We start from the raw sequence: 243,793 nt of genomic DNA, 5'->3' as shown, positions 1-243,793 counted from the left end.
CCCTCCCTGGGGCTGATTCAGTGCTGCACAGCCCCTCTTGCCTGCAGGAATGCTAGGGATGAGCCCTGCATTCCTTAGTGACACCAAGATAAGCAGAGCACTGGGAGAGCTGGAGAAGGTGAGGATGGTACCAGGCTGTAAAGTTTTAAGAGATGAATGTTTCTCGCTGGCCGTGATCCAAGTGATGGTTAGGAATGAAAATATCCTGAAAAAATCTGGAGAACGGCTTTTAAAGCCAACAACAAAAAAAAAGAAGTATTTTGCAGGTCAGTCCACAGAGCAAGCACAAGCAAGACATTTTCCTGCAGAGAACAGGAAGAGAACACAAGAAAAGGATTATTTAGCCTGAGGGTTCAGAAAACTATGGGGTGTGTGTGTGGTCCGTACAGTAACGCAGGAGTGAAATCCCCTGTGGTATTTGTTGTGAATAAGAACAGAGAGCAGCCGTCTGACATTGGTAGTGTTTTACCCTGACCTGACTTTGGTTTAATTAAGCACGACCTACAGAATAGGGTTGCAGCTGAGCCGAGGTATAAGTTTCCTAAAGGTTTTTTGTTTTTGTCTCAACAACATTCCTCTCCAGGATTTTGTCTCTGCATTGTGAAATTTCAGGGCAGACGCCCTTGTCCTGCTTTCACTCTCTCTCTAAAACATCTCACATATCTGGCACTGTGCAATTAATAACTTGGTTACTACAGACCGCTGAGCCTGTGGTCTGTAACCCTGTGTGTAAATCAGGTGGTACGAACAAGCGAAAGCCAAGTCTAACCAGGTTATTGCATGAGTAAGGGAGGGTGTGGTACCCCGAGAGCCTTACGGGGAATGAATGTCTGGAGTCTGGCTGGGACGTGCTCGGTGACCAGGGGTAGGATGAAAGATGACTCGATGCTGTGGCTGGCCCCGAGCACTGAAAGCAGCTGGATATAACCAGACTCCTTTCCTAAATGTTCCTTACTTATCATGCAAGGTGAGTGGAGCAAGGAGAAAAGATAGCTGGTGATCTAAACATGGAGAGAGGACAGCAGCAAGGGATCATTCCTTTAAAACTAAAATGACAAAAGGTGGGGCTTACAGCCGACTGGGATGAGCTGGCAGGGCTCTTGTGGAGCAGCTGGAAGGGTTTACTGGAAAGACAGTGACACATGGAGTGAGATAGAGGGAGGGGCAGGAAAGAAAACCAAAATATTTAATAGTTTCTCTGAAATCTCAGTGAAGACCACTTGGAGTGCAGGTAGGTGTGTTTGCTTAGTAGTAAAACACACCGCACACTCTGCTGACAAGAACTACATTCAGAGTTCCTGTATCTCTGCATTCATGGGTTCAGATCACTTAGACAACAGGTGGCAACTACAGGGCTCCCTTGCAACAGTCGTGTGACAAGCTCTGCTCAGAGAGTGGCAAGCACGGGGCTGTGCTGCCCAATGAACAATTCATGGGAGTCTGTCGTTGCCAAACGAGCGGCTCTAACACAGCACGGTCACCATCCTGACTGCAAAGCCTAAGTGGAGGCTGAGTCTGGAAGAAGGCTGGTTGTGGAGTAAGTGCTGGCACTAAGACGTGTGTTCAGCTCTCCCACAGCACCCTTGAGCAGGTTTTAAATACCGCGAGTGTTTGGACTTGGATTACCTGTCATAGGTGGTGCTCACACTCTGAGGAAAATACTCGGCCTGTGTTGAGCAAGTGAGGTGGGCAAGTCCTCTACTGAAGGAAAACTGGATGGTCCCTCAGCCCCTGTGTAAAGAGTGCTGAGGAGAGGGAAGTACAGACAGTTGGGAAGCAGGCTGTATCAACTCTTTCTTTTGCAAAATGTAAAGCTATAGTTTGCTTAAACTGGCAAAAATTAGAAGCAATTCCACTGCAGCCTACTGACGGGCACTGGGGAAAAGCAGAGGACATGACAGAAAAATCAGGGCCAGCGACGGTGAGGAATTAGCAGCGATTTCTGCAACATCTCTTGGTGATGTGACAACACCCGACCATTTTATTTTTTAGATATGCAAAACCAGTTTTGGTTTGTCCAGCAATTGACCAGTTTGTCATGTCCTGAACATGAGCCAGCAGTGTGCCCAGGTGGCCAAGAAGGCCAGTGGTGTCCTGGCTTGTATCACCAATAGCGTGGCCAGCAGGGACAGGGAAGGGATCTTACCCCTGTACTTGGCACTGGTGAGGCCGCACCTCAATGGCTGAGTTCAGTTTTGGGCCCTTCACTACAAAAAGGCCATTGAATGACTCGAGTGTGTCCAGAGAAGGGCAACGGAGCTGGTGCAGGGTCTGGAGCACAGGTCTGATGGGGAGCGGCTGAGGGAACTGGGGGGGTTTAGTGTGGAGAAGAGGAGGCTGAGGGGAGACCTCATCGCCCTCTACAACTACCTGAAGGGAGGGTGCAGAGAGGGGGAATGAGTCTCTTTAATCAAGTAATAAGCGACAGGACAAGAGGTAATGGCCTCAAGTTGCACCAGGGAAGGTTTAGACTAGGTATTAGGAAGTATTTCTTTCCAGAAGGGGTTGTTGGGCGTTGGAATGGGCTGCCCAGGGCAGGGGGGGAGTCCCCATCCCTGGAGGGGTTGAAGAGTCGGGTTGACCCAGCGCTGAGGGATCTGGTGGAGTTGGGAACTGTCAGTGTGAGGTTAATGGTTGGACTGAATGATCTTCAAGGTCTTTTCCAACTTAGATGATTCTGTGACTCCTCCTAGCTTCATGCCCTCCTTGCTTTACTGATCACTGTGCATCGCAGGGCAGAAGCAAATGTCTTTCAACTCAGTGGATGTGCGTGGCTCCCTCCAGCAGGCAGAGCTGGCTGCTACAGATCTGGTTCCTCAGGCACAGTATCTCCGAGTAACCTCTCTGTATTCTGTGTTCCATACATCAGTAAGATCATTTCTACAGGTGTTTCAGCTCCTTACTCAACTTACCAACAAGTTTAAAATGAGATCTCACAGTGAAACAGAGTAACAGGGACAGAAAATAGAATGGCCTACACTCAGAGGCCTTTTTAACAAGCAAATTTTAAATAGTACCTAAAAAATGCTTTAACAAAGTTCCTCAAAAGATCAACGTTTTGAATCCAGTTTTGCCAAGATTAATGCTTTTTTGTAGATGTCTGGTAGCTTCTCTGGCTTTAGGGGAGCTACGTAAGTGGATGACGGTAGGCATGGGTGCTACATTTTTGAACAATTGTGTAAGCGCTACTTGGGTTGATAGCTCAGTCTGCAGGACTTTGGAACACCGGTGGAATGTTTTCTGTTCCCAGTGCAAGTGTTAGTCAAGTAACGTAGCTTTAAAATATGTATTTATTCAGCTTTAGTTCTGTTAAACGCTGGCCTTTTTAACAATGGCCAGTTTAACAGTGGAAGTTGCATGGCTGTAACAGAAGACAATTTGCTGTACAGTATCCTCAAGATACTTGTTCTGGATGCTTAAACAGAGCGTTGCAATTAAAAATACTAGATTAAAAAATGCCCAGTGGCTAGACACTATTTAAAACTTCTAGCTGTACAAAACGAAAACAAAGATGATTTAATTTTCTTAGTGTTGATGACGGAGTTGCCGTACGGCATCCAGTGACCTTGGCTTCAATATTTAACAAAAACTTTAAATAGTCCAGTCAGATTACAAAATGGATCGACATATACAAGATTTATTAGTCAGCAGTTAACAATCAGAGATTTTTGTTTAATCTCTGGTCGTCTTAGCTTCGGGGACAAGCAGGCAGAGGGAAGAGAGTTTACTTCATCTCATTCCTGACCTCCAGTTAATTTATGGAACAGATCTTCGTCCAGTGTTTCATTCTGGTCTTTGGAGCGGGTTGACAAGAAGATGTAGCCCCCAATATACTCATGGATGATTTTGCAGTCTGCGCTCAGACACATGAAAGCGATAGAGACATTCTGATCAAACTCGATTGCAACCTAAAGAAAATATATATGGCAAAATTAGGAACAGAGATAAGCTGCATCTGGGAAAAAAGAGCAAGTGTGAAGCACAGCTGGACCACAAGTACTGTGATAGTACCTGTCTCTGCTAACCAAGATTTCTGGCTCTGCTGGATGTTGAGGGTGTTTGGCTGCTTGCTTCTCAATTTTCTGCTATGGCAGGGCCCTCTTGTGGCCACATTTTTTTTGCTTGTTGAGGCAGGCAACAAACCCATGCTTTTAACTAGGTTTTTTTCTAATGATGTATAAAGTGAACACTGAGAAGACCAGGAATGGCACTCCTGACTCGTCCTACACTTAACCGATAATGTTTAATACTGTTCACTGTTATGTGCTGACCTTAAATCTGCTTTTAGGGTCCAGGTTTTGATTTCCAGCTACTGTCAAGTTCTGAACCTCACCAAACTGGGGATAATTGCTAACCATGGATTCTGCCTTTTTTGGGAGGGATTTAAAGCAAATCCAACAGCTTTACCCAGAATTACAGGCTCTGGCACAGGCACAGGCAGGAGAGTATTAGGGATTGTATCTGATCTCTCGTGGCTCCTGCAGATGGATGTGACAAACTGTGTAAGCAGGAATTGTTTCCAGGCTGCTTGAATTTCCATCAGATCACACTAGTTTCACCCCAGAAGTCTACAGTTTACAGAGCTGGCTCCAAGCTTTCAAACCCAAACTCTCCAGTGGACTGCTGGGCAACAGCTGGCGGCGCTGAGCAGCCTTCATTGGGGTCAGGAGCACCCCGGTATACATCACCCAACGGAGCTTCTTCCTCAGGACCACATACTGACACAGAGGAGCTTGCACCCTGGCCTTGTAATCCCCATGTGGGATCTGAAAGGCAAACTGGGTTCCTGTATCCTCAGTCTGTAATAAAGACTGAATCACCACAACTTGGAGGAGGATGATGCATGAGCTAGACCACACAGAGGGTTAAAATGAGATTTTTACGGTGACAGAGCAGTAAACATAATGGGTTGGAATTTACCTTTGAGTCTCTGTATTTCACCCCATGAAAATCAAGGGCAACTTATAAAGAATAAGCTTGGTAGGAACCTTTTAAAGCAGAGATCTTTTAGTTTCTGAATTTTGACTACAGACTCCATTAAGGAAAATTTTAGACAGCTTATTTAATAACATGTCACAACACATTCAAAATCTTTTCACTCTGAGGTTTAAAAAGATTTTCTGAAAGCATCTTCCAGTGTCTGAAATGTAATGACTGAATGCAGAGAGCTGTTCCAGCTTTACCTGGCGTATTTCCCAGTTCACATTCCACTGCTTCATGTTGGAGAACCTCCATGTTGTGATAGGATCTCCTGTGGCTATATCTATTCGTATCAGCCTGTTATAGGACACCCCAAGCACATCATCCTTTTTGCTTCCTTTAAACCTGAAAAAAAAACCCCAAACCTTTGAGCAGACCTGGTTTGCAATGATTTCCGTCGAGAGAAACACACACCTACCCTCCTCCGAAAGTGCAAAAAACGTGGGAAAAGCCACAATGGCCTGGGGTTGAGGAGAGCTTGGACCCTTTGTTAGAACAGTATTTGTTACAAAGCAAAAATGTGGGCTGGTGAACCCTGGTATATGATGGAAAATAATCAGGCAGGCAGATCTGGCTGAAATCTTTCCAATTCATTGTTTTCTGACAAAAAATTATTGTTCTGCCAAAACGTATGAAATTGATTATATTTTTACTGGAAAAATGTCAATGATAATTTTCCTTGCTTCATTTCACTAATGTTGAAACGTGTTCTTCTAGTTATATTCACCTAAATTCTATACGCATATCAAAATAGATTTATTATGTATCAGCACTAACTTATCAAAACAACTGTTAGCAATGTATGCATGTTTCTGAGTATAAATCACATTACAGAAATATTGAGACATTTTAACATTTCAACTTTCTTCTGATTAGAGATGAAAAATAAATACAAAAGTATCAGAACTTTTGGGGGACAGAAATTTCTGAGTTGGGAATAGCTAGGAAGAAACTTACTCTGGTAAAGAAATTACCTTCCTCTACCTTCATGATGAAAGCTGGAAGAAATCTCAGTATTTTTGATCCTGTTTCTGAACCTTCTCTCGTTAGATGAAGCTGGTCCTTAGGGAAAGATTGTGACCCGGACCACAGTTTGTGCCTTACTTAATGTCCCCACTGAGATATTGCCCCTCAGTTTGCAGAAATTCACCACAAGATGTTTTGCTTATGCTACAGAATGCAGTTTAGGTGCTGGGTGGGTTGGTCTGTTTAACAGAATTAACGGTGACAGATGGGACAAAACACCTGTATCTAGGTTAGTAAATAGTGACAGGGAACATTCCTGGGCACTGAACTCCTGTTCGGTTCAATTGCTAGAAGAGTCCCAGGCAGAATTCTGGCTGCAACCAAGCAGCTCTTTCTCAAATGACTCCCAGGTACGGCGCAGGAGCTGGAACATCCAAGGACCAACATGATCTGGTAGTTCACGTGAGGCTACTGGGTTTTGGGAAGCCAGGGAGTTTCAGAGTACAGATGTGGGCTGTTCTATGCCAGCTGGACTCTGTGCCAGAGAACGGTTCCCAGCTGCTTCAATTTATACCACAGAGGATTCCTAAGTAGCCCTGGAAGAGGTGTTAAGCACAAACTAAGGAAGATGCCTCCGAGTATAGTTGTGTCAGTACTTTTCACTTTTTTTGGTGTTTTGTCAAGGAGAAAGAATGCAGGTCACCACGCATACTCAAGGTAAGCGTCCAGGGAAACTGCTGTGAACGCAACAGGACCTTCCTTGTGCTGACTGCTTTTCCAGAGTCACCTAAAGAAGGGATCATGTTTTCTGTTTTCTTAGTGAAATGCCAAATTATGCTCAGCAAAAAGCATTTTATAATAAAATCTGATCCAATTTATCATAAAATTTATTATAAAATCTGATCCAAAATCCAAAAAATCTCATCGTCTAATCTAATCAATCCAGTGAGCAAGAGTTGGGGTGAACAAATCTGTTGCAAACCTGTGAACACCAATAAGACACGCATTTTTTACGTTTTAGTGAGTTTATGTCAATAAAAGTTTAATCCTAGTGGTATGTTCCTTCAGGCAAGACGCAACAGGTCTGTGTGAAGGCAAACATAACGGAGAGTCTCACTCCAGGAGTGGAGCTACTGAGTGCTACTGCTGTAGAAAAAAACAGCAGTATGGAAGTTACAAGAATTCAAAAAGGTCCGAGGGGGAAAAAATAAGAGAATGTTTCCAGAACAGGGAGTCAAAGAACTTCCTGCAAATCACTGAGCGTGAACACGTGATGGCAGCCTGACATCGCTGTAATGCTGTGATTACCTGACAATGTAGTAGGATAAGCCAAACTCAGGGAGGGACTGCCATGCTTGAATAAAACGCAGCTTGGCCTCCACCAGGGTCATCTGGGAGACATTTTGGTGGGCTTCCAGAATACGAGCAGCCAACTGGGAAACACAGGAAAAGAGAAAGGTTTCAGTTGACTGGAGAACAAAAATACCCTTGCTTTCACTAAATCAAACCTCATTAGCTCTGATGCCATGTTCAGACGCTTAGTCGTCACCGCTCGTGCAGCTGTACTGCAGAGAGCCCCTGGGGACAGATCCTGAGCTGCAGGGGCAGAGCAGCACAGCAACGTGTCAGGTCTGGGTTTGTGCTGTGCTGGGTCTCGCTCCAGAATACTGCTCTGGAGACTGGCCTGAGCACCGGTAGGCTGAATTCTTTCGCAGCCAAAGCGGGGGACAAGGAATTAGGTGGAGAGGAAGGAGAGGCACCCAGGCCAAGAGGACGGGAAGACACTTGTTTAAGATGCAGACAATAACTTCCTGCCCTTAAAAACCTTCCTTTCTTATTCTGAAGAGACTTTTGGGGACAGCGTTATCAGGAGGAGAAGATGCTGCGTGACTCAGGAGGTGGTGTGGATGTAGGAGGAGTACTTGGGAGAAGTGCTGAGAGACCTGTCCCTGTGTTCAGTTTAAAGAAAAGACCTCTTGCAAAGGGACAAATGAGTTTTGCAAGATGATTCTACTGCATGGTTTCCAAATGCTGCTTTGATCCAGCCTCATCCTCTCACTGGAACCACCCATGCCCAACCATCAAGCCATGCTCCTACCTGCTTGGACTTGTATTTTCTGGTATAACGTAGCGAGACAAAGCATTCTGGTTTCATATCTATGCTTTCTGGGTCAGAGACAGCCTGGGGAGACATAGTCCAGTTCTTCATCTTTAGAAATGAAAGGATCTTGTGGACCTCAGGATGATAAGAGCTATCGGCCATCGTTTTGCCTTTTGAGGCTAAAACGCAAGCAGCCATCCACCGAGCATATTGAGTCTCCTGCAACAAAGACAATTGTTTGGTATGTTTGGACAAAACATTTAGGAAGATGGCTACTGCTCACGCACTGTGTGGTAAAACCACTCTGGAGTTATTCTGCTGAATTTGGGTGGATGTGTAGTTACCCTGGTACTGTTGTTCTTCCCTGATTGGGCTAGTTCCACTTACAGACTGCCTTTGCAGAATAGTTAGGTTTTACATTTTCAAAGAAATCCAGTACTCTGGAATAGAACGTCTTGGAAATTTTACTGCATGACTATTTTCCACCTAATGAACGTTTTTGCATCATTTGGATTGATACTTTTCAATACAAGTGAAATAAACTGATATGGAAAACTAATGTAAGATCCTTATCACGCTACCCTCATCTGAATGGGGAGAGTTCTAATTAAGAAAAAGAAGGGAACAAAACCCAAACTTCAGTCCTCTGAAAACACTGGAACAAAATATTGTAACCTCTTTTTACTTCTTTGATAGTTTGCTCTTTTTTCTTCCCAGCAGCTTTACTTGGAAACCGACTATAAACACAGAATTATTGTCCTTTTGTCTCCTCAACCATTAAGTATTTGTTAGACCACCACATCATTCTTAAATTTCACTAAACATGTAGATAATAAATCCTCTGCAGCATCCTTTCTATACAAATGCTAGAACAGGGCAATGGGTCTTCTAGACAATCTGCCAAGAAACCCGGAATATAAGCTTTCCCTTATTACTCACGTTATCACATCTTAAATACATTTCGTTCATGCCATCAGCAACAGGAATTAGTAATTTGATTCCAAACTTCTTCGCTGCAACATTTACATCTGGTACAATCTCACATCCTAGATCACAGAGAACCAGAAAGCAATGGATTTGTTTAATTAATACATCACTAAGTAAGTACTGATTAATACTAAAGAATGGTGCTTAATGATTGTTTTCCTTTGAGATCAAGGGCCAAGACTTTCGAAGCTTAGGCCTAATGAAAGGTTTCTGTTCTAGTTCACTGCCAGGTCTGGCTTGCCAGGGTGATGAATGCTCTGAGCTCAAAGAGCATGTTCGTTAGTCTGAAAGAGAAAGGATGCAAGTGCTCTCAAAACCTCAGCCTGATCTTAGGAAATGCTCAACACTTAAAATGGGCCGCCAAGGCTGTGGGCTACTTGGTGCGGTTCCAGCCACCCTGGCTGGTTTTACCAGGCCTTTATCTGAGGATTTATTACTGAGGATATGCAGACTGGTATGCAAAGCCATTTGCTCACAGGGGTCAATCTTCTTTCTATTTCAAAATTTCTTCTAGGCTGAATCCTGGCTCCCTGATGCTGAACAAATGATGGCCCTGCAGGAGCAGATGTAGGTGGAGGCTTTATATGGTGCTGGTGCTTGCTGTGGGTGCACCTGGGGTCTCTCCTGCAAGAGAAACTGGCTGGAGCCATGGAAATCCCCATGCATGAACCAAACAAGGCCCAGAGAAGGTCTTGGAGCTGTCCCTCCACAGCAGTATATATAGATGCAACCTACAGCATTCTTCTCCACTGTGTCATCCATAATCCCCTCGTAGCTACCAGTGTGCGTTTGCCCAGGACAGAGGTGAGTACTACCATTGAACACAGAGTGAAAATATTTGGAAATAAAAGTGTCACACAGATCACATTCTCTATCTGACTCATCTTGAAGTGAATTCAGCAATACATGGCATTTTACAAGCCAGGTCCAGATAATCTTGGTTTGGGCTAAGCTACTGAATCCTTTTTGTTTAGGCCTCTTCTGCAGATTGCTCAGGAGTCTCAGTAACTGAAGAAGTTTTAAGACTAAATGCTACTGTGCTTGCCTTCCTGAGTCTTGCAGGGATTTCTTGATTTATTCAGTTCATGAATGCAACTGAAAAAGCAAAGGAAAAGAAAATTCCTACCTTTTAGGTTTATCTTCTCAATAGGTTCTCCCTGTGCGGATTCCTTGTTTTTAAAATAAGATACTGAAGTGTCTTTAAAGACAAACCAATATGGCTTGATAGCTTTGAGTGACAGCTTCCTGGGCCTAAAAGAAAAAAAAAATCCCATTTGTTTATTGTGAAATGTACCAATTACTATGTCACTCACAAATATTACTATTTGTAATAAATGTAATACTGTAAATAAACCAGTAAATACTGTTTGTCACAAATATTACAAATTGCTTTGAGGTCATACACGTGGCTTCAGTTGAGTTACTCCTACTTGTGTCAATGAGGGGGGTGGTAAACACCTGGAACCAACGCTGTACCCAAGTTATCCCAGGTATGGATGTGATTTTTACCCCAGATTCTAGCTGAATCCCATCTATGATTTTTCTTGGGTTTTCTTCTTTCTCTTCTATGTGCTTGTTTTTTACTTTCTTCAGTTCCTAATCAAAGCCATTCACTTCTAACAGACTAGTTCTGCTTTTTACATGGACTCACTAACGCTCATGTAACCCGCTAGTCTGTTAAAACTAGCTTCAGTTAAAAATTAGCTTCAGTTTTTCATAGCTGCTTATCTACAAGATTTACACCCATAAAACTAACTTGTACTCATTAAATTGTAAGGAAATAGAGACCATCTTTTTGGCTTTATCTGGGTAGTATCTAACAGAAAAAAATTCTATTCCTTCACTAAGTTTGTAGAGGTTCCATAGCACTCCAAGAAAGGGTAATAGTTTAAACCATCTCCTTCCACTAGGGTAGTGTTACTCCAGCTCCTCACACATGTATAAAAATGAGGATTGTATCTAAATTATTTTACTTAATTTCAATACTTTGCAAATGCAAACTGATTTCTTTCATGGAGTAAATTTAAAAATACCTACTTTGGAATTGAGAATGAACTGATAGATAGTAATGGTCAAACACAACTGTTGTGCCAGCTCCACCTCTCTCCAGCAAGAGATAAAAATCATAATTAATTCTACTAAGAATACACTAACAAAGCCACAGGGCTCGGGGGGAGGCAGGGAAATAAAATCCCAGGTTCAGTATATTTCAGGAGAGAAAACCACAGGTATTAGCACTATTTTAGTGGAGAAATAATTCACAACCTGCTACAAAGCTCAACAATGAAGTTAAAAAGAAGGAAAAAGAAAAAACCCATAAATTCCACCGTCTTTTTACTACATCCCTTTAAACCTAAGATGATGGTACAAAGAGTATACAGCTAGCTGCAAACCAGTGATTTATGATACCCACTCTTGCCTCCTCCAGAGCCTTTCTAGAAATCCTGGTTTAGAATTCTTTCTATAAAATGGCGATTTTTATGTTTAGATTAAAAAAGTAACTTGGATTTTCAAAGCTGCGAAATATTTTGGCTTTTAATTTTCCAATACAGTGACATTCTTCAAAAATAAGGGACTGTAATTTTTTCAGACTAACAAAATTATTTTTCCAGAAAAAAAAAAGTTGCTGAAAACTTTTTTGAAAGCTTGTTGCTGTTGTTGTTTTTGAAAAAATATTGTAATTCTCCACAATATTGTCACCCACCTGAAAGTAGTATTTACAGGTATGCTAATGTGGTGCATATTGTGAATGAATGTGAATAAAAATTCACTATATAAGAGAGTCAGGAGTATGACAAGCAGAGCTTTGCGTTTAGGTTTACAATTAGGCAAAGAATTATAGTAACAAAACGTTGTTGTTCCTTTAAAGAAACGTTTTACACCTTACCTAGTTTCTACAATGTTTTAGGTTTAGTAAGTGATTTGTCATGTACATAGGAAATTTTTCATGATGAAAAATAACCGCCGAATGCTTTTAAAAGCAAACAGCTCCACTGCTGGGGAAAAATAAACAATCCATTGTTAGAGGTGAGTAACTGACGGAACTTAAAAGGCTTAAATTCTCTTTCATCTTAAGCCACCTTGGAAAAAAATAATTAACAATTCTTAACAGTTAACAACAGTTAAAAATTTTCAGGTGCAGTTTTCACTTCACTGGCTAGAAATATGAGTTGTCAACATAATGAATCTGATAAATATTTGTGCAATATAAAACTTTATCTTTCTAAAACACGAAGACTGTTTTGTGAGAAAAGGCATTACAGATATGAGGTCACTGCAGGCATTTAAATAACCCATGAATCAAGATATTGCTGTGGGATCACAGAAACTCATTTTGATACTCGAAAGAAATAGACACCATGTTTGGTTAGAAAGGGGTAATTTGTTTGTTTCTTTTGTTTAAAAAAAATAAATAAATCCCCAGGGTTGCTTTCAGAGGTTCTCATCAGGGAGAGCTGAAAGTTTTTTTCTAGTTTTTCATTGGCAAAAACCAGTAAAATGTGACTGAAAACAAAACTGTAGACTCTTTTGTTTATAGAGATGATGATTGATGAGCACTAGGAAATGTAAAGAGCCTGGTCTTTTAATAAGCATAAGTATAGCTGCCCCAGCACCCCAAGAGCTAGAAAGATTTCCTGAGAATCTTGCTCAGAAGGAGCGAGAGAAAGATTTGAAGAGGATGATGTTAGGCTAGTTAGACCTATCTGGTATATTTGTTAATTTATAACTGTAGGATCTACTGTTAGATTAGAATGAAAAACTCAAAGAGATTTCTTGTATGGTTAAGCTTTTTGGTTTGTAGGTTTTATCATTAGTTTTAATAACTCACCTAACTAGCCTGAGATTATCAGCAAGTTTCGGGATGTCTGTGATGTCCTCCTATCAGGAATAATTAGGAATAATTTTAGTACAACGCACTTTGTAATTGTCTGTTAACTCTGTTAAAAAATTAGGAACCAGGTAGGCTCACCAGAGTCAATGCATTTGACACAGTGAAAGAAATTCTGGGATCTGAAAGGACATACCAAAATGTTACTTGCGTTTCCACCTTCCAGTGTCACTTCTAGATTAGAAAGTGCAGCTTCTACTTCATCTACTTCTGATTCACAGGTGAAATCTTGTGCCTCTGATGATAATGATAACTTGCTTACATGATACTAAAATAAAACGTCAGTATCAAATAGTCAGTACATCATTTGGCAACACACAATCACAGCATATGAAAACAGGCCATTTGGTCTTCTGGGTCTTGGACAACGTGTGGCAGCACGGAACCAGGTATGTCCGCTGTGATCCCAGTGCAATTACTGAGAACAGTTTCCTATTTTAATTGCCAGTGTCTGTATTCCTTTGCTGTATAATCGTCCCTGTTCTGTGAGGCTGACTCAGTGCTCACATTTGCATCCCCAGTACTGTCAGCGCTAAGTGCCATCCATACCAGGTGGAAACTTGGCAGCAAGGTGCCGCGGTGTTCCGCAGTGGCAGGCTGTGAATATTTTGGCAGCTCCGTTTACATTTTAAAGGAAGGAATTTATTATTAATAACATTTGTGCCTTATTACCTACAGTCAGGGACTAAGCCACTCTAGGTTATGTTAAATTTCTACATGCTCCACAGCGTCCCCATCTTCACATTGTGCTATAGCTTTTTTTCAGTCTGTTGTGAATGTATGAATTTGTGTTTTAGAGAAATTTTCAGGAAGCATATGTGAGAGGATGGTAGCTGGTATGGGAAGCAACCCTTCACAGTAATCTCCTTCAGAATAGGCTGGTATCAAAGTTACATCCTGGGTATGGTTTGCTTTAGAACATGTTAGTCAATGGTTCCATAACAGTATGTGTCAGTTTGAATAATGGTGTGCTGCTACTGAATTTATTTGGTTTAGTTGATGGATGCTGCTTAATGTTTCTCACTCAAATAGCAGATCCCCAATCCAAGCAGAGCTATCAGCCTGGGCTCTATCCTAGTCTTGTCCTAGCTTGTGCCTGCTTCTCGAGAAAACAGGTTTCGCAACTTGGATCAAGTACGTGCCTGTAGTGCGGCGAAGATCAGCATTTCTTCCTCTGTGCAGTCAATTTCTTCTAACAGGATGGCCCAACGGGCTTGTTCATATATTTGGTTTATTCGCACTGCATCATACTGTAGCAAAAAATAACAACATTGGTCATTAATGACCATCAAGATACAGATTCATGATCACCTGCAGCTGATCTAACATTAGGCTGAAGCCATAAAGGTTGTTTCCTTCCTCCTGCCACCTCTGCCCTGCTGTATGTTCCTGTCCTTCGCTTGTACTAGCTCATGTGATTGTGCGTAGGGTCACGGTGGCTTGCTGATCCAACAAAAAATTAATCAGAAGTCCTTGGCCAAAGCAGAAGAGGAGATTAAGACATCCTCTTTTGTGGTAGGAGGCCTTGGACTGGCTTAATCGAAATGTGAAACCACACTATGAGAGTGAAAATAACGTGACAGGGCTGATATGAATGTGATATTCAACAGCTTTGTACTGCCAAAAGACAGAAACTCTTATTCCTCACTTCCCCTCTTCTGCTCTTGGCTGTTTCAGTTCTGGCTCTAATCTTTGCACTGGCCTGACGTTTGTCAGATCCTGCTGTGAACCACTTTAATTTCTTATTATCTACTTGGTTAGTAAGCTGAAGTGACTCGCAGGAATATTCAAGGCCCAGAGCTGGTGAAAAGCAGGTGATGGGAGGGTAAACCTTGGCGAGTGACCTCTCCCAGTAGTGGTCAGCTATTTAGTTGCCTGAAGCAGTTTCAGGTTATTTCATCCTATGGCTCAATGGCTGGCTGGGGCAAAGAAGGGAAATATTTGGGCTGCTGAAGTTGAGACACGTACTTGAATTTTAGTGGGGATGGCATTTCACCCCAAAACATGCCACCTGAACTAGAAAGCGCCCTTCTGTTTAACTGTTTATGCCCAGAACAAAAGTTTTACAGAAAATAATGTGAAGGCCAAATCCTCTAAAATTCACATTCGAACTCTTGTTGAATTACACTGGTCAGTGACTGTGCTTTAATTTTACAAAATGTATACCCAAGCTGTAAAACCACTGGCTTAACACAACGACCATGACTGACTTTTTGTGGAAATAAAGGCAAACGAGAAGCAACTTGAGAAAAACATTTAAGTGATTTTTGAAGACTTAAGTCTTGTTTTCAAATGGGACTTAAAACACTTTTGCTGAACTTTCCAAAGGTATTTAATCACTGAAACAAATTTAAATGCCTGAGGGCTTCAGCCCAGAAAAGCTGAGTATTCAGTGAAGGGCAGTGGAACATAAATGTCATTTTTAGCTCCATTTTCAAAAACAGGGCTTATACCTCTCCATCATTTAGGATATTGTTAGTTTAGTCTTCCCCTTAATTTTTCTTGTTAAAAGAGAGGCAGAAAGTAAAGCAGCCCCTCTGGAAATCTGGATACTGTTTCTGGTGCTCTCCAGATCTCATCTTTATTCTTAAGATCTTATTTCAGGTGAGAAACAGTGATTCAGTGTCCAGAGGGGAAAAGTGCAGCCTTAGCTGAGGGGAAAATGTTGAATTTGATCCCTGACAGGCCTGTAACAAATCCTAGCTAAAATTCAGTATCCTTGTGCTACAGCTCCTTGACATGAAAGCAGGCAAACAATGAATAGCAATAAAAACAAAGCTCTTACTTTTGGATTCAAATCAAAGAAAGTGTAATATTTAAAGCGTAAAAGAAGTTGATCGTCCTCCAGAATGCCTTGTTCCATTAGTGATCGAGATGAATCTAGCCAGCTGCGGAAGAAAACAACCCACAGATTCATCTGTACAGGAAAAACTATCACACCTGCAGAGCTCCAATGTAATTGTGAAACAAAAGTGGGAACAAACAGCTCTGATTCCTGCAAGTCTGGGGAAAATTCACGTAACTCAAGAAGGTGGAATGTTCACATGGATTTCCAGCTTTCATTGTATAAACACAGTACCTACAGTCTTCCTATTTTTTTCTCCAGCGCTATTCAAAACATCAGGAGTAGATGCCAGAAACTGAGCAGCAACTAGTTGTGGGGTGACCTACACCGGTGAGATTCTTCTTGATCTCCAGAAATGGGAGATTCATTTAAGCCAGGGCAAAAGTGTGCCTGTAATATTCAGAACTCCCGCTTTTCATTTCAGTATTTGCTGTTTTGTAATTCTAGCCACTCCTGTCCTCCGGTGAAATCCAATGAAAATATCCAAGTCACTGTTAAATGCTCCACAGATCTAAAAATGACAATCCGTATTTTAATGCTAGAGAGACAATCCTCTCAAACACTTGCACCACTACACCCCTTAGTGCTTTGTATTCTTCCGTGGTGTACAATAAGCAATGTTTGCTCATGCATAATTCAGTAAGTCACCTATTTGTAATGCATCAGAGCTTTATTGAATTTATCCGCGTGTGTATTTCCACTGTCCGTTTAAAGCCTTTAGAGTCTGCTATCCAAACTATCCCTTTAGCTGTGCCCACAATGCTAAACTGGATTTAGCTTCCTCTAACAACAGAATTTAGTCCAGAGCCTGCACAATTCCATCATTCATCACTTTAAAACAAAATTGCCTAACCAAGAATGCTGAATAAGGAAAAAAGATTAAAAAGTATTTCTGAAACCAAACCTACATCAAATCATGTTTTTAATATCAATATAGCCATATATCAGGTTTGTTTTCAAATTCTGCTTTACACTTAAAAAGCTGGATTAATGCTAAGCCTTGTCAAGCCCGGTAACAAAGATCTCCAAGAGAGGCATCTTACCCTGCGTTGAGTTTGGCTTTGTCAGCTAAAGTCCGAGGCTGGTACATCTCTGCTAACGTTTCTGGAGAACAGATGGGATGACTGAAGGCGAGGATGCTGCAGTTCTGCTCAGTCAAGGGACTGTCGCTGAACCAAGTAATTGTAGAAGAGGCTGGTGTCCCACTGATGGGATCGTAAACGGGTGTCATGGTTTTACTATATAAACCTGGGCTTCCTGCAAGTTAAGAGAGTAATGTATGATTCCAGGGAAAACTGCCTTCAGACTTAGGCAGGCTACCACTTTCCATCGTAAAAAACTAACCCTTTTCTTTCAAGACAGTCTCCTATCTCTGCTGTTTACAGCAGGCCTCATCCTTTCCCAGGTGAAGTGACCTCAGGGACAGAAGTGCTCTTTCCTGTTCTGTGAGATATCTCAGTTGTGTCGGAGGTAGGAAACACATTACTTTCAAGCTTTTATTTCTCATTTCCCTTGCAGGTTGCCAAACTTGTTGAATATTTTAAGAGCGGTCTCACATTTTCAAAGAGCAGCAGCACATCTTGTGTGCAGGGCCATGGCTGATCACCTGTTTTCTGGTATGGCCTTTTCTCATATCAACGGAAAGGGAAACATTTAAAAAGACAACAGAAAAATATTGATATATTGGAGATTTCAGCAACTTCTTGAAGTCACTAATTTCAGGCCCACTGTGTCTCTCTGACTACCATCCTACATTAAACTGGCCTCCCTGGTTTTAATTGTGTAACAAAGAATTTCTTCCTCTTTTGACTTTCAGTCAGAAGAATAAAATCATATTGATTTTTCATTACCTGATAATCCAGAACTCACTGGAGAGTTGCACAGGTTTAAAATATCTTCTGTAACTGGTTCTTTGCTGTTCTTGTCTTTTTTCTTTTTCTTTTTGAGTGTGTCTTCTGACTGCTTTAACAAAGAGAGTTCTTCTGACCGTCTGATATCTACAATGGCAATTTGGGAAGTGAACCAAGATGAAACATTTGAAACTTAGCAAATTAAATCCAAAAAAAGCCCATGGTTGGCAATAGCATCGGGGAAGCACCATGTTGCAATCTAAATTTTATTTTTAGCAGGTCGAAAGCAGTGTCCGTGGAAAATCCAGTAATTCAATAACAAGGCCAAAGACTTTGGGCTGTGAGAGTGAGTTTTGACAGGGCTTTTGTAGGAAGCAGAACTGCCTTTTAGAACACCAGGGAAACACTCTTTCTCCCTAATGGCTCTGCAATCACCTTTGAGCATAATAACCTCAATGAAGTGGCTGACTTACGAACAAGCAAGAGCAGAAATGGAACCACTGTATTTGCAGTTCGTGTCTTTTATTATTCCCTGTATTTCACATACAAGATTCTGTCTTGCCTATACACTATTCCCAACACACTACTGATTCAGAGGTGTATTGCCAGTTGCAAACCTGACACTTCTGTTTCTGAAAAACACTTTTATCCCAGGGTAAGCAAAGACATTTTTGACAGTATTGACTCATGAGAAAAGTTAGAGGGTTCCTTACTGGCTCAGTCTGGAAGAAAAATGTGAGTAGAAATATTTTATTTGGCCAAATGTCAGTTGAACAATTATGGCATCATTTTATCACGGCTGATAAGTATAATAAAAACATACTATACCTTTCACAATCCACTGCTACACGATGAGATTGAAAGCTGCATTGTGGTTAATATGAGGTAGTAAATTCCTTCTGAAGATGAACGTGTTAATGGGCTAAGCTTTGAAGATCTAAATTAAAATGAGGATTTTAATCCCCATTTTACCCTAAAACAAAGGGATTCTGAAGACTGTTTGCAGATTCGACTTATTCCTGTTGCTCACAGGCACACAGGTCTGGCATGCTCCAAAATCTCATCTATTTGGGGGTGCTCCATTGTTGGAAAGAGTAGAGACTCGGGACTCAGTGCTGCAACGCATTCACAGGCTTGTGTGGGGTAGTTTGGTATGCCCTGACCTGAAGAGGTTTGAGCATATAAAAGGTTTGAACATTTAAAACATGCTCCCTCTGAAGCAAATACATATAACTAACAGGCCAAGTTGAATATCATTAATTCTAGTGAAAATAGGTGTTAAAGCAGTTGACACCCACAAAATTGCCTATGGTGAAGGCTCGTGTGGGAGATTGATAAGCTCAAGCTTTTAGTCAATGGCATAGAATAAGCGGGGCTGAGTCCCGCTCATGGAGGACAAAGATCCCTACAAAACCATCAACAGGACTTTGACTATCCAGTACTCCTGAAGCTCATGGGACACATTTCTGACACTGTTTGCATCAGTGATCACAAAGACTGAGAACTATCAACATGCACTGGATACTAAAAATCAAAAAATCTGTCTTTTGATCTCGGGTCAAGTCTATGATATTTCTCCTTGAGCTAAACAGTTTTGTGAGTAAGGACTTCACATCAAAACAAAGTCACCTAATAAAATGCTCCAACTTAGTTGCCAGAGGGGATTTAGCTTTACTTACTGAGAATTTTGCAGATGTCACTGACAGCTTTGAATACCATAGAAGAGAAGCTGACTTTCAGTCTCACAGTCTTCATGTTTGGCAAGCGAAGCCGCAGCATTTTGTGCTGAGTAGTAAAGAACAGCTTAGCATCTGCCTGCACCCCGCATTTATCAAGCGTCCAGTGGGTTTTCAGAAGCCAACATTTTTTTTGCTCCCACCAAAGAGCATAGTCTGACCAATCTCGTGATATTTCTAGGAAAATACAAAATGGTTATTAATAAACTACAGAGCAAGTGTACAAAAAACTTGGTTTGGAAACAGTGCTCTGCAAATGGGAGAATTTATTTACATTAAAGCAGCAACTACAGTTCCTGAGACCTAGACCCTATTTACTGAATACTTGTGGCAGTCGCTGGGACCTAAGTTTGTTCTCCCTGAAGAGTTAACCTTGGTGATGACTGCGGCACTGCCTTCATCTTGCAGATATCCACAGGGAAAGTGCATCTCCTGAATCTGGTGCTACACGTGCTCCAATGCTGCTTGGATTGTGCTGGGATACGGACTAGTAACAAGGGTACCCACTTTGCAACTTGAAAATCCTCCCACAAAACTTTGTGTGTACCCAGACGGGCACAAGTTCTTCCACAATCTCCTGGGAAGCGCCGCTGAACAGCTCATCTCTATCGTGTTAAGAACAGCAGTGAGTCCCTCGAAGCTCTGGTGACACACAGCTAAGGGCTGTTCTCAGCTCTCCTCTTTAGACCTACAAGGATGTTCACCCAAGTGCAGCCCACTTAGGACAACTTTACAGTGGCAACATTCTTTGAATAATCAAGGAGAAGAATTATTATTTTGGGAATGAACCCTGTGACAATCAGGAAAGAGTTAACAAGCTCTCTAACAAGTAAGGTGACCTGCTCTACTGCACAGAATGTAGAAAACTTGTAAGAGAAGTAGAAACTTGTAAGGGAGGTAGAATGGGCATGATGTGATATGGCACAGTTAAATCTTTTATTATCTTGTGCAGGAGGGCAGGCTGGTGGGACTGACCAGGGACTGACGAGGGTTGCCTACAAAAACTTCTCAGAGAAGTCAGGCCTGCCAAGAATTGACTGTCTTGTTGCACTAATAGGAACTTGCCTGTGTTTTGCTTAAGTAAAGAATGTTTGTGTATTTTGTACTTAGAAAATACACAGATAAAGTAAGGCTTGCTGAATCAAGAACAGATATAGGACTTTTTTTAAGAGTTTTGGAGGGGGAGAACAGGGGCTATTCTCTGATTACTCTTGAGCAGTAAGCTATCGTGGCCTGAAAGGTGTCAAAACCTTAACTAAATTGACATGAGCAGCACATGCATAAGGAAAGAGATAAAGCATTGCTGCTCGCAGTTCCATGGGGAATTCCAAGATTAGATGACTTCCCAGATGTCAATGATATGTAGTAGCAGGTAAAGTTTCTGTGTGATCTTAGTCAAGTTGTTTCAGTCTTCTGCATCATTTGTCATTCCTCCTTATCAGCTCGGCCAGGTAGAGGCTATTCCTCAGCATGTTTATAACGCAGTAGAGCCCTATCCTATTTTGGAGTTTCTTGGTAAAAATTGTGTCCCAAGAGAGCTGCTGACATGAATTGCTTTGTTACACATGTCCTTTAAATATTATTCAATATAAAAAGGTTTTTGCACTAGTTGAGTACTAGTTATAAAAATACTGTGAAAAATTATTCTTCTGACCCAGTGAGAACTCTGGCTACCATTGGTTTGCTGGCTGAATTGTGTGTGTAACTATGCAGAGAAGTTGGTAAGAATGTATCACAGATTTGCTGTCTGCTTTAATGCTAGAAAGAGATTCCTTGATAAAAATCACTATCTCCAAGCAGAGCTTTTCCATCACAAAGGGTGTTTGTGTAAAAATCTACTGAATGTGAGCCTTTAGGAAAGAATAGCTTGTGCATCTCCCTTTGATTTCCTTCAAAACTCGTGTCTGAAAACCAGACCTTTCACTTGGCAGTAAGAATTTTGAAAGTATTAAGTTGCCGATTTTAAATTTCTTGACGCTATTTTGCTGAAGGGTTTTGTTAGAGTTCAGTTTTTCTCTTCTTGTTTGTCTGAAGTCAAGCTATGTAAAAAAGTTTCAAGGAGTCCAATTATATTTGTCTAACTGGAAGACAAAAACAAAGTAAAGTTTTGTTTGTGATAGCATTGGGGCTTTAGTCACAGACAGGGAGGGGTTCTGGCCACATAAAAACCCTGAGTCTGCAGCACCTACATGCTCAGTGTACCGTTACAAAGAAGTAAGTGAGGTGGTGCCATTTCAAAATGCACAGGAGCCTCTTTTGGCAGAGGGAAAGCTGCATGTATTATTTTAATAACACTGTGTAAATTAAACAGGTCTTTACTCACTGATTTGTTCTACTAATTTCAGCATCACTCCTCCAATATGAAGGTCCCCTGTGACCCGTAGTAAAAATTCCTTTTGTACCTCTTCATGCTGATGATCAACTGTCACCACGAGCTCCCAGGAGTGAGACCCATATTCACTTGATGAAATCATTTTGGAAAGGTCTATGTAAGCTCTACAAAAACAAACCAAACAAACAAACAAGGATATTTTCCCTCCATTCTCTGAAACAAATGCATTTCTCCATAGTCTCAAAATACTTCCATGCTGCCAAGACTTCACAGTGGCCTTGGCGGGAACTTCAGATGTGTTATCTTGTTACCTCTGATCTAGACTCTGCTCTCGTGATTACTTTTGCAAGATAGGCATGTGAGGTTTTTGTCTTTATTCTGATTTTGCCCCCCCCCCCCCCCCCAACTCAAGCATCTCCAGATGGGTTGAGATAGTGCAGTTTTACCCCCCACTATACAGTGCTAATCTGCCAGTCTGGCCACCGGACAGCCTGCAGTTGTGGGTGGGATCTCTTTTGGCAATCTGTCTGGTGAACAAAGGAATTTCATTGACTTGTACGCTTAGGGCTGTAATTTTCACTGCAAATGAAAGTTTACACTTGCAGTCCTGCCAGCTTGGTCCCATGGGACCAAAACCAGAAAGTAGTTTTACCTATTTGGGTAGATGTGAGGGGAGACAACTAACTTTAATGGCTCTCTGCCAGCAATATCCAGGCACGTAACTGCAGTTTCTGCTGCCTGTCTGCTTGGACAGAGATGGAGGCATGTATCCTGCCTCAGCAGGGTGAATCGTCTGAGATCCCACCAGGCTCCTGCCAGGACAGGTAAACAGTAATCATGCCAAGCCAAACTAGACAAGATGCTCAAAGCAGAAGCTTTGGTTATCATCAGCAGAGTTCTGCTAATTACCGAAGACAGAGCTTGTAGGTACAAGGTGACTGATGCCACAGCAAGGATTTGTGGTATTTAACCAGTGAGAGAAGTTACCAGATTAGCACCCAGTGTCCTCTCAGACTGAACGCTAAGAAACAAGCCTTTGTAGCTGAATCTTAGGCAGTGAAGTGGATGAATTCCATTTATTGCCGACTTTCAGCAATACCTGAGAACCCAAGTCAAAGAGACTCTGGTAAAGGTGCTGCATGCAGACTGCTTCTAACATAAAAAATAACTAAGAGTTGTTTATGAAGGAGGCTAGAGGGGATGTAACAACATCAACAGGCTTTTGTGGATCTTTTTAAAAAGAAGTATTCAGTAATTTAAAACCTTTAGCCTAAAAGTTAGGTCAAAACCAGAAAAATCAAGGACAGTTGTCACAGGTGAGGAGTGAGAGAAGCAATGACCTTTTCTAGGTCTGACTGCAAGACAAGATCAGACTAGCTTAGGTCACGCTACTGTAAAATTAAGCTAAAGGTTAAATATAGCATGCCTGGGAACAGGGTGAAAATTTAAGTTCACCTATTTACCCGATTTATAATATCAAAGCTTTATGTTACCGACTAGATAATAAAAGAGGGTTTTAGTGCCAAAAGATACTACTCCAGGGCAGAGCCCAGTTCAATGTTCATTCTGAGGTTCCCTTCCAGAGGCAAAGGAGGCTCTTGCACCCAAACAGCCAGCCTGTTACAGCTTAATCTTCCCCAGACTTTCAGGTGTTATTCATGTTTCTTAACACCTTACAGTTGAAGAATTTCAACAGGAAGACTTTTGATATTTTGTTACATTACATATCATGCAGTATTTGTATTATGGAGTACAACATAAATCAAAGTCATCTATCTGTTCCAGGGCAGTTCTTTTAAAATCTCTTCTCAGAACACTAAAGTTGTAGGCTTGGTTCCCTGAACTCCTTTGGGCCTAGGCAATGCCTGGTGTCAACCCTCCTGATATAAAATTTGGTATCAAAGGAATAATAGAAATGTGGTGGTAATGACAAATTCTGCTAATAAGAAAAAGTGATTCCAAAGGTAAAGGCAATGCAAATGTATCTCTTAAAGATTAGATTGATTCCCCCCCCTAAATGAATGACAATATAAATGAAACAATCTGTCGAGCTCAAAACCATCCTTTCAGGGGAAAATCACATTACCAAGGAGTTTCACTAGATCAGTGCTGGGAGTCTGCCCTGAAATTCTAAAATCATGATGACTTATAGACAGCCTTAACTCAGAAAACTGCAACTTTATAATCGTATGACTCCAAAAGGCTAATTTACAGGAACAGGAATTTATACTCCAAGAGGCTGCTTTACAGGAACAAATGGTACTGTTAATTAGGTTCTTGGATGTGCCAGCCTACACCTTTTCACCAAACAGTTACTAAACCAACAAGGGTTGATACTTCTCCAAGAAGTTTGCTTGTTTTGCCTTGGTAAATAAAGACATTGTGCTGGACTCTGGAAACCACTATGGCTCTCCTGCCTCCAGGATAGAGCTTGAATTTTGAATTTGTGCTGCTCTGTGCTACGTGGATTTACTAGCTTAGGTTTGTGTTAGACCAGGGTGTACCCAGTGGAGGTCCTGAAGGCAAAACGTCCAAGACACAGCTCCTGAGATGGTCTGCCGGGCAGATGAGGCTTTCAGCACAAGGGCAGTGCAAGGTGTAGAGAACAGTTATCATTGCAAAACAGGAATCCTGACTTTAGAAAAGTCAAAATGCCACCAGTCATGCTCCCAAGCATCAATAACAGCTTTTAAAAAGAAAGAAATCTACAGCTGGCCTAAGCATGAGAACTATGTGATTTCATTTCAGGAACACAGGTATGAAATCTGGCAGAGGAACTACATTTTTGCCTACCTGTAGTCCACTATAAGCCAGTATTGTTACAGAAAAGCAGCAGTCTCATCTGCCCTCTTGTGCCAGCAAAAACATCTGGGAGCTGATCTGGATTTTTTTTTTTTCCCCTTTTTAAATTTGGTTTAGCTTCCCAGTCTAATTCTGCATACAAACGTTTGTGCTGACACGGGTGAAAATGAGCAGCCCAAGGGGTGGGTGAAACTCTTCCTTTCATTCATGCTGGCTTGCAAAAACCATGGCCTCAGTACAGCTAATCCTGGCACTCCATCATTCCCTAAAGCTGCTCTCGTCCCCACTTCCTCTTCAAACCAGGAGGTTTCAGTTTGATGGTAAGAAAACACAAACACTAGTAAATCTATAAGAGTACGAAGCACAAACAAAGCCTAGCCTCGAAAAAGGGGCAAGCTAAGCAACAAGGACAATGATTGCGTATTTAAACCCCGGCGAAGCCAAACTGCCAGGGCAGGCTGTGCAAGCTCCATGGCTTAAACCCTTCAGATCAAGACTGGATCTGCTGCAGGAACGCACCCCAATTCCTGGGCTCTTCCTGGGTTGCAGCTGTATGGCCTGGCACAGGGAGATCAAAAAGGCCAGAAACGTGTCTCCAGGCTACTGCTGACTCTAGTCAGTGTTTCTACAGAGCATTTTAGCCAAGACAGCAATAAAAAAAAAGCAGCAATTTCTCTACAGATTAAGCTCTCCACAAATTTTAGCCCTTTACAGCCCTGAACTTCAAACTTTGTGTGGAAATACAGGAGGGTGTTACTCGTACTAGAGCGGGAAAAGGCACATTTTAAGGTCGAGGGGAAAACCAGACGATGGTGTTTCCCTGCGTATTTCTAAGACAGGTAGTGCCCCGGCATGTTTCAGGCGGTGAGTGCGGGGGGACACAAGGGGTAAAGAGGCACAGCTCGAGGGCAGAACAGGCCTCTGAGGAAGTGCCGGGCGGCCGCCGCTGGAGCGACCCCGGGGAGGAGGCTCCCCACAGCGCACCGGGATCGGGTCAAACCGCCGTTCTTACAAGCGCTCGAAAATAATAATAATAAAAAAAAAATGAAGGTAAAATAAAATAAAAAGAATCTGGCTGCCCGGCATGCCTCCTCCGGCCCCCCCGCGGGTCCCCGCAGGCAGAGCGCACCGCGCCGTGAGGGGGGCCCACACGTTCCCGCCCCGCTCGCGGCCACCAGCCCTTCCCGCCCTCGCTCGCGCGCGCGCTCGCTCGCTCGCTCACTTGCGGTCTCCGATGGCAGCGCCGTCCCTCACCTCCCGCTCCCTTCGCCTCCACCTGGCGTCTGAGAGACGGGCCGGGGAAGGGAGGAGCGGCTACCCCGAGGTAGGCGGCCCTTCCCTTCCCTCCGCCCCGCTCAGCGGGCGCGGCCGGGCGGGCAGGTAGGGGGAAGCCGGCGGCCGCTGAGGGGAGCGGCCGCTGAGGGGGCGGCCGCTGAGGGAAGGGCGGCTGAGGGAATGGTCGCTGAGGGGGCGGCCGCTGAGGGAACTGCCGTCGTTCTCCGCGGTTTTGGCGAGGTTGGGTAACTCGCCACAGGCGTCTGCTCGCCGTAGCGCCCACCTCAGAGCCGGGGCTGTTTGTGCGGCCGGAGCAGGCGGTGAAAAGGTCTTTCTGGTGAAGGCTGCCGGGGGAAGTTGATAGCTCAAGAACAAAGAGTGACAAAGCTGTAGCTGAAATACTTCCATATCTCCCTTTCAGGAAGTGAGAACTGGTGCAAAGATACCAGAAATAGGATTGAAAAGTTAATATTTAACTTTAGGGTAAGTTTGAAACGTCTGTGAGTCTACTTTAAGGCTGATGAGTCTTTGAAAAGGTAGCTAGGTAGATATAAGCCGATGTGGTGACTGCGGCGAAAAGGTTACCTCCTCCTGTCCTGAAAGCCTTCCTGTCTGGTGTTGGATTTTGGGTGTGAAACCCATGAAAGTGACAGTGAAACACCCACTGGAGCCATGCTCAGGTGTGCTGTAGCAAGGAGGGCTTGGTGGGGGCCTCCACCTCATTTATATTTAACTGAAACGACGTAACTCTGAGGCCATGAAGCCATATTGGGTGTACAAGGGGTTGTTGCTTTTAGGCTCTAATTGTTGAGAGATTTGAGACTAGTCGGGGAAAATAACCTCAGTTCTGAGGGTGCAGTGCCAAAGAATAGAAAGGCATATTTGTGATGTAAGGATGCGTTACGATGTGCAGAATAAAAGTGGGTTGAATTGACTGGTGCTGGGCAAGTTCTTCTCCAAGAGGCAGATTCCCACAGAAAGCCTTTCTTGCCTTAAACTTTTGACTTGCTTTGGTGATAGAGTGACTAGATAAAACACAGTGGAGAAAAAAAAACCCAAAACCTGACAACAGGAAAGAAAAATAGAAAAAATAAAGGAAAAAGTTCTTTCAGATTAAACCCATCCTGGAAAAAGATAACCTGTAAAGGTTGCATCTTTGACACTCCATGGGCAAAAACCAGTTACTTTCATTAGAACAAAGCAGATATAAAGTTGCTGAACCTCAGACAAAAATCACAGGGTATTTGCTCCCTTTATCACTGTCCTGGACTCAGTTGCTGAGCTGCTCTGGCCACACTCATCTCTTCAGACTGCCTGTGCATGCACCAAGATTGTGTAACTATCAGACATCCTTTGAGACAGGAACTTGAGAGCTCATACCTTTCAGGGCTGTCAGTCACCCGAGGGCACAGGTAGGCCTTTAATTGCCCCAGCCAGGCTCACCTGGGACCAGTTATAGTTAAGCTCAGGCTACAAGTTCAGTCATTGTTTGAATGAGGTTGTGAGAGTATTTATGGGGTTGTTCTCTGGTCCTGGCTCATCCCTCTGTATAGGGCAGTGCTGCCTTTACTGCTCCTTAGCAGTTCCTTAACTCAATGGCTTTTAGATCTTCATAGGACAGTTTGGTAAGTGACCTCTTTGGTTTTCTTTTTTTTTTTTTTTTTTTAGAAATACAGGTATGTATGTAGGTGAGCAAGTAACTTTTAATGGAAAAGGCCATCGGGCAATATGAAATTCAGGTCTGAGTTACTTTTGATAGTTGGAAAAGCAATGAGAAAACCTTAAAAGATTGTTCTTGGGCCCGAATATTCTGGTGTGTGCTCTTCTTGGTTACGTGAGCTTGTTTTGCCTTATCTACATGGCTAGGAAACAAAGCTAAGAAGCTTCTGGTGCTCCGTTCAGCCTAAACATAGACATGATGCAGAGGTTCAGGAAAGCTTGTAAACATCCAAGTCTGCTGCTGCTCAGCTCAGAAACAAATCCTTGTGTTTTGTTGTTCAAGCAACTACAGCATCTCTCCTGCAGGCTCTTGATTACATCGGGCAAAAAAGATGCTCAGTAAACAATAGATATAAGCAAAGGCAGCTGCAAGGCCAGAAGTATTAATAAGTGTTGACTTTTGTCTCTAGGTCGGTCCAAGTCTTCTAAGTGCAAGCACTATTTTTTTTTTTCCCCCCCAGTTGCCTGTGAACAACTATCTTGAAGGAAGAGAGTGTAGAGTTTGATGTCAGCCTTGTTCTGCTGTGCCAGGAGGGCTATGGCACCCGTTCCTTCTGAGCTGCTCTGGGACTGCTGGAGAAAACTCTCTGATACCCATCTGCCAGATCCCTTTGAGAGGGAAATGCACTCGCTGTATGCTGCGGGAGCTGGATGAAGAGGAAAAGATCTGGAAAAAAGCTAGAAGAAGTTTGGGTAAGTTCTCTTGGAATCTAGCATAAACCGTTACGAGGTGTAGGTGTCAGGAAATGCGTGGATTTTCAGTCAGTGTTGAACCGTACCCACAGCATTAAAGGCAGTGATGGTTTACTTCTGAAGAGTTGCGAAGTTAAGGCATGTTTTGGAGGCAGCATGCTCATTTTCAGGAGTCTTGTGGGGAGGTCGAGGAAATCTAATTTGGAGACCTGTAATTCTCTCATCCTTTGAGATGGCGAGTGGGGAAAACTGAAATTGAGCAACAACTTTTCTCTGCTGGAGTTCCCATGGAGAAGGACAGGAAACCTCCATTTGCACCTTCTTAATTAGTTTATATGCTAAAACCTTCCTCTAGGCAAGAATGAGGCTTATTGGATATGGGTAACACATGGCTTCACGCTTGGAGTTAGTCAGATAAGACTCAGCGTGATCTGTTTAGAGTTTAATTCCTTTTCCTATAGGGTCTACTAAATGCCCATAGCTAAGAGTCTCTTAATAGGCAAATGTATATTTTGAGAGCATGGGAATATAACATGACAAAGAATAATAAATATTCCAATTTTTGTAAAGGATGTATTTCTTTTTCCAGTACTCTTCTTATACTTGTCTGTATGTTTTTTAGGGCTGTGTTTTAAATTAGCACCAAGTGGGCATGTAAGACTGGCTCTATTGTTTCTTGTGTTTATGCTCCTATTAACAAACAAGTTGTGGAATAAGTGTGTTCTCTTTTCTTGGGCGGGTGTCTCTGTATATTAACTATGATCTTACCTTAACTATGAGGGAAAAATTTGCTCAGTATGAAACTTCAAGTACTGTTGGGGTCACTTCAGTTCATGGATGCATCAGTTCTCCAAATTTGCATTCCTCTCCAAACTGTCTTACTTAGATTCTCTTCACATCCTCCATGTACTACTAGACGTAATACTTCTTCCTTCCCCATAAGCAGACTTTCCCACTTGGGGTGTGTTGAGCTGTGTCAAAAGCGGATCCAGAACAGAACCACAGGGGGGTGGGGGACAGTATCAACTTGTTGCAAGTGCTGCATTTCCCCCAAGTCTCTTCAGACGCTTACTCACTTCAGCTTTTTCAAGTAACTGCTCATGAGAGTGTAGCCTTTGTGGTGAAAGTTACATAAAGACATTTGTAAAGTATTTACAGATGCCCTTGTAAGAAACTGGTACCTTTGAATTTACTAAAGCCTTGAAGGTAAGAAGCTATTGTCACTGTGCTGAGTGTTTTGGCTCAGATTCCAAGTGAATACCCTGATGAAGGTGAGAAAAGAATGTCAGTGTCATGCCCCCGTGTCCTATAGCTGGTCATTGGAGACCTGTTTTTCATGCAATGGCATCAAAGCCAAAGAGCAGAGATGTAGAAGTGGTGCGCTCTCACCCCATGGAGAATTTGTGTTATTTTGTGACGTGACTTCTGAAGTCTGCCTTTGAGACACACTAGGCAGGCTGATGATGTTTGTTGTGCTGAAGAAAAATATTTTTCATTTTCTCTAGGTGAAGTAATGTATGTATCTCTGGTATCCTCTCCCATTACTGACAAAAAAAAAAAAATCAGTGCAAACCCTGGAATGAGTACTAGGCAATATTGATAAAGCTATTGAGAAAAGCTGATCTTTACCACAGTGGATCTGTAGGCCTCCGTGTTTAAAATCTACTCTCTAATAAATGGCCAAGATGAGAGGTGGTAATACTTTATCCTTTGGTATTCCTTGGCTATACTACTGGTTGATGAAACCAGTATCTGGTCTAAGTGTCTGAAACATTGGTCTAAGTGTCTGAAACATTGGTCTAAATTCAGCTCCAAATTTAAGTCTTGTAGGCGGTACTTGGATTAAAAGGAACGGTAAGTAAATCCCCCAATCTTACCCTTGGTTTAGGAGGGTTCAGGCTTCTATTGCGGATCTGACCTGGGGCCTGTGGTTGATGTGACAGGGTTTCCCTTGGTGCAGAGCAGACAGCAATGGTCCATAATGAGTCAAGCTTGCAAAAAGTGTATCTACCCTCTGGGTACAGGTGCTTCTGAAGGATTTTGAAGGTTGACCCTCTGGCTGTCTCATGCTTGAAAAGCAACTCATGATGAAACACTGACACGTCTAGTGCAAAGTCTGAGTCATTTAACAGAAACCCCTTTGATATGAGGAATGGAGAAGGGTGAGTGGGAGGGGTCTTACGTGGAACAGACCAAGGACAATGATGCCCGAAATGGACCATAACAATGTGTATGTACCCAGACAGCTGATTTAATGACTCAGACCTCTGTCATGCTGCTTTCAGCTGAAGCAGTGGACCTCTGCAAAGCTTCAGTTACAAGCAGCACTGCTTTTTCATGACTGAGGATGAACTCATCCTACCATTCAGCCTTCCTTCAGTCCAGGGATTGCAACACAGAGCAAAAAATGGTGGTTTGGACTGTCTTTCAGGCTTTTAAAAAAAGTTAGTGGCTTGGTTGTCAAATGTGCTAAATGGTATAAGACTTTCAGAAATTCTTGGTGTTACCTTCTCTGTGGCCCTGTCAAATCAGGGCTACAAGGAAGGTGGTACCGAGTGAATGTTGGCCAATCTTGAAAATTCTGCCCTTAAATACGTATCTGCGTGGTTAATTAAAAATACCTTTTACTTCTCCATCCTTAGAGTCTGAACACCTGCTGTGGAGCTGTAAAAGTTATGAGTTAGAAGTTATGATGCCTGACTGTGTACAGAAAAGTTACAGGCTACAAGATACAGCATTATATAAAATGTTGGCCTGTGGATTTAGTCTGTGCTCCTATTGTGTTTTGTTTCTTGTAGATCCCAAGTCAAATTTTAACGTGTTCATGACAGTTTTGCAGATGTGAGAAAAGAAGTAGCAGTTCTCATTCTGCACGTAGGGAATATGAGGACTGGAGTGGCTACAGGTCTGTGCAAAGTTACACACCTGTCAGGATGGAACTAAGGCTAAAATCCTGACATCAGGTCTGGAGCTTTAGCTGAAAGGCCATGCATGTTGTATTACTTGTATGTAAGAGTAATACTTGAACATCTTTTGCTTGTAACAGCCTTTTGGTAATAGGATGAGTTGTTCACAATAAAAAGCGGCTGTATCCTACAGAACCGTATGTGGGTTTGGTTCACACATGCTGATGTGGAGTCTGCTGCTTACCAAACAAATAACTGAACCTCTGTTCTTCATCCTGCAAATTTTTGACAGTAGTGTTCCTTTATGTTTAAAAACTTATTCTGAGATCTCAGTAAAACTATACAGTATTATCCTGGGGGGTGCTGGACTGTGTCTGTTAATGTACCGCTTTGTCTGATGGGGATGTCTTGCAGTCGTACTCTTAGCTGTAGGAAGAGGTGAAGAAAAAGTCCCAAAGGCAAACATAGAATTTGGTACTATTCCTTCCAACACTGGAATGCAAAAGACTGGGTTCAAAATAATTGTTTGATTACATGCTCTTATTATAACTGTTTTCCTTAGGGTACTATTTCTCAGTTGGAGTGACATTCTGAGATATTATCTGAAGCTGGATTGGGGCTATTTGGATGGAAGCTTTTAAGATAAATACTCACCTTTGTTTGACCTCTTCAGTTTAAAATTGTTCATATTAATACTACCTGGAGTCATTCTTCACTCCTTTTTAGACATTTTAAATATTACAGCTGTACTTACAAGATCTAAATGAAACTGGATATTATATGTCTGTGCAGATTGACTAAAGAGTCTTTGGCCTCAGGGAGACTGGAGCTGCAATAGGGGAACCTCTCAGGGTAAAAGCAGCAAAAAAAAGAATGACTGGAGGTTGTGAAGTGGTTCAGTTGTAAACCAGGTTGTAGAGGCAGAGTTGTACAGGTGTTCCCCCCCAAGTCCTGTTTGGGAGGTCTTGCAGAGCCCCCAGCTCAGGGCCAGCCTGGTAGAAGCCAAGGGCTACTGCCTCAGGGCAGGGTTTGGGCATCCAGCCCTGAGGCTCACAGAGGACTGGTGGTGCGATCTGTGCTGGCTTCCAGGGAGCTTCTGCCCTGCCACCTGCTTCTGCCTATTTCCTGGCCTTTGGGCCACAGCCCTGGAGAGAGTGGAGCTGCAACAACTCTGCCTCTGAGGGGGCTGCATAAACGTGCCCTCTTGGCTGGGTTAGGCTTGTGGGCCTGCATGAGAAGATCTCAAGAGATACCGCTTGGTGTGGAATAGAAGGCTGCATCTCTCTGTGAAGCAATGCATTTAGCAGACTTTTTTTTAAATGATGCTTCTGCAAAAGTGGGTTGTGCAACTCTCCTAAATGAATAATTTCTGACAAAAGCAATGCGAATGTTGCGTTGCTAAACTTGGTTTACCCATCCAAACATGCATTTTTTTTTATGCTAGATGCAGATTTTTAAAAATAGAAGCTTTAAATAAGACTTTCCTCTCTATATATTCTGGCACCTAAATTGGTGTCAGCCTTTTCCAAAGGGCTGAGCAGCATCTGGAGTTCCCCACAAGGGTTGTGACTGACCAGTGCAAGCTGTAGCATAGTTAACAGCTTGAAAAATTGTGTTGCAGTTTCATGTGCCTAAGGGTAGGTTTTTTCCTTGGCGTTCCCCCTCCTGGCTGGATTACCAACTGTGATGATTTTATTGTTACCCTCATGTTAATTCATGTTTCTCAGAGCTTCACCTCTGAGAGCAAGGCTAGACAGTTGCTAGACAGAAAAGTGAAGAAAACTTGAAAATATGATTCAAGTGTGTTTCAAACTGAATAGCAAATATTGTACTGCTTATTTAAAAACTAATTTAAGGAAAAAAATCTCATCAGGGCCTGTCTCTTTAAAAACCTGCAAAGTTTTCAAGCCTTGAAGTACTGCTTTAAATATTTCTTTAAAAAGGAGTCATCTTTAAAGATGACTAAAACAGTAGTTGTCATAGTAGTGGCATTACTTGCATCTCTTTTGTTTTTTCTGGCCCTGACCCAGTATTAGGGTTCTTGCCTGTGCTTGCACTTGTGGTTGGACCAGTTATTATTTTATTCCCTGTGACAGAAGAAAACTCTTGATTCCTTTGTGGAAATTAAAGTATCTGACACTCACTTGATCTTACAAACTGAGAGCTATAATACAATGCTTAACTGCATTCTTCAAACTTGGCCCTTGTTTAGTTTTGCTTTGCAGTTAGAGCTGAACACTGATAAGAGAAACTCCCTAATAGCAAACTACTCTCTTGCACTGATACACATGTACACAAGTCTCATTTAATTGTTCATGCCAGCCTGAGTTCAGCTTTTTCTCCCTTTCTACCTGTAACTGAATTGCATCCTGTCTCTCACTCATGCAGATTTTGCTGACTACCTGAAGAAATAAAAATATTGCAAGATGTGGTAACCAGAAATACTAAGGGAGACCCAAATGCCCCAGCTCAGTGGCTGGAAATAATAATTGGTCTTGTAGGCCTTCTCTGAAGCCCAGCTAATCCAGGGATAAAATGGCACTGACTTTTGTTGTACTACTGATAGGATACAACTAACTGTGTGTTGATTGGAGTCACACATTCGTATCCTGAGGTTTTTACTTATCTCTTCATTGATGATAGGCAGCTGTAATAATTTCCAGAGCAACTTAACAGCAACAGTAATAAATGACAACAATAAGGAATAGCAGTGGAGGAAAAAAAAAATTGTGTGAGAAGCCTGAAAAGCTCTTCCATCACGTGAGAAACTTTTGAAGCTGACAGGAGTACTGCCTGCCTCGCTGGGCTGTGACCAGTAGATGCCACTGCAGCCTTTTTAACAGGGACCACCCCAACGTGGCTATAACTGAGTGGAATAACTGAATAGACTATTATAACTGAATAGAATAACTGCAGCATGGGAAGGGGACACCTGATGGCCTTCTCAGTCCTATTAGCTGATGATAGCATGTGCCCCATCGCCTGGTGCTAGGGGTGTGCAGGATAGACATGGGGTAAAACCACCTTATGTACACACCTGCATGATTAATTTTTAAGGCAGATGACACGCTTCCTATTTAGGACTCTGTGGAAAGCTTGCTTTTCCTGTCCGAGTTTCCTGCTTGCCCTTGCCTTATGATAGAAGTGAGATCCATGATGGTATCTCTGCATCAAGGAGTGCAATTTATACTTTTTTTCAGGTTTTGGGCCCACAAGCACTGAAGGTTTCTGCTATGATAGGTGTGCTTGGCATTGCGTTCAGGATTTGATAAACGCTGGCTGTTGCATGTTAATGGAAAACGGTGACTTGTATTGGGCTTTTTAAAGTATAAAGATGATATTTGAGAGAAAAAAGATCTTCTTTATTAAATGTTATTCAATAAAGTTATAATCTTATCTATATACATTTCCTTTTTTATTTTTAAAGAAAAGCAAATAGTGAAAGCCATACAGCTGCTTCTGTAGTTCTAATTTTTGTGTATATCAATATATATTTTTAACCCACCTGGCTATGAAGTCTGTTTGGAATATCTATTTAAAAAATACTTCTTAAGCCAAAGTGTAGAACTTGTTGCTCGTACAAAATGTATCTCCATAAAAGGCCTTAAATTGCTAGGAGAAGTCTCTGCAGTGAGGGTATCTGGGATCAGAATCAGTGCAGCTGTACTGTACAGATGGCAGGAGAACTTCAGGATGCAGTGGTGTCAGGTCTGTCATTCACGCTTTCGTGTGGAATTTATTAAGGGCAAAAAGAGTTGGCTGTTGTACCGATCTGTTTGGGGTATTACAAGCTTGCAGATGCTATTCCAGCCAATTTGCTTCAGATGGAAAACACCTCCTTCCTGTCACATCTTATCTCTACCAGGCAGGAGTGTGCAGGGGTTGTGTGGCTGCTTGTGGAAGAGCTCTGCTCTGAGCACCCGTAATGTGTTTGGGTAGACCTCAAGGAGCACACCATCACTGGATTCTCTCTTCCTAGCCTGAGTTCCTCTTAACACGAGCCCTTTTTCTAAAGGGTAAGTTGATGTATTCTGAATCTGTTCTGTGAAGTGCTTCAACAGGTGCTTAACTTCTGAATATGAGTGGTCCTGTTGAAGGTGTTCCTTTGTGCTTTGGCCTGGTATGAGCTCTTTGCTGGACCTTCATGGATCAAACAAAGAGTGACTTTTACTGTGACTGACACTGGGAAGGTGGATTATTGTTTTGGCCAAAGAACACACAGTTCAAGCAGCGCAGATCCCTCATGATTTGATACAGATACATGCTCATCCTAACAATACACCCCCTTTTGAAGCAATTAGGCAAGCCCCCATTATCAAGCCTTGAAGATCTCAAGTCATGAGCTGCACCTTTCCCAAAATTAAATCCCACCCCAATATTTTGGCTTTAGCTCTGTCTGGTTTCATTGTTTTATTATTATTATTATATTATTTGGTTTCTAGTTGTCATTCTGAGCCCTTGTCATGCATCAGTCTTTACTGTACAACTGACAGGAAGGGAGATACACCTGGAAGTGGAAGGTGACATTCATGAGTAATTGCATGAATAGAAGAAAGAAATGATCTTAAAAATACAAAATGTCTGAAGAATTGGATTAGAAGTTGTGGGAGTCTTTCAAGGATTTGGTTAAACTGAATTGGAGTTAGGATCTTCTTTCCTCTAAAAGAAAGCCCATGAGTGGATTTAACAAAGGAAGAGTAAAGCAGTTTAAATGGAGCTTCTTTTCTTTATGGATGGATCTTGAAAAATCCTTTGTCTCTGTATGTGGGTTCTTCTAAACTGATTATGCTAATGTGGTTGTTTCTGTAATTTAATTATCTCTGCAATCAATGAGAACAAGTTAATTAAAAGTCTCTTCCTTTGTTAGTTGAGATGTATTAGTTTTTCCTACGCAGAACTTCATGGCTTTTGTCTGCTCCTGTTGTCATAGCCTGGTTTTGTTCAGCGCTGCTGTGCTTTCTATTGCATAACAACTTAATATAGCTGGCTTTATAGCTCTTCCTTTTTATAGGCTGGACAAAACCTCCTCCAGGGATTTACAAATGTAGGTCAGTAGTGTAAAAACATGAGTCCTACTCCTATATTAAAGTTTGCTCCTGAGTGGCCAATCAGTTTTGCTTCCAGTCCCTTCGGCAGGTTGTATTGCAGGCGCTTTGATGTTAGAAGGTGAAATGTGTGTGCAGGGAAATTGCTGGGCTTTCAAGTGTGGTCCTGGTAGCCTGGGTTTGGAAATCATGTTTTGTTTATAACCAGAAAGGTTTTTACTTTAGAAAGCTCTTGGGAGATGAGCTTAACCTTGGGCTACGGTAATGTCAGGACTGAACAGGGCTGGGCATAGTTTGTATTTAGATTGGCGACAGCCAATCCTTCAGACCTGTGTGACTCAGTAGCTGACACACTTCCTTCTGGGTATGAATGCCACAACACGTTGGTAGGAGGTACTGCACTGCTCCATGAGTCATTAAATCCAAAGCACTGAATTTTTCCTGGTCATTAAAGATCTCTTGGCTCTCTCAGTAAGAGCATGGCTTTGCCTGGCTATTCTGACCAATTCCCGACTCCAGTAAGCTCCCTTCCCTGGCAGTCCTCTCCCTGGCAGTCCGGTTTCATCATTTGCTCTTTGCGTTCCAGCTAAAGTGCTGCAGATTCGTGATGTTGGTATAGAATTGCTGGTCCTTCTTAGTACTGGGGAGATCTGTGTATTTTTACAGCTCTGAAACTAGAAGGTTAAATAATCAGATAATGTAAACTGGATAATTTCTTTTGATTGTCAGCATACACAGGCCAGGGATCTTGTGCCTTCTGTGATTTTATCCTACCTTCTGAAGAAAAGTCCTTGGACTGAAATCCCCTGACCAGAAACTGGAGCTTTTCTTGTCTGTTTCAGGAGCAAGGAGGAGCTTCCCCTTCCCCACAGCAGGGCATGGAGGGGCTCTGAGCTTCACAGATTCCTGAGGACCTGCTGAATCTTGTGATAGCGGTAGATATGTTTGTCTCCTTGTGTCTCTCTTTCCCAGAGAGACCTCCTCTTTGCGTCCCAGTGAATGACAGATGGTATCCTGCCATGAGAAAGGTGAAAAGTTTGTGTTGTAGCTGGTAGTCTAGCCACATGCCAAGGCTGCTGTGACTTGAGGATGTTTTAGCGGCTTTGTGCTAGAATGCTATCGATGCACAACTGCTTTAAGCTTGCCTAGAGGTGTTGGAGGTCAGTTTATGCTATGGAACAGCTATCTCTCCTTTCTGACCTACACAGACCAATGGGACTTTCCTAGTTTTAGAAATTACAGGTTCTGAACTGATGAGGATGGAAGAGGAAAATACAGAAATACGAAAAATGGACAGTCGCGCTCCCAGGACTCTCTAGATCTGCATCTGCTTACAACTTGAGGATTCGTGGTGGCTTTTGGAGATGTACTTTTCATCGAGATTAATGTTTAAAAGCTCCATGATTAACACAAAGTTTCTTACTCATTGCATATTATAACCTACTAGCTCTGACCCATGTTTGGTCTGGAATTGTTTTAGGAATATCCAAGTACGAAGGATGTCCTTTAGGCAGAAGTAGAGACTCCATTTCTAGATAAATATTCCATAGTCTTTGCAAATATCTTATTTTGATAATATGTTTGTTATGTTTAAGTTATTTTTCCAAGAGCCCTCATTTTGTGTCTATTGACATCTTAGCTTGTTGAGTGATGGCCCTTTTTGTCTAGTGTATCAGGTAGGGTTATTGGTCAAGTTTCCAGCCCAGAGATAAGCAGGAGCTTTTCTTTTAACTCTACTTTTCCAACTTTAGTTTCAAAACCAAAAACTTAGCTGCAAAGGAAGCGCCTACATGGAAAAAGTAAACTGTAGAGCTTTAGCCATCTTAATCCTTTCACAGAATTTCTCTGGAAATTAAGGTGACGGTCATTCCAGTGTTTGAAATCTTCTAGTATATTCTAATCATTCTTAACATGTCTTGAGATGTTATTCAGTAGCCATCTAGTATATATGTATTTAATCAGAGCTTTAAAGGCTCAGTTACATTTCTGGATGAGAGGTTAGCAGTTAATAAGTCTTTGACAGCGACAGGAGTCTTGTCTTAACCCCCTTACTAGTTCAATACCTGGAAAACTCCTCTAAGGTCTCAGATTCAGTATTGCTTTTAAGTGGATACTTGCAATAATATTTGTAGCTCACACAGTGATACCATGCTGTGCTTGTTCTGACCTCCCTTTAAGGACCTGATCCAAAACCAATTTTGAAATGAGCGGAAAGTCTTCCATTGATGTTGTGCTTTAGAACAGATCCTCGAAGAAACTGCAGAGGAAGCGATAACATAGTGGTGGGTCATGTGTCTTGTGTCTGCAGTACTGGGGAGCTGATGTCATGTTTATTAGAAGCCAAGATCAGAGTTCACAGGCTCAGGAAATGTCTGCAGAGTTTAGGAATGGTTTGTAACTTCTATCCCAATGACAGGTTTATTTGGCACTTTTTGATAAGTGGCCTGTTTGAAATTTCCTCTCCGAGTAAGCAATTTGTAATTCCCACTTGAAAGGGCTACTGTGGGGGATGGTGATGGGGCCATATTTGAAAACCATTTATGGTTACTAACATCCTGGCATCTGTCATCCAGGAGTCCTGTGCCTTTATTGTTTTGATCTGTCCAAAATGACTTCTTTATATAGAAACTGGGAGACTCTTTGTGTCCTGAGTGCAGATAAAAGTATTTATGGTCCCTTAAAACATATAAATAGAATTGGTGACTAAGCTAAAGGATCATTAGAAATAGTTCCACTTTTTTTCCATGATTAAGTTTGCTGGCTTTGTTTTGATCACCTTGTCTCATACAGCTTTGTGGTGCAGTTTTCACTGTTCCTCGCCAAAATACCGTCATTGGGACACTTAAAAATCTGCGAATTCTGAGCCGCTGCACTGATTCACAGTCCTCTCATCCTGAGCCCGGCTTCTGTGTTCTTAAGCAACAATGTAGTCATTTTGCAGGTGTTGGAGGTTGCTTCCACTGACAACTTCTATTGGCTGCTGAAGAAAGTTAGAAAAGCTCTTGTCATAGGAGTGGTGTGGCTGCAGTACTCTAAGGATATCGAGGAGACAAAGTTTATTGGGAGAGGTAATGGCTTTTCTTAAACTGGCTTGTGTAGCTGGAAAGAGCAAACAGACTCAGCACCTCAAGAGATCTGACAAAGTGAATCTGAGCCATAAAGTATGTTTGGTCTTTCTAAATATGTCGGATAATTCTTGGTTACCTTCCTGAATTTCAACAGAATTTTCAAGCTCTGTGGATGGGAAAAGCATGTCATTATGTAATTTTAGCATTATGGTTAGATACTATAACTAGAACAATGCTTGTTTTTGATAATTGGCATTCATGAGCTTTTTTTCATGTACGGTTATGTGACTTCCCCTTTGAGGTATAGAAGGAGTATGAGAAACACTGAACAGCTGTCTGCCAAGAAGGAAAATGGAGAATTTCTCTTTGGCTGCTTTTTTTTCTTCCGTTTCCAGAAGCAATCTGCTGCAGTAGACCTAAACTTGGGTTTCAGCTACACTGGTTTTTATTTCGAGAGTTGGAGCAGGTGTTTAGGGAAGTGTTACCCAAACACAGGCTCTTCAGAATTGGCACATAGGGATGTGGAGGAACCCAACAAAGCAGCTGTTGACTCCACTGTGTTTAAAGAGGATTAACAGGAGTTAGGTTGTTACTGGAGTTCCTGGGAGCACCTGGGTCAGGTGAGGGCCTGTATGCCTTTTTTGGAACCTGAGTACTCTGAAAATTGAGTCTTTAGTATACATGTAACACTTGTAAATAAATCCCAGACTCCCGTGTCATTTGTGTGCTCTTGAAAGTACCTCAGCTCCTTTTTGTGGTAAGGTCTAGTTGGACAATAATGTTTTCACTCTTTGGATACTTTCAAAATCTAAATAGATGAAAGAGACCTGATTTCCCTGAAGAGACACAGAGGACAAGCAGTAAGGTCGACAGGAGAATCTGGATTCCATTTTAGTGTTGCTGTCCTCTTTGCTGTGGCATGAAGTCACATAGGCTAATCTTGAATCATATTAGAATTTATTTCCTGTCATCAGAGGTTTATGCATTGAATATACCCTGACCTCTGTCCTCATCTGAGGTAAACCAGACAAGACAATCCAAATAGGACTTTTATCATAGTGTTGATTTTGTTCTATTCTTGGCTTCCTGTTCAGGCCATTAATGACGTATTCGTGATGACTTCCCCAGAATCACGGGGGAAGTTACTGCAATTCAGTGTTACAAGTTGAGTCTAGTTTCTGCCAGCAGAGGACATTGTTGTTCAATAAATTTCTCCAAGAGGCTGCCTTTTGGCATTTGCTGTGGATCTTTAGCCTGATGGTTTGTAGAGTTTTAGACAATTTGTTATGCTTAAGAAAAAGCCTATTTTTGTGGAAGAATGAAAGTTTCTGAGATTTTAAAAAACAAGTTGCAACTGAACTATCTCTCAGGTGCTAGAAGCAGAGTGCTTTTTTGCCATGTCAGTTTTCAGCCAGTAAAGCGCTGTTTATGGAAGTGCTGTTGATTGGCACCAGTACTGCAAAGACTCTGTGTCAGATAAGCTATCAGCAGGAGGAATTGAATTCTCTGGAAACATTATGCATCTATTATTAGTGAAACTTTCACCTGCATGTGAGGGATAAGCAGGTGTCATGGCAGAAGTTGAAATTAAGGAGGGATTTAAAGTTGATGGCTTGGAGAAAAGTGAATTTGTTATGTGTCTTGTGTGAGGGTACCTCTCGATGGCAGCAGTGGGCTAATCCTGCCACAGAAAGTTGGGGGGGTGGAAATTGTGTTTGTTCAGCCGTTCCCTGATACCTGGTGTGGAGGTGGGAACTGAGGAATAATTTAAAAAAATCAGCCTATGCTTTACAAAGGAATCTTTACTGGGCCAAGAAGATAAATGGGAGTCCCTGCAGACACAGAGCGGCCTTGAGTCATGTACACAACAGCGTAGGTGCTCTGAGGAGTTGATGAACCTAGAAAATCGTCCTTGTTTATGTGTAACTAGCTGTACCCTGAACTGAGAGCATATATCCAATCAAGTGTCTTCTGTAAGAGGCGGGTCATGTAGTTTAGAGGACTCTTGAAGCCAATCCAAAAAATCCCACCCCCCTCTGGGGTAAATATAGAGATTTAGATTTTTTTTTTATTTAATTTCCTCAATTTTATTAAATTATTTGCTAAATAAAAGTAATGTGAAAGCTAAATACTTGATGCTTTAAAAATATTTCAGTGGTCACTATAGTAGAACAATCCTAAGTTAAGATGGGAGGAGAAGTTTTAAGCTGACTTCAATTGAAATGTTTTTTTCACTTCTAAGACTGTTGGGCCAACAGGAAGGATTCAACTTTTCGATACTGAGCTAATGAACGTATCCTTTGTCCTGCTTCTCCTTCAGCACTTCTAATGCCTACCATTGTCCATGACTTTATTTCTAAGAAGAACTTGAATGAAAATGCCCTAATGCTACTGCAAACCCGAACTGTGGCCTCCTATCTCAAGCATGAAAACAGAGCAATACCGTTCCCTTCTCTTGTGCATTTGGAAAGCTGTTCTGCCTCAACACTGTTAAAAAGGATCAGAGCAGGACTGGGATGTGTTTGACAGGCCTTGCTCTATCAGCTTCAGTTGCACCATATTTATATTAGCTGAGGATGTGGCTTTGGGTTTTGATTTCAGTTGCTGGTTAAGTCAGGAAACGTAAGTTTCTCAGCTGTGATGACATTTTTTTTATTTGCATGGAATCTGCTTTTAAATAAAAAGTATAACTGAATGAATGTTGCTCTTCTGATGGATTAGTTTTCTTTTGGGATTTTGTGGCCAGATGCCTCCTGAATGCTGCCAAAGCCAATTGTTTGCCTTTTTTTTTTTTTTAAAAGTAGTAGTTGATCTCTGCAGAATGATGAGTGAATTCCTCAGTGGAGATTGATCTTCCCCTTACCCTGCCAAGCACAGAGGCAGGCACACCGGGGCTGATTGTCAGTATAGACTGGTAGCACTGATATTGGGAATGCTGACAGTCTGCAGTAATTTAGGGCTTGGCCTCAAAACTATATCTAGATCAAGTGTTGGGGAAAGGTCTTTAGGCAGAAAAATATGATGGCTGAAAAGAATGAATCTGAATCCCCTTTCACAGGGGAAAAGAAAATCACAGGCTTATAAGGAAAGATGTGGTGAGCTTCATGCTTAGTAACTTCCTTTTCCTCTTCCCCTCGCCCCAGAAGTTCAAGAGGTCTGCAAAACCTCAGGTTCTACAAAATATGACCATCCCTAATTATAAGGTTAAAGTATTAATATTGCATATAGCAATAGGAAGTGTAAGGAGGAAGCACTACCCCCTTTGCTGAACACCCCTTTTTCATTGAAAATAACAAAATCAAAGTTTATATTAGGAAATGTGAAAGTCCCATGAGTCTTGGGGTCCTCTGAAGTAATTTCTTCCACTGCTAGGTAAGGTCAGCTTCCTATTTATTCAGAAACACTGTAACATCTATGGAAGAGAGAAAGACATGCTAGTATGTGTGGCCTCCTCAGCTGAACCTTGGGGCCTGCCAGTTGGGGAAAAAGCGACGTGTTCCCTAGCACTGTTTTTTCAGGTTTGTTTTTAACACTTCCACAAGCCTGGCGATGCCCAAGGAAGAAAGAGGGCAGCCTAGACTGCTTAAACCTGAGTCGGCAGCTGTTGCTGTGCTGGTTTTAGGGTGAGAGCCACTGGCTTTGGGACCTCTCATGTTCTACAGGTAGTAGGGCTGATCTGGCACCTCTCTTTTGGGCAGAGCCATAGTTAAAGTCAGCAGGTCTCAGCTGATTAGGGATGAGTTTTGAGAACTTGAAATGGATGTTATAGTTCAGTGATGGAGAAGAATTAAAACTCCTAAGATTGATTTACTTAGTGAACTTTATTATGTCACAGAGACTGGGTTGTTTCCATCCTTGCATGCTTAAGAAGGGAGGATGCAAGAAGGTTTTGAAATCTCAGTGTCCTCAAGCTTTCCTGGCTGAGTGGTTTGAGTAGCCAAAGGCAGAGGCCGGCTCTTTCTTTCAGCACTGGTTGGAAGTCACAAGTCACAGATAAAACATTTCTTGTAAGGGTTGATGGTGTTGGTGTGTTCCTGTTCACTAGAAAAGGGATAGGAGGCACTTTGGTACCTGATACAGCTTAAGACACTGGTTTATATATGACTGATAGGTACTTATGCCCTTGGCTAAGCAAATATCAACTACATGACATTTTGGATGCATAAAACCAGCTGACTGTGTGGGTATGTCAGAGGCGGCAGCAAAAATATTTGTCCCTTTCCGTATTCCTAAAGCTGAGTCTTCACCCCAGGGTAATGGCACATAATTGAAACATTTGTTTACTTAATCATTTTATTTAGCTTTTTCTTGCAGGTCTGTCTAGTCTCTTTCTTCCCGTGTGAGACTCGCTCATCTGGCCCCTCTGTCCTGCTCCCCCATCATACTACTGACAGCACATACATTTTAAGCGTCTCAGCTTTCCTCTGAATTCCCTGGCTGCCTCTGCTTCCAAGCATCCACATCTGGCATTTGTTAGTGACAATCTATGGCATCGCAGATCCCCGTCTGTCCACAAACTCAGTCCTGTGCTATGGCTGTGTCCTGTTGTGTGACTTGGCTTGTAGGACACATCCCTCTCGTCGTCTGAGGTGGTGGATCCTGATGCAAAAACACAGAGTCCCTTGTGTCTTAAACTGATTTTATTTGAGTTGTGAGATAAACCAGCCAAATGGAAGCTTAAAAATAACGTTCTCTGTGCCTTTCAGTTCTTTCTCATAAATTAGCTTTAAGTTAGAATTTTTGAAGCTGGGGTCTTAGAATGGCAGATGGAAAAACTTTAAGTGGGTGATCACCTGGGTGATTTGTTTTCAAAAGCGAAGGATAATTAGTAGCTCCCATCAGCTCACTGAAGGTTATGGAGGGCTCAGTGCTGTTAAGAACTGGGCTGGTTTTTGTCTCCAGTTCATCAGTCTTAAGTACACGCTCATCTTTAATCCTGTGAGTAATGCTGTCTGATAGTCAAACACAAGTTAAGAAGGTATTGCATTTTAATATTAAGCTTCAGTTTTTCAGATGATGGTTTATTGCTGCATTATGTACAGGTGACTTTTCGTAGCTTGTGTGATGGTTGTGCATCAGGGGATTTAATTTTGAAGTTACTTAACTGTTCATGCAGGCAAGTAACTCTTGCATGTGCACGTACCAGCGCTGTCAGTGTACAGAAGTAAGAGAGACAAAGACAACTTTGTGCAACCTCAGGGGTCTTCAGCTGAGAATCAGCCCCTTCACGTGAACCGCTTTGGGAATTTGCTTTGAGAAATGACTAGAAGTAGCTTCATCTCTAGTATTGTTAAACTTCAGTCTTCTGAGGACAGCCTCTTCTGATGTGATTATCTTTTCCTTTTGTGTATACAGCAAGGTTAACAAAATTTGCTCTTGTTCTTTAATATAGAACAACAGAATTATTTTGGTATTAGTGCATATATGTAGTTAAAAATGTATGTCTGCATGTAATGTGGATGTGTGTGTATATATGTGTCAGTTTTTAGAAGATTATTGGAAGCAGCTGTGGGTGGAAGAGAAACAAAGCCATGGGTTTGTGAGCCAAACAATTAACATAGGAGTGGAATACTGTAGTTACATCAGTCTTTCTTTAAAAAGCCAGAATTTCTCCCTTATTCCCAAACGTACATTATTAATTCTCTTGGCATGTAACATAGCAAAATGACTGCGTTTATGAACTTGACTACTTCTTTTAACAAGTTCCAATAACTGCTTCCTAAACCTTGTGTTTTTATATCAATTACATACAGTAAGCATTGAAATCAACCAAAGAGAACTGCTGAGGCCAAGAAGGGTTATTTATGTTAAATGAGGATTGCCAACTGCCAAAAGTAAAATGTGGATATAATTTTATAACACCATTTTATAATTAAAGTCATAAGTGAGGTTTCCTGCTATTGTTTAAAAATGTGTCACGATAAATTTAAATCAAGGATGAAGGCACAGAATGGGCTACTAAAGAACATATCAATACAACAAAGATGGTACGGCGAACATGTCTGTTGCAAAAGAAAAACATGTGCTAACAATTTCAGTGAAATAATTATATTTATTGCTTATAGATTCTGTTTTAGGAACGATAACCACTTAGAAACTGTTTTCATTCATGTCAGATTGAGGTTAATTTGTTGTTACTGTATGTCTATAGATAGATTTTACTGTCAGAGAAATTTAATATGTTGGTTTAATGATAAGGCAGTCCTCTAGCCAGACCAGATTTTTTTAGAAGGCCAAGAAATCCAGAAGAAGTTAATAATTTTGGCTAATATTTATGTGTCCACAGCATTTTGGAGTTAATGTTGTATCAATAAAGAAAATAAAACTTTGGCAACTAAGTACTGGGCAGATTCAGGAAAATATTTAAGCACGTGCTTAACTTTAACAATTTCAGTGGGATGTTGATTTTAATAGGAGTTAAGCATATGCCTAAGGACTTTTATAGGGATTCTTTTTTCAGTTGTGGCCTAAACTTGAAGAAGAAATAATTTCAATTTGTCAAATTGAACAGGAATAATAATAGCCCTGTGTTTTAATTTACTCGTCGTCTGAATATATACTTTTGCTACCGCACCGTCAAAGCCATTTACTTCAGAAGATTTTAGGGCTGACCCATCACAGCTTATTGGTGGTTGATAATGCCACCCTTTTCCCAGAAAGAAGTGGTTTAATTCACATGCATTCGTAAGAGTTAATCGCTAGAACATTCCTGACTTTGGTAAGTCATGTTCATGGAATAGGTAAGTAATTTCCAATGTATCATTTCATACATCGCTTTGCTAATATAACCCATGTGTTTCATATCAGCACCGAAAGGACATTAATCAGTACACACCACTTCTGCCAGACGTATTCTGTGCAAAGTCCCTGGTTACATCTCAAATGTCAATATGTGGAAAAAGATGAATAATAAAATGCAATAGATATCATTTGTTACACATGCCATTTGTAAGTTCCTTGTAAAATAGATCCCATAGAAAGAGCTGATGGTAATACAACATTAAAGTTACACAGTTAAGCTCTCAGAGGTAAGAAATGCTGCAGTCAGGCGTATAGTCGTAACTCTGCCGCCTTGTGCACATGCATTATTATCATACAGACTTTAACTACGGGATCACAGGTTATTTCTCCACTGACACAATATTCTTTCCAAAATGGAAAAAGCTTGGAAGCTGCACAATGCAGGAGCCATTGATGTCCCTACGAATTCCACCTCACGCCTAGAAAATTTCGGCCAAAATGGGTGCGTGTTTAAGTTTTTCATGACTTCTGAAAATAGGGATGCTGGAATGGAAAGGACTGTATAGCTCTAGCATAAGAGGTCACTGTAGCCACTGGTCTAATAAATGCTGAAAGATGTTCTCGTTAGTGACACTAATTCTAACTTAATTCATTAGTCATTTGAGGCAGAATTCTTTAAAGTCTGACTTCTCCCTCCCCGTTCCTGGGGGAAGAGGGGGAAAAAGTGGTGAAAGGAAGAGATTGTGAGGCAAGAAGAAATGAAATGGGATGTCAGGGACAAGGAGGAGCAAGAAGAGGTGCTGGGACAGAAGGAAGGTACTGGGGGCTGGAGAGGATACCTGTAATCAAGTAAATAATTAGCCGAAACCACTCTGACGTGTCCTAGAAATCTGTGACTGGTGATTTCACAGTCTCTTCAAGTAACTATTACTTAACTTTTAAAAATATTTTTAAAACCTCTGAACTGAATTTCTCTTGCTTGTAAAATGTAGCCCTTTATTCTTGTTCTGCCTGTGGGGTAGGAAGAGAACAAATAATTGACTGTCCCCACTAAATTTGGTGTCCTGCAAGATGTCGCCTTCTTTTCCCTCTCCCTACTCTCTAAATCTTCTGACTGGCTAAAATTTGCTGTTATTCCTGTTGATTTGCTGTTTTCCAAAGGTGTCGAATGGGTGTCTGAACTTTTTTCTGCTGGCTTCTCCCGCTGACCAATGTAACTTTAAATTCTGATTTAGTCCTCCAAAGTACTTGCGCTCTCTCCTGTCTCGGTATCATGCAGGTTTGGGGTTTTTTTGATTTAAAAAAAAGTCTCTCAAAAACACTTTAAAGACTTCTGAATGCTATTGTGCTATGGTAGATGTGTGTAGGGTGAAGACCCTAGTGAATACATTCTCTCAGTCTCCCAGTGAACCGTTAACAATGACTTGTTGAACGCATCTTTTCACGCACTTGTTTTGCTACTTTATAATCATTTCACAAAGACCATGTTTTTCCTTGTTTTCTTAGAGGAGCTGTGTTGAGGATTGTACTCAAAGCCTTGCTTGTATCTGTGTCATCTCTACGTACTGTAGGCCTGTTCTCTTGTAAAGGGTGAAATTTTCATTTGTTCTGTTGCAGATATACAAGGTATTTTTTACTGTCTTATTTGTGTGGTAGGGGTTATAATCAGGTATATAGATCAAGCTAAATGTTCCAAGACTTTCCCCTATCTCTTAAAAATCAGTAAAATTATGCTTTCTGGTCTCCTGGAGTTCCATACATGTCTTCAGTGAGCACTCTAGAGATAAAAAAAAAATGGCTCAGGGTCCTTCATTTAGCTGCTTAAGTGCTCTGAAGTTAACATGTGTAGCTGATCTGGATATATTTAGCTATTCCAAATATTTTTTAACATTTTTTTTTTCATAGTCTGGACTGTGCACTTACTGTGTTGCTATTAAGTCCAGCTTTAAGTATCTGATCTCAATTAACCTCCTCTAAAAACTGAAGCAGGAAAGGCCATGTTTAAGCCTTCTAGATGTTATCAATAATCAGGAAAAGCATCACAGATGCCCCCTCCTGTTAAGCAGTTTACTATCAATAGCCTGAGAAGGCAAACATGGAAACGTCTCGGACCATTTAGAAAAAAAGACTGCTACTGTGGGGGGGTTTACGCTGCCAGAAAGCTCAAATATTTGTGGATTACTCAATGTGAGAGCAGATGACTGAGCTGAAATCACAGCCTCCTGCGTTTAACAGCAGCAGGAAGCATTTTGTTGTGCTACTTCCCTGGGTGCTCTCTAATGACAAAAAAATTGCACATTTCTGTCTGGTGAAATTCAGTCAGAATCCTTGGTAGCTGGACAGAAATCAGGCTAGACATAGCTGCTTAACATGGTTTGCATTACATACTAGCTGCAGATATTGCCTTGAGGAGAGTATGCACACAGAATATTTTGTCTTAATTGACTCCAGTCTGTGTCACCAAGAGGTTTCTAATCTTTGTCCTCTAACCTAATATGTTAAAAAGAACATAAGGCGGCTTTCTTTCATTTATCTTTTCTTATATAGATAAAGAAGAATTTTGAGAAGCAAGTAGAGAAATACAGATTACAAAGTTTAAACTGAAGTAAAAGGGAGTGCAAGATCAGTCCAGAGTTGGCTAGTGAAGAGCAACTGGAATTTGGTGGAGCTGCCACTTCTGTAACCTGAAAGATAAATGCAGTTGCTGTTAGGAGCTGCAGCAGGTTTATATTTGCACACTGGGCAGTTGTGACCGAGTAGCAGATCTTTAGCAGGGCTGCTGCTAAAGAGACCTCTCCAAGCTCTGGTGTGGCAGAATCTGCATGTAAATTCTTCAGTTCAATTAGAAAGAAAAATGATTGTTCTGTCATTGCTTGGAGATAACTGCTATATGCTGATGCATATTCTGGATTTCAAAATGAACATAAAGTCATTATCACTCTGCTTATGCTTAGCATCCTGGGATGGAGTACAGGCATAAACTAAAACCTGGCTTCAAATTGGTCAAGCTTCCAACTTCACTCAACATGCTTGTGTTGACCCATGGCCAGTAGTATGTTTTGATAGCATTGGTGAGACTCGTAGTAAATTTTAAACCGTCTTGATAATGTACATGAAGTATTCATGTTCCCAGTCCTTGTTACAGCTAAACACCAGGAAGTCATTAAAGCTTCTATCTTTACATGACTTCCATGAGGTAGGAAATCTCAGTTGCTTGGAAAATGAGAAGATAGAGCACAGAGAAACTAACTTGTGTAGGAACACTGTGGCAGAGCAAAACCCTCATCCTGAATTTCAGCATCTGAATTGTTTTCTGTAGCTTTTAATCTTTCTAAAAAAAGTGAGCTTAAAAGCCACTTCAGGAGCATGCCAGAGAATACATGGCAATTCAGAGTCCCTCTCTCCATCCAGAAATCATATCCTGGATCCAAGTGCATCGTTAGTATTGATGAATTGGCGTTTCACAGTAAAACCCTGTTTAAAAAAGAAAAAAAGTCTAGTTCTTATTTGTTACAGGAGATCAGTGTTGCTCTGAACAGTACTTATCTTGCTCTCTGACTGGCCCTTGGAGCTCTGGCCTACAAGATGGTGAATAACTTCTGGTCTCCCTGGGCCTGCTGTATATTCTAATATGGTTGTCATAGCTTTCCGCAACAGCTTGTACAACTCTCCCGTGAGTCTTGTGCATCATGAGATTGGTGGCAAAATTGTTAGGTGACGTGGAGCTAGAATTAAGAAAAGCATTCTCAAAAAGCTCCTATGAAACTTGCCTGGTTTCATGGTTCATTAGAAACTTTAAACTCCTGCCATGCATGTTGAAAGATTTGCTTAAGTCAATGCAGTCTTTCGAGTGAACCTCATCAGGCAAAATTGGTGGTTCCACTGAGAATCCAGAAGAATATTACCAGTTTCAAACAGCTTTTGCTATGAGATTTCTTTGATTCATTTGTAGCTGACACAGTAGAGCTGTGGAACAACTTGAGACAAAATACTTAAATGATCTACAAAGCAAAACCACAGAGTTTTGTGAAGTTATCATTAGAGCTGTGTTGAAAACTAGATGGTTTTTTGAAATGAGAGGGGAAATATGAAACTAAGGTCTGCAAAATTGCCTTACTATGATTGCCATCGTAAGAAGCTTAAACCCTGGAAACTTCACCGACTGCTAAGCTTCACCAGAGAACTCAGACTAGCCATCATTAGTACAGCAACATGTACAACCTCCCAGTTGAAGCCCTCTTTGCTGAGCTGGACCCAATGTGAAGAAATACATGATAGGTTAGTTCTCATCTCAGAAGGCTGAACAGACACAGGAGATCTTTTCAAGTCAGCTCGAGGGAGCTTTGTTACCCAAACTTTATGGAAACTCACTCATAATTTTAAGCTGCTTTGAAAATCTTAGCTGCAGGAGTCTGGTAACATCCAATAGATAAAATATATTTTAGTGACAGCCTTCTGAAGGTTTTCCATAGATGCTAACACAGGTACTTCTATATTAGTTTGATTTTACTAATCTGCTTAAGTACCTCAAAAGCCTGTTTCAGTGTCCATGTGGTCCCACTGAGCCAGTCTTGCCTGACCATTTAGATGTCCGTAGTGAACCACACTTGAAGATTCTGGAGATGCCTGTGCCCTTCTTTTCCTTTGGAGGAGGCAGTGGGACAGATTGAGAGCTTTCAACAAACCAGAGATAGCTGCCTACAGAGGAGTACTGAAATGTGAGGCAACTGAATTACATCACCTGTAATACCGGAGAGGCATTTTCAAATGGGTTTACTGCTGGCTTTGGCATTTTTTTTTTCTCTTCTGCAGAAGAAAGTTACCTTTTCTGTGGAGAAAGCCCATCATAGCTTGCTGTACCCCCACAGACACGTTTGAAAATGTATTTTACTCTGGGAGTGATTCTTAAACACAAAATGGTGGCAGCCATCTTCAGTTTGTTTCCTTTTCTTCTCAGAATTGACTGGTGTCACCCCTTTCCTTGAGTGTCTGAAACCAGGAAGATCAGCTTGTGAAAGTTCTTGCTGTTTTCTGTCTTTATAAGGGAAACCAGGAAAAGGGAAACTACACCACTTAGGATCCCATTTAGAATCTGGATCCCACAGGATTTAACTCTCATTTGGCCAATTTCTCCCTTGAATTATTATCCAGGGAAGTAAATCAAGGCGTATCTTGGCTCAGCATATCTTACTCTGTGCTCAGAGTACTCTGTTTCCACCATCGCTAGCCATCGCAGAAGCACAACTTCTAAATATAAAGCTCTTTCTGATATCACTAAAGCAAGGGGAACACAGCCTTAAAATCCATATTAAATGAACCTAATTTCCTCTGAGATGTTAACGTGCTGCACTGATTTCAAGTTAATCAAAACAGATGTTTTCTAAATGCATCAAACAGGATGTAGAAAATTTGGCTATTTAATGCAGATTCAAAGGCAAATTCCTTATAACCACCACGGAAACCATGGCTGTTTGCTAAGTACTGCGAATTGATGCTGTGCTTTTTAAGTGCCACTTGCTGACTTCTGCACACTGTTGCCTACACACTGCAGACTTATTTAAAGCTTAGTTACACAGAGGCACTAAAGATAGTTGGCCAAACCTTGTTCTTGGGGACATAATTAATATATCCTGCCAATTTCTTAAATAGTTGCAGGATCAGATCTAGTTCCTGTGTAGGAGCAAGACACTTTTACATAGATTATGTTCTATTCTGGAAGCTTTGCTATTAAATTCAGGCATTTTGCACAAAAGAATGATACAAATGGAATTAAACTGAAGAGTTCATGTCAGTATTTGATGTTAATTGCAGATTTTTTGAATCTGTATTTGATCAGACCCATTTCTAACTCTCAAATTCGGTACTACTCAGAACCAGTTGTCTTATTCCTTCTGATTCAAACACGGAGGCAAAAGCAAGTCTTTTTAGTCCACGATAACCATTTGTTTGTGTGTCTGCTATTGAAGTAGGTGAGTAAGTCCAGTTTAGGCAATAACATTTTAGGTGGGCATTAGTCAGTCTGAATCCCCCTCTTAAAGTTTCCCCTATATGTGCTAAGGGATCAGGTAGAGAACAGTCTTAAGTAGACAAACAGTCATGGTACTTCAGCATATATTACATCTGGTCTGCAGTTTTGTCTTTTTGTTGATCTTTTTTGCAGTTTAATGATTCTGACATGACCTAATTGAGTAGAATTTGATCTCTATCAGCACTTTTAAAAAGAACCAAGGAAAATTGAGGAGTTTGGGGAATTCTGGTTTCGAGAATGGAGACTCCGCAACCTCTGTAGACACCCTATTCTAGTGTTTGACAACTCTCATGGTATAAAAAGTATTTTTCCTATGGTCAGATGAAGTTTCCTGTGTTTCAGTTTGTGCCTGGTGATTCTTGTCCTGTCACTGGGCACCAGCGCGAAGAGTCTGACTCGCTCTTCTTCATCCTCTCCCATCAGGTATTTATATTGGATGATAAGATCTCCCTGAACCCTCTCTTTTCTAGGCTGAACAGTCCCAGTTTTCTCTGTCTCTCCTCATGTGAAAGATGCTCCAGTCCCTTAATCATCTTTGTGGCCCTTCTTTGGACTCGAAGCAGTAAACCTGTCTTTTTTTTTTTTTTTTGTATGCTGGGGAGCCCAGAACTGGCTTCACCAGTGCTGAGTAGAGGGGGAATGTTCCTGATGATTTTTTTTTCCTAATGTTCTCTTCCTTCCATTACATTTAAGGTCTTTTGTCCCAAGTCTTCTCTTATACAGATCTGATACTCACTTTCTGTTCTAAGCAGTGTTGCTTTGGGACATCATTAAAAGCTTGGCACTGCTGAAGTAGGCTTTTTTTTTCCTCTCTTTTTTTAAAGACAGGCCTAATTGTCGGAGTTTTTGGAAGGACAGACTATGGAAAGTGATATATTTTCCTATTGCTGTATTTTATCAAAATGTTGCTCTAAGCAGTATGACAGTATTCAACATTTGTTGAGATCCGTGTAGAATTTCTTTTAGGTAAGATAAATGGAGAAAACTTCTTATCAGCCATGGAATGAAATCCCTTTAATCTGTGTAGAAAGACTTTTGCATTTGGCACAAGAGGGATTCAGGTCAGTTTTTACAGGGTACAGGTATGATATAATCAAACATAACTAGTGAGTTTCTGTAAAGTGACTGTTAAAATCCCCTCCAATGGATTTAACCTTTCTTCAGTGAATAGTATACTGTGGCAGCTGCAGGCTTTTCAGACATCTCAGGACTATGTTGTTTGTGGTGGTTTATGCTCCAGATAACCGACAACTCTTTAAATTCATGACACAGAGACTGTGGTGAACTTGGTGTCTCTGAGCTTTGTCAATAGGTCTGTAGTCTGGAAGCTCATACAAGACTCTGGGTCCTGCCTCACCACAGCTACGTAGGAGCTCCAGTCCTGCTGATGTCAGTGGCAGTTTCTCACCTGAATACTTTTGAAGGTGTGGACTGAAGTCTCCTAAGATCTGTATGTAAGAACCGGTGTTAGTATGAACGCTGTCCAGCCCAGGTGTAAATGGGAAGTCATGTTCCAGAGCACTATCCTCTACGTTGCCCCTACTTGTTGATTGTCTACTCCTGCACTTGCATGTGCTTGAATGATAGAACAATTTAGATTGGAAGGGATATCTGGTGGTTGTCTGGTCCAACCTTTAACCTCATCTTTGTAGAGGAAGGAAAATCACTTGTTTAAACTTTCAGCGATAACCACTTGCAGTTGTTTAACTATGTATGCCTCTGGGCACCCGTATTTAAATGTGCACACTTGCTATATCAGTTCCTTAATGGCAAATTAAGGACTAAATGAATGGATTCCAAACCAAACACAAAACAGACCAGACACACATACAACCAACCATCTACAAGGCCTGTATAATCCAGACCACATTTATGAATAAATGGATGTGTTCTCTTTGGTGATTTTGATAATATGTTGTACTGAGTAACAAATTCTAATTATGGTTCTTTGATACTCTGTTAGCTGGGGGAGAAAAGCAACCTTCCCCTTGCATTTTTTCATGTTTTGTTTTCTGGTTTGTAGTTCATAATCCGAAAGGAGTCTCTGTTTTCTTTGTGGAATCATATGTGTTTTGTGAATTTGTGGTTAGGAAAATTGAAATGTATTCAAGGAACAGTCATATATTTGACTGGGCAGTTCAAAATACACGGCTTTGCTTTTGGATTTCTTTTTTTTTTTTTCATTTTTAGTTTTTAAATTCTGTGCAAATGGCTGAGAAGCTGTGAACCTAGTTAAAGTTTATACGGTAATGACTGACCAGCAGACTCTAGAGGCCAGGAAATTGTTCTCTGTCTTGTGTAGCAGGGAGGCTTATCATTACATGAAAAAGTTAGATTATGTGGAAAAAAATAATTCAAATATTTAAAAAAAAACCCCGAACCACACTTTCATGCAATATACCTTTGGAATATCTTTTGGAGTATCTTTGGAACTTATTGCTGTTGATCTGTGGTGAAGTTGAAGAGGTATTAAGAGTCCGAATCAGCTTTAGTATTCACGTGCATAACAAGAATACTCAGCATGATTATAACAAAAATTAGTAGTGCTTTTTGAAGGGTTGTCATGCTTCGTGCTTTGGGCCTCAAAGCTGACAGGTGGGATTAGCTCTTACGTCATCTGTGACAGCGTTCCTGCGCCTTCTGATGAGGAATCCAGTGTGGGTGGCTGTCGAGTCTGGGTGACTGTCTGAGCTTGGGTCTACTCCAGGGTGGCACTTTTTGTCTCTGGAGTGTTGTTTTTAAATCTGAAGTTAAAATCCGGAGTGAAGCAGTAGGTGGCACTACAGACTCTCTGTTCTTTAGGTAACTTTCCACAGTAATTCTTCCTTGCCAGCTTGTCCTGAACAAGTGTATGTGTTTCCAAAAATAACAAGGTTGTTTCCAAGTTTTCTTGAAATATATGCACGGCTGGTTAGTCATTCATAATCACTTCTTTGCAAACACTGAGGATATTTCACATAAGAGCAGCACGTCAGAAATGGGAGTTTTGCAGGAATTCCCAATATTGTGAAAAGGAGTCCCTGAAATGGTTCTTTCTGGCAGCAGGGGTGGTGGGTTTACCTACGTCAGTGACTGAGCTGCAGCAGTTTCCCTGCGCTTCTCTCTGAGCCCTTTCTGGGGTTGCAGACTGCGGGCACTGTTTGTCCAGGTGAAGAGGATGGGTAGAGGCTTGCTGGAAGTTGCTCTTGTTGTCTGGGGCTCCTTGGGTCAGCTGGAGTTGTCTTGCTCCATCCTGCACAGCCAGCCCCTCGTATATGGGGAGACGGTAGATGGGAGGAATGGCTGTTGTGAATCGATATCCACTGTCTCGCTGGCTTTTGCCAATACTGTATGTGAAATCAAAATTGGGCCCTTGAGCTTGCGCACCATTACTGCCATCTTAACCTGCGTTTCTATTTTATTTTACTAGAAGGGCAAGGTTTGATTATACAACAGGTACCTAAGCCAGGACCAGTGCAATGGAGCTGTATATTGTTGAATGAGTGGAAAAACTTCTATGGGTTCTTCAAGGGGAATGATGTGGCAGATACAAAGCAGGATATCATTCTTTAAACTGCGTACAGGAGCTTGGTGCCTGTCTGGCTCTGTGGGACTGGCCTGAAGTGCCTCAGCTAGAAGTAATAAAAAGCTCACAAATAGATGAAGAGACATTAATGGTGTTTAGTAGTAAATATCCTCTTTCCTAGAGAGTTGTGAGGATAGCTGTCTACATCTAAGGAAGCTATACAGCCTCAAATGCCAGGTGTCCTGAGTCCCTCCTGGTCATCCATGCTGCCTTTACTGATGCAAGGCTGTGAGCAAGGGGCCGGTATTACCGTGGTTTTACTTTTGTGGAGCTGAAGCAGTCAGAGGCGAAGTGACTGGACCCAAGTTACATGAAAGCTTGTGCCAGAGAACAAAGTTAAACCAAGGTTACCTTACATTCTTGCTCTGGCTACACCGATGCCTTTGCTCCCGTCCTGCAGGCTGGAATACTTCCCATGCTGAAAACTTTACATCCAAACGTGTCGTGGTTTGGATTTGTCGCTACTGAGAACTGTCTGCTGGAGTCTCCCACATGACAAGTTTATACTAAATCTTTCTATGACTTTGAACTTTGTCCCTTCTTCCTCTCTCCCTTTTCCACCAACCTGTCCCACCCACCTATCATACCTTGACTCTTGCACCCCGATTCATAAAACCCATATTACATCTGTTACTCAGGGAAGTGTATAAGCACCTGCTTTTGGCAGGTGATTAAAAGCAGCTGGTAATAAAGGAATTAGTGGGACATGTGCATATGCTTAAAGCTTCAGCACCTGAAGATACTGGCCAGGTATGCTTTCCATATGCTTGTGGTCGCTGTTTCCTTTCTATTCACAGGGTGCTGGCATAACAGGGCTCTGAGCTACTTGATACCTGAAGTGAAGCCACAGCATAAATAACAATGTTGATTATTTTAGCTGACTACACTGCTGCAAATGTGATTGCCGTTTTTAATTTGATTTCCCTGCCAACCTTTGTTCTTGAAGACAGGGACTGTTTTTCTTTGCTATCCAAGAACCCATGGTGTGAAGGAAGAACAATAAATAAAGATGAGAGCAGCACGGGAAAGCTACAGTGCAAGACAGAGCAATGTTCCTGATTTTTTTTTTTCCCCGCTGCTGAAAAAGCAAGCATTTGATTATGTTTCTCTTTGTTTAGACTCTGTATTGAGAGATCAGTCTAAGAAAGCCTGAATCAATTAGAAAACAAAGAAATGTTGTCAAAAGCTTGTATAATGAATTTCAGTTTGGAATAGACCCAGTACAAATTGATTGCTTTCAGCCTGGGTCTACAAGGGGGACAGCCCCTGCCTCTCGGGTGTTTAACTCTGGTCCCTACGCTCACTGTATCATCACTGGAGAGCTGGGGGCTCCAGCTCTGGACCGTCTTCAGAGGAACCTCCCCTTCTCTCTCCATGGACTGCCAGGGAGCCTAGGGAGATTAGCTTCAATAAGGTGCTCAACTGCGGTATTTGAAATGCTTCTACTTCTTTCCTCTATGCTAAGAAAAGAGATGAGTTTGTTTAGCTTTTTGGAATGAATTGGGGGGTTTTAAGCTCTTATTTTTCCATTTTCTAAACTTGTCGTGCAGACTAGAGGCTGCTTAGCTTGTGTGCTGTTGTGCTGTTTCCTTCCAGCGCATCGGTCATGCTGTTGATCCTAATAAAATAGGAGGTAACTAGGATTGTCTGGCCATGGACAAATGCTGGCTCTCCAGAAGAACATATCCTACTACTGTGTGAATGATTCCTGGTGGAGAGTTGAGATTTAGGTGCAAAATCAACCACGTACTTACTAAGCAAGAGACAAAAGACAATTACCCCCTGGGTGTGCTTTGGAAGGGAACTTAAATTCCTGCAACTGGATTTTGCACATGTGGGTTAAAGTATCTCTCTAAAGGCCACTGTATCATGCAGTGTATATACCATCCCCTCTAGTGTGCTTTCCCTTTTAGGCTCTAATGTAAATACAGCTGCTGTCACAGGTCAGTACTGCCTGTCAGATCTTTGTTACTGTAAAACTACAGTTGTCCAACATGAGGGTAATGGTCTCTTTCTTGTTCACGCACTTGTGTACATGTTCTCTTTCTCTCCCCCTCTCAAAAAGAGGAAAGAAAAAAAAAAAGGATTTGGGTGGTCTTAAGCCTATATTCATATAATTCTAAAGACCAAGAGTCAGAATAGCTAGGAGGCCCTGGGAATCTTTTTAATCTACAGCTGTGCTGTCACAAAGGCGTTGCCTTCCTTGAACTTACAACTTAAGGGACTTTAAATAGAGGTTTCAGGAACTTCTTGAAAATGTTATTTATTTCTTGACTTTTGTTATGAAAAAGCTTGTTTAGCAAAGACAACTGATGCTCTAAAAATGCTGCCCGGAGATGTGTTGGACTGGTGGTTGCTATGCCTAAAGGTAGCAGATGATAGAGGCTGGGAGCATCTTTGATTCGTTGAACTGAATTTTGAGAAAGTGTGGAAAAGAAGGTGCAGTGTGATAATGTTGGGTCAGTGAAGCTGGGGCAGGGCAGGCTCGGGACATACGTGGTAATTAGTTTGCTTTCTCAATTATCAGCTTGGCTAAGGTTACAGTCTGGGGTCAGTTAAGCCAGGAAAAAAAAAATCAATCCTTTTTAATGCTCTCCTTTTAAAAATACACCCTCCTTCCACCAAAGCTTTTGCACATCTCTAAAGGCAAAGCTGAAACGGAAGACTTCTGACTTTTTTTTAGAAAGCTTATATAAAAAGCAATTTATATTCCATGTATTAAAACTACCTAGACAAGAGTTTGTTCAGCATGTGTATCAAAAAAACCCCCACGTTGTAGGGGATTATCCCTAGAAAAAACATTGAAAGCCTAGGAAATAGGAGATAATGATGTCCTGAAAAAACCCTCTTGACATGGTAATATGGGCAATTGCAGAATCTAAATAATCTTAACTTTGCATAGATGGTCACCCTCTATTATGATATTAGAATTGTTGAGCACCTTTAATTCTAAGTGAAGTCAGTGGAAGCTGTGACTATGCAGTACTCCTGAAACTCAGGCTTAAAAATGTCTTGTTTGTTCCCCTGTGGTCACTGTTTGTGCCCCAGGAGAGGTTTTAGTACAGTAGCACAGCAGTGAAAACCTGGGGTTACGATGAGGTTATCTCTTAACCTCTTTGGATTTGTCTCTGTTTAGAGGTTAGGAGAGTTAAAGCTTGCCAGCCTATGGGGAAGGTATTTCATCATGCCCCAGGGTCATTCCCAAGGGGGTCTGGTAGTTTCTGACCCAGGACACAGATGCATGGCAGTGCAGAATTTAAGGGGACATAAGTTTCTGTGAACAGGTAAGGTGCCTGAATTTTGAAGCAGGGGTATAAATTTCAGACCTCACATTCATAATCAGATTTTCATAGCACTTAGCCCTCAGTAGTTTTTAGAGAAACGATTGTGAGATGATGTTCAAAAGTCTCCTTCATCCTCTGTGCTGGGCTCTTCTGCAAATCTGACCCCGTGCACACACAGAGGCAGAGCTCAGCACGGCAGCAAGTGGTTTCACAATCCTGTCTTTATTTGCTGTGCAATGAGCAAGGAATTTTCTTTTCATTACTACATCATTCATGACCTGATGTGGTGGCTCCAAGAATCACATAACCTTATCCTGCACTCACGTTAGCATGAATAGTTTAAATCAACATTTCTGTGGGGGGAAATTGTTGTTTGGGAAATGGGGAGCATCCAGTAGGCGTGTCTGTTGGTATGTTTTTCCTGTGGAGTCTCTCCATGGACTCAAATACCTGTCTAAATACAGTTCCCTAACACTGGCTATGCTGTTTCGTTGGGGTGGGCAGTGAGTTCAGATCACTACCTCACGAGATACAGTACCAACCTTATGTTGTGCTGTAGATTTCTTCAGCAGGAGAGCTCTTGTCTACATGTGCAGTGGTACCACTTTCACAAAAGGTGAGATTTAATTCAAACTAGGCTAAAGGCTTGAGGGTTTTTTTGTTTGTTTTTTTTTTTTAGTGGCAATGAGGTTCCTAAATATACAAGAAGCTGGGCCTTAGTCTCTGTCTCCAATATGGAGCTTCTTACTGCCTCCCTAGCAGCTCTGTAGGACACTAGGATGTTACAAGGAGTGAGGCTGAGAGGAGTAATTTTCATGGTGCAGTGGTTCGGAAGAGTGGGTTGGTTTTTTTTTTAGTTTTTTTATTTTGTTTTGGTAGAGGAGAAACAGCGTTTGTAAGTGTAGTCTTGTGGAGTCCTCAGTATACAGCAGGCATTCTATTTTGGGATATTGAGATGATAAAGATGCTTAGTGAAGTGTTGTCAGTGTGTGACACTGGCAACTGTTGTTTGTGAGATGAGGATAATAAAGATAACTTCTTTTTGGTAAATCTGTCTTGGAATTTGACTGATAAAGCTGTATCACTACACTCACATCAGGCAGTAACATTGATAGAGGTAAAATTTGATTTTCAAATATCAACCTTTGTCTACTAGCAACATGGTAAGGAAAATGGATCATTTTGATCATTCTAAATGCAATTTGTTCAGTTCTTTTCAAGCATATAATCCCAATACAAAGGAAGGATTTTTGTTAGGGCATTTTTCAATTCAAATGGAACAAAAGTGCAGACCACTTGGAGGTTGAATTATCACTTGCAGCTGCACTGATAAAAGAGCAAACACTAAATGCCTCTACAGTTCTGAATGCTTTAGAGGCAATGAAGTTTCTCTAAAGCAGCTGCTTTCTTCACTGTTATCTGGTTTCTCATTGAAAGCAGTATCTCTCTCCTTCCTAGGGCATTCCTACATCTGTCTTATGCACGTAACACAGGCAAGTATCAACAATGGGGAGAAGATCAGTTTAGTAGTCTGGTATCTGTTTCCAGAGGGGTGTCATGCTATTATCATTAGGCTGTATCTTCTGGCTCAAGTGTATTCAAAACAAATCAAATTATCAGTTGTGATTTGTTATATTGTCTAGGGTGATGGACTTTCAGTCTCTTCATTCTGAATAGCAAGTACAGAATATATCTGTATGTAATAAGTATATTTATCTTCTGGAAGAAGAGACAAATTGAATGGGTAAAATGGGGTATTTTCCTGCTTTCACCGATACTTGGAACATGTACCATACTGCCAACCTCTGCTGTGTTTCCAGCATCCACCTTGTTATGAAATCCATCTGGTTTTATTTAGTATTGGCCTTTTTTTTTACCGTGGCCACCAACACAGATAGAGATAATGAACTAAAAAAGCATGTGTGAACTCAGCCTCCTGGACTCCCAGTAGCAAAGATCTTGGTGTTCATAGAGAGTCAGAAGAGAGAGGACTCCTCAGCAACCTCAGATGCAGTGTTTTCCTTAAAGAAGCAGTAGTGTCTCCACTTCTGTTCCACTCCCATTCATTTTCACCTCCCTGCTGACAGTCGCTATCTACAGCCTGGAGGTAAGCCAACACCAGTGCCACTTTGTGAGTCAAGTGTCAGGACATGGCATGGAGTGATAGTGCCTGAAATCTTCCTGGGCCCTTAGAGATAACAAAGCCAGGTGCTCTTGAGAGCCGAAGTTCAATTCCCATCACCTTCCATCAGGCTTGGAATCTCAAAAGGGCAAGCAGTGAGGCAGCGTGTGTTGACAAGTCAGAGAAGGGGTTTGCTCTGAACATTGACTTTCTGAGGAGCGGGAGAAGGTTGGCTGTATACACACACTTGCTAGATACTATTCTTACACATGTAACTGGTTTGAAGGGGCCACTTCTGCCATATCTGGGTACTGTAACCGATAGACGTAACAGATAGTGAGGACCTGGAGCCAGGGTCCCTACTGATGTAAATCAGCGCAGTGTTGGGTCTAAGTAGGCTGACCAGCAGCCTGGTCACGTGCAGCATGTGCTGTAGCGTACATGCACAAGTACACCACTGTGGAGAGGTTAATAAGCATTTAGACCTCTTGTTAGCACCAGTCCACACGCACTCCCATATGGCCGAGGCCCTTGTCAAAGCAAAGCTGTGCCCATCATCTCTTAAGATATGTTATGTTTTATCAGCTATCGGCAAAAAGTTTATGGTGAAATCGCCGATATTATTTTTACAGATAGGCAAAACAAATAGTCCTCTGGTTTATTTGCTGAAAAATCAGACTCAGTTCAACTTGAAACTGTTTGCAGTCAACCTTGTCAAACTTGGCAAACAATTCTGATTGAACTTTCCCACCCTGGAAACAATGGGTGAAGTGAAACCTGTCATTTCGGCCTTTTTTAACATGAAATGTTTAGGCCTTGTTTCGAAATGGGGTTCCAAGATCAGGTTCAATTAAACTTAATAAAAAAACCCCCAACCCTCTAAAAGTAAGGAAGCACCCACAAATAGAAAAAAAACACTTGCCAGTTGTGAACATAATGAAACATTTCTTTCAGTCTGAAATGCATTTTTCTCTCAAATTTACCTTTTGACAAGAAAACAGAGACATTTTTGTTTGAGTGACCCTGAACAATTAGAATGAATAACCAGGAGAAGTATTCCCTAGCTCATTCCCTGGTTCAGGCTCTAGTAGATGATGCCTGTGTGCTGATGCTAATGGATGAGGTTTTGTGGGGGCTTACTTGGTGCTGAGGAAGCAACGTTATCTAGTCCGAACTATCTCGATGTCACCAGTTTAGTGCTGTAAATCACCCTCAGGACTCCAACTGGTTGTAATGGCAGTGCTGGGACAGTGATGTGGTGGTGCATTTTCTTGATGTCCCATTTGCTTATATTTTGCATGAGGGAGTGAGGGTATCCACAGCATTTTTATCAGATAATGCCATGAAGCAGGATAAATGAGGGGAAATGGAAGAAAGAAACATTTACAACCCATCACCACAGCAGAAATTTGCCTCAGTGAAAACGAGACCCAGGGGACACATATAAAAATAACTTAGGATATGTTTAGTTAAAATAAGACTAAATCTCAGCATTTTGGCTAAGCTAAGTGGAAGAATCAGATACTAACTGTACATCTGCAGCCAGAAATATTTTGGACATGGACCTGTTAAATGATCAAATGCGTGTTATGTGTGGAACCTTGTTTAAATCTCAATGTTAATACCACTCAGAAGATTTACAGAAACTGTTTGGTTCTTAATACCTCTTCTAAAGATATATCTCTACAAGCCAAGTGTGTTTATTGCTCAATAATAAACAGTGTCGACAGGAAACTCATACAGAGTAAACATGATCCTTATGTTTTACTTCTGCGTTTTCATACGAGGTCAATGCTCTGCTATAGCTTTCTTCTCCCAAATTCTTAGTAGTTCAGTTTAGATGCTTCTTCAATGATACGTGTCATCAAAGAGTAGAAAGAGCTTAATTTAGTAATATGCTTTTTAGGCCTGTGAAATATTTAACTGGTGAATAATTCCACAGAAACATCTTATATAAACAGGCATCTTTATTTATTTATATTCCCAAAATGGCTGGCACTAGTTTAATTCCACTGACACTAATACAAACCGTTTTCTTCTAATATGATAAGCATTATGTTAACTAAAGCTAGGTAAAATTAAATGTTGGCAGTATATCTTGTTCATATTTTCCTGTTCAAAACGTTTGTGATGAAAGACAACCTTCTTACTAGATTAGAAACAATACTTTAACAAATTTTTTTTTATTAAAAATAGACATGTTAATCTTGTGGAATTTTGTTATTTACTTCTACTTCCTTTTCTCCTTTGTTGATACTGGATGCAATTGAACAAGGGCATTAGAAAGTTTCAGTAGACAAAAGAAAGTCTATAAAACTTTTTAAAAAAAAAAAAAAAACACCAAGAAAAACCCAACCCAACAAAAAGTAAGAAAAAGATGAAAAAGAAAAATAAAACAGAAAAGATAGTCAGCAACAGTGATGTTAGACTTGATATGAAACAATAAGAAAAGACAAAAATGTAATAGATTTCTATGTTTTTAAAAGTTATAAACATTTTATAATTAACATTTAATTTTTATAAGAAATGTTGTTTTGTAAATATTTTAAACAGTAATTAATTCCATTATGGAATAAAAACTGCTTCAAAATCCCCTGCCTCTATCTAGAATTTTTGTATACCGTAGATTTCCAGCATCTTTTAGTTGGGCCTCAAAGGATCAATGTTTAACTAGGGAGAGCATCTTACCCTTTTTTGGGTCTCTATTTGTTAACTAAAATTTTTTTCTTTTCCATTTTTAACTGAAGCATTATAAATTTTGTAAGTTCTGCGAATTCTTGGAACCAAACAGGACTTATTTCCACCCTGTGTCCTGCTGGAATTCTTTGAACCCTAATGAACAACTGTATAAGTTGTAGGAACCACTTTATAAGATCCACAACTTGGGACCATTCTGTGTTTATGTTTAATTTTCTTATACCTCTGCTCTTTAAGAAACAGAAGATTCACAACTTCTTTTTTAAGAAGATGAAATAGATGAATGTGTATCAAAATAATAATATTTTACAAACTTCCATCTTTTCAGCTTTACAGAGATTAAGTTTGTGCTGACTGTCTTAGTTGGACACCAGTAGAGCCAGTTACAAGACTGTTTAAAGAAGAAGAACGCAAATTGAATAGAATCTCAGAATATCTTTGGCTTGTAAAAATCACTGTGTAAATTTGTCAGGAAGCGGGTCTTGCCCTATTTATTATTTGGTGTTTAAATCCTAGCACGCTTGTGTCTCAGCCTTAACAGCTATGCCTGCATTAAGGGATGCCCCGTGGTAGGAATGCACCTGTAGACAAATTGATGCTGAAGAGCAGATGCCCACAGCGTATGTGGCTTGAGGGTTTCACTGTAGATGTAGTGTGGACCAGTAGCCTTAATGTCATTTAAGAGTTGCAGCACATCTTCTGGTTTACTTTCATGAGAAAGAATTCAGTTCTTGAGCCCCGAGTCTGGGAACCAAAGCATAGCAGATGAACACAACTGAAAGATTTGTTTCAGGAAGATACTTGCTGATTAGCATTAAAATGCTAGCATAGATACACCCAAATTAGTTGGAAATGTCAAAGAAACTTCCTTTCAGTTGTCTCTATAATTAACTAGGTTCCTTTCAATTGCAGACTGGTGGTTTTAGGGTAAAACTGAAACTACACAGGCTGAGAATTGATTTTTCTCTGGTGTTCTCTGAGCTTTCCTGAATTTGTAAGCCGATGATCTGTCTTTCCACTGCCAGAGCTGTTGACTGGTTGCTGAGGAGCAAGTTGTGGGGGGCTGAGAATGATGAAAGAAGAGGGAAACAACCAGACTTGAGATCTGAACCTTCCTGTGCTGAATTTGTTCCTTTGCTGAAACCTGTATCTGAGCTGCTGTACAGCTGAGGTTCTCTATTGCCGTCAAAGGTGTCAAAGTTCTATTATTATGTACTCCCTACTGAGCCTTTAATTTTTCCTCTCAGTCCTCTGGCTGATGCGAGGGGATGATTTGGAGCAACTTTTCTGGTTCCTATGTACATTTGAAGCAGCAAAACTGTCTTTTCTTTATGATGCAACAGCTGGAGCCTACGTCTTATGAGCTTTTACTTCTGCTGATAGGGAGTGATTGTGGTGTTAGTGACACATGTCGGGGTGTTTGGGTGCTGCTGAAGGTAAAGCCTGCAGGCAGCGATCTCCTTAGGGGTGTTGTGACCTGAGTTTGAGAACAAACACAAAAAACTTTGTGCAGGTATTAAAATCTCATGCTTTGTAAGTGCCAGTTGTGATTTTTTTTTTTCTTTTTTAAAAGTTAAAACAGCTGTATGAACTCCAAACTCAGTGATGTGAGTGAATACAAGTGTTCTAAACTGAGTTTAGAGGGCTGTGGTCAGAGGGAAAGCTAGTCCTGCTGCTAGTTTAAACTAGGAGAAGCAAGAAGGAAGAGAAAACAGTTTGCTTGAAGTCATACAGCCAGGCTGTGGCCTGGTGTACGCTTGCGACTGCTGTGTTCACTGTACCCTGTCTGACCTTTCTTGAATGCCATGGCAGAGTTCAGCTCTAAGTTTTTTAGCTGTTTTCATTGAGAAGATGGGTTTGAAGGTAATGACTGGTTGTTGGTGTTGATAACCGATCACCTGGCTTTTTCTGAAGAAAGACCAATTATCCCTGTGTCTCCAAAGCAGCAGGTAGCTCAGTCTATAAAACGTTGTACTGGGTGATTTCCTGAACCATTGAATACCAGTCGAAAAAACTCCTTGGAAGACTAGTTCTGTCTTCTTTGTCATTGTCTCTCTATGGAGCAAACACAAACTCTTCCCTCCTGTTTAATTTTTTTTTCTGATCAGTATTTTTATTCTACAACTCCCCACCTTTCTGGTTCCTTTTCTGCTCTATGAGAAACTGGGGGTCATGCCTCTGCCTGATCCTGTCTTTTCAGGGATCATTGGAGGTAGCATTTCCGGGAGCTTGTTTCCTCTTGCTCCTTCTACTAACAGAACAGTGCTTTGCAGGGCCCTCATACAGTGCTTTTTCATCTCAGCATCCATTGGGCATTACCCAGGCATCTCCTAGCTTTCTGCTGTTAGTCAAGGAGTGTTCAGCAGAGGTGGTCTTGCCTTTGAAGAAATAAAGAATTCCTTGTTCTGGGTTATGGGTGTGAAATAAGGATATTAAGTGTTGGGTATGGCATTTGCCTATTCCAACAGATTGCTTCCAGCAGGGCGTTGTGGCATAGAGCATCAGCACAACATATGTTATGGCATCACATGGAAGGGAGAGCCTGTGGGGCTGGTCTTTAAGGGATTTGCAAAAGAAAACTAAAGGTGTGTTTAAATTTACTGTGCAGTCAATATCACCTTTACCTTGTTTATTTTAGGTTTCAGTGCATAACTGTAAAGTTTTTGAATTGCTTAAACAATTATTTGCTGGTCACTTTTAACATACTTACTGTTCTTTTGCACTTGAGAAGCTAAATATCATTACCTTTCACTGGTACAGATTTTTTCCCCACATGAAATGCTAAAAACACTTCTACAAAAGGGGGCCTGGGAACACTTAAAGGCATTTATTATTCAGATCTATTTTTAACCACCTAATGCCCTCTTAAAAAAAAAAAAGCGCTCCTCTTAACTTTTTCAAACTGTCCATCTTGAAAGAACTTTATTTTTTACATCGTGTATTAAATATATTCTGGGAAAAGTGACAGCTTCTGGACGGCCAACCATGCAATTAGCTAATTCCTTGAGCTATCTAAGGCGGGTGCAGTTTCCAACATAGTCATCTTCTCAGATAATACGATTTCTACTTGAGAGTTAACTGGTTCAAACGTAGTGTATTTTGCAAGGGATTTGTTATCTGGCATGTTTCTTCTGTTTTGATCAGTGAGTTTATCAATATGAATGTCTTCTGACAGAGTTAAATAAATTGAAGGTGTCCTCACTGAGAATTTGTGGACTATTTTCAAAAGTGGTGAAACTGAAAACCCCCTCATCCTTCTGTGTGAAACACAGAGCCTTGTGCTGGAGCTCCCGAGTGCTGAGGTCAGTCCTGGCCTTATTAAAGTCAGTGGCAACGTTCCCATTGACTTCAGCAGAGCCAGAATTTCACCCTTTATTTTTATAATTCCTTAAGGGGATCTTTGGGGAGAGGAGGCAGGAAAGTATGGCTTTAATGCTAGCGAAAGGAGCCTGGACTCATGCATAGGGCTCAGTAGATGATGGAAGTCTGGCCCATTCAAAATGGTGTCTGAGGGTAGGGCATGGAGTCAAGTTACTTGCTGATGGGGGTCTGTGCAGAAAGTTATCAGAGGGGAATGACTTGAGGAAGACGGGACAGTCAAGGAGGTGGTGGTGACATATTCAGAACGTAAGGATTGTGATGTAGATTATAGGAAGAAAATAAGGGGTCATCAAACACAAAATAACAGAAAATCCATAATGGGCTAAAAAGGAACAGAAACTTGGAGTGGATGTAAGACTGGATATAGCTCTGTTCATAAAAAGTTATTTTAAAAGTGCAAGGAAAATGTAAAAATAAGTAAGTGCAGATGAAACTATAGTGCAGAGCTGTGGAAGAGAGTTTGCAACTCGGTGCTGCCTGGAGGTGTGCAGATCATGCTTGATGTTTAGGAATACCTGGGCTGAAATTCTTAAAATACAGAATTATGTGCAAATCCTTGATCTATTGTGTGACCTCCTTATCCTTGCCAGGTAGTGCAATGTGCCGATCTCAGTATGAAGCCTTTTTATTCTCTGAAATTCAAGACTGGACTATGCAAACATATAAATGGGATTAATGAATGCAGCTCATTACCGGCTCTTGATTGAGACCACACATGATGATAATCAATCACTTTGGAGTGCTAATGGCTTTGGGTGACTGACCCCTAACCTAGTCTTTGATGGCCATCTTGTCAGGGACACTGAGCAGAGAGCTCTGGACAGCGTCCACTGCTCTGTAAAGTGGTCCAAGAAACCCTGGCCAGATGCATGCGTTGACTAGAGAAATGATGTATGCTCCACAGTACAAATTGCCTCTACACTGAGCTTTTTCTTCCTGCAGCGACAGAAGACCAACTTGGGTTGTGCCAAGGAGATTTTGATGAGGAGGCCCTGTGAAGAAAGAGATAGGAATTGCGTAAGGGAGGGGGTGTTAGGGTAAAAGTCCAGCTGAATTTCCTTTGGCAGCAGGGTCTGGTGGAGGTGTTGGTGAATTACTTCAGATGGCAGTTCCCTGGTGTCATGCTGAGGAAGGATGGCAGACGAAACTACTGGATGCTATAGCCCTGACTCCCCAGGGTGCCAGTGTGCCTGTGTCCTGGGACAGCTCGGTGGTGCGAGAGCTGTGAGTAGGGGAGTGCTGAGAGGTGCCCCAGGTTCGTCAAGCCTTGAAGAGTCAGCCTGGCTGCCTGGTAGTGTCCAGTCTGTCTGCGGGCATGGCTGGGCCCCACTGTCTCCATCTTCAGTAGACTTGTAGGAGCATGGCATACATTTCCATGTTGTCCTGACACTGTATGTCCTACTTAGTTCCCAAGGAAAATTAATTTTTTAACTACATCAGGACTGAAAAGATCTGTTCACTTTAGATTCGATAAATCCTAATGATTCGTTTCAATTGGCTGTAATAAAAATCAGCAGATGGAATGTATTTTGTAGACAGCACATCATCTGAAGCAGAATAGTTAGTGCTGGACTCTGAGAGGAAAAAGGACTGTGGAGAAAGATTTGCAATGGAAGCCTGGGCTGGAGCCTCTCATCCAGGGAATGAGGTTGTACAAGGGGACTCAGGCCTTGCTTCTCAGCTGAGGTTCCCTGTTCCCTGCTGAACGTTAACCCTGACTTCTGTGCTGGTCAACTCTGCAGTAGCTGAGGGTGAGCCAGATTTCCCGTCCTCCCTCCAACCTGGCCCCAAAATATAGACCTTTTTGTTTGGACTAAAAATTACAAATTCAAGTGGTTCATTTTGGAATAGTGAGATAAATTAAAAACAGCTGGTCCTGGAATGGCTGAAACGAGTCAGGTTCCTAGAGCATTTGTATTCATGGCTGAAAGTAGGTTTTTGGAGAGTCCTCTGAATGCAGGTTTGTTGCATCGCAGAAGGTAGGGTGTTCGGAGTAACAGCCAGTGTTTTATAGCAGTTGCCTGTTCCCTGCTGAGACATTGTTATCATTTAGTTGTATCACCTCTGATTATCTGTCCATTCACTTCTATTTGTTGCTTTGTCATAAATAATAAGAATCACAAGGAGTCGGAGAGCAGATTGGAGTACCGTAGCTGGCATGAACCTTACCCTGGGAGGTTTGAGTCAGATGGCGTGATTGCAGGAAAGCCCGTTTCCTACAAAACTCCTGGCTGAACATGATTTCACCTTTTGAAGTATGCTAATCCCCAGCATTAAATACAAATCTGCTCACCTGATGTCATTTTCTAATGATATCTGATTCACGTTGGCATCAGTGTTTGGGGATAGATTTACCCTGGGTAAGGAGCGTGGTGCCCTGGATTTTGGGTATTTGCAGAACGGAACATTTACCAGTGAGAGACAGGTCGAAGCCCAGCGGCTGCTCTGGACTCTGAGAGCAACTCAGGCAATGAGGGTGGCTCTGTTTTTGGAGAGCTGACAGCATCAGGCCCTGAATCTAGTTCCCACAGCAGATGATTTGTCTCTGCACTTAAAGCATCAATGCTACAGGCACCATGTCACAAAAGTATAGGAATTCAGACAAATTTGCCTGTAGATCCTGTTGTGTGGTTGTTTTTTTTTTTCCTAGTGCTGCTCTTCTAATGAACCTACCCCCTGGTCTACCTTCCTTAGCTCTCTCCCATCTCTGGATGTTCCTCCAGAGCTGTCTGTGCTATCGATTCACTCTAGATCCCAAATCCAGGTGCCCTGTGATTGCCAGGGGCTGAATATGTTGGCTCACAGCTTAGGAAATGGGCTTATGCTGCTGGGAATGGTTATACTTAATATAGACTATGAACCACCAGTCTGGAAGGGTTAGGAGCTGGATTTTGATATCATTGCTCACGGTCAATAGTATGAAATAATTTGGGGGGGGTGGATGTTGTGGCTATAATGTAGAGAGAGGCAAGAGTGGGATTGATGGAAGAACTTCTCTGTCTTAATATTGGCAATTCTCCCTTTAGTCCCTCTTGTAATATTTTGACATTTTGGATCAGTTTTAGTCCATTAAGAGATGTCTGAAAGGGAACGCTGAGGTTGTACGTTCAAGGCAGTTAAGTATTGTGATACCATGATTAGGGCAGAACAGGAACTAGTGTGTCTGCATACAATTATGAAGCAGTATGGAGCATGCGGTGCAGAAAAGGCTATTCCCAAAACAACTATATTACTTATCTTATGGATTTCGTGCCTTTGATATTGCTTTGGCTATCTCTTATTATGGGTTTCCTTCAGCAAGAGGGTTGGATGTTCAGTTTTGACAAGCGGCCAGACGTTTTCAGTTCTCTCGGAAAGGTCATTGAAAGTTGGTCTGGCTATCTAACTGGAAATCTCATGACTCTAGGTCTTCTCAGGAGATTTCTTATTCTTCAGGTTTTCACTTGGCCAGTTGGAAATGTTAACAGCTGCCTTTGTTTCACTACTTCTGGACCTAGACCAGAAATAGAAAGAGAGGCGTGTGTGCTGCAGAAGACTGTAATTGTAGTGTGTGATCTATAGAGTGAATCTGAGTGAGAGAAGAATTGGAGTTTGCCAATTTTATCTCATGATATCAGGCACTTTACTAAGAGTTGCAACTGCAAAAGGTGCATGGAATTGAGAAAACTTCAGCGTCTATTAAGGAAGAAAAAGTGGGACAGGTTGTTCAGTCTGCTAGTTAAAGAGAAAAGAATTAAAATATGTGTGTAAAGCAAATCAAAAACCCAAAACCTGGGCCTGCTTGAGAGTCTTGTCCTAAAATAAAATCAGTTGGCAAGAGACTTTAAAGCAAATTTAAGAGTACAGTCAGCAGCTTAATGTTATGGTGTAAAAAGATCGTTATTTCTGTTATGCATTAGTGGCTTTATCAATTAGATATGGAGGACAATCAATCAGTAACATATAGATTTGAAGAGCAGAAAGTTGAGACACAGGCTAAAAGTAGAGATTTACATATGGATTATTTCTTTTAATTGCAAGCAGGGCAAAAGAGGAAGAAGCTTTAAACACCAGTGAAATTTTCAGCAATACCTTGTTTTACACCTGGAAATGAGAACTGAAGGTGGAGATTAGAGGAGACTTCGCTGCACACACCTGTTAAAATAGCATCACAAAGATAAGCATGTAAGATTTTGATTAGGTTTTCTTGCTGTCTTGGTTTTCTGTGAAGACTGTACATTTTTATAGCTGCAGATTTCATTGAAAAGGGTATAATGGAATCAGGCAGGAATCTCTTTGTGACTGCTGAAATCTGAAAAATATTCTCAACTCCTGGCTTGGGTGAAAGCTTGCAGTGGAAACAAGGTTTTTCAGAAAAAAAATGCAGATTTAGCTATGGTAATAGTTTCATGACTATTTGTCACTTTTGCTAAATTGTTCTTCTATTTAAAAACAAAACAAAAAAATCACTCAAAACAGGTAGATATTAAAATCTAACAGTTCAAGGGGGTTTGTGTTTTAAAATTACCTCTTTAAAACACTTCAAAATTGAAATAAAGTAATCCCTTAAAATCAAATTAATGCTTAGTTTGGACCTAAACTAAGTAATTACAATTGTCTACTTTACTGGAATTTTTGAAAGACGTTTGGATTGGATAGGTCCAAAACAGTGCTCTCCAGTTCTTAATACTGCTGCAAAGTTAAAATCAGTTATATTCAGAAGCTGAATTAATAAAAATGATCCTGGTCTTGTTCAAGATAACAGAAGTCCTTTATCTGACGCAAGGTGATGGAAGTCCTCTGTGCTTTGTCTGCCACAACAGACAGTATTTTGCCTAAGCGGGACATCTTGCCTGTTGCCAGCAGGCAACTGCTAGCAGGTAGAGCCAGGAAGTGGAATGCCAGCTCTTCCAGCTCGTTGGGAGTGTCCTTGCTTTATTTGGTAGATTAGAACCATGGAGCTAGGTAAAGATTAATGTGTTTTCTGATACTTGCAAATATTTCTCATTCAAGAATATCAGTGTATGTGATGCTCGAAGTAGTCATGTATTATTCGTACTCTCCCTGTGTTTATGTTCCGTAGTTGGCTACCAGCCGGTATTGACTTAAATTTGCAGTTTGCCATTGAGGTCAGCAGAGTAAGGGTTGGTTTGCACAGAGCTTTAGCCATTGTGCTGTCTTCCAGAGAATACTGTTTGTTTGTTACTTAAGCAACTACCACCCTGATGGGACAGCAAATTCATAAAACCCTTTTGCCTCAATTCAAGTATCTGTCATGGTGCTTGGTGGGGTCTGCTGAGGCCTTCTGGAGGCAGCAAGATACCGTAGGGAGCAATTGCAGATAGTTGCAATTTCTGCCTTACTTGTCTTGCCAGTAAATGTCATTAAGACTTTTTTATGAAACAAGTTTAATTAATTCACTTGAATTTAATGGCCACATTGCAATAGCCTGTCACCCATTTACAGCATTATTTTTTGAATGTACACAGCCCTTTTAAAAGATGAGAGCTGGCTTTGCTAGATCAAGTTGTCATTACGTTTAACTAGGTCTTTAATTATAACCAGATGGATGAATTATTTTAATCGCTGCTATATATCTTAACAGTAGTTTGTACATTGACACAAAGTTGAGAACATCAAACAGAAATTAAATGCTAGAGCAGGAAAGCTGCCAACCTCTAAGGGAAGCAGTTGATCAGAACCTGTCATCTTAAAAGGCTCAAAGAATGCAAAACAAACATTCAGGATTAGTATACTAAATATGGCTTATCAGCCTCACTCTCTTCTCTGATAATTCATCTATATCATTTATTTTAATACTTTGCTGTGCATATCTCAGACTCTGTAATTAGAGAGCTTCAGGTATTCGCTTCTTCCTGCCTTTGAAATAGTTTGCTTTGAGGCTCTTCAGAGAAAATGATACAATTATTTCAAGGCTATTTGATGCACAGTACAAAAGAATTTTCACACAGAACTGTCCCTTTGGGTGTAACAATTGACTGGAGTTCATACTGGCACCTACTGGGATTTCTGCTTTTCTGATCAGGCTGACAAACTGAGGAACGGGCTTCCAGGCTGACACTGTGTTGATCTCAAGAATAAGAGACTGTGGATAAAAGCTGGTTCTGCACAAATATTTTGCTGCCTACTAGCATTTTACTTAAAGACAGAGGGAAGGAGAACATCCCTCATACAGCTGGGAAGAGGCTTAGATCCTTTTTCGCTCATGAGCCCCTCTTTTCTGCTTCTCAGGACTGTGCTGCAGGCTGCCAGTCTCTAAATCTGGGGTGTGGGGCTAAGAAATGAAGATGGGGAATGGCACTAAGCTGGGTGCACGTGTGTTTCTGGTACTGTAGCAGAGAGCAGCAATGGGCAGCGGTCCGTCGTGCCACGCGTTGATGCTGGTTCATGGGTCAGAAGCTGTCTGGCACTGGATTTCTGCATCTCCCCTCTTGCTGTAAGGAAAGAGTCAGGAAGCGGGCTCAGGAAGTCTCAGTACTGTCACCTTGCGAGTAAAGCCTCCAAAGGGAGCAGAATTAAACTGACACCAAGTGATTTTGTTAGAAACACCCAGGGTGATTTTGTCTGTTTGATGTCTGATTATACAGCAATTACTTTCTAATTATGGTGTTGATTTGAATGAGATTATTGTGCTCTTGATCAAATGCAAGTGCTGTGATAAAACTGCCGCGTTTGTTTGTTTTCTTGCCAAGTAATAATGATGTATTAAGTAGGATTACATTATCTTTTCAGAATGTTTTGCATTTATCAGCTGTGGTCCAGCTATGGCCTTTATTGCTTAAAACAGTGAGCAGGTATCTGTGAAAATCAGTTAAATTATAATAATCCAGTTTCACTTTCTCTTGATTTTGAATTATTTTATTCTGCTAAATAAAAGCAGTAATTTATACTTACGTAAAGCAATATTTTATACGTAAAAACCCCCTCAACCATAGTATACTTTTCACTCAGAAATCTTTCTGTCCAGCCACAGCCAAAAGGACCCTTGTTGCAGGAGTGCTGTAGAGTTATTTTCAAAACCAGATTTCTTTTCCCCACAAACATTTTTTCCTCTAGAAATTTAGGAAGTTTAGAAAACATTAGTACTCAGGAGCTTCTTTACCTGCTCTATAACAGACTTCCTCGAGGACACTGGATGAATCTGTGAAAGTCAGTTCCAAAGGGTGTTCCAGGGACTAGAAATACCTTTTGGACCTGCTGGTCAGACTCTGTGCCTCGCTTCCCTGACAGAGAGTAAGCTTATGAGTGGATCAGGTAGTATAAGTTTTGCAGGTGGGAATCATAATTATGTCTAAGATAGGTAAAATGCTCTTTTTACTTCATTGTCGTTTCCAAACCTTTGCAATGGCAATGATGGCTATAATACTATTTAGAAGGTACCAAGAGTGATGCTTTGTTGTGCAAGTCACTATGAAAAGCACCAGCAGAGTTCATCTGAGAGAAGGGCAGCATGTACAGGCAAGAGGTGCCTGGGCTGATGTGAGGGGCGGGGTGGAACACCCAAGCAGAATGACCAGTATGATCCTAGCAAATGTCATGTTAGTTATCTAAAAATTCATCTCTCTAATGGATAGCTCTAAAAAGCCCAGAGCCCAGCATGCTGGAACTTGCATCTTTGACAAGTGACTCTTGAAAACTGAGAGCTGCTTGCCCCCTGAACACTTGCCTTTCCAAAGGATATTGCAAATGTTTTCTCTCATTCAGTTGTCCTTTTTCTGTTCTTGTAGTTTGTCCACACTTGAAAGCAGAACAGGCTCACTTCCTTGCTTAATACTGAAACACTGAAACAAATGTCAGCTAGCTAGTGGATATCTGAAAAGGAGAGGGGATCTTAATATGTTTTACCTGCTGCTTCCCAGAAGCCAGGAGAGATGAGCAGAAATTGGAATATCCATTCAGGGCTACATTTCAGTATTTACTTTGACATTTACCTTCACAGAATTGAAGACAAAGGCAGGCTCTGCATGTCATGGGGTCCACCCCTGGGCTGAGAGGAGGGCAGCTTTCACAGGTCTTTTTTCCATCTGAGTCAGAGTAAAGAGTCAAAGTTTATATACCTTTAAATCTGATGTTATATATCTATAAAAGGAAGGGAATAAAAAGTTCAGAAAAAACCTTTGATCTGGGAATGATGAAATATTCTTGATCAAAGTAGAATATTGTTGACATTCTTAAATTGAGACACTTCATTAGAATCTGTTTGACAATAAAATGCATCTGCTTGTGATACCATGCCTCTTATCAGAGTTGTAGTTCCAGCTGCTGATGCTTCGTTTTTCCTAGTGTGCCATGCTTCCCGAGTTATACTTCTGATGATGTTCCTTCTTCGCCTCGTGACTTGCAATCGTAGCTATGCTATTTTTCCACAATTAAATATGTGATCTCGCCAGTCTCTAGTACTACTTTAATTTCCGATCTTTCATGGCTCTTCTAAAATCACACAGGAGCTCCACAGTCTCCTGCCTGTGTGTGTATTGGCAATTCTGGGGAATCAAGGAGTTACCCTTTTCCTGAAGACATGATTATTGTTTTAGAGAGACTTTTCAAAGCCAGAGACTTTCATAAGCCATTCCTACATCTTCTGTTAGATAGTTGTGGTGGATGAAAAGCGTGTCGAGGAGTTAGCCCTTTGTCTTTTATGAGAAGGTGAATGTTTAAGTGCTCATTGTACCCACAAGGATCTCCAACAACAGAGGGTACCTGGGTTAGCTTCTGCCAGGAAGAAATATGGAAAAGGACCAGGTGCAGAGATTTTTCCATGTCAGACTCAGAAGCTAGTTTCATCTCTGATGTTACTGATGCCACCGTTAAATAAAAGCAGCTTTGAGATTTCCTGTTTTCACAGGTGTTTATACTTGCTGTGATGATGAAGTCCTTGCTAGAATCACCCAAAGTAAAAAAGGAGAGCCCTGTCTTTTTGGTGGTCAGTGTATTGTAGTGCCCAAAAGTGCAGACTTTGCGTTAGCTCACCTACAGAGTAGCATGTGAATTTACACCTCCAGGCCTCAGCGTGCCTGTTGAATGATGATGGCTTCCTTATGTCTTCTGTCCTGTTTTTCATTTAGCCGTTCCTGGAACTGGCCAGATTTGCACACTCGCAAAATACATTAGGGCAGCAGGACAAAGGAGCTGCTCCTGTGAGCTGGGCCAAAAAAAGAAAGTCAAATAAAACCTCCATTCATGGGATGAAGGACGATGAAAGACAGAGAGGAAAGATGACACAAAGCTGACAGCTGTGGCACACGTCTCCTCTCTTAGCCAGGAAAGCTGACAAGTAGATTGCTCAGGACAGGCACTTACAGGTTACCCTGTCAGCTACTTGAATGCCTTGTCTTTTATCTGCCACCTTCATAGGAAAGAACAGAGAGCGCTTGTGCCCATCTGATGAGCTGGTTCATACTGGCACATCATCAGCTTTAGCAACACATGAGCACAATATAGTCCAAAAGCTGCAGTTGGGTTACTGAAATCTTTTCCCTTTTCTTGCATACATGCATGCGTGAAGACACGTACCTGCTCAAGCAGCTGTATGCCCATGAAAAGTCCTATTCACAGAAGTAAAATTCTCTTTCCCATCAGAATTGGCTGTCTTTTGTCTTGTAAAGCCCCAGTCCATTCGTCACTGCATAATAGCGTGACTTTATTTGTGTAGGGCAACTCCTGCAGCGTACAGAGCTCATCCAGGCTGTATGTGATTTCAGTTCTCTTGCCTTGCTTCCATCTCCACTGACAAGGACAGCAATGACTGTGACTTCTTTCTCCTAACATTTGCTTTGAGTTTCACCTAAAAGAAAGAATTTATTTGTGTCTAATCTCAGAATGAGGGAGAAAGACATGAACCTTCCTTCTCTCTATACCCGGTGCAGCAGCACGGGGTCAGGGGGAAGTGTGTGATCTTCTTGTAACGTGCATCCTAGTGAAAACTGACAATGCAACCATACAGAACTGGCACAAACACCACAAATTCCAGCATTCCCCAACTTCAATTGTTTGATGTTGCCATCTCAAATTTTGACTTAAGATGGTGTATATGTTGGGCATGACGTAGATACCCAAAAATTTCATTTCAAACTGTGATAATTGTCATCTTTTGTAACTCAGCCACACTGAAATTTCCCCAGAAAGAACATTACTTCCTTTGCGCAATTTCAAGTTATTTCTGACCGTGACCATGATCGAGTTATTTGACCTGGCAAGCACGTTCTCTATCCTTATTTACAGAAATGACTTAGTGATGTCTCTGAAAAATTCAGCCTGAGATCAGTATAAAACTTGTAAATGATCAGCCTTAACAGTTGCAGCTGTTTCAGTCATGCCCTGTTCTAAATAAGGACACACCAGGTAACATTACCTACTGTTACCTTTAAAATCAAAGGCTTACTCCATTTCCTATTAATGTCAGTAGTAAAGATATCACTGCTTGTAATGAGAGTAAAGTAGAGTTTTGAGACTCTGCTCAAGAAAAAAACATTAAGTGCATGTTATTTTGAGTAGGGGCAGGATTCAGTGATGCAATGAGCCTCAAGTGTTTTGCCTGAGTGCAGTCTAGTAAGGTAGACAATGACTGTGACTGTAGGTATTATGTTAAAGTGCTATCTAGAATGTGAAAAAACAGGTTTTTTAGTTGTATAAATAGAAATAAGATAGGTCCCTGTTGATTCTCAGGATTCTACAAATGTTAATGAAAATCAATGCGAAGTAGCAAGTCTTTCAGCTAATGTAGTCGTTCCTTTAACTCATCATCCCCTCCTCCTTTTCTTCTCCAGAACTGTGTAGTCAGTGTTTATAGAAGACTAAACATGCTGCGTGGTACAAGAGCTTAAAGATTAATTAGTAAACAATTATGATACACTTTGAAGAGGAGAAGGGTTGAGTATGATTATGACAGAGATACATTTGTGGGCCATGGGCCATTCAGAGTATTGCCAGTAATTAAAGATATGTTCTCTACCACTCCGGTAGCTCTTTTAATTAGCTTGTATAAATGTATATATCTGCGGTATCATCAAGCAATTTTCTTGAGCATGCAGGTTTTGTTGTTATAGATTATTTGAGATGATTGCATACAATGTTTTTTGTGGTTGCTTATTAAATGAATTTAACTGCCTACATTCTCAGTTGCTATAAATCAGTGTCACTCCAGGCCAGGGCGCTGTGCTGATTCACACCAGGGAAAGCTGCATTCGCTGGGGTTTTCTGGATGTTGTGATCTTTTATTGTCAGTCAGTGGAGTGTGGTCAGGCCAAGAGACTGTGCCCCTTGGCACTTGAGAATGGAAAGGAAAAGGCACTTATTTTCCTTGGGGTCTCAGTACTATGTGTTTTCCAGGTGTCAATCATACTGATGAGGAATAACATTCATTTACTCATTAAAACATTCAAAAGCAAAATAGATGGTCTGCATCTCAGGAAATCTTGGTTTCAACTCTTCCATCCCTTTTATTGCTCTGCTTGAGGAACTCATTCACAGCCCAAGAAAAATTATTAGTCTTTGGAGTGTTTTAGTTGGTCAGGAGTGTTGAGAAATAGTCATAGCAAAGCTGTGCTGCTTGAGGAAAACAACATACGGACACAACAAGCAGGACCACACCTTTGAGAAGCCTGGCTTTGCTGGTTGAGGTCTGTGGGGTAGATGCAACCCGTTTAAGGAGAGAAAAGCAAGTTCTATTTATTAAAGCATTTAGCAGGAAAAATGTGAATCTCTGCCAAGGGGCAAGAATTTAGATGACCTTGGCTTCAATAAGAATATATTGTTCCCATTCAATAGAAAACAGAAACAAGGAGCTGTGATCACTCCAGTGTCAGAAAAAATCATGTTTGTGTTCATTACATTGGAGAAATGTCCAGAAATAGCTCACCTTAGTGAAAATATTACTTCTGGACTATTACCAAGGTCAGCAAGACCCTGACTTATCAATTCTGTTAACGTTCACATAAATTCAAGCTGTCAAACACCAACTTGTTCAACTAAGATACTATAAAAGACTTTAATCTATGTCTCCCTTCTCTGTATTTCTTTCCTTTTTTGCACACTTCCATCCTTCTCCCATTGCAATTTAGAGGTTCAGCCTGTCGCAAGGCAGGAATTCAAGGCTTTAGATTTTTCTAAGCCTGAAAGGAGGCAGAAAACCTAGATTCTGCAACATCTTAAAATAATACTTGATTCCCAAAATGCCCTCTGAGTGTAGCCATGTCTGTGAGCAGGGTATCAGTGTCTTAACAATGAATTGTTGGATAACCCACCGCTGTACTTATTGTTCCAGTGAGTGATGGTAATGGGCGAGAGTTCAGCATATGGGATGTAATTCTCTAATAGAGTTTGCTTCTGCAAGGGGCTGAACAGCTTGGCTCTGAATCAGTAGAGTAAGTTAATGCTGGTTTAAGATGAGGCATACAGTGTGTACAACCTGTGTTGATAAAGGTAACTCTTAATAGGCTCCAAGAAAATTGAGTTTGGTCAGAACTCTGTTGCTGTTTCCCAGTGTACTCATTTATATCACCAGTCCACTGACGCTTCCTGCGCCGGACAAATGCCCCTTATCCGCCAAGGGGAGAATGGCAAAGGTGCTCCCTGTTCCTATAATGTTGGGTGGTCTGGATGTTGCTCTACACTAGAGCACCCTCAAGACTGCTCTAAATTATATCAGCGATGATGCTTCTTTAAGCACGTTGGCTTCAGTTTAGGTGGGTGGACCTTGACCCCTTGGTCTTGGCGCCGGCCCCACTGTGGCAGGTACCTTCCAGCTGCCTGTTTGCAAAGAGACGGAACGGGTGACCGGAGAGAAACTGTCACAGTTAAAAGTTCCCTATAAAAAGTAGAGTGCACAAGTGCAATACGGTCTGTTGTTTTCTTAAAGGTTCATGAACTGATTTGTCATTTACGGAAGAGACCATAAACAACTTGCACTTTTCTGTCTTTGTTTCTCTCTCTCTGTTCCTTACTGCTTTAAAACAATAACTACATATATCTGAAAGACTGATAAGAAATGAGAAGCCTGGGGGTACTGGTGACATTTCACAGGATGAAGTTAAGAGATGGCTGACCTAATGTGACAAGTGTCTTTTTTCAAGTCTTTGCTAATAGCAGTAACCACTTAGGCTCCTTAGGTGTGTGTCAAATGCCATGGGCAGTCAACTGAATCATGTCAAAAGGCTGCCTCTCGTGACTGAATAGTCTCATATCAGCACAAAGCCCTGTAAATCCACCAGGTGGACTTTAATCATTTTGCTTTCAATGGATTTTGGTTAGCAAGAAGTGACTGAGAGGCTAATATTTCATCTACCGTGGCCGTGAGTTTTTCATTACTGCTCAGTGATGCTGACTGTCCTTTTAGCTATACACCCTGGCTTGGTTTTCTGTTGTTTGTCCTTTGAGGACTTGAGCTGATAGCAAAGCTGGAGGGATTTTCTGTTGATTTTCACAGGACTTCAGTCATTCTCGACCAACAGTGATTTTTTTTGAAGCACTTTATAGTTGAAATCCTGTTTGGAAGAGTCTGGGGGTAAAGTTTACAAGCACAGAGCTGGGATTTACCATAGTGTATAGCTGAGATCCTGTATCTGTGCTAATGTATTGACCTTGCAGTGACAGAGCACTTAACGACTGGCACTAATGAATTTATGCTTGTACATCAATAACTCTCTAGGATGTTAAGCGTGAGAGGTAAACCTGAGGCAGACCAGCAGGCAGTTTGTGCTCGAGTATGATGGTAAAGTATTGTATTGTCATTCTTTTATTTGCTGTGCTCAGATTCAATTAGATAATCCTAGACCAGGACTCCATTTCTTTTGGTGCTTTACAGACACATACCAGGAGAGTCCAAGTCCAAAGAGATTCCAGTCTGTTTGTGTTAACAAAAAGTACATATGACAGACAGGTGTTATTCTAGGAGCAGAGAGGAACTAGCATTAAAAAAAGGAACTGTAAAGTGAAGTTTAAGGTTGCTGTGCAGGATTAAGCTTAAAAATGAATACAGCAAAAGATGATGAGAAGTTGGAAATATCCTTAAAAAATTTTGCAGTATAAACATTTATGTGTCTTGGATATTAATGTAACTGTTATGGAAAATCATTCCTTTACTGCCTTCCCCTTCTCCTCTCCCACTTTCCAGTCTTTTACCTAATGCCCTCTAGTCCTTACAACTTCCCCTAGAAGAGGAATGATGATAGCTCTTTCCGATAATGTCTAAAGCAGGAAAACCTTGAGTTGTTTTTGGCTGCTCCCCAGAAGACAGCAAGTCACAAAATGTGGCAATAAAAGTCAGTCTGAGTTCCTCTGAACACTGGTGTACCTCTTATTGTCCCGGGGGCTTTCTTAAACAGTGACACTCACTCTGTGTCTTCATTTCTCCTCGAGTTGGTACTTCATCGCTTGGCCTATAGGCTGCCTATAGCTGTGAATAGATGCTCTCTGCATTATACAGTTGTGCTGCAGTAGAATTCACTGCTCACAGCCTGTCCCAGCTTCTGATCCCTCTCTGCTGGAGCTCCTGATCCCACAGCGGAGGAAGACAGCTGTTCATGTGAGCAATCCCTAATCTGGCTCAATCCACATGAGCCAGTTTTAGTTTGTCTTCACTAATCTGGTTGATTTTGAACGTAGTGGCTTAAGAAGTGTTCATGTGGGCAACACTACTGTGGAGGTTGCGACCTTCAAGAGACGTCGTGGTGGACCCAGAAGAGAAAGAGATGATCACCATCTTCTACTGTTTGCCAAACCCACGTCTCTCTTCACTCCAAAGGTTCGCCAAGTGCTCCCTCCTACAGCTTGGGGAGTCAAAGCCAAGTGTTTCTGTAGTCACTGGAGCAGAAGAGAGCTTAAAGGGAGGAATTTGAAAGCTCTTAGTAGAATGGACTTGTCTTGTTTACAATCAATCCCTTCCATGCTTGAGAAGCACTTTGCAAGAAAGCATGAAGGTGCTCATTTGCAGCAGTCATAAGTGGGCATGAGGCTGTTCCCACTGGCCAACGAGACTTGGAAGCTGTCTGTAAGGCTGTGATAGATGGTAATGCAGGTAAGAATAGGCCAAGAGGAATCTGAAAATGAAGATAAATAGTCTGATGCATTGTAAGAGGAGGAAGGAAGAGTTTGTCCGTGATGACTGTCTTCATATTATTTTCTCTTCTTGATGCAAATATTTGGGATTTCAGGAACTCGTGTGCTAAGTCTTGGTTAATGCAGGCTTTTTTAATGACCATGACTTTTAGACTACTCTTTTTCTTTCTTTTATTTTTTTTTTTTTAAGACTCATCATTGGAAAAACTTAAGTACATGAACAGGAGAAAAAAACCCTCTTCCTTTGACAAATTGGAAATCTCCAAAGACTTATAAACCAGCATGAAAGATTGACTTAATAGAGCAGTATATTTTTGATATGGCAAGGAGCCCCCCAATCCTCTGATTAGACTGATATATAGATTTTCCTAGAGATTAGCAGAATCTGAAATGCATTAAAAAAAATCCAGTGTGACAAAACAGTTTTGACAGCATAAATGAAATCTAAAGCAATGTAGAACGTAATTACTGCAGCTATCCCTGTGACCCCTCAGTATATGCTGCCTTACTCTGGCCTCAAGAGAGCTGGGCTTATTTTCCACCTATTTATTTTTCTGCATGTTTAGCAAGAATATTTTTAGTCTATTCATTTGCTTTTCTTTAGTACCCCTTTTCTGGTTCCTCTGTATTCCAACATGGGTTTTGGTGAAAAGATTAAAAAAATAAATAAGGGGTTGGAACGTTATGATGAGGGTACAGGAAGTTCAAAGACAAACCGGAATCAATCCCTTACTGCATTTTCACATGCTTTGGTGGTAGGGCTGTGCAATTTCTTTATTTAACTTCCAGAGGTCCGGGAGAAGTGCTGGGTTTTATTTACATTCCAGTGGAATAGAGGGGCCCTTGCTGGTATTAAGAATTTGAGGTGCTAGGACCTGTGTATCTACATAGTGACAGACCATTTCTACTTTGAAGAAACCAAGTGACAGTGAGCCAGGAGAGGAGGAAAAAAGCTTGGAAATCCCAAGGTCACACAGAAGGTGTAGGACTGTTGGGTGTTTACCCTCCAAACAGCCCTGCTTTCCAACATGAGGTGTCCTGGCATCAGCCACGCAAGCATCAGGAACGCGACTCTACCTGGTAGTGCTTTGTTCTGAAAAGCCTCTTCAAAACTGGTTTATTTTTTTGCCGAAGGTAACCCAGTGGATCTACTGAATATTGTATTTTACGTGTCTTATTTATACTCAAAGAAGCAGTGCTGATTTGCTTCTCCCCATGCTGTCATGGTGAAGGGAAGATAATTGAAGACTTCGTGTGATGGAAAGAGAGCTTGAATACAAAAGTCTCTGTAGGGTTTTTAAAATCTTTTTCTTTTCTCTGCAAGCTAACATGTAATTGTTGTGGTGTGACTGGAGGTGGTGCGTTTTGTCTTAGGGCTGATACAAAGATCACAAACTTGCTACGAGGTACCTACTTAGTGTCAGCAAGCAACCTGGTTTTGAGCTGGCAACCTGGGGGAATGAGTTTTTGATCCTTGAGTCACCTTGTCCTCCTGGCCATTGTCACAGTGGAGAATGCTAAATGACTAAACCAGTCAGCAGACAGCTCCAGATGCAAAAACCTATCTTTAAAAATAACCCCAGGGTCAGTTATTTGGTGTTTTGGGGAGGGATCCTAGTTGGAAGTGTTATCTGGCTCTTGGACAGCATCTATCTGAGGTATTTGCGTGGTTTCCATTACCACAGGATCTGAGCAACCTTGCAATCATCAGTATACTTATCCCGAGGACGCTCCTGCGGGGCAGTGAGTGCTGCTGGTGGTGTCGGAACGAGCCGCTGCCCTGTTTGCCCAAAGGCTGTCACAGAGCCCAACGCTGGCCTGTGGTCAAGCATGCCGAAACGTCCTCTGGCGAGGTAGCCAGCACAGCCCGGGGCTGTTCACAGGGACTGCTGGTCCTCTTGGTTGTGTTTGAGATCAAGTCTTAAGAAAACCTCCAATTGCTGTAGTGGTATTAGCTGTAAACTAAAACATAGGTTCCCCAGATGTTTGTGACCTCTGGAAAGCTGGCAGCCCTCCAGTTTTCATGGGCCTTGCTTCTACTTCTATCCCCTTGTCATCATAACTTTTAATTAAAATGGTTATTTTGTGTGGCTTGGTAGTGGCACATACAAAATTTGGTGCTGGTAGTGTAACCTGTGATTTTTTTTTTTTTTTTTTTTTTTTTTTTAATGAGCTACTTCTTGTGTCTCTAGCTCACTTATAACTTCTGATGGAAATTTTGCAGGAAAGGGAACTCTCTTTGTGTCAGTAAATGGCTAGCAATGGGTTTCTGGTACTGATGTCAATAGGTTTATGATGATTTTTTGATCGTATGTTACTTTTACTGTAACAAACAATTATAACAACTACAGTAAAACAAATGCCATATCTGTTTTAAGCAAAATCATGAATTTCATTGAGAACCCAAAAGATAATCGGAGCTCACAGTGACTAGCAACACTAGCTGCATTTTGCATAGTTTTACATTTATGCATGTAAATACAGTCAGAATGGTTTTACTGCCCTGGAATTTAATGCATTTTAGATTTGATAATCTCTCTAAAATCTAGACATCAGTTTAGTCAAAGGATTAAGGTTTCTTTAGTAAATCAAAAATATACTGCTCAATTAAGTCAATCTTTCACATCAGCTTATAAATCTTTGGAGATTTTTAACTTGTAAAAGGAGATTTTTCAGGTAGGATTTACACTTTTATAACAATGCAGGAAAACAGAAAGAAATACAGAATAAATAGACACTACAATTAAGTAATGCCTATGGAGAGAAACGTGGTTTTTTTCACCAAAGTGTGTAACTTTGAGGATGCTGATGTTATAGGTGAGGTACAATGAATTCACAGGGACTTGTGAACTTTATCCTTGAATTTCTACTGCATAGATTCAGGCTAGTGAGGTCTGAGACCAAATTAACTCCAAGCTTGATACATTCCTGCAGAAATTTTCATTATCTATGATTGGTTGTTATATCTGATATTTTTTGAACCATCAGTAATAGTATTAAGGGGGGGGGGGGAACCCTCTCAAGTTTTGAAAGCTGTAGAAATCTTCATGCTTCAGGGCACAAACTCAGCATCTGAGTAGCAGGGACTGAGCAGAACTTTTCTGTGCTGGCAACTGTAATTCCACAGTCACCCGTGGTGGGTTTTATTCATGTGAGGATTCATGCGAGTTCACGATTGTCAATATATTTATTTCCCCCAAACCTTTCAGATGTAGGGAAAGTATAATTTCTTAACTTTACAGGTAGAGGACTAAGCCACAGATCCCCATATATTTGTGGGTACACATATACTTCAAAGCTTTCAGGGAGAAGTGACTTGCCCAAAGTCACATAGGAATGTGATAAAGGACCCAACAGAGCTTTTTTTGAGCCCCCGTGTAGCTCCCAGAGTTCTGGACCACCCGTTGTACCTTCTTCTGAAACAGCGGTGCTAGGCTGCTCCTAGATGCAGGCTGAAGTCAGTGGGGATCCTTTTCAGGGATGTTCACAGTCTACGTATCCGTGGCTGCTGTGTTCCTTTAACCAAGGTCTCCTCTCAAGCAGCGTTGCCACAATTCACTGTGTCGTTGGTATAGATCAGTGGTGTTGTGGTTGTGCTGCAAAACAGATAATGCCTATTAGAAACAGCAAAGCTTCTGTAAACTGCCTTAGAGCTAAATTATTTATTTCACACATGTCTGGGAAGGAGAACAAAGAGCTAAGCCCAATGCATAGCAGCCCATATAAGAGTCATTTATTTGTGTTGTGTGCCAAAACAGTGCTGTGTTAGATGGGGATGAGGTGGCAATGTGCAAGTCAGCACACACAAACATAGTGTTGCTAAGTTTGACTCTAATGCCTTAGGAAAATTAATTTGCTGTGCAGCCCCTGTGTAAAAATTATTATAGTAGTTGCAATAGCAAATGCAGTTGTTAAGGCTGAGTTCTAATCCCCACTCTTGGCTAATAACTTTTTGCTAATAACTTTCTCAAATTCTTTTTGCTCTGAAATTTTCCATGCTTGGTGTTAGCCCTAAGGTGAATTTTTTGGAAACTCTGAGAGGATTTTGAATTATGAGAGCATGAATAAAATACATTTTTCCTCCTCGTGTTTTAATGAATCTTTTGCATTCTGAAAAGTCTCTGAAGCTAGAAACTTCAGATTTGTTTTGTAGCCCTGAGTAAGGAAAGAAAGCAGCATAATTGATGTCTGCAGAATATCCTGGTTCACAGAACTGCAGGAGTTGTGGTGACTGTGTGTGGTCACAGCAGCTTTAAAGATGAAGGATGACTTCTCAAAAGTATTTAATGATTTAGGCCCATTTCAAAAGCAACATTGACATTTAGGAGATTAAATGTCATAGAATCTCATAGGATCGAGGCACCTGCGTGCCTGCCACTCTTGAATGTAAAAGGCTGTTTTAACAGAGCTGGGCCAAGGGTGTTTCTCTTTTCCTGGAGCGTGGGGTTATTTTGATCCCCAAGTTGGATCAGGAACCTACTCATACACTGCAGTTATGTGGCTCGCATGATGTACCACACAGCTAAGTCATATAGAAGACTGTGGTGGAATGCTGGAAATGTGTAGTGAGGGATTTGCCCGCTGTGCAAGGATGACAGTACTCAGGTACGCTTCCTATGAGGGTTTGTGTGCTTTAGGGGCTGCAGGGTTGAGTAGACTCTGTTTGAAATATTCTGTATTCCTTATAAAAAAATTGAGCCACAATGGTCCGATCTATGCCTCTGAGTCAAAGATTCGAAATGTTAATTTTAAATGTGATGTGTTTAAAAAAAAAAAAAACAAAAAACACAAAAAAACCAAAAAAACCCACAAACAAACAAAAAACAAAACAAAACCAAAAAACCAAAAAACCCAAAAAAACAAACAAAAAACCAAAACAAAAAAACCCCCCAAAAAATCCAAAAAACAAACCCAAAAAACAAAACAAAAAACCCCCCAAACCCCAAAAACACCCTAAAAACACCACAAAAAAACCAAAACAACAAAAAACAAAACAAAAAAACCCAACAAACTTTTAAGCAAATCTTTACATAGGAAAATGTTATAATCTTATATCTGACTTGAGTCTATGTATACCATTAAACACAGTTTGGTTTTAATTTCAGTGATCTCTTAAAGGGCTTCAGCTGAGCACCACTTGAGCTTGTCTATTAAAGCCCTTAGATGCCACCAATATCGGAAGCACAAAAAGTGCTGCTTCAGTGGCTCCTATGGACTTTCCATGGCTGTCGGCAAGATCTGAGAAATCTTCTCCACGTTACGGGAACAAATTTGTGACTGAGTAGATTTGCTTGCCTGTGTCGTCTTCTATCTTTCACTATCATTTTGTGTGCTTTTCCAGTAGAGGTCTATTAGTGAACTTTCTTACAGGACCTGAATTTCCACCAAGGAACGTGGCTACCAAATGCAAGATGCCTTGCTCTGTTAATGATGCCCAGGTGAAGGCTGCTAGAGTTAAAAATATTTCATTTACAGAGCCACATTAGGTGTTGATTCCTAAAACATTGTACCTTTACAATGAATGAAAGAAGCCATTGAGATTTTGCAGTTCTTAGAAATCCCTCTATGCTTTAAATAATTGCAAAAATCAGTGCTAGAATAATGTGAAAGCTGAGGAGTCCAAAGTTCAGAGCAAGGAGAGTCTGAAGTATGTGGTTTGTGTCACTAACTCAGCCGTGGTACACATACGCAGAGTGAGACTAGAAGGCATTTTCCAGTTCAGTTTTCCTTGTTAAATGTAATGTGTTACTGTTTATTATTTAATCTATGCTTTACAATATACAGGATGTATAATGTGGCTGAGTTAATACTGTGGCTGGAAAGTTCATTTTTGGAATTTTTTTGCAGTTCTGGCCTTTTTTTTTGACCTGTATTTAGTGACAACTTTTACACTTTCATCTATATCATATGCAGAAGAATTGAATGGCTTGAATGCATGCTGGAATGCCTGTCCTGGGACCAGCAGGAAGTAATTCTCCTCTTGAACCTCCAGCAACTGCTGCTCCCAACTGAATTAGCCGAATGAGCCTTTGACTGTATTCAATTCTTTTGTTTTCTCCCTTATTTGCCAGGTGGTGAGGCTCAGCTTTGTTTTACTCACTGGAAGCAAGTTAAACATGATGGCTTCATTGATTCTGGCTACCCTAGTCCAGAATGTATGTTAATGTGCAACTCTTTTAAATTGGTCTGGTGCCCACCGAATGGAGGATGGAAAGCTTTCTGCCAGCTTTGGGATTTGTTCAAACCCTTCCTTTGGATTAGTTTAGGGGCGGTTAGAAAAATGATCAGAAAGATCAGTTTTGGGAAGGGACTCTCATGTTAATTGTCTAACTCTGTGTGTACAGTACAAGGAAAAATATATCTTATCTGAAATTTTGTGACAATAACAATTGATTATTTTAAAAAATCTTATAAAGAATGCACAAATGACTCAAAACACACAGTCAACATTTGGACTGATTTTTTTTTTTTAACTAATGCCTATATTGCTTCCCTCTCAGATCTGTTCCCTTAAAATTTTAGTGCATAACACCTTCTTTTCTTTGCCTTTCTAGGACCCTCTATGTCATGCACGTTTGGGCTTTGAAATCCTGGGGTTTTTTATTTTTCTTAGAACAATTTCCTCCAAGACCTTTGCAATGAATCTGGTATGCATCATAGCTGCCATGTGCTAAGCAACTAAATTGCATTACCAATTGGGGGAATAATTATCAACCTCAGATTATGGCATTATTAACGCCTTAATACTGATAACTCTTAGCAGTTCACAAGACCATCAGATGTTTTCTTTTTAGTACTGTCACAGATTTTTCAGCGAGCACTGGAGATAACGTGACAGCCCAATAGAGTTTGATATATGTGTCTGGAGAGGGGGAAGAAAAAAAAAGTTGAGATTCTTCAGTCAAACCAATGTCTTTAATGGCTTCCCTAGATTAAAATAATCCCTATGGGAAATCCACTATGACAACAGTTCTTATACAGATTTTCCGATTTTTCCAGTCACTGCTTCTGTGCCACAACTGTTCTTTGAAACTGTTTATGTTAGTGAAAGGCCACATTCTCAGAGATTTCTTTTTTTTTTTTTTTAAAAGAATGTGTTTTAACTCCATTAAGAAGAGTTTGAAGTTCTCACTTTCTTCCTTGGGCATTAGCGTGCCTATTAGTCCTGTATCTTCTGAATGTTTGACAACGTGAAGAAATGTAGAGGTCAGCTCTGACTCTTGTATTAAAGGTCATCCGAGTATTTGCACTTCAGTACAGTATTTATAACATGGGTGATTTCATGCATCAGCCCTTTAGGGGATTGGAGAACTAGGCTGCATGACAGAAGGCCAGGCAGTAACAATACTAAAACACTAGTGTTGATTTAAAATCAGAATGAGAGAACAGATTTGCAGTCTTGAAATCAGGCACACTTATTCCTATTTAGATGTAACTGCAGTACAAATCTGGCACTGAACAGGCTATTTCCAACAACAAGACCCAAGGCCAGACTCTTAAAATGGGGAGACTTTTTAAAGAGCCCAGATTAATTCAGCAGTTTCTTCTTGGAGGTAAAAGTTGTCATTTTTGATAAAGACAGGAATTTAAAGCTACTGGGGAAGCTTTAAACTATGGAGGGGGGAGATCCATGAGAGGGAGAGCAAGCAAAAGACTGGAGTATTTCTGTGGGTGTCCACTGAGACCCAAGATCATGTTGGTAGCATTGCTGCACTTAACCTTTGTACCTTTGCTTCAGGTTGTATGATCAGCCAGAAAGCCATGAATGTGAAGAAGGTCATGCTATTATTTGCGCCCCTGCCACTAAAATACGGTTGGAACACATTGCCATGGCCACAGGTCATAGATTGTCAAATTAAAAAGGAAGATTAGACTGCTCTGCTCACTACCAGTTGCATGGGGCTTTTGGCTGTTTTTTTGTCACTTAAGGAGCAGCTTCTCTTCTTCCCTGTTTGATTTGGTGGTTGCAGCAATCAGGTTGATTCATTTGTGTTCAGGACCTGTGCTTCTGTATAGTAAGTAGCTCTGAAGCACTTCACAGTATTTCTGTAGTGTACGTTGTTATTGTAGCACCCTCCGCTGGCTCATCTACCTACTTTACCTCTCTGAAATATTAATCCTTAAGTATGTCATGTGAAAAGCCTCAATTTATTCCCAATTCAGAGTGGTATCTTGGGCACCATGTAAATGTTAGTGTTATATTGAGGTTTAACTTACAAAATGTAAACACATTGTTAGAAATAATAATGATTCGAGAGCCAAATTAATGATCAAAGGATACATAGTATGAGATACTTTAGATGTTTAGTAAAAAAAAGTAGTTCAACCTGAAGGAACAGAGAGGTGGTGGTGAATGGTGCAGTACCGTAAGGGCTGCCCAGACTGCTAACAGTGCCATGTTATTTCTAACCAGGACTCAAAGATGTTAATCAAAAAGATAGAATTGCAGCTTTGTAGACTGTGATTAAGGTCTACTCCTTGGAAATGTGACTAATGACTGACTTTTAATTATACTCTGTATTCTCCTACTGTTGCGTCTTGATGCTGGTGTTGGGCATGGTGCTTCCAAGGCTGAACAGCAGCATATCTTCATGACTTTGCAGGTCAGCTTTTCCAGGCAGAGTACACAGTCATGTTTTCTACATCAAGCTCACTTGCTAGTCACATATCTCTCATCCTCTTAGTGAGCTTTACACAACAGCCCAGGGCCTCTTTACAATTTGAGCACTGCTAGGAAGCAAGTCTGCTGGCAGGCAGGAGCAGAGCTGCCTGGTGACATCTGCCCTGTCACTGTCTGCCACGGTGGGATGGAGATGAAGATTGGAGGGTCTTGCTTAGTCCTGTGTCACTGTCAAAATGCCGCTCTTGGTTAGCGGTTTGCTGGCAGGAGTCCTGTTGCTGGTGGTGATGGATACATGAAATCAAACCACCTTTGAGGGGTTAAGCTGTGGTTTCTAGTAACGCTTTGGAAGGAGAAAGTCAAAGTTACCAAAACAGTTTTCAATCGGAGTGCTGGGCAGGGTCAGCTCTGGGTGTGGTGACCTTTCTGCTCTGACCACTACCCAGCTTAAAGTTCAACTGTATTGATAGAATCTCAGGGGTGTTTACATGATAGGCTATAAAAACAATGTTGCTCCAGCAAATTTTCACACTTCAATTTGTTTTAAGAGTTAGGAAAAAAAAAAATCCACATTTCATAAATTCTTTTTCTCACAGACAGGTCTGCCTGAATGAAACAAGTAGTCCCACAACTTTATTTTAAGCTGCTTTTCCTGTTTCCCACACATTGCATTCAGCAACCTTCGCTCAGGGCAGGATGACCGTTGATTAATGTGCAAGACCCGAGTCCTGCCTGTAGCAGTAAGGATGCTCCAGCAAATAGGATGTTTGTTCCACTTGCAGGCCAAGGAAAAAGGAATTTCTGGAATGATCTGGGTAAAAAGAATTGTTTCTTTTGGCAGTCTTGCTTGGACAGTCCTTGAGCTGTTGTGTGGTGGTTCTATTTACACCAAGAAAATCCAAGCAAACAGGCTGCCCTGGGCTATCAGGATGGCTTAAGTTTCCAACATATTTTTCCTGCGTATCGGAAGTTTGGATCTTTGCCACACAATCATTTTCCAGAACCGTGAGTGGGAAGTACTCCAGTTGTGGTCAGTCTGTTTTGCAAGTTCTCCAACTACTGTTTTTCCAGGAATGGTCAGTGCAGCCCTCCTATCAAATTGAAATACCTCTAAATTTGTCCTTTCTTGATCTAATTCTTTACAAAAAACCTGCCCCTTCTGAACTGTTTTTAGTGCTTACAATGCTGTTATATTAATTTAATCCTTGCCACCTTTCATCTGTATAATTATATAGCAATGTCAAGGCTGTATACCACAATGGTACTAGCAGGTTTCATTGCTCTCAGTGTTGTTCAGCAGAGATGCACGAGTCCTGACATGCAATTCCTCCAGCATCTCAGTATCACTGTCTGCCCATCCACTTAATTCCTAGTGGTTTGCTGACTCATTTTAAATTTATGAATTCTGGAGCCAATGTCTTGAAGAATAACATCCCCAGGGTTGTGAATGGTCATTGAGAATACTACAGTGTCTTCTTACCTGTAAAACGTTTTGCATCCAGGAGGACAACAGGGATTGAGGAAAAGGAAATTTGACTGAGTCGGATGAAGCTGAAATAAAAGTGAGGGAAGAGCAGAGCACTCTGAGATGATCTTTCATCCACTCTAACCCAAATGATAGAAGCTGAAATCTGCAGCTTGCTTTCTCTTTTGCCATTAGTCACAGACCCAGACTGACAAAAGGAAAAAGAAAGGCAATTTCTATCAACATTATAGGACCCAACAGTGCTGGTTGTATGTACAGTGGTCCATGTCTTGAAGAGTTTACTTACTTAGTGGCAAGGTTCTGTGTCTGTATATCTCACCCACTCTATCCCCATTCATGCTATGGCTTCAATGCCAGTATCTCAAGCCCATGCTTGGGAAAAAGTCTTTTGGTTGTCTTTCATCTTGTGACTAGGCTGTGGGAGTATTTTCACAGCATTTCAGGCTCTCTTTTTGTTGTTGCTGCTATGTTAAAATTAAAGGCCTATTTTCAGCATGTTTGGGATGTGGCATTTTACATAGGTTGCCCTGAGCAAGTCCTCCCTCTCTGCCCTTCCCCACCCCAGCCCTGTGTGCTCTTTCATGGCTAATGAGGCAGTTCAAGGTTTCTGTTTTAATTTCTTGTATGGAGCTGATCAAAATTCTTGTCTGTGACCCTCTGTATGTTGAAGATAGGGTTGAAGAGGGAAGAAATGATTAAAAAAGAAAATAACCTAGTAGCTAACTTCCATGGGAAATGTAGGAGAAATGTTACAATTTTTTTTTTTTTTGAGTTTTGTAGTATGTTAACAGGCACTCTTTGGTAGCATATATGGAGAAATTATATTTCCAGGAATTATCTCCAAGCTCTATTTACCAGGGAAATGGCAAAAGAGTTGTTCATATTGCCCATAAACAGGCTTCCGGTGCTTCAGGCTGATGTTTGTTCATTCTGTTTACGCCATGGTTAAAACAAAAATGAAAGTCTGAGATGTAAATCAACTGATTAGTCTCGCTTGCCGTGTTCAGACCTGGGTAGCTGGATGAGAGAGCACTGAGCGGTGCTTTGGACCTGTGCCTGGCTGTTCCCTGCGCTCCAGCCAGGGATGACCTTAGCTGAGCCATGCTTCTCTATGCCTCTGTTTCCACGTGTGTGAAAAGTTAGTCATGATCCCGACTTTTTTTTTTTTTTTTTGAAAGTATTTTGACCCCTGCTGCTGAAAAGAGCCAGACACTCTTCTTCATGATTTACCCAGGTGCATGGGATAAAAGCAGGCTGCCTTGGAGGAACAGGCTCCCTTCTTTGGGGAGCTCGGTGTTGCTGGAGGTGCATGACTGTCTGAAGTGTTTACATCCTGGACTTCTAAAGTAATATCTGTAGGCCATCACTTTGGGTTGAAAATTGATTTTATTAGGTGAAAATGAAAATGAACTGAAGAAATGAACTGCAAGCCACAGTGCTGCGCTTACAAAATGCGTTATCCAGCCTTATGTGCCCGGATGTAATGAATACGCAGAGACCACCTACTTTGAACCCTCCTCTGATTTTCCAGTTTCTTTAAAGTCTAATAATATTGGCAACGCAGGATGAAAGCAATTGTGAAAAGTGAAAAAGTCCTTGTTTGCCTATCCTGTCATCTGGGGTCTGTTTCACTGAAGCTGAAAATGAAGGTAACTTGCCTTAATGCTGTAGGACAGCTTTTAGTCTAATTGAACCATGCATCGGCCAGAACCCAGTATTGAGCCTTCAGTCTCGGGTTAATCCCTTTTATTGGCTTGGGTGCAGGTTATCATCCCTTCTTATCAAACAAGGACCCCTTTCTTCTCGCTCAGGATCAGAACTAAAAGCCAGTTGAGAAAGAAATGACAAATTCAAAGCTTTAAGCCTTCCCCACCCCCTGGCCCCCAAAAAACCCACCCTGTGCATCCACGAGGTGTTTGGCGACACACACGCTTCAGCTGCAAGGCTCGGGTGCATTTTTGTTGCTAGGAAGCTCCCTCCCCTTTCAGCTGTGATTTTTGTAGCAGCAGCTTCAAAGTGTGCGGACTTGGTTCAATTGTTTTGCCCAGAATTTGCCGATCAGCATGTCAGATTAAATTTATGGGCAGTTGACTAGTGCTTAGTATTTGAACACCTGCTTCAACCTCCTCTTCTGGCACAGCTTTTTGAGCAGAGGTATGTTAAAGTCACCATTAGTGAGTGTGTAGTGTGGGTCAGTAATACATATTTTTTTTAAGGAAAATAAAGATGGCTTTTGGGAAAAAATGATAAATAATTATTTTGTGTGAGGCAGCTGGTCAAATTCCAGGATCACAATTGCCCTTTCTGACCTTAAACTCTAGGAGTTGGCTTAAACTAACATGGCCAAAAATCCCCCACATTTGTTAGCAAACTGTTTTACCACGATTATAGGTCAAATCACTGAAAAGTAAATAAAAATATATACTCTGTGTATTTTAAATAGAGGCAAAGATTTTTAAATGAAAGAATATGAAATCTTTGACAAAGATTATCCTATGTATACTTCCAATTTATCCTGTACTGTTTTTTGTGAGTCACTTATTCTGACACGGTATTATTTAAATGTAGCATAAAACTACCAAAAATATCCAACTTTTTGTTTCCATACTTAGTGACTGCCTTGGTCTTTTGAACCAGCTTCTGCAACGAGAGCAATATTTTAACAGGTTTTATGACAATGGACAGGAGGAGAAGAGGAGGAGAAATTAGGCTTGTTAAAGGTCAGGACAGTCTAACAGGGGATATAATAAAATAAGATCTTTATAAAGGCCTGAAACCTTCGTGCTTCCACAGCAGGGTTTCTCGCATTTTCCTATGAAACATCTGGTCTGTGACTCTCAGAAACAGGATACTGAACTAGATGAACCATGGGTCTGATCCTGTTTGGCATTTTAGTTCCCCCAACAGCAACTGGAGGTGTGTGAGAAGTGTATGACCCAGCAAAATTTTGATGTCTCTGAAAGAATCTGATCCTTTGTCTGTTTCTGGGACGTTCGGCCAAATTCTTCCTGTTGTCTGTTGTATTGCCTTCAAGACGCTTTCCCCGCAGGCACCCTGAAAGAAAAGGTTGCAACGTCTTTAAAAACTGTCTTTCCCTCCATATTGTTCTTTGGTAACAGCATAGCATGGCTGGGATCCTTTTTTCATACAAAACAGCACAATGCCTGCTGGCCTGGGTATCCAAAATATAGTTTTATTGTTGTGGAAAGGCCTTAATGAGGAAGAAAAAAACCCTATTTAATAAAGTGCATCAAGTGCCCTTGGGAAAAATTAGCACACAATGACTTCTTGTGCCGCCAATTGAAACAGCAGATTGGTGTAGTGATAGGCTTTACAGGAAATATTAAAAAAGCACAGATGGCTCAAGTTTACATGGTTACAGTGGAACTGGAACAGCAGCTAAAACCTTCCAGTATAGTATAATTTACTAGAAGGTCATAGACCTAGTGGTTAAGAATGAACCTGAAGACTATTGTAAACACACTATTAGGGTTTGTAGAGGTTTAATCCCAGCATTTTTCGTTCTTTTTTGCAATGTTAGAAGCAATTGGCTGCAGCGTTAGTGAAAAGAGATACTTAAAGCATGGAAAAATGTGACATTCCATTGGTGAATGTGCATCTGAGCCCTTGCAGGGAGCTGGAAGAGAGTAATGCAATTGCTACTGTTACTATGTAATTAGAAGCTCTTTGGCACTACTCTGTGATTCGGCTCACAATGTGATGAAAAAAAAGTACTGAAAAATGTAACTAGAAACAAGCTACTTCAGCAATTAGGAGAGTATCTGCAATGCCCGTAAGAGTTGTGGTTCACAGCTCTGTGAGGAAGGCTGGCCAGAGAAAGAGATACCCAGGGGTTTAAGTCCTTGCTCTGCCACCAGCTTCTATAGGGCCTTGCTCAAGCCAGCTAGGATGTTTTCATACTTAGATAACCAATGAAATGCTGCTTTTTAAAATTTTTATTTATTTTTTAAAACTTTGTTGTATCTCTAGTGGGATCTAGTAGAAATTTGGCCACAGCAGATAACAGGGCCCTCTGCAGGGATGCTTCGAACTCCCTGGGTGTACTTTTCGTTGTCTAACTGTGACAAATATCACTTCTTTTACTCTTCCTCCTCTTTGTTCAGACTGTCAACTCTTCAGGACACAAATTGTAACATTCAAAACTCAGACTGAAAACAGATTTTAAGAAGGCCTGTTGCAGGCTGTAGTGTAAAATAATAGGATGGTGTAACCAAATGGACAGGCAAGCCTTGCTGGAAAAGGAATAACTGCCTTTAGTGACAGGTGTCCTTTAAGTATGTGGTTTGTTCCCTGCAGAAATCAGCAACCTTGGTCAATCAAGCATCTGCTTAACTTAATGACATTTTAATGTGGAACCATGATCTGTCTTCCCTGTGGTTTGAACTAATTTTTTTTTCACTTAAAACAATACCTAACCCATAGAAACAGGACAAGCAGCTAATCTGGCCCAGACACTAACAATAAATCTGAAGTAATGAAAAGCTCTAAACAAAAATATAACAAAATCTAGCTCATGTATTTCCCTTTGCGACTGGTTTTCAAAGCACTATGCAGTTCAGTGTTGTTATCCCCTTCCTACAGATGGACAGATTAAAGCATGAAGAGGTAAAGTAATTTGCCAGAAAAGTGATGAATTTGGACTTGGAAATGGGTTTCTTGATTTCCCAATCAAATGTTCTGTCCTTTGAACCAGAACCATTGGTTTGTGCTCCATGTAGTCTTTACATTTTCATGGTGTAGTAGCTCATCTGGTGCAATTAAATGCCACTGATTCAAAGGACATCATTCCAATTGCTGTCAGGAGCAGCTGGGGTTTTTTTGGTTTTTTGTGGTTTTTTTGTTGTTTTTTCTTGCACATGTACATGCAAATGTGAATGGTGTTATTTTCATTTAACAAGCTCCTGTAATATCATTGGAATTGCTTGATAGTTAAGTCATGTTAAATTAAAACTGGCTGCTGCTGCTGCGTCATCACAATCAACAGTACAATAGGTACATTATTAACTGAATATTTACTTTGCAGACAATTATCTTCCTCATCAGAAAGTTGACTTCACCTGGGAATGTTAAAATAGGTGAGTTGAAGCTGGAGTTCTCGGCTAATCTGGTGCTGATCTAGATGGCAATATCTCCCTGTGAATTTTACCAAATGAAACCTGCATGACTCACCCTAGAAGAATCTCAACCAATAACATGAGCTCATTAAACACAAATCAATCACCACAGCAACTGAAACCACAACATGGCAAAGAGTAGTGCAAAAAAGAGGAAATTTGGGTGAAAGTGCCCACCATACCCAGCTTTTCAAGCAGAGCGCATTGCTGGTGATGGTTAGGGGAGAGAGCAGATGCTGTGGATTGCACCAGGACAGGTCCATAGCAAGTGTAGTGAGTTTCTGAAAAACCCATGTTTTGTCCACTACGCAACCTTTTCCAGCCCCTTGCAGCAGAACTTATTTCAGGAGCCAGAAGCCTGGTAGCAAGCCTTGCAATTTAACATCTGGTGGCATTTTAAACCTCTCTGCTTCTCCACTGGAGATTGTGCATACCTGGAATACTGTATCAAGGTCTGAAAATACTTGTGTCCACATGCAAGAGAGAGAAGTGGAGTATAACATCTGGTTGCCCTCACCCAGGTTGGAAGGAAGGCGTCCAATTCCAGGGCCCTCAAGCTAAGGTCAAGAGCCAAACGCTCTCTGATTATTGCAGCAAAGGCAGGAATCTGTGATGGTGCTGAGCACAAAAAGGAGACCTTTGGGTCTAGTTCAGTGCTGCTTTGGCCTCGTGCAGCCTTTCTGTGCCTGCCCTCAGCTTGGTCTGGGAATTCTGCCAACCAAAATTCCCTGCTCACTGTGTGAGTAGCTTTTTAAACATCGCAGCCTAATCTAGGGGTGTAGTATGCCACTATTTCAATTAATGACCTTCTATGAATCCTAAGTTTAGGAGACATTTCAAGGTGGGTATCTTGAATGGGTTTTGCTCTCTGGATGCTCATTCTCCCAGCTGTGAGAATGATGAGGCGGAGACTGGAGAATGACGTGAGCTGAAGCTGAGTGCCTTCGGGTCACTGTCATCAGCCCTGATAATTTTGTCAATGGTGTGGTTTTCATCATTCAGTGAAAACTGAGTTTTAGTTGATCTGGGTGGGATTTATTTAGTTTATATTTGTGGGTGTATGTGAGAGGAGAAACAGCTTGATGATCCACTGTCATTCTCCTACTCACTTCTGACCTGGGGGGAGAAAAGTTTGATACCAAATTCATACTGTGGTGTCCCATGTGAGGCAGCATTACTTCACCAAGGTCTCCTTGTGTGTCTGAGACACCCATTTCCCAGTTTAGTTTGAGCTCAGTTACCAGTGGCTAATGCTCACAATATGTCTGAGGTCGGAGAGCTTCCACACTGGTGAATGCAATCCTAATGACTGCAAGAGAAGGAATACAGAGAGAGGATTTCTGTTCAAAAACTTGCAGCGAATGATAGATCTCCTATTAATTGCAATGGCATCCAGACTGGATCATGCTGTGGCCACTATAAAGCAGTTATGAATTAATATATGTGACAACATCCCAATTGACTAGACCTTCATTTAAATGATGTGCACACACATACGTATTTTTCTACACACACACGCTTATGTAAGCCTGTCACCCTCTTTTGCCTGGTAGCAGTAGCTTTAGTTTATAGAAAGAAATGCAGTGTATCAGACCCTGTCTGTCTCTAGATATGTATGTTTATATGGGCCAGAGTTCCACATGATGTAAATCAGTGATAGCCATTAAATTCAGTGATGAATATTAGCTGAGGGTGGACTGTTTCTATTTACAGCACAAGCCCTGCTGTGTTTTATGTTTTGATGAGAACCTAAAATAAATTACAGGGTGAGGAGTGGGGGGAATAGTTAAAGCTGCTCAGTATAGAGATTTCTTAAGCAGAAAATGTCAGTGTTGAAAGTACTTTAATTTCTGAAAAGAAAGTGTAACAGGGAACCACTGGATTTAGAACTAACCTCAGTAAATTCAAATGAGAAGTAGAATATTGTTAAAATATAGTGTTAGCTAGGGGGAAGTATAACAAACTATTAAGGGGAGGAGTGGATTCTCCATGTGAAATGGTTTCTTTTTCAAGAATTAATGACTTATGTTTTGTTTTATATTTAAAAAAAAAAAAGTTAGCAGAATCCATGTAGAAAAACTGTCCTGTGTTAAATGAAAGGTCAGGACTAAATGATCTAACCAATCTCTTCTGACCCTTAATCTGGCCTGTGAATCTTACTATGTGTTTATATAAATGCCGGCACAATGAGTTCTTGAGCTTAGCTCTGACTTTGTGGTGTAACAATTTTTAATAACAGAAAATACCCTGTAATAAATCTGGAAAGTGAAAGTTTCCATAGGTAAGAATGCAGAAAAATTTCTTTGTGTTAGTTGTAGGTATGAATTCAAAACAAGGTAGTTAGCCTGCTTTAAACCATTGGTGAGCAATCTATTTCAGGAACAAAAGATACTTCAATTCAGCTTAATTATGGAAGTGAAAGAATAAAAACCCATTTGAAGTCACAATCTCAGAACAAGTCTATTCTCACAAGGATTTAACACAGTTTAAAAAACGCTTCCTATGTTCAAACTATACTTCAAATTAATTTCCTCAAGTTGTCCCCATGTAGACAAGTCTGTGGTCATGCTACTCCTGCTTGTGCCTTTCAGGGTGTCCACAGCGAAGCTAATGTTTCCTCCTCTCTTTTTCGTGACGATAACTCTGTCCTTTATCTCCTAGATGACTGTTATGTTAAATGCAGAATACATTAAATTGGATGCCTCTCAGTTTGGATGAAATTTATTACTTCAGGGCTTAACATTTCATCTTGGCTTATGATTAGGAGGATGAATGCTGATAGAATGTTGTCTTCATTCTCCAGGAATGCCGAGGAGGTAAATACAATGTCTTACTGAGCATGGTTTAGACCACACGAGTTGTTGGTCTTACTATATATATATGTATATTTTTTAGAGAAGGCAATCTACTATTGGAAGCATACTTGTTAAATAAGGGACAGAAGCATGGCAAAAGGGCACTAACACAGGGTTGTTAAAAGGTCTGACCAGGCATGTTGACTCCAGCATGGTATTAGTGTGTGCAGGCATAGGTTTGATGATTTAAGGTTTTTATATTGGTGTTTAACCTTTAAATTCTCGTTCTGTGTGACATGAGAGATATTAATCCTGCCTAAAGCCTGTTAAAATTCAGGAGAAATTGTCTGCCACACCTATGAATACTGTTTGCTGTTTTGGATAGAGGAGAGGATCTCTTGCAGTGCGACTGTGCATAAAGGAATGAGAGTATGAAAAGAAGGACTCTAAGGTGGCCTGCACACCTCTTACAGCTCTTAAAGCTTGTGACTTTCATTGTCTAAGGAGAGCATCTGACAAAAAATCCATGAGAATAGATGTATTGTGTCAGGAAATCGGAGGGCTTTTGTTTTCCTTTTTATTCAGCTGAGCCAAACTCCATAGTGGCATCAGAGAAATCGCATGGGGAAGAGAATTGTTCCAGTGAATGCAAATGGGTGATACTGGTGGGCTGCAGTGCCTATGAACTTCTGAGTGCTTTCTAAAGGAGTTAAGTGCCGTTAGCTTTCAGAAGCTGATTCTTTTACTCACATTTCATGTAAAGATGTTGAAACATCACCTTGAATACTTGGTGATCAGAAAATGTCATCTGTTGTTCTGGCCCCTGGTTTGTGCTGCATTATATTACCTCACTAGATTATATTTCAATACTTTCTTTAGAAGAAGTAATGTTAACTTGCCTCAAGAGACTGGAAATTTCAAGAATAAAAATCCACCAAGACTGTTTAATGCAAAAACACCACCTGTGGCTCAGGAAATTCACAAATCGCAAATCCACAGATGCTGAGAGAGTGTTCTGGATAAATATCACTGCATATGTACCCTAGCTATTATTGTTCTCTAGGTGACTGCTAGTGGTTGGAGACAGAATGGGGGGTTAGATGGACTTTTGATGGGGCTTGTTACTCTGTTCTTATGTTGAAATCTGTTTCAACCTCCACATTGACTTTGAGTGTACGCTCATGGTACTCTTTTTTTTTTTTTCCCCAAATGCCTGTATATAGATGGTGATGATAGCATTACAGTCATTATTTTCACTTTTATGATTTCCCCTTGCAGTCCCCACTGAGGTCCGTACCAGGTGCTGTGCAAGTCTATGCAACAACAGGCTTTGAGCCAAAGGGTGGGGTTTTCATCTTCATTTGAAGATTTGAGAGGAGAAGTGCTTGCACCACTAAATCCCCAAGACACTCATAAATCTCTCTTTCCCAATAGACAAGGCAGATGTACAGTGGGAAAAGAAAACAAATGAAAGCAGGAGTGAAGGGATTTACCTGCTGTCACAAAGCAGTTCTTGGCACAGCCAAGCATGGAATTCAGGTTTTTTTTCAGCCTTAGCCAGCTGTCCTGTGCAGTGGGCAGTTCCTCTGCTCCCCCACCGTCCTTTCATGAAAATGCTGTTATAAACCAAAATTATTGAAAAGCTTTGATTCAAATACTTCCTCTCTCCAAACACCAGGTGATGAATCAGAACAGTAAGTTGTCATTTCCATCCCTAAATCCTACATGTTCTGGCAGTTCCAATATGAAAGACAATAGCTTAGGACAAGTAGTTACAGTGATTTCCGTTCTTGACCACTTTTCATCACTTTGGTGATCAGAGATGCTCTCTTTAACCCTGGCTCAGCCTCTGAATATTCCCCGCTCTTTATAACAGTGTTTGTTGCTTGCTGAAGCTGCTTTGAAGGCATGATTGAGTTAAATCACCTATAAATCCTACTTGACACAATATCTGTTTCAAGGTAGTGAAATATACACTTAACAAAATTGTTCTGAATCATTAGCTGGTGCTGGGAGAGAGGAAGTATTTCAATCAAAGCTTACAAGCATTTTGTCTTACATTAGCTTTTTGACAAGACCCCAAGGGGCCAACTTTTGTCTTGTCAGTGTCAGATACATCACACAGTACTCAGAAGTCAGGATGAAAAATTCACTTATAAGAAAGATTTATCAGAAATCATAGATGCAATGGAATAGATGGAATTGGAGACATTTAGTACAGGTAAGTAGTGGCCAGATGTATAGCTCCAGGGAGGAAGATCTTAGTCCATCTATATTGACCCCATATATAGTAGAAGTAGACAGACTGTAGTTTTATCAGTATTTTACAAGAGTTACCAGCTCTCAGTCATTGTGTTCTGATGGAAAGTCTATTTCTTAGAAGCATTTACATGTATCTTTACTATTACTTTATAAATAGTTTGAGGCTGTTTGATAGTCTGCTTTGACCTTCTAAAGAGCAATAGGGAATAATTTTTTCTGGGTGATTCTGCCATGAAACCAGTAACTTCTCTTAAAAATTGAGCCTACTTTAAAAAGAACTATAATTTGTAAAGATATAATCAGAGGGTTTGCCAACAAATCACTGTTTCTAGGTGTAGGGTTTTTCAGGTCAGGACCTTTATTTTGTGTGTGTTTGTACAGTGCTGAGCCCTCTGGTGGTGCTCAGCAACCAAAAACCAGGGTGCAGAGCCTTTGTAAGAGTCTGCCAAATTCATCTCTGGTGTAATGGCCTTGAGGCTATTCAGGATGCATCAGGAATGAATTGTCCCTCTTGGAGAGAGGTGAAAAACTAGCCTTCTCTTGTGCCTGGAAGCATCTGGGTGTGCTACTTCTGTTTAACTCAAACAATAGCTTGGGCATAGGAAAGCTGTGGTGAGGGAGAGAAAACAGACCCATGTTTCCCTTCTAATAATGTTCCTTGTTCAGTATATTAAAAAAACCCACCTAATCTTTGAAAAGCTTTGAAGAGTTGTCACACAGCTGTCATGTAGTTGGTCTGATGTTGCTTCTTAGCCCTGAATATTTGATCTACTGTCATTGCTTCATTCTGTATTAGAGTGTGAACAAACAAACCAGGTTAACTGCTGCTCTTTTTGGTAAAATACAGCTAAATAATCCTTATCTGGTCCTGCTTGGGGACAGTTTCCTACAACTATTTATTTCTTATGGTGCGCCACCAATGGAAGCATGACGGTTACAGATCAGTATGTACAAGTATCAATATGTTAGCATGCAATGAAGTCTGTGCATGCTGCTGCTCATAGACTTGTTTGTGATGGAGATAACTGAAGGTTGAAAGCGGGGAAACAATAGGCAGGGGAATGCTGATGACAGAGAAGAGATGATAAAAAATTACATTCATGTTTCTTGCATGCAGCTTTATGTTGATTTTACAGATTTGGATGTTTCAGTCCTCGTAATATTGCACACCTCTGTCAAGCGAGGGCAGGAGATTTATCTTAAAAGGCCTGCTTTGTGTAATTGCCTCCAGGAAACTAGAGACACTAATCTCTGCTACCTACAGTAATGCAGCACAACACAGCACAGTGGGGTCTGCTCCCTGAACGGGTTTGGCAGTGCCTATACCTTCTCCCTTTGTAAAACCTTTCTCTTCACAGTGCCACGTTTTAGCATAGTTACTAAGAATTTGGATTATGTGCCGAGCAAGCTGTTGTTGTAAGACACCTCTGTGCACCTGTCCACTTAGAAGGCTGATCTTACGTTGGTCTTTACTCCAGGAAGTGGCTGTTCCTAATAATTTATTGAGTGCTGACAGCCTGTTCTTCTCTGTCCAAAATACCTCCTGCCTACGAAGACTGAATACTGAGTAAGGCAGACAGTGCCCTATAAATCATGATCAAATGCAGCTATGCTGCGGTGATTCAATATGTGATTCATTTAAGATTGGAGGGGAGGAGGAGAGATGGGAAAAGATGGGATAAAAGCACTTTCCTGAAGAATGCTAAGTGTAGATCACAGATTATTTTCAATTAAATTTGCTGGTGTGCGGCTTTTGCATGCAGGCAGGAACTGGTCGTCATGTGAACTGTCTGCTTTATTCACAAGAGCAATGCTTAGATGTCCTTCTCAGGAGCTACTTAAAAAGCAGTTCTGTTTATCTGTAAAGGAAAAAAATTATAGATGTTACTCTGCTTTTCAGCCCTAAGGTTATGTCTATTTTCACCAAGTTCTTGCTAAGCATTTGTTCTTGAATCAAAAGATACTTTCAATTGATGAAAGCAATTAAACAATTTGAAGATGGTTGTCTGTGTTAGGTCTGTCTTTAAGGATTTTGGTGTCTCTCAGAAATTCTACACTGAAGGTTTCTGATGTGTGTCAAAGAACTCGATTTAAACTCAGATTCCGGGGCAGGGTGTGTGTGTATGTGTAATGACACAGGAAAGGAAGTCTGTCTTTCAGTTTTGCTGTCTGAAAAGGTGTTCAGAAGACTCTGCAGCTTTTGTCAGACTCGCTTTCTTGTGTGAATGACTTAAAAGTTCAAAGAGACTGTTACACAGACCTACGTCTGAGAGACTAGTCTCCCTCAGGAGTACCTACCATCGACCTTTGATGATGACTGAGTTATTCTCCTGGGTAGTAGTACAGAAGCAGTCAGTGGGACCACTGTGAAAGTAACTGTGTAGCAGAGGAAATGCAAGGCTCACAGTTTGACCCCAAGTTGTGTCCTGGTAATATTTTGTCCTGTGTCCCATTCTGGACAGACGTGGAAACAACATTATGAAAGCCCAGGGACTGTTCTGCTGTGGCAAGCTCTGTCTTCCCAGAGGGTGGAAGTCCTTTGCACACTGTGCTGGCATAGACGCTGGAGGTAAAGTATTTTAAAAGCATCTGCATGATCTGGGAGTCTATAGGTTCTGACAGACATAAGATAATCAGTTAAAATTAGGCAGCTGAAATCATTACTGTCTGCAGGTGTCTGTCCTGCTCCTCTGATAGACATCACTGCCCTGAGACAGTGACCTACTTAGGAATTGCCACAGTTTCCAGCCTGGCATGTTCAAGTTTACCTGCAGCCTGCTTTCTTGGCTTATTTTTATGTGCCAGCCTGGCTGTTAATGGCGCTGCTACCTTTGCTGCTCTGCCAGCTTCTGTCTGAGCCCCACACACACTCCTGGGATGTAAGTGATTTCATATAAACTGTCTCCACAGCAGTTGCAGGCATGCTGATCATCCAGACTGATGGGAAATGGCAGCCTGTTTAGCTCCCACCTGGGTCTGTGCACCCTTTTCCTTCTGTGCAGTCACCAGGGACCAAGGGAGCGGATCGCTGCATCTCCAGGTGACAGCTGAGCTATGCTTCTAGACCCAGGATCTTGAGTCTAGAAACTCCCCTCTGCTTTTTGGCCATGCAGGTGCTGTGCAGGTAATCTGTTCGGCATGCCTGGCTGGACATATGGAGCTTGTCCACAAGCTCTGCCAGGGGCTTTCTGTAGAGGTGCCAAGAGGGAATCTGCAGCCGTGCTTCAGTTTGCATCCTGCTTTAGCTTTTGAAGTGAATCTTTCTACTACCACACTTCGGTTAACATCACAGAGTGGTCCTGGACTGATTTTAGATGAGGCTAAGCCAGAACATATGCACATAACATACTCAAAATGCTGACAGGCCTTCAGTTCATATGTTAGCTTTAGGGATAGGGTAAGATCTCAACACTGTTTTTTTCCCTATGTATTCTTGTATTGCTCCACAGTATCTGCTGATGTAAATGTAGCCTTTTAGGCTGGTCTTAAGGATGGCTCTTAGGCTGCAGTGTTCCCTCATGCATAGTTTTTGGTGTTTTTTTTTTTTTTTCTAAAAATATGGTCTGTTTTCAGATGTACTCCAGACCAACGTCGCCTGTCATAAACTGTGAGAAATCTTCACAAAATTAGAAAGCAAGAAGAATAAAAAACAAGAACTTCCAAATTCTGCTTGTTAAATTGGGAAACAGACCCGAATGACTCAGAAATGCTGGATTCACCCCTCCCCTCTCTTGCACCACATGTGGTATTTCACACCGGCACATGCGTGGTGGTTCTCAGATTACCAGACTGCAGTGGTAGCACCTGCCCCGGGGCTTGCGGTGATATAAACTGGTGCTTTCCTGCAAGGTGAGGGGAATCTCAGCTGGCATCAGGGAGGTGGCCTGGGGAGATTTTTCCGTGGGGGGACACAGGGCACTGTCTCACACAGGACGGCACATCAAACCACTGCCTTGATTGCAGGTCTCTGCACCATTTTGGGCTGGTAGGTTCATGTCTCCTCAAGAGGGCAGCAAGACTTTAGGGAGGGCACCTGTACTGTGAACCTGCAGCCCTCACAGAGAACTGGGGTAATTTTAGCAAACCTTTCACAAGTAGGTGAATGTCTAGCTAACATGTCTCAGATCTATGTCAGAGTCATCTCTGGGGTCTAGGTTACCGAGATTACTCTGTCTTTACATCAGGAATTTTACCAGATTTCAGTGCAGCAATATGGGGAGCCTGTGCAAAATGAGCTGGCCATCTGTATGACTGTGGGTGAATGGGAATCCCCAACACAAAGATGTCCAAAGGCTTTCAGCAAGGGAGAGGGTTCCTTTAAATTCAAGGCACCAAGAACAACTCTGAAATGGATAGTTTTCATCTGTGAGTCACCAGCACATGTCAGCTTGGGTTCCTCTGCAAAAACTTCCTGGTAATGAATTCTAGCAACCCGCCGTATATTGCAGCAAACCAGTGAAAGGTTAGGCACTGCTTGTATTGTTAACCTACACATGCAACGTGTATCAACATATCCCAAACTGCAAGTAGGAGTCTTGTGAATTCCCAGCACTCAATATACTTGTCAATACGCATTTATTCTTGCTAGGCTTGGACTTATGATCTAATTAGGATTTATTAGAAGGTAAATGATCTCTTAACAGAAAATACAATTTAGACTGATGAGGGTTTTGGATAAAGACACATGTGCACACACATGTTTTTATAAGATTCTCATTCAAGTTCTTGCCCTCTTCTGTATAAGCCAATATTACTATCTCTTCTAGTGAATCAGAGAAAGGAATGGATAATTTTTCTTTTTATTAATCAAAATATATTTTCAAGCAAAAGGATTTGAGTGTCGCTGGTTTTGAACGTCAAGGGAAGGGCCATTAGAAACACAGGCATTTTATCAGCAGCCAGCAGTCTCAAGATGTGCTTCATGGACCATTTCTCTGTCTTTTGAAGAACTGTCCAGCTAGTGAGGCTGATGGACCAGCCCATCTGTAGCTCCAAGAGCATGAGGTAGGCTGTGTTTTGGAGCACTCCTGATATTAGTAGCACTTAAATGACTTAAAAAATCATGAGGTATCCCTGGACACCTTTGTGCGGTGAGGTCCCTGCGTGGACAGGAGGTGGGACAGGTTTGGAAGCGTGCCATGCTCTTAGCCTTCTGCATAACCATTCCTTACTCGTGATATGGGTATACCCTTCAGCACTTGTTGGGAACCAGAGAGCAGGCAAGCCACCAGCAGTTCAAGTTTGACCATTCCCATCACTTTAACAAGCCCTTCCCATGTACGTTTTGCATGTGGGAACAGGAGGGGAGATGGTTTGGGATGGGAGAAGGGGTGGATCAGTGAGAAAGGCTGCTAAAATGTGTTCTAAGCAAGAGAAATGCTTTACCTAGGCAAGGAGGGGGAAGGAGGGAGCTAGCTATATCTCTGCTAATAAATTAAACAATGCAGAGGAATGTTCCTGGGCCGGGAGCGTGACTGCCCGCCCTGGTAAACTGTTAGAACAGTCCCTGGCAAGGTTTTGGCATGCGCCAACCAGCGCTGCCCCGGGTAGTTTTTGAGTATGGTTTGGCAGCAAGCATGTTCCTGGGACCGTCCCCAGTCGGCTGTTTGCATGCAGCCTCCCTGTTTTGAAGGTTAAGGGTGTTTACTGGCGGAGACTCAGGCCGTTCTGTGCCAGCTGGCCTCCGTGCCCAGGAATGTTCCCAGGCACACTTAATTTACTTGTATAGATATAACCTAATGTTCACAGTTATCATCTGTCCCTGAATCTCACATCACGGGGCTAAACTAGTGTGGTGCTACTTGTACACAAGCTGCTTTTTTTTTTTTTCTTTTCCAACGGTGCCTTCTGCTGCACGGGGCGTCAAGGCTCGTGTTGTGTGCGTTTGCAATCAGGTCAAGGTGTCCTCACTGAGAACCCTGACATCGACTGCAGCGTTGTCCCGGATGTGTTCCTACTGTAAGGGCTCCAAGCAGTGCTGCTTTTGGGACTGCAGCAATGAACCCCCCCTTATGGTTATTCCTTCCAGTTCACCAGCAGTTTAGGTGGCCGTGCCGCGTTTTCTTATTTACTTCTCATAAACATTAAGTTTACTTTGGAATTGTTGCTTTCTAAAGCAGGAATTCCAACCCAAATGGAAGGAGTGGAAAATTCTCACTGATTCTATAGGGATAGGATTTTGCTGCAATTTCCTATATCCATCAGCTCTGTATTACTGGTTATTTTATTTTAGATGCATTTCTTGTATTCTTTGTAGTTATTTTCTTCCAATATTTCTCATCATTCTGAGTCCCATTGTATAATTTCTCTTTCTTCTTTGCTGTTTACAGTTCTCTTCCTCTCTGCAGCTCCAATCCATTTCATTAGGTTAAAAGTCTTTGGCGTGTTCATGATACAGTTACTAAAGCCGTATTTACAATAGTTTAGGGCAGCACAGATCACAAAAAATAACAGGTCTAGTGGGAAACTGTAATTTTTGCTTGACCGTGTCTCCTTTTGGATTGATAGTGGTGAGCCATATGTCAGGGTGCCAAGATGTGTATGATTTCTTCATTAATGATCTGGAGGAAAATAGAATATATTTTAGGCTTGGCATACACTTTCTATTCAAAGACCAAAGAGATTAGTACACGCTTCAGTGATATGACATCAAATTTATAGTAAGCTGTTAGTCATAGCTGAGATAGTCACCAGATTTTGTGATGTGGGAGTGATGGTGATATTTTGTATATTCTTTATTAGGTGTCCGTAACTACGCTTTGCTGGTGACCTCTGTCTCTAAGCCAAGGCAAACCAGGCATTTTAGTTCATTATAGTATAACTGTAGGATTTCATTGTTTATTTTTGTAACCTGTGTAATGATGTCACTTGCAGGTAATGTTGTGGTAGTCACTTTCCACAAATGTGGAGGGGAGTGAGTTGGGCTGGGGAATACTCATGCTAAACATTATTAGCTTTATTCTTTAAGAATAAAAAAAAGCCCCAAACTTTTTGTAGACCTGTGTCTGAGATGCATCTAAGAGCTGAAATCAGTGAACTATTTTACATTAAAAAAATCAACAGATACATGGCATGGTGGCAGTGCCCTTGGATGCACAGCTACCACCTTCTCCTCCTGTAGTCCAAAACTGTCAGAGCAGGCATAGCTATTCCCACATCCTCCCTTGTGATCATTTTCCAACTATGCAAAATAAATCAGAAAGTCTTTTATTCACAGAAGAACTGCTCAGCATGATGCAGGTGACCGACATGCAAATAACGGATCTGCAGTGATTTTGCAGTAAATAAAGGAGCAAGTAGCCCTCCTGAGACTCTGGGTTTGAAGGTAAAGCCGCTTCCTGATTTCTCACTGGGAGCTGAACATCTGAAATGCTTCTCGTATTAAAATCTGACTGCTCCATCTGAGCAAGCACAGTTTCACTTGGATCCAAAATGGCAGTAGTTTGGAACAGATGCATCTACCCTTGTTTTAAATTCATGTTATATATCCCACCATAATCTATATCCATATATCTCCATTTTGACCCAGTCTTCTAATCTGATTTGGTGGTGCAACTCCTTAGTAAAGACAGAAGCAGTTACAAAGCATGCTGGAATGCACATCTCCTGTATCTTCTGAGGAGATGTGTTTTATTTTCCTCTGGACCACCAGCTCTACAGCCAAATTAGCCACCTCTTCGAGAAGAAAAGGCCAATGGCCTGAAGGAAAGTTTTATGGTTTAATGAAACAGTAAGAAAACAAATATTAAGTTCTTAATGAAAGAAATGAAAATGAAAAGCACACAGTAGTCAGTACTTTATGATCCATGAATTCCTTTCTCTTGCCCTGCAGAAAGCACATGTGTTCTGCAGTAGTTGGGCTGATCCTGTCGGCAAACCTTTCGTTCAATGTAATGGTGCAGGATCAGGGATTTGGGAAGGAAGCTGAGAATACAAGAAGTAGATGAGACCTGCTGAGACATAAATCCAGCCTTCTGCTATCTTGGGCTCTGCACCATAAAATCACTTCCATAAACTTTTCAAACCTCAATCAGTGATTGTCAGATTTCTTTGTCCTCACAGCTCCCCTTGGCATGCTTTTCTAGTGACTCACCTTCTTCTCATTTTTTGCCCAAATTAATTCACGGCTGTAGATGCCTCTTTGTTCTTGAGCCAAAGTTGTTCTTTAGCTTGCATGCATCTTCTTTCTGCTGTGCTTTCCTCTGACATATATGGCGACAGCAGCTATGCTCCCTCTGCCTTTCATTGTCAGCCATAACAGCCAAACTCTTGTACTCCTCTGCCGTGGGACGGTGCTTTGATTGTGCTAGCGACTTTGCCCTGTCCCCATCATAGAATCATAGCATGGTTTGGGCTGGACGGGACCTTAAAAATCATCTAGTCCCAACCTCCCTGCCATGGGCAGGGAAACCTTCCACTAGACCAAGTTGCTCAAAGCCCCATCCAACCTGTCCCAGAATTCCTACTTGGTATGAAAACTGGAAAACCACATGAGGTTACACAAACGTGTCACTTTGGAAACCACCCCTAACAAATTCTGGTGGTGTCAGCAACTGTGGAATGAACTATGGTGTCTCACAGATATCAAACCAAACCCATCAACTACATATTTCTTTAGATGACGTTTTGTGTTCAGCATTAAAATTTCTGGGGAAACCCTGCCACGCAGCCACTGTGGAGTACATTGCTGCTGCATGAGATGGTTTGCAGAAGACACCGCGTTGCTCTCCTGGCTAGCAAGAAGGCTGATTGAGCCACAGGGCTCAGGATCTGATTGGAGTGAAAACTGAGTGGACGGCTCATTTCTGTGGTTACTGGTTTCTGTATTTCAGTGGGTTCAGTTTTCCATCACTAAGGTCACCATTCTCTGTGTTTTCAAGATAATTAGGATTCCTTTTCCTATTGAGTTTGTAAAGTCTTCAAGGCAGAATCCGCCAGTTTCTGTGGGCAAATTCATCACTGAACACAACAGGATCATGACAGCCAAAGGCTTTTAGAGAGAGGACTGTAATGTGAGAGTAATTGTCATTACAGGAGCGTTTTCAAAGTAGTAATTTTCAAATGATTTTACAGTTTTGCTACATAAGTCACATGGTACCCAGGTAGGCTCAAATCAAAGTTTTTCGACCTCAGTATGCTCGAGCCTAAGCCTTTACTGATGGAAATTTTCATGGAACACATTTTCTCATGGAAATTTAATTTTCTACATTTAAAGCTGTATTTCTCGGAGATGAAGTGAGTGTGCTTGTTCATTGTGATGATAACAATACAGCCAATGAATTGCATATGCCTGGGTAAACTCTAAACACACAAGCCTAACATGGAATATAAATCTAAATGTCTTGCACATGCTATGCAAATTCAAGAGTCTTCAATAGGGCCCTGTTTCACCAAGGAGCTGATTCCAGAAAAGTTTGAAAAAGCAGTGGAATAACTTTTAACATTATTAACCCACATAAAGACTCCTGAATATAGTACAAAATCACTCATGTTGATATTGGCTCCCCCCCGGAAAGAAAAAGAGATCAAAGTTTTTTTTTCCCCTGAAAATATTAGCCTTGAGTTTGTTTTCAGATCTTTAATGTAAAATTGCATTTACTTTCTATGTTTTCAAGACTGAGGCATTATTGTTGCTCCAGTTCAGTAGGCTTTTTATAATCGGTTCATATACTAGCATTTATTTAGCTCCTTCTTCTGAATGGCAAGGAGATGATTTTCCCTACAGAAATGGAGGGTCTTTTCAAAGATGGAAACATCTTAAAGAATTGTACCTTTGTGATTATTTGTAGATTTATTTATAAAGTTAGAGGCCCATAAAGTATTCAGAAGTAATTGAATTGGTAAGCTGACAGTGACTTGAAATAAAGTGCTGAATCCCAACGCTTTGTTCATTTTCTGTTCTAGCATATTGTGTTTTCTAGTGCATTGTAATACTGGGTTACTCAAGATGAGAATGCTCACTTCAACAAGAGAAGGACTAAAGCTGGTTTTCTTTTTTTTTGAAGAATATTACATACTGACTTTTAATTTAACAATTTCAAAATGGTGCCTGTGTATTCCTGTCAAAACACAGAGAATTATACTACATCTTGATGGGGTATATTTGTTTAATATCTGCAGACAAAACCACAAAGTAACCTTCTCTAATACATCTTGAGTTTCTGCTTTCGACCTTTGTTCACCAGGGACCACACTGACTCTGGAATTTTGTACAGCCTTGAGAGATGCATTGGGGCTGACTAATGTACTACCAGTCAGTGTACTGTTACACTCCCTGGACAGGCCCTTACATGAGGCAAAGGGATGTGAAAAAAAAACCTTTTCCATTTCAATTTTTTTAACTAGACTTTCTACCTTCTCCACATATCAGGAGCGAGAACACCTTTATCATAAACTGCTGGTACTGCAAAGATTGCTAAATGCATCCAGCGCAGCCCGGATCCAGGGTGACACCAGCAGTTCTGTTCACTCTGCTGAGTGTCCTCATGCTGTAAGTTATCCTGGTTCCCCAGAGTCTTGAGAGACAGCTCGGAAACCTCTGGATCATCCATTTTTCACGTCGCTTGAGAACTGAGGGGGAGCAGCTCTATCCAACCTTTCACTGCTTTTTCCTGCATAGAACCAAAATAGCTAACGTGGAGCAGTGGCAAGAGTCAGGATGGCTTCTTTCTTTCCTTCAAAATTAAGACCCTCTTCTGCAGTCATGGCACTAGAGGAGAGGTCTTGCCCGAGTGAGGAATGTGGCACAAAATGAGTTCCTTACGCCAGGACATTAATTGCTGTTGGGAATATTTACGAACAGGCTTCTCTCACGAAGTGATTTGTTGGTCCTAAGTAACTGCTTTATCTCATCAAGTCCACAGCACAGGAAATCTAATGTGAAGGTTTAGTCCCAGCAAAGTATGCTTGGCTTGAAGAAAAGAATCACACTTTGGAAAAAAGGAATAATGGAATGTTAAATTAGTAATGGCTTTTGCAGCTTGTTTGCAGTTTGATCTTTCTATGCTGTAAAAATTATTTCAGTATTTAATTTCTAGGGCTTAATTTGTGTCTTTGCTTGGATTATTTTTTAAAGAATTTCTTCTGCTTGGAAGAGTTTGTTTCCTACAACAGAAGAATAATATTACAATAGATGGTTTGCATTTGGCTGCCAGAAGCCCCAGCTGTTGGTAGGAGGATATTCTGAGCAAGTGTGTAAATAATGTTAAGACTGACAGGCTTCCTTGAATCTTCATGAAAACACAGCTTACCCCTCCCAGGCCTCCAGTCCAGGAGAACAATTCTGTTTGTGTTACCTTGACTTTTATAGCTCTGTTCACATATTCAAGAGATAGATAAATGCTCATCTGCTTGGCCAGATTGGAGTCACACAGCTCTGTCTGCACTGCTGTGGGCTGCAGCTCATGTAAACATGCTCCGACTATCTCTACATGAAGTCTCTTGGGCACTGATTATTATTATTAATACAGACACAGGAACTTGGAGTTCTGCGTATGGTACCAAGATGTGGCTACCCTGCACTGAGCTCCGTGCTGTGTTAGCCATGCCTCTCAGCATCCAGCCAGCTAGGTAAGGCTGTCGGCAAAAGTTGTAGTCACAGCTTTCAGGTGTGCTCAGCAATCTTGAAGTGAATCACAGAATCATCTAGGTTGGAAAAGACCTTGAAGATCATCCAGTCCAACCATTAACCTCACACTGACAGTTCCCAACTCCACCATGTCCCTCAGTGCTGGGTCAACCCGAAGCTTAAACCCTTCCAGGGATGGGGACTCCACCCCCGCCCTGGGCAGCCCATTCCAATGCCCAACAACCCCTTCTGGAAAGAAATACTTCCTAATAGCCAGTCTAACCCTGCCCTGGTGCAGCTTGAGGCCATTCCCTCTTGTCCTGTCGCTTGTTCCTTGGTTAAAGAGACTCATCCCCAGCTCTCTGCACCCTCCTTTCAGGTAGTTGTAGAGGGCGATGAGGTCTCCCCTCAGCCTCCTCTTCTCCAGACTAAACACCTCCAGTTCCTTAAGCCGCTCCTCATAAGACCTGTGCTCCAGAACCTTCACCAGTGGATACTGCTTTGACATTCACTTTTGTACCCTGTGGAGGGGTAGAGTAAGAGTTACACCCACTGAGGTGGTGCTGGTAAGTGCATATTTGTCTCTGTTTCAGACATCGCTGAATCTCTCCGCGCTTGAGTTCGTCAGGTTATGTACCTGGACTTAGGAAAGAGAAGCTCATGTGCAGAGAAATTAAATGATTTGCACAGGGTCGGGAGTGGTAAGCTAAAGATTGAATCCGAGTCTCTTGAAACCATGCCAGGACTCAACCACAAGGCCACCATTCCTTCGTAGCATATTTTCCTTTGACTCTAGCAGCTTTTGCAGCTGGCTGGCTTTGTAGAGCAGATCCAGTGCTCACTGAAGTCAGTGGGAGTCCACTTACTGATTTCCAGCAGGCTTTGGATCAGTCCCATTAGGTGCTCTTTTGCTATACGCTAGAAAGAATAGTTTTGTCTTTTAATGCTCCTTTTACCTGTCCTGGTTGTGTATTAAGGAAGCTGTACAGTCTGAGATTAGGGTTGTTTATTTTACCTTGTCAGGACCCCTGGCAACTGTTTGAAAACACTGATAGAAACCAAGGTTATTGCTCCCATCTCCCCATTGGAAATTTCTGCTCCCTCAGAGCACAGCTACATAAACAGCTGATTTGGCATTTAGCACAAGGGAAGGAACAGAAGCGCCTGGCAGGGTGGTGGGAATGAGTTATTGGAGGTGAGGGGGGAAGGGCCAGAGCCTTGGAGCAGAGCTACTGCTGGTGGAAGAAGCTGTGCTGGATGCTGAATCCACTGTTTGTGTGGTTGCAGCCTCTTTGAAGAGATGGAAACTATCAGATGTGAGTGGGGAGGAATCTCTTCAACTGCTAATAGAATGTTGTAATTAGTGTGATCACTGATCACCCTGTTTGTATTTAACAGCTGGACGTGAAGAGTTCCTGTAGTTCCCCAGGGTCAGTACTCTCTGCTGCCGTCTCCCCGGACTGCAAAAATGGTGGGTGGGAATTCACTGCTTTTTTTTGCATTCCTGCATTTCCCCACATGAGCTAATACCAATTTTTCTTAGCAGACTTGTCTCCACTCACAAAGAATTCAGTCTTGTTCTTTATGTTACCAGTGGCTTCTGTGGCTTGGTTTCGTTAGGTTTTCTCTGTGAAGGAGGGAGAAGGCTGATCAGAGCTGAACACAAAGCCGATGTGCACCAAAGCCTACCAAAACTTTAGTTGCATTTATGTTGACTGTATTTGGCTTTTGATCTTACCCAAAGACCATTGAAACTGTCATTTAGATGAGGTAGTCTACTGCAACTGCAGTATAGTCATTATCTTTATTTAAAATTATATACGTGGGCTAGAAGCTAAAACATGCTCCTGACAGGTCCTCTGCTTGTTTGCTGATACTGCTGAGGACCCCAGAGTCTGGATTCCTCCCAGTTTGCATTAGATTCTTAGTTAATTGTTTAAGTTGGAGACTTAATTCCTCTGCGGTCCTGGGAGTCCTCTGTAATCAGTGAAGAAAAAATAGTTGCTTCCAAAAAGCAATGCAGAAATTTAGACGGGATGCAAGTACCTACGGTCTTCATGGTCCTGTAGTCGTGTCTACTGACTGTAGGGGGAGTTCAGTGTAGGTAACTTCCTAATTTAAGCAGTTTAGTGAAGTGCCTGAAGTTAGGCGAGAATGGATTTGTGGGCTGGTGACTAGTGATTTCTCATGGACCTCACTCAGCTTTCATGGAGCTGCTTAACTGCAGATATGTTGTTTAATAAGGAAAAGAGAAACCTGTGGGAAAACAAAGAATATCAATAACCACACGTACTTACATCTGGCAATAAAGTTTTTGGAAAAAAAAATCAGTACAGCAGCTTGTTGCCTTTGAAACTTAATGCTATTAAAATGTTCAACATGAAGTTTCTATTTTTAAAACAGCAGTTGAAAGAAATGCGCAAGATTAATAAGAAGCTAAATTGAAACCACGTTGGTTCATAGGTAACACAGACAAACACTGAGTTAATGGGGAAGCATTCTTGGGGAGAGCTACGTGTGTGCTCCAGTTTGGGCCACTGCTTGTTTGTTTTTTACTTTGTTTTTCTTAGAAAGCATAAGGGGGTAGAAATATCAGCCTGTTAAATCTTTTATTTCCTTTTTTAAACTGTTGTTCAGTTGAGTTTATTAAGCTTTCTGAAACAGCAGCCCATGACAAGTTAAGGCACCGTCTACCACCCCAACACATAGAGAATCACTAATATAAACTGTTCTCCAGCAGAAGTGAACAACAGGTCTGCCCGTGGAAAGCCTTGAAGACAAACAAGGAGATATGTAGCAGTCACGTAGGAAGGGATGAAAAGGAGATTTGAGTATTGAGCTATTTACCTGGAAGGGAGAAGCCATCTGACACAGGTGTCCAAGAGAGCTGTAGATCTGTCTCTGTTGCTGTTGGAGCAGATGTGGCTTAGAATAGAAAATTCTCATCTAGCTAAAAAGCAGGAGGGGAGCTGCACCTCCAGGGAAGTGGTTTACAAAAGCAGTTGCAGGTAGAAGTTTATTCCAAGATGACCACAGTCTTGTGCTAATAACCATAACTGTCAGTCCAGAGGACTGGATGGACTCTAGTTCTTGATGCTAGATGAAAAAAAGGGAGTTTGAGCAGGGAAGTAGGATGTTGGTAGGTTGGACCCTGGAGAAGAGCTTTGATTTCATTGGCACTGTGACCATTTACACGATGTCAGGATCTGGCCCACTGGCTGCAGCTGAGTTAGGATGATCCATGCTAGCAGCAGAGTTGTCCCATATGGCTTTTATTTTCTCACAGATTATTATTAATTTTTTTAAGTCTAAAGGGAACTGGCTGTGTGGTAATAATAGAAGAATGAGTACTGGAGGACCTTGTTAGCAGCCTGAAGGAGAATATGCAGATAGTTGTTTGGTTCATGAATTGTTAGCAGCAGTGAATGTTACCAGCAGGCACTGCATGGAGCTGTGTGTGGAATAACCTGCTGTGAATAAGCTGCACAGAACATCCAAGGTATATTTACATAAGGGAGACGTCTGTAAAATATTAAAGTAATAAATGTATTTATGTACATTTATATGTGCATTATTACCTTACACTAATACTCAAATGTGGGGTCTGTATTTCATTATGAGTTTGAATCAAAATGTATCTTTATGGGGTTGAATTAAATGTGGTATTAAGGCCTGATCAACAGCATGCTGAAGATAGCAGGGTGCTTTCCATTAGCTGTGGCTTATATTAGTGAAAGGCCCCAAGATACTCACTGTGCTCAGAAAATCAGTTAGATGACTCCTGCCTTGTACTGTGGCCATTGACACCATGGCATAAGGAACGGGCAGGAAGGAGCAGGCTTGTCCATGCAGTGTGGGTGACAGGCGTGAGAAAAGGACCGAGAACTTGTTGGAATAGAAGGACCAGAATAGAGCCGGGACAACTGCTGCTGCACCAGAGATCGGGGTGCTCCCAGTTGACTCCAGCAATGGCCTCAGCCTCCTTCCATGCCACTATGACCTCTAGACATGCTCTGCAAGATCAGGTTTCTGGCTGCCTCTCTGAGGATGTTTGATTTTCAGCCGAACCCTGCATGTCTCATAACAAGCTTTGGGTCTTACTTTTGTGGTCATGGTTTGTGTTTTATGAATCTTACTTCTTAGATGATGGAGATTGGTAGCGGGGATAGAGTGAGTGATGAATATGTGGGGAGGGATCTGCTAGTGTTTAACAACAAAACATGAAAATCTTTCCAGCTTCCTGTTATGGTTGCTCTGCTTTGTATATGACAAGTTACATAAGTTGCAAAGTTTCAATAACGTAAGCTCTGCAAAACATCCAGATGAATGACAGGAACACAGGTACAAACTGTCCACTGGTAGCGGTGCTAATTACATCCTTTTTTTCTGGCCAAAGTTGTTCAGTATTGAAGCAAACAAACAAAAACCTCACAATTTTGAATGTTAGAGGAAGAAAACCTGATTTTTTTTCTCATTGACCAGATGTCTCATTTTCACAGATGCTGACCTTCTATTTACTTGAGCACTTTGGAGTCTCAAAGTGGTCACTTAGGTGTTATGTGTTGTTGGTAGAACTGATTGGAAACTAGAACTTCCTCTTCTGAAGTAAAATTTGATGTTTCAAAATGAGTTTGCGTTCCCCATCAAGATATCAGGCACTCGCTGAGTTTGGAGTTAGTTGGGCACTTGCTGTGCAGGGGATATTCTGAGAAGTTTTACTTTGGAATTGTCAAAACATTTTGATTCTGGAATTTGCAAATATGACATTCAATAATAGTGATTTTATATTATCATATAGTATACTATAATAGTGTAATACTGACTAGGGTATAACAGTATGCACACGTGGTATATATTAACATTTGTTTTCATGTAATGTATGTATAAGTTGAAACAATGAAATACAGTGATATGGTGAGAATAAAACCTATGGGTCAAGATTAACTCAGAAAGTTAAAACATTTAGCTGAAGTTAGTTTCTGTAAAATAATTTGGTTTCAAAAAAATGGTATTTATTATGTAAAACTACTACATCAAACTGCTCCTAGCTTTCAACCAAGTTTCATTATTATAAGTGAAACCAGTGATGCCCAACAATTTCCATTGTGGCAGCCTCTAATGTTGTTAAACTTTTACCATGCGTGCTGAAATCGTACATGCTGAGGTCTGCTTCAGGCTGAATTTCTTTGGAAATGATCGGCAGAAATACTTCAGTTTCAGAGACTGAGCACAGGGAAGAATACATCATTTTGCTTACATTAAAATATGTTACAACTGTTTCGGAGAAGAGGACTGGAAATCAGGACACTGGGATGGACTTTTTGCCTCCCATGTATCTGCCCCGGTTTGGCCAAGGTGTGAACTTGTGTAGCGTTCACATGCTGTCTGTGTTAGAGCTCAGCAGCTAAACTCTGTTGGCTCAAGGAGGGTTTGGTGGAACCGAGGACTCGTATCTGTGTTTTTATATCACTTTTACTGTTAAAATACATAGGTAAGGTTTGGGAGGAACAGCAGCTTCAGGTACCCTGTGTTCTTGATTGATCTCATTGGTTAATTATTCCTTTTTACTAAGGAAAAACCAGCTGATCTGCAGAAAAGTGAGTTTGTTAACGTGGGACATCTGCCATTCTTTCTGTTCTGCCTTTCAACCTCAAGTCCAAGTTTTAACGCAGGCTTTGCAGGCTTGGTGAGACGATGCTCTCTTTGTTGCCAAAGAGGAGCCGGCGGTGCCAGAGATCTAATCAGGTGGTGACACCAAGGACTAGCGGAGATGTTTGTGAACATGGAAAAAGTAGTTCTTCTGGCTCTCCCAGCCAAATGGCTGGCCAGAAGTAAGGTTTCAATTATAAGCAGAGCTAAAGTATGTTTGCGTTAATGACAGATCCGTCAGCTGAAGCGCAGATCCTCTAACGAGAATATATGTGATGGGATTATGTGCATGTTGCTAATTCATTTGACATAGCTGCTTACTTGAGTTTGGTTAATTAAGACGGATGATCTCTGTTGGCTGAGAAGGGGCATTGCTGAACCCAAATTTCTGCTGGAAGTTTGAAATGGCAGTGTTTGCTGGGCTGTTGGGTGTCAGGAGCCACTTCAGAGCACCAGGCTCGGGTCTGTGTAGCGGGGTGAGTGACGTGCAGCAGGTTGTCACTGCTGGGGCGGAACCAGGTGGATTTCACTCCCCCCTGGGAGCCTGGCTTCTGGGAAAATCTTCAGGACCCGCTTGTGGCTAATTTCTCATCATTTTGGAACAGCTCCCTGTCCGGCTGTGGGTGTCCGGGTGTTGGCATTGGCGGCCCCACCACCCCCAGAGGGTGCAGCTCTATACAGTGTATACACAGAATTAACATGATTAATAACATTTGAAGTACTTTTAATGAATTCCTTCATTCTGGGAGGAAATTATTGAAACCTCTTATTTCAGAAAGGTAATAATATTTTGTTTGTTTTATCTTTGTCCATCACTTTTACCTTAACGGAACTAGTCAGTATCAACAGGAAAATACTTCACATGAGTTCATTTTTCTGAAACCCAGTTCCTTTGACCTGGACTACCCTGTGGGAATCCTGGTGCCATCCAAGTGTGAACTCCTTTCTATAATTCAGCCTCCTGAAGGAAGGATGAGCTTAGCTCTCATTTATTTTCAGTCTGGTTCTGAGTTTGAACACATTGGGGCTAACTTTCTCCTTTTGGCTTGTGTATTGTCCCCAAGGGCCTGTCACTTCTTCACAGGCTCTACATGTGGAGTGGAATGTAACCTGGTTGTCCAGGGCAGGCTGCTAATTACAGCTTTAATTTTGTTGTGTTTAGGAGGAGACAGATATCCAACCTTTTCTTACTTGTAACTACGATCTGAAGAAAGGCATGATAGCAGATAAGGTGTGCTGACAGACAGGATGGCCCCAATGGCAAATTGCCCATCAGGTGAGTAAAAACTGCTATTGATGAGCCATATGAAAGGATGACTGTTACTATAACGATATATGTAGATAGCTATAGCTATGTGTCTGCATACACATATACCTGTTATGCACACACACGTATATGGATTTGTTTCTATGTGTTGCTAACAGAATCAGTTCCAAAAAGAGTTTAGAAAAGAGAAGAAAAGGTGTGTTTTATATTATTCCTGTGTGTATGCTTGCTTACGTAATACATGCTTCATTTCCTCTGGGGACTTCTTAAAGAAGTTACTAATGTATAAGCAGTGCAACTTAAAAGAAACCAACTGGAATCTAAATAGTTTCTTACAATACCTACAGTTTTGAGATAAGCAAGAAAAAATGCACTTTGAGGCAACAGCAATGATCTATTGTTTTACAAGAAATGAGCTGTTATTATAGAGTAAGAAAATGAAAGCAAGGGTCTGCTCTTAGCTGTAAATACTGCATTTTAATTTTGAAAATGGTAAGCTGTGGTTTTGTTAGTTGCAAATTGTTGCAGCTCCATTGCTTTGAAAGGGAAACAGCTGATTTATATCAGCTGAAGATCTGTCTTTGCATTGTTGATGTTTTATTCAGAATTCTTGGATCACAGTACATTAGAAAGCGCTGTGGTAGATTTACCATAAATATTCAGGTTCTGTGGTGCATTATTCCTTGAGTAATCCCATTAATTTCAGAGGCTTACATGTACTCAAGGGGACAGATTCCCCTGGAAAGAGGAAAAGCTGATCAGTCTTGAAATATGGGAGTATTACCACAGCCTGCTTTGCAGTGTGGTGATGAACTTCATTGCTGTAGCAGCAGTTCTGTTCCTTGTTCTGTGCGCTATTGTTTGCCAACCCTGTGGGGTTCAATACAGCACCTCTTGAAATTGATGGGAGCCTTTCTACTGACTTCATCAGGCATTGGGTGTTCTGGGATCTTGAGCTAGATCAAATAGCAGCTATTAATGTAGCCTGGCCTTCTTCCAGCTTTACTTATTGCCTGTGGTGCTTATACACTGTTTGGTGTATAATTTTCTCTCATTTCATAAAAGAATGACTCAGAGCCATGCTATGCCACTTGGTATTTTTGTTTGTATATTGTCACTTACCTTTGTATTCAAAGAAGATAAATCCAACAGCCATCTAGTTATTGACCCTTTCTATATGTGTTTATGTATACAAAGGCTGCTGTCACCTTTATAAGACTAAAATGATTATGCAAGTTCAAAGCCATGTTCATGTTCTCTTAAAGTACGCATTTTTCAAAATCAGGACAGATGTTTTGTGCTGTTGGAAGACACAAAACCTGGGACAAAGGGAAAGTCCAGTTTTGGTGCTGAGGATGTTTCAGAAATGGAGCAGGTTGAAATATCTCCAATTTTAAGATGATGTCAGCATTTTAAATTTAAATTTTGGGCGAAGGAAACAATAAAGAAAATAACTGCAAAAAATATTTCAGTTAAGTAGTTCTCAAATTTATCCACTCTGTTAAGAGTTGGAAGATCAGGAACGCAGTCGATAAGGAGCCTACCAGTGTCACAGGCACGTGAATTTGGTATTGTAGATGCTGCGTGTGGGTTCTGCACTACTGACTGAAGAAGGCAAGAAGACTGCTGTCTGAAGTTTGGTAGCTTTGTCACACTAGGAGTTTTCTCCCATTTCTCTTCATTTCCACCAGCAGTTTGTCCTGCTTTCTACTTTTTCCTCTGGTTATTTGAATGAAACAGGTGTTTCACAGAAAGACTGACTGCTTACAGCTCTAATTGCTGTCTCTCACAAATGGATCTTTTGTACTGTCTGGTGGATTAATAGGGGGTTAGGCGTTTAAAAAAATAAACAGTGAGTGCAAACAGTGTGAAGGAAGGGGGAAGGAGTAAAGCTGCATGTGGTTGATGAGCAAGATGATGTCATTTATTTAGCAGAGGTGATACAGTAGTTGGGAGATGCTACGAGAGGAAGAGCTCCTTCTAAGGAAATAAGGTAGTACACCACCAAGGACTCGTATACCACCAGGCGTGAAGCAAACCACAGCGTATCTGTTAGTGGCCAATGAAAAAAGTTCATTGGTTTTGAAGCCTTGGAGCTCAGGTGCAGTGAAAGAGAATAGGGGCTCATTGTTAAGGCAAGGATCAGCACTCCCTTTTGTTCGTTCCCCTGCCCCCCTCCTCCTCCTTTGGCACTACAATAATAATATCTTGTCACTCCTAAGACATGCTGGCATAGATCACGTTCACTGATGGATGTTCAGTCAATGAATCTACTAAAATGGTTTGTTTCTGTTGATGTATGTCTTTGTAGACTCCTCTAATGGGAATGTAAATAAATGAACCCTTCACCAGTGATTTCTTTCCCTGTAGTCCAGTTTAACCCCTGAGTGCCTCCCTACTAGGAGGCACTCCAGATGCTTTACTGCCTTACATTACTACAGCTTTTGCCTTTATCTTGAGCTTCCTGTGTTCTATTTGATGTCTGAATGCGCAGGCAACTTTCTGTATGTGGATGCAAGTAATTTTTTAAAATTGGTATTCAGTAAAACAAGGTTGAGAAATTAAGATGGACAGTCACTAAAGGTAAGGGCCTAATGTCCACTGAGACAGTTAAAAAGATTTCTCATGATTTCCCTGGGAACTGTAGAGGTGATGACAAGCTCTTGAGATTCATTTCTTTTAAGCTGTGTGTGAGACCTGGTTTGTATGGGGTTGTGAATCGTAGAACTGGAACATTTTTTCTGTGGTCAGTTCTCACCGGTACATAAATACTACAGTGGTACCGTCCTCAAGACACTGGAACTCAAAAACATTCTTGAGAAAATACCCAGAATGAATATATTTGCCCTTAATGATAAACTAAAAATAGCATTTACAGAGAAGATAGGCCCTAATGTATTTCTTCTCAGGAGATTTTTTTTTCACCGTAAGTGTATGGGAAGGAGAGTTTTGAAAGGAGATTAACATAGTTTTCACAGCTCCGTTCTGGACTTTGAAGTGCTCGTACTTGCACAGTTTACCTACACCACTGGAAATACTCTCTTTCATAATTGTGCACTCATACACCAGCAGGAAAGAGCTTCTGGTGAAGATGGAAGTGGAAGGTAACAGGACTAATGTTGTCAGTGTGATTTCAGTTGTCATTTGGAAAAATTGCAAAACAGATTGCAGTTTCCCTTCCTTTATCATAATCAGACAAATCAGTCATAGACTAGGATATGCCTGCACAGCAGAGATCGAGAACGGTGGAATATCACACGGCTACAGGAAGACTCACCAAGTGCAGAGCACTATCTGATAGGATCTGTGTAACCTTGTAACAAGTTCATGTGTTGGGGCAACGTACTGTCGTATCATATATCTGGCACAAAGACAATTAAAACTATCCTTCTCCCACTTCAGCCTCTTGTATGTAGGAGACACAAATGCCAGATTTTGCTAGGAGACCAGCTATTGACAGAGATCATCCCTCATGAAATGCTTTTGCTAAATCTTGTCTGTTCTGGAGTTTTCAATGCAAATGTACTCACCAAGGGAGAAAATCCTCTTTTTAAAATATGCTATTTATTTTTCAGCCTATGTGCTTGCTGACCCTGCTAATAAAGTGCTATTTAAAAGATAGCTTCTAGAATGGGGAACTTTGTACCTCCACCGTCTTCTCCTATGTATTTATTGTAGTGGAAACATAATAACTTTATTGAATGGTGGCTGTCAGGACACTGGAACAGAGCATCCAGTATCTCCATATCATTCCTTCGTTATTTGTGGCTGCAGCGTAGTAACATGCAGCACCAGATGTGAATAAGAAGGAGGGGTGCAAAAGAGAGCTTCAAATGACTGTGATGAATAGTTGAAAGTGAACAGAGGGGCTTTTAAAACTCCTTTAAAGAAAGCCTAATGCTCTGCTTCCCTAAGCAGCAGGCTACTGATGATGGAAAAGTCACAGACATACCTGCAGAGATTTGGGAAGCTCTTGTTTCAGTAGGTCTTTATGGCAGCTAAAAAAAAAAATTCCTGTGCTCCTGCCAACTTGGTTGGTGTGTCCAGCTTGCTTTTCTTCTTCGCATTTTGCTCTGTAAAGACAACATGCAATGACTCGGATAGTGTCAACTTCCAAACTGTGTTTATTCTTTGTTAGCTACCCCCACCAAGACCAGGCCCTACTTATCTGGTACTTTACCATATGGTGTCAGGATGGATATGTTGTAGGTGATGTCATACAGTGGGAAGAATTTTACTGAGCAAATAGTTATTTGTCATCAAGACTGTTACCAACAAGACTGAATTCAAATTTCATGTGGTCATAATCTTCCTGTCCAATGCACCATCAAGGTGTGGACACAGAGGACTCGAGCAGTGCTATCCTGAGGACTGCTGTCTCCTGGCTGCATTTGATTTCTGATGGTAGCATAAAATACCAGGCCCTGAAAGCTCTGACTCTTCTTTACCTTATTAAAAACAAGTGGTGACATTTTATTTGACGGGCACTACCTGTATTTCCTTAATGGCACCCTTGAAATTCAACTTTAATATAAATCATGAATGAAGCACTTTCTGTCCTTTTCCTGTATCACCCTGTTTTTTAACAAGCCTTCTAAAATATTCTGGATTCAGACTACAAAATGTTGGCTTTTCCAACCATTAAGTTCCTCCATTCAATTTTTTTTTCCTTTTTTGGCAACATGATTTGAAAAATTCAGTGAAAAAATTTTGACAGGATTTTTTTTAGGAATTCTTGAAGCTTTAAGTGAGTCTGTTGTTTGAGTACAGCTAAAATGGTTTAAAGTGGAATCAGTCATCTTTGTGTACTCTGAGCTCTGCAGGAGTATGTCTCTGAGGGGGATGCAATACGCTGCAAGTGAATGGCAAAGTGCTGCTCCTCCCCATGCCTGCTGACACTGAGCTACCTCTTCATGCTGTCCCCACGGGCTTTCTCCCTCCTGCCACTTCCACTTCCTACCATCCTGCTGTGGGTGGCTGAATCCTGGAGGTGAGGGTGAGCTTGTTGTGTGGAAGTGGGGTCAGTGAGAGCCCGTAGGTATTGGGGCGTGTGGGCAGCAAGGCTTATAAAACATGGCGTGTACAACTGGCCTGAGCATCAGGACTGCCTTAGCTGATGATTTCCTTGGTTTATGCTGATTGCATTGATTGGAAAATGCCCTCAAAGAGCTTTAGCTCGTAAGTTAACACAGTTTTTGTGTGGGTGAACTAATTGGCCTAGCAGGCCACACCTCTTCACACAGACATTTAGGAAATGGTAAAGCAAATAAGCCCAGTGGTGCCAAAATCAGAGCGATAGCTGATGAAGCCCTGATGGGGAGAACAGCCAAATAGTGTGAATGGAATGTCAGTAAGTATAGAAGTTAAAAATACACATCTCAAACCTTGAGGACACTCTGGGGACTAAGAAGCTATATTGATACTAGACTTCAAAAGATCCAAATAAACAGCAGGATTTTCTCAATGCACAGAAGTACATACTTGTAATGTCAGAGCGATGTTATTTCTGCACAGCAAATCTCAAGACAGATGCCTAAAAAAACAGTCCAGATAAGTTGCCTCTTATTTAATTTACATTTCTAATTTCTTATTTTATTTTCATTTATCTTAGACACTCAGTTTTAGATGCGTACTGTGAATCCCAGATTTCCGTATTTCTGGAGGTAACATTAGTGCTTTTGAAGGGGAGGGTGCGTGGCTAGCGTGGTACTGAGCAGCGTTTCAGAGCACTAGATTTCAGCTTGTGTCTATGCAAGATGGCCTTGGGCAAGTAAAGCAGGATTAGTAACATTGATTTGCTTTGTGAGATACTTTGAGATCCACAGATGACAAATACCAGAGAAGAGTGAGGTGTTAATCTAAAACCAGACTTTTCCTGGTTCTTCTCATACTAAGTGTTAGGAAGATCAGCATGTCCCTTCTCCCACTGCAGGTGGCTTCCCAGTTCTCAGACCCCAGGTAGGCTGTGGCTTTGTCTTTATTATAGACAAATGAGGACTATAGATGGTATATACATACAGTGCCTGCATGGAAAGTGCTGGAAATAGCTACAATTCTGATGTCTCCATCTGTGTTACTTAGCCTGGGCTCCCATTATAATGAGCAAAGAGGATTTTACAAGATGATTGAAGTGACCTATTTCAGACGTCTGCTTTAGGATGAGATTACTTTTGTCTTCAAGTACCTGTTCTCTCCAGTGCTCACAAAAGGAGTTTACTGTGACTACCTGGATCCTGACTTGGAGTCTTAAAAGCTCCTAGTGTGTGTTTCACACCACTGTGTCAGAAAATTGCTGCCCTGGCTGGCTGGCAGCGAGCAGCGGCAGTTGGCTTTCTACTGGTTAGATGTGGTGAAAAACTGGGAGTTGCTTTTGCAGGCAGATTTTAAATCACTTTGATGTGTCTGAGAGAAAATGGAAAGATAGTAAGGTAGTGAGAAAATTTTTTATATTAGTGCCCCTCTTGGTCTAACGGCGAAGCTCAGATAGAAGCAAAGGTATGACAAATACAGACCATAAAAGAAAGTGTACCGGTTTTTTAATAGTAGAGAGAATCTGCAGAATAATTTTCCGTGATATCAAATATTTGAATCGGAGTTGTAGACTGGATTAATTGATGACTGCTTTCTATGTATAGATCAGATTGGTGAATTGTACCAGTACTCTTGGAGGTGGAAACCTCAAACACTGCTCTAGAGGAAATTGAAGAGCTTGTTGTTCTCATGACAAAGTGTATTTACGATAAACGCCAACCCCCGAATGGGGGGGTAAATTACGTGTGTTCTTATGAGTTTGTAAGTGTGGCAGCTAGCTGCTGCAGGAAGAATGACCTCACTCATGGCAGCACAGTTGATGCATGGGTCGACATGGATCCAAACAGCAGCATTGGAATATTGGCAATCTGCATGTCTTCATGTAAAAGCTTGATTAACTCCAAGAACGTGAAACTCCTATGTTCTACATATGCTGTTTTGCCCAGCCTAGGTTTCTCAAGAGAAATACAGCAAATGTAAGAAAATACTTGAAAATATAAGAAGGTTTAAAAAAACCTACATTAAAGCAGCATCTAGATTCGCCAGACAAAATAAGGGACCACTGTGCACACTGCTATACAAATGAGCAGTAGCAGACATCCCCTGCCGTGCAAACGTTTAAAACACACGGAGGGAGCAATGTTCTCCTCTTGTGGGTGGCTCTGGCCATGGGAGTTGTTTCACTGTGAAAGGGAACAGCCATGTCTAAGGGAGGAGGAGAAGACCGCTTTAGTGTCTTTTATCAGTTTCTATTTTAGAGAACACCGTGGTCCTCAGAACACGAAGGAAAACACCCTCTATAACCTATTTGGTATTTTTAATACATCTGAACTATTTGTATGAGAACGAAGCTCAGCCAGAAATATTGCTGAGCTTTTCCGTATGTGTCCCACCTTGCAAATTCCCTTTGTTAATCTTCTCACCTCTGTGCTTCAGTAGTGTATGAGGGCTCTGTAGTGCTCTGTAGCACTAAGTGAGCTTCGGCAGGGAACCTGCTTTTAGAGCTGGATTGGAGCTCTGTTATTGAAAACTCGTCGGAGGACAGTACGCTACAAAGTGGCACACTTGAAAGCTAGGTGCTGGGGAGAGGGAAAGTGCTGCATGAGCATGAAGCGAGATTATAAATTACAATTCAGCTCAGCACATTTGGAGCCACGAAAATAGATTAGGAGTTTGTAAAAGAACGCCCTCAAGGATTCAGAACTACAGCCAAAGAGGAGGGAAAACATAATGCTTTAGTATGCTGTGATTTATGCACTGAATAAGTTTGAATTAGTCACTAATGTGAAGTGGATTTGGAAGGATTAATAACCCTTACCCAGCACTTATTGTATGATGATCAGCTATAAATCTTCTTTGAGCAAAACAGGAAGTAGCCAAATCCTTTCTCTCTGGAGATGGGCAATATTCATGCCATTGTTCAAGGGCAGCCCAGTTTGAATTCTGTTTTTTTCTCAGCATGAGGCTATGGATTGCTCATGGCAACTTGGCAATTTCCAGTTTGCTCAGAAGGTATGTGCTGCCAGATGAGCCTGTCAAGGAAAGGGACAACTGTGTGAAACCATGAACTCCCATTTGCCTGGCTTATACAATTCACTTCTTGGAATGGGCACATTTGCCTGGAGAGGGAATAGAAAAAGTGTGACAATGCTGTAGGTTGCAACTCTTCGTTGTTACTTTTCATGCTCTCACTATTTCAGTCCTGAATGACTTTTAAGCTCATTTTTCCTACTTGTTGTGGTTGTTTGAAGTGGAAAACTTTCCATTAAGGACTAAAAATCTTGTTCTAGTTGATGCTTTGCCCATTTGTATTTGTGCCAAAACCAGTATGACTTTTGATTTCTTCTGAGCATATGTCAGCTGGTGACCCACCACACCTTCTCTTGTGTGGCCTATATAAACCGATGCCGACTGAAGCTTCAAAGAGCGACTTTCCTCCCTGTAGGACTCTACCTCACACTTATTTCCAATAAACTGCCATCCTCTCAATTTTCCACAAGCAACAGTATAATTGAGCAGTAACCTCAGTGTATGAAAATCTGTGTGGCAGATGAAAGAAGCATCATTAGACTAGAGGCAGCTGGAGTGCAGTCATGAAGCATAAAGAGCTCAGCCCCCATAGAATCTCTTTTATGAATATTTAGAAATCAAGAGAAAAAACTGTTCAGCTGTTTGGTGGAGATGAAATTCTTATCAACCCAGGAAAGAGAGAGTGAGAGCTGTTTGACTAAACAAATTGTTCATCCAAAGAGTAAGGAAGGGAAGAGTTAGCCTTCCCTGTGAAGAGGTCTGGCTAGATCAGCCAACTGTGAACCCCCTGGGGTATTTCCATCTGGGCAGTCAAATTTGTTTAGGCTGTTGAGGGAGAGGTACCAGAAGATGCGCTGTTCATAAGACACAGACTGCTGCTATGTTATAAAGAGGTATCTTTTGTTTGTTGCTGTCTTTATTATTTTAAATGCATGTTTAGCACCTTTTTGTTAAATTTACCTGCGCTTACCCAGCTTTACTGCTGCAAACTTGCTGCACAAGATGCAGTCAATCCACATAAGATGTCCTAGTGGACTGAAGCACAAGACTGTGATGGACCTACAATCAGTACTTGCTCTAAAGTCCATCCTTAGGTATGTTCAAGGCTTCCCTTCCCTGAGGGTGCACCAAGGAGGTTGTCGAGGTTACTGAAAAGCTGTGTGGAGTAGAAACAATACTTGCTCTTTTTAGCTTAGCTGAGCAGCCCTAGAGATCCAAAGTAGTTCCTAAACCAAGAGTCACATGTGTGTGTCACCACTGCTGTTGCCCACAGTAGTTCCAGGTGGCTCTTTCCCCTTTTCCAATGAGGGGGCATTGCCTGTTTGCTTCTAAGAGGACCTTGGAACAAACTAGAATATGCACATGAAAATCAAGTGAGAATTGCCTTGGTTTAGGCTAACCTTTCGCAAATCTATGTGGATGTACTTGCAAAACTGATCGGGTAGATTAGGCTCCTGGCAGTAGTTTTGTGAATAATGATGGTGGAACCAGAACCATAAAAGGCATTAAAATACTCTTCCTAACTACACTTACCCCTGTGCACGTCTATGGAATGTGATTTTTGAAATGCCTCAAATTCACACTCACGCAGAATCTGTCACCGTTCCCTGTGACCTTGATCAGGAGCATTTCTTTTAATGCCTGTTATGCTTCCAGATAAGCAGAGCACCACCCATTGACCCAGGCAGGTCATTATCCTCTTCCTCTTTATCAGGAATCCTTCAGCCAATTAATCACACACTGCTCTGCAATCTTGAGGCTCAATTATGCCCGGACAAGTGTTGCTCAGCTGTTCCTCCTGCTACAGATGTGACATATCCTGAGATTAGCTCTGATTCACAGAAAGTCACTGATTCGGTATCAGGCGCTAAGAAAAGCTGGGCTGTCTGGGAGGGAAGTGACACCATCTTAGAAGCATTTTATCACAAAGTAAGTGTAGATGTCTAAAAAATCCTGCTTGCCACCACCACATCACAGCAAGTCCTTTTCACTCACTGTTGCCTCTCATCCTGAGACAATTTACCAGTTTTTTTTAGATGGGGATGTCAGCAAACTAATAAACTGGTAGTAGTGCATCGATGACAGACAGTAGCTAGTTCTCCTTTTGGATAGTAGATAGCTTAACTTTGAATCCTCGTGAGAAACCTGGCTTTTCCTATTTTGTGAAAACCCATATTATGCGCATCAAATAGTTTATGTTTTTCTTTTCATTTTCCTGTTGTTACTAGTTGCTTGGAATACTCCATCATGGACATGTGCGTGTGAAAGAGTTGGATGGTATTTTTGATTGTTCTAAAAATTCTGCCTTAGTTTTTTGTTTTTTCTTTTTTCGGTAGCTGTGGCTTGACACGCTTGCTTGTTTTTAGCGTGCCTGGACTGGAGTATATTTTGTGGCCCCCGGAAGTACTATGGGGTACCCACTGAAACTATGAGCGAGCTGTGCCTCGGCATCATGATGCTGCGTTTGTGAGGTTGTTCTTTTGTAACCATATTCTTTTCAGTTACCCAGAAACACAGGCAAACGTTTAGTAGATATGTTTGCAATTCTATAAAATTATATTATCCTTTTAGGAAAAAACAGCCTTTCAATTTCTATAAGCAGACCTTGTTAAAAAAAATTCTGGGTTTTGAATCTTTAAATATGGTTCTTACTGGTTTTATTTAAAAAAAAACTATTTTTGAACAAGATAAACAGACACTGAATATGTTATTGTTTACTATAGAAAATGGTTTACTATACAGAATAACTACGCTTTATCACTTTCAGACTTCAAATAAATTTCCTCAGAAACCCCTACAGAATGAAAGCAGTATTTGCATTGCAGCTGTGATTGGTGCTGCGTGGAGTCAGTGAGCAGATAGGATCTGGTTCTGCACCATGCCCCTGGCTGGGGGCTTTTTACACGCTGGTGTGAATACAGAGATACACAGTGAAGTTAAATAGGGTTTGGAGCTGTCTATGAACAACTTGATTTAACTGGGGCTGAAGCAGCTGTAAGCACACAGCAGGGCTGTATGTTAGCTCGCAGGGCTGAGCCTGCCAGTTTGAGAGCTGGAAAGCTTCTGTCTTAAAACACCCAGATATTCTGCGCCTCGTTTTCTGCAGATAGAGCTACTGCTATTACTTCTCAGATTGGCATCTAAATTTGCAGTCTTAACTAGAGCTGCTTGTGGGTTAGATATTGTACAGAAGCATGAGCAAGATAGCCTTTTTTTTTTTGTTACAAGCTTTTGCTCACCAGAAAAGGGAAAAGTGTAGTGTCCAAGGCTAACACAGCTGAGACATAGCAAGACAAGGAGAAAAACCCAAACGACACTGCCTGCCATGACACCATCCAATGGGTATTGGTGAATACCTAATAACAGTTGTAATAGTATTGTGACTAGCATTCTCATATACAAACATTACTGGTCTACATTGTCTTTTACAGGATTAAATAAGGTCTAAAAAAGATTTAAGTGGACTCATTTCGAATGGACTTTATTACTCAGATCCTCACATGCAAGTTCTTACTGACTAGTAGATTCAGGTTGTGGATGAGCCCCACCATGCTAAGACACTGAAAAATGACTCTTCAGAGAGTGTATTGCAATCTAACTATATGGCTACATGAGTCTGATTTGATACGTTTGTGGCTGAAAAAGTTGTATATCTTGTTATAAAACTTTATTTGCATTTTCAAGATACAGCAAATGGAGACTGTGGAAGGTGTATAGAAGGGATATTTCACTTGAACTTTGTTATATTTTATTTTATTTCTCAAAATTGCTAGATAATATTTGGCCTTGGCTGCTTGTTCAATAGCAAATACTGCAGATGTGGTGGTTGTTTTTTTTTTTAGGACACAGTTATTTCAAATGCAATACTTATATTGGCTGTCAGGAAGGTTGTTGGGAAGCAAGCCAAACTGAACTCTTAACGAAAATAAATAGTTCCTAATTGAGACATTTTATCTTAAAAACCACCTAATTAAAAAGATGTCCAAGAGGGAAACTGAACACAAATGCTGTAGGTGTTCTTCAGGAAAATATTTTGTGCTGTTCAGCAAAGGAAGAGATCACTGCAGTCTGTGAAGGCAATAAATGTGGAGCTCCCTGCTGGCATTGCCAGGAGGCCTGTGACTGAAGGGTACCGCTTGGCGGTGGTGGCCTAGAGGCTGAGGAGCTGGACTGGGACCGTGACCTCCAGGTGATCCTCTGTTGTGTCGTGCGTTGTGGGCTTTTGGTGCACGGCGGGTTCCCAGTGAAGGCTGCGAGTGGTGTCCGATGCTGTGTTTTACTGACTAGGCTGGGAGCTGGATGGTTGGACTGAATGATTTATGGTTGGACTGGATGATCTTCAAGGTCTTTTCCAACCTAGACGATTCTGTGATTCACCTTCTGCCGTGCCTTCTCAACACAACAGTCAGACTTAGTTACGTGCTACTTGCGCACCTTGTCCTGTGTGTAGCGTTAGAGCCTCACGCAGAGAGGAGTATATATAGACTGCTTTTGTTTCTGCAGCTCAGAGCTCTTCAACCTTCACCCCAGCCTTTTAAACATAATTAAATGGGAACCTTAAACTCAAATGCATCTCTAAAAAACCACATAGAGGTGGTCTCGTCCTAAAGATGAAAAAGAGGATTAGAACTGGAGGGAACTGAAGTTATTTTGGTGTTTTATAAATAATCTTCCAATTTCCTATCACCTGCCACTTCATCTCTTGTGGGGTTAGTGCTGGACTCTGCTACTCTTTTTGCCAGGCTTTCTGTGCTGATCGACCACAGGAGTGGAAAAGAAGCTGGAAAGATGAAAGGAGCTATAGACTCCTAAGAAAGATATAGGTATTTTCTAGGGAGCAGGTAGGAGTGGACTGTGCAATTCAGTTGGGGGCAGCTAATTTACCACGTAGTCCCAATAGGAACCAGGCAGATCTAAGAATAAAGCAGATACGACAACTGACTTCTTAATATGAAGGTGAAGGGCGTGAAATTTTTCTATCAAATCAAATATTTTTGCTCTTACTGCTCTTCACTGACAGTTAGCTGTTAGATCATTGGGTTGGCTGAGGAATTCATGAGCAGTGTGTGTCTGTTACAGTGATTGCATAGTACAGCAGGAGTTAGTGAATATTAATGCAAGAACTCTCTCTTCTGGGCTTCTTTGTGGAAAGGACACCTATCCACAAGCAGAAATTCTTGGAAACCTTATGTCAAGCTTTTACTGTTCTTTATTTTTCTACCCGTATATTCAAGTTATTTGACAGTGAACTCTGCTATCACTGAAAAGCACAAGAAATTTTCATCTGTGTATTCAGATCTGGATTAAAATTTGCCACATTCCTTCCAACACTGCAGTATTTATAAACAATTCTTAAAAGTTAAAACTAAAAAAGCTCTTTCTCAGCTTTGACCCCAGACATTTCAACATCTTTGGCTAGGAATTAAAACATTTGGTGTATAATCTGAAAGGGATTATGTAGCGCTGTTTCTCCACTGTTGGATCTCCTGTGCTGAATCTCTGTTGCTCTATGGGGCTCTTGGCAAAATGAAGACACACTGAGTGAAGTTTATTTCCTCTATGGCCATATTGTATCAGCTCTCTCTAAAAGCATGTACTTTTCTTTTTATTTAATTATCATGTGTTCTAAAAACATCGCTTCCTGCTTGGAAAAAGTTACATCTTTTTTTTGTTTTCAGTTTATTTCACTAGTTTTAAAATACAACTTTACTTACAGTCTTGAGCATTATGGTTTGTTACTAAAACTAAGTAATTTGCTGTACTATGTCTCAAACTGAAAGCTAAACATCACCAGCCACTTTTTACAGGTCAGCATATTGGAGGCACAGAAGTATCAAGTAAATTGTCCAGGATTGCCCTGTAGCTCAGCAGTGGGCTCAGAAGTAAAACCCATGTTTCTCTACTTAGTCCAAGAAGCACCACCCGTTTTGGGATAGTTAAAATTTAGTTGAATTACAAATTATATTGTTAATGATTGTGTGGATGAGCAGATTATTAGCTGTGGTATTGGCCAGGGAAAATATTTGTGTTCAGACTCTCATCATTTAACAGGTGTGACCAGCACAGGGACTTTACTAAGTTAGGAAAAGACAGACAAACATTGGGCTATCTGGTAAGTAATCATAAACTGCAATAAGGTGAAAATATTTCAGCCAAACATAAAAACAAAACCGAGAGCCTGACCTTATAATGAGTTATGGTGGTAAAACACTACCAAGAGATGAGATAGGGCCATAACCATGGAGTGCTATGGCCAGTTAAAGTCACTACAAATGTGTCTGTCAGTTTAAGAAATATTGAATCCTATAAGTGGTCCTGTAAATATCTATACTGTCTTCTTCTGTGAAGCCTTCTTGTTCCTGGGTCCTGCTTCTCGTTCCCTTTTTTCCCCTAAGAAATTATGGACTCCGGTGGTGGTGACTGTACTTTGCCTTTCCCAAGTTCCGGGTGGATATGGTCAGGATTTCACGAGATTTTAGATTAAGGTCCTGCGAGCAAATGCCAGCATGCATGTAAGCACTGCTGTATGCTTTTCTCCTCCTCTAATTTATTACCTTGCAGCATCTGAATACAGAGGAAATTAGAGATTCAGATTTGTACTTCTCAAAGAAAAAAAAAAAAAGAGAGAAAGAAAAAAGAAAAAGAAAAGGAGAAGGATCCCACCAAAATTGCTTTGTGATTCACTGTGGGGTCGTGACCCCATCCCGCTGAGACTGCTGTTCCAAAGTAGTAACTCGGTAGCTGGAGTTTTTAAAAGTGGTTGTTGATTGGCTTAGCTGTAAGAAAATCACATTTCCCTGAAACTCTTAGGGATACTTTAAATGGGTGGATTATCCAGCTGCCTGATTAGAAGTTTGGGTTATGTAAACACTGAGTGTTTAGATTTAGGCTTTTCAGTTGAAGTCCAGGCAGCTGTTTGCACTTAACTCCATCAAGAAGCCCAGTTAATCAAAGAGCAGGAAGGATTTTTTTACCTTCTTAAACCTGTGTCATTATTTCTGCTGTCCAAACTCCTTGGAGTTAGGCTTGTTGCAATGTAGAACAAGGTATTTTGGATGTTCTGCTGAGGAAACGGGAAAAAATGGATGGGATTTTGGTTAGCAAAATGTTGTGCTTTGTGGATTTTTCCCCCTTCGCTGTGACGTAATCATTTCTCTGGTCAAAACTGCGTCAAGCCTCTAATCGCAACCAGTTTGTGCCTTTAAAGTTATGGATCATAGCGGTGATCTGTGTTGTTATCTGATCTTGTTTAATAGCTTCTCTGCATATTTGTGTATTTGAGGGATCAGCTTGCTTTCGTAACCTCAGTGGATGAATAGTCTCTGAAATTAAGTCCTTTTCTGTTGGACAGACCTCTGTCAGAGATCTGCCCATGACCAGGGGTGTGAGACATCTTTCCACTCTTAGATCTTTATGTCCATGTCTGTAGTTGACCTAGTAGGAAAAAACAGATGACTTTTCACAGCCTCTGTCTTGGTGCTTTAACGCCACAAGGATCCTATGCCCTGCTCCTTCTTGTGTTGTGTTTTGTTTTTTGTTGGGTTTTTTTTTTTTTTGAACAGCTCCATCAAGTCTCACTGGGGTACTAGTATGCCCTAAGTTGTTTGCATGTTGTGACGTATAGTAGGTGCTTCATTTGCTCGTGGTGTCCTCAGATGCATGCTCAGAGAGAGAAACGCTGGTAGAGGAGTAGATGGGAGAGTGAGAGGATACTCTTGGGAGCAGGGAGCTGTCAGTCAGGCCTGGAGGGAACAGAGGGGACCAGGGAGAGTCCCTAGAGTCAGCAGGACACAACTTGCTGCAGCTCAGAAGGCAGTTGAAGCCAAGGAAGAAGAGACAGAGACAAGGAGTTACAACTCTTGTATCAGAGGTTATACGTCCTTTCCTATTGTCTTGCCTTGAGTTTTCACTGTGAAAAAAATTAGTTGCTGCTGAAGTCAATGAGTCTTATTTGGGGAGCTTAGAACAGAAAGTCAAAGCAGATCCACCTAAAAGCTCTGGCTCGCTCATGTCACTCTCTTACACATGTACCATTTCCAGCCATCAAGGACGTGCAGACCCTGTTTACACTGGATTTATCATAGAATCACGGAATGGTTTGGGTTGGAAGGGACCTTAAAGACCATCTAGTCCCAACCCCCCTGCCACGGGCAGGGACACCTTCCACTAGCCCAGGTTGCCCAAAGCCCCATCCAACCTAGCCTTGAACCCTGCCAGGGAGGGGGCAGCCACAGCTTCTCTGGGTAACCTGTGCCAGTGCCTCACCACCTTCACAGGAAAGAATTTATTCCTTATACCTAATACAAATCTACCCTTTTTCAGTTTAAAACCGTTACCCCTCATCCTGTCACTGCACCCCCTGACAAAGAGTCCCTCCCCAGCTTTCCTGTAGCCCCCTTTAAGTCCTGGGAGGCCGCTCTAAGGTCTCCCCAGAGCCTTCTCTTCTCCAGCTGAACACCCCCAACTCTCTCAGCCTGTCCTCACAGGGGAGGTGCTCCAGTCCCTGATCATCTTTGTGGCCTCCTCTGGCCCTGCTTGAGGTCTGTGTCCTTATGTTGAGGGCTTCAGAGCTGGACACGGCACTGCAGGTGGGGTCTCACGAGAGCGGAGTAGAGGGGGAGAATCACCTCCCTCGACCTGCTGACCACACTTCTCTTGATTTTTAGGGAATTCTTGACAGTGTGAATAGATAGCACAGCCAGAGTAACTAGCTTAACACTTCAGGATCTAAGCAGTGAAAGAGTCTTTGTGTAGCAAAGAAACAGTCTTTCTTCTCCAGGGGAAAAAAAAAAAAAAAGGAAAGAAAAGAAACTTCTAAAAAATTGGGTTTATTTTACTGTGTTTTGTTTTAACCCCTACCAATTTGGAAATTTCTGAAGGGAAAAACCCGAGCAAAACTTTTTGTGAAACAGCTTCTGTCAGTGGTTATCTCTTTACATTCCACTTCTGGTTGTTGTTTTGCTTTTTAGCTAGAAACCTAAACAACTTTCTATAGTTTTGCTTTTTAGTTACAAGTCACCAGTATTAATTGTTGATTTCTACTGCTGACATTTTTCTTTGTTTTCTAAATCTGGAGATATCCTGAGGCAAACAACAAGCACTTTAACATGCATCTCTGACAGCATGTGTACTTGTGATTAGCTAAAAATAATTTATGCTTGCTTGATATCGGTAAGATATGCTTCCTTGTGTATATGCTTACAACTGTACTGTGTTCTACCTAAACAATGTACAATATAGTACATATTTATAAAGTAAACCAAGTTTAGCTTTGCAAGCAAAACATATTAAAATATTTTATTTTTTTCTAAAATAGTCTTCCCCAAATCTTTGAAATTGACAGCTATTATGTAGTTCTGACCGTGACAGCGTCACCAGTGAACTCTCATGATTCTGTTAACCCACAAATGACACTACTTGCATCGAACTGTCCTGAAGCCATTGAGGGCCCAGCTGTGATCTTTTATGGCCAGAGAGGAAACACCCAGAGAACTGTGGTTTAATAGGGTAGGCGTTTCCCTATCAGTTTACTGGATAATAAATCCAAGACCCGTAATTCCAGCCTGAATTACTAATCAGTGTCATACTGTAATTACAGAAAATATTTTTGAGAATGTTATTGCTAAATATTGATTTGCTTTTAATCTATAAAACAAACCTTAATTTATATTTTATAATGTACATGGCTTTCCCTGTAATTAGATCTAATACTTATGATGTTGTTAACTAAGAAAATGTGCGTCAAATTATCCTGAGGAAACCCTAATTGACATGGGGATCATTCTGTCTTGTGCACTGTATGGTGCCTGGGGACAAATCTATTCCTGTAAGAATTAGCATAAAAACCACATAAATAATAAGCACATGGAGATACAATAGTCAGCAAAGGACTCTGGTGAAAAACTGGCATGTCTCTGCTGACATTTAATAACGTAATCTAATAATGAGATATTAATCGATATTTGCAGGAATTTAAACTGATCAGATGGTCCTGACAGGAGGGTCAGGTGGTTGAATGATCTTTTTATGTTTTCCTTCCTGTTGTTCACATTGCTCTGAAGATACACTTCACATGTGCCGATCTCTAAGGTGGCAGTAGGCTCTCAGGTTGTGGGCATATAGACTGAAATGGTATTGAGTTTTTGTAATTATTGTTGCTTATTTTCAGAGAACCAGACATCTGGGTGGGATATAATATTGCCACAACCTTTCATATTTTGACATCTATTTATACCTGTGCTTTTCTACTTGCCTCTCTTGTTTTGCAAGCCTCGCCTATGAAAAGGAGCAGGCAGTGTTTCAGATGCCTCGTCCCAGGCAATCCTGTGCTATTTACCATTACCAGATGTGGAGGGCTCTGGTGTCCCTTCTGTAAAGAATAAGGTAGTACCTGGGGCTTGTTTTTCTTACAGCATGCCACGCTAGAATAACAGTATCAGGTACTGCCTGGTCTCGTGGGAAATGCTTCCACCTTCTACCTGTGATTAACCCACCAGGCCACTTTATGTCACTATTGCTCCACGTTCAAATGTGGCTGAAGCAGCACTTACTGAGCAGCAGGCCAGGATGCACTTTCCAGATTGTTACAGACTTCAGAAATTCAAACTTCCAGAAACAGGATCTCAGAATTGGCCTTGAATGGCTCCTTTTGGTGGGAGTGACCCTCTCAGTTGTTTACCAGCCAGGTGACTCTGGTTTCCAAATGCAGATGCCTGGTCACTTGAGTTCCCTGGGTAATTATTTCCTTTTAGATTGTGCTCCTCTGTGACTTCAGCTGGAAGTAGATGGGCTGAGGCATGATCTCATCAACATTCTCTCTTTTCCCTCCAAGTTTTGGGACAGCTGGCTTAGCAGCCACCCAGTCAGGAATGGTAGCAAGCCAGTCCTCCTCTCTGCAGTAAGACTGTGGCCAATAAGTAAATGTCATGCTTGCCAAGATAAGGGTAATAAAATCTCATGCTTGAGGGCATAAGACAATCATTGCAGAAGTCAAGCTGGAATTCCTCCCCAAACATGCTGCAGCATTACACAGTTACCTCAGCCAACCGTTCTCATGAGTTTTCCTTAGCGTAGCTTCACTTTACAAGGACGGTCCCCTCAGTCTCTTCCTCACTTCTGCATGCCGAATCTTCTCTGTAGCTGTTCTAGTGCTTACTTGTGCAAAAAAGTAAAGTTGGAAATGTTGTGGGGTAGGTGGAACCTCACCTTGATGCCAGTGTGCTGTTGCTGCTTGCAACATTCACCACTGATGTACGTGCTGGGTTTTTCTCCTTCCCTTTGGAGACATGTCTATGTCGAAGTAGTTTCCGCAAAACTGCTGCTGTTGTGATGCAGCTGCAAGGGTGGAAGTGTGAGTTTAAACCAGCTGCGGGTGTCTTCACCTCCGTATGTTCTAGACTCTGCTTTATATCCAGGCTTAGTGGAAATGTGTGCCAGAAAGTCTAGAGGTTTAAATCATCAGCTGATATAAATGGGCATCATTCCATTGACCTCAGTGGAATGACACTGGCCTGTGCCAGCTCAGGAGTCTCCGTGGTAGGGAGGGAAACCAGAGAAAAGCAACTGTGAGGCATATTCATTCATTTGATTTAGCTTGTGAAGTAATGGGAAAATTTTCTTGAGCAACTTGAGTCCGGAAGAGGACTCGAGTGTCCGCAATGTCAGTGTGGGCTCCCTGTGTGTGCCCCAGGAGAGACCCACGGTAGCATGCTGCGCGCTTCAGGCTGGGCAGTAGCGAGTGCACAAGCCTGGCCCTCTGCAAAATGCCTCCCCCCATGGGCATTCAGAGGCAGGAGCCCTCTCCTGAAAATAAGGTATTTTAGTGGCTTTTGAATAAAAGAAATGGATGTGAAATGGTGCTTCCTTTTTAGACAGTGCTTTAGTGGTTGGTACTCACTATTTTGCAAGTCCAGTGGTAGCAGGGCAGTGTCGTCTTGTTCACGTAACCTGTATGGGAACCCATATGTGAGAGATTTCTGCAGACGCTTGTAGGTGTCTGTGATGTGAAGCCACACCTGATGCAGCCTTCTCCCCAGAGGTGGACCTTGCTAGGGATTTTGAGGGTCTCAGACCTGTGCCCCTGGTCACTGCGAGCTAGCGTGTGCCCTGGGCTGGCACTGTTAAGACACAGGACACTTTGAGGTCTGGTGAATACTGTGTTTGCACAGTGAATCATATTCATCATAGAATTACTTAGCAGAGACAGTAAAAGAGAATCTATAATTATGATTCAGTGGGAAAATATACAGTGGTCAATAACCCACATAACTCTTACTTCTATTTATGTGGTATAGCAGTGTGGTGTCAGTGTCCTGAGCTCTAATATGAAATATCTACATATATTGGGTTTTCCCAGCACTCTTTGTTTAGTATTTTAAGAGCACAGCTAATGTGAACATTGGATTTTCCCCTTCTGATGGGAGAGGTGCTGCCATGCCCTATTTACATGACAGATTGGAGTGGGAATGGCAATTGCTAGAGTCAAGTGAAGGTTCTCAACCCAGAAAAGCTGATATTTCACTCTTAAATTTTTTTTGTATTTTAGTAGCTGATTCACCTGTCACATCCATTGGCTTTGCTCAATTTTCGGGATAAGTACCTGCATTAATGGTAAAATTGATTAGAATAATTAGACTAAAATAATTAGGATCCTGTAAAGATACTGCTTTTCCCTCTGAATGGTTTGGATGTTTTCTCCTATCTGAACCGGAATCTCCTGCTCTGTTAGGCCCTTGGAGAGAGGGTGGGAACAGCTATGGGCACCAGGGTCCTGCAGCATCCCGGGAAGCAAAGCAGAGCCTGGCCCAGAGGGGAGAATGGGAACACTAGGAAACTGAAGCAGAACTTCTCTTCTCTCTAAGGTTTTCAAACAGAAAGAGTTGAAATTTTGACCAGGATAGTCCCATCCAAACTGAAAGCCAGTTCAACAGTCAACTTTTTTTTTTTTTAAAAGCTCCTCCTGCAAAAAATTAGTTGTGTCATCTCTGCTTCAGAGTGATATTTAGAGATAGCTGGAAAGGTTACTTTCAAGTGTGATTTTTGCTTTTTAGAATCATAGAATTGTTTAGGTTGGAAAAGACTTTTATGAACATCGAGTCCAACCGTTAATCTGGCACTGCCAAGTCCACCACTAAACCATGTCCCTAAGTGCCACATCTGCACATCTTTTGAACACCTCCAGGGATGGTGACTCAACCACTTCCCTGGGCAACCTGTTCCAGTGCTCTATAACCCTTTTTTACAGTACACATATTTAATCCTTATATCCTCCAGCTTTGAAACACAGGCAGGGGATGTACTGTCTCTCTCCCTCTATATTTATAAATATATATTTACACATCTATGTTAAGAGCTCTTGATAAGGTAATTGGAAGGAAAAAATCTGAATTTTTAACAGACCTCCTTTATCAGAAATGCCAACCATACATGTCAATTAAAGTAAACCAAACCCCGAAGTTTTTAAGTTTCCTTTTCCACTTACATTATCTGCATTTCAATACTTCTACAGAAATTGGAGCTAACTTTAGCACTCATTAAGCTAACTTTAATGTTGGGGAAAAAAAAATCACACAAAATCTAAAAACAACTTAAAGCAAACTTGAGACAAGTAAGAGCATTCTTACTATCATTTGCAGATAATCTCTCAGATTTTAAACAAAATAAAAACTTTCTAATGAATCCAGTTCTTCCTAATCTGCAGCAAAAAAAAGTTTGCCAACTTTTTTTCTTCCTTCTACAGTGTTTATTTCTTCCCTGTGATGTTAAATCTTACTGGTAGGTCGCACCCCAGCCTTGTTTCAAATCGAGGGTTTTTACTTGTTGGATGACATAAGGCACAACTTTCAGTCCCTGTGAATCTAGGAGGAGTTTAGAGTGACCAAAATTATATATATGTACATGATATTTTGCCCTCACAAACTGTTAAAGTGCAAAAGCCAGTGAGAGACAGTGACACAGTGTAAGAAGTTTTATTTGCCCCATTTGCAGCAGTAAGTGGGAGCTGTAATGGAATGGGCCACACAGTGAAAGTAGTTTGGCCAAACTAGTATGGCCCAGCATTTTCTTACAGGTATTACCTGTTTCAGTTAACCGGTGTTCTTACGTTTCAAACCCAAGAAGTAAAGAAGGATGGGGATACTACAAGATGCAAAACTCATGAAGCCTCGCAGAGCTAAGGTCACCAGATATTTTCATTATCCAGTTTTTAACCTGCCTGGTCCTTCCAGTCTGTTCTCTTTAGCTGTAGAAAAAAGAAACATGGCTCTTTTTTTTTAGTAGTTATTTTTCAGTAAATTCACCAACACCAATAAAACCAAGAAAGCTGGTTCTTTGAGTCCCTGATTCAGTGTTAAGTGTCCATCCCATTTTGCCAAGGTATACAGTGCCATATATTTACTCTAGGGGAGCCTACTAATAGTAAATAATTCCATACCATCATTTTTCCCATGACAAAACTAGGAAGATAACCAGCTGTTAACAGAGGAGGTGTGGGGAGGGAAGTAGCCCAGGGTGCTCCGAATATAAAGATATGTGTGTTAGTGCAGGGGAAATAGTCAGCTCTTTGCAGGGCTTGCTACCTTGCATTTTCAGTGCCAGAGCCTGGTCCTAACTGCTTCCAATTCTGACAGCCAATTTTTGACCTTTCACTCTGTGATCACTGTTCGCTTTTGCAAGAAACTTGGTCTCCTTTCTTGTCCAAAAATTTTAAGCAAATACTGTTGTTATTATGATTACCTCTGCAGTATTGGCTTCTAGGAACCAAGAAAAATCTCACATCACCACTGTGTACAATTACATCATCTCAACATCACAGCTGCCAACTCTTACTATTTGCCGGAGAGTCATTATTTTTGCTTTAAAGAGACAGAGTGACCTCATGAGCTTCTGAAGAAACCCCACAGCTGACTGCTTGCCATACCGACATAATAAAATGGTCATATGGGATGTTGGTTGATTAATACTTTATTACAGAAGCACCTGTGCTTATTGCAAGAGATCAGGTCCTCTCTGCTAGACCAGATTCTAAATCTGAGCTCCTTTTCTGTGTCCTTTTAAAAGTGGTAGGCCGAGAATGGAAAAGAGTAGCTGTTGTTCACAGCTAATCTGGAATGTGTTGGGGTTTAAGAAAAAAAATAAATCTGGCATCAGTTCAAGCTTCATCTTAAAGCTGAAACAAATCTAAGTGTAATTGAAAACAAGAGCGTGCATAGAAATTGTGAACCTGATTCTTATTTACACTGCACACCCTTTGCACCTCTCTAGCAATGTGAAAGGTCTTGGAGCATGTCTCAGTTATTTTTATACTCTCATGAACGGCCTGTTTATTGAGTTGGAACTTAGAAATATTTATATGAGTGCAGGATTTGCCTTTTAGAGCAGTGGAAAGTCAGCACTGTATGACTCTTGGGCACTGTGCTTTAACTTATTTGGGGTATCCAGTTGGACAGTTGAGAGGAAAAATAGGGACTGGACAATGGGTGGGTCAGAGGTTCAATAATGAAATGTGAAGTACCTCATCTGTAGGTCATTTGCGTGAACCAAGTAGACTTTGGTTATTGGCTGGAAGCGATGTGGCCTTTGAAGTCTAGGTAAAAGAAAATGGTCTCTGGGCTGTCTCGTTGGCCAGATGATCTCATCCCAACTGGCAGCATTTGACAGACCCACCCTTGTTTGACACTATAGCTCTCACCGAGTAACCTAATGATGCTACAAGATAATGAAGTGTCCTCATGTCCTTATGGGAGAAGACCTGCAGGTCAAGGTACGCAGCATCCTGGGTGGGACAGTGCATGGAGAAGCTTCCATTGCTGTTGCTTTTTCTGTGCCCATTCCGAGGACAAGCAGACACGATCAGGCTCCTGGATGACTGAATGCTGCCTATTGAAAGCTCTAAATTGGCTTAACCTTTCCTAAAGGAATGGGAGAAAATGGAGAAGCAAAATGAGAAAGTGAAGGAGTGGTCTGGGAGAAACATAGTCATCACGAAGCTAGCAGGAAAATAAGGGCTTGATTATATAGCTCCAAGAGGGCCCTGCCAAATTGCAGTGCAACGGGAAGAACCTGAGCTGGTGGCAGTCATTTCTTAGGGTGTTGACATCCTGTGTAAGGGAGGTGCTTTCTGCACTGGGCTGAGCATGGTGAGTTTTCTTCTTCTGGCAGTGCCAGGCCTCCTCTGCAACCGGGGACTGGGATTCTGCTATGTTGCAGGTTCCCTCCGTCAGCTGCCTCCAACTGACTAGGACTCAAGCAATTCTCTAGTGTGCAGATTATAGTAGAGTAAAACAGGGATGCATATGCCATGCATTTCTTATTTCATGTTTTACCACTTGTCATAGTCTTTCTTAACACGTGAACTGCAGGCGTTACAGCAGAATTTAACTTTCCAATTTTAAATGATTGTAGAGGAAACCTGGAAAACACAAGATTTTTTTTTTTTTTAAACTCACTCAGAATGAAATAATAAAACCACAAAGTCAATGTCTTAAAAAGTCCTGAGCCCTCTTTGGGGAACGTGGGAGAGCAAAAAAGGTGGAGATGTTCAGGTTATTGCCAACACAAAGTATTCGACACCGTTATGCAACATCTGACACAGCAGAGCCTTGCTCAAGTGTGTTTTCAGGGAACTTCTGCTGCATCAATATTTGAGTACGTGCTGTATGGAGGGGGTCAAATGCAAGAACAAGTTCATACCTTCCGGCCAAGAAAATAATGTTTTCAAGTTTTCCCCCTCCCCAGAAGAGCCAAACCACTAGCAAATCACAGCTTCAGAAATGTTTGACTGAAGCAACATTTTTATGAATCAACATTAAAAATAGACCTCAAGAATTGGACATAAAAAAACCCAATAATCCTGCTGCCCTGAATTTCCTGTCACTCTTGGATGTTGTATTCACTTTTGCTATGAAATGTATTTTCCTGAATTGGAATTTGTCCTTAAATTACTTATGAACAATGAACTCTTTCAAGAAAAATAACTGCTTGCTTATCACAAGAATTAATGCTGTGGTTTTTGTAAGTGAGTTTCCATAGCTTATCAAATCCTTTCGTTCCTCTTAGTTGGAGAGGAACTGAAAAATGTCTATCAGTTAATTCTACTCAATTTCATGATTTTAAATCAGGTGGTATTCCACATTTTACCTTGCTAAAAGTGGCTACAGGCCACTATTCATTCTTGTTCTCCCTTGTAATGTCTTTAGCCCAGAGAAACTCACTCTCTTTTTTCACTCATTTTGCAGCTGCTTTGACTAAGGAACCATATTAACAGCAATACATGAACACATGTTCTTTTGCAGCTAATTTTGCTCTGCAGGATCCCGGCGTGGTTGTCCCGTGATTGTGTTTGCCACTGAAGTACTGCCACCTGTGGGTGAATCCAAGTTGTGATTCTTCATGGCAGGGCGAGGGGAAAGGAAAGAGTTTATATTGCTTGTTTGATTTGGAGTTAGTAATAAAACTGTCTGGTTTGTACCATTTCAGTGCTCATTCATGCTTATTTAAGAATGTCACGTTAGTCATATGTGTGACATTCCAACCCTTTGACCTTCAGGTTGATGCTGCATTAGCGTTAATAAGCTTAGTTCAAGCTATAGATAATAAAAAAGTAGTATAGCAGACTCTACAGGTGGAAGTTGCTGCCAGTATCCTTGACTTCTGGCATGCCTTGAAGATCAGAGCTTGAGGGCCATTTTGTATTGAAAGGGCATGTTATGGGTGTTCCCAGTAGCATCTTGCAGAAGACAGAGCTTGAATCTGGGAACTTGTAGCAAGAGCATTAGCTAATTTCTGCAACGGTGACAGTGTAAGGAGATAGATGGTTTTCAAAGGCTTTTCCTATCAGGATTCAGTGAAGAGGATGAGCAAGGGATGAGTGTGAAATGGGCAGACCTTTGATAGATGGGTGACATTAGTAGATATAACTCAAGGAACAGCAGTAGTCTTGCTTTTTAAGGTATGTAGTTTTATTTACACAGTCAAAGTTTCTTGGTGACTGGCGGAATGACTGGTTGGAGGAATATGAAAATCTGATATGGCATTGCCCATCAAGCCATGAAGATTCACCTAATTTGGAAGATGTCTGTATTTAAAACCCATCAAATCCTTGGGGAGTGTCAATAACTACAAAAAAATCACCACGTGAAGATTAGTGAACTGCACAATTTGCAGTTCAGATAGTCATTTAGGCACAATTTTATTGGCTTAGGTGTTTTCCAAAAAGGCAGTTGTTTCTTTCACTGGAGCTAACAGCTGTAACTCATAGCAACTGCATTGTCATCTATTGTTCATTATTTCTGGGACACAGAAATACAGGTACATGATCAGAGTTAATAAGTATAGTTCCATACAATAATATGTTCTTTGTGCTTTCATTCATGAAAAAAATCTTGTTTTCCCTTAATACTGTTGAAGTATGTGCCTAAATAAGATGTTATTTGTAAAGCTGAAAGCAGATATCTACAACAAGTATTTAAAAAGAAAAATTGGAAAACCCATTAGAAGGGTACAGAGGATAATGCTCCAATTATTTTTCAAACAAGACACAACTTGCATAATCCCATTATGAACAGTATACATTTCACAGTCCATCTGGCAGACAATAAACAGCTTGAGATGCTGGGTATTGTACTGCCAAAAAGAAGAGCTCTGCACATACGGCATTGGGTCAAGAAGCAGTCATGGCATGGCTCTCCCAGAAATATCCAGCATGCTTGTTAGTTTTATGCTTTCTGCAAAACAACATGTACTTAATAACTACTAAGCAGACCTATGTGAGTATTCAGCATCTAGTGCCTGCCATTGAAGTGGCGTGGATCTTGCCATATTGAACGGGCACAAAGGCTGCATTCGTTGTGTGCAGCCAGGCACTTTATAGGACTGTGCATCACATTAATGAATTTGCTCTTGCTAGAGTTGTCTGAGCTCTCCTAATGAGATTTTACTTGGAAGACCCAGTCAGTCTAGGGCAACACAGAAGCTGGAGTCATCAGAAGATGACTCCTTAGGTCGTGGAATGTTTTAGATTCCTTAAAAACACATGTGCAGTGTTGCTACTAGATCTCAATTTAACCATTGGAAGTTTTGTATATCAAATTATCGAATGCTGCCATCTTCCAAGGCACTAAGAGTCTTAGTCAAGTAAGTGAAAGTCTTTCCTCCTGTTGTCTTTATCATCGGTCACTTGATTTTTGGGCCAAATTGCATGCTAGTCTTCACTGTTACCCTGTGTATGCTTATATGCATTAAATTTTTTTCTGTCTTTGCAAGAGAAAAGATTAGTCTTGCTCTTTGACATGGTACTGTGTAATCTCACTGGAAGTCCGTGGAAAAAAAAGACAGTCTTATACCTCTTGGATACATGTCTGTGAGTGCCAGTGTCCTTTGGTCACTCTTCAATGAAAAGTAGTTGCAGATTTATTATTCTTCATCTGGTTGCCATCACCAAAGAGAAATCTGCTGCCACAAGGCAGCTGGGAGTAATGCCTGTTCAGTAAGATCAACACTAGCCTTGGCTTGAACGGCCTGTGACAATGAATGTCCCCCACTCCCACCCCTTCCCGCATGGTTAGCTCCTGGGCACTCCGAAACTAAGGGCTGTCACCTCTTGGAAGTTCAGCACTAGTTCACATCACTTGAGGATGTGACATAAGGTGAACAACTGGCTGCATCTGCAGTTGGCTTCCTAAAACATCTGGATCATGTTAGAGGCGGGCTTTGCTGCTAATTTCGATGCTAGAAATGGAAGGTTTGACCCTTTTCAGGGTCCGTTACAGGATGGGTTGTGTCATTTAGTCACAGTACTGATACATGTGAGTATCAAGCTTCATTTCAAATATTTCTGGCCTCCTATTACTTATGCCACCAGGTGTCAAGTTCCAACTCCAGTGTGAGCAAAGAGGAAGCATCTGCAAACATGTTATGTCCACACTTTGAAGAGTTAGAAAACCCGAGGCTTAGTTGAAGAGTTCATGAAAGTAGCAGGCAAACTGAGTGTTGTCGTGTTGATGGGATTTTTTTTCCGTGTCTTGACTCATTCAACTCCTGGGGGTGTGTGACAGCCAACAGAACAGACAGTGCCAAAAAGAAACACATTTCTACACTCAGCTGCCTTCATGTTATGATTAGCATTGCCTGTTGTGGCATCATTGCAGTAAGATCAGATTACTTGGTTTTACCAGTTCCATACTTGTAGTGAAAAAAGTAGATTTGAAGTGGATTAAAACCCCCTGTCTTTTCCTCCCTCCTGATTTCATTCTCTTTAAATATTTATGAGCACTGCAGCCCCACAAAAGCTGAGCCTTCATGATTCCAGCACTACAGGATTCCTCTGAGGCAGAGAATTACCACTCCATTTTGTAGTTGGAGTGCTAAGGCAGAGCAAGGTTCTCCATGACCTGTTCAGGATTACACAGGTACCCTGAGATAGAGTCAAACCCCACATTTGCATTTCCTGAGTCCTATTTCACTGTTGACTCAAATCTCCTGAGGTGCCCTTCCTTTCCTACCCATCTGGGCAGCACTAGAAGGGCTTCCTGTAGCAAACAAAAGCTCATGAATCTAGGTAATTAGCTAATGAATCTCAGTAGCTGTACGTGGGGATGTGTTTGCTTGAGGTGAGAGAAGAGTTTTCCAAGAGGCTGAAACTGGTATGCTGATGAAAACAAGCAGAGATTATTTTATAACTAGGAAACTATTTAAATCTTCACTTTAGTGGAGGAGTTTCAAAGGATTTTCATGAAAGAGTAGGAAGCATGGTTTCCTGCTTCTGTAATTTTATTGTTCTTTATAGTTGATTAGAAGTTGAAGAGAGATCTGAGAAGCTCGTTGGAGCTTCCTTTTTGTTGAGATCCACAGTTGATTGCTTGTAGGACATCCATTTGCAGCTGTGTTCTCAGTAATGTTGCTGTCGGAAAGCTGCTATGCTTTTGTCAGATTTAACTTTCTAAAAAAAATCAAGTGTTGCTTTGCAAGCTCTGCAATGTTCAAACTCTCTTTTATCATGGCATCTTTGATCTACAGCATGTGCCTTTACTGCACAGTCAGGTTGGGCTTTTAGTAGGTTGTTGTACTTTACCTTCTCTCTGTCCCATGCAAAAGCCTGCAGTGAGCTTAGCACTTTTATCAACAGGGACAGACCTTACTGAGAGTGAGAGTTAGAATATGGGCTTTTGTTTTATTTGGAGTAGTCACACTTAGGGTGGCTCAAGTATGTGCTCCTGGAAGTACAAAGCTATCTCATATTTGAGAAATAAATCCATCTCATTTCAGCAAGTCAATACGTGGGAAAAAACTAAATACTTAAATGAAAAATAGAGGAATTTTTACTGTTCAAGGTTGCCAGGTAGACGATGTCTGTGATTGCAAACCTAAGCATTAAAAGCCATAAGCAGCTACCAGAGTCCCATATTAAACAGCTGACAGTGTCCCTCAGATGCCATTGTATCCAAAGGACATTAGTTATGCCTCTAGACTGTGAAAAAACACCCTCCTTTTCCTCAGTATTATGAATTGTTCAGTACAAATATATGCAAAATGCTGTTTTCTCTGGTTTGTGGATAAATCCATTTTTCTTCATGTTAAGAGACAGAAAATGAGAATGGCAAATACTGCCTCCCAGGAGCCCACATGCAAATGTCTTCCCATTTGGTTAGAGTGAGTTTCACGTACAGAAAAGCCGCCTTTTACAGCTCCTGTAAACTCAGAAAAGGTAGCAGCCTTTAAAGAAGAATTAAGGGAAGTGGCATTAAAAGACATTATGTAGTCTTGTAACTAGAGAAAAGCAAATGATCTTTCCAAGCCGTTCTTCTAATTCAAATCCACAAAAGAAATGGAATGTCTCTCACTGACATTTTTCTTTGAATCTGGTCCACATGAACAAGGGCAGCTTTACTGTGCATGAGTGTCCTGGCTTCACAAATCACATATGTAAAAGCCGTCCTTTTGCTTTGCATCTTCTAAAGGGCTGAAATACCAAGTTGTCTAGTCCCAACTAGAAAGGGGAGTCCCACAGGAGCTGCTCGTCGGCTGGATGTCCTTGCTCTGCCGGTCGCAACTAATCTTTGCGTTTTCTCCTGCGATATTCCCCGAGTGGTGTTGTGGTTTGCAATGATTTCCACAAAGAAATCCTAGGATCTAGAACAGTGGCTTTCAACCTGCCACCCACATATCCTGGGGAAGAGGCTATTTGAAGCTGACAAAACTCCCTCGAGAGAAAATCTTCATTCTCAGCTTGCCGCTGCCAGATGTTTCATGAGTCACTGTTGTCTTGCTGCATCTGCCATTCCCTGTGCATGTAGACTGTAAGCTCTTCTGGGCAGGGACTGTCTTTTGCTGCATGCTTGTACAGTGCTCTGGTCTTGCCCGGTACCCCTAGGGCCTACCACAGTATAGATCAGTTTAGCTGTAACTGATGGGAATGATTCTTGATGAGGATGCACAAACAACCAGAAGAATCCAGCTGGCTCCTTTATATACATGTGCATTCTCCAGTGCTAACAGCGGTAGAAATTAAGCAATTGAAACTGCAGATGCTTATAAAGACTTTGATTACCCACAGGAAGCACATCTTTTGAATAAATCAGTGTGGTAATTTCTTTTCAGACTAAAAGGGATATTGAAGTCAGGAACAAACTTGCAGTTGTTGGGAATATCCTGTGAATGGGTAAGTGGTGTTGTTTTTGGCAGGAGTTAATTATAGACATCTTAGGATGGTAACTGCAGGATCACTGATAATACTTAGGCAGCATTCCTGCTTATTACTAGCAGGGATTTGGATCGCTGCTTTCTTCTCAGAAGATGATTATTCCAAACAACAGAAGATTTTGAAATATGTCACCTCAGCATGTTTGTGTTTATCTTGGGAATTAGTATGTTTGATCATTCGACTTAAAATGGTAGCAAGTTGTTCAGCAACATATGGTTTAAAGGTTGAGTGTGCTGTAATGTAAGTACTACCTTTTTTTAATAAAGCCTTTGAGATTTAGCAGTGGCTGGTAGAAAAATGGGAAAGTACAGGTAGTAGATGACTAAGGCAGTAGATAACTTACAATGGCTCTAGACTAGTTGGAAATAGTGCAGCTGGCAGGTACATGTTGTACCTTATAGATGCTTTCAGCCCTGCCTGAGGTTTGTCTGGCATTAGTTTCCATCTCCAACCATGTCATCATGGTGGGGGATCTGATATGCAAGAACAATGTTTAAAAAAGCACCTTACTTCTATTTTCTAAAGTGACTTAGAGATGCGGGTATTTCAGTCTGATTGGCAAGATGTAGAATCTTATGCAAAGTAGATCAGACACTTTTTCTGAGAGGTGTTTTTCCAAAAGAATCAGACATTTACTTGAAGTGAAAATCTTTGGCAGTCATCAGTCAGTTTTGATGTATTATTTTTATGTAGTCTTGTTTTTGATTTTTTTTAAAGAAAACTCAGCTAAGCCAGCTATAAACACCACAATTGATTTGTCAAGGACTGGGGAGGAGATGGGAGAGCATTTGCGTCTCATTTTTCATTTGTTTTTGGGACTGGCTTAAGCGTTGAGTATCCTCAAGCATGTTGCTCTATCAAGAATATTAATTTAGGCTAGATATTCTGGATAGGAGATATTGTTCATCTAGTTCTTCTGGTCAGGCATTTTCCAAATGTGTTTACTTACCTGGCAGAGTGAGGACTGAACTCTGATCATGGGCCCTAGTATTAAAGAGGCAATTCTCTTGTGCATGGTTATGACACACATGATTGAAGTCATGAGTCCCGTCTCTGCCATTCCTGCTCGTAATGCAGGGCAGTGCACATTTTTTGTTTCTGTTTTTATTTTGGAGAAAGGAATCTGTTTGGTTTGGGTTTTTACGTGGCTCAGTCTTGGTGAAACGGAGGGGTTTGTGTCGGCAGAACAGCACTGACAACTTAGTACCCAGAATAATTTGATGACCTTTTGCTTCCCTTTTGGCATGTGTATGCTTGCAGAAAATTCAGTTTGAAATCAAATGCATCTCACTGCTAAGTATTTGAGTTATTTAGTAAACATTTTTCCACATGTGCCTAAAGGCAAGCCTGAACAATACAGTGCAAAACAGTGCTTTCTTTGTTTCTTATTAAAACATATTAAGCCAAGCTCTATTCTGGACTTGACCACTTCTCTGTTTCACTTGATTTAGAAAATCTTCGGAAGAAATCATGCCACATCGTGCACTGTTAGGGTTCTCTGTTTGGAGTGGCTGTACAGACAGTGTTCCTCATTTAGAGGGATCAGGAACCGCAAGGATTTTTCATGCTATAGCCACATGGCATGTCAGAGGAGAGCAGGCATCTTCTTCCACAGGTCAGCAAGGGAAACTGGACAAACCTGCGCTTTGCTATTGATTTTACTAGTGCCTGGAGTTCATAGTCCTTCTGTGTGTCCCCCAAAAATGAGACATGCAAATTTACCAGTCCAGTCTGATAATTTATCTCGTGGAGCTTTCCCAGCTCAATCATCAAAGTGTTTTTGTACTGAAGAAAACACGCTTTCCATTGTCATGCCTGGGAACTAAAATGTGTAAGTGTTCAACATCAAAGGTTTTAGGGTACGCTTGAATTTCCTACCCCACCTACAGCACCTTCATGTTCCACTGGCTATAAATTATTTCTTCTCCCCAGTCCTGCAAAGATTATCACCTTGCTACTCTTAATTTTATGTTGCTGACATCCCCCACGTATACCAGTTACTGTTTCTTAAATAGATGGCCTCACTGGTACATGTTAAATGAAACTCCAGGCAATTTTTTTTCAATTTGCATTTAGTTTTGAATTCTGCTGCTTATGCTTTAGATCTGGAGGAAAGGCCCGTGAGCTGTCCTGAAAGCTCATCTGCTCTTTCAAATGACACTGGTTGGTCTAATAAGGGAAATTCCTTCCACCTACAAACCACATCTTGCTGGCTTAGGTGAGAGACGAGCTAGTAAACTCTTTAGTGGTTGTAGGTGCAGAATGTATTGGTTGTGAATCTCAGTTCAGTGTGCTGCTTCTCAGATAGTAGCTGTGAAGGAGGCAAGCATGGGAGGAATGGGGCACAAAAGTGAAAAACCTCTACCTTTTAGGAGAGGGAAGAGAGCACTTGTCTGGCCGGAGGTTTGTATTTGTGGGCATATGGATATGTGCTGGAGATTTCACCTACTCTTAGCTCTTATTTGAGCTGTGCAGGGATAAGAGTATTATGCCACAGAGACAGATGTGGGTCCAAGTGTTGCTGGCCAAATGTACATGTTACAGCGGACCTTTATCAAATTGCTTTTCTGCTTATCACATGACTGTTATAGCGTAACGCTGAGTGTATGTATAGCATACATTGAGTAAGGAAAAGAATCGTAACTACAGTGAAGAAAAAAAAAAGAAAAATATTAATAACAAGAAAATGTAAGGTGAAAGACCAGAATATTTCTGTTTGGAAAAGCTGCTATAGTACCTGGCTTTAAACTTCTTTCTTTAGGCCTCTTTAAACCTGGCTTCTATTTGGACTGATCTTCTGTGGTCTCCTCCCTTAAAGATGATAGATATATGACATTTGAAATGTAATTCATTTGAGGAGTTTGGCTTAGATGAACACCAAAGAACAAAATCCAGCTCCCATGGAACATTGCAAAGGCATGCAGAAATGTCTTTGTGCATGGTTGGAATACTTCACTATTTTGAACAATCAGTTTCTTCAGGGGGAAAAAGGATCCTTTTCATGCAGAATGGGCACTTTTCAGAAGAATTGTGTTACGAAAAAACCCATTCTCCATCAGAACATCTGTGATTCATTTCCAGACCACTATTTGTAATGATAGCTAATTTGATTCATATTTTCCTCTTTCTCTTCACAAGTTGTATGTGAAAAGATGGCGATTTTCACATATGGCTTTACATTTCAGCCATGCTTGTCAAGTAGTCTTTGCCTACAGATCGTTAACTGCCAGTCTGTTGAAAAGATTCAAGATCCAAAAATTAATTGGTGTTGAGTTGCTGTGACATAGTATAGAGGGTGGGATTTTCAAAATTACTGCTTGATCTACCTTTTCTGCTACTGAAGTCAGAAACAATATCTGGGAAGGAAGATGAGGCTACCTTGGAGAGAAAGGTACAGTTTCTGCCAGCACATATTAAAAGATTGGAGCTGTTCAGAGAAGTAGTAAATAGTAGGGCTTGGTTTTCAAAAGAACTCAACACCAAGCTCACTTCAGAAAAGCAGTGATGAATTCTGCCCTTCCCAAAGAGAATACAGGGTGGTGAAGAATGGTTGGGTGTGCTTGTCATATTTGCAAATCTGGGCATTTCATTGATGTATCAGCCAGGGAACTGGGTGCATGCGAGAATATGTCCTCAAGTGTGGATGGTGAACTGTTTCAAAATCAGTCCTTTGGTGCTTATTGCTAACTGTATTTGCAGGACTAGGATTTTCAAAAAGCACCTCTAGAACTCAGAGGCACAAATTCAGTTGAAAATTGGTAGACTGTGTTCCGAATTCACTGAGGAATATTTTATGTAAGTGCTGTTTGGAGGTGTGAATATCTGTAAACCTCTGGCCCTAAGATACCTCTGAAATTTGTACCCTAAATGACTTGGGAGACAGCAAGTGCTACTGACTTTTGGTGAGGGAGATGTAGGCACTCAGAGACCAAGCTGCCAGGGTTCTTGAGTTATCTTGGGCATGCCCAGACCAATGCATACGTCGTGAGAGGGAAGGACAGGACTTTCTTATCCTGCCTTACATTGCCAAAACGAGGTAGGTGTCTACCTCTGGATATGACTCTTCCCTCACCTTGCCATTAAGCCTCTCTTGGAATTAAAGCTTAAATCCTATCTCACATAAAAACCAAGCAAGCAAACCAAGACAAACTATGGGAGATCTGATGCATTTTCCTCTCCCTGAGTATTTGTCAAGTCTCAAGGCTGGACTTTGAAAACCAGCTTCCCACTGCTGGGGAAAGGTTGATCTCTAGACTATGAAATCGTTCTGGGTTTCTCTCTGCCCCAGTGAATCTTTCAGTATTTTTCACAAAGCAAAGGAAATTCAGCAGGAAGAGCATGGCAAGACCTTTCAGTATGGCTTGCAGCCAACGCGCTCTCCTAGAAGTGGGAGAGTTGGTATTTAAATCTTACTCCAAGTTCAGCCGATGATGGAGTTTGAATGAGGTGTTCAAGGGACAGCTAACTGGTACCCCTGTCACGGGGGGCAACACTAAGCACAGGAGATGATGAGGCTTACGTGTGTTCATTGTGCATCAACCAGACCCAGTGGACGATAACCCGATTTCCTATTCAGCCTGTGATTTAGGCAGGAGGTGGGTGCTGAGCTGCTTGCTGCTACCAAGACACAGCCTATGCCTACAGAGATCTTGGGGACTTTCCCAATGAAAATGAGGTGGTGGCAAAGTCAAGATCTGGGAATGCCAGTCTGACTGGTAGAATTGGGACTGGCTTCAGAAAGGGGGGGTTTTGCTCTTAACTTCCTCTTGAAAATGGGACTTTGACTCCTAAGTCAGTAAAGAGCTTTTAAAAAACATGAGCTTTAGCCCTTTTGAAAATCCCAGCCTTGATCCTTACCACCAGTAATTTGCATTGGTATCATGTGAATGAAATTAGCCCAGTATGTTTTCTGGCATTACTTACTTACTCAGAAAGTCTGACTATCTAGTCCTTGCTGTGTCTGAATTCTTTTTTTCTTGTCTCCAAACCATCTGGGGCAAATGGGGAAATGGGGTTTAATCCTATGCAGATCTTTGGAGTTGGATTTTTTCCTTTTTTTTTTTCTTTTTTTTCCTCATTGTTTCCTTTTTTCCTTGTTTTTCCCTTTTTCCCTTATTCTCCCCCCCCCCCCTTTTTTCCTTTTTTTTTTTTTTTTAAACTATCAGACCTGAGGGATTTGGCTTACAGCCCACAGTTAAGAAAGAGAAATAAGGAGCAGAGAGGAAGAATCTGACTGAAGTGGGAAAACCAGAGAGAGTGATGAGCACAGAGAGGCAAAGGACAGAAAGTTGGCTGCCACAGAGGTGGAGGAGTAGTGACAAGTTATGGACAGAGGATGTAGTGTCACAGACTGAAGGTCATATTCCGTCCTGGGGCTTGATGAAGGAGAAGGGAAAGCCAAAGTGCAGTCAGCCACAGGTTCGGGTGAGGTCTGACATATCGCTGCAAAGAAATAATTGGATAATGTGCTACCATCTCTTCTTGCATTGCGATGGGGATGACACAGGGCAGATTAAAAAAGGAGGTAGAAATTAGTACAGGAAGAAAAAGGAATAAGCCAACTTAGAAAAAAAAGTAAAGCGTATGCTGCTAGGCTGAAGCAAGGAAAGAGGTAAAATAACAGAGAAAGAAAGAGAAGAGTCACAGCAACAGAAAGCTCAAGTGGAATACGACTTCCTTATTTCTCCAGCCTTTCTCATATAGAGGAAAAAACCCAACATTTGCAGAGAGAACTGATTAAATCGCCAATTGGTATGGCTGAGCCCTTCCCTCGCAAAGGAAGCTGTAAGATAGGAACTTGAGATACCTATTTTTTTAATTTAGCATTTATATTTTATGGTCTTTTGTAGGGGAAGGGGTAGGCTTTCAGGCCTGACTGTGGTCTAGAAGGGGAACAGACTGTGGCGTAATTAGGGATGAGAAGAGAAGGTAAAGACATTCCTATAGCCTCTATGACCTGAATGTGGTGGGAAAGATTAGGGTTGATGGATATTTCCATAGCAAAAAATGCAGGTGTGTTCTTAATTTGGATTTGCTAACCTGAGCTAGATAATTCAGATTAAATCAGATAAACCAAAGCAATTTGAGAGCCCTCACTGTTATTTTAACCTGAATTGGCCAGCCCCAATTAAAAGCAGCACATATTTGTAGGCTTGCCCTGTACTAGGCAGCCATACCCATGCTCTTACTGGCTCCGGGAAGCATCCCTGTACAGTCACCGTCGGAGGGTTAGGCTTTGGCTGTGCTGCAAGCCCTGAGCTCTCGTGCGTAGCTGTGCTGGCCCAGGAGCAGAGTGAACTGGAGAGATTGCTCGAGTTGCCCGGGATCAGACAGGGAGTCTGGCAGAGACAGGGACGGAGCAGAGGCCTCTTGAACTGCAGCCCAGCGCATGGGATTGGATAAGCAGAACACTTAATATTGGGTTTCTGTTGAGAATATGCACAATTATGAACACTAAATTTCTTTCCCAGGAGCATTCCCCAGTACTGATTTTAAAACGTACTGTTTCCACAAATATTTCTGCCAGAAAATTAATTTGTTAAAATATTCGTTGAAAGCAAATATGGAAAGGGGACTGGCACACATCTGAAGCAAATTAATGTTAAGGATTCAAATGAATATTAAATCTCTTTTGCAATAGTACATTCCTGTCTCTAATTATGACTCTGGGTGAGTAAATGACTCTGTAAAGTCACTCCTGGAAGGTGTACATACAGCAATCAGTGTGATAACAGCCTCGCAGATCGAAGTGGGTGGATGACTTGAGCAGTATGGTAATGACATATGGAGCCTTCCCTATCTTGGAGACAAATTCCTATCTAGCTCAGATCAATAGTGGGGTGAGCATTATTGCTTGTGGAGAATCTCTGTAACACAGAGACATCCAGAGGCTGTGGTGTGACAGGAGATGCTGGCCACAGCCCTGCCAGGGCCAGGAGCAGCCCAAGGCAGGAAGCCAGGCCTGGGCAATCAGACTCCGTGGGCAATAGCCTCCTGTTGAGGTACTGGAATGGATGGGAACTGCAGTGAGGAGGAGGTGACCACCCATTCAAACAAACTCCAGGCTTCTCTTCGTGGCTTTTGTTTAAGGTACCTGAAGCAAACACAAGATTTTGGGCTAAAATAAAGGATTTTTAGATGTAATGGCCAATGATACATAGGACAGCAGCCTGCATGCTCTGAGGGTGTGTAGGCTGTGGAGAAGGCATGCCTGGTACAGGCTGCCCTGCCTGCACCTATTATGGTAGAGCTGCATTGGTTCCCTGTAGCCAGGCTCTGGTGCTGTGTCCTCAGGCTCCTGCCCAGCACTCGCAGCCGGCTGCATCGTGCGTGTGGCATTTGTCAGGAAAACAGTTCCCACCATCTTTCCCCCCACCCTTTCCTCTTGCTCCTTTGACACTCACATAGATGGCCTTTTATTTTACGATAGGTGGCTTTGGTTTTATCTTCTTCGTGCTATTCATTTTTCTTCAGCCACTTTCACTTTCTTCTCCTTGCTTCCCTGCCGTCCCCACTCCTTTCCTTCCTCCACATTTTATGCCAGTAGATGGTGGTATTCAGCAAGTTCTTTTGAGTGCCAATGTAGTTCCCTTTGTCACTAGCTGGCAGTCCAGCTCAGCAGTAAGAAGAGCTGTTAATGTGTGCAGGAGTTTCTCCGGGGTTGGGTGACTGTCACAGTGGTGACCTGCATGAACAAGAAGCACATGTTTTGCTAAGTAACTCTTTATTTTCCTTCTTGTTAGGCCTGTGAAAGAGCTGTCAGATTGACAAGAGACCTAAACATCATCAGGGGAATCAATTATTTGTTGTGATGTATGAGATTTGGGAGAACTTTGTGTACTCGTTTCTGTGGGGTTACTCAACCAGCTGGCAGAGGCCGATGCTGGTTTTGTAGCCTGCTGTCTGACAAAAAACTAGGGCTGGAAATGAGGGAGCATACTTCTGAACAAGGTCATCACTGGTGAAATAGTAGGTCTTGGGTCTGGATGCCCAATTCAGGATAATTGGTTTATTAAAAATTCAGATCCCTTTAAACTATCTTGTGTCAGGCACCAGCAAATTGAAATTCATGGTACTTCAGCAAGTGAGTTCCCAGTGAGCCTCACCCCTGCTTAAGGGCAGGATTTGCAGCAAGAGGTTGGCTGAGGGTTTTGGTCTTATCATGGATAGCATAACGGGACTATGCATGCTTTGCACCATAGATGATGTGACCAGCAAAGAGCCTTAAACCAATATGAGAGCACGCTGCTCTGTAGGTAAAGGTGTGGAAAGCATTCTCTTCCACGTCTTTATTTCGTTGCTTTATTAATTCACGTGACGTCCCTATTCCTCTTTGGAAATGATTTTTATACCAGGACCCTGGTGCTTATTTGAGTCAATGGGAAGGCTGTCTAGAAGTTATAGAACTTGGATAGAAGTTATGTTAAGGATTATGTTAAAGACTTCCAAATTTGGTGGTGGGAGTAGTGTGCAAAATTCCTTCTGAAAGAGGATGGGCAGCAGTGCAAGCAGTACATGTACTTTCTAGGTGCTGTCAGTTCTTGTTCCGCTCTGGGGTGCTTCCTGGCCAGCACTGGCCAAAGTTTTTTTAAAGAAGAAATGCTTTGAGTATAAAACTCTCCTTGCCTTGCTTTTAACATCTTTCTGTAGTTCTCGCATATTCTGCCTCTGGCTTTGCAACCCTTTCCAGCCCAAGCCTCTTTTGAGCATGCTTGAGTGGGAATAATGTTTATTTCTTCTCTGAGTTTGGAATTTGGACTCCCTTCCTATGGAGAGCTTGACTCCAGCAGCAGATCTGAAATAGATTTGCTTTTTAATATTGAGATTATATTACGTATATAATTATTAATCAGTTAAGAGTAGCTAGAAAATAACTAAAATGTTGAAGTGTGATGCTTTGATAAACTCCTGGCTGGAAGATTATGGATTCAACTATATAGGAAAAGTATGCAGAAATCTGAAGTGGTGTGCTCCTTTGGGTGTCTATTTTAAGAGGTTTTGCAGGTCTCTGGTATTCAAGAGTTTCTCAGTACTTACTTTCTGTAACAAGTTGTTTTAAACATTTTACCTGAGAAACTAATACTCTGCTGATCTGAAGCAAGAGACACCTGACCTTAGAAACCTTAAACATAAACATTAGAAAGACCTTGTATCTCACAGCAAGAATTGTTGTGTTTCCGATGCCCCAACCTGTCACTGAAAATATGCTTATCTCTTTTTAGTAATGTACCTCAGCAAGGTATCTTGTCCCAGGAAGTGTCTCTCTTTCCTCTTCAGTTGCAGCACACTATTGTTTCTTGTTCTAGCAAGGAGTGTTTCATAGCCAATGTGTCTCCTTCCCATTCTTTCTCCCCTTTGTCATTCCCTGGGGCTTTACCAGCCCGGTTGATAAATGTTCATCAGCATACTGCAGATTACCTCATCCTAAGATAAGAACTCAATACACAATTACAATCCTATTTCTAAATAACAGTGGGCCAGGCTGCAATGCCTTTACTCTTCCTAAATAGCACCCACAGTTCACTAGTGGAGCGGCCTGAAATCAAAATGCCATTCTGTGAGGGTAAGAATATTTGAACTGAGCCCCAGAGTCAAGTCCAATGGATTTTTAATTCAGTATTACTTTTTCAGGACTTCCCTTCCTTAATTTTCTGCTGGTTTTCATGGATATATTCCAAAGATTGCTGTCCCACATCTGAAGTTCTTGGACTATCTGTGAAAAGCATGTTCTCCAAGATCCCAAGATGAATGATACCTGTGTCTCCTAAATGTTAGCAATGTTACTAATGCTGCCTTGTCTCCACATGTATTAGCAATAGGACTACTTTAGAGCCATCTTTTCCATGTGGAAAAATACAATTTAAAAATTCCTTCCTCTGCTATTTCTGATGTAAGTTTTATCCAAATTTTTTTTGAGAGAGGGTTGCAATAAAAAACAAAAGCAAGGACTAATATAAAGGGGAATTTCGACATCTGAAATAATGTTTTGGTTTTTAATCAAAGATACTTTCTGATCCACAATCAAAGTGTTTAGTTTGGGATTTTCATTGAAATTGAGCTTTCAATGAAAACTCCAAAATTTTGTCAACAGTTCAGTTGTGTTAGCTGAAGAAGCCAACATCCTTCAACAGAAAAATCTTGCCCAGTTCTAATCAGCAATGCTGGAAAAACTATTGGATCCTGCAGAAGTTCCCTTCAATCAATGAAAAGACATAATCAGCTTTGGACTTGCTTCTGTTTATGTAACTGTGGCCAACATTGCTGCTGCTCTATCAAACGATCCTGCTGAGAACAAACCTTCCTCAATGTGGGGTCGAAATTGCCAGTGGTGCATTATAGCACTGATGGACTGGAGCCAGTGTTTGTAACAGTAATGTTCAGACATGAGGTTGATTTCCAGAAAAACATCTCTGGACAGCTGAGAAACATTTCACAAATCCTGAATCTAGTTCTCCTTTGGAGGAGAGAGCTGTAGCGTGAGTAGGGCCCATTTTTAACCTATTTGCCCACTGAAATGCCGCTCTCCACCTTCCTGGAAGCAGCAGACCCCACTGTGGGAGCATGTGTGTTGGGTACTAGTCCTCTCCCTTGTTCCCTGTGTTGGGTTCAGAGGGTTTGCTGCTGAGCAAGGGCTTGTCCATGTGAATAATATGTCACAGACAGGTTTCTAATGAGTTGTTAATTTTAGGATTCCTGGCTAATTGCCAGGTAAACACATGATTGACTTCATAGTAAGTACAGCTCACTTCAGCTACCAGAACTGTCAACTAGCATTGCTAACCCAAAGCATTAAGAAGTCATGAGTCAAGCCTCTCAAATCATTCCACTAGTTAAAAATGGTGAGATTTTGTAAATAATGCCTTCTGGGGTTTTATTTGACTGGTGATTATTTGTGTTCATGTTTCTGTATTTAATTTTCTGCAGCTGAGGGAATTAGAGTTTTACTGGTTTGTTTTTTCTAATAACAGCTCCGATCATCACCCCCTAGATAGTCACACCCATGTCTGCATTCATAGGGTCTTCATAAAGGTCTTAAAAGTAAAATTGGCAGAGAGGCTTCTGCCTTTTGGCCTCTCAAGTTTTACTCTCAAACTTGAGCATAACTTGCCCCTTTAAAGACAAGTATCTGGGGTAGTTTGGAAAATACTTGGTTTAGACATTTCCAGGTTATGGGGCTGGCAATTCCTTGGTTCACATGACATGAGACAGAGATTACAATCTAAGAAATTATATAATCTCATGAAAATTATATGGTGCAGGGTGAGTATCATCCATGTTAAATGTGCCAATAAAGCCTGTCATGCTTTCTTAAAATGTGTGTCAGATAGCAGCATATCGTGCTTCCAGTGAAGGCAGTGAGGAGAATGTGAATCCTCGTGGGGCACATCCAGCATCTTTGTTAGATAATTTGCTGCATGTCTACAAATATATATTTTAGATGAGCAACTTTGAGCAATCCGTGTTAAGAAGGTTTTGGATGTTTTACAATATTCTCTCTCTCAGAGCCTATTTCTGTTAAACTTTTAAATAATTTCCTAGACCAAATCCAGCAGAAGTTTTGCCTGAGTAGGGAGTGTGGAAGGGATCTCTTGAGGGACTTGGGGGTTTTCCCGCACGTGAGTGCATCCTGCAGTGAATACTTTATGAATTGCACACATTTTTCAGTTCAAGGGGCTGACCATTTCCAAAAGGATGTCTGAGTAGGCCTGCTCTTGTGTAATATTCTAAGCTCATCGAATTTGGGTTTTGGTGAGCATTGGTTGAGGAATAGCAAGTGGTGACCCCTGTAGGAGAACATCCTGTGATACAATGGGCACTACGATGTCTCTCCTAAAAGAGATTCTTTGCTTTCCTCACAGGTCTTCCTTTTTCCCAGCTTTTATTCACTTTGATATTCAGGAAGGTGTTCTGCCTGAAAGGCAGGTTTTATAGTAGGGAGGTACTAACGCAGGGCAGAATGGAAGGCCACATCATTATTTTCTCTTTGTGTTGCTGACTGTTTAAATAAAAGGATTTCCTTTTCAGAAAGTGTATTTGATAGTTATGAAAAGCTGAATAGTGTTGGGATGAGGCTCCTCTTCACTCCCTGCTCTCCCTGTTGTGCACGTCTGCACAAGATGAGGAACTCACATAAACCAAATGAAGCTGCAAGCTCTCTTTCCAGTTTGGAGAAGGCAGGGGAGAAAGTGCTTAATTCCTGCTTTCTATGACTTATTGGTAAAATGCCAATTTTTGAAGAGTCCCAGACTTGCTCTGGGAACTTCCCTGGTAACCAAAGATGTACAGGTGGTTTCTCTCGTATTCCAGGACTCTCCAGGTATGTGCAAAGTATAAAACAGACACTGATGCTGAAAAGATATTCATGCCAGCTCCTGTCCTTTCATCTGAAGTTGGTAAGGAACCTCCTTTGAAAAGTTTTTTTTGCTAGAAGAAAGAAAGAAAGTCTCTCTCAAGGATCAGTGCCACCACAGGAAAAGGAAATGGCTCATAACACAAGACATCTCACATTTCCATCTCTTTCATCCCCTACCAGAAGCTCTGCTGTACTTCAGCGCCTGAAAGTATCCTCAAATGCGACAGGTACCACCTTGCATTAGGCTTCCCTAGATACTGTAACATGCAAGAGGAGCTTCAAGGGCTTTAGACTAAAGTCAAGATAGTGGTTATGTGGTGGATTTCATACCCTAAACCCACTGCACTTGTGTGTAGAAGACTGCTTTGCTAGCAGGACTGAGAACAGCAGCAGATGGATGTTTTGGGGTCAAAGCTTTCTACAGGGAAATAAGTAGGAATGCTTTTTCTCAAAACAACCCTCTGTGAAAACTCTGAAATTCCATCAAAATGCATTGCTTTTCTGAAGACAAAACATCAGATTGTTTCCTAGGTCTGTCTTATTTGGGTTTTCTTTTTCCTTTTGTCAAAAAAATTATCAGCAGGAGATTACTGCATTTAAAAACACAGGAAATGTTTTTGTTTCTTTAAACCTTTTGGTAGAAAAAATTTCTCACTTTCCTTATAGTTGTGATCAGAATCTCATCTGCTCAGGTGTCATCTATATCTAATCTGAACAGGCACAAGGAGATACTTGGAGCTGTCATGTTGGCAGATGTATTTGAAAAGCATTCCCTAGGACAAATTCAGTGCAAGTCAGTGGTGGGGGAAGGGAGAGTAAAACTTAATTTTAAGCTGTCTGGGAGAGGCACTGTCATTATGTTCTGTATGCATTAAATGCAAACACAGAACAGGTTCAGGTCTGTGGCTGGTGCTCTTAGGTGTGACAGCAGTACAAATGAAATAATAATATCGAGTAATCTCAGTTGGTCATTAACCCTGCAGTAAATGCCTGTTTCATTTGCCAGGTAGGAGCACTCAGGGACCTCAGCTAAAATTGGCACCTTATTGTGCTAAGCACACACAGACACCTAATTAAAGACAGTCCCTTTCAATGAAGTGTTTTTTAGTATAGATGGGCAAGACAGATAAAGGATGGGAGTAAGAAAGCATAATTATCCCCGTTTCACAGGTGGGGAGCTGAGGAGCTCTGGTCGTGTAGGGACTCTGCCGTGGGTTTTCTGTGCTAGCCTGGAGACATGCTATGGGTTAGTGGGGTCTTGCACACTCGTCCTGTGCTTCAGCCACAAGACCATCCTTCCTCTGCAGAAGGATGCACTGAGTTTCTTGTTGCTTAAATAGAAACCTCAATTTACATTTTCCTTGTTCCTCTTTTAAAAAAAGCTCCCTGACCATTTTGGTTTCTCTCATCCTCTCAGAGTGTTAGTCATCATTTAAAATACACACAATGATTAAAATGAGTCTGATCATGTTCAAATACAATATTTCAGGGAGGCTACTTGGTATGACTTGCATGAGGACATGAAATGCCAGAAGGACCAGTGCAATCAACAGCAAACCTCTGTGCCAAAAAGAGTGGGTGGGGTCATGTGCCGTATACAAGGGATTCATAAATGTTTACTATAATTTGCTGCCTGGTTATATTTGACCTCTGTGGGTTGGCACATGGGCTGATTTATTGCATCCATGCTATCTTAATTACTAAGGACACAGCTGAGAGCTTTTCAAAATTAAAAGTGACTTATTTTCCTCAATTACTTAAGTGCAGAGGCTCAAGCACATATGCGGTTGCATTTTTCCATCAAGAGAATATATGATTCGTATAGCCAGTTACACTTGTTTGTGGTTCTCCCAGATGCTGGACTTTGGGTATGTGCAGATGCAGGCACCCGACACTGGCTCCTACGGGTATGTTTACCAAGACTTTGCAAACTTTTCTTTCCCCCACTGCTGGTCCTGCTTACAAAACTTTGCTCTTTCGGGTCTCAGCTGGAACTGGAAGGCAAAATGAGGAAAGTCTCTGGAAGGTTGCTCCAAGTGTTTTTCTAGCCCAGCTGGATGCAGGTATTATTGGAGACCTCATGAGAAGGATTATTCCAATAAAATTTTCACCCTGGCTTCATGGACTAAGGGATACAAACAAGTTTTAAATAAGTATCCAAAATTATGCTTGCTTAGCCAAACTCAGACACTGACGCTTTTGATTAAGCCCTGCTAACGCGTACATTGTTGGACCATTTTGAATGTGTGACACTAAGCAGTTATGTAGCAGGTCAGCAGGAATTCACAAGTGCTTGGACTTCATTTTTTCATAGTTCTCATTTTGAAAATGTGTCTGAATAATCAGGTCCAGACATTAGGAAAGCTGGTTTTCTGTCAGCTATAGCCCTGTCTTGACTTTTGCGAATTTAGGCAAAGATTATGAGAAGCAATTTGAAGTTATCTGTCTGTGACTTGAGAGTTTCTCAAAGGGTCTAGCTTTCAGAGGCCCTTTCACCCTAGTCCCCACAAACTGAAGAGTCCAAATTGCTCTTACCTTTCTCTTACCTATTATTGCACTTCTTTGTACAGAAAAGGTCCATGACCGTACCTATGGATCTGAATGTGCAGATGCTCTGGCTGTGTTAGAGCATAGTTGCAGACTTAGGTACTTTCAGGCTTTATTCTTATTTCACATTAGTTTTGCTCACACGTAACTCAGCTGCAGCTGGTGACATTTTTCTTCATGTCAGATAGCAGTGCAGTGATTTTCAGCATCTGGTTCCAGGACCCCCAGCATCCTCCACAGAATCTGAGACAAAGCAAACCTGTCAGAAGACATAAAGTCACTCTAAAGATGTTCACATCTCTTCTGTAAGTGGAAACAAGTTGTAAACTCTGAACTGGTGTAAGAAAGGTGGTAATTCAGTTTCTGTAAATCTCCATGATAGCTCATGTTATGCTCATTCCAGGATTTAAAATACATCATGCAAATAGCAGCTTCATACAAAAGTGTGTTTCTTTCCCTTTAACAGATCACTGCTTGAGAAAGCAGCTACAACAAATTCAAGCTATCCCAATCTTAAGTCTATTTTCTCTTCCAGAGCATGGGGAGGAAAGGGGGAATCTGAAATATCAGAGTGTTTGTGAGCTGCTAACAAAACTATGGCTACTCTGGATAAGAATAGGCGGGCTGCAGGCAGGGAGCACCACCTCAGTACAGCCTTCCAGCCCCCTTGCTTCTCACTCAGCTAGTGCATGCTTCTGACAATGCAGCACAGAGAGAGGAATGGTCCCCTGGTCACCGACTGTGCACCTACGTTGTGACTGGGAGGTGTGATTGCAGTGCAGATAATAGAAAAACAACTAGCTTTAATCTTCACAGGGTTTAGGGCAGGCTGGCCAAGCCTGCCCGGGATGCAGCGTACATATTCAAGAGCTGGTACCTGAACACTCTGTCTCCACTGCTTAAGGTATCCAAAGTAGCTAGATTGAAGCTGGTCAACGTGTTGCTGTCATGCCTTTGACTGCAAGGCCGGCAAAGTCACAGCTGCAAATTAAGGTGTTGTAAGTTAACTTGAGCAATAGGTATTCTCCATCCAGAATTACTATGGAGATGCTCCCAGTTCTGTACAAACCTCAGGTCCCATTGATCTCATTGCTGTGCAGACAGGCAGCAAAACCAGCACTAGTTTCTGAAGGACTTGCAGTCTGAATGGGCAGCACGTCTCTCTGTACAGGCAGAGGTGGATCTGACTTCTTAATGGGCACACCAGAAGGCCAAAATGATCTGGAAGCTTAGACCAAATTGCCAATCTGGACCCGTAATAATAACAACAAATCATTTTCCCTAGATCCTGCACTGATAGCTGGGATCTGTTTACAGACCTATGTTACAAAAGGGTATTAAATATAGAAGACCTGACCATGGAGAAGAGAAAAGCAGGGGAATTGCAAAAACCATTTGAAACTTAAGACAACAAAGGAGAGAAAACTGGGGTTAAGATGTAGATATGGATGATGTGTACACAGATAGGCCTGGAATAGGGAACTGCATCTGTAACCGTGCAGTACCAAAGGAAGAAGAGAAGCACAAGGAACACGAAGCTTTCAAACAGGCCCCTGTAACAAGTCAGAACTAACCCTTGGAGCGAGATTGGAGGGAAATCAGCATTGTAGAAACCTAGAGAGCCAGTTAGTAAGGAGTTGTGTAATTAAACCTTGAGTCCAATGGCAGCAGAGTCCTGCATGAAATCATGACTATGGAAATCAGTGGCAAAAATCCGAGTGATGTCAGTGGAGCAGCTCCTGGCATTTACCCATAGAACTGCTGGTTCTCCTCATGAGCTGCGGGACTGGACCTGGTACTGTAGTCTGCATGAAAAGCAGAGGCTGGTAGATTCGTGTGTGCACTGAAAGCATGTGTTTTCAGAACCATGGCTTTTTGATGAGGTGTGTTTCTTTTGAAAAGTGCTTGTTTTCTTTGGGAAGTGCCACTGTCACATCAAAAAATGAAACTGTTGAAAAGCAATAAGTTTTCAGATGAAGACCATCCTGGAAAATGTCATTCCTCTCAAGAACCTGAACCGTAGAGTCAAAGGCAAGCACGATTCATTTCGACGGGACACCAAAGACACCATCTTGAATCACAATATTAAGGGATTGCCTGGACTACTGCCTTGATGTTTTACCTCCATGTCAAATTTTTCAGCACAAAATGCCTTTCTGTTTTGTGAGCGATGCAGAAGCCGAACTCGGAGTCCTGCTTGGACAAACCCCTGTTTGTCCAGCTGCTGCACAGGAAAAATCAGCTTCTTCCCAGGATAAGCCAGCATCTTGCTGCCTCTCAGAAGGTGTATTGTCACCTCTCCAAGGGTAACAGCACCCCAGGCTGAGTCCCTGGACGCAGGAATTGGACCCAGGACCGACTGTTGTAGTCAGTAGAGGGGGACAGTGAGCCGCACTAAGAGACGAGCCCGCACTGGGTTTTACAGCTTTGTTAGCAGATGCCTAAGAAATGGCATTTTGTTCTGTGTTTTTACAGTGACTGATGCACTGGAGTGTCGGTCTGTGAGCGGAGACCCTGTATGCTTTAGTAATACAGATGGAGAATAATAGTTCAACAAAGGAGCATTGTTAGATAAATCTAACTTAAAATAAAGACTGGTTTTGCAAAGCAAATTCAAAGCCATGACAGACAAGACTCTTCATTTTATCTGCTGCTAAAAGGAAGATGCTTAAGGGCCTATCTCCAAAAGGAAAATGTATGCTCATTTAATTACATCTTTTCTGGCAAAGGGAGAGTGCATTATTATTATTTATTATTATTATTATTGTTAGACATATTAGAAAGAGCTATATGCTGTAATATCCTTCATTGCAACCACATTGATTAGCACTAACTGAGAATGCAGTATAATATTAACACGAGGCACACAGGACTTGTTTGGCCTGTCCTGTTTGTTACTTAATTACGCATGTATAAAGTAAGAGGCACAGCACCTGTAGAGATTCCCAGCACCTCCTGTTAAGCTGAGGCAGGAGCTGCAGTGTAGGAGAGCAGTAACCAAATCCTGCAAGCATGTTTACATTTTGAACTTACCAAATCTTCCCAAGTGGAATGCAGGGTCCGGTTTCAGCCAAGGAACTGTTAGCAGTGAGTGAGAGTTAATGGATCAATCTGCTGTCTCTTGTCAGTGCTTTTACTGTTGACTTCTGGAATGTGTTTGATGAAAAGAAAGCAACTTCTTGAGACAGAAGATACAGATGTAGCATGTTAAGGTTGGGACCTACATGAACAATAAAGCAATGTTATCAGTGTTTCCCTTCCCCAGTGCTGCTTGCCAAAACTGACAATAGAATAGCAGCAAAGCATTTCTTTTTTTAACTACCACAACTGCACATTAACCATTTGCTCTGATTCTTTTTGGAGACACATTCAGATGTTGTACTGGTGTTGTAAGTGAAACATGTCAGATATTTAAATGGGAGCATGTTGCACAGCCCCCTGCTGCCTTTCCATGGTCAGTGGAAACTGCTTTCTGAAAAGCTGAATTAAAATGGAATTTGCAGGATCGTTCAGCTGAACCAAGCCTGCTGGCTCCCTGTGCTTTACGTGCTGCCCACCAGCAGAATGCGACTCTTTCAGGATGCGCTCACGTCATCCCAACAAGGCAGGCTGCTACCCAAATCGCAGAGTAATTTTGAGGCATGTGGGTCGTACCCACCCAGCAGAATGCAGGGCAGTGTGGAGGTACCCAGGCTAGCTCTGAGCATGCTGTAGCGGGGAATGCTGTGGTGAGAGCCATCCACAATCAGATTATATTCCACTCTTGGCTGAATAGTAGACCAACACCAGGATATTGCTCTTCTACCGGAGCCAGGTTGTTAAGAGTTAGCTCTGATGTGCCCACTTGGTACTGTGGATACCCTTGTGCTGTGTAGACATAACCACAGAGGCTAAAACCCAGATCCATCGAGGTATTTACGCTTTTAACTCTCACTGAAATGAACAGGAGTTAAAAGCCTAAATACCTTTGGGGATTTGGGCCTAAGTGGCTTACAGAAAGCCTGTGGCACAGCAGAGACTCAGATATTTTGACTCGGAGGCTAGTGCCTCTGATATGAAATCATTCTTCCTCTCTACATCTGGTAGCAGTTTGCATTCACGTTTCCCAGCTCGGGCCATCAAAAATATGCCCATGCTTAGGACAGGAGGTGAAGAATAATTTAGGTAATTGAAACTGCAGCAGGAATGTGGTTCTGTCAGAGGGCTGTTGCCTGACCTGGAATTTAACCAGACAAGTAGGGCTTGGGGAAACTGCGCGCCAGCTCTCGCCTTTCAGGTGCACTGAAGGCAGTTAGTTTCTCTGGTAGAAGGGGGATAAATAGTTGAGCTTATGTGTCTGTTGAAAAGGTAGCCATATTGCTGAGAATGAAAGCAGGAGACTTGCCAAACACTTGCCTTGTTATCCACATGACTGTTTATCAGTTATAACTAGAGCTGAGCCAATAATTCTTAATGGGTAATTCATATGATGAATATCTCCCCCTTACACTATGTTTGAATGGTGTATGAACCAGCCATTACTTTCAAATATTTATTTACTAGTCACAATTATTTGTTTAATACTGTGAATAATTCATGGTTTGTGGAATGTTTTCAGGCAGTTCTCTGAAAGTAGCCAATACCCAGCCTATTTTCATTGGGCAGAGAAGTAAATGTCGCCTTTTTCTGATTACGCCAGTGTTAACTGAGGATAACTTGAAGTCAAAAGGCTGGATCCTTCACTGATGTAATTTGGCATCACTCCATTTTTTTCAATTGATTTCAAATGACCAGTGTTAATTCACACTAACTTACTAGATGGTCCTGAAAAGAAGACTTGTATGAAGGAAGAATGACTCCCACACCATATTGTCCCAGGACTGGCTAAATGTACTGCATTTTACAGTCACATCTTTTTGTTAAAATTCTCATATGTATACATTCAAAATTTACCTTTAAAAATATCATTCAATATTAATATCTCCATTGCTTATTATTGAGTATCTTAGCAGTAAATTATATTTGTGTGATTGTACACACAAAGTGACAATTTTTGCAGAAATAGTCCGAGCTCAGTTTTTATTTGCAGGGCGGGAGGGGAAATTGTTTTGAGGACAAATCTGTGGCTTGTGTTGAGGTTCACCTGAAAAACTTCCTTGTTCAGTGCGCAGGACTTTTCAGTTCCAGTATTACTTTTACCATTACAAAATCTTCCCTTATATAAGTCTCACTGACGTCAGTGGAGCTTTGCCACTTGTATTTGCCTTATCAGATTTCCAATCCTTAAAGCTATTTTAGAGGACATTTTTAACTACAGTCTCTGTGGTACCCAGCTAATGATGGGAAAAGTAGAGCAGGGGATTGTGTTGGATGGTGTCTCTGGGATTCTCGCACCAGTTGTCCATGGTCTCCAAGGGTTGTATGTCAGAAGGGTTTTGCTGGAATACCTCATGCCTTGTCTGCATCCTGTATCTGTCCCTCTCTGTCCCAGATCCCTTCATTACAACAGCAAATTATACATAGCGATACCACCAAGGGAAGCGGGGAGAGCTTAATGACTTGGTCCCTAAAAGTAGATTTCTAGGTAGTTTTCATTTCCATATTTCCAGAGCAACACGTCAGGCTTGTGCTCAACGTTGCTGCAGATTTCCCAGGTGAATCTCCATATCTGTGTTCCTTTTCAGTATTTCTTGTCTATCTATACAGCAAAATTTTAAATGCTGCCACTCGGATTGCCACGGTAACGTGGCTGTGGTCATGGCCACAGGATCCCTGTGTTCATAACTGATTGTTAACAGCGCTTCACAGGGAAAAGTCTTGTGCTTTTCTTTCTTCTCTTTTGTTCTTGCTTTTTGGTACTTCTGCTCAACTGATGATATGGCTGCTAGAAATACAAAAGCATGAAGAAAAAAATCACATTTTAGAAAGATCTGATGCTTTTTTGGCTGAAGTAGCACAACTGATTTGAATGTTAAAGAATCTACTCAGACTAAATATCCAGGTGCGTGTCATTGCTCACTACGTGTAATTTACTAATGAGTGGATCCAGACGAACAAACTGAGGATCCAGCATGCCCTCTGGCTGCCTATAAAAACGAGGAAAGATAATGAAGTGGTGTGAATCAAGGCCTTTCTGTAGCAGCAAGGCACGAAAAAAATGGAACACGACAGCTTTTGCTGTTAGGTACCAAATATTATCCCAACAGTTCTGTAACCAACCATGGGGGCAAATCGGCTTCACAAACCTTATTAGATTAGCGCAGTTGTCTGTTTAATATTTTTCGTGTCTCAGGTTTCATGTTTCTGGATGTCAACGAAAGTTTCCGTTGTGAAATTTGTATATGTTTGGTTTTTGACTGTGCAAAGGTAAGCGTGATTCTCAGAAAGGCACAGCTACTGACCTTTCTTTAATTACAAGCAAGTGCAGGGGGTTGATGGATATTGCCATATTGTTGGTCTCTTCTGTTGAGTGAACATTGCTGAACGGCCTTCTGACAAACAGTGGTGTCTTTGTGCTGCAAGCTGCAGTTCACTAGGAACACACCTGATTACACCAAGCTCTTTTTAAGCAGAGCCCTGCACAGTGTCAAAGGAAAATGTTTTATTGTAAGTGTAGGGAAGAGCAGATGCACAGAAGAAAGGTCAAAGAAGAAGAGAACCAATTGACCTGCTAAAACAGAGCATCTTTGGGAATTTTTAGCAGAAAACCTCTTTGTCTTCCAACCACTGTGATGGTGCAACCTTCCATCAGAAAGAACTGCTGTGACCTGAAAGATATGATACCTTTTTGTGTAAAGTCCTTCCAGCCCGTTCAAAGGCAGTAGTTCTACTTCAGCCATGTAGTGTCATTACAGCTGTTTCCTGGACTGTGATTCAGGGTTCAGTCCTGCAAACACTTGGTTTCCCATTTGTATTTGTTTTTGTGTGACTCTCACTTCCTGAAGCACCATCCTCAGAGACACATGCTTGTAAAATTGTCCCTATTGACAGAGGGAGTGACGGAGACGAAGAGCACACACGCACCGCACAGGGGAGCTGGCTGCCCGTGCGTTGGTGTAGCCACACAGTGCAGCGCTGTCTGGGGACACTCGTGTTGGGCCGGTGCAGACCTAAATCGCGGTTGTATTACACTGGGCTACTTCAGCAGGACAAAATAGCCCAGGCATAGTGACATACTGACTTGGTTATACTGCTGCGGCTCTCGCTCTCTAGCTATCTCAGGAGATGTTTGCTCAGATGTTTGTGTAGTTGAGAACGGTCAGTGTTAGATTAATGATTGTACTAGATGATCTTCAAGGTCTTTTCCAACCTAGATGATTCTGTGAAATCTCTGACGCATTGGGTGCTTGGCAGCACACGTGTATCCCTGGACTCTCGTCCATGCCCAGCAGGGAGATGCCTCTAAGGTGGGGGGCTGGCATTAGCAATTTTATTTGAGATCAGCAACGTGCTTCTGAAATGAGTCTCCAGGTGACCTCCACTTAACTGCACATTTATGTCACAGAGCATTCATGGAGGACACGAACTGGATTCCTCTGGGATGACAGTAAGCTGGTGGATATGCTTCAGGACTGCACCAGGCACAGGACAGCTCGTGCTGGTTGCTACTGCCACTAGACTGCAGCTAGTCTGAAGTGAAGCATGTACAGAATGGAAACGTACAGTGCCGATGTCAGGTCCTCAGCACCCATTTTTTCCCTCTATGTATCTATTCCTCTTGTTCTGCACTGCTTGCATTGTAGATGCGGTCTGAGATGCCACAAGTCCCATCTCAGTCCACTGACCTTTCTTCCCCTTCCCTGGGCCGTACTATTCAGGCCATTTTCAGTAGGTATGTAAGACTCTGGGAAATCAGGTTTGCTTCAGTAAGACTCTCCATATGCTTACAGTGATTTCTGAATAGGGACTGGTGGGTCAGATCAGGCAGCACAAACTCTAGATCTCTTGTACAGTTGCAAAGCTGTGAGGTGTGTAAGGGGCAAAGGGTGAATTTCTTTCTTTCTCCCCTTGTTGTATGGTATCTGATCACATCTCATGATAGTCCCCTTCCCCTCACTTGCACTCATATAATTACCAAACGTTGCTCTTTCGTGCTGCCTCTGGAGACTGACACTGTTGAAGCATGTAGTTTAACTCTCCTATTGACCCTCTGGGGGAAAGATAGGAAGAAACACTGAAATTAAACATAGGTGGGGTAGCAGCGATAATTATGTTGGATCATAACTTCCACTGATCTAATTAATGCCACCTAAGTTGTGGCTTGTGCAACTGCCTTGATTTATTGGTTATATCCACAGCTCGCAGAATGACGTTTTTGCAGAAGGCCCGTGGCTCTGATACATGGAGCGATAGAAGTCATATTTCATGAACATCACGCGCTGTAGTTACAGTATGTGTAACAGTTTGCAAAGTGCCTGTTCTGTGATGTTCTTTAGAGGCACTGTAAATTTGCGATCCAGATAGGATTAATGATGTAGACTGTACAGCCCAATTAATTTGTTTCCAGCCCAAATCCCTTCATGCTGCTCTTAAAATTACGTTTTCCTATTGAATCTGCTATAACAAGCTCTAGGTGTTCCCAGCATTAAGTGACAGTAAAAGATGACTCTCACCTAAGTTCCAGTTTATGTATTTGTTTTATTACTCAGGATATGTCTGGATTTTACAGCTGAGTATGTTAGGAATTTAGTTACAAGTTGAAACCGCTTTATAATGCGTGGCTATAAAGATCAAAGGTTGCAAAACCAACATTGGAGAGCCAGGTCCTGCTCTTCCAAGGCTCATCAATCATGACTTAGTTCTGGCCCATCTCACATAATTTTCCACCATGTGCTGTCATTCGGACAAATGTTTACCCATAGCAGTAGACCAGAGACTCCCACAACTCTTACGCTAAGTATTGCCATCGCTTCCTGACAGCACTTCTCTTTTCTGTTTACCTGGTATCTCTTTTTCCTCCTCAGGTTTTTCTTTATCTCACAGATGATAATTTGAGGTATGTGGCTACTGCTAGTGGCACACTGGGAGTTCTCCTTTCTTCCAGGTGAACAAAAATCAAGATTAATGTAAAATCAAGAAAAAGATCTTCCTTGGTTCCCCCAAGGTGTCTGCTGAAGATCATTACATTTTTACTTGCTGAAGTTCTGCAACCCTCTGCCAGCCTGTGAAGCAGAAATAAGGCAGGAGAAACCAAAATAATGACTTTATTCAGCATGTCTGACCATACACTCCTATCAGGTAGGTCACTGAAGGAAGACTCGAGGTGAACCAGACTCTTTTTGCACCACTGCCATCAGTCTGCTCTATGGCACTGGGCAAGTCACTTTAGTTTTGATGTCCCATCTTTGTTTCTCTTTTAATTGTGAGCCCCTCAAGTAAGGGGCAGCCTTTTGCATAATGGGGCACCCACAAGCCACAGTCTTAGGAGTCTTTTGATGCCACTGTAGTAGAAAAAATTATCTTTGTGCAATTCGTCATCCTAACTTTGCTAGGGAAAACTCGGCACGCCTATTATGAGTTTTGTTATGAAAGATTCCTTGGTGGGAGCTACAAGAACAACTGGCAGGCACTGGGATCACTGGCAATTCTGGTTTTTTAGGTCTTCCTCAATGAATTTTTCTGCAAGATATTAATTGCGTCAAAAACTACCAAAAAAAAAGAGATTAATTTTGTCTCAAATAACAGGTATTGTGCAATCTGAAACAAAATATGTAATCTATTAGTTTTTTAAACTTTTAAATTTATTTATTTCAAAAAATAAAGTGAATTTATAAGTAAAGCAGCTTTCTGAATGGAGAAATTCAGACTTTTCTCCAGAAATATCTAAATTAAATATTTAAATAAAAATGAGCATCTGTATATTAGATTTAGCATCAAAATGGAACAGCTGTTAACTTTAGGTTTTAGTTTTGCCTACTTTGGTGACAGAGTTTGAGAAAGTCAGCAGCATAAAAATCATTTTAGTTTTTTTGAGACCTGAAAGCTTTCCCTGCTTCTGTTCCTGAATGAACTTCTTGTGGAACTCTAAGGAGTAGGTTGAGTTTATAGTCAGTTGTCATTTAAGCTACAGGGTTAGAAATGAGAATTAATCCGAACGGCTGTTCAAATAACTCATTTGTTTCCTTTCTGAAATGTCTGTTTCTGTAGATCCAGCTTCAGTTTTCTCACCCCATGCTGCCCATTGCTTGTGAAGATTGCTAGGAAGAATAATGATTAATGTAATTGGTTTGTTATTGTGGCTGTCACTGTCATGGCTGGAGGGTCAGATGCATATTTGACAATGAAAGTCCAGATTTTCAGTAATGATTGGTGAGTCTAGGTACTTGGTTTTTTCACTGTCTTGTCTTTGGGTATGTGAAAGAAGCTCAAAGCATTAAGCCTTAATTTTTTAAGGTGCCTGAGAAAAGTTGCAGGCAGGACTGTTTCCTGTTCTACTTTATGCCTTTGAGGGTGCAAGAAAGTTGCATCAAAAGGGAAAACAGCAAAAAATGAAACAGGGAAGCATGGTTGCATTATCATTCTGAAGAAGCATTTTTATGCAAATGCATGTAACAGTTAAAATAAAGCTCATGTTATGTTGCCTTTGACTTTTGTAACTGTTGGGGTGTGACAGGATTTAAACTTTTCATGGCATGCCAAAAATATTTCTTAACATAAAGTTACTTTGACTAGCTAATGTAATTATGTCCATTACTCACAGGGATTCCACTTTGTCCTGTACTTTGTCTTATTAATGTATTTACTGCTAGCGGGAGCTGGGGCCAGTGTTGATACCAGCATTCAGATGTTTCTTGCTGCTGCTGTTCACTCCCAAACAGTCTGCCGGAGGTTTTGTGGGAGAGGAGGATAGGCATCTGGCTCACTTGAGGGCTGGGAATGACAGGAGCTTCCAGGGTGGGGTAAAGATGGAGGAAGAGGTAGGATTGGAGGTGGCGGCTGCTGCAGAGCTGAGGCAGAGGCTGGGAGAATGGTGCTGGGTGAAACCCCTGTGGAGCCATGAGCTGTGTCCCCAGCTGGAAGGAGCCCTGTGGATAAAATGAATCAATGCTGGCTGGGGCTGCTGGGCTGGCTTGAGTGGGGAGCAGCTTTGTGCTGGTCCTCAGGCATAAAGGTTATGGTGGGGTCTCGAACTGGTGCTGGGATAAGCTTATGTTTGGCAGCAGTGGGCTCCTCTGCCTGGATTTGGGTTAGAATTTGGTTGTTTGGCTGATTTCATTGAGGATTGGGTTGTATAGCACTGCCTGGGATTTTTAAAGACACTTAGCTAAACATCCTTTAACTTGCAAGAAGGCAAAGTTATTTCTCCCCATTGGTCCCCATAACTTCCGAGGGACCTATTTTTGCTGTCCTCTCAAGGCAGAGCCCAGATGTCCAAGATACACATCCCCTGTGAGCACAGACCATGTGGGTGCAGCTCTCCCTGCCCTCCTGGGCAGGGGTATGGGCAGATGCGGAGGCCTAGAGCTGCAAGTTGATTTAATCTGTACCTGCCTCTGTAACTACGCCTGGCTTCCTCTGACCCAAATTACCTAACTCAGCTGGTATTTCCTTCCTCATATTCCTTCCCTTACATCTACGCATCTCACCTGCTATAGTTTAACTGGCTGCAGTGGGGGAGTTGGGGAAACTGTGTGCTAACGCTGTGCCCACCTCTGCCCTTCTCCCTGCCTGGCTTAGAGAGACACTGTGTAAATGGAATTTTTAACATCAAAAGTTTCAATTACAGCAGGAAATGTCAGGCCGACAGAGTGCGACTGTTCCAGGTTTCCCATAAGGAATACTCCCACCCCTACTATTTACCCATATGGAAAAAACAACCTCCGATGGTATTTTTTTAAGTTCTCAGGTAAACGGAGCTGAATGGTATCATCACATACACGGCAGGCTTTCTACAGGAGATGAAAAAGTGTAAATCATAGCACAGGGTCCAGAGCCTTTACAGTGCCTTTTTCATGAAACAAAATCCCGGGATACAGGCTAAGTGGGATGGGGGCTTTTGAGAGGCAGCTTAACCTCTAGCAAGTTAGCAGTCTTGGGGAAAGAGGAACAGAATGGAAATGTTGATCTCAGAGCTGGAGATCGTATGGAAAGCAGCATACAGAGTGACACGTACACATAACGCTGCAGAAGGTGGGTTACAGGAGAGCCTTACTGGGGTGCTTTCTAGGGGATGTGAGTTAGTGCAATGACCAGCAGAGCTGTGCACCTTCAAGAAGAGCCTGTCTCTCTCTTCTTGGTACTGTCTCTGAAGTAGCTGAGATAGGAATAAGGTCTTCTCTTCACCTTCTCTTCTAGAGGCTGAACGAATCTAATTCTTGCAGCCTCTCCTTGGTCATCATGAGCTCCAGCTCCTGATCATCTGGGTTGCTCTCTCAATTCATCCAGAAAATGTATCCCCAAAATGTCTTGCACGTCACTAGGCAGTATCAAGCTCAGCTTTTATTGGAAGAAATATAAGACTTTTACCATGGTCTCAGAGATCTCCAGTGGTCTTGGGACTTGCTTCATACTACAGACCCACCACTGAGATGGATGATACAGCCACTTAATTCACTACTAATCCTGCAGGGACTCCCATCATTTGCCTCAAGCAGGAACAGGTCATGCTTTTAATGACAGTGTTCAACCTGTGGGATTGTCTTGGATGTACTGGTTCCTGAAATCGCAACTGGGGCTTCCAAAAAAGCCTGGAGAACTTCAGTGGTCAAATTAAATCAGTAAATGTGGTAAGCAATTTGGCACTTAAGTCACCTGGCTCTTCAGGATAATTCAGTGTATCCCAAAATCAGGCTCAGTCAGCATATTGTCCAGCAGAAGAGTTGTTGCTGTTGAGTTTTCAGAAGTGTTTAAGTTCTGCAGCCTGCTCAGCAAACTGCTTCCTCATGCGAAGTGTCTCTCTTCATGTGCTGTATGTATAGGTTGGCACTTATTTACAGGAGGGAAGTTTTGCGTGAGGTCAGTTGGTAATGTCACAGGAAATGTCCTCGTGTTTCTCTGCAGAACAGCCCAAGATCACAGCACAATACGTTTTGCAGACATGGTGGTACAGTGCTTCTGGTTAGGACAAGTGGGAACACAAGAATTTAATTTAATAGAAAACGGTGAGGTTTTGAAATGTGTTTTTATTCCATAGGAAGATGAAAGCAAGGCCTCTTGAAATGTTTCATGAAATGAAAATGAAAGGGAAGGAGAACTTCTTAAAAATAGCTATTAGCTTGCTGGTTAAGGAATTCACTTGGGCAGAGGGAGCTGTGCATTGAACTTGCTGCCCTCTATCACACAGAGCAGGAATTTTTACCTACAATCCCGTGTGGGAGCCTGGGTGGGAGCGAAGAGAGCTCTGTCCTCAGCAGGAATCAGGGCCGTTTGGGATGGGTTGTATTTGCAGCGCTACTTGGGGAGATGGAAAGGGAACAGCACTGCGTGTCAGCAAACAGATCCAGCCAGGGGTTTGTTCATAGGCACTATCCTCAGCAGCTCAGCTCAGCTCTGGCTCACATGGCACTGAGAGGACCCTCTAATAAACAGACGAGCAGGCTGAAGAGCATGAGATAGGGTGGAAGAAGACATCCTCTGAAATCTTTATCTCCAAATACAAGTTTAATAGATATCAAGGGTCTTTTTCTTCTTCTTCTTTTTTTTTTTTTTTTTTTTTTTTTTTTTGAGAAGCTTATTAGCTATGGAAAAAAATGTAGTACTATTCCCCATGATGTAAATCTGTATAGACTTAAATTGATGGGAGAAATTTGCAACTTGTGTAAACAGGCATTGCTCTTTGAAGTCAGTGGAATCACACCAAATTATATCATCTAAGGGTATAACCCATCATTTTTAATGGTATCATTCTTCCATATAAGAAAAGGCAAGGAAATGGGGGTACGTGAGGGAGAAAATGAAGAAAAAAACACAGCACAGGATTTACAAAATCCTGTCCATCACTTTTCTCAGCCTCTGCATGGAAAACATCTGCATGTTACAAAACACTTTGATGTCTGCCATACAAACTCTGGGCTCTCCTATCCGCTGAATGGTACATTCACAGGGCATTGCTTCTCTGATGTCAGCTGCCCTCGCTGGGAATAGGCAAGCCGAATATTGCTCTGAGCAGCTGAACATACACCACCTGCTGATTCCAGTGAGTTCATTCCGCTTGTCTGCAAATATAAAATATTGAAAGGGTCACAATTATTGTTCCTTTGGAGATATTAAAGTTTAGAAGCTGCCTCTAATGACTGATGTGTAGTAGTAGAGCGTGATCTTTCCATGGAAAGTTGATGGCTACTACAAGATAAACCTTGTGTGGGTAAAATAAATAATGTCGTTCTCTTAGGAGCCAATGCATGATGTTTGGTTAACCAGTGGTGCCAAATCCAATGGGAATATACCTGTAATTATACCAGGGAACCATGTAGCTTTCTAAGTTCAGAAATCTGCTGGGTGAAATGCTGACCGGTAATGCAGGAGACCAGCAGAGATGTTTGCAAAGGTCCCTATTGGGGCTTTATGTCTACATGTAAGAACTTGGCTAACCAGTTCTGCTTCAAGCCTTTGTGCTAGAGCAGCACCGCCTGTGCACACGTGGCGGTCTTCATGTTCGTGTTGCTTACTGGAGGTGTAGGAACAGCAGCAGGTCCTAGGGTCAGTCATAAAAGGCAGCTTAGAACGAGGCAAAATAGGTGGGCAAGGAGCAAAGGATGCACACACGGCCTGTTGTGTGTGTAAAACAACTGCACTTTTAATTTGTTGCAGCAGCTCAGCATCTGACCGCTCACTTGGGATGGGATTCCTCCGGCTGTACGTGGACATGTATAGCTGATCTAGAGCTGAATGGTCTTTGCAGCTGTCAGGGAGCGATACTGATCTCATCCTAAGGGGGATATCTGCTGTAGGCCAGGTGATCTACTCCCCAGAAGTGCCTACTCACTCCATTAACTCTGACGGGAGGTAAATGTGGCTGAGCAGATGTAGATACCAACATTGCTGAGAGTTAGGTGAGAAAAAACGCATCCTTTGCTGCAAGGCAAGTGGTGATCAGGCTGGCTCCTAGGGAAACACAGCAGGTCAATGAGTGAAGGGTCACTCAGACATACCTGCTTGAAGCCCTGCCGACCTCTTTCCAGTCTAGCCCAGTAAGTAACAGAATTGTGCATTTGGAGGACTGGTCCTGAAATACTCAGTTACCTTTTGCCAGCTGCCAAGCTAGTGCCAGGTGTGACATTGTTTCGAGGTTGTGTTTGGAGACAGTTGTGTTGGAAAAGGCAAAGACAGCCTCTCAGTTGGGCTGGAAGTGGTCAGCATTGGAGAATTTGTGAAAAATCCTTTTCGCTGATCCCTGCCAAACCCCCATCCCTCCAGTGGAGCCAAATTTAGCAATGACATCAGTGACGATGTGCATTAAGTGTCATTAAAGCAACAGAGCTAACACTAGGGATGGACTTGTCCCAGAGGGACAATGTTTCCCTTTGATCTGCTCTGCAGATCCTTTGCCCTCGATGTGTGGATCTGTACACCTCGCTTCTTCCACACACTGACATCAGTGGAAACTCCACGTTTAGACAGGTGCAAAATATGCGGTACTTAGATGCGTTGCAGCGATAAGGGCTCTGAACTGCTAATCATGGAGGAAAATTCCCTGTCCTGCTCCTACCCTGCTGTTTGAATTTGTGTTACCTAGCAGGAGGGGATGATTCTGTGATGCGTCCTCTTCTGAGATCACTGAGTTTTCTGTATGGTGAGACTCGCCATACCGATATGACTCATTTAAAGAGTTCAATTAGTAATTTATGAAACAAATTAGCAAGATATTAAAGGCCTAGCGCAATGACGTGCTTCTGAAGTGATCTGATGAAGGACTTATAATGCAAACTATCGTATCAGATGGGCTAATAATAAAGCAAAGTGGTTCATTCAAAAGAAAATAGTCATTCTGAGGTTACCATCCTCGGCCATAAATACGGCACTGTAGCAGAGCTGGCACTGTTTGATGTCAGTGAGCAAAGGCGAAGGGTTTTTTTATGGGAATGGCAATAGCTTGTAGGTTGCAATTAGGGATGTATGAGGCAGGGTCACTATTTTTGTGTAACTGAAATTCTGCAGAACTCTTAAGGCTGTATCTGTACTGTAGTTGGGCCAGAGGATCCCAGTGCAAGTTGCTGTGGCTGAGCTAGCTTTAAATTCCAGATTTTGGGTGCCAGGTGTGCTTATATCATCAGACAAAGGAATGCCCCCATTATCCAGCCGGTACGCCCACTGCTCTTTGCAAACCCTTCGGCCCACACTGAGAGCCCTCCTCAGCCTGAGTTTGGAGAGGGGCAATGGAGATATAGGAGGGGAGGAGAAAGTGCAGTTGATGCCCTGATACACGTGGCCAAAGCTTTCCTTCCTTCAGGTTGCCTGATGTAGACATGGGTGCAATCTAGTGTGCACTTCAGTCCAAGACATTCCTCCATAAACGCCCTGAGCTCAGCTCTTCTTCAGTGCAATATTGAGACTTTGAGCCCAAGCAGCAGCCAGGCTAGCAGCCAGAAATGTGGACAGAAAGCAGGTAAGTCACAGTGTTGGGCACACTTGAACTGTTTTGAATCCCACTTATTACACAGTGATGTAGAAATAGCCTTGGATTATATTTTAGAACTGTTTAGCCCTGACCCACATCCCAGTGAAGTCAATGAGATGTTTGCCAGTGACTTAAATGGGCTCTGGAACAGGCCTGCAATGTTACTAGTGCCTTCAAATACTTCCTTCACCTGTAGGATGAAAGTCCTTCTCCTGAGTCAATGGGCCTCCTTACTTCTTCCCCCCCTCTCAGTTTCCATGGGCCCCTAGCATGGGAAACTCAGCCTTATTCATCTTTGTATTTCCATCTCTCTGAATCAGGCAGGTTCTGGGTATGTTCCACATAGAAGCCTGTTATCTTTTCAAATGGCAAAAAAGAGGGGATTTTTCCATAGTCACATAGTTTTTCCACAGAAATGTATTCATGAGAGTTAAACTTGCCCAAACTATGTTAATGTATGTGGTTGGCTTCTGTGCCAATTTTCATTGTGAATAAGACGCAAAATAAAAGGGCTCTTGTGTCTCCCTTTCCTCCTCCCTGAATCCCTCCCATAATTTTTGAGTTCATAAGCCCATTTTGTATGCGAATCAGATCAGGAGAGGAAAGGCAGGGGGATTACTTTTTCTTTTAAATTGTGCCTTTGCTTTAAACTACTGTGATAGACACATGAAAGTTAGGACTGAACCGAGAAGAGGTTAACACAATGGGGCTGGATCTTATAGTTGGTGTTAACTGGGATAACTCCATTTGTCCTGAGTGAACCTTGCTGATTTACACCAAAGGAGGACACAGCCTTGGCTCATTAGGGGCTCTGTTCATTGCTGCATTGTTATTCTAAGGCATTTTCATCTGACAAGAGAAACGGTGTCTCTTTTTAATACAGATGTTAGGACTTCAGCTTGACAGTCTCCTTCCAGAGCATGCACCGTGGGTTACCACAGCACACACAAAACATCAGTTGAGTTTAAGCAGCTCTGTTAGCCAGATGGCTATGAAACATTCATAATAGAAGCTGTAGCTATTATGAGCCATTTCTCTTTGGTGCATGTCCTGACAAGCTGCTGTTATTAAGTTTCAGTGTATTTCTGTTAATGTTACCTACCTATTTTCATTCCTGTATGCTGTCACACGGAGCTGGTTGGCGTGGTCTTGGGAACTGGGCTTCAAGGCTCCTCCCTGTGAAAGTTGCCAGCTCATTTATTTGTTTCTTTCCAGTGGTTCAAGCTGGTGCGTTATTCAGAAACTTCTGAAAGAGTGGGGTTGGGTAAACCTCTGATTCAGTTAAGTTGAAAGCACCCTTGAAGTCCTCCTCCACATCTTGCCCTCCTGTGGCTCTGAAATAGGCTTGATGAGGCTAATTTGGAGCTCGTTTCTGAGGAATCATCAGTGTTTCTGTTGGAAATGTCCCTCAACTTGAAGGTCCCTGTCCCTTGTTGCAGAACCGTGATACTTTTAGTTTGGGTCCTGACTCTCCCTGGTCTTTGTTTCTCAGTCTTAGAGGACAGAAGCGCAGGAGGAGGGGGCAAACACAACATGAGTTGTGAGGTGTGAAAGTCAGGTGGCAAGAAGCTCACTTATATTTTAACCTTATCCGAGCGTTACTCTGCAGGGGCAGTGGTCGCTGGTCCAAATTATGTTCTCCTCATGACTGCTCAGTTTTGCAAAGCCCGTTAACTTGCAAATGGTGGCAAGGACATGGGAGTCTCAAGGGAGCTCTGAGTTCTCACTGCTTTTGATCCTGCCAGTGTTGTCTCCCTGTGTTTAGCAATAGCAAGAGCTGTGGTGCAGGAGCTACTCTAGGCTGTTGGCCGGTGGTATAACCCTTCTGGGATGGGTTGCATTGGATGAGGTGGTTTGACTGGTAGCTGTAGGCTCTCCTCAGCCCACCTTTGCCCTGTCGAAAAGCTGCTGATGCTGCTGTAGTTACACAAGAGTCTGCCCACAGCCAACAGTGTAGACCATGAGCTGTCGTCTCTATGGATGGAGCACACTTCTACATGCCTGGGCTGAAAGGGCAGCGACAGCAATGTGCTAAGTGGTTACATGCAGCCGGAAATACTTGGTATCTAAGTGTCGTTCCTGACAAGACATTCCGTTTTTGGAGGTAATGTATACTATGTAAGATTAACAGATGGACTAAGAAAACTCTTTGTAGAACATACTTTCAGCAAACCAGTTCAGTTGGTTTGTCGGTTTACAGCGCTTATATGAACCGCCTGCATACTGAGACCTGTTTCTTTTTTATATGATAGTAGTCACGTTAGCATCCAAAAAAGTGTAATCTTGAGTTTGGCTTTAGAAACCCTGAGATTTTAGCATGGAGAACTGGGTGAAAGTTGCCTTCTTGTTTTTGCATCAGAAGCACTCAAGTCCTTGCATTCACAGAGGATAAAAAGTGACTCTAAATCAGAGATGAGGTTCTTAGGTATGAAAATTATTTTAGTGGAAAGTCGCTATACATAGCACTACTCACTATAAAATTGTGGGAGTTGGCAATTCTGGAGAAATTGGTTGAATCTGGTATTTGAAGAAATTATTCACAATACAAGGAGAGCCTTTTGTTCATGTGCAGTGGAATATGTAGCAGACAGATCTAAATTACTCTTCACAAATGTTTTGTTACAGTGGTGGGTGCAAGACCCTTACAGGATGGATGCCACAAAAATAAGAGGATACCCACAAGCTCTTTGGCCAGAGTAGCCTCCTGCAGCATCCCCAGAATCCCTCTGTGACTTGACCACATGAGCCAAGGTGCAGTCCCTGCCTGAATGGCAAGATCTCCTTTTGACAGATCTTGGTGGCTCTCATGTCAGCTGCTGCTTTTTGGAGAGGAAGAGAGAGGAGAGAATGCACAGAGGTTGTTTTGTAATGGATAGCTGGAGATATTTCCATCCCAGTTGCAATCTGCTTAGGTGGACCCATCTTCTCCTTTCGCAGCCTGTGAAAAGAAACAAAATGTCTGACAGGCAACAACTAGATTATTTCAAAAACTCCCTGCTCTCCTTTCAGGGAAATGCTTTTTGCCATGATACAAGCCTACCCAGTCGTGCAGACTTTCTTCCCTTGGCCTTGGCTCTATCTCCACTGTTCCTGTCCTTTCTTGGGATGAGGCTTTCTTTCACATCTCAGATGTTTATACTAAGGGCAGCCAGGTATTCATCCCAAGGAACCAGTGTCTGGGGTTCCAACCAGACCCTGAGTTGTGCCCAGGAGAATGGCCCAGGGGATGTGCTCACCAATCCACCTCTGAGTGTTCAGGAGCTATGGCAAGGCTTCGGGTGGCGTGTTTACCGTACATTTTCCAGCTGCAAGAGGAGAAGGGTTTTCTTTGCAGTTGTATGTAAATTGTTGTGGAAATGGAGAGTAATAATGTTCTTGTTTCAAGAATTGTCACGAATGCTTGGTTTTGAGGCCAACCATTCAGCTCCTGTTATCTCTAGGAATCAAGATGTTTATCTGACTAAATGGTTGCAGTGTGTCTCAGGTATTTGAAGGTGGTTCTTCCTATTTGTGGGAAAAATTAAAAAAAAAAAAAAATCAATCTTTGTTTCCCAAACTATCAAAAGCTTATTAGCCTCAGGCAGATCTTTTTATCTGCAAGGAATAAAGCAGATATGTCCAGATCCTCAGCCAGTATAAATCAGTTTAATGCCCTTGGCCCATTATTTTTTCTCATGCAGTTTCTCTCAAGTGGGATTCAGGCTATGTTTAAGCATCTCCTTGTCTTCATGTGTCCAGTTTGAAGCTTAGCAGAACAACCATTAGCACCAGCTGTTGGAGAGCTTGCACCGGCTGCCACCCTGGTCTCCAGTGCCTACAGAGTTGATGGAGTGAGGTTGTGAGCCCTTTGTCAAGCAGCCAAGCAAGACAATTGCTTTGAAGGGTCAGTGGAGAAATGTGAGCTCAAAAGGTGAAGGAGAATGTAGTGGAGCTGAGTTCAGGTGACCCCAGATAGCAGCAGCATGCATATGTGTGCCTCTCAGTTCATTGCAAGGCTGATGCAGTTTTATCTGATGTTCAGGCAGAACTTCACCCAGCAGCGGGTGCCCTGGGGGGCTGCTGAGGGTTTAGGCTTCCTGGCTTCCCTGCTTCCTGGCTGAATTGAATGGTGCTCTGGCAAAGTGGAGTATGTCTCCAGAAAATCTGGTTGCCAAGTGAAATTGGCAGTGTTTTCCTCCCAGAATAAATCCTACAACTTCCACTTGCAGATTGGTTAGATTGACTAAGGGACATGGAGCTCAAAATTATAATGTTCATAGAGACACAGAGACTCTTCTGCCAAGATTCATGTCAAGAAGAGGATAAGAGCAGTAAAGGAGGATGGCTCCAACTCTTCTGGGGTTATTGGCAGAGCAGGGCTGTCTTCCCCTCCTGAGGGGACAGCAGTGGTAGCACCAGGCGAGGAGGTGAGGATGGGGTGCCCCAGGGCCATAGGTACAGCGAGTGCTGGCAGCCCTGCCTGCGCTCCGGGGTGCCCAGGAGGAAACCTGCCTGAATCACTCCAAATCCCTCTGGCAGCTCCCAGCCCCGCAGTGTCCCCCTGTGTCTCCCCCGAGCAGGACCCTTCCTTAAAGCCAGGGCAAACCCTCATGGATCCACAGGTGATTTCTTTGGGGATGGGGGTATCAAATCAAAGCAGATTGGCCCTTCTGGCTGAGAAGGTCAGGTTACTGCAGTTCTCCTCTTTCTCTTTTTCCTTTTTTTTATTTTAAGGGCGTGGTATATTTTGTAAGTTTTATGTTTATCAAGAAGTTGATTGTGTAAATAAAATTGCGGCCTTGTGTGCCAAATAGCTGGGTTATGATTTCCTGGAGGAGAGCCAAGGCGGTGTGTGGGAGCATGCCAGTGTTAATATGTTCACTTTGCTAAGAAATACGGCATGTGTGAAGCAGCAGCAAGGGAGGACGCTCTTCCAGCCGTGGTGCTCGTTAACCCTTCCCTGGCTCCATCGTCTCCACGCCTCTGCTGGCCTTCCCCCAGCAGTGGTTCACAAATAATTTGTGCGTTCCCTGGCAGAAGGGGCTGAGGCTCTCATGGGCTTACCTGGAGCCTGGCCAAATCAACATGGGACTTCACGAGGCTCGGGTTCCCACCCCCATTCCCCTCCCGTGGCAGGAGCCCGGTGTTTTCTTCAGCCGGCGTGTGAAGGCTGCGACGCACAAACCTCAAAGGGGCCTCTCAGAGAGGCCAGGTCAGGCACGTGCCTGGGGATGCCAGGGCAGGGAAAAAGGCCTTGGGCTAAATGAGAATAAACTCCCCGACTGTAATGACTTTATTCCCTATTTACTACTAAGTGCTATCCAAAGTTTACCCTGTTTCTATCCTGCAGAGCCAGCCAGAGGTTTTCTCCAGTGGCTGTTCGAATAGCAGCTGAATCACTGAATAACTTGAGAGTATTTTCTGCACGGGATGGTGCTGCAGAGGGGAAGCCTCATGTCACTGAAGGCAACGGGAGGATCACTACCAGGCTTTAACAGCACCAGCATTATGCTTGGGTTGATTGCTTTGTTACTTTTTCCCTACAAATCATGCAGTCCCTGTCTCAGAGCAGCTCGTACGTCCTTCCACTCATCCTTAGGTCATTACATTCTGGAAGTATTTAAAACAAATGAATGCAGAAAATGTAACCTCTCACTTTCCACCAAAAAGGAAGTAATGAGTCGGCTACTTCTGCAGACAAAGCAAAAGTCCTGAGGATGCATGAAAGGACTTCATTTTGCCAAACAGCAGGGAGTAGAGTTAGCTGTGTTACAGTGGGGAGGGGATGGGGAGCCTGTGTGCGCAGGGAATTCTTGCAACTCAGACAAAAATAGTGACTTCCATTATTTACCTACCTAAACCGGAAACCTGCTTGCATTTCAGGCATTTATTGTAATTCCTCACATAGCTGGGGATGATAAGCCCCGCTAACTAGTCATTGCATGCTGACTGAAAATGATAGTTAATGTACACCGTCTACCCAAACAACTTTCTTCTTTAACCCTTTCAAACTTGCTAGGTTTGGTGGGTTTTTTTTCAGATAATATTGCTGCTGATCAGCCTCACCTCAACCCTCCATCTTCATAAAATTGAGTTTAGTGGAACTCTTTGATCGCAGTCTAATCTATATGGGAGACTTCTCAGAGCAGTTCACACGTCTAAGATACAATGACAGTTATGGCTCAAATTTCAAAGGAATCAAAGGGAGCCATTTGGCCGACTTCCACTAAATGTCACTGAAATTTGGATGCATAACTCCTATGTGTTCCTTGAGTAGGCTGGATGCTGTGGTTTGAGCCTATTAATGATCCTGAGCCGTAGCCTGTTGCAGTCGGCGGAATTCTTTTCTTTGTGCACTATTTTGTATTATCTAGGCCCCAATGCCGAGGAGGTGAAAGGGCTTTGCTCTTGGGGGAGCGTATGGGAGAGGAAGCGCTCACCTAAGGGTTGGAGTTTAGGCAAGGGAAGCTTACCTTTTCCATCTGTGCTCATGCATGTATCCGTGTCTTCCTGCAGCCATCCTGTCTCACTGCGGCCCTCGTGGCTTCGCCGTGTGCAGGAGCATGCTTGGCTGTCCTAGGCGCCCCGTCCCCCGTGGGCTGTCCTCTCGGTGGCGTGTGGCATGTGCTGCCTGGGCTGGTGTGCCTGTGGGCTTTGTATGGCACGCTGAGCTCTAGACCTGAGGTCACCGCTGAAATGCCTGATGGAAACATTTACTAATTTCAATTCGTGGGGGAAGAAAGAGTTTGCAGTTGGGCTCCTGCCCAAAGCTATTTGCACCAGGATGGTGCATCACATGACTCCCAGCAGGCTGTTGTTCTGGGGATTTGGCAACGTCAAAGGTACAAGGTGCACACTGATGTTTGGTACCAACGTTATATAAATGCTCCTTGCGCAAGCCTAGCAGCTGATTTTACAAGACATGGGGAAAGACGCATCTTTTTCCAAGGGCAGGATTTAGCCCTAACTGCAATATCTTCCCAGCCATGATACAATAACAATACTTAGCAGGCATGTAGTTCTTAACATCATCAAAGCGATGTACAAGCAGCAACTAATTAATCCTCACAACACCCCTGTGAGGCAAGTATTACTATCCCCATTTCACAGATGGGGATGATGTGACTTTGGAAGGTCAAGTGACTTGTCCAGAGCTAAACAGTCTGCAATAGAGCTCATTAGTTCCTGGCTCACAGCCACTGCTCAATGTACTTGCCCAGCCTATTACTGTATTTAGTTATGCAAATCCCCATGGAAATTAGAAGCCCAAAGCAACCCACAGATCTAAACATGGTGCCTGAGATCTAAATGCTGGATCCATTTTGTTTGAAATTGGTTCCAGAGGCCTTGCAGTAATTTCACTGGATTTTGGATGGCAATGGAAAAAAACAGAGTGATTGTCATGCCTGGTAGTCTCCAGGAAAACTGGAGGTCGTGAAGATGTGTGTTGGTGGCTGTCCAGCTTTACCATTGTTTGCACAGACTGTTTTGAGGCCGCCAAATAGTGCCAAGCTAGACAAGGTGTCACTGAGATCAGTAAAACGTCAAAGAAAAGTTCACCCTCCGTTCCTGCAGGTGTATTGCAAGCAGTGAATGGAGGTCACTCTGCCTAGTCCCTGGAAGACACTTTGGCCATAAGGTTAAAGCTGGCTGAAGAGCCAATCCAGGAAAGCCAGCTCGCTGCAGTGAACTGGGGTCTAATTCAGGCATAAAGGTTTTTTTTCAGTATTGGCAAGCTTTGCTCAAAAGCTGATGTTGTCCATGCAAACTGGCACTATTTTGATGATTCAGAAAATAAGCCAAGCCCTGTTTGGCTTGCACAACCACAGCTCTTCCGGAAATTGCCAGGGATTTTGCGTGTGCAAGGAAAGGAAAAGATATTCACCATGTAACGTTGGATCAGGACTTGTTCTTGGCTCCATATTTCATGGACTGACAAGTGCACTGCTAGATTTCATGAAGGTGTCATCATGCCACTGAAAGTTATTTACAGTAAGTCACCCTCCAGGAACTGGGTCACAACTTTTTCTTTCATGAGACTTGGCAGCGATCTCAAGGTTTACTAGAAGCTGAAGAGAGGATGCCTATGTGCAACGCCAAAACCAACTTAGATGCAAGGGGAACTGGGCTCTGCGCCACTGATCGGTGCGTGGCATGTCGGGCTCCGAAGGCGATGGGATGGGACTTCGCTGCTCTGCAGCTCCAGCGGTTGCTGCTTGTTGCCTTTTGCACTCTGAACAGGTGTAAATGACTACCCAGAGGCAAAGCACGGCAGAATCGGGGCCAGATCTGCAGCTAGTGTCAGCTAGTGCCTCGGCTTCAATGGGGCTGCATCAATTTGCCTTAGGAAAGGGTGTAATGTGGGAAAGAGAGATAAGGGAACTCATGTTCTAGCACCCTATATCCTATATAATTGCTTAAATAAGAGCACAGCCCAAAACGGGTTTGCCAGATGCCGGGGTGGTGCAGAATCAATCCTGTGTTTTACGGGCAGGTTTATACACTCCAGTGGAGGAAGTCTGTGGCCAGAATGGGCTCACTTGGGCAGCGCATCTTGGGTACTGGCTGTCGGGAAGGACGTGGTCGTATAGATCTTGACACAGAGCCCATATAGGAGGCTTTACATTCTGGTTGCTGGGCTGTGCTTGGGCTGTGCCTCCATATCTCCTCTGCTCCTATGACCCATGGTAGTTGGAGTGAAGCCAGCACAGGTCTGTGGGCTGGAGCAACAATCATACCTTTGTTTTGCCGGGCAGATGAATAGATAGATAACAGCGAGTTAATGGATGGCAGCCCCTTCCCCCCACAGATGTCAGTCCTATCACTCACCTCCTCTCCCAGCAAAACGAGGCCTCGGGGACAGAGAAACAGTGCAAAGATTAAAACTAACCCGTTGCTTTGGAACTCCTCAGCGAAAGGGGCTGATAAGAGAGGGCTGAGATCGGGAATCAGATTTCAGGGGTAACAAATGAATAACCAGAAAACGGAAGGATGCCGAAAGGGTTATCAGAAGAGAGCGAGATGGTGAGCACGTCCCAACAGCTTCTCTTCTGAAAAAAAAGAGGAAAGGTGTTTCTCTCGTAGCAGCTACAGACACAAAGAGCTGTTTAGACCACTTTGCACCCACCAAGACCCTGCAAAGACAAAAGAGCGTCCCAGAGCTCTGGTGGAGGTTTGTAAGCTCTTAGTCAAGGACTGTTTCCGTGCTGGCAGATTCCCGGGAGCTGTAAGCCCCACTGTTTTGTGCTCTCACCGGGAAGCGATCAGCACTGGAAAGACTCAGGGAGTAGACAGGGCTCATGCGGCAGGCTCTGGCTCAGGCTGGGCAATGTGGTTTTAATTTAGGAGCTCTTCTCTCAAAAGTCTCCATAAAAGCAGCCTAAATATAAAAGCCCATGTTCTTACAGTGTAGAAGCATTGGGAAGACTATCCCCACCTCTAGAGAGGAGTAAGATTCAGCAGCGGAGGCTTCACAAAAGCCCTGCAAAGGTAAAGTTCACACCTCTGTGGACCTCACAGAGGTCCCCACACAAAAAAGTTATTGGAGCCACTGTGTAATCCAAGTAGCATATTTCCCCTGCTGACACATGGGCCTTTCATATATTCCTTGCACAGGGCAGATTATCAAGAGTCAGCAGTACAGTGGGAGAGAGGCATCAGGGAGCTTTTCCTTTTTTTGGGATGGTGAGGAAGGGGAAACCCACTCGATATCTGTCACCCCAGTGGAGATTGCAGGGGGTTGTTTAACTTGGAGGAGGAAGGCAGACAGCCATGCAAGGTTACTCCGGCAAGTGCACGCTTAGCAGATTTCTGCCCGTTATCTGGGTGATCTGGACAAAGCTATGAAAGAGGCTAAAAACAGGCACAGAGGATCCTGGGACCTTGTCCCTCCTGCCTGGCATAGGGTGACCTGGGCTGGTTTTGATTTTTGTCTTTAAAAATAAAGGTAAGCCTGAGGAAAGGGAGGAGGAGAGATCTGCCTCTGAGAATTTGTTTTCCCATTCCCAGTGAGTGAGCCTGTCTACTTACTCACTTGGGCCCGTAGTAGTTAATACAATTTTCTTGATAATAATAGTTTGGGGGCTCTGAAAAGGCAGCAGGTGGGAGCCAGATAAACCAGTTGTGAAAGTAAACATTGACAACTCCTCAGATGGCCCCTGCCATCTCCAGCAAGGCTATGACAGCCTTGGCTGTGGGGCTGGAGACCTGTCCCCAGCTGCTCTCAGGGCCACAGAGCTCCCTTGAGGCAACACCAGAGCAATATCGTCATCGTCAGCCTCAACGGGTGTCCTTTAGCCACCCACCTGAGTGGTGAATAGGCTACGATTACGGTGTTTTCCTTCTTTTGAAAATCTGGATTTGGAGCCCACATTGGTCCCCTGGTTTTGCACCTTCAGCGTTGCTGTTTGCGAGTGTCTCTGGGCAAGGCCCCAAGGCTAACTGGGGTCGTTGCAAGGACAGGGCTCTTAAAAGCTGTACTGGGTACCAGGAGACTTGGGGAAGAGTTGGACTATTAGGCAATTTTCCTGACAGCTACTCTAAGAACCATTTTTAGGCCTGTCTTACATGAAAAATTGCCTTGATACAATTTTTTTGTTAGGAAATAATTCTGTGTTATTTTTTTTACCACTGGTTATAGTGGGACAAGTCCTCATGTGAATGCAGTTATTTTGGTGTCAAAGTGACTTATACCATACAACTTTTCTTTCTGATGAGAGCTGTAGTGCTTTCACTATTCTAATATGCTCCAAGATGCACTACCTTTGTATGTAGATGAGATGTTAATGACAGAGACTTCACTGCATCTTGGTGAGGGCGAGCAGGAAGGTAATTATAGTATTGCTTTTTATTGTTCTTATATGATGCTACTGTGGCTATTTTCCACACAGCTGTGGCTCCCAACCTGCCCAGTCTTACTTTCCCTTGCGGTGTGGATTTTGGATCCACAGATTCAGGGATGCATGGCAAGATATCACAGAATGGCTCATTTTCCCCTGCGCCATGGCCATACAGGTGCAGAGGCAGACCTGTGCTTGCAGATATTGTCTGTGCGTGAAGCCAGGGGTACTGTCCGGTTTTCTTTTCATAGTTGGTTTTCTAGAACCAAGGAAGGGCCTGACCCCAAACCTAGATTCTTAAAGCAGCAGATTTTTAAGGATACTTGAAACCTGAAGCTGGCTTTCACCCCAAACCCTGTGAGCAGCGTTTGCACTTAGCATAAATCAGATCTGTCCTATACAATCAGAAATCATGCAATAACTTTCAACTGTCCTGTACAAGCATCTTCCCTTTGCAGAATACAACCACCATGAACCTGACACTTCTCTGGAAAGATCTGGAAGCTCTGGAAGAGCTGGCCTCAGTGTGTTTTTTTGGTGGGCTCTGTGGGTTTGCTGGCTGTGTGGCAGTGCTGGCTGAGCCTCGCAGGTGGGCTCAGCTGTGTGGGGACCTTCCCTCACCATCAGAGGAACTGTGCTTCTAGGAATCCCAAACTAGCAGATCGATTCCTCAAGTCCTTTCAGATGAGATTTCCAAGCAGGGAAATCAAGGGTAGAAAACGAGATGTGCAACAGCTTTTCTTAGACTGTGTGTTAATCCTCCCCAGTAGTTCTTGACAAGTTCTGCAAAATGCCTTCATAAAAGACATTTTCCCTGAGGTCAGAGTATTCTTGCAACCTGAAGAAGCAGAAATCTCAAGAGCTCAGTAGGTCCTACAAGGCATTTCCCACCTGATTGAGTAATAACAGAAACATTTAAACAATATAAAAAAGAAATAACCTTTAGGGTTTCAGCCCATGTCCAGCAAAGATACCATCAGGGATCTTACACCTGAACAATCCTTATGATTGCATGTTTAGATCTTCTGTTATTCCTCAGGGAGATAACAAGAGATAATAGTACACATCCCATGAAGTAACTGGTAGGGCTATCAAACTTCTTGTCTCACCACCTCTGTGATGCTGGGTCACAAATCCTTTTGTTGTATGCATGTAGAAGAACTAACATGTTGAAACCTGTTAGCACTACAATGACATTATTATTAGTATTACTCCTATTAACACCGCTACTGCTACTAATATGTTAATGAGTCATATCATTAATAGATTAAGAACGAATTATGTACTGAGGTAATATGTGTTACACTTTGATTTCAAGTGAAGGCCATTTGCAAATGTCATGCATGCCTTACTGTGGGGATGTATTTCCCTGCTTAGGAACTCCGATGCTAGAGAAACATTTGGCATTGCTCCTGTTTTCCTAGAAGTTTTCCACAGAATTGCTGTTTGTTAAATGGTGCTACTTATTTTGCTCTTGTTTTCATTCATGAAATAAGAAAGGACCTAATTCTATATTTTTTGAGGCCCAGAATTTCCCATTAGTTTTGAAAAGAACAAGGAAAAAAAGAAAAAATACAGGGCCAGTCCTCAAATGTGCTCTTTGAGGTAATAGGTAAGAGACAGGGAAACATGCCTCTTTCCGAGTCCTGCAATTTCAGGGAAAATTCCCAGAGAACCTCCTTTAGCACGGTAATATCCGTAGTCTACCTACTGTGGCCTGAACAATGCTTCAGCAGCATGCGTCATGCAAAGGAATATTCCTCAGTGTCAACAGACAATATTTGATTTATATTTGTGGGTTTGAAATTTGATGCTATGATTTAATTTTTGGAGGAACTGTGTTCCCTTCCAGGGAAAATTCTTGTTTAAGAAAGAAAGAAAGAAAGAAAGGAAAGGGGGTGGGGGAAGAGAAAAAAGAAAAGAGCGAGAACGATAGAGGTTACGATAGTATTACGTTACCGATTGGATAAACTGACAAAACAGCCTACTGTGACTCGGAGAGTTTAATTTTGTACCTTTTGGCAACTTCTTAAAGCAGAAAATGAGAGCAGTACTGTCAACAGGGCTTTTGATATTTCTTGGTGTTTATACTAGAGATGAAAGTGCATTCTGAATTAGGGTGGAAGGCAGCGGGCCAGATTCTGACTTTGGCGACAAGAGGTGATAAACGCTGCAGATCTACCCCCCTGTAACAGTGGGTAGGAAACGGTTCTCCTGTTGCACAAGATGTTGTGAGATTTCAAGTTCTTTCCATTCTGCTTGAAAGACAGGATCCGTAAAGAGTTTGTTTTTTTTCTTATTACCTCAATAAACCAGTAGATAGCCAAGTCACTCGCTTGGCATATGGGAGAACCGGCGTCATGTTCCTGCTCTTTCTGGTTCAGTGTTCTGGCCTCTGGGCTGCAGAATTGGTCTCGCTGTTACCAGCAAATATTTTATGACTTACATCCAATATGAAATGACTCCTACAGGAAAGCAACATCCAAGAATGGCCTTTTGCCTGGGGGTTAAGGTATCCCTCTTGGATTTAGGAGATCCAAGTTCAGCTCCCTGATCTGTATCAGGCCTTCAAATGTACATCTTCTGTGCTCCAGCTGAATGCTGAAACCATTGGCTGCTCTGGGCAGGTTTGTTTATGTGTGTTTTGACCAGAAGTTTCCTCATGGACCAGAGAAACCTTTTCCCAGTGGAAGTTTTGCTGAAGCTGATATGTATAAACAACCAAAAAACATGTTGGGGGGAATGACAAACCATCAGAACCAGTTCTCTGAACAAATACAGTTTAAGACATATGTTTGCCAGCAATTCAAATCAGTCTCTGTGCCACTGTGTCCTTTTGCTAAGATTTAATGGAAAGAACTATAAATTGTGGTTATGATTAGCCAGCAAGAAAGGTATCTGTCAGGCAAGTTCTGCCACCCTTACTCATGTGCAGTATTTAATTTCACAGGTTGTCTCGGCTATTTTGTTGGACCATCCCTGTAAGGCCGCTCTGCCCTGCTCCTCTCTGCCTCCAGCAGTGCTATTAAGGGAAGGAGGGAGTTGTGAATTCCCGCAGTCTTTGGTAAGGTACAACTTCCTTCCTTGCTCGCAACTAATGAGAAAGGCTTCACCTCTTCTCCAAACCTTCTTGCCTGTTTATTTATAGAGGCCACTATCCAGACAGTATGGGTAATGCTTCAAACCAGACTTGGACCTGGGATGTAGGCTGGTCCAGCTCAGCTGCACAGTAGAGTTTTTGTTGGGTGGAGGCATCTTAGTGTCCTGCTTGGGACATAATATCTTGCCTCTAAATAAATGGTCTGCCCTGCAGGGTAAGGTGATTCTCAACATGAGTGAGGCTGGTGGAACTAGGCTTATAAAAATATCTGAGCAGTGGAAGAAAATAACTGCTGTTTTCCAAGAAGATGCATTTTTCTATTTTAATTTTTTAAGGCTGTGATAAAATAAATGTTGTCTATGATGTAAAGCTGAAGGGTTGACCAGAACTTCCTTTGTGGTCAAGCTCTTTTTTTATTGATTGATTTTAAGTCCTCTAAATTTGTCAGGCTCACAAGTGTAGCGGTGACTTAAGTTATAAGAGAATGTTTGTGTCTTTAAGGAAAAATACAGCGACCCCTCCTCCCCCTTGCCCTTCTCAAACTTGCAAGGAAACCTACGCTTGGCCAGAATATTTTTTCTCCCTCAGTGGAAAATGTTGATTAAATATTCAGAAAAAATAGCAATTAAAACCCCCAGACTCCTAAATCCCAAGAATCTTTAATGGGAAACTGCTGAATATGGAATAGTTGCATAATTTTGGCTGAAAATGCACATTGGCATTTTTTTGGTAGAAGCTCAAAACTTTAAGAGAAATGTCTTGAAAAAAATCACTTTTCTGTTGATAAAAAGATATTTTTTCAAGCTTTTCTATGCAAGCTGTCCTGCAGTTGAGTTGGTTGAGCAAAGTCTTAGCTGCATGGCTCTGAAAGGCACGTGAGTGACTTTCCATACTGATTTTTTATTCCTGAGCCAGAAATTGTTTCAGTTCAGCTTTGTGGTCATTCTTCACACCAGGACAGACATCAGGGTTTGGGCTGAGATCATTTGAGTGGTCAAGTCCAGTCTTGTCACACCATACTGCTGCTGCTGCTGTCAGCCCCTCAGGGTCTGGCATCAAGCTCTCTCTCTGCACTTTTGGGGCACATCTTTGCTTAGCTGGTTTTACTGGGGTAAACCTCTTCCTCTTGTTGCTCCCCACTGGCATATATTGCTTTACTGCTGACTTGGGTTTGTTCTACAAACTGTTGTGTGTGGAGGTACAAAATACGAAATGACCAGGTGAGGTGACCAGGTTATGGCAAGTCAATGACCTGAACAGCAGAGCTCAGCTGAACTCTGGGTAGTGAGGTCACAAAGTACTCAGTCCTCAAATGACACAAAAATTACTCATCTTCCTTCAAAATCCATGCCTACTTATGTAGCTAGCTTTTGACTGCAGAAATATATGGAATCTGGATGTATGAAGTGAATTCCAGGGAAGACAAAACCAAGCAATATGAACATGGAAGAGCTTTGCAAATCCATGTAAAACCTGTACTGTTTCTCTTAGTCCCTGGGCATGTTGACTGCTTCTCTAGCGCATACAAGTACTCGGTGGTTCTCAGGGTTTTCTGACCCTCTCCCATCTGATTGGGTCTTGCTTCTGGTTGAAGATTTAGAGAAGAGCTGGATATTGGCAATCTGCAAGACTGGAAACAGAAAAGGTGGAGCCATGTTTGATATCAGTTGAGTTGATTTACACCATTTGGGATGCGGACTTCTCTGCTTTGTTTTCCCTCAAGGAAAAGAGATACAGAGAAGTTAAAGGAGCTCCTGTGCATGATTGCACAGTCAGTCAGCAGAATCAGCCATGTAGGTTGCCTGTGGGGGTGTTTCTTCATGTTGGCTTACTTCAGCTGTTGCTGAGGTCAGTTTTTCCAGTGATCTCTATTATGGGAGCTGAGGTTGGCCATTCCTTATCCACATCCCCGTTGGCGAGGGGCCCTTACGATGGCCAGGAGTACAGTTCCAGAGTAAACTAGATGCTCACAAGGTACACAAGGTGTTTTCAGTGGCACTAGGGAAAGCAGTTAACAGAAGGGGAAGAGATCTCTTTCCACAGACCTTTGTTTTAAAGGGTATTTTGGGGTGTGAGTTAACCTTTCCTTGAGTCTCTTGCCAGCAGGTGGGAACCTTTTTAAGTTGTCCTTTTTCTGAGAAGGGCTGAATCGTCCGCCCTAAAGCATCCCTTAATGCAATTAAAACCAGCAGTACTGCTTCTCCAACACTGGGGCCTCCGATACTGGGAGGGGAAGCGGTGGCTCTTCTTTGAAGTCCCACCTACGTGAACATCAGTGGCAGGACTTCAAAGGGAAGCTGCTATTTCCTGTTGGAGCTCAGCCCTGGTGCTCAGCACTGCTAACAAAGCAGTCGGACTGGTTGTAAAGGCACTGATCCAGCAGAGAACTTAAGCACATGCTTAAGTCCCTCAGGACTTAACCGCATGCTCTGCTGGGTTGGGACTCAGCTCGTCTGGAGACTGGACTGACGGTCAGGGTTACGTCTTCCAGGTCAAATTTTCAAGGGGAAGAGCCAGGTTAAAAAGCCTTTCATATCAAAAATGGCATGATGGTTGCTGCAACACTGGGCTCACCATTCATAACCCAATGACTTGGGGCACCTGTGCAGCAGCAGGAGGTGGAAATACCACAAGCAATACTAGTGAATTTAGCAAACAACCTGGAGACAGACAACAGGCTGCAGTAACTATCAGCAAATGCTTATAAACCATGAATTCAGAGCTAGCCTAAACCAGCATTGTTGAGTTCACCTCAGAGGAGCTGGCCAGGTGAGGATCTGGCCCAATAAATAGAGTTGTAAAGATGGGAGTCTATTTGCAAACAGGTAAGAAATGCTAAAGGCACAGTCACTCAGCCCCACCTTTTGCTGAGTAATATTTTATTTTAGTCTTAGTTCCTCTGCTGTCTGTGGAGCTACTTGCAGACTAACGGACAGCAGAATTGGGATGTAATTTTCTAGCAAGCATTATTTAGGTAATTCATGTAATTTGCACCAACTTACTCTCTCAGTTTTTGTCCTCAGGCTACAGACAGACCTTGTGGTCGTGATCTGCAACTGATGCACAGGTACCACATGGATAGCCCTGTTCTCAGCATCACGTCATCCCCTCTTCAGTAGCACTGCAGCATGGGAGCTTCTCCCTCATCGCAACCTACACGATGGTCTCACGTGTAGCAATTAAAAGAGGTCTTGGAGATGTTCCATGATGGCAGCATGGGTGTTTGCAATTGGAAAGGCTGCTCTGCTCTTCTTTGTGGAACAGATGTATCAGATTGAACCTGGTACTTTTGTAGGCTGTGGGAATAAACAGGTCACAAAGCCCGAGGAACCCGTAGTTTCCAGGTCCTGCTCCCTGAGGTCCTCCTGTACTCGGTGTAGCACAGCCTGCCAAACCCGATAGTAGGCTGCAGTTTTCCTCCACCTCACTGTTCTCCCTGTAGGGGAACCCATTGCCTAGTTGCTAATCCCCCATCCCAAGAAAGTGAACCGAGAACAGTGTATTTCCTGGAGATTGTCATCTGAGACAAACTGGAAACATCTTCATTTGGATTATGAAAATACCTATGAAACTGTTAGGACACTGGTTTTGGATATCACCAGCAGACATCTGCCCAGCCATTCACGTTCCCAGAAGAAACTTCTGACATATCTTCACTGTGTGGATGAGCACTGCATAGTTAGTGCTGACCAAAGCAGCAAGATTTACTCAATTCTGTGCTGACCTGCTCTCCTATGTGCCCACAGTCCTGTGGCACTGCCCAGAGAAAGTAAGGCCCCCGCATCTCCGCTTCTTGGTTCAGGTGTAGGATGCTAGTACAGGGCTAATGTTACTGTTAGCGTTGCGTGATATGTCCTTGGCAGACTCCTTGTGGGCTCAGGTTGGTGTCTCCACTCTGTGATTTTGTGTGAAGGTCTGGTTAGGAAGTGCCCACACACAAAGAGCAGACACGCTTTTCTTTGGCTGGGTAGGTTGGATGGGGCAGTCATTGACAAACAGCAGCGTGACTCATTGCTCACGCCTGAATGCTCTGCAAGGGGTTTTTGTTCCTGAAAGTGAGTGTGGTCGCTTCACCTGAGAGTGAAGCTGGCGACCTCAGAAACTTGAAAAAGATCAAACTTGGCTTTTCTGCACCTTGAAAATTTGCAAGAAGCAGCTGATGCGATTTCTTGGGAAGGAAGCCTGGTGGTGTGACTGAGACATGGGACTAGCGTGGAGGAAAACTGTTCAGCTCTTGGTTCTGACACAGGTGTCTTGGGTGGCCTTCAGCAGTTCATTCACTCTCTTTTTTCTTTGGTCTCCCACCTGTAAATTAGGCTAATAACTCCTTACCCGTCTGGCTATTAGCCAGCAAGTTCTTCAGGTAAGGGGTATATCTCACTGCGTGTTGTATAGGTACTAGGTTTGCTCTTGAGCAGGATTCTCCTGCAAAATGAAGAAGTAACATTAATAACCAGTTGAGACAGGATGGGTTTTTGGAAGGATTTCTTCCAAAGGCTCTTTGGATTCAAAGAAGGTGCATTTTGTTAATCTTCTTCATTTGTGTGGTTTCTACCCATGGGTTAGTACTGAAAGGGTTTTATCCGATTCAGGGTGTACATGCAAATATTTCTATTTGAATAATACTGGAGAATAAATTTAGAAATGTTTAAAGAGGATATGAATACCTCAATCTGCTAGGTGGAAAAATTACTACTTCTTGTGGGTAACCCAACCTGTTTAAGTTGCTAAAAACATACCTGACTTAAAAAAAAGAGAAGAAGGAATAGCTGAAAAGAGAGCTTTTTAAAAAAACAACTCTCTTCAGATTTCTAGTTTAATATTTCAGTATGCAACAGTATTTTCATAACTGCAGCTTTTTTGGGCAGAGGTGGGGGAAATTAGAATATATTAAAGAACTCTGGAAACCACTTTCTATTTGTAAAACATGTTGTGTGTGTATCGTAACACCTACAGTACTTGTAGCTCTGCCAGGTTGTGCATTGACTGCCAGAATTTTCCTCGCTAAATGACATTATACTACTTTGTGGGTATTGAAAACAAATATTTTGAGGGGAGGGAGCATTCTCATCCACAAAACCTTCGTCGTGCTTGCAATATTCAGTCATAGCATTTTATTTGAAGGCTGCTGCGTTTTTCAGCTGCTTACCATAAATCAAAGGATAGGTTTGATGAATGTCTGTGTGCTCTCCAACTGTTCATTGGTATGTATTTTTTGCAATACAGCAGCCCCTAGGGGCTCTGAAGGAGATGAGGGCCTTGGGAAGCCAGGCACCGTATGAACATGTAGTAGAGGACAATAGTGAAAATTGAAAAATATGGTGGTTATCTTCAGAAGTGCAGCCCCAGAGCAGTTTTTCTCACACAAGGTGGTGTTGGGAGGGATGTGAGATCGCCCGGCTGGGTGGATGGGGCAAGGTAGATGGCACTAGTGTGAGATATGGTTGGGTGAAGCCATGGGGACTGCATCGAGGGCTACTGGTATAGTGTCTGGTACTGGAAATGAAGGCGATGGGAGGGGTGCATTGCTGGCTGGGCAGCCACCGTTGCTGCTGAATAGGTTATGCAAAGGCTACAGCCTTACTATGAGACGCAGATACACTGCAGATATCTCTAACCAACTGAGGTTACCAATTAACCCAGGGTCTCCCACATGCTTGTGGCTTCTGAGGGTGACACAGGGGCATTCCCTTGCCAACATGAGATGAGCCCTGGCAGATCCCACTGTATAAAAGCCTCCAGAAGAGGAGCAAGGAAGGAGAAAACAGGATTAGAGGCTGCTGAGGTCTCCTCCATTCAGCCGCTGGAATAGCCTCTGCTGGGCTTTTGCTGCTGCTTATGAAGTAAAGCTGCCTTAAGACTGCTCTAACTTATTCCCAGGGTTAGGCCCCAGCCACAGCCTGGCACAGAGCTGTGCCTGTGCCAAAGCCGGAGAGGAGCACAGAGCATTTCCCAATGCCCTTCAGTGCCCTGATGTCATCAGCACATTGCAAGCTGCATTTGTCAAGCACAGAAGTGGAGACATTTGCTGACATTTTATATTATGTTTCAGTGGTACTCCTGTTTTTGTTTGACATAAAAGCCGCAGTTAAGATGTAAGTAGTAGTTAGTTATTAATATCTACTTTCTTTTTAATCATAATAGACAGTTGTGATCAGTTTTCACATGTATGAAGAACTAGTGTCCTGCTAAAAACTGTAATGTCCTTTAATCTGCAGCTGAGCAGTTTTCTGTGACTGGAGAGACCTGTTGGTTTTTAGAATTTGTTATTAGAGATGGATGATTAAAATAGAAAGGAAATGGAAAGATGTTTTGGAGCCAGGTAGGAAAAAATCTTCAGGAATGGACTCTTCTGGTTTTTCACTCTCCTTCTAGAAATGATATTATCTGGGATGGATGGGGTTGCTCCAGAGGCTTCAGGGCACATTAAAGGGTAATAAGAAGGGCATGGGGTGAGAAGAAGGTTCCTGCTGGGTTAAAGAGAGACACATGATAGCTCATCTGGGAGCAGAGAGTCAGGTTTAATAATGACCTTGCTAAACGCAGTTAATAATTGAGGTCAGAGCCCTGGGTGAGGGCAATAAGGGGATAGTCTCCCATGTGTGGAGTGATGGGGTAAGGACAAGCTGTTCAGTGTACACAAGTGGTGCTGATAGCAGGCGCACAGCAGAGCTGGGCTGGGTCAGTTGGGACCGTGATGGCAGCAGGTAGCTCACAAAGCACTGCTTTTTGTGTGTGTGTTTTCTTTTAAAATGCCTGATAGTTGCATCGCTTGCACAATAGGGGGGGCAGCACAGAAGCAAGCAGGCTGGCTTAGCACAGTCAAAAGGCGAACTGATCAGCCAGTAGAGATCTGGTTAGGACAACAGGCTTATCTTGATCCATCTTGCTGATGTGGTAATGTATAGCTGGAATTAGGAACTAAAGGGCTATAAATGTTTCCATCAGAAGGATTGGTTTTAGGTGTCTGAGGGACATTATGCATGCTGTACAGCAGAGTCCCTCCCAAAAATCAGTGCAGTCATCCTCAGAGCGCTCTGCTGAAGGCAGGATTATCTTTTCCTTGTGGTACGGATGCAAATCGAACTATCAAATACCCGAGAGACCTGGCTGAAGTTGTACAGGGAATCTCTGTCAAAACAGAGTTAGGTTTTTTCTCTAAGCACTGGTGCTGGCCAGTTCCCATATGGCATTTATGCTTACATGGTCTGTGTTGCCTCTGACACCGGCGTATTCTCACAAAAATGTTGGGAGAAGAGTTCATACCTACCACAAGAGACAAAATATGTGATGATCGTTGTGGATTACAAATGAAATCGAACTGTTAAGAGTAGAATAAACGTTACTTTCTCATTACATCTAGTTGTCATCAGTCTAAGAAGCCCAAACCACCTCTGTATCAAGGGGATGGTGAAGAATAGCCTTTATCTGCAAAACGCACTTATTTAATGTGTTGCTCGCTTTGCATGGCCTGTACTTCGTGGCCTTGATCCTGCCACAAGGTGTGGGTAGAAGAATGCCCATCAGTTTTGGTGGGGCCATGGGCTGTGTGCTGCAAGCCTGGTGCTTTCTCTGCGACAGGATTTGAGCTACAGCTCTCTGGGATGAAGCACTCGTCATTCCTGGCACAGAAGGGGAGAGCGAGCGCTACAGTTTCTTCCACCTCATGGCAAAGTTGGAGGGAGGATGGGAAAAAAACGCTCTCTGATTACAACTCATGTATGTGTTTTGGCAGAGAGAACACAGCATAATTGTGGGCCAGAATTTTGCCATTAAGTGGTAAATCCTTGAAAACTGTAATTCTGCAGACTTTAGGCAAGGGAAAAGCATGTTTCTCAGGTTTGTGCTGAGAGCTGGGAGGAATGGGAACATGTTGTCGGCGGGGAAAGAGAGGTGTCGTGCTGTGTAGTTCTGGGTTCGACTCCAAACACTTGCACAGTTTCTGTTGCAGCGTGGCTCCCCCCATGCACTTGATCAGCCAGCGCCTTTATTGCCCTTCCCATTACATAGGAGGGGGGAAATCACCTCTGCCTAATTAAAAGGTCTGGGGAAAGGACGCCCGCTTCCTAGTCAATACATTGCCTAGCACAGCATCAATACGTTGCCTAGCACAGGCAGGGTCCTGTGACCTGCAGGGACTTCTGTGCCAGCAATTAATAATAAATCACAAATATCATACAAATTCTCTGACAGACCCTTCCTTCCTTCCACAGGCTTGTACTCAAAGTATGGGGTAAGAAAAACAAAAAAGGAAAGAAACAGCTTACTAAATGGCCAGATTGCATTAGTTTGGCAGTCTTTGCTTGAAAAAAGGCCTGGTAGCACATGAAAAATTAATCAGTATGTGAAGGACTGGAACATTAGCACAAGATCTAGTAGACTGATGAAGGACTGAAAATACTGCATGAATAAGTCATTCATAGCTTATCATCCCAATAATCGTTTCCTCAGTGATAACCACTTTTTAGAAAGCATTAAACTGAACATGGCATGGACTAAAAATTTAAGATATGGCTGTGAGGTTGAGTGGCAGAGGGGGGATGGCAGGAAATGAGCCATTTCTGTGAGCTCTTTGTGCAGGGACGTGTGCGGGGCAAGTCCCCAGGGTCAGTGGCGCCCAAGGGGGCATCTTTTAAGGGATGCAGCTATATAAAATTCCTCTCTCATCTAAACGCTGCAGTCGTCCTATGTCAGTAAAATACCTGACATAGCTTGTGGCTAGTTGGACCTTCCATGTCCCCGGTCCCAAGCATGGGTCCCATTCCAAAAAATAGTATGCGGTCTGCAGAAAAGTATTATATACCGTGAGGCATAAGTTAATCTTAATTGCTCTGTTTCCTCACTTTTTAGGCTTGGCTTTGTCACTGCCATAATGTTCTTTTAATGTTGTTATTGTTTCTTACATACATTAAGTGTTTTACAGATGATGGATGGCCAGGTCTCTCTGATGTTTGGTTGCAATGGTTACATGTACTGCTAAAATGTTAGCCAAAGGAGATGATTAAGAGTCTGTGTGTACAACAAAGATGGATTTGGGGCTTCCGATCCTCTGGCTGGCTGTTGTCTGTCCTCACAAGTATTACCAGGCCAGATTATACTGTTGTACCCCTGCTGTAACTTCTTCTGCGTTACTCCACTGTTCCCAGAGGAGAATCTATCCCTGCTAGTGGTGGCGGGTGCTCCCAAAATCACAGAGTCCCAATTGTCCTCCCTGTGCGATTCATTTGCCACATGTTTAAAAATGAATGTAGCTATGTGAATAAGAGGAAAAGTTCAGGCAGAGGAATAATTTATAATTCCCAATAATATTGCTTCTAGCTACTGCTCTATAGTGCCAGTTCCTGCCCAATGTGGTTTAAGCAGCTAACAGCTATAAAAGTTTGTTGACCTGAGAGGCTTAGTATCAACCATAGGTACAGTCAAAGTCAATATGGAGGCTGAAAATCCAGTGCTAATAGAAAAATAGAAGTCAATATTTAGGATGTGAGTCAGGAACTTAAAATAGGAAAGTGAAACAGATGAGGGCTGTAGCTGCAAGAGTGCTGGAGGTGAAATGTTTAGATCCAAGGACCACTGCTGATTACTATCTTCCCCTCTAACAAGGTTGCTCATTCTGCTTCAGAAATTCATTTCCAGTGGCCAGGCCACCTCCCTGACCTATATTCCTCAGACTGCCATTACGTCAGAGCCTGCCTATTTGGGGTTATAAGTGAAATCCTCTGTCTTCTAGGTGAAATCCGCAGGTAATTATATGTGGGGCAAATATGGGCTGGGGCATGGAGAGGCCAGGAGAAGAGTTTGGCTTAGCTCTGTTTATACTGGAAAATCCCCTTTCTAAGGCTGTACTGTTAAGTCCTGGAGGGGAGGGTAGGGGGCACAGGGGAACTCCCCCCGTATGAGGCGGTAGCTGCCGGGAACAGGGATTTCACAGTGTGGCTCTTCGGGCTAAGCATCAGGCGGAAAAGTAACCAGCCGTAAGTGGGGGGTTTCGTACTGGAGAGGGGCACGAGGAACTGAGAGCTCTTACCCACAAATGAAAATGATGTGGCCTTATTTACACTATGAGGGATGGGGAGCAATGCCCGCGCACGCTGATGATGAATTTATATGCCCTTCAGTGAGGTGGTATTTTAATTTATACATCCTTTCCTCAGTTTGGTTGCAGTGGACCAGCTCTGAGGCAGATGTGAATCTGTCCAGCTCCATTACAGTCAGTAGAGCCTGTTTACTCCAGCTAGGGACCACATCCGCATCTTCTTTTTTATTTAATTTAAAGAAATTGCCATCTGCCAGGTTCTGCCATTGCATTGCCTTTCCATAGAGAGTTGGTAACTGAGAAGGTTTCTTGGGAGTGACACTGACGTTATTTTGCTACTGTAAGAGGACTCCATCATATTCTTCTCCAACACATGTGATGACATTCCTTTGTTTTGGCTTTGATGTCATAACATTGTTTTCACAGACTTGCCCTGATCTTGTTGTGACAAGGTCAAGTCCCATTCAATTCAAGAGGAAAGTATTAATACCGGGGTGAAAAACCCTGGTATTAATTAAGCTCTGAGCAGTAATTTCAGGCTTATGCTGTTGTCTTTATTTCTTGCATGTAAAGTGCTTGAGCCGACACAATTGGTTCATGGTGCAATCCTAGCTTTGATTAAAAAAAAAAAAAATCTATGTATTCTAATGAATGATTGCTGGACAGGAAGGAATCAGATTCAAAATCTGAGCTGTGCTCAAAAGTAACACCAGAAGTAGCAGGGAGATAAGTCTGACAAACTGTGTTGCAGTACAACACAGTACTGGGAAAATCTGTTGTTGAAACCCTTTTTTTGTGAAAAGTAAGGTTTGTTTCAACGGAACTACCTGAGGTCTCTACGTAAATTTGAGCTTTTTATTTTTAAATCCAGATGCCCCATACCTCAAATATTTAAGCTGAAACAGTTTGATAGTAATACGGTTCCTGTTTCGCTCTACCCCATCTGACTATTGTGAACTGCACCAGGTTTTAATTTAATGTAATTGCAGACATCTATAATTTGCTAGCATTATTGTAATATCAATAGTGTTTGTTATTTTTTCTGACAAGTGCTCAGGCAATATGGCATGTCAGCACATCCTAAAATATATACATTGGGTTGTGCAATGCCTGGTAGCTATTTATCTTAGTATTTCAGGTGTAGAAACCGAGGCACATTGCGAGGAATGATTTGCCTATGGTCCTAAATGCAACCTGTTGCAGACTCAGTACGTAACTGGATCCCAGCCTGATGGGATGTTTCCCTGAACTAGAAAAAGTCCAGTCATCTCATACTCCCCTTTGCTGCAGCCTTAGTTTTGCTAAGGAAGAAACAAACTGATCTCTGTTTGTCTCACCTTGGGGACCAATATTAAAATGGATACGGCACCTTTCAGCCAAGCTTTTTCAGCTGGACAGTTCTCAGAGATAAGGTATCCATAGAGATGCATTATCTATACATAAGGGCATACGTAGAGGGTTCTCTTAAGGCTGGCAGAAATCCCGGATTTCTGATTCTCAGGAAACCAAAAGAAATTACATTTTCTTTCCTTTTTTAACTTCAGGTAAACCAGCAGCTCTTGGATCTGGCAGCTGCTCAGTTTGCCTTCTGTATCAATTCTGTGGAGGCTGTACTTTGATGCCTTTCTGCCTCTGAAGGAAAAGTTAACGTACTCCTGCTCCCCCAGCTGCCCTTCAGCTCCTTGCTCCATCCCTGCACAGCAACTTGACAGCCTTTTCCCGGTGTCACCACTGGGATTTGAGCAGCTGTGCTATGGTCTTGGGTGATGGGAGCTTGCTGCTGATCCCAGTGCACCGTGAAGCTGCAGGGATCTTCCGCTATTTCCCTGCTGGGGCACAAGGCAGAGGATGCCCACATCAGGGTCACATTGTCTGCTGCTTCCAGGTATACCAGCAAGACAGGCTCTTTCTAAATCCTCACTTTGCCTTTGAGAGGGTAAAAGTGAATCAAATGCAGGATGTTTCCAATGAAACTTTTTGAGGCTTCTTGAACCATCGTGTCTGATGGAGCTTTGTTTCCATAGAGAGCCTTTCAACTGGGAGAAGTTTTCATCATCATACCTCTGGGGTAGTCCCATGATTTCAGAATAGACAAGCCATGAGTCAGTTATAAACAAAACTTGTAAACAAGGTTTTGTTTGCAGACCGTTGTATAAAGCATTGGGTATGTGTCAAAGACTTTGAAGATTTTGTTTTAAATATAGTTGGTATTGTAAAACATTCTTGTTACAACATCTAGATTTCCTATCATCTAGACACAAATTCAGCAGTACAAATTTTAGAAGGACGGAATGTCCTAAATTGACCTAAAATTGTTTTACTCTGCATAAACATGTCAACATTTTTAAAGAACTTAGGCTCTTTCATGGACAGAAACTTGGAATTTCTCCCCTCAGACAGTACAAAGCTTTCCATTGTGAGCTCTGATGAGTCAGGAAATATTGGATCTTAAACTTATCACTCTTGCAAGACTGAATATTGCATATTCTGTTTCTCAGAAGATTGTAATTTTGCAGAGGTGTTACCCATTGAGGAACAAAGCTTGAATCACTGTCATCTGGGTTTATGTCTAAAGATACATCTCCAAGGAGGTCCCAGGGAGGAATATTGACCTCTGTTTCCTTACTCTGTTTGCCAGAATGAGAATGAAAAATATCTTGAGAAGTGGACATGAAGAACTTTGCAAGACTGGTCTAAAAATGAGTTGCAAGACAAAACAACTCCTTCTTTACTGAACCCATGACTTCTTGGAGTAGGAGAAGACAATGTTCTTCCCTGCCATCCCAGTACAAAGAAATATGTGTCTGGATGTGTTAAAACACCAGCTATATTTCCTGGATCTTCCTACAAAACTGATCATGAAAAAGGGAAGAGAAAAAATTAGGAAGTAAAATAAAATATCTCTTCCTAAGAGGCTATTTGACACGCAAAAAAATAATTTAAGTGAGAGGCAAAGGGCCCTCACACCATTGCATGCCCCTGTGTAAGGCTGAAAAAAACAAACCGCAGGCTCCTGGGCTGACCTGCTGCAGGTACATTTGACCCTTTTGCCTAAGCTGTATTTCATTAGTATATCTCAAGGAGGATGGGCTGTTAAATGATTCAAGCTGGATAAGATTTGATGCAATGGAAAACTTGTATGCCTCTACACCTTTCTAGTTGAAAAGGCATTTGCAAAAATAGATTATCAAATCATTGTTGCAAACTGAACTGTTAACCTAAGAGTAGAAAATTCAAGCGGATTTGAAACTGCATTTTAATTTGTCACACTTCTAAATAATTTATTGTACATCTCACAATATATTGAAATTAAAACCTGAAGTATGACATACAGTAAATAATTCAGAATGGCTCTTTCATCAAGTGTGAGCTAGGTTATTGATACTTCATTTTAGTTAGATAGACATCAATGTCAGCTCCTGCTGGGGATCTCTCAGTTGACTAATTTTGCTTGCATTGGTACCAGTGAAAAATTCAGGGCCACAAAAATGATCAGAGGGGTGGAACACCTCTCCTGCGAAGAAAGGTTGAGAGAGTTGAGGTTGTTCAGCCTGGACTAGAGAAGGCTTCGGGAAGACCTTATTGCAGCCTTTCAGGACTTCAAGGGGGCTTATAAGAAAGATGGGGACAGACTTTTTAGTAGGGCTTGTTGCGATAGGTCAAGGGGTAATGGTTTTAAACTAAAAGAGGGTAGACTTAAACTAGATAGAAGGAAGAAATTTTTTACGATGAGGGTGGTGAAACACTGGCACCAGTTGCCCAGGGAGGTGGTAGATGCCCCATCCCAGGAAACATTCAAGGCAAGGTTGGACAGGGCTCTGAGCAACCTGATCTAGGTGAAGATGTCCCTGCTCATTGCAGGAGGGTTGGACTAGATGACCTTTAAAGGTCCCTTCCGACCCAAACCATTCTGTGATGCTATAATTCTATGAAATCCTTTAGGCAGTCCGCAGACTCCTTGTGCTTAGTACTCGTTCAGTTCTCCTAATAAAATGACTGTAAGGAAGGCTTCCTGAAGCCTGAGAAACAAGGGCAAATGGCCTCATCTAAGGCTGCAGCCTCACATATACTTCAGGAGCAGCCACACTGCCTTGAAGATAAGGCTGCAGGTATTGATCAAAACCTGATCATCTTCCACTACATATCTAAGATGCCTGAGAAGCCTGAGTACAGTACACAGCAGCAATGGAAGCGAGCACAGGAGCGGTGTGCTATTTGCAGATTGATGGCACGTGCTTTCACATTGGCAAAACCAAATACATGCATTACTGCAAAACTGTTTTTGTTGTTTGAGATTGAAATCTTAACAGCCAATTAGTATCTCATCAGGGTTCTATTTGCATAGCTAATGAAGATAATTTATGAGGAAAGAAAACATTTGAGGCTCCCCTGCACTGTCAGTTGACTTTGGTGAAGCAGCCAGCCAACTGCATTTAGAGCTTCCTTTTTATCTGGATAATAGGGAGAACAAAAGGACATTAACCCACAAGCAGAAAACAGCCTTCCTGGACCGTGGTGGGAGAGCATGACTTAAACCTCCCTGGGTCTCGGTTCCCACTAACCAGGGGTAATGAGCTTTCCATTCCCCACACACTCTCTATTTAGGGTACTGACAATTTCTGAGCAGAAAATGTGTGGGTTTTGTCTTCTTTCTTTTTTTTTTTTTTTTTTTTTGTCTCCTAAAGAAGAAGGGGGGTCATCAGACCTGTTTGAAATTTGCCAGTTGGTCCTGTTCAGCCTGTCTCAGAGGAGGTCTATACGTTATTGTAGGTAATCCAGAGTTTACTGCAGGACAGTGTGACTTTGGCACTCCCAAATTTTGGGAAAGATTCACTGAACGAGGTTATGAGTTTCTGTAGTGAAAGATAGTATTTAGAGAGTGATGCAGCACACCAGACCCCTTGGTGCTGCCCATAGGTTTAGGATTACAGGGTTTACAAATGCCTGGAGGGCACTAGCTCAGTCCTTAGGAGGTGGGAAGGAGTTAATTATTTTTAATTTGGAGGGGTTTTAGCAGCTCTGGTCTTGTGGAACTGCAGCTCATGTTTGCAAGTAACAGAAGAGCAAGGAAATGGAGCCCCAATCTCCCACAGCAGAGGGAAATCAAAAAATGGGAGCTATGAACTGGTTTTGGTTTCCAGTGCCAGATCAGGAGTTAATCTGATCAGGGCCCAAGCCTTGCAGCTGCTTCTGTGCATGTTCACCAGAAGGCTCTGTTCTATAACTAGCCATGACCCAGACTAGATTGACGTGTAGCACCATGTTTCTGGCAGAGGATAGAAACTTGTGTGATGCTGCAGCCAAGCTGATTCCCACAGCCTCGGGAAGCAACTGTCTGAGGAAGACGGGGCTGTGGTTGGAAGTGTCCGGAGCAGTGCTTTGGGTGGCTGTGCTTAGCTGCCTTGGCACTCAGGTGCTCCTCTGCTTTCTTGGGAGAACTGCTTTGGGGGAAAAAGCAAGAGAAAGGAGGTACTTGTCAATATTTGGTTTTGATGAGAAACATTTCCTGCCTGTTCAAACTTTTGTTCTTGAACCATTGTTAAGGAAAAATGTTTACAAGCTTAGAACAAAATCTGAAGCTAGACCGCCTGTGGGAATCTTGGGAGGCTGTCTTTAAGGAAAAGATATGGGTTTTTTGTCATGATTAATCAAGGACTAGACCCAGAAATGCCAAGATACTGTTACAACTGTTTTTAGGATGGGCTAGGTCTTCAGCTGCTTTGAGTCAGCACAGTTTCAGCTGAGCTATACAAATTCACTGGACTTAGACTGCACATTCCTCTCCAAGACTTGAAACCAGAACACTAAAAAGCTGCAAACCAAAGTTGAGCTAAAGCAAAAAGTGTCCTGTGTTATATTGATACGTATTCAACCCCAAAAGAAGCTATATGGAGCTATATAAAAATGTGAATTGGTATTTATGATCTGGAGCACATGTCTTATGAGGAGCAGCAGAGGGAACTGGGAGTGTTTAGTCTGGAGAAGAGGAGGCTGAGGGGAGACCTCATCGCCCTCTACAACTACCCAAAAGGAGGTTGCAGAGAGGGGGGATGAGTCTCTTGAACCAAGGAACAAGCAACAGGACAAGAGGGAATGGCCTCAAGCTGTGCCAGGGCAGGGTTAGACTGGCTCTTAGGAAGCATTTCTTTGCAGAAGGGGTTGTTGGGCGTTGGAATGGGCTGCCCAGGGCGGGGGTGGAGTCCCCATCCCTGGAGGTGTTGAAGAGTCGGGTTGACCCAGCGCTGAGAGATCTGGTGGAGTTGGGAACTGTCAGTGTGAGGTTAATGGTTGGACTGGATGATCTTCAAGGTCTTTTCCAACCTAGATGATTCTGTGATTGTAATTATTAACAAATTGCATTCTAGACATTAACCCATTTGTAAAGACTGTAGAGAATTTTTGTAGGCCTTTGGGTGGGCACAGGAAATTGAGTATCTAATGATGACATCTGGGTAATAAAAAGAAGAAACAAACCTATTAAAATCAGAAACAATCCATCTTCTTTCCCTCACTAATAACTCCTTGATCACACATGGTCTTCCTGGGAGATACCTTGCTGAAGGCAAAGATTTGTAGTGAGAGACAGGTGATACAGGTACAATGACACTGCGCTCTATGAAACGCCCGTATGAGGTATGTGTGTGTGGCTGATGCTCACGGAGCGTGGAAATACTATCTTAGCCCATCCTTTTTCTTTTTGCATCCATACGTCCGTGGACAGAAGATGTTCTTCACAGTGTGGAAGATGGGCAGTGGCTTCAGTGCCTCCCTCATCACTGGTTGGAAAATTGTTTTGAGCTACACTTCAACAGACAGCACAGCATGAGGAGTGTGCGTAGGCCTGGGATTTAACTTGTGAATTAGGATCCTAAATCTCAGTATTAAGGGGCACCTGAGCGCTTTCTGCTCCGGAGTGGGTTTCAGGGGCTCCAAGGAAGTGCCTTCATCAGCACACAAAACTTTTTTCTCTCTGGTTGACCAATTCAGCTGCTGTAGGGATCCAGCTGCCGCTGCGCTGAAGTTGTTTTCATTTACTACATGTTCCAACATTTTCTCTGAAAGCTGCTGCTGCAGGAGAAGACATTTTTCCCTTGTCTGCAGGATGTTTTTTCAGTGAGATTATTAAACTTGTGCTTTGCTGTCTTCTCTCCCCTTTGCCATTTATTTTAATGATGCTGTGGAAGCTCTTCATTCTCGTGCTGTTGCTGATCCAGTTGGTGCAGATCACATGGGCAGCATTCCCAGGGATGCTGGGTCACCCAGGAAGAGAAATCAGCTTGGGAAAGTCGCTACTCTGTTTTCATACATCCTTGTTCCTCCCCCCATCCTCCCGTGTGTGTGTGTCTCACACTAAAAAAAAAGAAAAGAGAGGAAAAAAAAAGGCAAAAAAAGCTTTGAAGGCTTAAATCTCAGATGTGAGCTTACTTGAGCTTTTATTGCCCTTTTTTTATCCAGAAAAGCTTATGTTCACTCAAGATGGCAATTACTTGGATCTAATTGGAACCATTTCATGTAGCTCAGACTCATTGCTTGATCTCAATAATAAATGAACTTACAAGATATTTTTGTTACTAAAGAAATTGTAGTTGGGCAGGCCAGATCATCAATCATGATTTCCTTTTGTAGACTTAATATGAACCTCATTTGATTTTGAACAAAACAATGTTAGCTGAAAAGTCAGCTACTGTACCTTCAGCTATGGCAGGGAAGGGAATGTGGCTCCTACAGATTTTTAAATCCTGGTTTACAAGTTAAAGATTTTAACTGAGATTTAATTATTAAATGAATTTACATTTCATTTAAATATAGAGGGAAAGAATGTAATGTAGAAGTTCCAACCGAGAACAGGCCCCCACTAAATGAAGTGCTGTGTACATGCTCAAAGAAAGGATTCTTTTTCAGACAAACCAGCTCTTTGAACCTGTTTACTGCAGGAACACTAGTTTTGGTCAGAAGAGATGGAGTGGGGCTGGGTGGCTGGGGCTGGGAAGGAGGTATCCGAAGGGAGGGACAGTGACAGCCTGAGCTGTCTCAGTTGTTTGGGACTGCATTCTTGGCAACGAGGCTTGCTTCAGACAGTTCCTGTGCTGCATAGAGGACAGATGACGAGAGGAGGGAAGGCTCCTTCATCTCTAGGATAGACTGGTCACTGGAAATGCAAAGCCTGAACCCAGACAAGGTGTTATCGAGCTGCAGCGTGTACGGGAGAAGTGGCTTTGCCTTGGTTGCGCCGAAGCCCTAGGCACAGGTAGTGCTTAAGTGGGGATCACTGATATCTTCTGCCTCGTTTATGGCTTGATAGTGAAGGAATGAAACTTGAATGTGGTTTGACTGAATAACTGTCTCTAGCAGACCAATTGCTTTTGGGGAGGGATTTGGGACCGTATGTTTGATGAACTGGATAAAAATATATTCAGTCCCATCACTGAGCTGTTTAAAAAAAAAAAAAAAAAAAAAAGAGATAAAAACCTGCCCAAAGAGGTGGTGGTCACACGTCCTCATCTGGCATCAGCGCTTTCTGCCAAGCCAGCTGCTCATCCCTGCTCCTCTCCCCCTTCCCAGAGCTGCCTCTCCCCTTTCACCTGCCAGCAGAACAGCACACACAATTGCTCCCGAATCTGGTCCAGAGAAAATAGTCGGAGTTAGCTTAAATACATGGAGAAGTTTTATCCTAATTTGGAGCATATGGGGAGACCTGAGTTAGGGAGTGGTTGTGCACATGAAGTGGAGGAAGCGCTAACCCTCAGTGAGGATGTGGGAGGAAAAGGCGACCCCTTTCCCTGCTCCCTGCACCCAGGACAGGGCTTATGGCCGTAGCGTGACACCCTGATAAAGATGATGCCAGTCACAAGTCGGGTGCCAGTTTGGACCAGCTTGTGGACCAAACGCAATGCAAAACTACATTGTGATACATGCTGTTAGCGTAACAGTGCAGAGCTCCGTAGATCCTGGCAAGCCTGTGCACAATTTCTGGCAAATATCCTTCAGCCCTTGTGTGGGAATGGCTGAGCACGGGCCACAGCCCTGCAGGAGTCCTCAGGAGTCCTCTCGCCTCACCACAGCTTAGCAGCACCCTGGGATCCCACCCCGTTTCGGTCCAGGCCTGCCCCAGAGCTGCTCTCTGGATCACTGCAACTCCGCTTTCAAGTGGTTTCCCCTCTAGGCTGCTTTAAACGCTCCCTTATCAACAACTTCTGTATAGATAAAACGTGCATTCAACAAGTGTATGAAATCACAATCAGCTGACTGAAGCGATGACAGTGCTAATCTAGGTCCTGCATCCTCCCCATGGTACCTGGGCAGGCAGAGGTAGGCATGGCCTTGGGCTACACCTGCGCTGGTAAATAAAGCAGTGCCAGGGAACGCTTCTGGGCCCAGCCAAAAGCCATTGACTGGTTGTACTGTCAGGACTCCTCCAGTATGCTTTTGGGCTAAGCCAGGAAGCTTTCTCCCAAACAGTTTCTAGACGTGGTTTGTTCTAACATTCCTGGGACCATCCCCAAGCAGCAGTTTGCATGCAGCCACCCCGTGCTGCAGAAGCTAGCAGTGAAGCAGGCTTTTCCATGCCAGCTGGCCTCCCTGCCCAGGAATGTTCCCAGGCGCACTTAATTTACTAGTAGAGATGTAGCCTTAGAGGAAGAGATACAAACAGGGCTGTGGGTCTAGCTTGCTCCCATGGAATTTTGCCCTGGGCTTTGGAAGAAAAGGATTTTGCTTCTCTGGAAATGCAGCAGGCCCAGGAGGAACATGAAGCGATGTGCTGTTGGAAAGGAAAAGAAAGCGGGGAATACGATACATTTTTCATCACATCTTTGAGCCTGGGCAGTGATACGACAGGTCGCTTTGGTATTGCTGGACCTGGATTTCTAGTTAATGCCCTAAGGTGGGTGTAAGTAGTGCCTTCAACACAAGAGAAGGAAGAGTTGCGGTTTTGATAAACTGGGGAGAAACTAGAGACACTCTGCCCCCTGAACCCCAGTTTCGGGCCTGAAAGCCTAGCCTTGTGTTGGCTTTGCAAGCCCAGCATGGTAACTGAAGCCTTCCAGGCTGCAGGTACCAAGTCCCGAATGCCCATGCCCATGCCACACACCACTGGCCTAGTAGGGGTGAGATAGAGATTCACTTCCCCACAGTTCACTTGGGCTTTCATTTTCCCCCTTAAGATAGGATCTGATGCTTTCTTCTGCTTTTAGGATGTGAAATATTACAATAAGAAAAAAGCTCTAAAGCTTCCCCATTCGGATGGGTTATTTAGCCTTTTCTGGTTTTCTTACGTCATTTCTATCAAAGCTGTGGTATTACAAACCCCTTTGTAAGTCGCAGGGCTAACAAAGGGATTGCCAGGAGCACTGTCCCCTCTTGAGGGACACTGAAAAATACTATTTCTCTGAACACAACGGGGATAGTCCTTCTGCCGCTCTGTTTAAAAATGTTTAATTTAAATGATCACCATGTGGCAGCTCAGAAACCTCCTTTCCACGTGGGGTTTTGGGAAAGCCACAGAACAGGTCAAAAGCCAAAGAGATGGACTTTAGACCCTAACGCTAACTGCTGCAATAGCTGATATGCAACGTGTTGGGACTGACAATGCACCATAACGTCAGCAGCATCTGTCTGAGTTACTTAGGTAGCTTGTACACATCATTTGTCTGCAGAATGGATACATCAGACAGCTTAATGCACCAGGGCATCTTCCCGTGAGCCGTAAGACCAAACACATCAAGGAAATCTTCAATTCGCGCCTTTTATTCTTTGGAGTTAGTAGTAAAAGCAGCTGGTTCTTGTAGTGAGTCTACACAGACACACATACAGCTCGTTGCAGCAATATAGCTGAGGTGTGCAGTCATTAAAATTCATCTGCACACAGCAGACCAGCACAGGGCCCATATGCTCCTTTTCCAAATTTTATTCCCGAACTTAGACGATGCCTGGGAGCTACCCTGGCTCTTCTATAGAGTAGGGATTTTCGATATGAGAACCTACAAGGCTTGTTAAATACAGGAGAAATACTTCAAATAGAAGCCAGCATCATGATCCAGTGTGGAGGAATTTTGTATTCCTAATGAAATTAGAATTCATTATTTCTAGTGAAAGCAAACGTGAAACGTATACAGCTGCCTGGATATACATGGCAACGTGGTGCAAATGGCAGTCAGGGTAGCTGTGAAATCGCTTTGGCTTAAGGGAAATAAACCCTTATTTATCATGTATGTATATATGCATTTGGAGACTTTGTAGGAATGTTTTTTCACAGTTTTAGCCCATTTATCAGAATGTGCCCAGTATTAAGGAAGGAAGGAAGGAAGGAAGGAAGGAGTAATATTTATGTATTATTACAGGGGTGTGGTTTTTTAATCTACCAAAGTTCCTTAATATTAAAGTCTGACTTTTTAGAAGTTGCTTAGGGAAAAAATAGGTACAAACCAGTCTACTTCTTATTAAATTTATTTTGTAAGGAAACTATTTTCCCACCAGCTGCAGAAATGAATGTCACATTCAATTGCACAACTTGGAATTTTGCTTTTCCACTGGTATGGAGAGAGTGGCCCTGATTTTTCAAGGATTTATTCACAGACTTAATTTTTAGGTCCTTGGGGTTCTTCCTAGGCTGTGTGAGCATCTGAACACGAACTTAGAGAATCCATTCAGTCTGTTTAAAATTCTTTGAGATAGCAATTTTGGGCTTGTAGTGTTCTTGCCTCTTCCCTGATTCATGTGCTGGCTGCCTTTTCTGGAAAACAAAGAGGAGCAGGAGAAATTTTGGGGCAGTTCCTTTTTCTTTTTCAGAGCCCAGTGGTTGTCAGGGCTGTGTGCAGAGGCTTGAGATGTACACAGGGGAGCAGAAAGCAAGTGAGAAGGTCAAAGGTGCAAAATAAATGGAGTTTATTCCATGATTCCCCAGCTTGTTTGTTTGTTTAGTATTTTGATTTATTTGAAAGGAGTTTATTCCATGGCTGACTAAAGGAATGTATTCAATGTTTAGTATACCCATGTTAAGTGGATGTGAATGTTTACTGAGTCTATACACAGGCATACGGCGTAGAAAACAGAAAACGTAAGAAAAGGCAAATCTCCTACACTAATACGATGCTAAGGCTGCATAAGTCCAGTTAGAGAATGCAGAACTGATGGGAATAATGGAGTTAGTAATTGCACAGTGCTGCACATCATGAACGTTTTATGGTACTGCTTTTTCAGCCTAATCCTGAACAGGCTGAAGGATGTGCTTCGTTTTACAAGCACGTAAACTAAGGGTAGATAGGTCATTGTGAATTTCAGAAAAAAGCAGGAAGCTGAGGTGTGGTGAGGGAAGGTAGTTAAAGGTATTAAGGAGCATAAAGGTTGGCCCAGGCTTTCCCAAAGTGCTAAGCAGATTGCTGTACAACACCCATCCTGCAGCAGGGCCTAAAGAAAAGCAAAAGGGAGGAAGTGATGGCACAGCAGGCGAGGGAATTCACTGCGCACCTCTGCTACAGTGACTGATCCGGTTTGGGAGCAAATCTGTATGTCAGTCCCCTGCCCAGTATCTTTATCATCCTGACTGAGGTTGTAAAAAACCCTCTCTCTTCAGTGCAGATTGACTCTTACAGGATCAGAGCTTTTCTCCATAGTTGAATGGGATGATTATATTCCTGCTAGGATTTATGGATTGCAGTAAGAACCGTGGACAAGGCACTGCAGGAATTCATCAGGAAACTACCGGGTAATAGATTTGGTATTGGGCTTTTCAAAAACATCTACATGAGCTGAGTACTTAACGTCTCACTGAAGTTTGGGGATTTTAACCCAAAACCTGTGTCTAACCTGATTATGCATCGTCGAAAATCTCAGTGTGACCTATATAAATCTTTGGGCCCCTGTACACCTCTTAGAAAAACAGCCTTTCACCACGCTCTGCCCCTTTTCCCCTTCTGTAAAACAGAGGTAGCAGTTCTTCCTCCTCTTGGAGAGGAACGGCGAGGCTGAATATGGGAACAGTGCTATGACTTTGGGGCTACAGATGTTCTGGGGATAAATGATACCTTGAAGCAGTTCAACGTGTGCCGCTAATAATTAGTTTCTGCAATTTCGAGCGTGCTTTCTGGGATGCCACAGAGGGAACACTGCCATGCTGGAGCAGACAAGAGCCAGGGAAGGGTCAAAGGATGCTGTTCTCCCAAGACCCCTCTCAGTAAATTTTGTAGCACACAAGCAAACAATCTACCAAATGAAGTTACAGGGTGGTGGTGGAACCGAGACCTGCGCCCATCAGAGCTTCTCTGGAAACTGGGCAGAGCTGGGAACAAGGGACGTAAGCCACTTGCAAATAGCTTTACTATGTGTGAAGCAGGTGCAGCAGCTGATTACTTGTGCTGAGCACACGCCACAGAGCAGGCACAAAGCTTTACTATTGCTTTCTTCTGTCTAGTTTTAAGAGGATATGTAAAAATTGGAATGATAATGACCTGAGAAAACATGACTTTACACCAGAAAATAAAATTGCAAGCATTCATTGTCAAAGGCATACTGGCAAAGAAGTGTTAGAGAACAAGAATGCCTGATGATGCAATGTTTTTCATCCTGCAACTGAGCACAGAAAACCTTTTCATATGCCCTAAATCTGCAGCTACAATAAAGCCTTCATACAGACAATCTGCTTAAACAGAACGTCACGCTTGCCTTTATTTTATTTTAATTGCAAAACATTATCCAGTTTCACTGCTAAAATATGCACTTCTTAAGGCAATATGCGTAACTTTATATTATCCCCCATTTTACTTGACGTCAATATCTCTGCAGTGATGAAATTATAAGCTCCTGAAGTGGACCATCTATGACGCAGCCATTTCTCTTTCATGTGAGGGAACACCCTCACCTCATTGTCTTTCTAACAAGACTTACATAATTAAAAAAATCTCCCTTTGCCCCGAATCTTCTGACTAGAATAGTCGGCATCCCCGTCTCTTCATCACTTAAACACGTGAGCCTGTACCACCAAAACCAGTAGGAATTTTGCCACTGTCTTTAAGGCAAGATCGAGCCCTGGGATTCCAGATATTTGTGATTACTATTGGCATTAACCTAGTATTTAGCCCCAAACAATAGCAGTGCCTAAGTGCTTTTACTCGAAGGTCTTGCGGGTCAGCATTATTATCCCCATTTCCAAGGTGAGAAAACTGGGGCACAAAGGGAAGAAAAAGGACACTTGTATTGCTGGGAAGAGAACTGAGGTCAGCTCACTGCCTACTGATTCTCCCTAGCCCACAGTCCGTGACTATTCATACCACGTGTAATTAAATGTACATAAATGGTGGTGGTGGTGCCTAGGAATCTGTCCGACGATGTCTTGGTTGTTCTCCAGGCTGTTCAGAGGCGTTACAGCATTTTTTCACCTCTTAATGATAAAAGCCACAGGTCAAATACTGCATTTCGAGATTTGGAAATTTGTAGCGTCCCAGGAAAAGCAGTGAAAAAAAGTTGATCATGTTTGCCTCCCTTCTTCCTCTTTGCCCAGCAATTATATTACAAATTGTAGGAATTTCTCTTACAGAAGTTGCACAGCCACTTGACCTGATTACTGCAGTCTGTATTAGCAGATGTAACATTGTTAGGAGCAACTGCTATCATTCACTAGCAATGGAAACATACTGGAAGTGTAGAAAATACTGGGTCTGCATTGTATTTTCTGATAAATTCCAATTTCCATGCCACTATGATGGGAGGAAAGCTGAGATTTGGTGAATGAAATTGAGACTCACTGTGAAACAGCTTTGAAGAGCTGCCAGATTTCAGCAAAGGTGAATAAGAAAGAAATAGACATTTCTGAATAAACTGCCTTTCTCCTCTTCAAAAACAAATCACCATCTTGTAAATTATCTTCTTGGGTGAGAATCTATCCTTCATGGAACAGGAGACAGGCTGCGCAGCAGAGACAACTGATAGATGTTAAAAGACAAGCCACCAAAAGACAAATATGTCTTCAGGAAACAGCGTTAAGTAATATTTTAAAGAATGGCCACACATCATGTTCACACAGATGCCAACAGGAAGCACAGGTCAGGAACAGCAAAGCTTTCAGATAATCTCCACCCGTTATGAAGCCAAAACCTCAACATCACTAACACATCTTAACTCATTTTCAGAAGTCACCCCACTAGCATTTGATGTCGTACAGTGTATACGTTTCATACTTCAGCACAGATTTTTATCAAGAGGTTTATTCACTAAAATGTGCAAAATCTGTAAAAAAGCTCACTACTATTAATATTTCATGTCTCACATACTTATCATATCCAGGGGACAGTGGTTTAAAGTGGGAATTTTCAAAAATGCTCAGTACTGGTCTAACTGGTCTGCCGAAGCAAGTAGTAAAACTGTTGACTGTCAACGTGCACAGAGCGATGCGAGTGTTTCTGCAGAGCTGCCTCTCTAACTAGACCAGAAATTAGGTCATTTTGTTAAGGATTACAGGTTACAGTCAGAGACCCTAGCGAGCATTTCTCACCTAGGTCTTCCAGCTGAAGTCTTCTGCCTGTAGCCATCAACAGTGCTGGTTGCAATTTAACCAGGTTGGCAAAAAAGACGCTACAAGGTGGCAGTATATAAATGTGATTTGGTATAGTATTTGTAAGAAGAAAATGCTGGGGGAAAAAAGATTTTCTTCTTTCCCCCTCAGATCTTGTAAAAAGGGCTCTTACTGTGTTGTAAGACTTATCCTTATTTGAATGCTTTTCTAGCATTTTACTAAGAAAACGCAACAATACCTGCAGCTGAGATCTATCAGCTGTGTTTGGGTCCTGGAAAGGCACACGTGGATCTGAAACCTTAGCAGCAGGTGCCACTAGCTGAGTACTGGCTCAACACCTCTCCAAAAACACACTAAACTAAGAAAAAAAAAAACAAGGGAAAAAAAAAAAGCAGAAAGAAATTAATCGGTCCGGTCAACTATACAAAGTTCAGGAGCAGGGAAACGAAGTTTCACAAAGAAGATTAACAAATATGCACAGTCAGGTTTCCTAAAACCTCACGTCTGTACCAGATCTTTTCAGCTTAAAGGGTGGTTTCTCTCTCTGGCAGGAGTTTAGCCAAAGAGCAGGCTTGATCTGAAAAGTAACTCTGTAAAATGAAATGATGTTGTTGGGAGCCCACCGCGATGGGGCTGGGTCCTTAGCTGACGTACCGCTCGACTCCACTGTTTCACAGAGGTTGCGAGGAATTGCTGCACCGGGCGGTGCGGCCGGTTGAGCTTCGGTTTCTTTGTCTCAGGTGTGCTGCTGCACAGATGTCAGGGGCATGGGAAGGGGGGTAAGGGCGTTATGCCTGCTGCAAAGGCTTATATGGGGAGCTGGATGTCTGGGTGGGTACGTCCTGGCGTGTTTGTGCTCCACGGACCGGGCGCTGCATTTGTTATACCTGAATACACCGGTCTCTAAAGCACTCTTGTCACGATAAAGATGCTTCTCAGCTTGTGAGCTCGGGTGTGCCGATGGTAGAGATGCAGCAGGAGGGGGCCTGAATGCAGTATTCAAGGGCAGTGGGCTCTGCAGAGGGGTGTTTAGTCAGTTGTTGTGCCGATGAGGCACGAACTGTAACCAGACCTTCATGGATGACGCTTGGGGGGCCTTGTTCCCCGTATTCACCAGGACACTGGCTGAAAGGGAGACAGATCTGCCTCAGTGAGAGATCTCTACGTGGGGCAGGCAGTGTGGGGAAAGTGCTGGGGCATGGTTGACGTTCTGCTGTGGCTGCTGCTGGATTCAGGGAACATGTTAGAAGTGCTTCAGTGTTGTCTTTTGGGACCTCACGGAAACAGAAGGGAAGGCAGAGTCACTGCCCCAGCAGCTCCTGATCTAAATAGACTGAGAGATGACAAACCAGAAGAGTTTTATGGTCAAGAGAACAGAAGACTGTGAGAGCCTGTTTATATTTAAAATCAGAGAGGGGCAAACTGACAAGACCCTCTTGATGTCAGATCAGAGTATATGCGGGCCTTAAGAACAACCACAACCACGTTTCTCCCCTATAAGGCTCATCACCCTAATATAGAAAGCTCCTGGAGATAATGTGAAGCTGGGCATACAGTACAGCCTATGCTCCGGGCACAGGGAGTAAGTGTTGAGGCAAGAAATGACTTTTTCCTGGCATGACCCACTACAGATTGAACTGGAACGGCAATTAGAAGTTGAAGTGCTCATTTAATGTCAGTGATGTGTAAACTACATTGCCATTGTTATTTTAGTGCTGATTTACATAATTGGCATACCCTGAAGTCACATTGCACGCACTCTCAGTTCATGCTAAAGACTTGCAGGAAGTCATAAAATTAAACATTATCTGCGCTGGAATGCAACGGGAAAGTAACTAAACTTTTGAAGGATTTCACCGCGCTCTGTGTCACCCCCATCGCCATACACACGGCAGCGAGCGAAAAATCGGGTTAACAAGTGTTGGGAGCTGTTGATAGGAAGGAGCTTTACCCGCTCTTTAATTACGCTGGTGTAGTTCTGAGGTGGTTTGTTACACTAGTGTGTAACTCCCTGTGTAAGCACCTCATCCTACAGCGACATTTTGCTGGTATAGCTGAAGTCACTCCAACGCGATAGGGAAGCCAAGAGAAGCGGGTCCACGGGAGTAATTATTCCAGTTACAAATGGGCCAAATTCCTGCCTCAAAGCAGTGGTTTTCCTACATTGTAAAGTCCTAAAACGGAAGGAAAAGGCCTCTCCCAAAGGATGAGCTGGTAATGGAGCTGTTTCAGATGTTACTGCTTTAAATCCTCCTCCGCAGTAAGTCGAGGTGTCAAAGGCTGTCCCTGTCTTTTGCAAAGGAAGCCCCTGAGAGGCACTGGAAGAGGAGGTGTAGCACAGGGTGCTCACCTTGCCGGGAGGGAGCCTGGGCTAGCAGCAGGACCCCAGCTAATGACAGCGTGCCAATGGCTTGGGCTTTGCAGAGGCCCCTGAATCGCTGGGTATCGCATACCTATGCAGGAAGGGCCAAGCCCTACCGCAGAGCCCGAGCAGATGAAGAGACGGGGCAAAGGATGTGTCCCTGCCCGCCGGCTACTAAAGTGTGTCGGGATGAAGAGATTTGCCAGTATCAGCAAAGGGAGCGGGGGACGTAGCTCGGATTGGGAGCCAAATCCCGCCGCGTGTGGGCCTGCCTTCTTCACCCCTGCCACCTCTCTCCTCCTCCTCCTCCAGGCCTGTACGCAGCCGTACGCGATGCCGGGCCTGTGGTGGCTGCAAACCTGGGGATCACCGGCGTGGACACGGCTGGGCTCCCCCCCTGCCCCGCCCACCGCCACCGGTCCCGCAGCCCCGCGGGAGCGTGAACTCGGCCCCGGGGCAGGTGGCGGGTAGAGGCGAGGGGCCGTGGGGTTGGCGGATGGTGGTTTACCATGGGGTTACCGTGTCCCGGCTGGAGATCCGCCGCATTTCCACCACTGGAGGGCAGCCACATCTTAAAAAAAAAAAAAAAAAAAAAAAAAAACACAAAACCCCACACCAGAAAAAAAAACCCTCAAAAAAAAAAAAAACCCTAACCCAAACCTTCTGCCGGCCGCCCGGCCGGGGCCGAGCCCGCGGTCGGATGCACCGTAGACTCCTCCCGAGGTTTTCGGGGAGGGCGAGGAAAGCCCCCGTGGTTGCCAGCCCCGCGGCCCCGGCAGCAGGCTCGGGGGAGAAATAAGTAAATAAGTGTGTGTCTCTCTGTCTCTCTCTCTATGTATTTAAACTGGTTTTAAAGCACCGGGGAGTCTCCCGGTACCTTACGTGACCTCTACACCTTCCCCACCCCGGCGGGCCGGGGCACGGGCGCTCACCCGGTTGGCGGCAGCGGCTGTCGGCCTGGGACCGCGGCCCGCAGCGGGCGGCCGTGCCCCGCCGCCCACCGGCGGGTCCTGGGCCGGCGGCCGTCCCCATCCCGGCCGGTGGGGAAGTGCCCCAGACCTTAACGGGCCGCCCTCCCCATCCCGGCTCCCCCGGCGCGGAGGACCGGCGGCACGGCGACCCGGGCGAGCGAGGGAGGGAGCGGGGCGAGGGAAGAGGGAGGGAAGAAACGAGGGAGGGAGGGAGGCGGCGTCTCCTTTAAAAAGCCGTGCGGGGCCGCAGCCCGCTCCCACAGGGCGGCTGTGATTGGCGCGGGCCAGCGAGCCTCCGGGGTCGTGACATCGCCAAGCAACAAAAAGGCCCCGGCGGCGGCCACCGGCCACCCCTGGCCATGGTGCGGTGCGGGGCGGGAGGCGGGCGGGCCGGCGGGGCGACCGGCGCTGGCCCCTAGCGCGGCCGCTCCACGCGGGCAGGCGGCTACTCCCCACCCTTTTTGGTGGTGTGTGGTTTTTTTTTTTTTTTTTTTAATTCTTTCTCCTCCTCCTTTCTTCTTTCTTTTTAAGGGAGCGGAGAAAAGTCAAAGCTTCATTTTCATGTTGCCGCGGGAGTCTCCGTAAACGTCCAGCTGTCTGATGCGGGTGATGCAAAGGACATTTTTTAAAAGGAGCCTTTTAACTCCGTAGGCACATAGGGACCCATTCACGGCCAGGCACACGCACACACACGCGAGGAGGAGGAGGAGGAAGAAGAAGAAGCAACAACTTTCCGATCGCTGCTTTTAAAAGGGAGAAGCCCTTCCCTGGCCGGGACTTGCCTTCTGCCTCCTCAACCAGCTGCTAAAAGTATGTTTCTGAGGCGGACTGCACTTCAGGGAACTTCTATTTTCTGCTCGGCAGCTGTAGAGGAGCAGCAGCGAAGTTTGGAGTAACACCAAGTGATGCGGGAAAAACACCCCGAGAGCAGAAAACCCTCCTGCAGACACAACCCCTGCTGCTGCACACAGGTATAACTCCGGCGGTCGCAGACCCGCTGAAAGCCTTCTCCGCAGGATGACTCCGTGGGCCACGGCGGAGGTGCTAGAGCTCTGCAAGAGAGAGGGGGGACGGGACGCTAATCGTAACAATAATGATAATAATAATAATAATCCAGCGCAGAGTTTCACGGGGGAGAATATCATCCTGTGGGTTTGGCTAAGAACGTAGCAGGATTTGTGTTTGCCTCCTTCCCCTTCTTCCACTCCGCCGAGGGAAAATAGCCCTCCCTTGCTCTCCGCCGGTGGGGGAAGCTGCTGCCCCGCCGCGGGGGAAGCGGGACCGGCCCCCGGCCCCCTCGGCGCGGAGCGGAGCGGGGCGGGGGGGGAGCACGGGGGTCGCGACGGGAGCGCAGCGGGCAGCTCGCTTTGCCCGGCAGCCGCCCCTTCCCTTTCCCCGCCGAGCGGTCCCGGTCCCCAGTCCCGGCGGCGGGAGGCCCGGCCCGGCCCGGCGCACACCTGCGCCCCGCCGAGGGCAGCGGCCCGGCCCCGGCGGTGCCCCCGCCGCCCTGACAGCGGCCGCCCCCTCCTCCCCTTCACCTCCGCGCTCCTTTGTTGCGGATCGCCCCGCTCCGCTCCCCCGCCCCGTCCCGTCCCGTCCCGTCCCGCCTCGGTCCCTTTGATCTCCTGCCACGGGGGATTTTCGTGACTCGCTCCGCCGCCGAGCACCTGAAGCGGCCCGACGGGGCCCCCGCGGGGTTGGGGGGGTGGGGGGGGGTAGTGGGGTTTGGGGAGGGGGGGCGGGTTAGTGGGGGGGTGCGCTCCTCCGCGCCCGTCCCGCCGGCAGCCGGCCGGGCGGCGGCGGGGGCCACTCGCCATGGCCCGCGGGGGCCAGGCTGGGCGCCGGGGTGGGACCCACCTGCGGACCGTCCCGTTCCCCCCCACCCCGCACCCCGCGGCGCGGTGTCCGCGCTGACTGGCTCCCATCGCCTCCTCCTCCTCCTCCCCCCCCTCCTTCCTCCTCCTCCTCCTCCTCCTCCTCCGCGCAGGTTGATCATGGTCGCCGCCACCCGCTCCCTCCTGGCGCTGCTGCTCTGCCAGGTGCTGCTGGGCGGCGCGGCCGGGCTCATGCCCGAGGTGGGCCGGCGGCGCTTCAGCGAGCCGGGCCGCGCCGCCTCGGCCGCGCAACGCCCCGAGGATCTTCTCCTCAGCGAGTTCGAGCTGCGCCTGCTCCACATGTTCGGCTTGAAGCGGCGGCCCAGCCCCGGCAAGGACGTCGTCATCCCCCCCTACATGCTGGACCTCTACCGCCTGCACGCCGGCCAGCAGCTGGGGCAACCGCCGGCCCTGGGCTACCCGCTGGAGAGGGCCGCCAGCCGCGCCAACACCGTCCGCAGCTTCCACCACGAAGGTAGGGGTTCGGGGTGGGGGGGTGGGGGGGGCTGAGGGAGCGGCGGGGAAAGGGGAGGGTCGGAGGAGGAGCGGCGGGGCGGATTCCTCCCCGGGAGCGCCCGGGCTCGGCCGCCGGTAACGCGGAGTTGGGGGAGCCCTGCCAGCCTCCCTTCGGCCCCTCCGTCCCACGGCGGGGAGGCTGGGGGGGGGGGGGGGGGGGCTCCGGTTGTAGCCGCTCTCCTCGCCGAAGCGGAGCGGCTCCGCGCTTAAACCTTCCCACAGGTAGCTTGGCCGCGGCGAGGCTAAAGCGCAGGAAAACCTCCCTAATGCGGGCTGAGCCGGGGCCGCTGCCGAGGTTCCTAATCCTTATCTAATCCCCGTGAGAGATCAATGAAACAATCAATCGCGGCCTCCTTAAGCGCTCCCTCGCCCTGCCGTCGAGGAGCGATTTAGCCCGGACCCACGCTACCAGCGCCCAGGCTGGTAAAAGCCCCATGGCCACGTCTCAGCTCTCACCCACGGGTGACCCGGGTGTCCAGCAGCACCTCGTCCCCTCCTCACCCGCAGCCCACCGAGGCGGTGAACCCCCTGGGACGGGGCCTCGCTGAGCAACTGGGTGCGTTTCCCAGCTTCCATAGCCCAAACGGCGATGGTGGCGTTAGCCACGGCACGGGTAGGCCCGTGGAAGCCGGTGGGGCGCGTGTCGCTCGCGTGCTCTTTGGGAAACGTTTCCCCAGGTTGTAATTGTTCCTGGCTGCTAGTCTCTGGCGCTGGCGTGCCGTGGCCCCGCTGTAGAAGTAACGAAAATCGCAACTTTCCCATGCTTTTAATGGGAAACTGCGTTGAGAGAAGAACTCCCGTTAGTATTTAATGTTTCTGATGGATAAAGGAGGCGGCCTCGGAGGAGTGGATGGGCTGTGTAGTGGAAAGCCTTCTCGTGAGAAAGGGAGGTGAGGGATGAAACGTAAGCCCTCCTCGTCTGCATTTCTCTGTGTGGAAAATAGACACCTAGCAGTGAATGGGGACAAGCCAGTGCGCGGGTCATTCACGTTAAACCTGAGTGCAGTCGGCAAGGGGCTGAGCAAGAGCGGAGCCAAAAAGGCAAAGTTTGTCATTTTTAGGGAAACGTAAAATTCCACAGTTTGAAGTAGTCATACTGCTACAGCAAAGGCTGGTTTTGACATATGTTCTATAATTTTCACCAAATTTAGAAGAAAATCAATGTGACTCAATTTTTTCCCCTGAGTTCTCGCTCTGTATTAGTGGCTTCTTGAAAGCAGAAGTTTGTCTTGTCACTGCTCAGAACATCTGCATGTTTACAAATATGGGGCTGGTCCTGAAATACTGTAAAGCCAAGCCTTACCTTGTGCAAAAAGTCACGCTGGATTCAGCAGGGAATGGCTACATGACTAAGAACTGCTAAGAACAGTTGTTATGCCTTCCCCTTCGGAAGTGATTGTTTCTCCAGGATGCTTAGCACCAAAATTAAAAACCGCGATTTGAGAGAGATTTGTTTTGACAAATACTTTTAATTTCTTCAATGTCTGTAGCAACAACGTACTTAGCAACCCTAGATATATTTTACTCCCTCTGAAGCTCCGTTCAATTATTTGTTGACGCAAAGGTGAGAACGGCCTGGGGTTTAGTGACCTTTAAATTATTTTTTTTTGTGGTTTTGAAAACCTGTTGTTCAGAAGTGACTTTGTTTCATTATCCCTTTATCATCCACCCCTCTTTTAGCAGCTGAACCTTCCTGCTGTTCTTTATGGCCCTTTTGGGTAAACTAGGGCGTGCTTCTTAAAGTACCTTTACAGATGTTGAGTTCACCATCTCTAATTAAGATACAAAAATCCATACATTAAGATCTGTAAGTCACCCAAATTGCAGAGGAGTATTTTTGAGAATAGAGTTTAAGGGGTTGACATTAAGAGCCTTATTCTTGAACAAAGCAGAAGTGCAATAGTTACCCTAAGTCCTCAACTGGCTTTAAGGATTCTCATCAGACCTCGGCTAACTACAGCGCTTGAGTTTTCTCACTAATGTCCTTGAATTCCAAAGTAATGCTGCGTATTTCTTGCCAATTATTATAACCACCTGGAATGCAAAGGACACCAGTATTCAATCAAAATGCATAACAAGGAATGAAGCATTCTTAACTTCATGCTATACGTGCTTGCATAAATAAACAGAAAGACAAGGGGGATGGTATTTTCTGCCTGGAAGTCTTTCAGATCTCGTATGTCACGTGCGTTAGCTGTCATTTGAAAGTTGCCAACAGCAGACTATCTGAGGAGTTGGGTTGCTTGTCTCAGTTCCTGATTTTTTTCTTTCTTCCTTTCTTTTTTTTTTTTTTTATTTTCCCTGTTTAATCAAATTAGAAGTTTTGGAAGAACTGCCAGAAACAAGTGGGAAAACAGCACGGCGTTTCTTCTTTAATTTAACTTCCATCCCTAATGAGGAGTCTATCACCTCAGCTGAACTCCAGATTTTTCGGAAACAGGTGCACGGAGCCTTTGAGAACAACAGCAGCTACCATCACCGTATTAATATTTATGAAATTATAAAGCCAGCCACAGCCACCTCTAAGGACCCTGTCACAAGACTTTTGGACACCAGGTTGGTGCATCATAATGCAAGTAAATGGGAAAGTTTTGATGTAACGCCAGCTGTTTTGAGGTGGATTGCACATGGACAACCTAATCATGGGTTTGTGGTAGAGGTGGTTCACTTGGACAAAGAGAACAGTGCCTCCAAGAGGCACGTTAGGATTAGCAGGTCTTTACATCAGGATGAAGATAGCTGGTCTCAGCTCAGGCCATTATTAGTAACGTTTGGGCATGATGGCAAGGGACACCCGCTTCATAAAAGAGAAAAGCGTCAAGCGAAACACAAACAGCGTAAACGCCACAAATACAGTTGCAAAAGGCATCCGTTATATGTGGACTTCAATGATGTGGGGTGGAATGACTGGATTGTTGCCCCACCGGGGTATAGTGCCTTTTACTGCCATGGGGAATGTCCTTTTCCACTGGCAGATCATCTAAACTCCACAAACCATGCCATTGTTCAGACTTTGGTCAATTCAGTGAATTCCAAAATCCCCAAGGCTTGCTGTGTGCCGACAGAACTGAGTGCTATTTCCATGCTCTACCTTGATGAAAATGAAAAAGTTGTATTAAAGAACTATCAAGATATGGTTGTGGAGGGTTGTGGGTGCCGCTGACACAGCAAATATATTAGACAAATACAAAAAAAAAAAAAAAAAAAAAGCTGACACTTTAATATTTCCCAATGAAGACTTTATTTATGTAATGAAATGGAAAGAAAAAAAACACAACTATTTTGAAAATATATTTATGTCTACGAAAAAGTTGGGAAAACAAATATTTTAATCAGAGAAATATTCCTTTAAAGATTTTAAATGTATTTTAGTTGTACATTTTATATGGGTTTAATCCCAGCACATGAAGTATAATGGTCAGATTCTTATTTTGTATTTATTTACTATTATAACCACTTTTTAGAAGAATAGCTAATTTGTATTTATATGTAATCAAAAAGAAAAAAATATAGGGTTTGTACATAATTTTCCAAAATTGTAGCTGTTTCAATTGTGTGTATTTAAGTTGAAAAGAATACATGGAAGGTTACTATGGCAAAGTGCATAGCACATTTGCTTTCTGCTGTGCTACTGTTAAGGTCACAAGTTCAAGTCCAGAAAAAAGTGGATAATCCACTCTGCTGACTTTCAAGATTATTATATTGTACAATTCTCAGGAATGCTGCAGGGTGGGCTGTCCAATCCATGAGAACTGGCATCCTCTTTAGGTGGAACATTTGGATAAGAACCAGACGTTGCTGATCTAGCATAAATACTGCTATTCCCAACTAATTTGCAGTGTGAATATAAGAAGGGCCAATAGAAATCCTACGGGAGGCGGGGGTGGGGGAAGACTGAATCCTTTCTAGACCTACAGAAAAGTGAATGTTTGATGTTTCCTTTAAAAGTCCTTCCTTTAAAAGTCCTGGCCAAATATAAAATAATAAAAACTAAAATGTCATCCTTTTTTTATTTGTGATTATGTATGCTAAAGGGGAATACGTACCTTATTTGTACCGGCCCTTGTCTTTAACAGTTGGAAGAGCATTGCGTACTTCCTCACCTCAGATGAGAGCTCACTTCTGTGGAGTGTTATAGTGAAATTCATCTTCAATTTTTGCCCTACATACAGCAGGCTGTTGTCATATGCAGCCTCCTATCTAACCTCAGCTGATGGGTTTGCTGGTTTGCAGATTAGCTTGTCTTCATTTCCAGGGTTTTTGTGTTTGAAATATTTTTTTTTTCCTTCCCAAATGTTTAAATCTATTTCAGATAATAAATTGTAGAGCTCTGATATTCCTTTCTGAAAAGTCCAGTCTGTAAGAAAAAACATTTCACTTGTGCAGTCATCACAAGGATAACTTGTGCTTACATCTTCTTACTTTTTAAATCCTTCACGTAAGGCGCAAAAGCATGATTTGCAGTTGGCAAAGGCAGCATTAAAGCTAATACTACTTATTGTGCCCCTTGTGCGTTAAAAGACTGGTATGGCAGTTGAGTTACTAGCTGTAGAACCTGGGACGAGCATGCAGAGGCCAGGTTGCTTCTTGTGTGAAAATTGTGCTGAAATAGTAGAGCGGGAACGTAGCTTAAATTGGCTTCTTGGTGATCCACTGCGAAGTGCACTGAAGCTGGGAACAGAATGGAATAGTGTTAGATGCTAGTGGGAAGTTCCTGCCTGTTTCAGGAGCTCTCCGCTGTATTTAGTGGATATACAGTGACTCTGTGCCGATACCTCCAGAGGTGTCAGAACCCCCCTGTGCTCCGTTGTGGATCTGTTTCTCGATTTGGTGAACTGAGGCAGCGCTTCCCAAAGCCATGTGTACAGCTGGCCCATTAGAGACCTCTCTAAGTCAACTCTGGGAATCTCTAAATCGGGCCTTTCTTAACAGAAACCTCCTCTTTCTCATGGCCCTCTCCAAACTCCTCCTTTTTTTTACCAGAATCCTCTGGGTTACAGCGAAGGTACTGAATAGGTTTGTTGATCAGAAAGGCTAACTTGGTGATGTCTTACAGGTCTTGTTACAGAACAGTTCTCTACTGCTAATCATCACAAAAGGCAATGGGTACAGAGGATAGGAGAGAAAAACTGATTTCCTGTTGATCCCATTTCTCTCTTGACAGCTTTAAAAATATCTTGGGCTAGCTGTAAGTTTGTGTGGTGAGATTTAAAATGTACGTGTTTCTTTGTACCAGCGGTATTTTAATAGCTAATAGAGAACAATCCACCACTCTGCAGTTTGGCTCTGCTTGTTTTTGAGAGGTAGCTGATGTTATTGGTCGTGCTGATACTACGTAGTAGCCTATGAGTTCGCTGGGTGGACAACTTCAGTTTGCTCTTTCAAAAGACCAGTGCTGTTCTGTTGGCTAATATTTTGAGGGGGGAGTGTTTTATGTGCAGAAGATTTGTTTGCCTTTTGCTTGTTGCCAGCTTTACTGGTGATGAGTGAGTTTATGGCTGTTGCTTTGGGAAGGTAGTCGGTCGTGGGAAATGCCATAGTGAAGGTTCTTCAAGAATTCATTGATTGTTTACGATGCGTGGTTGTGCTAGTCAAGTCATAGTGGCGCTAGCATACTCTGTAAAGCTGGACATAAAGTGCTGAAAAATTGGAAGATTGTGCCATTTCTATGAGCAGGAAAGGTATGATCCCAAACCTGCTGAAATCAATAAAGACTTCTAACCAGATCCTAAACTCCAGTGTTGCAAGGCTTGAGTTTCACAGCTCATAGCCCTTTGTGTGTAACTAGATTGAGGAAGGCTTTTTACAGAGTGGTGGCTGCTTTACTTCTCCTCTAAGGCATGAGAACACGTTGATGCTAATCTTGTTTCAAAAAAATTGGCTACGGCGCTTGTCTATGCATGAGCAGTAGCTGGCTCATGGCGTGATGCCGCATTCCTTGTAAAGGCAAACCTCCTGTTGCTTGACAAAGAATTGCATCCTTAGTAAAATAGACTGAGGCCAATGTATAATTGTAAACCGATTAAGACCCACTCTTGCACGCATTTCTATACCTGCTTAGTCACGGAATCATCAGTTCCGTACTGATTTCGAGGAGGAAACAGGCATGTGTCAAGCTCAGCACGTCCATAAATTTCTGCAGAATTGGTTTCATAATGTGTCTTTTAATCCTTAATTTTTAATCTTTCTCTCCAGACTGGAGATGTGAGAGTACTCCACTGAAGAGTTTGTTTAGGATTTAAAATAAGAGAAACAAAACAAACTTTCATATATGAGTAGTAGAAAATTCTCCTAGAGATCAATTGGGTTCCTGAACTCTGCTAAATAGGGTTGATGATCAGACAGTCCTCCTGAAAGATTTGGGCTTTCTGACATCATCTAAATCTGATAATGACTGCTAAATAATCCTAAATACTAAAGGTATGCTGTTACCACAATACACCAGTACTTATGTCAGTTCTTTAGTACTTATTAGCTCTATAGTACTCTACAAGAAGAAATGAGCTTTTTTTTTCCTTTTAAGAGGAGAAAAAGCAGAAGATCGGAAGGCTAAACTGCCTTTGTTATCCTATAGCCTGTTTCCCCTAAACATATTGCTTCTAGGCACTTATATAATCTATATAGGCAGAGATTGTGATAGATAATGTCACCCTTTGTGCATTTCAGATAAGCATCTCTCTAAACACAAATGTGATCAGCATCTCTCCTTGTCCTTTTGAGACTCAGTAACAGCTTTGTCAAGTGGCTTGATAATTTTTGCGCAAAATTCAGTTGGACTTCTGTGGTCAGCAACATGTAAAAATGACGTGGGAAGATCTTCAGTTGAGGTAAGCTCTCCCGAGAGCATTGGCCATTTTCACCGAGCAGGATCTGCTCTGCTGTGCTCACCTGGGCTCATCATAATCAGGCATTGAGGCCTTTCCCGCTCATATGATAGTCGGGTTTGGGTGTCCACAGGCTGTCACCTGCTTTGCCCCCTGCTAGGCAGTTAAAGATCTCGTTTATGCAATCGGTACCAATGGGGCTTGGAGAGGAACATGATGTATTGTACTCTCAGCTTTGAAGAAGGAGCTCATCTGGACTGCATTTATACTAGACCCACTTTGCTACACTATTAGAAGAGGATAATTATTGAACTATTTTATTGTACAGCTATTCCAAAATTGTTGATTTTTGGGGTTTTTTTATTGATTTCAGGAGGCAGCTAATTGCCATATGGCAGCTTGATGTTAATGTTTTATGAAGATCAGGAAACAAAAGTTTATGAAAAGCTTTTGTATAGTAACTGCAGAGTTTCAAGAACTGTTTTATACTTCCTGACAGTGCAGGTCTGGCTTAATGGTTTGTTTTTATTGCTTAAGAGTGTAAACCTTTCTTTAGCCGATGTGTGGAAATTATATCCTCATCCCGCATTACGCATTTCTCATTGCTCATTACTCATTCCCTGCTTTCATTTCTGCCATCTGTAATCAGAGCTTTACTGTTTCAACTGCATGCAAAATGCTCCTATCCTTTGCTGCACAGTAAGATACTTTTCCTTAGCACTCACCCACCCTTTCAAAAAAAAGGGGGGGGGGAAGGGGGGGGGGGGGGGGGGAAGGAGGAAAAGCCTACTCTGTCTATATTGTTTTTCTCTGTTTTGGGTGGAGTCTGTCTTAGATTCTGGTTGCTAGATGGTTTCTGTAGTAACAAGCAGAGAAAAATCCAAGACTGAAAAGGCACTTTTAAAGGTGCCATATCTTGCCTGAAGTATTATTTATCTAATTATGGATATGGAATGTTTCTCTTCTCCTTTATATTAAGGCTACCCCTTTTGATAGGGCACACTGCTGCTATGAGAACTTGATTTGTTGTGTTCTTACAACATGAGAACATGAGAAACACAAATCTTGTTCCCAGTTGACTTAAGCTGCTCAGAAAAATGATGAAAAGCCAAAGGCATTAAAATGTATTTTTGAAGATGTTATAAATGGTTGTTACAGGCACAAACTGCTTTGTTTTTTAGTTACATAGGAAAGAAAAAAGAAGCTAGGTTCAGAAGGACACTTGGATTTTACATATTATTGCTGTAAGGAGGGTGGTGGATAAAAGTGGCAGTCTTTTACTTTGTTAGACTACTATGTACAGGGCAAAAATCCCAGCTCCTTCAGAATATAGCTTTACTCTGCTGTACTCCAAATTTTTTGTTTATTTCTCCTAAGAGATTTTGCAGGTGTGTGAGAAAGTAAGCGTTTGTGTGTCCACTCCATTTGTCTCGCTTGGGCACAAAAAGAATTAAAAAATTATTTTAAGATTACCTCTTTCCTGTCTCCTCCAGTACTAATCCTTCATTACCTGTATTCCTGACAGCCTTGTCTGCAACAAGCAGTAATGGTTTCCTGAGGTGGAGTTTCCTCTCTTTTTGGAATCTAGTCACCTGTCAGTGCCCTCTGGGATTTAGCAACCTTCTGTCCGCAAGCCTTGTGCAATGGTCACTTAGAAAAGCAGGTACACTGGTTTTTGTCCTGGTTCTGTGTCCTTTACAGAGGCAAATTTGTCCCTGCCTTCTGCAAAAATCTTCGCTTGGGCAGGGTCCGAAGGCTCACACCCCTTGCGTGTGGCAGGAAACACCTCATGACACCAGGGACCATGTTTGTAACTTGACAGAAGTCTGAGGGCCAAAGCTTATTTGCATCTGTATTTACATAGTGCTGTGAAGGCACTCAGCTGTAATACCTGCCCGGGCTTGTAGTGCCCTCGATAGATGAACAGAGGCTGAGAGCTATTGGACTTCTCCAGCGGTAGGAAACTTGCAGTGGGTCAGCTTGGTTCTCAGCTCCCAAGGCAAGGTAGCGATGAGATGTAATTTTGCTCTTCACAGTTCATTCTTACAGGGGCTTTTGCAAAATGTGCTTGAAATTATATAGAAATTAGACCAGAGCCACTAGGTTACGTCTGCAGTTGGGTATATTGGCTTGACTCCAGGAAAGAAGCAGATCTGTGCCTTTTTAGTTTGAAAAAAGGCAGGGACTTTTGTGGGAAGAAGTTGCAGGTGAAGGTAGTGGGGAAGGAGCCTGCAGGCTTTTGAAGCTGAAAGTGTTAAAAGTTTCTAGCGGGACTTCAGGTAGAGAGATCAGAGCAGGGAATTGATAACATTCTGAAAGTTCAGGTTCCCACAACAGCTGGACTGTGGCAGATTTACAATTTAATGAGGCTGATAATCCCATTAGAGATTAAATTAAGAAGGATTTTCTGGGAGATCACCAAGAAAATTATGAATATTGTGCTGTAGCTTGGGTCGTAATGCCAAGACAGGGGAGAGCTGACATGTACTTCTTGCACTGCAGGATACTGTTTCATTCAGTGCGTCTCATTAAAACAGAGCATTCAACTCCAGCAGTGTTTCACTATAAACAGAAGCAAATGTAGAATTATTATTATTACTACTACTATTATTACTAACATCATCCTGGAAACAACGTGCAGATTAAAAGATGGAAATATCGACCAGATCTGCAAATCAGCACAGCTCTACTGAATTCGTTCTCAGATGATCCGATCCTTTTTATTAAAGCAAATCCTTAGAGGGCAGGGTGACCACGTATAAAAAGTGATGTATTTAAGGTAACTATTGACATAACTCCAGTAGCTTGGAACTTGCACAAAACCATTTTTTTATGGCATCCTGCACACCCTAGTGATGGGAAAGTGTTGTATGGAATAATGACTCTGTAACCACAGACTTCAAAAGTATAGAATGTCTGCGGCATGATGGAAATAGCTGTTTCCACATCAATAATATACACACAGGCATACTGAAGCTTAATTGCAAGGCCAATGGTGATGGGAGTGGGAAGGGGGAAGGGATATCTGACTATGGCTGCGCCAAACATGCGGGCTGAGCAGAATGCCTCTGCTTTACAGCCAGAAACAATGATTCATTTCATCGTAATCTTGACTTTTGCATTTTTCTCATGACTTATTGATAACTTTGTATGGGACTTCATAGACCAAAGGAGTTATTGACTCCTTAGGAATTAGAAAGAGAGGCAGAGTATGTATTATTTCTTACAAACATCACTCTAGCTATTGTTTTAAATTACTTTAAGGACAGTTCTAACATGTTTTTATCTGCTTGCATTTTCTCTCTTCCTTTGAATGAAGAAGTCTTTTTGTTTAAAGGCAGTCTCTCACTTAAGAGCCCAACTTTTTTGTCCATTTTCATGAAGAATCCTGATCTTCTAGTTGACATCATAATGTTAACATGAAGGCAGTTTTGATGTCACGCTGTTGCTATTGGACCAAGTCCTAACGGACGTGGAAGCCATTTTCCCAGCACTGGTGCTGTAAATAAAAGGTGGGCCCAATAGCTTTAAGTGAAAAATGAGCTGTTTTATTCTGCAAAACACTGGCATTATTGATACTCTTTTATTCCTATTGTTCAAGACCTAGATTACTGGAATGACAGGTATGTTGTCATTTTGCTGCTTGCAGTGTACAGACTGTTGGCATCTTGCAGGATTACTTTAAAGCTTCTCTTGCTGGAATCTTGTGAGGGCACCATGGAGCCTGAGATTCTTAAAAAGAAAATTTCCTCATAGTCTCTGAGGAGAAGCCTCAGAGTGCCACCTTGAGACTCAAAGATCAGAAGGAAATGGAATTGAAGTTCTCCTTTCCTTAAACACTGGTTTTTTAAAGTCCATCAACATTTTTGGTTATTTAGGATTAGCAGTAACCCATGTTCTAGATGATGTTATTACTGAGGGGAGGATCAAAGACTAATTGATTCATATTTCCTGGTCTGGTGATTGTTTTTTTTTGTTAAGGTGTTTTTGGGTTTTTTTTAAGAAATAGTTAACTACTTCTTGATACACAGGGCAAAGAAGTCTCCCAGGTTTGCAGATGAAAAGATTTTCATCTTTGAAAATATAACCCAAATGTACCCTAGAGGGCAGAGTCATTTAGGGAGAGATCCTGCACACCTGCTGAGTTACTGATTCATGCCCACTGCAGAGTTCCTCAGTCAGAAGGACCAAGCCCTGGGAAAATGGTGTTGGGAGCGTGGGTGGAGCCTTCTGGGTTTTGTCAGCAGCAAAGGTTGAGAAAGTGGTCTGGGACTCTCCTGTGTGTAGGTTCTGACAAAAAAAACCAAACAAAACCCCAACAAACAAAAACCATTTAAAAAAAAAAATCAGTAGTTTGTAAACAACTCTGCATAACCCAGCAGGCCATTCTGCTGGCAGGTGGCTATTACAGCTCCTACCTGCTGGAGGGTCTTAGCCATTTTTGAGGGTTGAATTTATTTTTCAAATAGAAGCAGCTTAACTTATCAAAGAAAATAAACCAGGTGCTACCCTTTCCATAAGCCATCTTCTCTTGAGACCTGAGCCATGCAGTGGGTTACTGCCAACTTTTCCATCTAACTGTTGAGGAAAATTTGTTGTCAGGCCTTTCTCTGGGAGCCTGAGTGTCTGGGAAGGTCCCTCCAGCTCCTCTTGTATGTGAGTACTTCCTTCAAAGTTTCAGGCTCCATTCCTCTACCTCAGTCATCTGAGGCGGGGGAGGGAGGAAAAAAAAAAAAAAAGGTCAAATACTGGGACACTTTGAAGAGTGTGCCTTTACCAAGCTTTGGCTTTTCTCTCTTCCTGGAACTCTCATTACATGATCCTGGTTTTCTGAGCCAATTGTTAGCCCAAGGCCAAATCCTTAACCTTGGGCTAGATAACAAAAGCACAGCTGAGGTGATCTTGACTTCTTTAAAAAGACTGTCTACTCTTTGATGCACTCAGAATGAGACGCATAATTCATTTTAGTTCCAAAGGTTGTTCTTAGCATGGGAAATTAGCAACCTCTGTGATAAAAAGTCAGCATGTTAAGCGTGTGTGTGTGTTTTATGTTGATCTCTGTCTTACATTGCGTTCCACATCCTGGAGGGTGTTGGTGTGTCTAGGGAGAACCCAAGACTGAGTCCTATCTGGGAAGTTTTATTTTATGTAACTGCATCAGTTCATACCAAGGCCCAAAGACTTTGTGCCAACGACAGGAATCATTTGGAAAATGTAGCTTTCTGACTTGCAGCTCTGAATAAGGGGAGTGTGTAATTGGAGTGTGTGCTCAAGAGAAATTAAGCTGAGATCAAGTTTATTGATGGATACCAAAACTGGCTTGTTAAGTACAGCCCTCTTCTTCTATGCAAAGACCCCAGAGGCATGAGGAAGGCCAAGGAGTGTCCTACAATGCTATGTGCAGAAGCTCTTCTGCCTCTGTGGTGAGGAGGCCTCTCCAACAGGTCCTTTCTGAGCTTTTTCTTTGGGAGAGGACTCTTCCATCATATGCTCTGTTGCTGAAGTCTTGGTCCTACTCTGAATGACTTTGAGGGTTTATTTTGTACCGTAGCAACTTTTGTACTGCGAGCCTGATGGCAAGAAACAGCGTCACTGGTGGCTGTAGTGTCAAGTGGGCCTAGTCATGAAAGGGAGTGGGTGGAATTCACAGCTAAGCTGATAGCAACAAGACGGGCTTTGGTGGCTAAACCTGTTAAAAGGAAATGCTGCTAGTCAAATACTGCATCAGAAAAAAGAGGCAGTGTAGCAGCAGGGCCACCAGACTAAGAACAGGAGGGCGAGACAGCAAACTGTACTCTGCTGTGGAGCTGGAGCGTGCCATTGGAAAAGCCCCCCACTGTCCTTGTGTGCTAATTCTCAAATAGCTCTTCCCTGCCTCATAAGTGTTTTGTAATGACATGTACCTTAAAGAATTTGGAGATGCCCAAATGCACTGCTGTTTATCCTGTAGGGTAGAGATAGATAGCTACATTATATGGCATAATAACAGGTTTCGTCCGTTGGTAACCAGTTTGCATGCGGACCAGGTCTGGCCAGTATTAAATTGGAAAGCAAAGATGGCTTTGTGATTAAGGTGCTGGAGTGGGACGCTGGAAATCTGGGTTCAAGTTGTGGGTCAGCCATAAACTCCCTGTGTGACCTTGAGCAATATAATTATTCCGAGACTTCAAAGGTATCTAAACAATTTGGACACCCATTTTCCAGTCATTTTAATTAACTGGGATGCTTTGAAATGTTCAGCTTTAATCTCTCTGTGCCTAGGATTCTCATTTGTAAAACCAGGATAATAATATTTCCTTGCACATGAAGAGGATGTGTGCGTTAATGATTGGGAAGTGTGCAGCTACTCAAAATGCAGCAGATAGGGAGCTTGCAAGTGTGGTGAGGGGGGAGCATGTTGAGTTTTGCAGGCGCAGGGCTCACACCGGTGCTGTGCGCAGGACAAACTTAGCCCGTTTCAGTGAGATGTGTTTATATGTGGGCATAAACTGGAGGATAGTTACTTACCATGATATATTACGGTCATACTGGTTCATGGGAGATAAATACCACTGCAAGTAAACTGCAACCAAAATATTTACTGAGGGGAACAGCTCATTTATTCAATATTTCATTTAGCTCCATAGCAACATCTTGCCGTTTCTTTAGTGGTTTGCCATTCTTTAATAGTGAATATTAAACTTTTACAAGATAAAATGACTAGTTATTAACATTTCCATTTCTGTAGCTTTACTTCATAACCAGCCATACTCCCCCTTTAACATCACCTACGGTTATGTCCCTTTGCCCGCTGTTATGTGATTGTGTAATGAAAAACCTGTAATGCACACAGGCAGAGGGAAGGGTTAAAAGAGCCAAGGGAGTCTTTAATTCCTTCGTTTTCTGACTTTTGTGGGTTTAATACACAATCTTAACATTCCATTAGTAAGTGGTTGCATTTTTTTTTCTTTTTAATTTAAGAGATTAAAGGTTCCTTCAGATTTTACATTTTTTCACTACTCTCTTTAGTCTTGTCAGTTCTGTGTGCTAGGCAGGCAGGACATGAAAAGCTATCCTCAGTAACCACTGATGCTGCTCCCAGAGCCAAGTGATGGATGTCTAGGAGATGCCTGTCCATAGGGGGCTGCTTTTCCCAAAAAAATGTCTATCAGGGTAGATAAATATTTCAAAGGCCCTAGGACTGGGGTTCATCGCTGGCCTTTGAGATGACCATCACCCGGTGCCTTTGAGTAAAGTGTGTTGTAAACCGCATGCAAAACACTGTACGTACTGTCAGAACATCTGGTCCTGCTTGTTACAAAAGTTATTGATACGTCAGTGGTAAATATATGTTGAAATGAGTTTTTGCTATTTAAATATGAAGAAAAGAAACGGCTGTTACTCTAAACAGCTTCCACTGAATCAGTTGCATCTGTGACTTCAGCATGAATCAAATCAGAGTCCTTTTCGTTCTCCGTCCGTTGGCTTATTATAATGACTGCTCTGTAGACAAGAAAATCTAACTCTCTCACTTCTTGTTAGCATTGTGCTAGGATGGCAAGGGAGTCTCAAATAGGAAGACTCAAATCTGGCTGTCAAGATACAGTTTTCTCTTGAAATCTGAGTTGAAAAGCAACCATGAACCAAGTGCTTCTCTAATGTGCTGATATATATGCTTGCAGGATAGGTGACCAAATATTCCTCAGTTTTATTCTCAAGTCTGTTTTATGAGCAGCCTGAAAACTGAATGGCAAATTTTCCTCTAAAACTTCAGTGGAATAAGATAATGAAAACTCTGGTTGTAGTTTTCACCGAAAAGCAACAATCAGAGTTACAGAGGATTTGGGGTGGTAGCTGTTATTACCCAAGATTTTCCTATTACTTTGATTTAGTTTTTTACTGAAGCGAGCAGGTAAGAAATACTGACAAATTATTACTTTGTGTTGTGTCCAAGCAAATATAATTTCCAAAGATTTTGCAGAAGGATAACTATTTTATGATTAGTCTAAGCAAACATTTTCAGGTAGTCTCACTGTGTAGAATGTGGTCATTTGTCTCTGTTTGGTAGGTGCATAGTTTAAAAATAGAAGCAAACAAAACAGGAAAGAATTATGTCTAGATACCTACCAAAAGTTAAAATGACTTCAGATAAAGAAAACTACCTCTGGATTTTCCAGGAGAAAATAATGCACTGAATTAACTGAAAAAGATAAAGCTAAGAACAAAATGTGGTAATGTTTGGGTTTTTTTACCAATGGCCCAATTCTGCAAAAACTATTAGCTATTTTATATTCAAGGCCCATGAAAAACTTTTGGACAGAACTTAATTTAGTACATTGTTACAAACTCTGATATCTGCCCAACTTTATCCAAGTTCATGAACCTTTTGAACAGCGGCCCCCCTCATGCCCCTGGGGTTCTGGAGAGGGATTTATAGTTTCATGTGCAAAACAGTGTGAAACTTGGCACTTTCGCATGGGCTGAACCCTGACAACTCCAGGAGCACTAAGCAAAATCAGGGCCTATGAGCTCAACCAGCTCAGAGGCAAAGTAAGGGTTTATTAAAACTCGCATGAACTTGACTTAAATTCCATTTTAAAAAATCTGGCCCTTACTGTCCCATCATTGCCTTATCATTTAACAGGATGGAAATCCATCCTGCATGGCTGTTGTGAAGGTAAATACAGTAAAATTTATAGTGTTCAAATAAGGATGGTGGCAGTGGTGGTGTTGGGGGGGAGTTAAGGACTTCTGATATATAGGGAGGAGGTCA

At 42.5% G+C, this 243,793-nt stretch overlaps 2 protein-coding genes and 1 long non-coding RNA gene across 4 annotated transcripts; 2 read left to right on the top strand and 1 right to left on the bottom strand.

The window, feature by feature from the left end:
* Positions 1-3,617: 3,617 nt before the first annotated feature.
* Positions 3,618-25,847, bottom strand: FERMT1 (FERM domain containing kindlin 1). Of its 2 annotated transcripts, none has more exons than XM_074864435.1 (15): positions 25,711-25,847; positions 21,678-21,850; positions 19,298-19,531; positions 17,619-17,765; positions 16,812-17,025; positions 15,709-15,811; positions 14,066-14,173; positions 13,060-13,191; positions 12,864-12,913; positions 10,161-10,285; positions 8,987-9,093; positions 8,045-8,266; positions 7,255-7,379; positions 5,184-5,325; positions 3,618-3,908 (listed from the first exon to the last, which is right to left on the bottom strand). In XM_074864435.1, exons 2-15 carry the CDS (start codon positions 21,826-21,828, stop codon positions 3,735-3,737), a joined length of 2,034 nt encoding a protein of 677 aa, XP_074720536.1. In that variant the 5' UTR covers positions 21,829-21,850; positions 25,711-25,847; the 3' UTR covers positions 3,618-3,734. The 2 variants fall into 2 exon arrangements, with proteins under 2 accessions (XP_074720536.1, XP_074720537.1); XM_074864436.1 differs by having other exon boundaries at positions 21,757-21,850.
* A 2,085-nt stretch (positions 25,848-27,932) lies between these two features.
* Positions 27,933-196,905, top strand: LOC141941543 (uncharacterized). The gene is made up of 3 exons (XR_012628367.1): positions 27,933-28,175; positions 120,742-120,855; positions 196,804-196,905. It is a non-coding gene; the product is annotated as an uncharacterized LOC141941543 (long non-coding RNA).
* A 29,019-nt stretch (positions 196,906-225,924) lies between these two features.
* BMP2 (bone morphogenetic protein 2) lies at positions 225,925-231,753 on the top strand. Its single transcript, XM_074864437.1, has 3 exons — positions 225,925-226,798; positions 227,815-228,176; positions 230,536-231,753. The coding sequence occupies exons 2-3, from the start codon at positions 227,822-227,824 to the stop codon at positions 231,378-231,380; spliced, it is 1,200 nt and encodes a 399-aa protein (XP_074720538.1). The 5' UTR covers positions 225,925-226,798; positions 227,815-227,821; the 3' UTR covers positions 231,381-231,753.
* Positions 231,754-243,793: the final 12,040 nt, after the last annotated feature.

The sequence above is a fragment of the Strix uralensis genome, chromosome 3 (genome assembly GCF_047716275.1).
Source record: "Strix uralensis isolate ZFMK-TIS-50842 chromosome 3, bStrUra1, whole genome shotgun sequence".
Taxonomy (NCBI): domain Eukaryota; kingdom Metazoa; phylum Chordata; class Aves; order Strigiformes; family Strigidae; genus Strix; species Strix uralensis.
The sequence above is the reverse complement of the archived record's forward strand: the minus strand, read 5'-3'. Positions and strand labels throughout refer to the sequence as shown.

Coding starts and splice junctions, on each gene's coding strand:
- FERMT1 (XM_074864435.1), bottom strand. CDS start 21,828: ATGATTTCATCAAGTGAATATGGGTCTCACTCCTGGGAGCTCGTGGTG. Junction 12,914..13,059: donor GAAACGCAAGTAACATTTTG/GTATGTCCTTTC, acceptor TATTCCTGATAG/GAGGACATCACAGACATCCC. Junction 7,380..8,044: donor GAAAATACAAGTCCAAGCAG/GTAGGAGCATGG, acceptor TGTGTTTCCCAG/TTGGCTGCTCGTATTCTGGA.
- BMP2 (XM_074864437.1), top strand. CDS start 227,822: ATGGTCGCCGCCACCCGCTCCCTCCTGGCGCTGCTGCTCTGCCAGGTG. Junction 228,177..230,535: donor CCGCAGCTTCCACCACGAAG/GTAGGGGTTCGG, acceptor TAATCAAATTAG/AAGTTTTGGAAGAACTGCCA.